Source organism: Oenanthe melanoleuca, chromosome Z, assembly GCF_029582105.1.
Source record: "Oenanthe melanoleuca isolate GR-GAL-2019-014 chromosome Z, OMel1.0, whole genome shotgun sequence".
In the NCBI taxonomy this organism is placed as follows: Eukaryota; Metazoa; Chordata; class Aves; order Passeriformes; family Muscicapidae; genus Oenanthe; species Oenanthe melanoleuca.
The window spans coordinates 7412203-7668365 of NC_079362.1; the positions used below are offsets into that span (position 1 = coordinate 7412203).

General features: G+C 42.9%; 3 protein-coding genes across 6 annotated transcripts; 1 reads left to right on the forward strand and 2 right to left on the reverse strand.

Moving 5' to 3' along the window:
* Positions 1 to 895: 895 nt before the first annotated feature.
* Positions 896 to 119030, reverse strand: RASGRF2 (Ras protein specific guanine nucleotide releasing factor 2). 4 transcript variants are annotated; one of them, XM_056514338.1, is made up of 27 exons: positions 118492 to 119030; positions 84807 to 84913; positions 75644 to 75791; positions 74522 to 74611; positions 73104 to 73357; positions 72078 to 72157; positions 71443 to 71636; positions 70168 to 70277; positions 68390 to 68508; positions 63698 to 63858; positions 62642 to 62708; positions 61679 to 61815; positions 58896 to 58978; positions 56205 to 56453; positions 53464 to 53852; positions 45100 to 45225; positions 43754 to 43843; positions 28463 to 28569; positions 17967 to 18079; positions 12268 to 12328; positions 11695 to 11798; positions 10582 to 10666; positions 9131 to 9328; positions 7494 to 7573; positions 6375 to 6492; positions 5575 to 5643; positions 896 to 4928 (listed from the first exon to the last, which is right to left on the reverse strand). In XM_056514338.1, exons 1-27 carry the CDS (start codon positions 118774 to 118776, stop codon positions 4836 to 4838), a joined length of 3717 nt encoding a protein of 1238 aa, XP_056370313.1. In that variant the 5' UTR covers positions 118777 to 119030; the 3' UTR covers positions 896 to 4835. The 4 variants fall into 4 exon arrangements, with proteins under 4 accessions (XP_056370313.1, XP_056370312.1, XP_056370310.1 ...); XM_056514337.1 differs by having other exon boundaries at positions 45100 to 45228; XM_056514335.1 differs by having other exon boundaries at positions 62618 to 62708.
* Positions 119031 to 143051: 24021 nt separating this feature from the next.
* Positions 143052 to 236871, reverse strand: MSH3 (mutS homolog 3). The gene is made up of 24 exons (XM_056513665.1): positions 236614 to 236871; positions 234549 to 234672; positions 233710 to 233927; positions 231308 to 231520; positions 229800 to 229916; positions 228933 to 229052; positions 228265 to 228408; positions 227088 to 227254; positions 203042 to 203154; positions 200673 to 200787; positions 194325 to 194409; positions 193640 to 193749; positions 184251 to 184383; positions 177250 to 177437; positions 174405 to 174573; positions 171754 to 171818; positions 170398 to 170514; positions 167818 to 167925; positions 166271 to 166382; positions 163479 to 163636; positions 148625 to 148811; positions 147091 to 147220; positions 144906 to 145080; positions 143052 to 143457 (listed from the first exon to the last, which is right to left on the reverse strand). The coding sequence occupies exons 1-24, from the start codon at positions 236869 to 236871 to the stop codon at positions 143349 to 143351; spliced, it is 3435 nt and encodes a 1144-aa protein (XP_056369640.1). The 3' UTR covers positions 143052 to 143348.
* Positions 236822 to 249392, forward strand: DHFR (dihydrofolate reductase). The gene is made up of 6 exons (XM_056513666.1): positions 236822 to 236907; positions 237333 to 237382; positions 238790 to 238895; positions 239802 to 239928; positions 246690 to 246805; positions 248412 to 249392. Exons 1-6 carry the CDS (start codon positions 236822 to 236824, stop codon positions 248497 to 248499), a joined length of 573 nt encoding a protein of 190 aa, XP_056369641.1. The 3' UTR covers positions 248500 to 249392.
* Positions 249393 to 256163: the final 6771 nt, after the last annotated feature.

Below are 256163 nucleotides of genomic sequence, written 5' to 3' on the forward strand. Positions count from 1 at the left end.
TTTGGCATAAGTAAATGAATGGTTCAAAGTGTTGGGGAAACAACTTGAAATTAAATTAGCCTGCAGGACTTTTAAACAGAGCTGCTTGGGAAGCATTATATTTTTTTTTCTTCCATTGACAGTAGCTGGCAAATTCAAGGGTAAGTTGCTCTCTCAGTTAATTTCAGTTTTTATGTGAATTACCAAAAATGTAAGCAGAATGGAGAAGATGTGGCCACAAGGTCACAAAGTACTGAATAGAAGCTGATTTTATTATGTCACTTGCTGTATCTCCTTCTTAGCCAGACCTGCTGTGTCATTTCTGTTTACTTGTTTAAAATGGTAACTCTTGAAACAAATTTAAGAGAAATCTTTCTGTTTTCATGAAATTACTGAGTTCAACAGGGAAAAGCTGTAACCAGTGATTAAAGCATGTAACACCAGCTGGAGACCTGGTTTTGTACTCCCAACCTCTGTCAACTATTTTTCTTCAATTTGCAAGTCATTTTATCTCCATGTGACTTGTGTTCCTATCACAAGAGGAGGGACACGACCTACGTATAAACCACTGTGGTTTTTGCCTTTTCCTGTGCATAAAATGTGCCTTTACTGTTCTTTGAAATCCAGGAAAGGGCAGCAGCCCAGAGAAAGCAAGGGATGTGTAGACACAAGTCCAAACCCAGTGTCAGTTATTACCAGTGATGCCCATGGCAGCTGCAATGCACCACGAGTGAAAAAGAAGAATAAAACTCATCAATTCAAGCCATTCTTTCCCAGTATAGACTCAGAATTTTCTCCTATTTCTTTTCTCCTCTTCCATGACTTGCTTTTCTAAGGGACTCATTAGTTCAGAAGGAGTAGACTGAATTATTCATGACAGGGGTAAAATAATAAATTCCAGTGAGAACTCGTGAAACACGGGAAAGAAAAGAATGTTTATTAGCACACAGGCACAACACCTTGCCTGGTGTGCCTTACTAACAATACAAAGCAATAACCTCAGGTCAAAAGAGAAGTTGCAATACATGCAAAAACATCTGGATTGTGCACTAAGTAACACGTTTGATATAGGTACATCTGTCAAATAAACACACAGCTACTGTCCTAGGAAACAGAACCTCAGAGACTACCTCAGGATAAAGGTACAACAGAACAACAATCACTGAGCAGCATTTTGGACATGAAGCATCCTAGACAGAGACATTTGACCTTTGGAGGCAGAAACTGTAACAGGCAAATAGCTGAGAGCCAGATCCCCAAAGACTTATGAAAAGCTCTCGGTGAAGCCTAAGGTATTGTCAGAATGAGGTCTGAAGGGTTTTGCCCTTGGTGAGTAAAATTATGAGTGGGTAAAAATGCCTCAGTGGGTGAGAGTTTTAAATCATCAAGGTTTAATGCTGTCGCTAAGAGTGAAAGGATGAACGACTGAATGTTGATACAAACAAAACAATGTTTTTGTAAAACCCTTAAAATAAATAATACACATGAAGGGAAACTCGGGATAATTAACATGTCCTGAAATCAAAATCAACATGGTTTAAGTTAATAAATAATTAAAATAATTAGGTTCCTTTTTTTTTTTTTATCCTACAGAACAATAACCAGTTTTAAAAACTAGGAAAGCAGAAAGAGGACGGGGACCTCCTCCTCACTGGGAAATCAGGGTGATCAGTGCCAGCCGTCCCCTGTCACCGCGCAGCGCCGTGTGTGTGCCCACGGGACAGCTGGAACACACGGCCGTGAGCGGGGCAGGCGCTCACCACGGGCTGAAGGCTGGGGTGAAGGCAACTCTGACCCTGTGTCGGCGTGTGGCGAGCTCTCCTCGCTCAGCGGCCGTGTCCGTGCTGCTGCCCGGGCTCGGCTGCGCTGCTCCGAGCTCCGGGAGCCGCGGCTGGCGAAAATCGCTTTATCCCCATCGCGGCCAGCACGCACGGCCCGCCGGGCTCGGAAGGCAACAGGAGAGGCGCCGGCCCTTCCCTGGCGGGGCATCCTCCGGCTGCCCGACGGAGACCCGGCAGCGAGCCCGGCTCACGGGCAGGCTCCCCGAGCAGCAGAGGCCAAGGGCGGTGTGGATGGAGGAGATGCGAGTCCCCAGCGGTGTGCGGCTGGGCGGGGGCACAGGGACGGTCCCGCAGGGCGCGGAGCCGGCCAGGCTGAGCGGGCAGAGCCCGGGCAGAGCTCGGGCCGAGCGGTCCCGCTGCCCACGGCCGGACACAGCAGGGCTGGGCAGAGGCACTCCGCCGCTCCCAGCCCAGCCCGCATGCAGAGCAGCTGTTTCCAGCTGTGCCCGGCGGGGGCTGCGGGCGGCGAGCTGCGTCCTCACTTCTTGCTGTGCTTTAACGAAAGCATTTGTATCCCCAAGCAAAAACATCAGCGTCAGCCACCAGCAAGTCAAACATTACTGCGACCACAATAACCTTTAAACAATTTTGCTGCTGCTACGAACACAGATCAAGCATCCAGCTCTCCCGATTCTGACCTAAACTGGCCACTGGGGCTAGAGGCAACATTTGGCATAAGAGCAGGATGTGCTTTCCCAGAGGGGCTGAACTGGGACGCTCCAGTGATGCCTCTGGCAAAGCCCAGCTCTGCCCCGTCCTGCTCTCGCCACACGAGCACAGCACAGAGCACTGACAGCACACACAGAACGATGTGACAGGAGATTTGCACCCTGTAACCCTAACAACGTCGAGGAGATTTGGTAAAACGGGGTACAGGCAGATAAAGCAGCACTTCATAGCGTACAACAGAGATGCCCATTCACACTGACAGCTGTTACACGTTTTGTTAACAGAGAAACAATACAACAACATCAGAATTCACTTTTTGGACCACATTTTCCCTGCTGCTCCATCACTTCAAAGTGTTTCATGAAACTACAGAATGGTAACTGCTTTTGTACAGAAAATACACAGTCAGTTGGTTCTGTGGTCCACATAAACCATGCTCTTTTTTTTTTTCTCCTCATATCATGCATTGGGATGCAATCAGCTTCTTGTCAATCATTAGTCAAAAGAAACAAACACATTTTTTTACAATACAAAGCTTCTATAAGTAACGTTTCTACAGCAATCATTAGCCAGAGCTATTTAAAGTGTTCCTAGCATTTCCATCTCTCCTGCTGTCTGCTTGTCTAGTGGAGGAATTTTCCAGTACGTGTGACACCTCCCCATGCAGTTATTTACAAGGAGATGGTCCTTGTGGAGAAGGACCTTAATGAAATTTACAGTTGCTAAGGTACATTTGTAGATGCTGGCAGTCACACTCAGACAGAACAATTGGAACTCATTGTGCAGCTCTGGGCTGGGCCAGCAGTGTAATTAAAGTGCAAATAAAGACAAAAACCACAAGCCAGGCAGGTCCATTTTTCATCGCCAGCGTTAAGAAGCATCACGACTGTGTAAGATATGTCAGATCAAACAGGCCTAAGTCACAATCTATGCTAAACATCTGTCTCCCTGAGAGGATTTAAGGGAGGTATTCGGTGATATAGCCCTATTTCTTCAACTGGCTGAGTATCATTGGAAAAGGACACTTTTCCAGCCAATTTTTGTTTTCAACAGTGCTAACACCTGTGTTTTATACTATGATGCCCTTCACAGCATTTGAGCTCACTTCCCATGCAGCTACAACAGGCCACTCTGGATGAGGAAAATACAAGAAGTACCAACTACTGTAGAAATGACATCTATCTACCTGGTACATCACAAAAGCAGAGGCTCTGGAAACACTTACAAATAGCACATTTTCTCTAACATATATGCAAGTGATAGTTACCAGCTCTGATAAAAATACATACTTTGTGTTTGCTGGCATTCAGTGTTTGCCACTGACAAGTTCAATTTTACAGCTAAGTCAGTGCCAAATGGCTGAACCACAAAAAAAGAAAAAGAAACAAAATAGACATTTTTCAAAACACCGATTCCACGTAAAACAAAACTGTCACTCCAGCTCCAAGTGTTCACTGCTGATCACCACCTGCTGCCAGACAGACATGTATTTCTCCCCACAGTGTGTCAGAAAGTGCTCTGTAGCCTGACTTGACAGAGAAGCTGCAGGAGGTGCAGGAAAATAAAGTGCCTCTTGCAGGGCTGTGTGCAACGTGAGTCTCCATCCCCTGCACCACTCCTCTGGGTCCCTCACCTTCCCAGCTGGCAACTATTTACAACTATTCCACCAGTCCTTGTGCTCTCCATGCTGTAAATACTCTCACTGATGAAAAAGATATTTACAAATAATTTTTATAGATACAATCAGTCACCCTAGAGAAGGCTGATGAGACATTTAAAGCAGAAAATGTTTTACAAAGAGTAGCATTAAATGTACAGCAGGTATTTTGAACAACTGCAGATCTGAAGCTACTAGATGCTGCCTTACTACCACTCCAAAGTAGTAGATGAATGCTGAAATCCTGTTTTTTTCAATCACATTGACACAATGAGAACACCACAGCCATTATGCCTCAGTGAACACACAGTTAGCCACCAACTCAGCCACCTCACTTTGCTTTTCTTTCCTAATACACCGGAGTATATTGCCACCATTTAAATCTGTACCCTTGAATTGCCACGTGAGATGGCTGCAATGAGTGCCTGTTCACAGGAAAGTCTCCTGCTTTCCATGGAATCATGGTCCCTAATGCCAAGCATGATCTTTGCAAAGCACAAATCGCTTAAGCCGGGTAGGAAGGGTCTGTCTTTCACCTCCAACACTGGTTTGTGTTGCCTGAGAGGGAAAGGCAGTGAGACCCTGTATCTCTTATTGGAAAAGAGAGCTAAACTCCTCAGAGTTTGTCTTGCAGTGTGCAGCATGCATGTGGTGCCAGGGTCCCAGAGCTGTGCTGGCCGTGCGGCGCGTCAGGCGGGGAGCCGCGGCTCGATCTTCAGCGACAGCTCGTACAGCGTGTCCTCGTCCATGATCAGGGTCTTGTCCAGCAGGTACTGAGTGACCTGGGCAGGGGAAACACACAGGGACAGCCTGCATTCCAACTGGCACAGAAACCTGGCAGCTTTCTTTGTCTTTCAGCACATTTTGAGATTGCCTCGTGTTGTTTTCTTGAGAAACCCAACAGCTGCTGGCATAAAGATACACCTGCAGCACTCTGAAATTAATTAGGATTAATTCCTCTTAGGGATGGGCAAATCCTTTGCCAGGTTACCTCAGCCCAAGCTGCTCTTCTGCAGTTTGAGGTGAACCTTCTCTGAAGGCACTGACCAGCTTTGGTCACGGCTGCGTCACTCCCAGGAAGGATGAAAGGGAGAAAGAATTGCAGGATGCCTCAGCAGGTGCTTGGGGCATCTCCTGACCCTCATCCCAGGATCTCAGGGCAGGGAAACACATCTCTCTCTGAACCCCTCACACCCTCGGAGGCTGCAATCCCCAGAGCCCTCCCAAAGGAGCAAAAAACTTCTTTACAGGGAATTAAACAGAGAGTCCCTGCAGGTGAGGGTCTCGCTGCCCAAGGACCTGTCCACGTGTCTGTCTGTCCTCTCCTCCATGGGTGGGAGCAGCAGACACCCACTTCAGCTGTCAGTGAGCTGCCCCTCACAGGAATTGCTGGCCCAGCCTGATGCCAGGGGCAGGCAGGAGCCTTACCTTCTGCTGGTGCTCGATGCGGTAGGAGGTCTGCTGGAACTGGCGAATTTCCCTGATAATGTGTGAGATCTTTCAAAAGAACACACAGATGTAAGTGCAACCACAGTTTGGCTTCAGCTAAGCCACACAAAGCAAGCAATCTGCATCAAATTATTCCATTTAACTTGGGAGGAGGGGAGGGAAGGGAAGGGTAGAGATCATCTCCCAACAGCTCCCCAGGAATTCACCTTCCCAAATCAAATATTTATTCCTCAGCCAGCCCCGAGTGAAAGTTTTCTCTGCCATATGAAACCTCCCTGCTCTGTGCCTGAAGTCACTGCTGAAGAGTGTCGCCCTAAGATGGGCATTAAGCTGAGATTAGAGGAGAAATTTCCCTGCCCCCCTCGGAGGAGCTGTTACAAAACAGCATTACATGGCCGTGGGAGAGGCAGCAACTTTAAAATGCTTTTCAGATAGACCAGAGCACACTCGGAAAAGAGCACTGTGATTACTGCTTCCTGGTGAATCACTGCCTTCCTGTAATGATGGCTATGTAAAGAACCTTTTTCTTGCTCCTTCACGAGCTCCAGGCAGCTGCTTTTGCTGTCCCTTCTGAGCAAGTAAACTGGGGACAAATTCAGGCTGTGAAAATGCCCAGAAGGTGGTGATAGAAGACTGGGTCGAGGAATTGCTCTCCAATCACTGCCTCTCTTGCACAGCACCTTCTCCAAAGGTAAATCCAGAGGAGTCACAATGAAATCAATAATTAACTCACACAATTAAGCACCTGCTGGCAAAGCATGTAAGAAACTGAAAATTACCATTCTCATTTTGGAAAAATTGACAAGGCCTTCCTCAGTGAAGTTGGGTGTTCCTTCCTCAATGAATGCCAGGTCAGTCAGGTACATCCCAAGGTAGGGAACAGCAGGTGGGTTACAGCTGTAAACCAACAAATCAGCTTATTTGCCTGCAGCTACATTTGCAAATGCTTTTTTTTTTTCCTAATTTGCACAAACTCTTTATTACTTTGCCCAGTTCTAATCAATGGGTTACATTCCTTTCAAGGACAAACAGCTCCTCTGGCTCTGCTGGAGTTGTGTTTTCTCTGCCTATGATAAATTGAATGCATTCTGCCCAATATCTAATATTAATGCCATTTTTAAAACATACCATTAATTATTCTGGCTGTTCAGTTCTCAGCTTCTCTCAACATCACTTGAGGTAGTTGTGCTACTCGATTCTGAAAAGCCTGCTTCCAATTAAAAAACCCACAAAAAACCATGGTTTTTGTGCAGCTGGAATCAGTACATAAATTGTAGAACACTTGACATGGAATATCCTGCATACTAAAATTACAGAATGTCAAATGCAATCTGGCAAATCAATTAAAGAAAACAATATTCAAGGACTGCTGCACAAAAGAAACAGGCTGTTTTCCAGCAGGCTGGGAGGCCACAGGAGAAGAAATATCCCTGTGCTTTTGTCCTGTCTTTTTGTCTCCTCATAATTTATTGTCAGAAACAGAATTCATTATCATATAAGGGGCCTGTGACCTGACACAGGCTTAGTCCCAAAGCCCTAAAATTCTTAACTAGAACAATCCTGGTTTTCATAAACACTTTAATTTATAAAGCTGGCTTTACACTTATTGAAAAAGTTTATCAGTGTAAGTGAAACCCCAACAGGGAATGTTCACACAGAAAAATAGTTTAATTTGTTTCAATAATTCTCTGGAGCTACTATGTTTACCCATCAAGGGTATTCAATCACAGCATATTCAGCAAAACAATAATGCCAAATAGAATCAACATAGAATTTAAAAGGTTATTAGGCAAAAAAAAAAAAAAAAATATTAAAGCTTAATCAAAGCCAATCAATCTTTAACATGAACTACCCACTGCTTATAACAAAACACAGTTGTATACTTTAGGGAGGCATACTTTTTGAGCATTTCTCTCAGGTTTTTAAATCTTCCTTCAGATGACACAGTCTTCTGAAGCTTGTCCATGAGTGCTTTTGTCTAGGAAGAAAATGCATTACAAATGTCATTGATGGTGCACGTGAATTACTGGAATTAGATTCTAACAAAGGTGCAATTCATTTATCATCCCCACCCCATTTTCAAGAGTAGTACAACAGGCATTAGGAATTCAGCTTTACTGCAGTTCCTCCTGTCTTTCTGAAAATGGAGATTAGGCAGCATTAAAGTTTTCCTATGAGTGATACACAGAACCTGTATTTATGCTAATATTATTATCCTGCAGATGGAGAAAAACCCACACGTTTATTGCATTAATGGTCTGGAATTCAGCTTTCTGTGCACACAAGAATTTAACAGGTCCTATGTGCTGCTGAGGATCCTCAGCTGCATGTACTGAAGCTGGCGGCAGCCAGGGGTGGTCACTGCTTTGGAGCTGGCACTGAGCTGATTCTGCCTCCAAGTTCCAGAGAAAAGATGAGTTATGTTAATGAGAATATATTCATGTCTTACACAAATCACTGTCAGTGGGCACCACCAGACTCTGGCTCCTTCTTAAGTGAAACAAATTTGATTTTCAGCCTATTCATGCAACTAACTTGAGACTTGAGTGTAGAGAATGTTGAGAAATTCATCATATTTGAAAGTGAATTTCCAATTAAGAGAGAGCTGTAGGCAGACAGCCACTTTCTTCTAGATAGCAGGCTGATAAAAAATCCAGATAGCATTCCCAATAGCCATCAGAGGACTGTGCCACAACATCAATCTGCTGTGGGTTTCGTTCCTTTTTTTTTAATAAAAAAGTTTAAAAATCAAACAAATTCTATCCATAAAACTTTTTGAAGGTAAACCCACTTACAACAGTTTGCACTGAAAGAATTTTTAACAGATTTTTTAAATAGAAGAGCATAGCAGCAGCTGTGAAGCAGCTCAGAAAAACCTGACTGGAGAAGATGGGATAGCCAGAATGTATTTTAATTGTATTTCTCTGAACCATTTAGAACACAGGACACAAAAGACTGGATTATCTTCATCCTGACAGGCCTGTTTTTCATGTGTGTGTCTTGTTTTTGTGGCTGGCAGTCATTCTCACAGGTTTTGCTGACATTCTCAGCAGCAGGTAAAGGTTTCAGAGAGGTGTTCACTGCACCTGAACTTGAGCTCCTGAATGAGAAAGGAGACTTTACATCTAGACTCTTTCTGAGTAGAAAAACTCAGGGATTTGAGAGGTTCTGATCTTCCTAAAGGCTTTCTGCACAGGCAGTTCCTATTTTAGGCACCTGACCAGACTTTAACCACAGCTTGTAACCACCCAGATGTGTCTACCAGAAAATACCTAAATTTAGTTTACTTGAACATTTCGGCAGTTCAGACCAAATACTCTTTGGCACCCACCAATTACGTCGAAGACATTTTGTTCCCACGTAATAAAAAAATTACATACAAAAGTCCTGGACATGAAATGGCAGTCCCAGGTGGTGGAAAAGCAGAAATATTCACAGGAGGGGGGTCCTGTCCCAACCCCTGGGCATGGTGAGTGATGGCATTGAGAACGCGCTGCAGCCATTCTGCAAGGACACAAACCCGTGTCCCTCTCACCTGCTTGGACACTTTTGCCCAGGTTTTCTTGAGCCTGTAGATGGCACTCCTGTTGAGGGCCGAGGTGATCTCCAGCACGCCGTTGTAGTTGTGCAGGCAGCGGCAGATGTCGGCCACGGCCACCCACTTCTCGATGGCGCTGGCCCGCGAGGGCGCGTCGGCGTAGCTCATGATCTGCGAGGCCACCAGGTTGCTCATCTGGCCACGGAGATGTTGCAGCACATGTTTATTTTGCTTTATTCTGCTCAGTTTATTGTTATAATTGTTTGTTCCTAGGTACCCCTATGTTAGGGTTTGTCCCCAAGTTGTATCTGACATTGAAACTATCCTGTTTGGCATTCCTGTTCCTTGTCCCATCATTGTAATCCTGCCCCTTGTTCCAGTCCCTTCCCTGTCCATCATTGTAACCCCACCCCTTGTTCCAGCACCTTCCTTGTCAGTCCCAGCCCGGACCAATCCCCAGTTGTTCCACCCTTTTGGAAATCCCCTATTACTCGAGGGCCCATTGGCCCATGTTACTTTTTCTCCTCCCCCTGCTTCCCTCATTGTTTGTAACTCTGTGAGACCCTGCCCTCCACTCCTCCCCTAAGGATCCCCTATTGGTTATTTATTTTACCCACCCCCTGATTTGCCCCTGTATTTAATCCTGGGCACAGCAGAGCTCTCCTAACCCCAATAAACCCTTTGTAACCTCAGAGGCAGCAAGCCTCTCTTGTCTCCTTTACCCAGTCCTTGATGTGGGCCACACTGAAGAGCTACTAGCTGTAAAAGTTTTGTCTCCAGGACATCTCACCTGAGGCAGTTCCCCACAGCTGGCACAGTGCTGGTGTATTCCCAAGAGCTAGCCTGGGTTCCAGCAGCCCGGGTCACAGAGACAGGGACTCAGGGAACTGAAGCACAACCCCTTCTAACATGTCATGAATTGATGGGCAAGGCATAAAAGCTTCCAGCTAGGCATGACAGAAATGACAGCTCTTCCCAAGCCCCGGGGAAAGGACACTGGGAGCAGAGCTCGAGGCAGCTGGAGGTGATGGCAGCAGGGAAGAAGGGCCAGGGAAGGTCTTCAAGCCATCAGTGATAAACCTGATTGGGAAGCCTTCCAGTAAAATTCAAGCAAAATGATGAAGGATTTATCATTTATGGATACAAAATTGTTAAAGAGAATTGGTGTTACGTATCTGCAGAAATTGCAGTTTCTTCAGTGGGCTGAAAGGCACTGTGCTACGGTTTAAAATGTTCTACTCTCCTAAATTGGCACTGAAATGCTGACTACCAATTGGAAACAAGAATTTTCATCTGCTTTGATATTTAATTATAAACAGACTCAGCATTAAGTCACTAATAGATAACACATGACATTGCATTACAACAAAACCCAGTATTTTTGTTCCAGAGGTCAGAGACAGTCCACGGGGTTCCTAGAAAACAAATCTGTATTTGAGAGTACTTACATCATTAAAATGTTGACTAGTTTTCATAATATAGGGTGTTCTCTCATTTTTATCCACTTTCATCCAGCCCTGCCCAAGAAACTCTCTAGACATCAATGGGAGAGAATAAGAAAACAAAATCTTCAAAAACACAGTATGAAGTCTGTCTGTAACCACAGCCTAAGCAGATTTCAAGGATACCTCAATTTGCTGGAAGCTAATCACACAGCTTTGCACTAATTCCAGCATCTCACTATAGCATTTTTAATGCTGTCTGAAATGATAAATACTGTAAAGAAGATTTATTTTTCTCTTAATCCCCTCTCTCCTGTCACCCCATCCTAATTTCCAGCGTGGTGACCCTATTTACACCCAGTTACCATTTTTTGTGTGCAAACCCTTTTGTCAGGGCTGTGTTGGGGGTGTGGTGGCTGCCCCAGCCCAGTGGCCACTGGGGAGACACTCGTGGCAGGACTGTCCTCCCCTCTGGCTCAGACAGCTGCTGCAGATATGGGACAGATAGCTCAGGGGCTGGAAGGCCCAGCAAGGGTCATCTCTGGCACCAAAAGGGCTCAGGTCCCTGCTGAGAATCAACAGCTTAGTCTGGAGAGCAGATGTGGGAAGAGATAAAAAATATTCTTGACTGTTTTACAAACTATAAATGACACAGGAGTTAACACAGAGGCAGAAGCCTCCTACACCCTGAAAGTGTTGGAGATCTCTCCCTGAGGTTTGGACACAGATTTTGTGGTTAATTCCCTGGGGATTGAGGGACAGGATCTGGATGTGTGCCCCAATAACTGGATAGTAAGATCCATTGAATCCTAAGTTATTTCTTCCCTAGCTGTAACATTAATAGGTATCATTAGCCTTTTGCAGTATATACCTACTAGAAGTCTCTTTTTGTCTTCATTCCTGTGTAATATTAGTTTAAGTCTTATATCTGTCAGTTTTGTGTCTATTAAATAAATAATTAACTCTCTAATAGACCGAAGCAGCCATTATTAAAGAACTTGTGAACCAGAGTGGGTTTTGGGGTGCTGACCACCTCCATAAAGCTCCTGCCTGCTGCAGAGGCCTGGGCAAAGGGCAGGGACTGATCTGACCCCCCAGATGTGTTCGTGCCCCACTCACTCGTAGGGGATGCTGCGGAACACGACGTGGTCCAGCAGGGTGATCTGCTCCGCCAGCTCCATGGCCGACAGCGTCTCGAAGCACTCGGGCTTGGGGCAGTCTGGCTGCAAAACCAAGGGCAACACTGAGGGGCCTCCCTGAGGGCCACAGGGCATGAGCAGCTGCCTGGGAACCTTCTACACAGGGTTGTGATTAATGCCAGGATAAGGAGAAATGAGGGTTAATAGCAATCGCAGACAAACACAAACACGCGGCTGGAAACTCATAGAACAGACACACACCAGCTCAGGAGTGTGAATGTAGGTTAATTAAACTCTGCACACACAATTCCACATATCTCAGTATCTTCCCCTTTTTTTAAATCTTGATATTTCATCCAAGTACTACAGTTACAACGCTTCAAAATCTTACCATCTCTAAACTGAAATGGACATTCCTGGTGTTTATATTTGTCCAGAAATACTTTACAAGTTCCAGTTGTGTTACACTTTAGTGATTCAAACACAAAACATTTCTATATTGTATGAGTATTTATGTAGGAGTATTTACGTTTATCTCTCAAGATGAACTTACCATCTGAATGATATCCTCAATTTTCAAATGGTTATCGTCTTGATCATCCTGAGAAAGAGTTCTGAAAAATGAAGTAGCAGAACATCCTATATAAATAAAATTGACCATGTTTTTGATAAAACCTTGTCATTGATCAGCAAAATGGTTTATCTAAAATTAATCTTAAGTCTGTAATTGAGGAGGTAAAGAAAAAAACCTGTTAACCTAAAATGTAATGTCTTGCTTTAAATAAAAGTGTATAAACTGTTCTAACATCGGAGACATGTAAGATAAAATACTTCCATGGAGGTTTAAGATTTCTCAGCTAATGAATCCTGGAAATTGTCCTGTTCAGTGTCCCACACTGAACTCAGAGTGTGGAAATGGACAGCAAACTGCAGCTTTTAGTTGTAGCAAGGACTTGATTTCCTTTCAGTAATAAAATTGTTAATGAACGTTTCAAATTCTGCTGCAGAAAACCTGTGATTATTACGGTTATTTCAGAGTAATGGGTCAAAAATCAACCAGGCAAACCCTGATGTGTAGCATATTGGCACATAATTACAAGATCTTAAAAATAAATGCAGACACACATCGAGAGGATCTCACACACCTCCTTCCATTCATTTGCAGCCTTCCAAATCCACACAAAATCCACTTTTTTAAATTTTATTTTTTTCCTTAAGGGCTGGAAACACCTTGTGTGTGACGGGCAAGGCGTGTTTACCTCTCCAGGAGAAACCTAAGCCTCTTGCCCAGATAATAACAACGGAGTGCAGCCTCAGTGCCTGTAAATAGCCTGGCAATCTGTCCTGCAGAGCAGCTTATTTTGTGCTGCTTCTCCTGCCTGGGGCCTGCAGGAAGGGGTTGTTCACCCTGTGACAGGAATGGCAATGAAAGCCACACTGGCCCTCTGCCCCGGGCACTCTCATCAATCTTTTAAAATCCATCACCTGAGTTACTGAAATGCAACTTTATGTTGGATCAGGTTCTTGCCTTTGAAACAGAAATTGTTGTATTTGCTTGATATGAAACAAACCATGAAACATGGGATTCTTAAAAGACAAACAGTTAACTTTGCCCTATCTTTGCCTCCTGACACTCTCTACAATGACATCTCAGGTTTAATGTAGACCCTCAATCTGTCTTTCCAAACAGATGCTTTTTTCCTAGCACAGTGGTCTCATGAAAAAAAACCCAAACCAGCTCTCCTTTTATCCATAAACATTCTTTAGTGAAATCTGCAGAGAACAACAGCCCTGTAGACTGGATAAAGGTATTTTTTTTGACAACATCAATAGCAGCTTCCATTTCAGTCTGTGCTGTTGCCAGCCTTGGGACACCCCAGTTTTCAGCAGAGGACTGGGGACCCTCACTGGGCTGCCCAGTCCTGCTGGGACAGGTCCCACTGCACTCCCTGGAGAGCTCCTGGGAGCTGGGGAGAAGCAGCTCCTTGTGCACAGAGCCACAAGACACAGCAGAGGCACAGAGGGGCTCTCCTGAGCAGGGTCACCCTTAGGGAGGACTGAACAGGGTAACTCCTCCAGGAAAGAAAAAAATCATAAAAGAAATATCTTTCCAATTCTTAGAATCACCAGTTAAGATTCTTTCTCTTTCTGTCTCTCTCTGTCTCACTATTCTTCATGCCTGACCAGGCCAAATATTAAAATAATTTTCTACTTGAAAACATTAGCATGTGTTTCATTCTTTTTTCGTGGTACATAAAGCATATTAAAAAATACTTAAAACCTAGTGCAAGTTAGCCTGAAATGTGTTGTTTGGTGAGATCATACATGGCAGATAAATTGTTCATCCATCACATTTTGACATCTGCATATCCCTCAATTTCATTTATGTTTAGTCTGAAAAAAAATGAGGAGCTGTTTCTTGAAGCAACCTGGTTTTCTCCAGATAGGTTTATCTATCACAGTTATTCACTGCTGTTTAGTCTGAATTGATACTTTCCTTCTTCATTATCAATTAAGTTTTCTCTGAATTTCAGCAGCTAGTAAACCAGGCTGATGAAATCCCAAGCAAAATGTACATTGAGAGGTTTGCCTAGCTTTCAGAACAGATACTGAATTAAAAAAAGCTTTTTTACCCTGAAGAGAAACCCTGTCAGTCCACACAACAGAAATCCCATCATGCAAGAAATACCAGCTGCTTTGTTTGATGACTCAAGGCATGAAGCAGCTCAGCATCTCCCAAAAACATTTTCCTTGTCCTTCATATTCTAAACAGAGCCTTTTCCAGAGATGACCCTGATGTATCTTTGGAACACAAACCAACCTTTTCTCCTCCTCTGATCTCTGCTAGCAAGGGGATGGATTTTCCAAGGATGTGCATGCATGCAAAGGCTGGGCCAGTTTGTAAAAAGACATATTTTTACCCAATATCCTTCAGGGATATGTAGAAAATACCAGTGTTAAGCCTCAGAAAGCTTGAACTGTTTTTATGAATGTTTGAAATTGAATTTTTGACAAGAAATGTTTGTCCTAAGCCCGTTCTGCATTTGTCAACAGAAACTGAAATGTGGGGAAGCCAGGGCCTACAGTGACAGCTGAAAGGCAGCCCAGAATTCTGATAATAAAAATGTTTTGCATAGAATGCCTGCAGCAAGGACCTCTGCAGAACAGCAAAATTTTATACTACTCACTTAGCAAGTTGGTGAGTGACTATTTTAATGAAGGGCACACCAACTGGATTACTCCTTCTTCCCATTTTCAACCTGTGCCAGGTTGAAAAAAAACCATTTGAATGAAAGTTTCATCAAAACTTCTGCTTACAACAGCTCTGTGCTTTCTTATGAAAAGCACACTGTCAGAAATCTTCGGACAAATTGGTTTCAGTAAAACAACAGTGAGGAAAAGCCCTTCAGTCCCAGATAACTCATATTTCCCCTCTGAGCACTGTTAGATGACAGGTCTCAGTTCAGAGGGAAGCCAGGAAGATGACATGTCTCCAAGGAGCAGGGCACAGGCTGGGCAGCTTTCCTCAAAGCCAGACCCTGGATCAGGAGCCAGGAGAGGAGCACAAGCCCTGGGAGCACCTCTGACATTCTGCTGGAGGACAGACCCTGGGAGTCTTTAGGACAACAAGCCCCTGCCTGGGATCTGTCATTGTCCATGGGGAAAGAGCCAGGATGCTAAATTCAGAGTATTTTGGTGGGGAGGATCCCCTGCTTGGCAGGAGACACTGTGGCAGGAGTGCTGCATTCCCTGCCCGCACTCTGTTTTGTGGCTTGGTGCTCCAGGTAGGCACAGGTCCCACCACAGGGCTCTTTGCTCATGCAAACCCTCCACAATGGCCCTATGGACCATTGGAAGGCTGAGGGAGCTCAGGAGACAATTTTTTGCATTGCAGTGGCTGCAGCCTGCCAGGACAGAGTCCCCACTGTGATGCAGAAGAGGGCACGATGCAGTGGCAGATGTGGAGCTCTTCAGGGAGGCTCAGGGGGGCTTTGGCACAAAGCTGAGCAGCTCTGGGTCAGCAGGAGCGTGGTTCCTACAGCAAACAGTGATCTCTGCAGACAAGGAACAGCCAGAGCTCTCAGTCTGGGGCAGAGCAGGTGCAGTGCTTGGCACGACCTCCTGAACCAGCCAGGGCGCCACGGGGCACAGAGCAAACCCATCACACCCTCCTCCTGCACAGCCACCACTTCTGTTTTTAGTGGAAATGTGGAAAAAGCTGTGCTCCTCTGGCTCTGCAAACCTGTTGGCCCTCTGGGTTGGTGCAGTTGTGCTGTCTGAGAGGACGCAGGCAGGTCAATGTCACCTCTCCTGACTCTTCACAAAATCACTTTCAGATTTGTAAATGGACATTCTCAACCTGCCAGGAAAGCTAAACCCTCTGACAGAAGCTGCTCCCCCTTTGGTATTCTGATTATTGCAAGGCTGAATTGTCAGAGAGCAGCTGGTTCTGCCTCTGAATCCAGCACCATGCTGGATGCCCCAGGACTGAGTTCTCACAGGACAGCAGGTTCCTGCTCCCACCACCAAGTCCAGTGGGTTTTTTAAAGCTTCTAAATATTTACATTTTAAGAATGCACACTAAAATTTAAGATCTGTGGAAGAGCAAAGGAACGTGCACTCCTGTGTCAGTACCACAGATAAAGTCACACCCAAACAGCTGCAGATTATTCCTGATGTCCTGTAAAGGGAATTTGTGTGTGACTTTATCTGTGATACTGTACAGTTAACTACGTAGCCTTGTTGAGAGCCTGTGTCTCCAGCAGCAATTACTGTGCTTTGTTAAGCTCTGGGAATCACTGTTAATTACCAGTCATTTCCCCAAGGTGATCTCAGCACCTCCCCCTCCCAGTGACAGGGTAAGAAATTATTGAAATTGAATTCACATAGAAGTAGGGTTGAAATATTTCCCATCACATTGTCCTGCATCCATGTATGTTTAGCAGCACTGCTAGTGTTGAACAGTAATAAAGGAGTTTTTAGGTCAGGCTAAAAGAAAAAACTCTTATTTTTTCCTTTGAAAAAAAATTAAAAATTGAACATGACATTTCAGAGAATGGTCAAAAATCCAATCTGAATTTTTGAAAAATTTGGAAAAATGCAAATATCTGATGAGCTGTATTCACTGGTGTATCAGACAGAGTGCTCAGGTACTCAGTGACCAGTTCTAGGAGGAGAGAGGAGAAGCAATAACAACCATTTCCTAGAAAAGCATGCAAATGGAAACAATTGATTGTTTACACATAAACACAAACTTCCATTTTTTAATGCAACTGCTAGTGGAAATTGGCTGATTTGAAACTGGGTACAGGAAATTGTTGACCACCTTGTATGGCAGAGGCCTATAAATCTATAAATTCATTCTGCCAGGAACAGCCAACCCAGGCTTGTTCCCAAACATCTCCTTAAGAAGCTGAAAGTTTTAAGGCAATTTCACCCACTCTGATAGAACCTTTGCTGTCACACACATTATCAAAATCCACGTCATCCTCATCCTTCTTGCTGTTTTGACTTGCTGTCTCTTTCAAAGAAACACATAAAACAAAGTTAATGTTTTTACCTGGAGTAGCAGCACAGGCAGTGTTATTAAAAGGAGCATTATTTTTTGTTTACGTAAAAAAGAAAGGTGCTTTTAATAAGAACTAATCTGTGTTTCTTTTTTCTTGTTTGATATTTGTCCTCACAAATAAATTTTTCAGCCGTTTTTTCATATATCTGTTGGAAACCTGTCGAATGGTCTTAGAAAATTCATGCATACTCTTATTTATTGCACACAACTGGTTTACCTGCAGAATACTTACATAAATGTTAACAAAGCACACTATATATTTTTCTGTGTTTTTCATTATGTTTTCTTTTTAATCACTCCTTAGCCTGTAAATGTTGCAACTAATTTATTATTTTTTTAATCGCTGCTTAGTCTTTAAATATTTGCTGCTCCTCAGGATTTTATAACAATGCACTTGAAAATCAGTGGCTATAAAATATTCACAATTTGTAGACAGAGCTGTTTTCACTCATACTTGAAGGCTGAACTCATGGCTGTCAGCTGTTCTGCAGCAAAGCTTTCCAATACAGGTATTTTTATCAATGAAATTTGAAACAGGGTCTGTTCTAGGGCTCATAAAACACTTAGTAATCCTTCAAAATTAAATACTCTGGAGGAAAACCCAACCCTGTGAATTCTGTGATACACAGTCTAGCTCACTCTGTGCTCCAGTTAACAGGTGAAATAATTAGAAATGCATTTACCTCAGTATGTTTGCAGTAGCTTTCCTTTCCTGTGGCAGAAGGTCAGGGTCTCTCAAAACTTCCTCCAGCAAATTTAACACATTCATTTTCAGCTCGTTGTTCAGCTCAAAATCCTGAAAAGGAAAAAAGGTTTCGCTACCTTTGGGCTTAACAGTATTGATCAAACAACTGAAAGGATATACTTTAATGAGTTTGCATTTTTTTTTTTTTTTTTCAAATAGGTTGGAAATATTTTTTTCCAATATCTTTGAAAGTATTTAGAGAAAGCTGTGGTAGGGAAACTAGCCACAAAAGTAGGATCTCCAAAAGTCTGGGGTTTTTCTCCTTTTTGTCCTTTGCCTTCTGTGTGGAGAAGGGATGATCAGGTAACCTTCTTTTTCTGAATCATCACCTGGATTATTATGCATCTGTCCAAGACCCACAGCATCCTCTGTCCCCCTCTGTGTTTACCTGCAGTTCTGGCACCACTGTCCAGCCAGGCAGGACCCTCAGCATCCTCCCACTGCTTTCCTGAGTTTCTGTGCTCATCTGCCTCCCTCCTGGTGTTTTTTATCTCATACCCACCGTGTTGGACAGCTCTGCTCTTTGTGCAGGACTCAAATAATTTCACTAAACAAGCTGGCCCTGCACTGAAGAGCTCCAGCATTTTAATTGCCTCTGGGGCAGACTGATACCTGACACAGGACTGCAATTCTGGGACAACAACCGCTTCTGCTAATCTCTGAATTTGGGAAAACCATGAGAAGAGAGTATTAGACATTCCACAACCACAGAATGTGCAAGCTCAGAGGTGGGCACTTACAGCTGAGTCTGGGGTAGGCTCCAAAAATTCCTGTGTTCAGCTCAAAGGTGGCATTTTGATAGGAAAACTAAACCCAAGCCCTCCAGCTGGTGCATCACAGATCTTCCCTGATAACCACAGCTCCAATCCAAGCAGGACCACGAGTGTGCAGAGCTCCCTCCTGTTCCCATGGCAACAGGAGGCACGGAAATGGGGAATATTTGGCACAGGAGAGTCGAGTTTGGCTCCCAGAGAAGCCCCAGAGCCCCTGCTGTGGTGAGGGGCTGTGAGCAGCAGAGCCAGCCCAGGTGAGCACAGCCCACAGGAGGTTCTGGGAGCACCAGAGCATCATCTGGAACGGGAGGGAACAGTTCAGACCAGGAGAGGAATCAGTGCCCATCACAGGACATGCCACAGCCACCCTGCAGCATTTCTGGGAAAGGTTTTATTGCTCCAGAAATCACCTGCCCTGGGCGTTTCCCTCCTGTTACAGCATCCCCTTCTCATTCCTCCAGACTTTCCTCACCTGGGCTTCAGCTAATTAATGCTCTAGAACCAATTAATATCTGTGCCTTATTTTTCTGGAGACGTTTACTGGTATTTGAGGGTGCTGAAGAAGAGGAGGCTGCAGCATTAAGCTTTGGATGGGGCATCAAACACTGAGCTCAAAGCCAAGCAAAAGTGATTTCTGGGCACTGCACTCAGTCTGTTTCCTGAAACACATTTTGTACAGCCACACTCTGAAATGCCTCCCTTAGGAGCTGTTTTAGCCTGTTTGCAAGGAAAGGCAAGAGAACCTTTTCATATATTTGAGGTATGGAAATGGGACTAATTAGAGAAAACACAAGGATTGTAACTAAACTACATGACACTGCTGTGCACTCTGGTGATTTAGCAAAGAAAATAATTTGAAATATAAAACTATCAAAACTTGGTTAAAGGAGAAACCTCGAGTCTGCACAAGCCTGAGCAACCAGTGTAATTATGTCAGAGTTTGTACCTGAGTGGCAGACACTGTATGAAAAGGAGGGATGTCTCTGGAACACAGATATCCCAAATGGGCAGCACAGGTGTGCAGGACACATCCCCCCTCCTCACTCAGCATTGCTGGGTAAAATCACATCACTGTGCTCAGGATTTCACCTCCAAGCACTGCTTTCCAACCACAACTGCTTGATGCTTTTCATTACAAGGTATTTTCTTATTGGAATCAAACCTATGACCAAAAAAGTCTGGAATTTTAACAGTTCTTTCATTTGCAAATAGGATGGGAAAGAATCACCTACAATTATCAGATTCAGCCAAACCAAAGCATTTCCAGTTTTTGCATGTTTACATGCTAATTATTATAATGAGAATTAACAATTTGGTCATTAACATTAAAACTTGTTATACTGAGTGATGTCCATAAGATAGCAGTGCTGGATTTGCAGGGGAAACTTAAATTTATGGGTTTCTTTTTAAAAAAAATGTCATCTGCTTCTCATGTGTGATGAAGCAAAATAAAACTATGAAAAAAGGTGGGAATCAGAAGAAAAATGAAGAACTAATCTCTTTTTCTAGTGAAGGTTATTTTAAGTGGCACTGAAATTCGAGTGTGATGAGCAATATATTTTAAAAAAATAGGGAAAATATTGCATTTAAACATGTGCATGTGTTTAACTTTTGTAGAGAAAGGTTGACATAAGAATGATACAAACACCAAAATACTTAGCAACCAATTCTAAGTATAATTTTAAAATAACTAAATAACTGTAAATACATGCAGATTATCTCTGTCTGTATTATGGGTGTTACATATGAATATTTATCTGTTTATACTACAGCACACTTAGATGCACAGGTAGCCATTTATGGCCCTGGATAAATGTGTATCACAACTCTCTGCATAATTTTACAACACTTTTTCTGACTTCTAGTTCTAATTTACATATCAGAGAAGGAATACAGTTGGTCGGATAAGAATCCTTTCATTTTCCTGCAGGCACACTTCAATCTGACAGTGGTTCAGTTCTTCATGAGAGGGTCACATACCTCTAATATATTTTAGAGTTTACAGTAGCTTTAAGATTTGTGGGTACTACTCAGATTTGGAATTACTGGCCAGAAGAAAAGAGAGTGCAGCAGAGGTAGAAGAAAGCCAGGAAAAAAGGCTTGGCCATGTTAAGATGCCTTTTTAAACTAAAAAAGTAGATTTACTGTTGGTGGTTTAACAGAGAATGTGTTCTCAAGATTTGACACAAGCTCAGTGAATCCCCAGAACTTCTCCTCTCCCATTTCTTTAAACGTTCCTCAGTGAGAGGAAACATTCTGCATCTACATGTGGGGAGCACTGAATAAACCAGACAAGTAAAATCAGGCTGAAACATGGGAACATGATTTCTGTTTGAGTAGACACTGAGAAGAACCACAAAAGGACAGCAGGGAGAAGAAGGAGGCAGGAGGGGAGAGAGATCCACTGGAAGACTTTTTGCAAGGACTTCGGAATATTTGTAAGTAGATGGGGATTGCCTTGCAGTTTTTCATGTATCTGTTCTCGTGCCAAAAAGCAAGCAGGTAATTATTTCAGTGGCAGCAGGTGAGTGAGTCTGAACCTGGTGCACAGCAGATCAAACACTGCCAGAGCTCAGTGGAGTTACTCCACTGCTGCAGTCCTCTACTACAGTATTTCATTTTGAGGCATAAAAACACACTTCACCTACCACACACAATTGTGCTGAGCAAAATCTGTGTAACTTCACATGCAACAAAGCATTGACACAGGTGGAAGGCAGAGATAAATGGAATTATAAGTGCCTTTGAGGAAAACTCAATCCTGAGCTTGAAATAAGTCTGGCTTACTTCAAGGAAAAAAGCTGTTCCAAGGCAAGGGCCACAGGTCCTGGGGTCAATTTGCAATGTAGTCAAAATTCAGTGTGTCCTGCTAAGTGTGGCTTAAGTGTACTTTGTTCATATTTCTACAATTAACTTAGTATAAACTCACCAGACATGTTATTCATTACTTTATACCATTCAATATGAGCTAAGTGGGGCTCATATAAAGGATTTTATATCTATTTTTTCATTCCAATGACATGGAAAGAAATGGAATTGGCCAATTCATGTGAGCTATTTTTAAGTAACTGAAATAATCTTTCCTTAGACAAGGCTCTGTCTCCAGGTGCTCTCCCCAGTCCCCAAGTGCTGCTTTTGACCTGAGGCCTTGGAGAAGGCTTCCAAAATTAATAGAATAGATTAATTATTTGATAGAACTAGAATCACTAGTGTGTAGTTTGAATAGCATGGTGAAGGATTTGAAGTTTGGAGTTTTAATATATTGCAATAAGTAGAAAGCAAGATGAAGGTTTTAGGGCAGAGGTTTTCTTTCTTTTTCACCTTTTTCATGGGTCTAAGTAGGATCTTATTTAATTGGATAGAAAATGCCACACTGTGGGTCACAGGTGTTTAGTTACTAGGCCAAAAATAAAAATAATTTAGGTATTAATTCTTAATTACACAGTTTAAGTCTAAAAAAACCTCGTAACAAGAAAAAAATAGATTGCCATTTCACCATTTTTATCTTGTTAGCTGAAGGTGCTGCTGCACTCAGTGTAACATAAATAAGAATTAATAAACCTCTGAGTCCAAACACAAAATTCTGTCTGTCCTGCTTTTAATCCCAACCAAAAAAAAAAAAAAAAAAAAAAAAAAAAAAAAAAAAAAAAAAAAAAAAAAAAATTAAAAGCGACAAAAGCAGTGGGAACAAGGCTCTGGAGAGGCCAGATGTGAAACCTTTCTCCTTTGGGCAAGCTGCACTCCAATCTGTTTGCCTTGGGAGCAGAAACAGTTTCACTTTGCAACACGAGTGTTCAGAGAAAAGGCAAGGAAGTATTATTAAATAAAAGCAGGATAATAAAAGTCATCCTGAGACTTTCTGCTCCTGGCCCCCTTTTTCCTTTCTGGTTTTCCAGCTGTGCAGGACCAGGGGGAGTTTCATCCTCCCTTTCTGTCCCCAGCTCCTGCTCCCAGTGATCCTCTGCCTCTGTTTGTGTGTTCATTGTGCACAAAAGAGAATCCTGCTCTGCTCCTCTCAGTCACATCTCAAAGACAAAATGTAAACATGAGCATTCTGCTGTTATTTAGGGAAAAAAAAAAAAAAAAAGCTTTGCTGGCTTGCAGGTGTCTGAATGGGAAAAAAAAAAAAAAAAAAAGAGAGAGAGAGAGGAGGGGTATGGAATAAAAAGAACAGAAATGTAAACAAAACAATCTGGAATACCTAAAGCTACCTTTCATACTGTGCTGCTTTTGGCTGATGAGCAGCACAGGTTTAGCTGCTTTTGCCCCAAAAAACAGGGAAGAACGTGTCACCTCACCTGGGGATGGCTTGTTCCCAAATTTATCTGTGCCTTGAGAGCTCCTCAGGACATTCATTAGCTCCTTGTGCCCTCCACACAGGGCTGAACATCTGGCACTACCATGTGTACATTTACTTTAAAATTAAGTGAGGCTTCTGCACTGTATGGCCCAAGTTTTAAGAGCAATTAATTCTTTTTAAATAACTGTTTAGCATGATTTCAAGATAACAAAGCCACTTTATGAAAGCCCCTCCACACTGAATAGGCTGATTCATTAATTTTAATGATTCTGTTTTCAGCTCACAGACAATTCTACTTATTAAATGCTGCCCGTGCTAAGATAAATTAAAGAAAAAAAAATAAAAATAGAGCAAAGCTAAACCATCCCCAAGTGTGGTTTTGACACAGCTGCAAGACAGTGGAGTCTAATTGATTCCACAGCTCAGCACACGCCTTCCAAACCCCAGCCAAGGATTTTCTGGAGGAAGGTGAGCAAGCACAAAGCCCTGAACCATTATTTTGGATGACTCCTGCATCCCTTGGTCCGTGCACTGACCCTGACCATGCTCCTGCACACAGGGCAGCAGGCTGAGCCAGCCACAGCTCCAGGGGGAGGCAGGGAGGGGAGGAATAGTGCAGAGGGGTGGTGAATGCCAGAGCCCTGAGCAGATGGCTGTGTGTGAGCCCTGCACCAGTGCACAAGCATCAGGACAACAATTTAGGCACTGGGGGGTCAGAGAGCACCAAGGCAGAGCTGGTTGTGCTGCAGGATTGCTCAGCAGCTGCAGCACTCACAGCTGGCAGGGAATAAACTTCACACATCTTTTGACTCTCATTCTCTTTGCAGCCAGTGATGAGGAAACAGCATTTTGCCAAAAAAAGGGTGTGTGGTTGGTCACCTCCTGGAGTGGTGCAGGCTGTTGGTGACCACAAAGATCTCAGGACTGCAAGGAGAACAATCTCTGCACAGAGAGAATTGCCCATTTGGTGCTGGGAGTTTTTGCAGCAAAACCAAACTCAAAGCCAGACAGAGGGAAAACAGTATCAAAATTGCAAGTTTATCTTTGCAGGCATCCACTTATTTTCACTTATTTTGTAAGCTGGGGGCTTTATTTTGTTTAGAGCTCTTTTAGAATAAAACCTGCCCTTTCTCTTGAGAATCAGACCTGCTCTTGGCTGCTCATGAAGATGCAAGATGTCTTAACCAAGGCTGATAGGCTGATGAGTATCCAGAGAAAAATGCAAATACCTTAAGACATATAAAAGTTTTTGTCAGGTATGCTGTTCCTAAAGAATTTCAATGCTGATATTGTTTTGTCATTTTGGAAACTGAATAAGGATTTCCTCACCAGACACTGGTGGCTCAGGATCTGCAGTTTGTGATGTTACTGTAAAATAAGCTTGAAGTTACTGCTCTTCCAGGTCTCTACATCTTCACTGCCAACATTTCACATCATTTGGCCAGATAGGAATTCTTCACTAGTCCTCCTTAAAGTAGTCCTGTCCCATATTTTTGGCAGCAACTAGTGAGTCTTTTCTGCTTTGCTCAGGCCTGCCCTTTCTCTCTCCCTAGTCTCACAAGTAAACAACACAAAAAGCTAATTATATGCTGTGCTGCTGTAGCATTTCTTACTTTCCATGCCAAAGCCCTTGCATTTTAAATTACTTGTTATATTGTAGGAACAATGGACTAGGAGAGCTAAAGAATCAACATTTGACACCTTTGCCATGGAAAAAATAAATGGCAGTGAGAGAGCAGGGAGTGCAGGTAACAGCTTCCACTTTGAAAATGCACCATGATGTATTACTCATTATCTTTGTCCTCATGATATTTTTATTGGTATTTACAATACCAATTGTAAACACAATGCAAAAGCAACTGCAAAAGAATTCAGTGAAACTACTTGTAGACATTGCCTGATGTAGATAGAAGTTTCCACATTTCCACAATCACATAAATTTTAATTAGCCTAGAGGATTAAATCATGTCACAGAAGATATTTAATATGAACTGGAACACAATAAGCACCTAGAGTAACACCAAACTGTAATAATAGTCTGCTGACACTTCTGTTACACTCAGTATTTGCTTGATTCTGACTTTAATTTAACAGGGAGTCAAAACCTGGTGTACATAGGCTGCTCCCAGTAATTTGAAATGATTAATCACTCCCGTGATACCAAGAGAGATTTTAGTGATCTCTTCTGGGCTGTTCAGCTTTCCAAACAAACCAATTTCCCCACTTACATCTCTTACTGAGTTAATTCTCTAGCAAACTTAGCCTCTATGAAAATTAAACCCTTCACATGGGAAAAAGGGAATTGATTTCACATAAGAGAGTTTGACATTGCTGCAGTTGAGATGAAGTATCCTTTAATAGCAGCATGAAGTGGCAAAGCAGTCTCTGAGTGCCATGAAGCACCAGCTGCACAAGGTGTACAGAAACCCCTTCCTTCCTTCCTTCCTTCCTTCCTTCCTTCCATCCTTCCTGGAATCCTTCCTTCCTGGAATTCTTCCTTCCTTCCTTCCTTCCTTCCTTCCTGGAATCCTTCCTGGAATCCTTCCTTCCTGGAATTCTTCCTTCCTTCCTTCCTGGAATCCTTCCTTCCTTCCTTCCCTCCCCCTTTCCTCCCTTCCCTCCTTCCCTCCTTCCCTTTATTTTGTCTTTTTGTCTTCCCTTCCCTTCCCTGAGACTTCCCTTCCCTATTCTCAATACTCTTCCACATCCAGTTGAATTTTCCCAGGATGTTTCCCACCTGCCAGCCCAAAGGATGCTTTTATCTATGATCATGCACAAAACATTCAGGTTTCTTCCCCTCCCCTCTCTGCCAACACCATTTTGCCACCACAAAACAGACCCCTGGTGCTGCCAGGCCTGTAGACGTGGTTCCCTGTGCAGAATCACCATGAATAAATAAATGAAAATAAATGAATAGACTTCTGCATGGGACCATGACTTTAACACAGGAGGAGCAGCTGGGCTGGGCTGGCTGTGGCAGGAGCAGAGTGAGATATTGTTCCCTGAGTGTTCCAGGGTGTGGAAAATAGAGAAAAAAAAAGGTATAAAACTCTCAGAGAGCTGTGTGAAACAGATCTCAGGATGGAGAAATGCAAGAATGATCAAGATGGAAGGACAAGAAACAACAGGGCTGTGAGCTGTGTAGAGAGAGGAACCAGGAAAATATGGTGAGACAGTAGAAATATGTAAGGTTAATAATGAAGCTTTATCCATTGTTTTAAGCTGTTACAAGCATTGCTCAAAGCAAAATGTACATGTGGCTTTATTAATTGGCCTAAGCAAATGCTTGTCAGCTTTTAACATTCTGCTATTGGCCAGAAAGTTGTAAAAAGAGTTTGTAACTGAGAGGAATGTTGGATTTGTCTTTCCAAACAAGCTGTGGGTCTGCTGGTAGATAAAACCAGCACTGAGACGTAAAAGAAACAATGGGATGGATTCCACTGATTGATGAATGGAAAATGATATTTGCCTTTACAAACAAACTGTAGGTTTGCTGATAAATTAAATTGGATGTTGGAAGATGAAAGAAGCAATGGGGGAAAACCACGGATTGTATAAGAATTAAAATTAGAAGGGAGGGTTGTACATTAGAGGGGAATCTCAGGTATCAGGTGTTTGGGAAGTCTGTGCCTCTCAAGTGCCTCAGCAATGGGGAAAGAGAGGGAAATTGGGATAAAAGGAGGCTGCAGCCTCCAAAAATCTGAGAGACCCCAGGGGATGCCCCATGGCCTCTCCTTTATTGGAATAAAGTAAAAGGACTCCTCTGTCTCCTTTATGGATATAAAGCTCTGGTGTTTATGGATTCATTTTTGCGCCATAACCAAGAGAATTTTAGCTATGGGTTGTCAGGGTGAGAGCTTTCACCATCTCCTGTGTCTCACTCTGTAAAATAAGGCTGATGAGTCTGGTAGTCCTTAAAATCTGAGGGGTTTGGGAAAGCTGCAAAAATGCAAGCCTCAGAGACAGCAATCTGCAGTCAGAGCTAAGGGACAGGCATAAAGTTTGTCAGCAGAAAAGTTATATGAGGTGTAGAAAGCAAGGACATATAGAACAATGGTCTGTGTATTAATGCTTGGCTAGAATAACTCTCTAAGCTGCAGAAAAATACATCTAACAAGATATTAGGAAGGTCTAACCTTAATAATGGAGCTCTGTGCATTGTATTTTAAGGCTTACAATCAGGTGTTGTATTCAAAATAAGCAAGCATTGTTTTAACCAAAGGTATGTGTACCTATAGTGGCTGGGTAGCACTACTGTCAATACACTTTTGCTTTTTGTGATTAGTCAAAAAACATTCAAAGTGCATTGTAACATCACATTCTGCTGCTGAGGAGGTAAGCTGCTGGCATCTTCCTGTTGTCCCAGTTGTGTAATGAGACGGGTGCTTGAGAGGAAAGAATAAAGCAGCTTGAGGAACACTGTGTTGGGTTGATGTGGCCACAGTGTGAATTCTGTGTATCCCAGCAATGTGAATTCTGTGCATCCCAGCAATGTGAATTCTGTGTATTCCAGCAATGTGAATTCTGTCCCATCTGCTGCAGCCAGCTGGGGCAGTGCCCCTGATCTCCTGGCACACATTATCTGCTCATGGGCCATCTTTAAACCAGCTGGGCAATCATCTTTATCTTCCCACAGCCCATCCTCCCTCCAGGAGATATCTCCTGTTCATGGCCAGTGAGTCCCAGGGCATGACTGATAAAATTCCATCATCCCACTGGGAGATGCTCCAGCCAGGGGAGGAGCCAAGCCTTTCCTACCCAGATAAAAACTGACATTTGGGACACCAAGGAACCTTCTTTCCACTGGATTCCAGAGGAAAACCAGACCTTTGCACATCATCCCTGGAGCTTCAGAGGAAACTGCACCTTCTCCAGGAGCACTGCTCCAGCTGAACCACATCTGCCCCTGCAGGAGGATGCAGCCACCATTGAATGGGACTGTGCCAACACCCTGACTGACTGACGGGTGTCAGCTTGGATTCTGACTCTGGCAGGGTTGGGATTGTTCTGTGTAATACTGCATTTCTATTTTAATTTTCCTAGTGAAGAACTGTTATTCCTAATACCCATATCTTTGCTTAGAGCCTCTTAATTTCAAAATTATAATAATAATTTGGAGGGAGGGGGTTTACATTGTCCATTTCAAAGAGAAGCTGCTGCCTTTACTGGCAGACTGTTCTCCAAACCAGGACAGGCACGTTCCACAGCGGTGCCGTCCCGTTGGTGATTTTGTACATAAACCCGTGGCTTACTGAGATGAGGCTGATGGAATAAAAGCTCTAAGACAGCCGTACCTGCAGCCCTGAGAGTGCTGCACAGACAGTGCATAAATAGCACGGTGGCAAGCAGGACATGCAGTACCTGTGAGTGCTTGGAGACCCAGTGGCGCAGCACGTTGAGGACGCGGTTGGTGGCGGCCCTGCGGATGATGAACTCCTTGTCGCACGTGCGCTCCGAGTTGTTGAACCCTGCACACAGGAAACCCTGCAGTCAGTGCCATGGGGAAAACCAAAAACTGGAAAAAAACACTGAAATACAGCAGAGGTGACTTGGGTAAACTGAAGGCTTATAGGGTGTTTCTGTGCAATAAAAGGAAAGGCGCCCGACTGACGGCGAAATAAGAACATCTTGACCAAAGAAATTCTGCAGCATCAGAGCCTTGCCCATCACAGCACAGACACCTCCCAGGCTCTGCTTTAGCAAAATGAAGCTGAAAAACTCACTTTTCTAAAGCTGAAAAAATTAACTTCAGAAAGGAGAAAAATAATTGCCTGTGCAATTAAATTTCAAGGCCAGCATGGAAGAAATAAAATAAAGTGTATCAAGAAACAAAAACCCCCTGAAAATAAAGAAAGATGTTTTTTTAAATTTTTTTCAGTATGGAAGGAATTTACAGCAAGGGAAAGGATCATACCAAAGCTAGGCCTGTAATCAAGCAGATTTGAAAAGTCAATATGATGTAGAAAAGGGTAAATTTCAGAACTAGTAAAGAACAAGGGGAGGAGAATAGTTTAAACACATGGGAGAAAAAGGTCGGGGAAGAAATCTTCCTTTACAAAAGCAGTACTGTACAGGCTCTACTAATCAGCACTTCAAATTAGTTGTTTGGTTTTTCTTACCTCTGGAATGACAAAAAAATGGGAAGATATATGGAAACACATTTATAGACCCAGCTGTCTGAAAAGTAAGATTTTCCAGATGCAGCATTTCCCCACTCATTTTTTTATGGACATACTTTTTTTTTGTCAGCAATATTTATTTATAAATAGTTCTAATAACAAACAAGAAACTTTCTCCCTACAACCATATTACTGCTTCTCTTTTCATTGTGCTTTATTAAAAATAAAATCTGTATGCTAAAATGAGGATTAGATGATTATTTTAATAATAATTAAATCGCTACATTAAACCCCTGAATGTCTTTTTAAAAATGATAACTCTGAAGATAGACCTGAGAAGCTTTCATTTTTCTGCATTTCTGTCAGATTTGCTCTTGCACTGTGCTGCTCTCCATTCCACTCAGAGCAGAGTCCAGGAACAGCTGGGAACACTCTCCCATATGACCAGTACTTTACTGTTTTTTTGGAATAAAAGCTGCTCAAAAGCCCGTGTTTTATTATAAATAGCACAGGCAGATTAAACTTCTATTTATTCTGTGGTAAACCCATTCTAGAGGCTTATATTAGTTTTGCTCTATTCTTAAAACAGACAATCCAGAAAGTCCAAATTGCTGCTCTGTATTTTTAGTAGGATAAGCAAGACAGGAAGTGTTTAACTGCAGTTTCACATCTTTTACTGCAGGTTGGGCCACAACCCCCAAATGTATTTTCTGTCTACACTTACATTTCATGGGCATTTTTTAACTATGGCATATTACACTGCAGATGGCATCTAGGATTCAATATCAAAGGAATTTTAATATTGAAGCATTTTCAGCAGTCTCATTTGCCCATAAAGAGAAAATCTCTGAGGCTTTTCTCAGCAAAAGGTAACACAGGCAACGTTTTGTATGTTAATTTTGTATGCCTTTCGTAGTTAACCTATGGCAGAAGCAATTAGGAACAGACATTATAAACTGTTCAATTAGCCACTTAATTGCAGCAATGAAAGTCACAATGAAAATTATATATTAAAGCAGCAAAGTCTTTTCCAAGGTAACATTAAGGAAAAGAAGTTCAGTCAGCTGGGAGGAAAAGAGGGAGAAGCCTACAGAGATAGTTTTCAGTGAGCTACCAAATAAAAAATAAAAGGAGGGAAGGAAAAAATTAAAACCTCCAGAGATCACTTCAGCAAACCTGTTCCTGGGAATTTCATCAGGTTTTAAGCAGTAATTAGCTGGTTGCAGAGAGTGAGCAATTCACCCAGACCCATTCTCCATGCTTGATGCTGATGTGTTGAAACAATAAAGTGAGATCTCCATTTGTGTGAGAGAAGAACTGAGGTGAGCACAGCTGGCCCCTCCTGTCAGGGAGCTGTGCAGAGCCAGGTCCCCCCTGATCCCCCTTTTCTCCAGGATGAGCCCCTTTCCCAGCTCCCTCCACACCTCTAAAAATCTGGATGTGCACACTGATAAGAACAAGTAATTTAATTAGGATTCTAGATAGACCTGCCCATATCCAGATCTGATGGTGAAACAACCTGAAACATAGTAAATATCTGTTCCTCTCCTGAAGGAAGCAATCTTTCCACATTAGACATACCAGCAGTATTTCTAGTTATTAATCATCTAAGTGGGCAGCTGCCTCAGTGAGTGCTACTTTCAAGTAATGTTTTTCACCATTATCTGTTGAAATTAATATGTACTGATTCCACAAATAGTATCTTCACATAATGGTGATGCAGAACTTTTACCACAGGCTGTCAAACACAAAGTTAACCTGACAGCATTGCTATTTCACTGAATTACCTCTTTCAATATTATTTAATCACTCTGTTCATGTATTTGTCTTCAGATTGTGTTATGCAAAAAATCCAGTCTCACCTTCTCATGTTTTCTTTTGTACACTTCAATTAAAAACCTTTTATAGCTTTCTCTGTTACCAAGGATTAAAAAAATAGCTGCTGAATAGACAAAGATCTTCACATTAAACACTTTATTAAAAAGCTAATACTTTTATAGCTTTTATATACCTTCCACTATCACCAAAGATTTAAAAAGTATGTGCTGGATAGAGAGATAAATTACAGTATTTAAAATCCACCTTATCCCGGAGGAACGCTTATATCATGGTAAATTCTGCACCATATACTTTAAAGAAATTAAACATGCACATTTTCTCTTCTATTTCAGTTAAGATGTCGGAAACTCTGATTCCAGTTACAGCATTTCTGCATCCAATAGGTGTTCCTGCCCATGGCAGGGGGCTGGAACAGGTTGTCATTAGGATTCCTTCCAAACCAAACCATTCTAAGATTAGTCTGAGATTAATATAACAGCACATGAATCCTGACCATAGTAATTAACTTGTCCAAAGTTTTGATGGTATAATAATAATATCCACTTTTAAGGGTTTATCTACACAAAGGGAAGTCTGTTCACAAGAACTGGTGCAAGTTGTTCAGAGTCATGAAGTTCCTGGTGTCTTTCTCAGCAAAAACTCCATTTCAGAGGCTGACTTGAAGTGCCAGATTCAATGAACTACCCTGTCACACTGAGGGTGTGTTAGCACCCAGCAGTGGGACAAAGATCACTCTCCAGACCTTGGGGAGAACCCAGCAAGCCCCACAGAGTCCCAGGGATGAGGAAGGAGAACATTCAGGGCCCAGCAGGCACATGACAAGTAATCAACACTGATGGGTGCACCCCAGATTTGTAGGGCAGCTTCATCACTCAGCCTGGCTTGAATCAAACACCAGTGCTTTCTGACCTGCACGAAGAACAAGTACACACCCCAGGATGAAAGGGGCACAGCACCTTTCATTCATAGACTGAAACTGAAAAAGCCTCTCCAATGTGTGCAGCACAAAAGAAAAAACTTCAGTGCACAAGAAACCCCCAAAAAGGGATTATATAGATTTTTTTTTTCTTTACCTCAACAAAAGTTTGGATGAGTGTTTATAGATTCCCATCATTATTGGTCATACATTCTCAAGCAAGTAAATGGGTTTCACACATCTCCACAGAAACATGACAGAAAATGAATATTTTAGTGTTGGTAAGATGTCTAAACTGCCAGTGGTCCTGCCTTCCTCCATTTATTTGTTTATTTAGGATATTGGGCTGTCATGCACTAACCAGCCGAAGAATGGCAGAGCTGGAAAAGGAAGCCAAATTATCCCAGACTTCTTACCCAAACTAAATAATTCTGTGGGTTTTTATATGAGCAATGTGGGGTTGAGAGCACTAGCTGCGACATTTAGCCACAGTCTTTTGGTTACCTCAGTTTATAAGAGAGGAATATTTAATTATTCACTATGCCAGCTTTGAGTTTGCTGCACAAAGGGTTAAAAACTAATTCAGCATCAGAACTGACTGTCAAGAGCCAGGAGCAATCCAGAGCCCAACGCATTTCAGGCATTTAATTTCACTTTCACTGGTCCTTGGAACATATGAAATCATTTTGTTCTAAGAAATATGCCACTGAAAATCCCTGTTGCAACCACCCACGTCAGAAATAATTCCAAGTATGTATTTGATTCTTCTGCCTAAAGCCTCTGCCACACATACAATCTAACTATCAAATCAAGTCAAGGGATTATGGTTTTAGCAAGGTAAATCCCAGGGATTCACATGGACCAGCTGATGTACAATAGTGTAACACAGATAGAGACCTAGTGACTGCATTTGATTTCTGAAAAATATTTAAGGGAAAGGTTGGTAAACTATTTTTAAATGACCCTTGATTTAGAAAGGCTTTTTCTAATTAGAGAAATTTAAAGAACACAGCACTGAGACAAAGCAGTCATGTCAAGATTATGCAGTAAACTTGGACTAAATCCAGAAGTCCAAAAATACACCAGTCCAGCAAAAAAATGTTAGTTTAATGGATGGGAGAGAAAGGTAAGTGGCTAGAGAATACCTTCAAGATCAAGACAGTATTTTATCTCCTCATAATAACACTAAGGTTGCTCTGAGAATTATTATAATCTGTGAGATTATATGCTTAAAACATGAATACAACAAAGAACGAAAATATTCCTTTAAGATCAAAGAAATATTCAGATTTGAAGATTTGTCCTTCAAAGATCCTTAAAAACAAGGTTGCTGCTCTAGCTAAAATTTGCACACACTCTTGAGATTTCTGGGTTTTTTTAAAAGAAATATTCCCTCAGGAGAGCACATCAGTCTCACTCTTGAAAAATAAATCTTTAAAAATTGCCAAACACTGAAAACATGCTTGCCATTATGAGTTACATAATTTATTATTAAAAATCAGTAACTCATCTTAAAGTAAAATAACCAAATACTGGGTATTTTTGTAAGCTAAAACTCAGCAGCAACATGAGAACATCCTGTCCTCCTCCTCTTCTTTCAGCACCAGCAAAGAGAAACAACAAGGAGTTAATGTAATAACCAAAACCACTTGGATGTATCTTCAAAATCACATTTATTTGCACACAGGAAATATTTGTGTGTGCACCCATGTGAAAACTCATTTTTAGGTGAGTTTTCCCCAATTTTTCTGGTGAAGCCTTAGACAAAACCACCCCAACCTTGTGCCTTTGTTCAGAGATGTGTCTGTAGGAAGGAGCAGATCCTGAATTTGAAAGGCTGTTGCTGCCAATTGTGTCCTCAGGTTTCTGAACACCATGACAAATGTGCAATGTGACAGCAGATTTCTCTTTTTTCCTACAACTTACATAAAAAACTATAGGGAACAACTGACAAAGAAGAAGAGCCTTTCTGAACAGCAATTATATTGGCAAATCTTCAGTACACCTTAGACTTCTTTTTTCACTGCAATAATGTTTGAATTGTCTGCTACGAACAGTGACAAGAATGGCAACAGTGCAGCTGATATTTCTTTGAATTTATATATTTGTCTCTTCTCCTGATACATGTCTTATCTTTCTGGGAGGAGATAAGCAATTTTTACCTATTGATGTTTTCCTGCATTTCAAATGATCTCTAGTTCTTGATTTCCTTAATGACACTTCATCTACACTCATAACTTGCTCTATCATCAATATGAAGAGGAGTACAGCAGATATTTATTGCATAATGTTCACAGTCTTTTCAAGAACCATTCAAAGGAAGCTTTCAGATGCTTAAAGTGCTCAGTGCACCCTACCACAAAGAAAATGTTAAAATACAGGCTGTGGTAATGTACAGATAAAAAGAGAAAATCACATAAAATGGTTTTTGGAATTTTTACCTTTAGTTCATTAAAGTTGAAGGAAGTAGTTTGTGAGATTATTCATATTTTCATAATGTCAATAGGAATAGAGGTTAAATGGAAAGGAGGAGATAATTGCAAGGAGCCAAATGTATCATTTTTCAGACCATCTGTGAGCAGAGAGTTGACTGTCATGAAAAACAAAAGCTGGCAGGATGCACACCAGTCACCAAAAAATGTCTGAACAAAATGTCCATCTCACAAGCAGCTTCCAGACCTGGGTCATAATGGAAGCTTAAACGAATATTAATTATGCATGCAACACTTGATTGCAGAGGGAATGAAATGAAAGAAAAAAGGCACAAAAGTCCTCCCCAGACTTCTGTCCCCACACCACTGCTGCTGCTCAGGACTTACTGCTATGGGTCAGGAAATGTTTCACAGCTCTTAACTCAGGAAATGTCCAGTGAAAATACTTATTTCCTGAGTAGCCAGCTTCTCCAGTGAACTAGAGTAAGATATTAATCCAAAATAAAGGAATACATAAGTAAAAGCAGGAGATCCTAAATTTCTGCTAAGCTGGAGGGAAAAAAATAATCATTTTCTCTTATTTCTTAATTCTCAGAGCAGGGATCACTTGAAGCAAAACTTTAATTTTCAAGCCATTGTCCAAGAGAACTGCAAATGACATTCAACTGTTTAGCCAATTACCTAAAGTTGCAAAGGAACAATTTTTGTTAAGATTTGTGAACGAGCAGCCTGGAACAGGGATCCCTGCCAGGGCAGGGCCACCAGCCCCTGATGACCCCAGGCCCTCAGAGACCCCCTGTCCAGCACAGCCCTGACCACTCTGCTTTGGAAACAACCCCTGGGCAGCTCCTGGGTAACCCTGCAGCCTCAGAAAGGGACACTGCTTTGGGGCTAAACTGATTTATCTTTTGGTCACACAACCGTCTTCAGCAGAGAACAGTGTCAGCTGTGGAGTAACTCAGTGAGTGTTTCCCACACTGGGGTTTTTAATTGAGGTGGGAACTTGAGGGAAGTTCAATGTGCAGGCCTCAGTGCCTCTCAAACCTCTGTGAATCTGCAGAAATGGTCTGGGAAACTCATCAAAATGTGTCCCCAAGAGGGAACCAGTGCTCACTTCCCCAGTTCCTGCCTAGAGCCATTGGTTACACAAAAATGACAAGGAAAAAGACTTGGCTGTCCTGTGTGAGGGACATGGGGAGGTTAGATCTTATATGGAGATCTTATATCTTTATTTTCTGTGAATTAAACATGTTAAATCCCTGACTGAAGGGGGTACTGGGAGAGTCAGAACACAAGCAGGATTGATAAGCAGGAATTTGAGGTCATCCTCTCTCTCTGACAGCAGAGGAGGTGCCTGCCCCTGGAGTTGCACATGAGAACCCACGACCTGAGGAAGAACAGATAAAATTACAGTCTTCTACCAACTGCTGAGATAAAGTCTTACTTGGGGTATCACCATCCAAATTGTTTTCTTTCATGCCTGGAGTCAGAAGGAGGAAATTTCACAAAGCTTTCCCAATACAGGCATGAGATGCTATAGCCCAGAAAATTACTGGAGCACAGAATTACTATTATAAACAGCAATGTTTATGGCACCATGCTGAAAACCAACTACAAAATGACACACATTTTCTGGTTTTGCTTCTGACATGGATGCTTTTATACAAAATCAGAAATACACACCTTTCCAAAGGTCAGCAGGCAGCTACTGATGCAATTGGAGGCATTTAGCACACCACAGGACTGGACTACCCAGCCAGCCAATGTAGAACCCAGCTTAAATCACATCAGATACTGTTGCTTGCCTTTCATGGAACAAGGAAACTTCTCTCTGCCTGTCCTCTCTCAATGGAAAAAAAAAAGCAAATATTTCCCTTGCGAGGCTCCAGTCTTTGCCAAACCCCACACTAACTCAGCAGTGTACACCAGGATCTCCATGCCAGGAATCATGATGGTGCAATTTTGTTATTCCTGTGTTCAGAATCAGGGGAATCCTCCCTGAGCAGGACAGCTGATACCCTTGAAAGCAGAACCATGTATACATCTCTGCGTGCAAGACAGCGACAGCCGAGGAAATTCTGCATCCTCCTAAAGCACCCTGTGTGTTTGCACGCAGTTTTACACCTGGGGCCCAGCAGGATCCACTGGGGGTGTCTGCAGCCCTCCAATGCCAGCACTGAGGTGAAGGCTGAGTGCACCTGGCAGCAGCAGGAGCAGCCACCGTGTCCCCTCCCAGCACACTCGGGGCCAGAGCTCCCTGCCATCACTTGGCACGGGCTTTGTCGCTCCATTACTCCAATTAGTGCCTCTGCCAGAACAAACAAAACAAAAATATTGTCGCACTGGGAGCTGGCAAGTTGTTCAAATGACTGCAGAACAAGCTCCGCTGGTCACAACCCAAAATAAGCCAAGCAGCTCTCCCTGAAAACTTCTGTGAAACTTTATCCTGATAATTTTGATGTTTTAAAGTAAACAGCCTTTAATCAAGCTGCACCTGATTTATCAGAATGGAAAGACCCACTGATGATCTTTATGAAACATGAATTACTACTTCCAGCTAATTTTCATCCCTCTAATATTGTGAGAGTGATCAAGCAGGGCTAAAGTGTGTCAGATTGAGCGCTCACAGGACTCATCTGGCTCAACCTCAGTGCTTAGACAGCTTCCTAGAGATTTGTCATTCTGGAAACCACAGCTGTAATTTACAAAGGTCCATTCCTATTTGCTCTTGCTGTTACAGTTGGGTTAAGTTACAGCTGACAAACTCCTACAGCACCTCTGAGGAGACGAGAACATCCCATGCTCATTCCAGTGGCTACCCAAGGTGACACTTTCACAGAAGTATTTCCACACTGCTTATCTTCAACTGCAGTCAGCTGCTCTAAAATTGAGGTTTGGCAGCTCTACATCCCAGAAAGAACTGAAAGGGCCTGCAATGTTTCACCCCAGGCAGTGATCAAGAATACAGTAATAGCCAGCTCAAAATAAATCAGACATTTACAATGCAAAAGGATTACACACTTCCCTTTCTACATCTCTTCTTTCACTAATGCACAGGTTATGCACATAGTTAAATCACTAAAAATCAGTGGAATTTAGGCTATAACCACCTTTTTTTTACAAAGTTTTAGATTCAGAAAGGAACTTGATCCCTCCATAGACAGTGACACAAAAGCAGGACCATCAAACCAAAACCCACAGGCTGAAATAAATCCTTGTCCAAAGGGCAGAACAGGCAGTGGGAGCACATGGCAGCAGCACCAGGAGGGACTTCTGAGTGCCCAGGAATACTGAATTGCTCTGAGGATGAAATGAACAGGGCAGGTTTTGCACTGACTTCAGTGAGAATCTGCTGCAGCTGGAAAGGTCTGGTTGCTTCTGCAGGCAGACTGTGAGAGCTGTGCAAAAGCAGAGCATGCCAAGAAATCCTCTAGTCAACAGTCAGATCAGTTTTTCTAGCCTAAAACTGAGGGCAGTTTAGATTAAGATTTTTTTCTTCGTGAAAAGAGAAGGAGATAAGTTACTCAAGCCAAAGGTAATTTAGCACAAGAGATGTGTGCAGTCAGTTAACTGAAAGGGGTCATATATATGCAATTCATTTTTGTGTAGCAGCTTCAAGCTGTCATTTTAATCACTCCTCTAAATCACTAAAATGAGAGAGATAAAACCTGTCTGTCCTTCTTGCTAGCCCAGGGCAGATTTTCCTGTGTAGATCATTATTTGTCAGAGATACTCCCCCAAAGACTCTTTTTTTTCCCCTGAATCTTTCTCACCCTCTGCCTCTCACATGTGCTTTAAAAAACAAATGCTTGTACTGAGGAAGCCAGGCCCTCCTGCCAACCACAGCTCCCATCCCACTCCCATCCTGTCCCATAATGTCACCTTGTTCTGGTGAGAAATGGGACCGAGGGGGAGGAGGAGGAGGAAGAGGAGGAGGAGGAGGAGGAGGAAGGCAGCTTTGAGGCATGCTGGAAATTCAATGTACCAGCTAAAATCGTGTGACAGAGCTGTTGAAACAAAGCTGCTGTGTTCATTAGGGAACAGCTCATTTGTTTGGGTGCAAGTATTTGCTTCTTGTCTAATGGGAATTGTCCATGGGGGGAGATCTTTACCCTCCAGCTTGAGCTGAGGAAGACATAAGCTTCTCAAAGTTATTTTAACCTATCTGTTAAAGAAAAAATATCCTAGATTAGTTTAGATCTTGAATTCAAGGATTTTTGTCAAAACAATCTCCTTGAAGCTCGTGTTCAGTAGAACCGTTAGCAAAATAAAATTACTGATTTTGGAATCCACGACTTTTCATCAAGTTGTGTTAGACATTCTCAGGAGAGAAGAAATCTGAGCTTATGCAAGTATTTCCCACTTTATTAACTGTTAACAAAAATGGCATTGTCTTGCTAGCTTGGCTTCATCCATACAACTGCTCAGAGATTTCAATAAACTCGAATCTCCTCAAGTCACAGAAAGCACATTCATATCTTGTGAGTGTTAACAAGTATGAGGCCCTGCAGAGAGAGCACTTTTGGTAAAAGAACACCAAAAGTGTTTTTTCTTTAAAAATCAGTGCATGAGATCTTACTAATGCTGGCACTGTGCTCTGATTCTGCGCAGAACAGATGTAAATAAAAAGTTAAGGAGTGAAATTAAAAAAAAAAAGACAGCAGCATGTTTCAAAGAATTGTACAAAATTAAACCAAGGAAATTCACAAGTTCTAGAAGCCACAGGTGGAAGAAATGATTCTCCATGTAAATGGTTTTAATCTAGTGCCAGGGTTTGTGTGGGTGCTGTGTAGATTACACTGCTGTTGCTTAACTGCTGTAACATCTGTAGGATTTCTGCAGCAAGACTAGAGATGATTGGTGAGTATTTTGGCAGGAGGTTCCTCTCCCACGTTTCCAGTCTCACTGCTTGTTTTGACACTGGCTGTGTGACAGACTTGGAGAGGGGAGGAATTCACTTCTGAGGAGAGGGGGCTCCCTGCAGCTGCAGCTCTGCCCCAGGACTATTCATGGCAAAGCTAAAACAAAGGATTAGCAGGATACCTGGCAGGATGAGACCACTCACATTCAAATTTTTGTAGGGACTTTTCCTTATTATAAGGCAGACGTGGGAGCAGATCTAAAGAACTTCTGTGTGGATTTTGTCACTGATTAAAGCAGAAATCAAGAACCAGTTTTATAGAGGTGTATAAACACAGGGAGAAGAAACTGCTGAAGTCCATTCCTATGTTAGAATCTATTAGTATTGCTATACTATTGTTATAAATTGGGAAAGGAATAAGGTGTGCAATAGCCAATTAATGGTGAGAGAGCATAAGCCATGAGCCATCCCTCAGAAGAGAAATGACATGTAAAAGACAGAACCTACTCTATTTATCCCTGCTGTGAATATTATCATGCATACAAGGCCCCAAGCTGTGCACCTGGGGTGCCTTATTTAACTTTCTGTACTTTCACTTCATGTTTTTTATCTTTGTCATGCTGTTAAAATCAACTACGAAGATGCAACTTTTCTCAAAGAGAACAGAAAAAATACATTTAAGATAGGTAGAGATTAATATTTAACCAAGCAGATGAATTAAACAATAGGAAAAGTTGCACGGCTTAGTTGGCATCATCAAAGCAGCTAACTGTAAAATAAGGGGAAATAATAGCAATAAAATCAGTAAGTTAAAAAACACCTGCAGAAAGGCATGAGAACCTGAATCATGCTGATTTAGAGAAAGGTTTCAGTCACAGTTCAGGACCACCACAGGCAGTGCTTATCTAAAGAGAGGTAGAGCCAATGTACATCACCTGAGAGCTGTCCAGGGCTTTGCACACTTATCAGTTTATAGTTATTGTTGCATGGGGACAGCAATGCTGAGATGCTGTGGCCAGAACTCTCCACAGAAGGTATTTGCCTGTCCTTCATGGCTGGTTCTGAGAGAGTGTGTGAGTCTTGCTGTGAGTCTGTTACCCAGCTTGTCTAGTGCATCCCTGTCAGAACTGGGAGATGGGAAGGGGAGAAGAGCTGAGGCCTCATACCCCAGGAAAACAAAATAAAACAACCAGCAGTAAACCCCAAAGATCCCCAAAATAAAATAAAAAACCAAATAAACCAATACATAAAGTTTTAAAAACCACAGCAAAACACAAAATGGCCAGAAGGCTTCAGGGAACAGTGAGGACAGAAGACACACAGGTGACCTGCACCTCCTAATATTCCTCCACAACCTCCAACTGACTTCAGCTGCTGGTCCTGTTCTACTTTTCCAGTCTCTTAACCTTCAGTGACCCCTGCTTGCAGGTAACTCTCCACTCTGGCACCCAGGTGAGTCTGCTCCCTTTGGAGTGTCCCTCAGCAGAACCTCACTGAGCTTCCACTGATTCCACAAAGAGTCACAAAGTCCTGCTCATTCTGAAACCTGGCCCCATGGAAACCATCTGATGTGTCCTACATCTTGCTTCAGAAAAGGCAGACAATCATGGAATTACAGAATTTATCGGGTTGGAAAGGAGTTCTTAGAGCATTGAGTCCAGCCCTTTAGCACACTACCGAGCTCACCACTGCTGCTCCCCTTCCCTGGCATCCATTCTCCTGCAGAATGCCCTCACCAACCCTCTCCTCTCTAATTTCACATGCACAGAAGTCATTCCATACCTCACCTCATCCTTGATTGCAAACTCCCACCCTTTTCCAGCCCTCACTCCCTCACCTCAATCAGGATTGTTCATACCCTTCAATATTTCTGCAAATTCTGCATTTGTACCATAATAACCTTCCCTGTTCCTTCCCATAAAATTCCTGATGTTTTCTTTACCTTTCTGGCTCCTGCTGAGCACCAAGATCATTTCAGGAAATTACCTGTTCTCATCCTCAGTGCTGAGCCAGTCCTTGTAGGTGCAGAGCTCAGACTGTTTTGCCTCGTGTGCATCACTTGGTATTAATCAACACTGGATTTCATCTGCCAGTCTACTCATGCTCCACGTAGGAGTATTGTAAATGACACACATCGCTGTGTCTGCAGCAGGGAAGCCAAGGAATGACTGAACAGAAAACAAAAAACCCCACCAATGTCATCCACTGCCCAGAACTGATTCACTGACTGGTCATGTCCATCCTACAAAACAAACAGCACCAGAAAACACTGAGAAAAAGAAAGGCATTATTTCAAAATCTCACAGTCATGGTAGCACAGACATGGGAAATAAATAAAATTTGTTTTAGCCAAATTTGAACTTCATGACTGTGCAAGTTTAGGACTACCTCTACCATGAATAATTGCACCAAGTTATGAAACAGGTGAATCCATGGTGTAAAGTCTGGTTTGTAGCCTTCAGTTTTCCACCATTACAGGTGGGCACTGGATTACTCCAATTTACTCTTTTCCAGACATTTTCTTGTCAAATCTGCTGCACAGCCTTCTGTTTTTCATATCACTTGGGAGAATGACCTTTAATGAAGACTTGCTTAAACAGCAACACGAAAAAGAACTCATAAATGTTAGGAATGTTGTTTTTCCCTTTCAACATTCCCAAGCTTTGATGCTCCTTCTAATGACTGCATAATTGAAGATTGTATTTTCTCTCATATCTCAGTATTATGAGTATTGAAAAGCAGTGATTTTAACAATACAAAAGCAGTACTTTTAAAAATTTACTTAGCTCCTAGTGGGAAACCCAGTATTTTTCATCCCTACTTTGCTTTCTAAACAAAACGTACCGGTTTAATTAATGAAGCAAATTGTGTCAGTGATTTCATTCAGGATCTGATTCCAAAGGCAGATAATATTCATAATTCAAACAAAAATTGCTAAATAGAAGTTTGAGCCAGGGGAGCCCAGGTGGCCAAGAAGGCCAGTGGCCCCTGGGCTGTGTCAGGGACAGGGTGGCCAGCAGGGCAGGGCAGGGACTGTCCCTGTGCTGGCACTGCTGGGCTCCATCTCCAGGCTGTGTCCAGCTCAGGTCAGGCAGGAGCCCGAGGGGCTGCAGTGTCCAGGGAAGGGAATGGGGCTGGGAAGGGGCTGCAGAATTCCTGAGGGAGCTGGAAGGGGCTCAGCCTGGAGAAAAGGGGGCTCAGGGGCCCTTGTGGCTCTGCACAGCTCCCTGACAGGAGGGGACAGCCGGGGGGATTTGGGATCTGGGAACAGGAACAGGAGCAGAGGGAACAGCTCAGGCTGGGCAGGGGAGGCTCAGGGTGGCAGCAGCAGGAATTTCCCCATGGAAAGGGAGCTCAGGGACTGGAAGTGCCCAGGGAGGTTTGCAGTGCCCATCCCTGGAGGTGTCACCTGGAGGTGGCACTGAGAGCTCTGGGCTGGGGACAAGGTAGGGATCAGGCACAGCTGGACCTGATGATCTGGGAGGAATTTTCCAGCCTAAATGATTCTCTGATAAAGTTTCTACCACTGAACATCACTGTCTTGTAATCTAAGCATCATGGGAAGTACATAAGACTAAGAAAAGCAGTGATCTGTGCTCATGCAGAAATTATTTTCTCCTGATGTCTTCTCACCCACCAGTCAATGACCAGAGCTCTAGACATTGTGGATACAAAATCCACTGAGATCCACGGTGATCATTTACTGTCTTACACAGATTTTGAGATTTTCACAGGTGATTTTGAGACTGGGATTTTCAAAGCAGTTTCTTGACATTCCAGTGGGAAAGAGGCAAATGTGAGTTTACAGCTGGATTGTCCTTTGTCACACATAATCAAAATGAACTGTGGATTTGAGCATGTCAAGCCAAAGGGAAATTGATTTTGTAGACTTTTAAAAAATTGTTGTTTATTTGCAACATGACCTATGAGAGGACCCTGTTAGTGGAAGATATCAATATGTCAAAGGATACACAGCAAGATAAGCAGCACGTCCAAAACTTAAATCAAGTGTTTCATCTTGCACGAAATGCCTTCAGTCAGTAGTTGCTTTCCAAGAAATATACAGTATATACTCACAATAAGTAAAACTGCATACCACCCCTGGACATAGAAAATCTTATTTTAAAAAAATAAAATCTTAAATTGCAATTGAATTTAAAAAAAAAAACCAAAACAAACCTAACAGGAAAGATATTATTTGGATGCTTAGCAGATCATACACAGATACTGTATATGATCATATGACACATATTAACCTTCCAGTAATAGTCTGGATTAGAAATACTAAGAGATCAACCAATAGGGTTGGAAAAGGGCCTTAAAAATACCCAGCTCCTTAAAAATACCACCTTCCACTAGACCATGTTGCTCCAAGGCCCATCCTTGGACCTGAGCATTTGCTCATGAGAGCACAGAGTGTGTTCCTGAGGAATGTTCACCTCCTGGGACCCTGTGTGCCCCCTGTGTGTGCCAGCACACCCTCACCTGGCGGGCTCCCGTGCCCAGCTGCAGCTGTGGCAATGGCAAAAGCAGAAGCAGGAGACACTGAGCAGTGGCTGTTGTCAGCAGCCTGCACTGTAAAGGGAAAAGACAGGAAAAAATTAACTTCTGCAAGCTTTCATCAATAACAACAAGACTCAGAATCTTCAGGAATGTTTGTAACTTCGTGAACATTGTATTTATTAACACTGTCAGATGATTTTCTGTGAAATACAATGGAAGTATCATAATCGTATTTATCATATAATCATATAATCATGTCTGTTTATGTTTCCACATTGGTATAACTAACGTTGCTATAGGAAAAAAAACATCTAAGACACTGCCAAGGTGAGGAACAAGATATTAACCAAATAGGAGAGGGAAAAAAACAGATACAGAAAAACAATGGCATCGAAAATTAACCTAAACAAAATATTATGTCAGAGAATTAAGCATAATCACCATCACTGGATTCACACTGGTCACTGCCCAGGATGAGCAGAGTTTTGCAGATTTTAGCAAACTTTCTCTACAGGGAGTGCTGTGAACATTGTCTGTAACTAAGACTCAGATAATTTGACACTGCCCACAGTTTCTAGGACCCAAGTCTTGCCTTCTTGCCATGAATGTGCCCAATCACAGAAAAGTACAATTTGTTTAAACCTAAAGTGTCCTGGCAACTTATTACCCAGGTGAGAAGACTCTGCTTTGGGTTTGTTTTAGTCCCAGGTATGAAACACCTGCCCAGAAACCTGGCCTGCAGGAGCTGGCAGCATTTTAATTCTTCATGGACGCAGCTCACAGCCCTGCTAATGATTTCAAAGAGCCACGTGAGAGCTATTTGAGGAGCTCCAGCTCTCAATTTTCCTCTTCAATTGAGCAGCTTTTTAAAATTTTGGAATGAATAATGTGAGACCATCTGTAAATGTTCAGTATTACACAAAGAAACAGACACAGTCACTCCCCATTGACAACAATGGGTGTTGTGTGTTTCATGATTACAGATGGTGCCCAAAATATGTCTCCTCATCAGCTGAAAAAAATATGTCAGAGTCTTGAGAGTTCTGTGAGAACAGGACTGATTCAATATCAGTCCTGAACTTGGGCACATCCTGCTTGAGCTATTTCAGAGCACTGATTCATACTGAAGTCTCAACATGCTTCCACGCCTCATTATTGCCGCTCCAATTTAACAGGCGCACTTCACATTTTAATGGCTTTTTTTTTATACTTTGAACACCTGAGAAACAAGATAAACACAAGCAAGCCAGATGATTCAGACTGCCTGGCTGCTTTGTGCTGTCCTGCACAGATCAGAGCTGCAGTGTTGAGCTGTTGGAAGCTCTCACCTCCTGGCTGGCGGTAGCGGAGGTGGCGCGGCGTCGAAGGCGACCTGCACGGGGACAGCTCTGCTGTGTCCACCACTGAGGTGCTCTCAGGAATGGTCCTGTCCACCGACACAGATTCCAGAACTGCTGCTTTAAAAGAGAGTAAATGTCAGTACTGATGGTCGTGCATCATTTGTTTTTACGGTTGTTTCAAACAGTGCCGCTCCTGTAAGGTGCAGTGAGATTTTGGCACTAACTCAGCAATAATTATCCCCTGGATGGAGTTAAAGGAGTGGGAAAGTCTTGTACCAGTTACACAAAAGAAATAAATAAAGAACCTGGTGAAAACCAGCAAGCTGTCAGTTTTAAAGTATGTTGGATAAAACTGCACTTTCAATCAGGAGAATATGCAGTGACATGCACACATAATAAGGGTACTTGAACTCATAGGTGTTCTCTGACCTAGGGAAAATAATCCCTGTTGAATAACAAAGTGTAATCAAAATCTGTCTGATGAAATTGCCAAACAGCACTGGAGAGCAGACTAGTCCATGGTAGAGTTCTTTTATCAGAATGATTTAAAAAAGGAATGGGATAAACACTACATCCAAAATGGGGAAAACAAACTGATAAAATACATCCTGCATTTGATGTGAATGACAGCTCTGCCTGAAGCATAAGCACTGTGTTTATAAAGCTAAATATAAACAAAAACTTTGGAAAACAAAAACTCTGAAAGCAAATAACTTTGGAAGTAGGCAAAGAATGTGAAAATCCCAGCCTGTAAATGGACAAGAGTCATAAAGAACAGCAATCACCATAATAATATGTCCTGGAAACAGAATTTGTGCAGTTGTATTGGACTTAGAGTAAGCCAGAGCTGGTTTTTTGGTACTCTGGCAGTATCAGAGCAACAGGACTACCCATTTCCATACCCTTTATTATTTTCCTTTTTAAACTTACTCATCTTCCTCAACATGCTGCATGCAGCTGGGCAAGAAAAGGACTGCATACTGCAGGACAGAGCTTTCTACGTGCAAATTCCTCCAGACAGAGTGCAAGCTGTTCAGCAGGAGATCCCCAGAGGGGTGGGAGACTGCACTGACAGCAGTTTAGTGTTTTTATGGGCTCTGGCCATTTCCAAATATTCCCCATGTTGTCCAGGTTACACTTCCAGCTTTGACAGACCACAACGAGAAACCTGAATAACTCTCCGACAGTGGTCACTGCCTTCACTTGGGCAGAACAGCCTGCTCTTTAAAAGTCCACTTTACAATGTCTAGAAAAAATGCTACAGGTGAGACAGCAGTTACCTGTCTGTGATTAATTTTAATGCACATTAAACTGCATATTTATATTTTGGGATATGCTGTGCTGTCCTCATGTTGGTTTAAATATGGCTAAAGAAGGATTAGCTCAACTTTGCATAGAAAAAACTCTATTTTATATATATATATATATATATATATATATATTACAATAGTCTGTTATGCAATTAATGTAAAAGCATCCAGCATACTGGATATAAAATATCCATGATTATGCACAACAGCTAACCAGTATTTTTTGAAAGTGTAAAGCATGAGCAAAGATCGCAGAATCACAGAATATCCTGAGCTGGAAGGCACCCACAGGATCATCCAGCCCAGCCCCTGGCCCTGCACAGACACCCCAAAATCCCACCCTGAGCATCCCTGGAGCACTGCCCAAACTCTCCTGGAGCTCTGGGGCTGTGCCCATTCCCTGGGGAGCCTGGGCAGTGCCAGCACTCTCTGGGGAAGAACCTTTCCCTAAAATCCAACCTAAGCCTGCCCTGACACACCTTCAGGCCATTCCTTGGTCCTGTCCCTGTCACAGGGAGCAGAGATCAGAGCTGTCCCTTGGGATGAAGCTGCAGCCCCTGCTGAGCTCTGCCCTCAGGCTCCTCTGCTCCAGCTGAACACACCAAGTGCCAGTCAGCTGCTCCCTGTAGGGCCCTTCCAGACCCTTTACCACCCCCGTGTCTCTCTTTCAGACACTTTCTAACAGCTTTAGCTCCTTCTGTTACAGTGGTGTCCAAAACTGCCCCAAGACTCGAGGTGATGCTGGGCCAGGCACCCCCAGGACAGGGCTGTCCCTCCTGGCTCCAGGACATGGACCAGGACCCCCAGGTCCCATCCCACTGCTGCTCTCCAGCCCCTTGTTCCCCAGTCCCTCCACACAGCCAGGGGTGCCCACCCCAGGTGCAGAATCCCCCCTTGTTAAACCCCACACAGCTGGTGATTCCCCACCCCTCATTTGCTGAGCTCTCTGCCCTCGAGGGAGCTGACAGCTCCTCTCAGTTTAGGGTCATCAGAAAACTTACTCAGTACTCCTTAGACTCCAGTGTCCAGGCTGCTAATGAAGATGTTGAAGAGCCCTGGAACCCCAGCAGTGACCAGTGCCAGCCTGGTGTCACCCCAGTCACTGCCACCCTCTGTGCCCACCCCACAAGCCCACTGCTCACAATGTTTTTATCCATCTGTGGGCTGGACAGTTTGTCCAGATGGATCCTGGGAGAGACTGTATCAAAAGCTTTGATGAAGTCCAAAAAGATCACATTACTGCTCTCCTGGGTCACCCAGGTGTGTGCCCCTGTCACAGAGGGAACTCAGGTGTGACCAGCAGGACCTTCCCCCTGTGAAGCTGTGCTGATCCATTGTTGCCAGTTGAATACCTGTTTGCTCAGCTGGTAGGGAAAAGACAATAATTATTTTGTAAAATCACTGGCCCGTGGAACTGCATAATGGGGATCACGTTAAACATCAACCAAGAGAGGAGCAGGAGAATACACTTTCATCTCCACAATAATAAACTGCGTTGGTTGTGCCAGCTCAGCTCCAGATTTGGGAAATAACACCGAACTCATGGGGTGGTCAAGTGTCCCTTCAGGGCTGACAGCCACGAGAGACCACTGCACAGACTCCTGAGACAGACAAACACTCACGTGAGAAGGGAAGGAATGTTCATGAGTTTGGGGCAATGACTGTCATATAAATGTTTGTTCAGGAAAAACCTGTGAGCATATAAAACCCTGGGATCAGGAACCTTTCCTATGGTCAGCATGTACAAAATTTCAGAGGAGACAACTCCTCATGCCCTCAGCTGGATGAAGAATGGCTGCTGCTTCCTGCTGCACTGCTGTTAGGGAGGTTTTGTCCACCTCTCAGTAACCCAATGTCTCCAAGTGTTTTTCTGTACCTCTTTTCACCCTCAGTGAGACTGATGGGCTTGTAGTTTCCAGAATCACCCCTCCTGTGCTTTTTGAAAACTGGGACATTGTTAACCAGCTTTCACTCAGCTGGGAACTCTCCAGATATGCAAGACCATTCAAATACTGAGAGAAGCTTCACAATGACATCAGCCAGTTCTTTGAGTATTCTCAGATGAATCCCATCAGGTCCCATAGATTTATAGGGATCCAGCTGGTGCAGCAGATCCCTACAACTTCAGAATCAACTGTGAGTTTATCATTCTCAAGCCATGGTCATTCAGCTCAGGGCACTGGGACTCACTTAGAACATGCTGAAGAGACATGAGGAAAACAATAAATATCCCTGTCTTGTCAGACTCCCTATTTGGAGGTGACTGCCCTTATTCCAGAACAGGCCAATGTAATTTCTGCACTGCTTTTTGCCAATGTATTTAAAACCCTCTTTTTATCATCCACCCCCACCCCCCAGTTTTGGCAAGTTTCAACTCTAGTTAAGCTTTGGCTGCAAAATTTTTTTCCCTGCAGAGCACCATCTCTGCGTTCTCAACATATCACCCAATCTTCTCCTGCTGGGCATACACCTTCCTTTTCTGCATCACCTCCAAAAGAAGATCCCTGCTCAACCAAGCCAGCCTTCTGTTTCATCTGTTTGACTTTCAGCATTTTGGAATAGCCTCTTCCTGTGCCCTTAGGAGATGATGCCTAAAATGTGACCCACTCTAATGGACCCCAGCAGCTTTGGAAGAATTTTCCCAAGGCTTGTGATCACTATTTCCTTGAGCAGCCTAAAGTCTGCTCTACTCATGTCTAAGGGTGAAAATTTTCTGACACGTCTCCTCCTTGTAACAGAGATTTTAAACTCAATCACTTTGTGGCTGCGATAGCAAAGATAGCCAGTAATCTTGTCATTCATGCAACCCTCTCTATTAACAAACAGCAAATCAAGGAGGGCATCTTTCCCTGTCAGTTCTCCTAGCACTTGTATATGAAGTTGTCATCCAGGTGTTTTAGTAATCTTCCAGCCTGGATTGTACCAACTGTGTGATGCTCCCAGTTGTTTTCTAACAGGCTGAAGTATCCCAGAAGGACAAGGACAGTTGACTTGGACACATCCCTTAGTTCCACTGGTGTTATCAGTTGGGCTGGGAAATCTACAGTAGAGTCCTACAGAGACATCTGTATCCTTCCACTGCCCCTCGAGTCTTACTGTGTTGGGTTGATGCAGCCAGCAATGTGAATTCTGTGTATCCCAGCAATGTGAATTCTGTGCATCCCAGCAATGTGAATCCTGTGTATCCCAGCAATGTGAATTCTGTGCATCCCAGCAATGTGAATCCTGTGTATCCCAGCAATGTGAATCCTGTGTATCCCAGCAATGTGAATTCTGTGCATCCCAGCAATGTGAATTCTGTGTATCCCAGCAATGTGAATCCTGTGTATCCCAGCAATGTGAATTCTGTGCATCCCAGCAATGTGAATCCTGTGTATTCCAGCAATGTGAATTCTGTCCCCATCTGCTGCAGCCAGGTGGGGCAGTGACCCTGATCTCCTGGCACACATTATCTGCTCATGGGCCATCTTTAAACCAGCTGGGCAATCATCTTTATCTTCCCACAGCCCATCCTCCCTCCAGGAGATATCTCCTGTTCATGGCCACTGAGTCCCAGGGCATGACTGATAAAATTCCATCATCCCACTGGGAGATGCTCCAGCCAGGGGAGGAACCAAGCCTTTCCTACCCAGATAAAAACTGAGATTTGGGACACCAAGGCACCTTCTTTCCACTGGATTCCAGAGGAAAACCAGACCTTTCCACATCATCCCTGGAGCTTCAGAGGAAACTGCACCTTCTCCAGGAGCACTGCTCCAGCTGAACCACATCTGCCCCTGCAGGAGGATGCAGCCACCATTGAATGGGACTGTGCCAACACCCTGACTGACTGACGGGTGTCAGCTTGGATTCTGACTCTGGCAGGGCTGGGATTGTTCTGTGTAATACTGCATTGCTATTTTAATTTTCCTAGTAAAGAGCTGTTATTCCTAATTCCCATATCTTTGCCTGAGAGCCCCTTAATTTCAAAATTATAATAATTTGGAGGGAGGGGGTTTACATTCTCCATTTCAAAGACAAGCTCCTGCCTTTATTGGCAGACACCTGTCCTTCAAACCAGGACACCTCTCTACATTCTAACCCTTCTGTTACAAACAATGCCTCCCTCTTCCTCATCTGCCCTGCCTGCTCTTCCTGGAGTTTGTAACTGTTCAATAGGGCACTTCAATCACAGGACTCGTCCCAGTAAGGTTTCACTTATACCACTGATGTCAAATCACTGGAAGTGGGCCAAGGATTCAAGCTCCTCTCATTTGATCCTCATGCTGGAACATGCTTGGAACAGAAACACTTCAGCTCTGGTCTGTGGTAGCCAACATCTCCCACCAGTGCTCAGTTCCTCAAGTTTTGGTGCATCACCCCACTGCCTCTCACTACCCAGCCTGGTTTTATCCTTTCCCCCTTCCAAACTAGTTTAAAGCTCTATCAACGAGTCCTCCTGGCCCCTATGCTAGAAACCTTTTTCCCCTCTGAGAGATGCATCCCACCAGCAGATGGGTTTCAGCATATCAGGTGTTGTATAGACCATCCCATGGTCAAAAAAACAACATTATTCTGATGAATAATGCTCTTGATAAGCAGCCTCCCAGAATGCTACAGTGGATAACTTGCCTATTAAAAAGGGATTTGTTGTATTGTTAAACAACAGGCAACATTCTGTAAACACAATCCCTCAGCATAATGAAACATATAATTTATTAGCAGGGCACTGCTCATTCATCAGTAGAGAGCAGACATGACTTTTCAAGTGTATTTGTCTTACTTTGTATTTGGCAATCCTTTTCTTCTTTCCTCTCATTATTTTTTTTGTTATTATAGTACTAGCAATTAAAATTGAGCTACATTTTACTCAGATTTACAGATAAAATTCCTCAGACTGTAACCCAGGCCATGTACAACCATTTTAAAATACTATTTTTAGGAATAATAAAGAAAAATTAAATTGCATTGTCTTCTGTTTAGTGTAACAATAAAGAAAGATTACTGCAAACTTCTATTCCAATTCAGAAGATCATTCCTCTATACCCAAAGGAGAAATAATGCCCACTTCTGTTTCCTATAAGACTGGAGCTACTTTCTTGCTTTGCCATTTATAACTACAATGCTCCCAACCCTAGATGCCCACACTGAGGTTTTTATCAATCAACTTCAGCCCTCTGGAAGTAAAACCTATTCCAAGGTGCCTTACAGAATCCAGAGAGGAAACAGGCATTTGCTCAGGAGCAATTAATCTATTTTAGACTTGTACCTTCTGGAGGGATAACCAGGAGATGTTCACACCACCTGGTACAAATGTCACCAATTTAATGAGCACATCACAGGCATTATTTATTTGGATTAGTGATGAAATCTGCCTGGAAAACCAGCCATCTATGCAAACATGTTAAAACTGTTAGGTCTTTCTTTTTAACTTAATATTTTACTTCCTGTAGTACATGGTACAACTCAAAAATCTCTCCCCTTAGCAAACACAACTGGCATCAAATATTCTCTTCTCTTTTTCCCCTTAACACTGCACTAAAGTGAAAACAGAAAAGGTGCTGTGGGTTGGAACAAGATAAGCTTTAAGGTCCTTTCCCACCCAGAGCATTCTGTGATATTATGACTTTGCCATGCTGCTGCTTTTGGGAAGCAGCAAAGTCCTGGGAACAGAGAGCACATCACAACCTCGACCAGAGGAGCAGCAGACTGGCAGGACTGTCCTCCCCTCTGGCTCAGACAGCTGCTGCAGATATGGGACAGATAACTCAGGGGCTGGAAGGCCCAGCAAGGGTCATCTCTGGCACCAAAAGGGCTCAGGTCCCTGCTGAGAATCAACAGCTTAGTCTGGAGAGCAGATGTGGGAAGAGATAAAAAATATTCTTGACTGTTTCACAAACTATAAATGACACAGGAGTTATCATAGAGGCAGAAGCCTCCTACACCCTGAAAGTGTTGGAGATCTCTCCCTGGGGTTTGGACACAGATTCTGTGGTTAATTCCCTGGGGATTGAGGGACAGGATTTGGATGTGTGCCCTAACAATTGGATGTTAAGATATATTGAATCTTAAATTATATTACTTCTTCACTGGCTGTAGCATTAACTTTAACCTTGTGCTGTATACACCTACTAGTATTTTTCCTTTTATCCTTATTCCTGTGTAATATTAGTTTATGTCTGTTAGTTTTGTGTCTATTAAATAAATAATTCATTCTGCAATAGACCGAAGCAGCCATTATTAAAGAACTTGTGAACCAGAGTGGGTTTTGGGGTGCTGACCACCTCAATAAAGCTCCTGCCTGTTGCAGAGGCCTGGGCAAAGGGCAGGGACTGATCTGACCCAGATCCATTACTTGTTGGAGTCAGTGAGTCAGGGGTCTCTCTGAAGAATTCAGAGAGCAGGGATTGAATTAAAGCCGTTGGAGGGATTGAAGTATATTAAGCCAATGACACATAAAGTAAACATTTAAGTTAGTAAGTCTTAGTATGAGTTCTAATACTTTTAGTAAGTGAAATGTTTCAAATGCCACAGTAGCAGTGAGAGCTCCAGTGAAGGTTAACAAACACACTGGTATCTGCAGTAGAGGCTCCAGGCCCACAGTTGTAGACAGGACTGTGACATAATAGAGCTATGGTAAGAATATTGCTTACATATTTCAGATAGAACAAGACAGCTTGTATGTGTAGTTCTATATGTAACCTGGTTTGCTAAGAAACTAGAATTCTAACAGGTTAAGGAGTGATGGTCCAAGTTTGTGTCTTAGCTTGTTAGAAAAATCCTGTATAAGACTATGTATTCAAGAGAGTTGTTGCTTTCAGCCTTTGGGGCTTCTAGCCATTGGCTTTTTGCTAGCTGCTTTGCTGTTGCTTTTTGCTATTGCTTGTCTGCTTGCCTGTTGAGACTACTGTGCTTTGTAGTAAATAACCTTTAAGCTATTAGGTGCTTTGCTGGTTTAAAATACCCAACAGAGTAGGAGCCAGGAGCTGCAGGGTTGGTGCCCACATTGGCGCCCTGGTGCAGCGAGCAGCGGCTGGCCTCCAGTGCCCCGGGCATGCAGTACCTCTGCGGATGCTCCTCCTCAGCTTGTTGCAGAGGTCCAGGCGCGGGTTCTCCAGGCTGTCCTCGGCCGAGCCCGGGCTCTGCTCGGGGGACGACAGCCCCCGGCTCAGGTCCAGCGGCGCCTTGCTGCCCGTGGGCGGCGGGGACGTGGCCGGGCTGTAGCTCGAGGTAGGACTGCTGGCCGCAGACGAGGCTGACAGGTCCAGGGCGCCGATCCTGGAGTTGAGAGGGGAGGTCAGGGACAGCTTGCGGGTCCTGGCGGGTGAGGAGGTCCTGGAGAGCGACAGGGGAGGCGGGGAGGAGAACTTGCGGCAGAGATGTGGCGACTTCCCGTCAGCCAGGTACTCCCCTCTGTTGTTCTGGCTGGTGGCAAAGAACAGCTCCAAAGACCTGAGAGTCAGAAACACAAAGAGAGCAACACGGTGGCTCAAACAGATTTAAGTGAAAACGCTTAAATTTTGAGTAAATCTGCATGGCACTGCAAAATCTGTGTGACACTTAGTCCTCAAAGCCTGGGCATACAGCTGAGACAGACCCTCCCTAAAACTGATGTCCTCTCTACACACTAATGTTATAAATAACTCTGTAGCTGTTGCTTTTGCTATTATGTATTGATTTTTGCAAATTATTATTTTTTAATCACAACAATTTTAATGTAGTACCGTTTGTAACACTTTTTGACTCCTTTAATGTAGTACAATTTGTCAGCCTTTGTGGCCAATGCCCTAGCCTGTGAAGCTTAAATATGAGTGTGATAGACATATATTATAGTTTAGACTTTTGCAAAATACTAAAATGAAGACTATGTGTTGTGCATTGTAATGTTACGTGCTTTTATTTGTGTAACTAACTGACAATGGTAAGAATAACTCAGATGATTTTGTGAAATAGGTATGTTGATTCTATGTACTGGTGGAGTATCTTATCTGAATGATAACATTGAAAAGAACCAAGAAAATAAAACACTGAAAGAAAGAATGCAAGGAGGAATTCACTACTGACCTTCTGGCTGTCAAAAACTGTCAAATCATAAAACAGAGGCTTTGTGGAGAAATAAAATGTATTAATTTCATCTGCAGTTCTGTAAGAGGAAGGGACAAGGGTCAAAGCAAGCAAAAGAACTCCCAGAACATGTTAACTCAAAGGAGTGTTTGAATATGTCATCCTCTTGGCTTGCAAAGCAGGATGTAGTCATCAGTGTGTATTCTATCAACATCTGTTAAATAGCAGGTAGGGCAGTGTTCTTCATCTTTCCCACAGCCCATCCTCCCTCCAGGAGATATCTCCTGTTAATGGCCATTGAGTCCCAGGGCATGACTGATAAAATTCCATCATCCCACTGGGAGATGCTCCAGCCAGGGGAGGAGCCAAGCCTTTCCTACCCAGATAAAAACTGACATTTTGGACACCAAGGAACCTTCTTCCCACTGGATTCCAGAGGAAAACCAGACCTTTCCACATCATCCCTGGAGCTTCAGAGGAAACTGCACCTTCTCCAAGAGCACTGCTCCAGCTGAACCACATCTGCCCCTGCAGGAGGATGCAGCCACCATTGAATGGGACTGTGCCAACACCCTGACTGACTGACTGTGTCAGCTTGGATTCTGACTCTGGCAGGGTTGGGATTGTTCTGTGTAATACTGCATTGCTATTTTAATTTTCCTAGTGAAGAACTGTTATTCCTAATTCCCACATCTTTGCCTGAGAGCCCCTTAATTTCAAAATTATAATACTTTGTACGGTGGGGGTTTATATTGTCCATTTCTCCTGCTTTTCTTAACAAACACCTGTCTTTCAAACCAAGACAGTCATGAATATGCTTTTAACCAATACAATGAAAAACTATATAAGAAAATTGTTTAAAACTAACTGCTGTGCCTCTGGCAGTTTTCCAAGCACCAGCACTGTTTCCTGTCCCTCTTACCCCTTACTCAACTTTTAAAATTTTTAAAGAGTGAGAGATGTTTCTCACAATAAGACTCTTTTCCTTAGATTATTCATAAGCAGAAAATAATGAGGAGAAACACCCACAGAACACACAACTAGGCTGTGGATCTTTCCCAGAAACCTGTGACAGAAAGGTGACAGGAAGGTGCCACCCCTGGTGTTGGAGTCAGTGAGCCAGGGGTCTCTCTGAATTCTTCAGAGGGAAATCAGAGTGCAGGGGTTGAGTAAATTTTAGAGTGAGCTCTAATGCTTTTAATAAGTGAAAGGTTTCAAATGCCACAGTAGCAGTGAGAGTTCCAGTGAAGGTTAACAAACACACTGATATCTGCAGTAGAGGCTCCAGGCCCACAGCTGTAGACAGGAAGTACACATAATAGAGCTATAGTAAGAATACTACTTACATACTTCAGATAGAACAAGATAGATTGTATGCGTAGGTCTATAGGCAACCTGGTGTGCTAAGAAACTAGAATTCTAACAGGTTAAAGAGTGGTGATCTGAGTTTGCATCTTAGCTTGTTGGAAAAGTCCTATACAAGACTATGTATTAGGGAGAGTTGCTGCTTTTTAGCCATTTAGCTTTTATCCACTTGCTTTTAGCTATTTGCTTATTGCTGCTGCTTTGCCATTGCTTTTTGCTATTGCCTGTTGAGACTGATGTGCTTTGTGATAAATAACCTTTTTAGCTATTAGCTGCTTTGCTTATTGAAGACAACCCAGTGAAGTAGGAGCCAAGAGCCCCGGAGCTGGTGCCTGCAGGGCACTGGAGGCCCCAAGCACCGCACACCTGGCTCACCTGACGGGGATGGAGGTGAAGGGCCGCCTGTAGATGTCGGAGAGCTTCTCCAGCACGACGGCGGCGGTGGTGAAGATGCGGTAGGTGTGCAGGAAGGTGTTGAGGAAGTCGATGCTGAGGAAGCGCAGGTCCGTCAGCCGCTCCAGCAGCCGCTCCACGCTGGCGTAGCGGATCTGCGGCACCTTGCACGAGTTGAGCGTCTTGCTGAAGCAGATATCAATGTCGTCTCTGTGAAGACGGGCGTCGGATCTGCGCACAAGTAAAATTTAAAACACTTTATTAACAAGTGATCGTGGCTAAGGTGATGCATTAAGGTTTAGCTTTCCTGTTTTCCAGACTCTGCACTGCATTAGTAACTCTGAACTCCATATAAATTGTCAGCAATTTCTCCTCCCAGCTCAGGCACACACAACAATCCTTTTCCAGCCCAGAACCAAGGACACGCTGCAGCTCCAGCCCCAAAAAGTGCAAACAGAGAGAATGGAGGAGAGAATCTGGGAAGGTGGGACTGCAGAACTTGGAGCTGGAATTGGACAATTAACCCCAATGTGGAAATGGACCCAAACTGATAAAAGTGTGAAAATTTGTGACCTGGGATCCATCTTGGGTGTAGCCATGGCCTGGCTCTTGCACTGCCCAAGGTGAATCCTTGGCAGGGCTTTTAATAAATCTCTACTTTGTTCCTGTAACTCTGTCCAGCCTCTGATCTAGGTGGCCTCTCACGGCATAAAAGGAGTGGTAACCCTTTACCTGTTCCTGTCAACATAGAAAGCAGCAAATATTTATGCACTACTGTGTTTCATCAGCACAAGCAAACGCTTAATTTGTAGTGATACCTGCTTCCATAACTAAGGGAACTTAAATTTTATTTCTGGCAAATGCTTTACACTTCAAAGCCTAAGAAACCATTAATTATGCTTAAATTTCTGAAATGGAAGAGGTGGCAGAACTGTCCCCTGTAGTCTCTTTCAGTCTGTTGCTGCCCATAGGTCACAATATTAGTAAAATCCCACTATGGAATAATTTATTAAAATGTTTTCTGCTGGGATCAAGCTTTATCTAAAATAAAGTAATGACTCCTGAAAAAACCCAGCAAAATTAACCCTTTAAGTAAGTTTAAGGCTTACTTGCAAATTAACACTGGCCTTCAGCTCCAAAAATTACTTTTTGTTTTAAAACAGGAAAGAGGGAACAGCACAAAACATCTCAAATTTCAAAGCAGAAACCAAGAAGAGCCTTTGTTTGAGTGAAAAAACCAAAAACCAAAACCAACCAATTTTTGTTTGGACATAAAAAAAAATAATCATTTCCATAACCCTGTTCCTAATGGGGGGGTTATTCCCCTCAAATTCTGTTCTGCTTAGTTTGTAAATAAACAGGATGACTACTAAGTAAAGCATCTCTCAATATACCCCATCTTTTTGCTAACATTTATTGGATTTTCTCAGAAGAAAGATCAGGATATTTCACACAATTCTACACTGTATTACATAAAACAAACAGCAACAACAAAAAAAAAAAATCTTGCTTCTTAAACTGGGCCCCAAAAAGTGCCAATTTTTTGCTTGTACCATCCAGTGACATCTGACTCTGAAAGTCAAACTGTGCTGCAAATCAGGCAAGTAAAATTTAAAGAGGAGAACATCAGATTTGTGTCTGTTGTGAAGGTCCTGTATGTTCTTTAGAATTAATACTCCTTTCTGTTGGCACTCAGACTGAGGTCCTGCTGTACTTTGAAAGAGGAAAGATGTACTTTAAAAACTCAGCAGGTGACAGAAGTGTTTACACACCCGAGAGTTCCTGGAATAAAGCTGAAGACAAATAAAATGCCCTATTTCCAGGGATCAAAGATATTTGCCCTAACAGTGCATTCCCAGATGTTTTCTCTCTCCCATTTCTAAGCACTAAGAGAAGAAAGGAAAAAGCTACAGAAAGGGCATTTGAGAAACCAAGAGATGTGACAGATAATAGTGAGAAAGAAAACAGTTTAAAGTCTATCCCTATGTTTCATTAACTTATAAATTCATTGGCTACTAATGCGTAAAACTAATTTTTAAATTATATAAAAGAAAATTGAGGTATGTAGAAGATCCAAGTTGTGTTGAAAATCTGGATTCATGTACTGAAAATATCTCACTAGACACAAAAACCACTTATTACAATAAATAACTAAGAGAATCCAAAGGTGAGGGAAGCAGCCTTATAAACAATGATGCCACATTGCTGTGATCAGTAAAAATCATAAGAGAAAATAATTTTTCAACAGAAATAGAGACCAAAAACTTTGGCTAATATAACAAAATACCTTTGGAAATGCTACTTTTCTGCAGTCACATAAATTCTGAAAGCGTTTTTTAAAATCCCCAATAAAATTATGAGATGATAAGGAAAAGCTAACTGAAAACAAAATCATTCATCTGAGGCATAACTGAAGCCCACTATTCAAAATCCAGAAAAACCTAAGTTGTGATCCAACACTGTGAATTAAGAGTTCACCATTCTGAGTGATCCCTATGATTCCAAGAAAGGGATTTGAAAATATATGTTTTGGGATGCAGAATCGGTTCCATTCAACCAAAATGGAAGAAAAAAAAAAAATTAAAGGTTTGAATTTTCTAAACACTTGCTTTCTCTTGTTATAATTTTTATTGAAGAAACACAATAATGTATTTTGCTCTCTGTTGCACTTACTTGATCATATGTGGCACTGTGACTTTGGAGTTTTCTTCAAACACTATTGTCATTAATCCATTGCACCTTATATTATCAATGCACTGTGAAAATAAACATTGAAAACTGTTAAAATCAAAACACAGGGTAGGGAGACTTAATCACACATTTCTCATATCCATATAAGCTGGAATCATAGCTTTTGCAGGGTATGAGCTGATTAAGACAAGGTATTTTCTCAAATGAAAAGCAGTGATGCAAGAATTAGAGTCGACATGGTTCTCTAGCCTTTGCCTCTCAGGGTATTCCATTCAGCAACCTTTTATTTCCACATGATTAAGTATTTTGAGTTGGAAGTGATATTTCCTTTGAAGCTCCTTTGAAAGGGAACAAACCTCATTATTTCTATTATTTCCTGAAAGAGTGTAAGCTTGAGAAATCAAGACCACAAGAAAGTCAGGATGCCTTATATTCCAAGTAATACCTTAACCTTTACTCTGTGCAGAAGACCAGAAGGGAATATAAAAAGCTTCCAGAAACACACTTGTAAAAACAAATTCAAGTGGTGCTCCTTGTGAAACACAGCTGTGAGGAAGCTGTCCAAGCTGTTCCCTGCAAACTCTTGTATAAATGTTTTGGGCTAGGCATTAGGAGGGATTTTCATGTGAATTTTATGTAGTTCAGATGAACCCAGAGAAGGGAATGGAACTGGGAAGGGGCTGGAGCCCCAGGAGGGGCTGAGGGGGTTGGGAAGGGGCTCAGCCTGGAGAAAAGGAGGCTCAGGGGCCCTTGTGGCTCTGCACAGCTCCCTGACAAGAGGGAACAGCCGGGGGGATTTGGGATCTGGGAACAGGAACAGGGACTGGAGCAGAGGGAACAGCTCAGGCTGGGCAGGGGAGCTCAGGGTGGCAGCAGCAGGAATTTCCCCATGGAAAGGGAGCTCAGGGATTGGAACTGCCCAGGGAGGGTTGGATCCCCATCCCTGGAGGTGTCCAAGGAATTCCTGGGGGTGGCACTGAGAGCTCTGGGCTGGGGACAAGGTGGGGAACAGGAACAGTTGGGACTTGGTGACCTTGGAGGGATTTTCCAACCTCAGTGATCCTGGGATTCTGGGATAACTCAGCACTGCAAGCCTTGCCCCTGGAATTCACAGGTCTGACAGAGCATCAGATTTACATGGTCTGCAACAAGTACCTGCTACCAAACCCTACAGGGCTCTTGTCTTCATAATACTTTCTACTTTTATTCATACAGATATATATGCACAAATACACTTATGTATGCACTATCTCCTTACATCAGTAAAAAGGAGTTTCAAAAATTATCACACACATTTATCTTGACTTCAAGAATGCTTGTAGCCTTCAGGCTTTGGAACATTTCATAGCAGAGCAGAGATTGATATTGGGTTGCTCAAACCTGATAATCACAAGTAATCTCCTCAGGTTTCAATTACATCTATAGCTACAAATTTAAAATATCATCAATGTTGTTTTATGTGGGTTTCAATTCAGGATTTTAAGATCATTTGGAAAGTGCAGCTGCCATAATTCACAGTATAATTTCCTCATATCATTACCTAAAAGCAGTGAGAAAAACATTTAACAGAAATACTTATATTTCTCCTATTTGACCTTGAAATGTTTCAAATAAGCCCTTAGCACCAATGATGTTATTAAACTACTCTAAAAATTACTATAATTTAGGCTAAGAATGGACTTACTCATGTTCTTAAATGATCTTTCTGTGCCAATAACTTTACATGTCAATGGAACAACATGACTCCCTGATAATCTGGTTTGCAAAAAATTCTTCAACCAGGTCTGTCTGTAAAACAGCAAGCTGCAGCTCATACTGTACTTTGAGATTTTTATTTTCCTATTTTTGTTCTTTCAAAAATGTTAATCCAGCACAAAGCAAGTCAGAATTCTTATTTTTAAGCAATTTCTACTCATTATGATGATGATTCATCTGGAGATGTTGCCAGCAATGATAGCAACTTTGGAAATGCATGACATTCCATGCTGATATTCCTCTAATCAGCTGTTTCTCTCTAAATTAATAGAGGATTGGACCTGAATTCAGAACGACGAGAGATCTATGTTCTTGTTCATTGCATAAACAAAACACAAATAGCCTTGATTTAGCTCTGGTTAACTGGAAGTTCAGGTTTCTTTTTTGATTGCATTCAGCTTCTCTCCACAAATAGATTATGACGAAGTTTGTCTATTATGTTTTTAACTAAAAGCGATTAAAAAAAAACAACTTATCCCTGACATTTAAAAATTTTAAAATATCCTTTTTGTTCATTCACGACACAGACAGTTCCTGCACACTGTCAGAATGCTCAGCAATTATTTATAATGTTTTGTTAGTATTCATTTTTTATGGAAAAAAGAGTTTATCCCATTTTCTTACTTCATTATTGATGTGATATAGTATCACTTTCACACTAGGACTCTCAGGTGGTTTTTCATCTGTATGAAAGTCATGAATAAACCAGTACTATCCTTCTTCTTGAATCAAAATATGTATCTGGATGGGTTCTCCTTAGAAATAAAAATGCTTACCACTGTGTATGCCCTGTGGACAATTTTGAAATTTATCCCCATCTCTGTTTTTGAGAAACAGAGACTCAAATGACTCAAACGCAAGGGCAGAATTTGGAGGAGAGCAGGCAGCACTAAGGGGTTTTCCACAGCACAGCAAACCAAAGATGTTCAGCAGCCCTGAGCCAGGCTGGCTTCCAGAGGCACAGATGAAGGAGGATCTCAGTAAACCAGGGGAGAAAGGCAGCGAGGTACCTGGCTGATGTCACTGGTCCACGCAGCTTTCTCCTGCCGTGACGGGGCCAAGAGGACAACAGTGAAAGGAGGAGCATCCGTGGGCTCCACTATGAGCTTGAAATCCAGGTGCCCAAACACCTGCCCAGAGCCTTTTGCTTTACAGCCAGAGGGGGAGGAAGAAAGTCACAATGTGAAACGTCAGAGTATAAGATGGAGAAAACATTTACAATGGAAATTGCTTTAAAACATTTTCCTGATAAAGAGCAAATCCGATTAGGTATCCAACAATTCATTTTGTTGTTCACATGTGCCAAGCACAAAAATGCTGGGATTTGCTCTTCAAGATAAAGTTTCTTATAACACTTGTCTGCTAATACAAGCTCACCATGCTACAAGCATCATGCAAATTAATGAAACTACTTTCACAATTCAAGTACAAAACTCGACAAACTGCAGGATAGAAGCCAAAATAAGTAACAGTAAAATCAGCCTGAGACTGTATTTTTAAATTCCATTTGAACAAGCTTGCAGTCCAGATTTGTGGGGAGCCCAAGACAAAAACACTTCCCATTAATTCTTGAAATCAGTCAACCCCTGTGTATTTCAGAAAACTAATTATCTGCTACTTATTAAAGGCTTTTTTACTTTTTCAATTATTCTTTTAATTTTTTTTTATTTTATTTTCCAAGATGCTCTGGGTGAAATTGAATACAAAAGTCAGCAAATAATTTATCACATTTCTCCAGTGTATGAAAAATCCAGTAAGGGGTGTTAACAGCAGGAACAAATACAACAAAACAACCCCCCATCCCAGCCAGCATGTTCATTATTGGAATAGCCATTCTACTGAATCAGTTTTAAACTGCATTCTACTGGATTCACAAAAACATATCTATTTGCTCTTATGAAAAAAATAAAAAAGGGTACTAATTTTAGGAAACTAGAAACTGTACTTACTACTGACAGCTGAATTTAACTTACAATCATCGTCACTCGCTTCTGTCTCCTCGACCAGTGTGCACTCTATTAGAGACAGAACACCTCCTGTCTGTGGAAACAAAGCACATTTCACACAAATGTTATTTATTCCCATTTGTCACAGGTTTTTTTAAATGTTGACATGCCTTACTCTAACATTGTACATTACTCAGAGCTCTAAGGAAGACACATCAATTTCATGATGCACATTTTTTCCCTTAAAGAACTAAACCCAAACAGATTAAATGTAATGCTTTTCTTAATCCTACAGGTCAACAATACAATGCACAAAATTTCTTTCACTTTTACCACACTGTAATTTATGGCACACACAGGCTTTTTCACAAGTTCCAGAAAAGTTAACTAGAACTTAATCTTCTGAATTTAAGTGAAATACATACAAGGTTTTTTAAAGGTTCCATTAGACTCTATTTATTTTGCATAAGTGCTGAACCATTTAAGAGGTGCAAAATGAGAAAACACAGGAACTTTAATAACCTGTTGGTATGCCAAATTAAAATTCCATTCAATATAATCCACTCCTTGAACTACCAACATCTCTTTACCCACAAGCCAGCACCATGAAAGCCTGATTCTCAACAAACATAACTAGATTGTTCTTAGATGACATTTTAGTTTAAGAGAACATGCTGTTCAGGAAAACAGAATTGACTTTGAAAATTAATTTTATTAGAGCTCTGGAAAATGTTCTTTGGCAATTCTGCAGGGCTGTACTGACTGATTTATGCACTGAAAACTGACTTAAATTCAGTGCTACATACACTGAATTTATTCACTGCTTCAAACAAATAGATGCATCAATGCCTTGTTTCTAAATCCCCAGTTTGCTAGAATTAACTGGGTATAAAAAAGAAAATTGGCTGAATGCTATTATTTGCAATTAAAAGACAAAAAAAGTTAAACATTGTGCACTACCCCACTTTTGTTCATGACCACTAATGCAAAGCTCAGTGAAAGCCATAAAACAGTAAAATGCTGTTCACCAAAGTTCACCAAAGATGTGCTTTCATTTTGCAAATGAAATCATGAAGTCCATACCTTAAGAAGGTGCAGTTTTCCTCCTGAACTTCTTGTACAAATTAAGAAGTGCTTTGTAAACAAGAAGCATTGTCTTTCTCCCTCTTTCTTCAAAGACAGCGAGCCCAGGCGAACTTTGCTCAGCTTTCCCCTCTCAACTGAGGGGACCTGGATAAGGGAACCTGGTAATGAAGGTGCCAAATTTACTGTATTACAGTAATATTTAGTAGGCAGTGCTCAAGTTAATTCACTGAATACTATTACGTTAATTAATGCAATTCTTCATTCCAGTATCAATGTGTATCAGCGTCTCCTTCAAGCACAAGTCAATCCCTTTTTTACTGCACAAGTTCCCTTTGTTTCTTATAAATAGACTCAAGTACAGTCTAGACTAACACTTGTGTACATGGCAGGATTAAATCTAGGGCTCATTAGGCAATTAAACACACTAGGAGGCCACTGATGAGGAAGTGTGGCTGAACAGCAAACACTACTTTGACAGCCACTGCACCTGCAAAAGACAAGGCACTTCCAAACCAAGCAGACGGAGAATGGCAAGATTATGGAAAAGTTCTTTTTGATGGAAAGGAGTTTGTGTGTGCCCATGTGCAAGCGACATGGAAATGAAGCACATTTCTTCTTATCTTGTACTGCATAATTGTCAGTGCTCCACAGCTCATCTGAAATGTGTTACCAGTAAAACACTCCCGAACTAAATTGAACCTGCTTACATAACTCTGAATTTTGCTTTGCAGAGCTCCAGGCTGGGGACAGCTCTGCTCCTCGGCTGTTTCACATCTCAGTCTGTGACCAACTTTTCCAGATTGATTCCACCATGTGTATCACCTCCAAATTTGGAGCAGGAGTTAAATTTGGTGGTGAAGTGCAACTCCTCTGTAGATTAAACAGAAAGATTCCTGCCATACAACTTGCTGTTAGCAGACAGGGCAGCCAAGAGACCTCCTAGTCTCATTCCCACACATCTCTCCTCACTATTACCTTTACACTGGCTCGTGTCTTGTTCCAGCATCACTAATACAGCTAAACCAGAAGGAAAATAATGGTGGGAAGATAGGAGTGAGGTCACAGAGCACAGCAGAACAAGCAGGAGCAGAAGGCTTTGTCCAGATACCAGCTAGCACAGCTGCACCAAAGCTCCAGGTAGTGGCAGCATCCTGACACAATGCCAGCCTGACAGAATTATCCATTAAATAATAGATTAGCAATTCTTACTCTGTGTTGTCTAAAGAATTATCTTTCTCAAAGTTCACATATGCAATCTTAAATTAGCAAACAGAGAAACTGCAATAACCAAGAAAGCTGCTATTTATCTACATTTCTTCTACTTAGTTCTCTCTATATATTTGAGTAGCTTTAGGTTATTAATATGTAAACTTCTACTGACATGGGAAAACACACAGCAGTAAATTTGCCAGAGAACAGAGTTCTCTGGCAGACATTTCACATTTAGACTAAACATGTATAACACAACTTGTGTCACCAAAACAGAACAGTGGAGTGCTCTAAAATTCTGCAAAGGAATTTGGAACATTTCAGATTCTCTTACATTCTAACCCAAACCCATAAATATTTATTGCCTGTTGTGCATTTCCCCTGGACAAACAGCCAACCTGCCTCAGCTGTAAGAGAGAGGGAGGAGATCATTTCCATGTGTTGGAACAGTGACTTCTCTATTTTACACTGACTGTCCCTCAAGCCTCACTGCAAGGCTAGCATGTTGGAAACAGCTCCCATACAAAATTTCCAGGGTACTTTTAGTCCTTCAATTCCATCTTTGCATTTAGGATAGCAATATTCAATCTGTGTCTTTCGTTTCTGCTTTGCTTAGCAGAGTAATAGTACCTATAAAAATTATATGCTTATAGAAGTAAGTTTACAGGTGATTTTTGTTTATTTATTTGTTTTTATTTACATTAGAATGCTTTCAGGACTGACATACTCTGTTCTGCCACAGTGGCTGGAGGTTAAACAGTGCTCTTGCACAGAGTTGAAATACTGTTTAATAAGGTAAAACAGAGCAAACATCTCTAAAAGCAGAAAACAGAGACTGCATTTTCTGTCTTTCAAACTTGCAAAGAGGAGCACATCTACACATTCTGCATGGCTAACACCAAGCAAGGACCTTGGGCATTCTCATCAGGCTTTGGTGGTTAACACAACTGGGCATTGGCTCTAGCACAGATTTCCTCTTAAGGAAAAGAAATGGGCACAATTGGCCAATGTACAGATGCAACGAGCAAGTGAAGCTAATTTTAGAACATTCACTAACAGTATAGTTTGGACAATAGTGTAATCTTATGAATTTTTATCCAGCCACAGGGCTGAGCACTTCCAGCACTTCAGTGTTTCAACAGCCACACTCTCAGCCTTGGCTCAATCCAAGGAATATAAAAGGCTGTATTTATAAACAAACCCAAACATTCACAAGTCTACATTAAGCTGTCTGATTTACCATCTCAGTCTAGCTTTCCCCGTGATCTTTTCTGTTGTTTGGGGGTAGTTTAACTTTTTTTTTTTCCTTCTCTTTTCTGTTGTGTGTTTTTACTTCTCAGAGGGTTGAACCCTGGAACAGGTTGCTCATTCAGGGAGGCTGTGGAGTCTCTGTCCTTGGAAACAACAAAATACTGACTGCACATGGCATAAAGCAATCTCCTCCAGCTGGTGCTGCTTTGATACTGGAACTGAAAATTTCCAATGTCCCTTCCAACTCCAGTTAGTGCATGATTTTGTGGTTTTGATATCTTTATCAGCAGAGGTAAATTCACAGCAGCTGATGGCAGAAACATCAGTGCTTGAAGGCACCAGAGGGGCTCAAGTGTGCCCAGCTGTTTGGATGTCAACAGATTTGAGACTCCCTGAGTGTCCTTTAGCCTCACAAAGAAAATGTTCCTCACTTCTTTTGTGCCTGACTATAAAATCTGCATCTAAGTAAGAGGCAGGGAAAATCAGACCCGAAGAAACTCAAAGGAGAATTAACAATCTGCATTGTAAACACTGCCAGGGACAGTTCCTGTGGTTTCAACATGTACAACTCAACAGAACAATCTCTTCTTAAAAATGTAAAGCCTGTGACACATATAAAAGTTGTAATTAATATCCACCAAAAAAGCCTGAACATAGGTAATGGCACCTCTCTCCTGTTTTAAGCTGAAAAAGAGGTTCCTGTGCCTATCTGCACTGATTAACACAACAAATAGAAGCAACTGAAACCAGAGGAGATGGACATCACTGCCAAATGACCCCACTGTCAGATGTAAAAGGAAAACGGGCTCCATTACTTCATTTGCTTTATTCAGATTTCTGCCCTTGCACAGAATCACAGGCAGTGGATGTTCCAACAGATAATCTGATACAACCTTCTGTAACACACACTCCTGTCCACTGTCCTCTGACTGTGTGCCTAGAAATAAATCTGAATTTAATTTACTTACAGGGTTTGGCCTGGGCCTAACATGCCAACAGTAATTTGTTCAGGCTTATTTCCACAGCAAGAAAAATTTAAGTTTTACTGATGAAGCAGTGGGTACACAGACAAAACATCATCAGTCAGTCTTAACAGGGAAACTCCAATAAATAAAAATACATATTTGTACTATATATTGTAATAATCTTGAAAAAAATACAAAATTTAATTAAATTTCATGGTATATTTCACTAGTCAACCTAGGATAATCAAAGCATTAGAATTTTCTGGCTGTGGGTGCAAAACAATTTGTTTTTTCTCTTAAAGCCATATTCATAACTCTTACAACACCTCACAGATAACAAATGCATACATTTAATGAAGAATCAAGTAATTTAATAGGGTTTGTAAAAACAACATTGTTAGTGTATTGTAAAAATAATATTCAAAGTTATTACATAAAATTTCATAGTTTGGCCACATAACTACAAAAGCAGCACAAAATGCATTTCAAAATGTACAGAAAGCTTACTAATCACCAGGTGCAATATGGCCCCACCAAATACCAGATGTTCTGCTGAGGTTATCTGGAAAAGGCTTTGAAGGCATGCACCTAAATTATATTCCTAACCTTTCCTGAGTATATGTAATGTTTTTCAGCACAAAGGAGCAAAACCTGTCAAAATCCTGCACTACAGGTCTGAAGTTACTGTGTACAAACAATTTAAGAGATCCAAAAGTAAAATATTATATAAATGGGAGAAAAGTAAGTAGTTAAAGTAAACACCACCAGGAAAGAATTGTAACTAATTCGCAGTTCCTGGCAAAAACTGTCCCTAGTTTAAAATGGAAATGTTATTCTAGCATAGTTTTTTTGGAACTTAACAACAAATTCCACCTCTGCTGTAACTAATTTTCAACAGAAAGAGTTTCCAGAGTTACATGAATAGACAGAAAGGAAAAGAGTGCTGCTCTTCCCCTGCTCCATGCCCTTGGGACCACAGTCCAGGCAGAATGTGAATTACTGAAAGTCCCATGGGGGCTTTGCCACTCACGTGCTGCTGATTTCCATGGTTCCTGAAGAAAACAGCACAGAGCTGGGGTCCAACCACGGCCCCAAATCAGCTGTTTTCAGGGCATTTTTGACTCACCCTGCAGGGACTGGGGCAGGCTCAGGATGCTGACAGTGCCCAGTGCAGTGCCCAGCCTGACGGCAGTGTGAGCCCTGCTGCCTTTCCTGCAGCTCTTTTCTCATGGTAATTGGGCAGTTTTGCAGAGGAGTGCCTTACCTTGGCGTATGAAGGTTTGGCTGGTATCTAGCAATATGTCACAGCCCTCCACTATGGTCCTCTCTATGGCCAGGTTCTTGCGGATGTTCTCCGTGTCACTCACCTCGTCGTGCATCACTCTGTTGGGGACACAGCAAAATGCACTTTATCTCCCCAAAACCTGCCTCACACCTGCTATGTCTGTGAAGACAAAGTGCATGCCCTTCACCCCCACCACAGAACAGATCTACCCACCCAGTGCCTCATCACTCCAGAGCAGGTCCCTTGCCTTTTTTCCTCTTCTTATGATCATTTTGATTTTTCAGCAGTGTAGCAAATTTTTCCAGACTGGTTTAGTGGCTGTTCCTGAACACATCTGACAAATACCAAGCTACATACCCTCCACAGCTGTCAGAAGAAAACCTGAACCTTAATGGGCTGTGCTGCCACAGACAGGGAAGGGTTGCCTAGAATTGTGTATGACACATTGTAGATATCCTCTCTGTGGATTTAGGGTCACATCTGTCTCTGCTTCATCTTTACATCCCATCCTATAATCCCACTTTCCCCTTTCTCCTCCTCTCCTCTCCTCTCCTCTCCTCTCCTCTCCTCTCCTCTCCTCTCCTCTCCTCTCCTCTCCTCTCCTCTCCTCTCCTCTCCTCTCCTCTCCTCTCCTCTCCTCTCCTCTCCTCTCCTCTCCTCTCCTCTCCTCTCCTCTCCTCTCCAACATCCACAGCCTTGATATTTCACCATTTCCTTTGTCTTACTGTTCTTTTAATAAGCATCCTCCCTTAATAGAGAAAAGTACTGATTCTTTTTTTATATATCATCTTGTAAAGATATTTTCCTAAAGTAGGACTGGACTGTACTTTCTGGGATCTCCTCCTCCCTCAGAACTGCATTAAAGGGGTGAAAATAATCCCTTTATTTTTATATTTATGATCTATACTGACTTTATGAGCAGGGAGGATCAGTCAGTCTCAGACTCCAGTTCTGAATGTTCAGTGATGAATCAGTTGGATCAGCAGTGAACTCTGACTTATGAGATGAAGCCAGCCCAAAGCTGATTTATCTGCTCATGCACATCTTTTACAACTAAATATTCTCCAAGCACATCTTTAGTGAATACTCCAGACACTGAGTATTTATATCCTGGAGTTCACTCATGGTCTCTGTTCACAGCAGAAAACTGCATTTCCCAGAGAGGAGAACTACATTTCTCACTGGGCTGATGAGAGGAACATCTGAGAAAGGTCTGGGGGTTCAGGGAAGAGCTTCATTTTGCAGGTTTCCACAGGGAGCATCAATTCTCAGAATCTATCTTTACTTCCTGCTTCCTTGGCATTATTTGAAGCATATATGAAAGTCAATTTTCACAGGAGCACACCAAAATTATAACACAGATAGAGAACTAAGTACTTTCTAAGACCATGTTCATTTAAAATACCCTTTTCTCTTTAAATTGAGAACAATAAAATTTCTTTATGTAAAGGAAACTGCTCTGTTCATAACCCAGGAGTAGGTGGTTTCTATAGTGATTTCGATTCTCCCCTAACCAAAATACAAGGAGACACTTGTAGATTTAAATTTATTAAAAAAAAAAAAAAAGAACAGACTAAATATTACACTTAGATTTTTTTTTTGTTATTTTTAATTATCTTCTGTTTTGAGTTTGATCCTTTTCTTTAAAATATATATATTTTTAAAGGTGCAAAACCAAATAAAAATAAAGAAAAACTGGTTTTTCTTTTCAAAATTTTTCATTCAAAATTATCAAACATAAGGTAGAAAAATCTTACCTTGAAAGTTCTTCTAGTTTAGATTTAGCAAATTCAAGGCTTTTTCTCTCAACGTGCTCGTGTGGTGTGTGAGCCAAAAGTTCATGAAGTGTTATAATATATCTGGGAATCTTGAAACCAATAAGGTATCATGTCAGTAAACCCATATATACCTTCCCTTAATTTTAATACATTATGAGTATGTAAATTTCTTTTGACATTGAAAATACCAAGTGACCTGCCTTCTTTCAGAGAAAATTCACGTTGCACAAAAGGAGATGGAAGAATGTCCAGTATTTGACTATTAAAAGCTACAGGGTAACAAGGACTCTTCAGAGCTTTTAACCACAGAAAGAAGGACACTTCAGAGCTTTTAACCAGAACCAAGTGATGGTGCAGCATAACTAGTCTGACACAACAAGATTTATGTAGGAGGAGAATCAACATTATGCTTATGTGGAAAGTCATCAGCAATGACATAATAACATTCCTCTTCACACAGGAACAGGACAATCTCTTTACCTCCCCTGACCTGGTTTCAACTCAACCCAAAGAAACCCAACTCCATAAAAACTTTTAAATATACTTCTTCAAAAATTAAAACAGTATTTCTGCAGATGCTAGGGGCTCTTTAGGCTAATATGAACAACTACTACTAACGTAAGTGTCACTTATGTGCCTTCTTAAACTTTTTTTCTCTATCTGGCTTGTCAATAACTGCACAAACTGAGGGGGTTCACTATTCCTCTGATGAATAACATGTCAGGTTAAATAAAAAAGACATAAAATTCTCAGGCCAGTGCTCCACAGACTCTTAAAGCACCTGCAAATATCTACCCCAGCCAGATCACAGTAAATAATCAGGAGGGTAAGTACAGTGTTCAAAACTTTTACAGTTTATTTTTCATTTTTTAAAGACCAAAGCAGGGAGAAAGTGAATTCCCAGTAAGGTGCTTTTGGCTGCTCTAAGTTACTGAATGTCATCTCTCTGTGTACTTTATAATCAGGGTTCCTAAGTCAAGAAACTGCTCCTTGTCAATTTTCTTTGGTGCCATCCTCATCCCACACTTCTCCTCAACATTCTTGACTGAACAAAGATGAGCCAGCATAGCTGGGGAAGAGATCTCTACAGGCATAGTCTTGGTGTAACAACAAAATATATTAAACTAAACTAATTTTCAGGAGAGTATTTCTAGTTAAGCAAGAGGAGCCTTCGATCAATCGCAATGTCAGTAACATAAAATGAATCTACCAAACAGTAAAACCAAATATACACAAAAAATACATAGGGAGTACCTGGAACATGGGGTAGGTGAGGAAAGTTTCCAGCATTCGGCCCTCACATGCTGGGTTGGCCTCATATTGCTTCAAGAGTTTGTCAAAATCTCTGTTCTGCTTACAGTTTGCCAGCACTTGTAGGCTATATTGATGATTCCGAACAAATTCTTGATATATGTTCAGCATTGGCAGCAGAATGTCAAATAAGTCAGCTAGAAAAAGCAGAGAACATGCCTTTTTTTTTTCCCCCCATCTACCCATGTATTGAAAATGCATTTTAAAAGAAAGCAGTGTTTTCTCCAGAAGTGAATTACTATAATCAGTTCTGTTTCCAAAATACTGACAATTTGGAAACATTAAACATAGCCCTTTCACCTGCCCAGTAATGTTTTTTCTGATTACCTAATGGACAGATAGTATTACCAAAAATACAAGTTTAATCAATACTTAGGGCAGAGGAATTCTCATATACAGACCATGACTGCCCACATGGGATTCCCACTACACCTGGTCTTGTGGTTTTAACTTTGCAAATGCATTCCCTTCAAAGAGGATTTTTAAGAAGCCATGTCTTTAGGAAAAAGAAAAAAAAAATCCCTATTGAATTTTCAAAAATAAATATGAAAGTAATACCCCCACAGAAAATAACTTACCTAGAATTAAGGTAGGCCAGTTAGCTATTCTTGCTTTTAAGCCCTGGTGAAATATCTCATGAAGAAACATGATTGTTTCACTGAAAAACAAGTATTTAAACAAACAAAAAGACAATTCTGGTTTTATTTTCTGATTAATAATTCATAGAGAAACATCTCTTCCTCTTTTGCACTTGGCTAGAAAAAAAACAGAAGACAGTTATTGTTATGGAAATAAGTGCTTCCTTTTATTGCATTGTTTAAAAATACTAGCTCAGTGCTTCTAAAAGACTCATAGTATTCAATATAAATATTCTAACACTGTATTCATATTGTAACAAGGGAAAAGAAACCTGCCTCATGACTAAAGGAACATATTCTTTTTCTCAGAAGTTTGGGGCAGGCTTGGATGCAATCCCAATCCTGTATCTAACATTAGATGCCTCCTGGGCTACTTGAACATGCTCATTACAGCAGTACTTGGATGCCTAATGAAAGAACAATTCTTTTTTTGCAGGATATGAAAAGACAAGTGAGAGGGAAGGAGACTCCTTAGGCAGGACAACAGAAAACAGAAGCTTTGACATTCTCATCCTCGAGGTCTTATTGGGATCATATGAGGCCACTAAGTCCAGTTTTGCTCTCTTAAGAGAAAAAAAGAAGTAGGAAAGGTGACAGAAAATTATGAGAACTGCCCCAAGAGGCACCATCTGTCCCTTTTTTTCTCCTCTAGCACAGAATGTAGGAAGGCAAAGAGGTCATGCTGGTTTCCAACAGCATCAACTGCAGCACCTTTGCCTTTCAGCCCTGGAAGTGTGTCTGGCTCAGTGACCCCACCAGAGCCACAACAGGGGCCAGGACTCAGCTGAACCAGAACGGGAACAAGCAATGGGGAAACCCACGAAAAAAATAAAAACAAAACAAAACAAAAAAAAAATTTAACAAAACCAAAAACAAACAAACAAAAAGAAAACACCCAGAAAAGGCATAGAAACCTCCCAAAACAAGCGAACAAACAAAAAGAAATCCCAAATAAAACCCCTATACCTGTTGAGGAAAATGCTACTGACGTCGTCGTGGCTGATGGGAGGCTTCTTGGAGCTGGCTGCCATCCTGAGGGGCCGCAGGAAACAGTTCACCAGGACATAAAGCTGGTGCACATACTCAGACTCAGCCTCCACCATGTTGAAAACTATCTGGTTCCTCTTCCTCATGCTCTCTGCATGAGGAGAACAAATATAATCTTGGACAATGGTTTTCCATTTTCTTCTGCACAACCAGCCCCGCATAAAGCTCTGAACCTAAAAAGGGATCACACAGACAAAGAAAGTGAGGAGAAAAACACATTGCTTATCACAAGCTCTTCACTGTAGAAATAACCCTCAAAATTAAAAGTCTTTGCTCAGAAATAAAAATGTTCCCTTATTGATATATAATTGTTCTGTAATTAAATATATTTTACATTTCTGTTTGTTAAGGGTCATAATTGTTGCCAGGAAACAGACTGTAAAACATGGCATACATAGAAGGGAATCTTTCACTGCAAGCTGGAATAATTGTCTCCTTCCCATTAGCAAAAGTGCAGTTCCTTCTTCCTCCTCCTAAAACATTTCTCTTACACCCCAAAGGTATCCTGCAATACCTCCAGGTAACACATTCCAACACAGACTCAATATTATTATTGACAGAATTCTTAAACCATTTTTAAGCTCAGTTTGCTTTCCATTTTGAACAGATAACACTTGGCATGTGTATTTAAAGCTATGTATCAATACATTGCTTGGTATCAGACACCAAGGCAGCAAACACGGTATTGTAAAAGACAGATTTCTGGCATTCTTATAAAGAATCTCTATGTAATGGAAAAATCTAACTAAGCATATCTATTGAAGCTGGAAGTGGATCAAAGATTACAGAAGAGGTCTGCATCTGGTCACAGGAAACTTCATTATATCTGTGCCCTGATCTTGATATGAAGATCACTCATCTTGAAAGAGAAGTGCAAAATTTCACTGGTATCAGTTTGTTCTGAAAAAATAACTTTAAAAAAGCCAGGGGCCCAACTGTCAAAATTACAAAGATGTAGAATGCAGTGTATCACATACAGATTCAAAGCTCTCTTGCCACTAAAAGAGGCATTCCCAGCTTCTGGCACAACGGCTTATCTACACAAAAAGGAAAACTCACACCAAGTTACCAGCTCAGTGCTGACCCTGGCTCCAACTGCACACCCCAGAAAAAGAACAGAAAAGACACATTCCACAAAGGATTTTATGCAAATACATCACCACATTAAATGTGGCTCTAATGTATAACTGAAGAGATCTAAGGAGGGGCAGAGTAAAGGAAGACTTGCTATTTGACTATACTTTAAAAATAATAAATAAAATTAGACAGACCAAAATACGGAAGTACACCCCTCATCCCACCCTTCTCCCTTTAAGCACAAAAGACTTCATGCTTACCTTCTTAATTTTTTTGATATCTGGGTCTTCATCTTCCTGGTTGCCTTGATAAGGTCGCATTTTTTCCTTTGTTTTATTCAGTGCTACAATCTGACAAAACCAAACAGTCATGAACTGCTTCCTCGAGTTAATGAAACCCTTGGTTGGAGAACTAACAGAACAGCAATTTGCCCTTTCCCCATCCTGTGGAAGGGGCACAGAATGACCAGCACACATTTGGGGACAGGGACTGGAGCACTTCAGGCCAGTACACATTCCTGTCCAGCTGGAAGAGGGACCCAGAATGAGCAGGTTCTGCCCCCAAAAGTAGCCATGCCTTTTGGGCTTTATCAGCCTGGGACTGCAACTAGGTTTTTAACAACATCCAGGGAATCAGAGCAGTCTGGAACAGTCCTTAACACCATCACAGCCAAAGTCAAACCTGAAGGCAGGGAGGAAACAATGCAATCAGTGGCACCCACTCTGCAAAGAAGTCTGTCATTTAAACACCCCGACAGGAGAAGTAGCCCAATCAGCCCAAGAGGCCCCAGTATTTCAAAGAAAATTATTTATCCAAGGAGTCGCTGAGGGACTGTGATATATTAATCTGGCTCTGCCATTTTCACAGAATACTGTAGAAATATTGAATACCACTGATGCCTTAAGGTTTAGCTTTCCTGTTTTCCAGACTCTAAACATTAGTGTGTAAATCTGAACTCCATATAGTGTGTCACAAGTTCTCCTCCCAGCTCAGGCACACACAACAATCCTTTTCCAGCCCAGAACCAAGGACACGCTGCAGCTCCAGCCCCAAAAAGTGCAAACAGAGAGAATGGAGGAGAGAATCTGGGAGGGTGGGACTGCAGAGCCTGGAGCTGGAATTGGACAGTGAACCCCAATGTGGAAATGGACCAAAACTGATAAAAGTGTGAAAATTTGTGACCTGGGGTCCCTCTTGGGTGTAGCCACAGCCAGGTTCTTGCACTGTCCAAGGTGAATCCTTGGAAAGGATTTTAATAAATCCCTGCTTTATTCCTTTAACTCTGTCCAGCCTCTGCTCCAGGGAGCCTCTCCAGGCATCACCACAGCCATATACCCAGCAGAAAGCTCTACCCAGTGGCTCCTGGTGGCTCTGGCACTCACCTCTGACTTGAGCCTCTCGATCTCTGTGTCCTGGTCCTCCAGCTGGTGCCGGAGCTGGTTGGCCGCCACCTTCTCGGTCTCCACGATCTGCACCAGGTGGATGTACTTCTGCATCAGCACCTCCCGCTCAATCAGGATGTCTGAGTAGCTGCCAGAGAAAGCTCAGGTCACTAAAAACAGCCAGAGACTGGATTTGAGTGATTTTAGTATAACAAGGCTCCTGCTCCTGAAACAACTGGAAAAAACAGGAACTGATGCAGACAATAAAATGTTTTAAAGGATTCCTCTTCCATGCCTAAAGAACTGTTCATAATAATCATTATTGTACTTTGCATTATAGCTATCTGTGCAAAACATTACTACTGTTACATATTTATTATTGCTAGATACTTACTATTGTTAGATATTTATCTATTATTAAACACCTAGGATTAGTAGGTATTTAGAATAGAGACTTGACAAATTAGAAGTCTTGCAACCCTCCAACAGGGGTAATTTAAGGTTTAACAATCATATTTTCCAGATTCTGCACTGAATTAGTAACTCTGAACAAGTCACAAGTTCTCCTCCCAGCTCAGACACACCAAACAATCCTTTTCCAGCCCCAAAACCAAGGACATCACTGCAACTTCAGCCACAAAAAGTGCAAACAGAGAGAATGGAGGAGAGAATCTGGGAGGGTGGGACTGCAGAGCCTGGAGCTGGAATTGGACAATGAACCCCAATGTGGAAATGGACCAGAACTTATAAAAGTGTGAAAATTTGTGACCTGAGATGCCTCTTGAGTCTTGCACTTGCACTGCCCAAGGTGAATCCTTGGAAGGGCTTTTAATAAATCCCTGCTTTACTCCTTTAACTCTGTCCAGCCTCTGCTCCAGGGAGCCTCTCCAGGCATCAGAACCCCCCCATGGGACATGGACAGATAACAGGGCCACAACAGCAATAAACCTGCAAAGCCACGCTTGCTTGGCTTAACTTATAACGTGCAACTTGATCGTAAACCACCCAAATCATAACCACCAAATCATCCAAACTGAGGGAGTTTAATATCCTTTTTATGGCACAGTACCCAGTCTCACAGTATCCAGCTATTGAGAGCAAGATAACTGCACTTTTTAGGAGTTTCTCATTTTCACACTAAGCCCCAGAATTTGGTAAATTCAATTTGTTTTATTTATTTTAAGGTCTTGCTGTTTTCCCGTCTTTTTGGGAGGACTTGGGGGAGCATGTAGCACTTCATCAGAACTATTTCTCTCCATCTGCCAGATCTCTTTATGGAAAAATTCCCATCAAAACTGTCATTTTAGTGTGCTAACACGTGTTTTTATTCTTTAGGCCATTTTAAGATTACTGAAATAAATGCCTTTAGTCAAATCAGTATTGGTAACCACAGTATCAGCCTTTCTTTCAGCTCTTGGGCAGTTTTCCCTGAAAAGGGACAATATCCCTAGGGCAATTAGATGCCACAATCAGAGCACCATGTCAGAAATGCTTTTCAGCATCAGGTAGAAGAGAAATCAGTTTCTCCCTGTGCAGCATCTTCATCAGACTGACTCTGAAAGAAGTAAAATCAAGACACTTCACTGTCTCTTACCTCAGGTTTTAGGAAGGTTGTTCTTCCTATCTTGTAAATTTAAGTAAATTTACAAGATAAAGACCAAACAAAACACAGCACATCATTGACAAGGGATCCCTCACTTTTTGATATCATGTCTTTTTTTATTATTGAGTTTGAGCACAGGATTTAACAGAAGGAACTTCTGGGTTACAAATCTCTTCCTTTTAAATTTCTTCCTGCTTGTTATAGCACTCATAAAACAATGAACATTTGCTATTAAATACTGTGAGGCTCTTAAAATTGCAGTAATGTGCATCCTCTACAGTGTGGTTTTCCTGTAAATATTTACTTGTATTTCAATCAGTGTTAGTGACTTACACACTGGAGGGGGCCAATATTAAGCACAGCTATTGAATTCAACACCTAACCTGGAAAACAAGCTTGGATTTAAAATAATTAGAATAAATTCCCACAGCTATCATAAAGTAAAAGTTCTTCCTCCTTGTACCGATCATAAAAAGAATAAAAAGAGAATTTAATTCTATTACATTTGCTGCTATATTTTGACTACTGCAGAAGTAAACAATACACTGGAAAAAGGAAGGTCAGAGCACCTCTTCCAACAAGTAAAAAACATACATAAATAAATCTGTCATGAAGCAATCCTCTTACCACTGAGCTGTGCAAGAAACAGCAGTGAAGTATGAGATTAGTTCTTTACAAATTTTCAAAAATAATTTATTTTATCTCACAAGAATTCTGGGGTTTTTTCAGAAACCAGAGTACTTCATCTCTTCGTATCCTAAAAAGGCATTTGTGCATTCTAAACAGTGTCCAAATTAAAAGCACTAATAATGTCTGAGTTAGCACTAATTGTTTTACGATGTTATTAAGATAAAAATATACATGCATATGTTACATATGTAACATACATAATAAAATTCTTTGATATACATTTACAAATAGTCTTTTCCATCTAAAACCAAATCCAGACGGGTAAAACACCCTCTTTTTTCTATGTATCCTTTTCAATACAGAATTTGGCAGGTTTCACTTCTGTTTTACTCGAACTGAGGAAAATAACAGGAAAATAGTGGGACACAGACTAACAAAGGATGAACTGCTGATGTAGGAGACAAGACATTGTTATATATCAATGCTTTTCTTTCACTTCTTTGTTTACCCCTTTAGGGGAAGAAATTTATGTATATTTCTTAGATTCTTTAAATGCATTACGCTGGACTTCCACAGCTTTGTTTTACTGGAGAACCAGAGACTTTGCTCGGTAAGACTGAAGGTTTTGTTCTTTTGAGATGCTTTTAAAGCAATTCAGCGGGGTGGCTTTGGCTGTCTGAAATGTCAGACTCAGCCTGGAAACCAAACAACATCTCCTTCACTCCCATAATTAGCAGTACAAAGAAGAATTAGTTAGAAAAGCCTGTGTACACCTACACTAACTTATAACAGGCTAAAAACATTTTCTTTCTCAAAACTACTGCTGGGAAAGGAAAAATCAGAGGTTTTTGGAATAACTTCACACAGTTCTAACAGCCCTTTCCACCCATCTCTCTGCAAGCCTGAATAGAGATCGCCATGTCCAAATGTGTTATTAACACCTGAATATCCAGAGTAATCTCAGAAGCCTTTCAAGATGACATGAATACACATGTATAAAAAATCCACACGTACAAAAAAGAGAAAATTGTACCAAAATGTTCAGATGTCTATGGAACACAGAAAAGGACATAAAACAACTTGCAAGCAGCCAGCCTAACTCTTGTTTTCTGTCTGGGGTATCATTTAATAGAAAGAAACAACTGCTGCAAACCACAGTTTATATGAATTTGTATTAATATTTTATTGAGGGAAGCAATTCCATTAAGTCTAGTATAGAATAAACATCCTGAAAGCTGAGTCTGAACCTGTCTACTCCCATTATCTGTAGGGACAGGGCTCAAACCAGGTATTTCAAGAAGCTCTGACCACCACCTGCCACATGGAGAGAGGAAGAAATGAGTAAAGCCCTGAGAAAAACTGCTGCACCATTTGTGCTGACATGCTCAGAAAATGTAGGAAAACTGGACAAAGTTTAACCTTAGCCTCATTATTAAAGTCTCCTTGCTCTGGCAGCAAGGCAGGATAGAAGTTCCAGTAGTGCTACCAGCAAATATTTTAGAGATTTGTCCCATGAAATGAGACCAGGAGCACTCCATGGTAATTGCACTACAGCTGCTCAGCCTCCTGTCCCTGTTCCTGGAGCAGATCCCAAATCCCCAAACAGGGAAAGGTTGTTGTAAAACCAAACTGATGCTGCAAAAAAGGAACCCCAGCATGCTGCTGTCCCCAAATGCCACAAGCACGAGGCAAAAAGTCCTGCTCCCTTCTTCACTCACTGTCACAAGGATACCCTAGGATTTCAGCTTTTATAGTTTTCAGATCCTGTACCGCTTTAGGGTATAACTCTGAACTCCATACAGTGTTAGTTACTGTCTTCACATCTTGGTCAGACAAAACAATCCCTCTGAAACTCAAGGACACACCACAGCCTCAGGCCCCAAAAAAGCATAAACAAAAGCGAATTGGGGGAAGCAAACTGGGGGTAAATGACTTCATTACCTGAAGCTATAATTGGAGGATTAATCCCTGATATGTAAATTATCAAACTTCTAATTGTGTGAAAAACTTGTGACCATTGTCCACCTTGGGTGTAGCCTCCTAGAGGCTTTTAACAGCCCAATTATCTATTGAAGGCCTTTAACAAATACCCACTTTATTCTTTCAACTCTGTCTAGCCTCTGTTCCAAGTAGCCACTCCAATGGGATGGAGGTCCAGGAGAGAGCTGCACAGCTCAGTGATTCCTGGGGGGCTCACACTGGGTGTATGTACTGATGCGCCCTCTGCCTCACTTCCAGCCCACCAGAAAACACAAAATCGTGGTAATCACAGCCAAAAAATCATGCCCCAGCTAATACAGCTTCACTGACTGCAAGGCATCAGTACAAGGCAGCTCTGAGCTGCCACACTGAGCTTACAACCACCTGAAAACCACTGTGTAAAATACACAGCAAAGTGTGCCTGCTAACCTGAGGGAAAGACTTTTTGCTTCTGTTTTTTTAAATTTTAAATTGCCAGTTAGAGGGCAGTAGTTCCTCGTACACATTAAACAGTGACCCACGTGAAAGAAGCATTCTCATTTTCCTCCCTGCTCTTCTCCCACATCACCTGTGCAGTGGAGGAGTGAGATTGATTAAAACTAAGCTGGCAATAAATTAAAAAAGCATATTTCCTTTTCAAATCAGTTTCCCAATTAAGTTCACACTTGAGCCTGCATGAAAGAAGGGTTTTAATTCCCACACTTGGTAAATCTAAGACTTTAGAATAAGTTGAAGTAGAGAAGTCAAATAAATTTTATTAATACTGCATTCATATGAAAAAAAAAATTGAGCTAAATGCATAAAAAGCCTTAAAATATTGAAGATTTTGTAAGAGAGAGTTATAAGTATACCTCAGGGTATTGAGGGTGACACAGATTTTTTCATAAGAGAACAAGTTCTGGAACAAAGCCAAAAAAAGGACTTCCAGATGCTGTCACTGGCAGAGGAATTAGGATGCGCCAGGAATAAATCCTCCTGCCCAAAAATGTATGTCAGATGAAGCCAACCATGCTCTGCCACCCTGGATATTATTGAGAAACCAAAATAGGGAAAATTCAAATAAAATGGAAGGAGGAGAAAAGTAAGTACATTTGTGGAATTAATAATGAGGTTCCACTAAAATATACTGGATTAAATATCCCAGTTATTGGTCAAAAGCCAAACAATCTCCCATGTGAGGAGAGGGCTCCATGAACAGAAACAACGGACAACATCACAGAAAAGAAAAGATCCTTTACTTATTCACTGGCATCCAAATAAAATTCTTATTTACCCAGAGTGGACCATGGGATGCACTGAGATTGGACTATCCTTTTTTCAACACTGTTTATAACTGACAAAGTAAATAAGACATGGAAGAAATTTTGATAGCTACAAACATATACTGGAGAAAGAAAAAAAATAAAGAAAAGCAGCCCAAAATTAGATTTCCTATATGTCAATCTATGAAAGCAAAAAGCCTCAACTACCTCAGTTGCATTGTCTCAGCTAACACAGAGATTAGCACAGGTCCTTGTGAGGATAAGACCCTCTGGAAAGCAATTACATGTTTCTCTTTCTCAAATAGCAGCATATTCACCGCGAACAAGATGTTCCCAGGTCTGTTTTCAATATAAGAGCAGCGGCAATCTTCTCAATGCCTCCTACAATTTGTAACCAAGACACCTGAGATAGAGAGTACAAAAAAGTATCTTCAAAGTGCTACATAAAATGCCATTCATCTGTTCCCAACAAAATCCTTAGGTTAGGCTCAAGTCAACAGTGGCACTTAAGAAGTTGCCAAAACTTCTCCCACTTGTCAAAAATACAGATAAACTAAAGGGAAAAAGTCTAGATCATGACACAGGCAGAATTCAATCCCTAAAGAAAATCTGTGCTGTTTTGTTCAATTAAGTTGGCAAGAAAAGTCTTACGCAACACTCTAAAACTATTACTTTATCCTCTTTTTATATATCTTCAGCAAAAAAAAGCCCAACGGTTTAGTAACTAGTTAGAAACTCCAGGCTGTACTGCTCGACACAATGCAAAGCAAATAAAAGCAGCTTCCAGTTGTGTAGAAAATCATCAGAGCAAGGAGATAACCCACAATAGGGAATGATACTCCATGCTTGCCATCTACATTTTACAATTGTTTCGCTGCTTATTGGAATTTTGTCCAAGTAAACACAAGAAAGTCATGTCCATATCCCTGGGAAATCTCCCCAAGAAATTTAGATACCTATGCAGAAAAGGTGATTAAGAAAATTCCCCGAATGGCATAGGACCATGAGACTGTCCCTCATGAAGATGTCCATAGCTCAATGTCATCAGGAGGTAGGCCCAAATAAAGCAGAGACAGTCAAATAGCAAAAGGGATGGAGATAAAAATACTGATCTTAGCTACCTCAGAGAGCCAGCTGTCCTGTAAAGCCTGCAATTACAACTTCCTGGTGGAGTCAAAAGCCAGCCACCCTGACCCTGAATGTCACAGCCAACTTCCTCACAAGTTCTCAACTGCCTTCATTCTGTGTCAGCTTCCACCTCAAAAATATGTGTGTGACACATTTACAGGCTGAACTACAAGGACATACCTCATATTATGAAGCTTTTTTTGCTTACACACCTTTTTTGCCTTTTACACAAGGCAATGGACAAGAATCCCAGGATCACTGAGGCTGGAAAATCCCTCCCAGCCCGTGGAGTCCCAGCTGTGCCTGATCCCCACCTTGTCCCCAGCCCAGAGCTCTGAGTACCTCCTTCAGGAATTCCCTGGACACCTCTAGGGATGGGCACTGCAACCCTCCCTGGGCACTTCCAATTCCTGAGCTCCCTTTCCATGGGGAAATTTCCTGCCCAGCCTGACCTGTTCCCTGTCCTCCTGTCCCTGTTCCTGGAGCAGATCCCAAATCCCCTCGGCTCTCCCCTCCTGCCAGGGAAAGGTTGTTGTAAAACCAAACTGATGCTGCAAAAAGGGAACCCCAGGATGCTGCTGTTCCCAAATGCCACGAGCACAAGGCAAAAAGTCCTGCTCCCTTCTTCACTCACTGTCACAAGGATACCCTAGGATTTCAGCTTTTATAGTTTTCAGATCCTGTACTGCTTTAGGGTATAACTCTGAACTCCATACAGTGTTAGTTACTGTCTTCACATCTTGGTCAGACAAAACAATTCCTCTGAAACTCAAGGATTCCTTTGAATCAGGCCCCAAAAAAGCATAAACAAAAGTGAATTGGGGGAAGCAAACTGGGGGTAAATGACTTCACTACCTGAAGCTGTAATTGGAGGATTAATCCCTGATATGTAAATTATCAAACTTAAAACTGTGTGAAAAACTTGTGACCATTGTCCATCTTGGGTGTAGCCTGTGGGAGGCTTCTGACTGCCAAAGGTGTATCTATTGAAGGCCTTTAATAAATACCTGCTTTTATTCCCTCAGTCTTGCCTAGCCTCTGTTCCAGGTATCACTCCAAGGCATCAAGCACTCCACAACAAAAGCTGTCCAGTGTAGAGACAAACCCTGCAGCAGCTCGGGGCTGTGGCTGCCACACACGGGGCATGGCTGAGCCCTGAGCCCAGGGACCCCAAGGCATGGAATGACATGGTGATGCCTTAAGGTTTAGCTTTATAGTTTTCAGATTTTGTACTGCATTGGTGTGTGACTCTGAACTCCATATAAATTGTCAGCAAGTTCTCCTCCCAGCTCAGGCACACACAACAATCCTTTTCCAGCCCAGAACCAAGGACACGCTGCAGCTCCAGCCCCAAAAAGTGCAAACAGAGAGAATGGAGGAGAGAATCTGGGAGGGTGGGACTGCAGAGCCTGGAGCTGGAATTGGACAATGAACCCCCATGTGGAAATGGACTGAAACGTGTCCATTTCTGTGAGAACTCACAAGAATTCGTGACTCGAGGCCTATCTTGGGTGTAGCCATGGCCCGGCTCTTGCACTGCCCAAGGTGAATCCTGTGAAGGCCTTTTAATAAACCCCTACCTTATTCCTTTAATAATTCCTTAATAATTGGGTCCAGCCTCTGCTCCAGCTCTCCAGACACCAAGGGTAGCAGGCTGACAGCCTTTGATCACTGTTTGTATCCTGTCCTCGCCCCAGGGGAGGCCGCGGGTCCCGCACTGCCCAGGCCGCACCGGGCCTGCAGCCCCAGGCCTCATCTCACCAGCTCTAAATCAAAACCTACGGGCTGCCCGTGCTCCCTTTCAGCTCTGAAGCAGAACCGCTTCTGTTTACATGGCTCGTGTCCTAAGCAATTCGGGAGCTGCCTGGCTCCTTGTGCGTTACCATGGCACTGCAGGCTCGCGGGGTGAGTGTGGTTGGGAGGAGGCTGCAGAAAGTGCATTTCTGCAGTGGCTTTGCCTCCACACAACACTCCTCAGGCCTTCTGTGAGACGACTTTCATCCTCATTACACCTAAACTGTGGCCCCTCGCTACACACACCTCTCCTCAGGCACAGACTACTGCATGGCTCAAGGTCCTCTCCACAAAATTGTGGTGCAGGTGGTTCAGAATTTCAGTTTCGAAGCCAAAATTTTATTTGTCATGTTTCATCACCTTAAATGGCTTGACCTCCCCTCTCTCACACTTACTTCTCTTTAAGGAAAATTAGTTTTTAAGGAAAAACTCATTTATTCATCTGTCATATATTACTTTCCTCATTCACATGACACACTTGTCCCTAACAGAAGACTAATCCTAAGGCTTGTTTCTAAAAAAAATAATATTCTTCCTGAACTAATTTCAACTGCAGCACAATTGCTTATGAAAGATAAAAGACAGTGAAGCAAGAATTGACTGGTAAAGGTGGTTTTTTCCTATCACATACTCATGAATTGCGAACAACACACAACTAATATATGATAACATTTATTTCTGTTTGGAAGGTGGGTTTAGATTTTCAAAGTATTATCCGTTTATCTGTAATAAAATGGATCAGAGGGTCACAAATCGAGTTTCATACCTTGCTTGGTGAATAGCTTCTACCCACTCATCTCCATCAACCTCATCTTCACAACGCAGCTCCAGTGGCTTCTGCCCCTCATGGCCAAAGAGAACAGTAAAGTAATGCTGCAAATTAGAACAAAGGGAAAAAAGGTTCAGAGACCCTTAAATGAAAAAATATATAAAATTTTAAAAATAAACAAAAAACAACCAAGGAAAAAATACAAAACACAAAAAAAAAATCCCACCCAGCAAATGAAAAACACCAGCAGACTTTCCACAATCAGCTCAATGTGCTGCCAGCCCAAGGAAGATGTGTTTTAGGTTTTAGTCTTGAAGCACAGATTGAAGTCAAAACTACCCTGAAAATATTCCCCTGTGTATCAAGGTAATAGCTTTCTTGTATTTATTGCTAAGTTATTGTTCTTAAACTTCCAAGTTTAAACATCCAAGACAACAAAATACATTTCCCTAAAGAGCTCCTGCAGCCAAGTACAGGAACAGAACTACAGTGGGGTGTCTGTAATTCTTTCTCAGGTATTTTAACCTAAAACTTTCCTCACAAGCCAGCATGGGGACCCAAGCCTGTAACCACCCCAACCTCCTCCAAAGAATGCAGACTGTGCACTGGCTCCAGCTTATTCCCCACCCTCCCAGAGGAACAGGGACCCTTCTCATCCATCATGCTCCCAAAACACGTTTGCCCCTCTCTCAAGAAGCCTCACCCGTAACTGCACTGCAGCCACCTTTTGTTTTCACCAGAAAATGCTGTTCACCCAAAAACTGTCATGCTTCCCACTGGTATTCCTTGTGTAAAGGGCATTGCTCAGGTGTGTTCCACAGAGCTTTCAGGGAGGGTTTTGCTGCTCTCAGAATGCAGCATTAACAGATTCAGCTAGTGGGGAGGGGATCACCACCAGGTATCTACCTTAGCTCTCATTTCCTACAGGGACAGTGATTTACAGCCTTATTTTGCACAGCTTGTGTACCACCTTACAGTCAGGCAGCAGACTTCTTCCAGCTCAGATGAAAATAGGTCAGAAAATATTCTGCCTAAACACACACCTTCAATTTCCACAGGTGCCTTAAATGCACCCGTTAGAAATCCAGATGTTTCACAGGCAGCAGGACCAGTGAGGGTCATAAAAACATCTGGGTGTGGGTCTGAGGTCGTTCAGGAGCAATTCTGACTGAACTTTTCTGGATCTCTCCATTGTCCTCACTGCTCAGAACTCCCCCATCCCTCATCCACCTCCACACCTGTGCACAGGGAACAAAAATTCCTGTCTGGGATCCAGAAGTCAAACTCATGCACTTGTACATTTGACTTCCTTTTGGGTAACATGAGCACAAAAAAAGGCATTCCATGAGGAGAAATTATTCACCTGTGCATTGCATTAATTCTTTTAACCATCACTAGACTTATACAAAGCACTCTTCATGCAGAAGACCACCAGAACTGCAGGATTACAGACAATCACCACAGAAATGAGGCCAAATCAGGAGCAGCATTCACATTTAACAGGCTTTCACTAGAGGAGGTTCAGGCTCAGATCTATTAAGTTTCAGAAATTAAACAGCTCCAGAGCCCAAATGAGGATTAATAAATGAGTACAAGGACAATCTTATAACCTGTGGGGTTTCAACAAGCATATCAGTTAAACCTGAATGCCATGAATAGGAAAGAAAAAACCATTTAATCAGGTCCATAGGATTCTCCATAGCAGTGAAAGATAAAAACTTTTACAACAATACAGCAGTTGAAAATAACCTACAGCACAGTGAAAAGTGCAGTAAGATTACACACAAATGTGCTCTGTTTATAGAGTGGAATAGTCTATTTTAAAAAGCATATTTAAAGATAAATCACACTGTTCAGCACTGCATATTATGTAACAAGTTATTTGCGTTTCATAAAGCTGTTACATATAAAATTAGAAAAAAGACACAAGTGCAGACAAGCACTGGATTTAATCCCATTGTGTGGGGATTCGAGTTAAAGGGAGAGACAATATCAGAGTCCTCCCTACTTTTGAAGTGCAGCAACTCAGACCTCTTTAAAGCAAGACTTGCAGTGATCTCATGTCACAGAATTTAAACTCGGAGGTGTGCAGTTACCATGGGGACAGGCACGCCAGAAACACACATCAGACCAAGAAAATGCCTACATTTAAACTAACTTAGAGGCCAACCACAGCAGGTCTGGACCCAACTAAAGCTCCATCACAGAAGGCATTTGTTTTGAAATCACCTACATCTGTCAGACCCTCAAACAGGCATATTGCATTCCAGCCTCAGCATCAGCTCTCACTTCATTTATCCAGAAACAGCCAGCTCTAGAGCAAGCAAAATGCAAGCAAAATATCATAACATGCCTCTAAAAAGAATCTCGAAGTCATCTTCAAATTCTCTATTTAAAATAAATGTTGCTCATTTTAAAAAATAATTTACTACAAGAAAATAAGATGGTATCTGTGATGCACTATTACATTCTCCAGTAAATGATGTATGTGAGTGGGCCTGTATATATAATTACAGAGAGACAATATAATTTTAGCACTGCCATTCAATGCCAAACAGTTTAGCTTGCACATCTCTGCAGCACAGTACAGGTAAAAAATACCCTTCTGCACACACACCATCCTCTTCCTGAAGGGAAAAGAGTAAATATTTAAGCACTGCAGCACATATTTACATCAACTACCCTCATCACCATCATTATCCCATCTGTTGGACATCAGGAACACACTTTGTGCTTCAAGTTCTACTGGACAATTTTGTTGTTCATGTTTATTCTGAAAACCACTGGGCTCACAGAAGGTAATATGAACAATCTGTATTTTGACATGAAACAAATCAAGTAATTTCATTCCAAAGTGTCTTTTCAGCATTCAGGTGTGCACAAAGTGACATGGCAAGGCTTCATTTGCACAAAAATACCTTTGGCAGAGTTCATCAAGGAAAGGTTGATAAAAAAGAGGAGGGAAAGCTTCAGGTACCTGGCACAGGTATGAAGGCATGAGTGACAGCCAAGGAAAGAGTTAAGGGACATCAGGAGCACTGCTGTGTGTCCCTGTACCTGGGGCTAACCAGAGTTTCTCCTGCAGGGAAAGGAGGAATGAGGAGGGAGCTGATGGAGACAAGACTGGAGCCAGGCTCAGGATGTGGGTGAAGAATTCCTGCACCTGAGCTGGGCTGTCCAGCAGCTCACAGCACAACTCTGCCCTGACAAAACTGCCTAAGCCATGGCAGTGCTCAAAACAGGCAGCAAAACCTTCACAGCTGCCAACAGTTCCCCTCCAGAGGAGGAAAAAAACATTGCTCTGACTACAAAAAAAAATCAATTAAACAAACTCTCACTGAAAAAAAAAAAATTAATAAAAAGAAAATCACAGCAAAAGTGTATAACAAAAAACACAGCAAGTAAACAAGCAAACAAAAAACATACACACAAAGTAACCCCACAAAAACCAAAAGCCAATCCCCCAAAAAAACCAAAAGCCAAAAAAAAAAAAAGAAAGAAAAAGAAAAAGAAAAAAAAAAAGAAAAAGAAAAAGAAAAAGAAAAAAAGAAAAAAAGAAAAAGAAAAAGAAAAAGAAAAAGAAAAAGAAAAAGAAAAAGAAAAAGAAAAAGAAAAAGAAAAAGAAAAAGAAAAAGAAAAAGAAAAAGAAAAAGAAAAAGAAAAAGAAAAAGAAAAAGAAAAAGAAAAAGAAAAATTTGCCCAAAAATACATGGCCTGTAACAGAAATACTGCTTTTAGGACCACTGAGGTCCATTAGTGGTGATTCTCAAACAATCCCAGAATTGAGGCAGCCAGAGGAACGAGGATTCCCACAGAGGCAGAGGAGCTGCTGCCCCAGGGAATCTCACCTGGCAATTCCACTGCAAGCTCCTGCCTTCAGCTCCTCATAAATTCAGCCAGCTTTGACTGTCCAGGAGGCAAAGCTCACTCTGGGGAAATGATGCAAGTGCCAGCAGGGCTTCTGATATCCCACCCTCCCATCAGCAGAGCAGGTCAGCAGGTAAATCATGTTCCAAGGGGCACCAGGGTGACACCAAACTGTCCTGTGAGCTTTGTCCTGCCACACTTTGTGGTGCCCATGGTCTGCCCTTCCCTAAGCTTTCCTTACTAAACATAAAAATAATTTACAATACTGCACAGTAAAATTGCCATTTTAAAACTGAGTTGTGCCATGATCTCGCTAGGTGCTATTTCCTGATTTTTCACTGATTTATTGCAGCCCTGGTTTAACTATTCAAGCCAGGACACTGACAGTAAGTCAAAAAGAAAATTATAGGCATCAGTATTGATGAGAATGGAAACCAGAGATGAAAAACAACAGCAGAAAAATTGTCTGTGCACCAAGACTGCTACCAGAACATTAAGAGCCCTAACAAAAGCCTGTCTTCGATCTCTTCAAAAGCTTAATCATTTGCCATGTATTTAAGGCTTATATTCACTACCTGATGTTTGCAAGGGTGTGTTGCAAACCTTTGATGCTGAAAAAGGGTGGCAGAGGTGATTAATTGAAATTTAACATGACAAGCCAGAAATATTTCTTGTTCTACAGGCACTTTCATTTCAGAATCTGGAAGCTTGTGTGCAACCTGAAATGCAAGTAAATTACTGAGCAAAAGAGAACAATCACTGCAGCAACTGAAAACTCCTCAGTAATCCCAGAAGGAAAAGCAGCAAATTGCAGCCTAAATCAAAGCAGCTTATGCTATCCAAGGACACATTAACTCATGAAGTTTTCAGATGTGTTCTACTGACAGTATTGTGCCCAGCCTCTGAAACACAAAACAAAATGGGTATTCTGTATTTCTCTGCATCCTGGGGAAATGGAAGGAAAGAAGGGGGAATGTTGGGAAGAAGGCAGCATCTCTAGAAGGGAATTAGTGGGCAAGGATGCATGTGTGCAGGTGAGGGAAGTGTTTGGGGGAGAAGGCAGCAATCCCTCACAGAGAGAGATTATTTACAGCAATGTGTGGTGTCAGGACAAGGCGAATGGTTTCAACAAGAGGAGGGTGAGATGGCATATTGGGAAGGAATTGGGATATTGTTCCCTGTGAGGGTGGGCAGGCCCTGGGATGGAATTCCCAGAGCAGCTGTGGCTGCCCCTGGATCCCTCCAAGGGCAGGCTGGAGCAGCCTGGGATGGTGAAGGTGTCCCTGCCATGGCAGGGGTGGGATGGATGGGCTTTAAAGTCCCTTACAACCCAAACCATCCTGTGATTCCATGGCTCTGCACGTTGGTGGGCAGGAAAGTGTTCCCCTCTGCCAGAAAAGATTCCCCCATGCTGGGACTTGCTGTGCCACCACTCCTGGCAGGAAATCCACATCCCACTGCTGTTAAATTACCACGAGAGCAGAATAATGACAGGACTGAGAATTCATTTTAAAGCTTCCAGGGAGATCTACTGAGCCAACACATTTCATGCTTGTATCACACCAATTAGTAGAAGCTATAATGAGAACAGGATTAGTGGACATCAGAATTAACACAATGTACTCAGGAGCAGTCAGATGGTCTTCGTGCAAGGATGGCATCTCCTGTAAACCCAGAGGAGCTCTCAGAAGGGCTCAACAGTGTCTGGATTGCCACAAAAATGGTTTTCACAATGATTTTGACAGATATTTAGGGAAATGCTTAAGCATCTAGGGCTTAAAAGAAAAGAGTCTCTCCACAGAGGAAAAAAAAAAATCTGATCAAAAACTAGGAAACAGGGTTGGAATACTGAGCCATCTGTCAGCTCTTAGAATGAAACAAAGTCATCAAAGGACTTCATCAGGGAATTCTGTTAAGGACTGGGGCAGGCATTACAAAGGATGAGAAGGTTTGTACATTATTTGAGACAGTAATGATGAGAATCTATTATTAAGAATTTCAACAGGCCTGGGTTGCTGGACAGCAAGATGGCAAACTGAATTAAATTGTCACAAATGCAAAGCCACACACGTGAGGAAAAACACTCCTAGTTTCACACATGGAAAGATGGATGCTGTGCTTGGTACAGGAGCGAGATTCCAGGAAAAGTTCCATGAAAACACCATCCCAGTGCTCAGCAATGCCAAAGTAAGCAAATCAGAATACAGGACTGACTGGGAAAAAGTGAACAAGTGCACACTATTGAATACCTGAACACTGTGGGTACTTTTGGGCTTTTCACACAAACATAAATTGGGAAAGGTTCAGAAAAGGACAGAAGTGGCGTGGAAAGGGTTGAGCATGTCCCAGCTGGGTAAGTAAAAACCTAACCTGGGACTCCACAGCGCAAACAAAGGACAAGGGATGACGGTTTTGAGATGAAGGAGGCAATTTAAGCTGGATACAATGAAGGGGTATTTTACCCCTTCAGGCTGCCCAGGAGGAGGTGGGTGCCCCATCCCTGGAGATATTCAAAGTCAGGCTGGACAGGGCTCTGACCCACCTGATCAATGTGAAGATGTCACACCTCATTGCAGGGAGGGCTGGACTAGGAAATCCTTAAAAGGCCCCTTCCAACCAAAATGTTCTGTAACTCTGTGGAAGGAGCAACTTTGGGGATGCAACAGGAGTCTGCAAAACCAGGAGGTGTGCAGTGGATGGAATAACGTGTCACAGGTCTATTTCTTTTCCAATTAAAAATAAAAAAAATCTATTAAACAAAGGTCAGAGAAAACAGCTTCAAAACAAAAAGAAGAAAGTGGTTCTTCACGGAGCTGGTGTTAGTCTGATTGCTCTGTGACAGAGGAAGTGGTGAATGCAGTGGCAGTGATTTGCAGGGAGAGCAGAGGGCTCAGGGGACAGAATTTCTGGGCTAGCAAACACACAGAATTCACATATTTGGAATACAAACTGTCCTGAAAATAACTGGAAAGCCATTTCAGAGGAGAGGGAAGGGAAAAGTAAAATAAATATTAAATGGATGCCTTCCCCAGCATGTCCTCACGGGCACCATGTGGGACAGGTAATTAGAGAAGTTGGACCTTTGGCTGAAGCCTTTCTCACAGTCCTAGAGGGGCTAATTAAAACTTCTCTTGGTGGCAAGGGAGCCTTCTGCAGCCTTCAGATTGCTTTGCACCTGATTATAAACGAGATGTGCTGGTGCCTTCATGAAGTGCTGGCTCTTACAAGTTTCCTGGGGCTTTTCCTGCTGATTTTGGGTTTGACTTTGATTCTTTAAAAAAAATAAAGAAGTAATTTGCAAACCTGGTGGAGGGACACTGGAGTATTTCAGGTTCTGTGTTTCTTTCTGGTGGATTAAGGAGGTTTCTCTACCATTTTAGTATTACTTCATCATCCCTGATAGGCAGACATCTGATACTGAACAGAACTACAGAGAAAAACAACTCTAGAGGTAAATGAGAACAGGGCTTTGATCTGCCAAGAGTGCATTAGAAAATACTGATTTGGATCTCCCACACTGAGGATATTCAGGCTGTGGTATCTGCTTTAGCTTTAGCCTCAAACTAGACAAATACAAAATACCTTGTACTGGGTGGGGGTTGGGATAGCTTGATGTCTCTTTTCTTGCACTAATATTGAATTAATTGAGTGCCAACCTGCTCCATAAAATCTATTCTGGCATCTGACAGTGAACTGCTTCCTGAGCCACCCTGCAAATATTGTCTGGCCAAGAACAACTGAGGTAATTACATGCAATTATGCAATCAACAGTTTTCCAATTAGGGAGATTACACATAAATGCACCCTGTGTTATAAACTCTTACTCTGTCTATTAGAAAATACCATGCCCAACTTGCATGTAAAACAGAGTCAAGGAATACACAAAGGTCACTGAGGACCCAAACTCTCCTGCAACTCTGTTGACTTGCATTGAAATTACACCAAATTACAATGGTTATAGCATTTGTTTTCATGGATGAGAGAACCAGGCTAATATGGCCCCATCTGCTCTATTTTCAATGCAGACCATTTCTACCTCAGCAGCAGTTTATCAACAGGGAAAAATCCTGCCGCAGAAAAGGAAATTTTAACAAGTAAAGCCTACAGGAATGGGCACAGCAAGTAAGTGCAGCTGAATTATTCACTAATAATAAACTGAGCACGGGCACCTTCCTCTCAAAGTGCGTTTGACACAGTCCAGTGGGAATTTCCTGCCAGGAACCACAAGCCTTGCTTCCCAGGGACCCGAGAGCTGCGTGCAGTGACAGCAGAGTCTCTAGTAAACACTCACAGCCCTGCTGCTCCCCTCCCTCCCACGTGCACCAGGGCTCCTGGGGCTGCCACTGACACATCTCTGCATCTCACCTCCCCAGGTGGCTGATGCTGTGGCTGCCTGATGGCTGAGGATACTCCCACGGGCTGGATTCCTGAAAAGTGGAGAGTCATTCCTACACAGCACGGCCAAATCCAGGCTGCCCCAAAGAGCTGGTGGGGACAGCCAGCCCTGTGCTCACCCTCAGCCCAGTTCCCAGGAGTCTGATCCTCCCAAGCCTGGGGAAAGGACACACAGCACCCAGAGCTGCAGCTCGCACCCCAACACAAAACATTCTGGCTTCCACCTGCTGCCCCTGGTCCCTCCCAGCTTCGGTTTCTCTGTGATATATTCCTTATGCTGGCAAAGGAGGAACCCTTTCCTTGGAAAGTGTGGTTATAATGGCAATTTCAGATGTTTTCAGGACACATTCGTTCATGTGGAGGGCTCAACAAATGGTTCAACCTGTGGGGACCACGGCAGTGAAATGTTTGCAGTGCAGGTGATGGAGAAGGAAGAAATACCATTTTCCCCAGGCATGACCTAGCCCAGCAGGTGGGCTGGGGCACAGCCCCTCACTCCTTGTTCCTCCCCCGTTCCAGGGTTTCAGCAGCTCCCACTTGGCCCAAACTGGGGGCAATGAACACTCAACTCAGTCCAAGTTCAGGTCACTCCTCAAGCATGGCACAGCTGAAGTGAACCAAGGCTACAGCCCTACCACATAACTAAAAACAATACAGAGAAAGTAGTAGAAATCCAACTAAATTAGCAGAAATAGAGCTGTATCAGAAGAAAACAGTAATCTTCAAACTGACCCAGGAAGGACAGATGGGGTAAACAGACAGAAACAGACCAATGCCCAAAGTGATTACTACTGCAATCAATTGCAGTGTTAAACATTTTTCAGGACTCAAAGCTTTCTGTGTTTTGCTCTTTTTTTCCACCCTGTCTCATTTGTTCACGGGTTGTCACAACCTTAACCTTTCTCCTTGCACTGACAGCCTTCCCCTCCTTGTCCAAACAGCAGCCACAGCTCTCCAGCCTTTTTTTTTGAAACCTGACAGTGCTGAAAGCTCCTCCACACCAATTCTGACACAAACCTCAGCATTTGGCTTGCCCTCCAGAAGACATCCCTGTATCTTAATTAAAAGATCAGACTTTAAAGGCCAGAAGGAACATTTATAACCTTCTATTTTGATTACTTATGTAATATGGGCCAGAAAAATCTCTCCAGAGAGCTCCTGCATCAAACACAGAGGATCAAGAAGCGACACACACCCTGCTTCATCAATCCTAACACGGAAAGTAATGAAAAACCCTCCTGAGCCCAAGTTAAATTTTTCTATGCAATAAATTATCCTCACTGCTGAAAACAAGCAGCTTCATTTTAAAGAATGAGCAGGCAGGTAAATAATGAAATTATGTGAACAGGCTGGATTTTTAAGTACTGTGTAAGAGTGAAGCCTGGCCTCCACAGCAAATGCTGTCATCACAAATGCACCAAAAATAAAAAGAGAAAAAGATAAATCCACCCCAAAGCATCCACACGAGCAATTTCTATAAAGCAAACAATTTTGATGTATTAATTTACATGAAGCAGATTAATTGACTGTCTTCTAATTACATTCTGAAAATATGCAAACACGGGATTTGACATTTTCAAAGCTCTTTACAGACAGTAACTAATCTCCAAACTCCTCTACAAGGTAAGAGTTATGGTGCCCATTTTAGACACAAGGATATGTGCAAAGATGCCCAAATATAGATCTGCTGTAAAAGAGTTCAACTCCAGATTGCTATAAACAGAGCTCCTCTCCCTCAAGTGAGCCAACACACGATAGGGAGGCAAGAATAAGAAGTCAGCACATCTCAGACCTTGTTACACCCCTGTTATATATAATAATTTCTATCTATAAACATTTTCAGAAGGAAACCAAACACTTGGAATTTGAAGCAACTGCAGTTTTCTGTGAGATGAGGGACAAGACTGACACAGTCACACACCAACACCAGAGACTGGCAGGGCTCTGATGGAAAATCAAAGACCACTGCAAAGAGCCAAGTGCAAGGTTTTAATGACACCTGAATGATTTTACTCATGGGAAAACATCCTTTTGCTGGCACCACGCTTCCTGACAGCCACACTCTGTGGTTAGGTAGCCCTGGAGGGTTGGAGTCTCATTATAGCCTTGTGAAAAATGGGCAAGGGAAGTGCCAGGCTCTGGCTTTGAGCAAGAGAAGATAATTGCAGCACCAGAGCCTCAATCTCCACCTTCCATTGAGCATTTTTAGAGGAGGATTGTCTGGCCTGGCCACCTGGATCAAACCCAGAAGCCACAGAGCTGCTCTAAACACAGCTCTCAGAAAAACAGGTTCTTCAGCAAAATTACATTTCCCAGCCTCACCCCCCAGGACTGTGAGTGGTAAAGTTCCCGTTTAGGGAACCTCTGAACACATGGGTTCACTCAGGTGCACAGGGAGATAAAACACTGACCTTGCCCAGGACAGCAAGGATCCAGTGACTGAGTCCTGTCCTGTCTCACCCAGCAAGACATTTGGATGAAAGGTCCATGACACTTCTGCACACATTCTTCAATCTACTGTCCTCCAAATTCCCCAAGTTTGCAATTAAAAAAGCCCAAACAACTAAAACTAAAAAAAAAAATTAAAAAAAAAAAAAATATATATATATATAAATATATACATATACGTAAATAAATAAATAAATAAATAAATAAAAAACAAACCAAAAAAAGCCCCCAAACAAACACAAACCAATGCACCTCACTTTGGCCAAGCAACAATTAAGATGATTCCATCATATGACAATCCTTCCCAAATCCCCAGGACTTCTGACTGTCCATTTTCAATTTCTGGTTTTGCACAAGGATTGCCTGAAATTTCCTGAACTGTTGCCTTTATTTGGGCATGCTGTAACAGTAAATGCTCCAATACTCCACCTTGCAAATTTAGCAAAAAATTTTCACACTGACAAGGGCCACAGCCACACAACCCCCAACATTTTATAAGAAGGGCAAGAATTGATTTGCACTACACCAACCATGAGCTGAAAATTAAGTTTTCAAAATTTGGCTGAAGATTGCTGAAATGTGTTCCAGTTTTGTGTCAAACAAAACTATGTTCAGGCTGTAAAACCAACAGCGTTACAGATAGAACCCATATTTTACAATATTTACTATCAAAGAACCGTTTAGGTATTCAGTTTTGAACAATTTACCCAGCTGGAACTACAGCACATGTTTTCTTTTCAGGTTTTTACTAGTATCTCCCCAGTTATATTAACTGTGCTATACTCAATAGCTTAGAGATTTTGGAGTTGATCCAGTTTGAAGGTTTCCCAGTGTGAAGTACTTTAAACACAGAGACAATATACCTAATATTCACCCAAATTAGTGTCATGATACAGCAAAGGACATGTTGAAGTTTGCTTTTTAAGTAAGTAATTCAACAATTACTCATATTCTCTGATAACAGGGTAGAAATTTTCACATCTTACAGAGAGTGCCTGGATTTCTGTTCCCCCACAGACTGGGTGTGAATGCTCTGGTTTCAGCCACACCAATCAAACAGCAAAGTTTGGACAAGAGGTAAATTACTCCTGGCAGAAAGTATAATCCCTTTCTCACTCACTGCACTCATTTTGGTGTTGTCACTCTGTCACTCAGAATCTCCCACCCACCCAAAAGAGAGGAAGGGGCTTGAACCAAACAGACCAGAGGGAGCTAGAGAATCACAGAACCATGGAATTGTAAAGGTCAGAAAAGCTCTCCAAGAGCAGAGCCCATCCCTCCCCAGCACTGCCCGTGTCCCCAGGTGCCACACACACACAGCTTTGAAACCCCCAGGGGATGGGGGCTCAGCCCTGTCCTGAGCAGCTGTGCCAGGGCTGGACAGCCCATTCCAGGAAGGAATTTCCCCAAAATCCACCCTGAGCCTCCAGGTGCTGCCAGCCTAGGGTGGCTCTTGGTTGCCACTGCCACCTGTGCCTTGCAGGGAGGTGAATGAATTCCCAGATCTGTGAGACTGGAGATTCCCAAATGCCCTGTGTGTGCACAGCAGGGTCAGGCTCTGCTCTGGCCTGGGAGGGGACAGGAGCAGGGTCCCTGAGCCTGGGGACACCCTTGGGCATGAGCTCTGCTCAGCTCTGCACTGGATCCATTGCAGAAAGAATCCCAGAAAATCTGTGACAGGAAATGGCACTAAGCAACAGCAGCCTGAGCTGTTCCCTCTGCTCCTGTCCCTGTTCCTGTTCCCAGATCCCAAATCCCCCCGGCTGTCCCCTCCTGTCAGGGAGCTGTGCAGAGCCACAAGGGCCCCTGAGCCTCCTTTTCTCCAGGCTGAGCCCCTTCCCAGCTCCCCCAGCCCCTCCTGGGGCTCCAGCCCCTCCCCAGCTCCATTGCTGAGCTCCTCTCAGTCACCCTGCAAATGAGGATACCCTTCATGAGCCCTTTCCCCCCGGAGCTGTGGCAGTTCTGGGTGCTGAGCAAAGAGGTGCTCTCATTTTGCACAGAGTTCACACAAGGATTTGTGATAGAAAAGTTGAATAACCTCTCCATGGATGCTTGCTTTCTGTTTGACAAGCACATTCTGGCAGTGTTAGTTAATCCTGACCTCTGGAAGCACCTTTCTGGTAACAGAGGGCTCCAGATGTTCCCAAACTCCTGTGTGGCAGCAGCAGTTGGGTTTGTCACTGCCAGCTGCTGTGCTCTGTCACCAGGCCAGGTGAGTGCAGCATGAGTCTCTCAGCACTGCATTTCCCTGGCACATTAATTTAAATAATGCTGTTTGATTGCTGTTGTTTAGTGCCATTTCCTGTCACAGATTTTCTGGGATTCTTTCTGCAATGGATCCAGTGCAGAGCTGAGCAGAGCTCATGCCCAAGGGTGTCCCCAGGCTCAGGGACCCTGCTCCTGTCCCCTCCCAGGCCAGAGCAGAGCCTGACCCTGCTGTGCACACACAGGGCATTTGGGAATCTCCAGTCTCACAGATTTGGGAATTCATTCACCTCCCTGCAAGGCACAGGTGGCAGTGGCAACCAAGAGCCACCCTAGGCTGGCAGCACCATTCTGGAGAGGACAGAGTTACAGAAGGGTTGACAAGTGGGGGCAGAGAAGCACAGGCATCACTTTCTCTCTCCCAGAAGAGAGCAAATTGTAAGCAGAACAATGGGATTTTCTGTTCATTTCCCACAAAGAGAATATTTTATGTTCCTCCTTCTTATGCAACCTCAAATTTTGCTTTCTATGTCAATACACTTCCCCAGCAGCAAGAGCTTTCTCAAGCTAACCTGAATAAACACAGAGATTTTGGGCTCCCAGGGGACATCATCCTCGAGCAGGAAAGCCTTCTCATTGTTGCTCTTCCACAATAAATCCTGTGAAGCCCTGGCTGGAGAAGTGCAGAGCAGCATCCTCATCTCTCCTCTGTGGCAGGAAAAAGGCCAAACTTATTATTTTTTACCATTTTTACAATTCTGTTTGATAGTTGCCGTTCATTAAGTCTTGAACTTGCCATACAATTGAAAAAAAAAAAAAAACTTACGTAAAGCTCTGCTTTCCACTGTGTTTGTTTCACAGTGCTTTTCATAACAAATTGCTGAAAAATCTGGAGCAGTAAATGAAGCAGAGTGGCAAAACCAGCTTCAGCTTGGATCCAAGCAGAATTATTTTGGGGGATGTTATTGCACTTTCTTTTAGTGCTGCCAGTACCAAGTCTTAGAAGTTGTGATTTCTTCCCTTCTAGTGGAGTTTTGATAAACTATACTAAAGACTCACGTATCTTATATCATGTAATAGTACAGCCTGAATGATCAAAGAAGTATTCACATGGCAAATGTTGAAATTCAATTTGCTTCACATTTCTTTTTTTTTCATTTGCACATAAGAGTCTTGGTTTTAACTGAAATCCCTCTTCCTGTCAAGCAAAGCACATTGCCTGGTTTTACTTTTAATTTTAACCAAAATTTATCTTGTTGCTCTTGTCGTTGTTGTGTTAAATACAGAAAAACACCCCGTCTTTGAGCCATCAGTTTCCAGCAAAACGTCTGAGAAGCAGTTTATCACTCAGAGCTGCATCTAAATACAAAGCTTCTGTTGCTTTTTGTTCTTAACTCGCTGGAATGTATTGTGGGAAGACTATGTCAGAAATTCAATTTCTCTTCTTGAAATCCTCTCATTTTTCAGAGCTTTGTAGCCCACATGAATATTACACTTTTCAAAGGCAGAGAGCCACACAGCAGTGTGTGAGGATGGAAAAAACATCCAGTTTTGCTGCTGATAACAAGAAAGGAAAACCATAAAGAACATAATTTTCTGCATTAGCAGGCATACAGGGCATAATGTGAAAAATACAGTAGAATTCAGCTGCAGCTTTCAGGTCAGTTAAATGCCTCGATCACTTTCTTGCTGAAAACATTTTTTTTTTCCTGCAGCAACAGATAAAATATTCCTTAAGTCATCTTTTCTCAAAGACTATTTCTAACTAGAGGAAAAATACAACTGAAATCTTCTGCTTTGATTTATACCAGAGTTGGGCAAGGGAAGGGTTGGGGGGGTGGCAACAGGTTAAAAGCCCTACACCTTTCTATCCTAAAGGAAATTCAAATGCTTCTCTGTTTCAAGAATTGTTTGGAAATGTAAAAAGAAAGCACTTAGTGCTGATTGACCCGATTGTGATGGACCAGGAGCTGTGTGTGCCCCAGAGCAATGGTGCTGCAGCTCCAGGTGTGCTCATCACACCAAGCACTCACCCACACCTGGGGGACAAGAATGCAGAGAACTCAAAGCCCTTCTTTCCCCCAGGTCTTTTGAAACTCCTACTTCCATCAAAATAATTCCAACAAGAAGGTGAAGAGGAGCAAGCAGGGACACCTTCCCTAGATTCTCCCCCTTCTTGCCTTCATTCTTAGAATTCTATTTCTGACACCTCCTCCCTAACTTTTGTAATGCAAAACATTAATAAACTTCTTTGTTCTAGCAGTTGCATAAAATGGGATGCTACTACGAGTACTGCAGGAGTTGTAGTAATTATGGAGATTGCCATCCTACTGCCTGACAAGGTGTCAGAAAGATAACCTCATTCAGCCTTCTCAGAGAGGAAAAAAAGCCCACAAAGCAATCCCTATCAAGCCCTTAAAATTACCTTTTCCAAAGACAAAACAATGCAGAAGTGCTTTTGATAACTAAAGAAAGAAGTTTCAAAGTTCACATTTTGAACAGAACTGGGGAGCCATACTGTCTTGTAACATACCAGTTTTGTATCGCCATGTAAAAAAAGTAAAACTAAAAGACATAAAAAGCACATGAATTTACTTGCCTGCTGTAAAAACACAACTGATGTATCCAGATGCAATGAGGGAGAAAAATGAGAAGAGGAAGAACACTGCTCAACCAAGTTCCAGCTGCAAGTGGCATTGCCATCACTGCCATCACATGCAGACAAATTTCCAGCAGGAAGTTTGTGGGGTCCAGCCACAGAGACCCAACCCAGAGCAAAGCTGCTGCTCTGCTTTTGGCAGGTTGGGATGAAACCTTCAGCTGTGCATCAGTTCCTGGTTGCTGTGGACAAGGCCAGGGGATGTACAGAGAGCCACAGAACAAAGAGGGCTGGAAATGACCCCCAGGATCAGCAATCCCAACCCTCACCCCAAACTCTGGGTGCAGACCCAAGCCTAGTGTGACCCTGGGATGAGGTGCTCCAAACCAACAGCTCTGATGTGAGAGGGCTTCTTTCTCACCTCCACCTCAGAGGAATCCAAAAAGCACAAAAACCACTTTAAACCCAGTTGACAAGACCCACGGGATGGTTTTTATTCTCCTCCCACTCCTTTTCTTTACAACAGAGCATTGCTGGCTCCATGAACACGAGCTGCAGTTGTCTCGAGAGCTGCTGAGTAAAACCACAAATATAACAGTGCTATAAAATAATTTACACAACTTATATGCTGTAAAATATTTTAATGTGTACAAACAGAACACACCACAGGGCCAGGACAGGTAGCCACCAGCTGTGGTCACAGGCCTTGCTGTCCTGGCTCAAACTGGCCACTGCTGTCCTCTCTGTGGCCACAGCCACTTGCTAGTCCTTAAATGACCCAGAGAATGGGGAAAGAGCAGAGTGTTCCCCTCTGCCATAAAATCACAAAAACACAACTTTAGGGGCTGATTTCAGTGGCCACTCTGTGATTGAGGTGCCAGAGTTATTCTCTTTCTAATAATTTTAAAATGAAGACATGTTCTATAACAAAACACAGCAGAAAAATGCATTACTTGCACTGCCAATGCTAAAAGGAGATACAAACCCAATTTTGTCTTGCAGTACAACTAACCAAGTTTACTTCTCCAAAAAATTATGGTTTTCTAGTACAGCACCATCTTGAATAGCTGAAGAAATCCTAACACTAAGAGACGTGCCACAGCTCCCTACATTTTTACAGGTTTTCCTCTTAGATATTTCAAGTTACCAGGGAAACCCTTATCTTGTAAATATTTATATCAGATAATTCTTTAAATTTCCACAAGTGCTGGTCTATGCCATTGCTCCAGCTAAATGACTACCATTTAAATGTGACACACTGGGCATTGTGAGCATCAACTGCTCACAATTTTTCTGTGCAGTGCATTGGTAATGTCATTCAGCCAAAGGGGTTTTGCAGCAGAGTCCTAATAAAACCAGCTGCAGGCAATTCTGCAGCCTGGCAGAGTGACAGATGTGCCCATGTAGTTTGGGGCCAGGGTACAGCAGAAACACCATGTCCTGCTAAGAAGGTCATTCATCCAAATACAGGTATTTACACTGCTGGGAGGAGAGCTGGGGTGAAGATTTTCAATGTGCTTCTGGCAACCAACAGCACCAGGATAATTAAGGATAGTGGGTGTTTAACTCCCAGCAATGTCTCCTCTGATTTGGCCAGCTGAATTGGGACCACCAGGCTGAAACCTTCTAATCAATAAAATAAATGCCAAGCTCCACCTAAATGCAGAGGGCTGTGGGGCCATCACACCTGGCTGATTTCAGTGAGGTTAAAAAGGTGCAATTCCAATTCCAGCCCACTATCCCCAGTGCTTTTCCCTCCTGCACTGTGTCCCAAACAAGTTCCTAGGCACTGGAAACACACCACATGCTGAAGGTCCTTACAGAAATTCCTGGTTTTTTCTGCTCAGTCCTGCTGTGTTCCAGCCCCACTGCTCACTGCCCTCTCCTCAGGGTTTTCACTGTCCCATGTGCAGGCTGAGCACATCACCTGCACCTTGCAAAAACTCAACAGAGACAACCAAAACCAGCCAGACATTGTTTATTCAGTACAAAGAAAATAACGTTATTACAATGCTCTAAACTTTTTATCTATTGCCTCTGAAAAAGAAATCACAAAGCAGATGCAAACACAGATCAGCAAACATGTTATCATTATTATGCAGATACTTTAGGAATAGAAAATTTGTATTTTCTGTCTGCTATCCTACTTCTTTTCTATCCTTGAATATCAAAGAAAATAAACACTATATGCTACATATCAGGCAGGCTCATAAAACAAATCAAAGAGCTGGAAAAAGTTTAGCATTGCTTTTGTAAGATTTTCTCAGATACACTTTTAAAGAGCTGTTCACAGCCATTTCCCTGCTCAGACTTTGCCAAATGTTTTGTTTTTTTGCATCCCCACCTACCAACCTCAGGAGTCCCCAGTGGCTGTTGCCAGCAGTTTGATGGCTCACTACAAGCTGTTGATGCCTTTTTGGGCTAAAAACAGAGGCCAGACAACATTAAGAGAATAAAAATTATATTTATTATAATAAATAGTAAGTTGTAATAATATATAATAATTATAGTTGTAATAATATATAATATATTAATAACTTATATTTATTGAAGGGCTTTCAGGTACATTTAGCCCATCCAGGGCTACACCCAAAATGCACAATGGGTCACAGGATTTCCCAGTTTTATAAGTTTGTTCCATTTGCACATTGGGGTTGATCTCCCAATGACAGCTCCAGGTACTGAAGTCATTTCCCCAAGTTTCCTCCCCCAACTCACTGTTGTTCCCATCTCTGGGCCCTGAGGCAGTGAGGTGTCCTTGATTCCCAGCCTGGAGAGGAATTGTTGTGTCTGACAAAATGGGAGAGCAGCAGCAGCACTGGGTGTGGAGTTTGGGGTTACACACCAAAGGACTGCAGGGTTACAAATGTATGAAAAATAAAAAAGCCAAAAACCCAAGGCATCACCATCCCAAAGAACACCTCCTGGTTTTGGATCAGCACCTCAGTGCTGGGCTGCTTTGGCTGATCACCTGGGAGCTCAGGGAAGGACAGGACCCAGGGTGGTGATCACACACCTGCACAGGCAGTGCACAGCCCAGACTGCTCTCTTTAATCACCCCACTCTGTTATTCTTCCACGTGCACTCATCCCTCTCCCTGCCTTAGGCTCCCCCAGCAGCCCTGTGCAGCCCCAAGAGCTGCTCCCATGGCACAGCCCCATTCCCACACTCAGCCCCAGGGACCCCGAGCCCTCCTGACTTCTCCTGCTAATTCTGGTCCAGCCAAAAAAAAATCACTGGATTTTGTGTGACTAACTGCCTGGGAAGTCATTCAGTGCCAATTTATACTTGCTTACTTTTATTACAGGTGGCCATTCCAAATACCTCATGTACTTAAGGCACATAACAAACTTTGGCAGAAGTCCAATCTGAAAATTCCCTGAACCACAAAAGAAAGCTCTCACTGCTGAATAGGAAGCCTGCCACCATGTAGTTTCTCATAGATTTTTTTTTTTTTTTAAGTAAAAGAAAGGCTAAATGTATTGTACACATACCCAGAGAAACAGATTTTCCTCGAAAATGATTGTTGTGAAATTATTGTGTATGATTAAGGCATGCTGTGGGACAATAATTGCTTATAAAATTTTTTTTGGCATATTTCCATGGCGTGCAATGCCTCCAATTCATGTAATTCCCTGGAAAACTCTACCCAGCCATCAGCTGCTGAGCCCAGGAGAGAGTGGAGACCAAACCCTTGGTCTGTGAAGCTCACTTTCACAAAACCCACACTGCACCTGCTGCAGGCTGGAATCATCCCACAGGAATTATGAATGGCACAGAACTGATGATTTACACTCAGGGCTGGCACTCCCAGGGCCTGTGCAGCCCTGCAGAAGCTGTGTGCTGCTCTCTGCCCCTGAGCATCCTCCCAGGGCTGCTCTGTGCCCTCCACCCACCCACGGCCCTGCAAACACAGCTCAGCTTTCTGCCCTCCCATCTCTCAGGGCAGCATGGCAGGAGGCAAACACTGCTGACAAAAAGGCACAGCATCCCTGCAGGAGCACTGCAGCCCCTTGTGCTTTCATCCAGCCCAGAAATGCCCCAGATTAAAGGTGTCCACATGCAAGGGGCTCTCAGACAAACTGCAGGCTCCAGCCTCGGTGTGATGCACACCAGCCCTGCCCCAAGGAAACAGCCACGAGCTGGGAGAAGGCAGCAGAGCCCCCACACACAGACAAGGTGCAGCCCTGGAGCACAGCAGCTGGGGAAAATAAACCAGGGATTTGCTCCTCAAGGTGAAATGCTGAGCTGGCAGCAGCGCTGGCACTGCCAGTGATCCCGTGTTCTGCAGCCACAGAAAAACTCAAACCACTCACCAGACATCAGTTTCCAGATCTGAGTGTGGGTGCCTGACTAGGAGACTAATTCTAGTGCTGCTTTTGAATAGTTTTGGTCTTCTTTTTCTCTCTTTTTAATAGATTAGATGACAGTACATACTTAAAACAAGGATATTATTCCTGCTGGTTATCCACTGGTTCTGGAAAACCAGAAATTCTGGGCCTGCTGGTGATGTGGCTAACCCAAGAGATGTGCAAGCATTACTTTTACATTGTTTTTACATTATTTTTACATTATTTTTACACAGCCCATGTTAGGGACATGGAAGCTACACAAAAATTTAAAAAACACAGGGCAACACTAAGGGTGTGATGGGTGCCAATTGCAGTAGGAAAGAGTTATTCCTGCCACATTTGGAGGACCTTGATGATAGGAGCTGTGCAGGCACACCTCATAAAACACATTTAACTAAGTACACTTAGGAATTATATTTCAGGACTGCAAGCAGGAGCTCTTCCAGGTGATGACAGAGGGTTAAATGGGCTCACTTTGGAAACCTAACTCACGAACTTTTCAGAGCTTTGGGACACTCTGCCACACTCTAAAAGTTAATAAATTTAATATTTGCTAACACAAAATATATTAAATTTTATGTAATATTTAATAACATTTAAAAATACCATTTTTAGGGTGAATACTTGTACTCATCTATGTACCTCAGCTCCAGAAACTACCTACAGTCAGCAAACCTTTCCAAAAATCAGGCTCACAACACCCCAGATTTCCTCTCTGGCCAGTGCAGGCAGCTCCAGGAACACCCAGCTGCACAATTAAGTCCTGCAGCTACTCCTGCCTGTGAAGGAGAGCTTTATTAAGGCAGGGAGAGAGCAAAGATTTCCAGCACAGCACCTGACAGAGGGCAAGGGGCAGACAGAAGATAAGAGGGGTTTTGGGACTCTTTGCTGGGGTAGAGGAAGAGACTGCAGCCATAAGAATTTATTCCATGAGACAGCTCCTGTGCAATATAAACACTGTCCTATAAACCCCAAAGGCAGTTTCCAGTATCTCACTAAATTAGTTGTTCCCCTTTAAGTCCTTACTTTAAAAAAAAATATTTTAAAAGGGGGGGGGAAAAAAAAAAACAAAAAAAAAAACAAAAAACAATGTTATGACATACTCCATTGTGCCACATTGTAATCCCAACGCTGAAAACAAGAGAGGGTGCCAATAATTCCAGGCTGAAATTTTCCATAATTTTACCTCAGCAGCCCTGCGCTGGTCTCAAATAGTTCATGGAAACTGCTGGTGCTCTAAGCACAGCTAACACACTCCAGTTTCCCAAATAACAACTGAAAATGAGCACACACCAACATTTTCATGGCATGAGTAATCTACAACAGAAGCTACAGGTTACACATAAAATACATCCAGAACTGGATACTATTGCTGGTATAAATTAGTCAGTAATAATTAATTTGGTGGGTTCATGACTCAGGGGGTGAATTGGGAGGGCAAAGGGAGCAGCCTGAGTCTAATAAGTGTTTTTAATCAAATGAGTCAATTATGTTTGAATACTGTTCTCTGGCTGCTCTGAAAACTCCATTTTAAATATGTTTCCCATTAATTATCCACACTTCCCTCAGTGCTCCACCCCACTCATATCCTTCCTGACCTGGGTGACTTAAAAATAACCCTGAATCAAGAAAGAACACGAGGAAATATAAATGGAAATGGCAGCTGATCAACTCTTAATAAAAGGTACATGGTATTAAAGCAGATCAGGCACCTGGTCCCACTTGATATATTTAGAAAAGTCTGCTGAAGACACTTGGATTAAATAATCCACTGCTGTGAAATTACATCAGCTAAAGGACAGGCATTTAATTTATGTCTTTGATGCAAGAAATAGCATTTATGTATTTTTATGACACTGAGTGGAGTAGGAATAAATAGACCTTCACAATGCTGGGCTGTGCCAGGGGGTTTATATATATTTTTTTTTAATTTATATATTTATATTTATATTTATTTTTATATTTATATTTATATTTATATTTATATTATTATTTATATATTTATTTTTTATATTTATATCATATATTATATATTATATATATTTAAATATTTTTATTTATAAAAAATTATATATATATATGTTTAAATATATATATATATTTATATATATATATATATATATATATTTATATATCCCCAGTTTATAGGGGATTCACCTGCAGCACCAGGCAGGGATTCCCCAAATACACCCCAGGGGGAGGAGATTAAATAAAAAACCACCTGAGTGGACAGCAGGGAGAAGGAAAGGGCAAGGGAAAAACCTGAAAGGAAATGGGTAAAGAAATGACATGTGCTGGAGCCAAGGTGAGTCCTGACAGGGTCTGGACCCTGAACAACACATCCCCCTCTCTGCTCCTACCTCTGTTAAAACAATTTATTTTACATTTCCCAGGGCACCAAAACCAAGCATTTTTAAAAACACTGATACTGCTCAGCACAAGGGGAATACAAAAGGCAGAAATCCACTGAATTACAGATATATTCCAAGAAACTCAAGACAAGGGAAAAAAGGCTTCAGCCTGAGTTAGCAGCAGTTATATCACATTCTGCTCATTAGCGCAAAAAAAAATTTTAAAGTTAAGTTTACTCTAGTTGCACAATTTTTTCCTGCCACAATTTAAACGTGAGCCAAACCAGAATGACTACTTCAAATTTAAATCAGATGGGAAGCGATTAAAAAGAAAACAACCTCTTTCACTCCCCCAGCAAAAAAAAAAAAAAAAAAAACAAAAGAAATTAAATAGAAAATACATGCCATATGCATGGTGCACTAACATGTGCATTTAAAAAAAAAAAAAAAAGGACATCAAAAGCACAAAAAGACAGAAAGAGTTTTCATCTTTTTATTTTGCAGCAAACTCTTAAGAATTCTGAATTTTTTGTTACAGTTCTGAGCCAATAGTAAATTTCTTCCAGAAAGAAGACAAGACTCATCACTGCACAGCAGCTTGAAACAATGTCCTGGCATATATATTTCTTTTCACACGTGATTCCACTTCCTGACAACAAGCAGAGAGGAAAATTTAAGAAAGCAGAGTGGGAAGCCTTGCTGGTTTTCCTTATAAAAAAAAAAAATTCCTACTATTTGGGCCAACACTCCCATCTTAGAACTAAATGTCCTGGGTAACTGTTCAATATTCAATTTCCCTCTTCCTCGGGGCTGGTTCTTGAGGGAGTTTCAACCCACAGCACTGCTGAAGGGTATCAGGCTGGCCAAGTGTGATTTCCCCTGTGTGGATCCCCAAATCACCTCCCTGCCCTCCTGGATGTGGAAATGCTTTCCAGGAGGATTGCTGTAAAGGGCAATATAGTTACTGACTTTCCCATTTATGTGTTGGCTTTTGAAGATATTATTATCACAAAGATTTTGATATAGTACAGTCTTTAATCTCTTTTAACTGGATTTTGGTATAGTATAATCTGTCAGCTTCTGTATGCATCACATATCTTATATAAATTGTAGCATGACAAATATAGCTGAGGCCTTGGCGTAGTATTAAAATAGAGACTGCACACTGCTAAATGCTTTTATTTGTGCAATTAACTCAGATAATGGTGTGCAACAGCTATGTTGATTCAATGTTTTTGTGGACTATCTATCTGAATGATAACAGTGACAAGAACCAGCACTCCAAGAGAAAAATTTACTACTGACTCTCTGGTTATCAGGAACTGTGAAAACACAGAATGGAGCATCAAGAAGAAATAAAATGCATTGATTTAATCTACAGGATGGCACACAGACCAGTCAAAGGTTAAAACCAAGCAAAAGAATTCCCAGAACATGTAAACCCACAGGACTGTTTGGATATGTAAAATCCTTATGAATATGCATTTAACCTATGAAAAGTATGTGAGAAAATTGTTTTAAGCTAACACTGTGCTGTGCTCCTGAAGATCTGGGGGATGTCTGCTCTCTCCCAGTCCCCAGGAACTTCTCCCAGTCACTGTGACCACTCCAGGTTCACTCCAGCAAAAAGTCTGGCTGCATTAGGAAACCACTAAAGAATATGGATGGATTCCAAGTCAAACAGGTTTGTGTTCCTGAGTCACTCAAGAATGTAGAAAATGCAAAATTTTTGTATTACACCATGGTAATTTGTAGCAAAAAAAAAAATTATCTGTTTTTACTGCAAGTAACTGTCAAATGCTGACATTATAGTGAGGTGGGAAAGTATAAATATCAAAATGTATTAGGAAAGAGGAAGAAACACAATTCAAAAAGATGAAATGCCTTACACCACTCAGAACAAGAGGGCTTGGTTGCTTACACTTCTCCACCCACCTTAACAACAGCAGCACAAAGTCAGGATCTCCCAGCCAGCAGAGGAAGGGATGCTCACAGCCAGAAATGAGCGTGGTTGCCCTGGAAGCTGCTGCAGCAGCTGCACAAGTGGGACACAATGGGCTGAGGAATCCACCAGAAAGGACACAAAAGATGAACTGAGTCCTGCACAGGCTCCTGCTCACACCTGTGGCAATTTTCTGTCCATTTCCAGCACAGGGACTAGCCAAGCTCCCCCAGAGCTCCCAGCACACCATGAACATTTGTGGGGCAGGAACATCAACCAAAAGCAGTTTGAAACTTACAGGAGGCAGAACAAACGCTGGAGGGAAAGGGTCAAAGAGGGGACACCACAAAGAGAGAGCCAAGGTGTGAACAAACCTTGGATGCTACCCCAGCAATGAATGCCAATTATTAAAAAACTCATCCATTCACCCTTCTAATGCAAGTGGTGTTAAGGGGACCTGCTACAATCACAAATAACTTACTCACAAAAGAAACATCAGGAACAGAAACTTCCCAGTTTCAGCCAAGTGCATCAAACCCCAGCTGCCTGAGAGCAGCAGGACCAGGGAGGACACACCTGCAAGGTGCAGAGGGAAACGAAGCCATGGGTCAGAGGAGCAGCCAGACACAGGAATGGGCACCTGGCACCTCTCAGGTGGGCACAAACTTGCAGTGACATCTCCTGGGAGCCCCCCAGGTGCCAGTGCAGCCCCAGCTGGGAAAGCTGCAAGGACAAACAAACGTCCCCACGCTGATGGTGACACACACACACACCAGCAGATGGGATGGAATTCCCTCTGTCAGGCTGGTCTGTGCCTGCAGAAGTCACAGCAGGCAGGAATCTGATTCAGCAGGAGGGGTGAGAGGGGCTCCAGAGGCAAGTACAGGCAGACACAGCCCAGACAAGCATCCTCCTGCTCCCCATCCCCCAGGCAATGAGCACACATAAGAAACACATTCAAACACCCTCCAAAAAACTCAAAAGACACTTAAAATAATCAAAGACATGTTTGCAGAAAGTCAATGAGCTTTAGGAAAACCTGTCTGAAATCAGTGCTGGGAAGACACTTTATTTTTCTCCCCCTCCTTTCCATGGGAGGTAAATATATTTATTTGTCTTGCACAGAACCACCTGGCATCACTCTCAAGTTTGTCAGGTTGATGCTTTTTTGGGCTATTGAAACCAGAAGCAGACAAAATTAAAAGAATAAAAGGCAGTTGTATTTATTGAAAGGCCTTCTGGTACATTTCAGGCAGATGAAGCCCCTCAAGGGCTGCACCCAAAATGGACAATGGGTCACAGGATTTCACACTTTTATAAGTTTGTTCCATTTGCATATTTGGGAGTTAATCTCCCAATTACAGCTCCAGGTAATTAAGTCATTTCCCCAAGTTTGATCCTCCAGCTTACTTTTGTTCCCATCTCTGGCCCTGAGGCAGTGAGGTGTCCTTGATTCCCAGCCTGGAGAGGAATTGTTGTGTCTGACAAAATGGGAGAGCAGCAGCAGCACTGGGTGTGGAGTTTGGGGTTACACACCAAAGAACTGCAGGATTACAAATTTATATAATGATAAAAGCCACAATCCCAAGGCATCAAGGTGTCTCAGGGATGCAGAGCAGCACCCAGGCAAGATGCTCTCTCTCCAAACCTTGCAGCATCACCCCGAGCTCTGGCAGGTGTGCAGCCCCTGGCGCTGCTGCCAGCAGAGCTCTCCCAGCTCTGCACAGCTGGGCTGGAGCACTGCACAGCCCAGGCTGCCCTGGGCAGGAGGATGCCCTGAGGGAGCACAGGGAGGAGCAGCAGCCCCCAGCCAGGGTCTGCAGGCTGGCACCTCCTCAGCAGGATGCCTGCACCCAAACTGTCTCTGTGTGGTTGTTCCACAGTCATGGCTCACAGAGCTCCACTTCTCACAGGTTTGCTGTGTCAGCTCCATGTTTAGCTTGGGGTTTTCAGTGGGTTGTGGTTTTGATTTTGTTTTTGGGGTTCTTTTTTTCCAGTTTTTGGCCTTAGGGTGCACAGCCAGGCACCAGAGCTCAGAATCTCTTTCCCCAGGTCCTGTGACACCTCTCATGGCATCATGCAGATGCTCCCCAAAACTAACAGCTTTATTTGCACAGTGGGGCAAGAGGGAATTGCTGCAGCCATGGTGAGCACAAACCCCACAGGTCTGGTGCAACTGGTGTGGGTGCCTGGTGTGATAAAACATTGATCTTTGGTGTCTGAGTGTCACAATTGTATTTTAACCATGACATTCAGAGATTGCTTCTGCCTCCCAGCACACCCACCTCCAGAGCCAAGCTGGGTCCCCAGAACAAGGAGTGTTTACCATTATTAACCACAACCACAATTCTTCTCTGAGTACTTCACAAGAAAGGAGGCCCTGCTGTTTCTCTCAGCCATCACACACTTGTTGGGCCACAAAGTCACAAGTGCAAGACCCCAGTTACACAAAATCAACATGAAAACCTGGAGAATCACACACAGGGCTCAGCTCCAGCCCAGGAGCCCTCCCTTGCCTGATGCTCCTGTTCAAGCTCTCAGAACAGGAAACAGTGCTTTAGGTGTCAAATGCAATTGATTATCAACTGGTTATCCAATTTCCCTTCCCCTGCACACACCCACACCTGCCTGGCTGTGGTGATGTGCACAGGGGTCTCTGCTGCACCCCTCCATCATTTCTTCTCACACCATTCTCTCAGGAGAGCTTTGCTGTAGTTAGATTTTTGTTAGATTTATTAGGAGGAAGCATTTTTAATGGTTCACTGGAATTGTTCTGTGAGCACCAAATTGAAGAGAGCCTGACTGGTGCAAAAGAAAGCTGCAATTTTCTTGTCATGCTTGATCCTCCATGAATACATAGGGTTAAAAATAAATTCTGCTTCCCTTCTGGACGAACATCCTGCCAAAGGTGCTGTACATGACCCCACAGTTCCAGAGGAGAGTATAAAATATTTGGCATTTGCTGAAACAGAGAAATCAGAATGGAGCAGAAACAGGGGCCACCTGCAGCCAGCCTAAAAATCCAACAGGGGAGGAGACAGAGAACACCCAAGGGTGTTTGAGACATGGGAAAAACATGGGAAGTGCCAGAAGAGATGCAAACACCCACCCTGGGATGGGGTGCCAATTCCCCCAGTGCCCCAGGACCAGCTCAGGGGCTCCCAAGATCCTGCCAGCAGCACCTGTCCTGCACACACAGGGACAGACACTCAGCCCCATCAGACAGGATAAACAGCACATAAAGCTCGTAACACAGAATGCCAAATACAGGCACAGCATCTTAAAAACTCAGCATAGTGAAATAAGTACAATGGATTAAAGGAATTCAACGAGCTTGCTGAGTTTGAGCAATACAAAGGGCAGGCTGCAGTGCAATGGAAATCTTGCAGAAATTCAAGAACTTGAATCACACTACTTCAAGCCTGCAGAACAATTATTCTGATTATTTCTGTCACTCAGACATTTTATCCCACTCAAAAATCTCAGTAGCCAAAAAATGGACAAAAGTCACAGTTTCACAGCACCATGAGAGAAAAGGAGAGAATATAATTCCAGTTTTGTTTTCAATAGTTATAGCATTTACCTCTTAAAACACAATCCTATTTTATCTTTTTAAAGATGTAGTGGAGCTGATCAGATCTACCCCACACACACACACAAAAACCAAAAAAAAAAAAAGAAAAAAACCACTTCCAGAAGTAAAATTAAAAATGATAATATAGCTGAGTTCAGAACTGGGAGTTTATAAACACTTCCTAAAAAAACCCAGTTGGTTCTGAGCTCATGGCAAACACCAAGAGATACTGAAATGGCTGGACTGACTTGGGGAAGCCTCTGCTTCTATAAATACTGATTCTGTAGCTCAAACAGAAAACCTTACGGGATTGGTAAACCCAAAAAAAAAAAAAATTTAAAAAAAATTGGAAGCTCAAATGGAAGCATATGTTCCTACACATTTAGTGCAGAGGCACAGTGTTAAAAAAACCCATCCCTCCATCAGTAATGACTGGTGCACAGAACAAGGTGCTCCCTAAAATCTGCTGCTCCTGCAGGGACAGGGACAGGGACAGGGACAGCTCTGACCCCAGCACTGCTCTCCACCTGACAATCCCTGCCCAAACACAAAAAAACAACAAAAAAACAACAACAACAAAACAAAAAAAAAAAAAACAAAAAAAAAAAAAAAAAAAAAAAAAAAAAAAAAAACAAAAAAAAAAAACCAACATTAAAAGTCAAATCAAGGTAAATTAAGATAAATGAAGTGCAATTATTCAGTAATTGAGGGACTGAGCTGCTGTTTTTGTGCTCAGAATTTGCTTTCTGCAGATCTGGTAGATCTGAGGAATTAAACAGATAAGGGCAAATCAATGGAACTCCATCAATAGAGGAGACAATGAAATGAGCAGTGGCACTGTGAGAAAGAGGGGGAATGGAATTTGTGTTAAACATTAAGAGTGCTTTATTTGAGGTTTATTTTGAGTGTTCTCATCCCACCATGAGCTGCCCAGGCTGGGACTGTGGCACACAAGCTCCTGCAGTGGTCAGTGGCATTTCTGTCCTGGGGCTCTGGGATTTTGCATTTCCAGCAAGGTCTGACCTGTGCCTCAGCCACTGGCATTTCACCTGCTGGACAAAGCAGCAGCTCCACAAACAAGCCCTTGCCAAATGTCACTTGCCCTGGGATCTAATTATCATCCAATAATTTATTTACAGAGTATGCATTCCTCTTAGAGTCCATATTTCAGGATCTTGCAATGCCTCACAGGGAAAAGCTGAGGGATTCACCCCATGGTTTCTAACCAATAAACTGTCTCACCAACATCTGGTTTTGTTACCCTCAGTCCTGTAATTACTCTCTCAGACATTCAGCTGGGGTCTGTTGCTGCCTTTCACCCTCAAGGGTGACCAAAAGAACAGAAAACAAAATGGATGAGGCTCAAAGCCACTGGATGTGGATGGAAGGTGTAATAATAAATTATTAAATGCCATCAGTATTCTCCAAACTATGTCTGTGTGGATCTTTGGGAAGAAGGCAGGTCACAAATGAACCACACCCTGCCTGTAACTTGATTATCAGCTGTGTAGGGTCCCCACACATGCACAGATACAAACAACATGACAAAAAAAACACACATTTTCAAGAGTTGGGAGGAAATGCCTGAATTTTGGCACAACTGCAATAAACATGGCTGTGAGACTTTCCTGTTCTTCTCTTGATTCACAAATTGTGCTCAGTAAGCAGACACAAAACATTTATCAAAGAGCAGAGCTCAGCCCCTGGATAGACCTCAGAGGATTTTGTTTGTTTGTTTGTAGTTTTGAGTTGGGTTCTTTTTTGTTTGTTTGTTTGTTTGTGAGTTTTATTTTTTTTTTATATTTATTTCCCACCTGTTGCCTTAGGTCACAGGGGACAGTGTACATTTACTTCTGTTCAAGGTAATCCATCAAAAAAAAAAAAAAAATTTGGAGAAAACCAAACCACAACACATCCTTTTACTTCTTGCCAGATGCTGAGAAGAAAAACTTATCTGGCATTTTTTAAATTTCTCCCAAAAATTTCTAAAACATGGTGGTGCCTGGCCAACCTTCCACTGGAACATCCCAGGGGGTTCCCTGCCCACAGCAGGCAGAAAGATTTATGGACAATACTGATCCTGAGGGTGCCAGAAAACCCCAAAAACTCCTCAGCACATCTACAGCATCACAGGATGCTGAGCAACACAGGGGGGCTGCCCAAAAAAAAGTGAGTAACTTTTAATTGGTTTCACCTTCATTAAAAAATGCCCTGTAAGTGCTATTGCTAGGTTAAACAAACATTAGAGTAGCTGAGAGAACAGCAAAAGCTGTTGGGGCATGTGCCAAGGAATAAGTGTAAAACAGGGACAAACACCACAAAATCACCAAAAAATCACCCAAAAAAATCACAACAACAACCAAAAAAAAAAAACACAAAACCACCCTGTCCTCTACAAAACCAGAGCTGCAGCAGGCAGGAAAAAATTCAAATGATTGGATTCTGTTAATCTGTGGGGACATGGACCTAATACTGCATTTAATTTTGCTAAGTGGGAGGAAGATTATTGCAGGCAAGACACAAAGAATATCTCTGCTCCAGTCATGTGACATTTACAACCTCAAATACTCTGAGAAAGTTATTAATAACAGTATCAGAACATTTCCCTGTATTCAATGCACAGTTATGAAAGAAACTAAACACAAAGGCCTCCTCCCAATGCAGACAACAATAATTAATGTTAATATTTACATTCCTCTGATCACCTGTTCCCACTGGGATTAAAAAAAGTATCTGTGAACTTGCTGGATAACAACTGCCAGCCTTCTGTGAAGCACTGCAAAAACCATGATTTGGGGCATTTTGCTTTATTTTTGGAGGAGAATAACCCCTCACTTGTACAGAGCCAGGCATTCTCTTTGCAAGAAAAGCTGAAATGTGTTCTCACCACAACTCTCAGTGCCACAGTGAAGGACTCTCTGGGAGCTGCACTTGTTTACAGCCCCCAATTCCCCTGGGAAGAAGCAGTTTAAAACCAGAAGCTATTCTGCATGTGGTATTTACATGTCCTAATTTGCTGTTTTGAAACTCAGCGTTTCCCACCTTGTTACTCCTACAATAAATCCACATCTCCTTTTTTTTTTTTTTTTTTTTTTGTCTGAAATGTGAAATCAGAGTGTACAGCAACACCTGACTGGTGCTTATGAGAACTCTCCTGAAATCTGAGGGAGATCAAAACACTTCTTCAAAAGCAAGAATTCCCTCTGCAGATCATTTGGTGTGTGCAGCATGCTCAGGTTGATCACACATTTCCAGGATATCAGTTGATTCACTCTTTATGCAGCCAGCATTACAACAGGTTCTGAACTTTTAGCTGATTTTTCTCTGTAGCAAATATCCCTCTGAAGGAACAAAAAAAAATACTAATGTGTTAATGGAGAAGGCAAAATAAATGCATTCTGCTGTGGCAATTGTTTTTCAAGCCCTTAATGCTGCAAAATTAAAGCAAATTTGATGAAGGCATTTGGCATCTCCAAGGAATGGAGGTTCCTGTTACACCTTAACATCCCCAGCAGGTGAAATGTGTCACTGTCCAGCACCTGGGATGGGTGTGGGAGATGGACACCCAACCTGGACACATCAAAATTCTGTGTCCTGTGCAGGACAGCACAGCCACACTGGTCAACTCAGCTCTGACAACTCAGAGCTTCACCTGGCATACAACCCAACCATCAGTGCCCAAAAGCTGAAAACTGACATGGAAAGGATCTGCAGGCTAAGGGAAACAAAATCTATATTTGCCCTACAAGCATTGTCCATAATCTTTATTATGTAACTTGGAGAAAATGCATTGCTTTTCCAAATGTCCACTCAAGGTATGCTGATGAAGGGCTCTTGTGTGATCAATTCCTCTTTCTCTCCCTCATTTGTGTAATTCTATAGCACATATCACTCTGATGTCTAAGTTACTCAGGTAAATAAAACCCAGACTAAAGGAGATAACTTTTGTCTTTTGCTCCTCCTTGGGAGAAATGAGATCTGATTCTTTAAAAAGTGCCAAAGAGCCTCTCTTTTTTTTTTTTTTTTTTTTCCATTCCATTAATACATTTGGGTGGTGAAATCAAAGCAAATTAAATCTATGCAGTATTTTTTCACTGCCAGGAGTTAGCATGTGCAATATTGACTTTTTATTATCATCTGATTGAAGCAAGTTTGCCTGCTTCTGTTAATAAACTGCAGGTTCATTGTTAATTGCTTTACACCTTTAAGAGCACGAGCACATTTTCTAAATGGAAAAGTCTGCTTGATTTTTGAATCTTTTTTTTTTTTTTTCCTTGTGATGGATCAGTTTCAGTCGCTGAGGGAATTTCCTGTAGACTATAGCAAAGATTTGTATCTCTATGTGTATATACAAACAAGGGTACACTTTAATGAGTAAACATCTGTGAAAGCTACTAACACTCAAAAGCTTTGAATAAAGCTTGGGATCAAGCAAAAGGTGAAGAGAAAAGGATATTTCCTGAGGATCTCTCTTGAAAATTCAAACTGGAATCCAATGAAAAAAACCCCAAGCATTCTTCTGCCTCTTTAATAGCAGTCTGCCATTCTTTAAAACACCCAAATAGTTGATGTCTGAAGCAATAAAAGCTCAGCATCCTGCCCTGTAATTATTACTAGATGTAATTATGAACAACTCATTCATCACTATAAAAGCACAACTTAGGGCTCCCAAAGAAGAGGCATGGAAGGGATTTATTTTCAGGCAGCTCTGTTAGTCAAGCTGTAATTTAACAACACCGCTGATAAACAAGTGTAGTAAGCCAATGTAAAGAAGGCAGGGCAACATCCGTGCTTAAAATCGTCTGGGGATCCTCCAGTACTCCATTTATATCCCATAAAAACATGCCTCAGAGCTGCAAGCAGGAGCTGGAGGGTGAATGTGACATAACTACAAGCACCCAGCTCCCCGAAGTTTGCTCACTTAACCATGAACATCCAGAGGCTGCCTTGGGTTATTTACAGGTGGGGGGAAAAGCACAGATGTTAGACCAGGTCTGAGCTCTCCGTGCGAAGTTCCCGGCCCGGGGAAGCTCAGAGATGTGCTGGGTTTCAGAGCAGGGCTGTGTCGCTGTCTCCCAGGCGTGAGGAAACACCTGCAGCCCGCCCAGAACCTGCTGCGGCCGCCCCGACTTCCCCAAAATCCGCCCGACCCTGCCGGGCTGCTCCCGGGGAGACACATTCCAAACCGGAGCAGGAATTCGGGCGAGGCAGCAGGAGCAGCGCTTAAAGACTCCCGATCTGTGAGCAGCCACAGCGGGTTATGTAATCCGCGGAGTATTTAACCACGCTCCGCTCCGGCACAACGTGTCAAACAGATCAGCCTGGGGCAGGGTCAGCCGGGGCACGGCCGGGGGCAGCAATTCGGCATTCCCGGGCTGTCAGGGCAAGGAATGGCCCCGGGCTGCCGGCGCTGCTCGCCCCGTGGCCGGGCCAGCATCCCCGAACCAGGCAGGATGCTCCCATCCCGCGGGGCGCAGCTCAGGATGGGCTCGCCGCCGGCCCGGTGCCGCAGCAGGAGCGAGCTGGGAGCCGGGAGCCCCCGGAGCATCCCCGGGAGAGGCGGCAGCCGCCAGGGAAGGGCTCAGCGGCTGCTCCGAGTGTGCGGTGCTGCTCTGGGACTGTGCCCCACAGCCTGAGCTGCGCGCCGAGCTCGCTGGGGAACGCACGGCAGGAGCCAGCGCAGGTGAGACCATCCCACCTGGCCGCTGGGACTCCGCTCCCTGAAACTCGGCGGGGTGCGAACACGCGAGTCAGGGAGCAGCGAGGAGTCACCAGCCGGCACTCCGGAACCACCAGAACCACCAGAACCGCCGGCTCGGCCGCCTCGCCCTGCGGCGGGGCCGGGCCGGGGGCGGCACCCCGGGGGTGCGAGGGGGCGGCCCGAGGGCCCGGCCGGTCCCTCCCCGCCTGCCCCGCACGCTGCTCCCTCCCTCCGGCTTGGGGCGGTACCTGCTTGTCCAGCGCCGCATCCCTGCCGCTGCCCGCCGCGCATCCCTTGGGAGCGGCCACCCGCTCGCAGTTGCAGCCCTCCAGCATGTACATGCCGGCGGGCCGGGCGCTCTGCTCGCCCTCGAAGTAGAAGAGCACGTTCTGGTAGAGGGCGAACCACTTCTCGTGCCAGCGGTTGGTCTCCGCCGTCTTCTTGCTGAGGTAGCCGCGCTTGGTGCCCTCCTTGCGGGCCAGCAGCGCCAGGTACAGGGCGTGCCCCTCGTTGTACCGCACGCTCTTCTGCATCGTGCCCGGAGCCCCGCGGCCGCGGCGCAGCCTCGCCGGGCGCTCACGGAGCAATTCATGGGCTCCGGCACGCACCGACGGGCGGCCCCGGCCCCGCGCCCCGCCCGAGTGTCCCCGGCCCCCGCCCCGCCCCGCCCCGCGCCGCCCCCCGCCGCCCCAGGCACCGCCGCCGGCGCCCAGCGGGCCCCCGGCCGCTGACGTGGGGGGATCAGCCGTAAATCCGCTTTGGAGAGCGATTTAAAGAGCAAAGTCGCCGCCGCCGCAGCGCCCGGGTCCCTGCCCCCCTCTCCACCCTTCCCCCCATCCCCGCATCCCCCCGCTCTTCATCCCCCCGCTCGTCATCCCCGCATCCTTCCATCCCCCCATCCCCCCACTCTCTATCGCCCCATTCCCCCCCCAGCCTTCCATCCCCGGATTCCCCCATCTCCCCATTCCCTCATTTCCCCATCCCTCCATCCCCCCTTTTCCCCTCTCCCCCATTTCCCCTCTCCCCCATTTCCCCACTCCCCCATCTCCCCATCCCTCCATCTCCCCTCTCCATCTCCGCATCCCTCGGGGCCGGGGGATCCCGCGGGCAGCGCTGGCCGGGCCGGGCCGGGCCGGGAGCCGCGGGGTGATTTTGGGGCTGCCCCGTGGTTTCTCGTTAGTTTCCGCCTTTTCCATCCTTGGAGCGAAAATCTTGGAAAGCGGCAGGGCCGGGCGAGCGCGGCGGCCGGAGCCGGTAACTTCGCTCCCGAGCTGCGCCGAAAGAATTAAAGCAAAACGCAGCAGAGAAGCCCGGGAGAAACACCCAAAACCCGCCACTTTTAACCCGATATTCGCGCTGATAAAGGCGCGGGGAGCGTCCCAGGTCTCACCCCAACCCCGGGTGTTCTCGGGCAGCGCAGGGAGATGCGGGGGCTGCGGGGGTCCCGCGAACGGGGCCGTCCACAGACCCCTACTGGGACCATCCACAGACCCCGGCTGGGACCTTTTCTAGACCCCGGCTGGCGGCCGCAGCACGGGACTCCTCTCCGAGGAGAGGGCGGCTTGCAAATGCCAAAAAGAAAACCTGCCAGGTGTGTTCTCACCGGCAGCAGGTGCGGTCGGGTCCTGCACACCTCAATTATCGCAGATAAACCCTGGCGAGGGAGCTGGCGTCCAGAATTGCTTTACATGAAACACACCAGTATGGAAATTTCTGCCAACTACGGCACGCCGCGCCTTTAATTTAGCAACTTAAACTTCCTCTTAGGGTTCTTTCAGGAAAAGCCTTGGAGTTCTTTCATTTGAAAATGTACTTTGCATAATGTAGCTTTCGCTCTCTTCTGCTTTACTGCGTCTCATGAGTAAAAAAGAAAAAGAAAAATATTAAAAATGTGGAAGTTACGATATTCAGTATTGCGGTATAATGCACAGATGAGTTAGAAAATATTTCCTGTGTGATCTGTGCCAGCACCTGCGGTTTTGTGTATTATCTGCAGGAACTACGGGCCCATGCAGGGTTGGAAGGCTCTCATCTTGTCAGCAGAGAATTTTGTATTAGAGAAAAAACAAACGGATACACAACCCCTGATGCGGCTGGCTTCGTTTGCCTTGAGTCTCCACACAGTGAAATCTGAGCCTGGCACAGCCCAGCAGGTTTGGGCAGGGCTGGGGTGGCTGCAGGGTGGGGCAGGACCGTGTGCTGCCATCCCCGCCTGCCCCGTGTGTAAAATCCCGTGTCCCTCGGTGGGAGCCAGGCAGGGCGGGCAGGGAGGGAGAGCAGCAAGCTGCCACTCCCGGGAGAGCTCAGACACTCCAGAGCCAGCACGTCGTACATCACAGTGAAATCCTGCAGCCAGAGCCCGTCCTGGCCAGGATGAAGTTGCAGGCTCTTGTCCCAGCTTATGTAATTTGTGCTTTAATAAAGCTGCTGCAGGAATCGTGAGTGATCACACATCATCTGTCACACCAGGTCACCTGAGACACACACAAAAAATAAATTAGTTAAGGTTTGTTTAGAAAAAAAGAAAAAGAGGGTTTTCTTCAACTACATCATTTTCTCCTAGACATGCAGGCATTTTTCCGAAGCTGAAAATGTTGAATATGTCATATCTATAGGAACTAAAAGGAGTCTAATATTCCTGTTCACTGCAGTGAATGCTATTTGTGCAACCATCAGTTTGTCCTTTATTGTTCAAGTGTGATTTAATTCTCTCCAGCATATTATCTTTATTACTTGATCATTCTTCTACAAGGACAACCTGCCATTTCTTGCTTTAAATGTCTACAACGTGCAAATGAATGCATACACTATCTGATACATCTAAATGTATCTATCTATATGGGATTACTTTCAAAAGTTCTTCATTACCGACATTAAAGAGGGGCTTGTTTGTGCTTTTTAAAAAAGGAATTCTAGGCCAAATTCATATGTATGAACACGAGTGAGATATATGTGCAAACAGATGTAAAGGAATCCGTGGATGTAATTTATTCCATGGGGCTCTGAGGAGAAGAGCACACAGATAAGCACACTGTTTTATTTCATTTCATATCCCAATCTTCATTTTATTGTATCTCAGTTCTGGAGAATTCATTTATAAAAACCCCTGCCCAGGTGTTGCCAGATCTACCTTGCTGTAGATCTGCAGTGGGAAGTGGTGGGTCTGTGTCAGCAGAGATAATTTGACCCAATTAGCCTGCATTTAACCTGAAATTTCCTTTGGGAATAGTCCAGTGCAAGGTGTTCAAAGATGTCCTAAGGGGGAAATACATGGTGCTGTGTTCCACAACAGTGGAATTGCTGAATCCCATACCCAGAAGGGACCCTGGGGATCTGGGGCCAGGGCAGTGAGTTGTCAATCCTCTGGGTGACAGAAAACCCAGTTTAGAAATCATTTAAAATTTAAGGCTCTATTCTGAAAAGCATTTTAGAAAAAGCACTGTTAAAATAAAGGTAATAAAAGCTGACTAAATGTAATAAAAAAGCAACTGAGAGGAAGTTGTTACACTGATGTTTTTATGTGTGTTTTCTAATAGATGTGCTCTATGTCTTTTTATATTTATTTGCCACTAAATCACTATTTGTGTTTTCATATCAAGGTAATGTATCAAACACAGAGCAATTTAGTAAAGCTGTTGAGAACTGCAATATTTTATGGAGAAAAAAAAAAACAGTTTCACTAAGAATGCACCTCCATGTGTCCTCTTGCAGATTGTTTGAGAAGCAGAGCTGAACCTGTCTCTTCTCTGTGATTTTACTCAGTTTTGCTGATCAAATTGTTTCCTCTTCGAGGCACAGCGTATAACTTGGCTACTTGAAAAGTATTTGTAATATTCAGCTAAGATTCACTTATCTGATAAAGCAGGGAAATTTTGAAATACACACTAAACATCACTGCCATTCCAAGTCCTGAATATCTTGCAAACAACTTTGCAGTTGATGGAATCATTTGAGATTTACTACTCCTGTTTTGTGGAGACATTTTTGGGGGAATTTCCTTGTTAAATCAATTTTAAGTCACAGTGGTAGTTCATTCCTGGTGGATTCCTGCTCAGTGGTGTGAGAGAGGTGGTGGCACAGGTGTCCTTGTGATTCCCCCCTTCAGGAATCTCAGGCCAACACTCAGTGGGAGCTCCAGCAGAAGGCAGACAACTGAAAATCACCTGCTGTGCAGGTGAGGATATCATCAGCATCAGCATCATAACAACAACATCATATGTATTTTTATGATCATGCCTTAACCTCTTAGTGCAAAATGTTGCAAAACCACAGGAGAGCCATCCAAGCCAGGAGCCCCTCAGTCTAAGCACAAGATCAGAAGCCTAAAGGCAAAAGAAGTGCAGGGACTGTGTGCTGCCCTTAGTGACAGGCAGCATCCCCAGGACACGGCTGGCACCTTTGCTGCTGGTATTTTGGGAGAAGAATAGCTAAATAAGGTTGTAGAGCAGATTTTGAAAGGAACAGTTTGGTGTGTCTGCAGAGGCCATTGGTGAGTTCTTGCCTGTGGTCAAGGACAGCATGAAAAAATACAAAGGACTGTTGAAAAGAAATGAGAAAAATAAATGCGTGGCAGAAGGTGTCTCACAGGCTGGAGAAAATCAAAAGCAGAAGGGGAAAAAAAAAGAGAGAAAAGCTGGAATCAAGGGACTCAATTAAACTGGAGAAATAGCAGTGGTTAGGCAGGAGGCAAAGGCAAGAGAGGAAGAATTCAGCCTGGCTGGCAGAGGGATGGTAATGAGTGGTGGGCACAGGGAAACAGGAGAGCTGGGGGGCTGGAGGAGACAGAGCAGGGGGGACTGGGGCAGGGAGTGCTGGAGAAAACAAAGCAGAGTCCTGGGTGCTTGGTGTGGCTGGAGCAGGGGTAAGAACCCTGGAAAAGCCCCTGGGTGCTGGGGGTGAGAGCAGGACCCTGGGATGGGACAAAAAAAGGGACAAAAGAGACCTGGCCAAGTGAGGAGGCTGGGGGGCAACAAATGGGGCAGGAGGAGGAGGCTGGTGCAGGGTCAGTGCAGCTCAGTGAAGGGGTTGGGTGGGGGTGATGCTGGAAGGAAAGTGGCATTTCAACATGGAAATGCTGCTAGTCCCAGTCAGCACTAAAATAATCACATGGGCAAGGAAAGATAGCAGCTTTTCTCCTTAAGCCTGTTTTCAGCTGGTTCCTTTTCAGCAAGGGTTTGCCAGCTGGGATTAAAAGGGAAGAGCCAAGATCCAGCTTGTTGACCAGACGTGTTAATTAAGAGTTCCAGGACTATTTTATTCAATACAGATGCAGCGAGCATTAGCTAAGCACTGAATGCAACAACAGCTCTTCAGAACTTTCTTCACATGCCTGAAATATTCATGTAGGGACACACACTCACTTGTTGGAAATATGACTGTCAGGGCTGAGCCCTGGCTTCTAAAGCTGGTAGAGATTGCTCCCCTTTCCCCTGCCTGGGAGCTGTGTAATGAGAATTTCACAGCCCCTGTGGTCAGCCTGGTGTCCTTAAGGAGGGCATTGTCCTGCAGCTCACAGATTGCTAAGGCAAGGAACTGTCTCAACATTCTGGGGAGATATCTCAGTGTTCCAAAGGCTTTGGCGTGTCCCAACACAGATTGCATAATGTTCTCCAAATGTGAGCTGGGAGAGGCAGAGTGGAGAGCTCCTGAGGGCAGGGGGTCAGCAGACACTGCCTGGGATTGCTCTCACTTTCAGAAAGCCCTTGCTAATGGGAAAATGGCTTTAGAATTAAAAAGGCATAGTAGGATAAAATTTCCTTTATTCCCCCCCTTCATTCCATGTGAAGTATAAATGCAAATCACCCTTTGCTTGTTCTGTCAAGACACTCTCAGATATTGGCATAGAAATAGGAAAAATGTGTAAAATACTAAAGCACTCTCATTTCTTGGGAAAAAGTAAGCCCCACAGATTGGAAGGGAGATACAGAGAGCCATCTGGAATAAGTAAGTAACCCTGGGAAGAAATGGTGATGTTTGCAAGGCCTGATGCTGATACTGAGAATTCTCTCCATCTGGCATGAAGCCTGCAAATAATCTGCCACAGGGGTGCATAATTCAATAGGAACAGGTCTGATAATCTGCATTCCCTGTGGGAGCCCTGAAAGAGACATTCAATGTCTGTGCACTGAGCAGCTCCCCTGCACTCAGACCCCAAAATGGGTTTGTGGCAAATGGGAACCACAGAAACCCAGCCCTGCAGGGCACCCTCACCCTCCCAGGGTGGTGAGAGCACTCAGACAATTCCCTCACAGGAGAACATTGCTTTTGTGCTTGGTGCAATCCACTGAAAACCATCTAAATGAATCTGTTCAAATGCAGCTGGGACTGAGCAAGCACTGGAGAAAATGTGTGTAACAGCAGGGAAAAAGTAATCTTAAAAGGCTGCAGGCAGATCTCTGACAACAGTGATGTCAGCCAGTGTTTTCCCCTCCTCACACACACCAAACATCATCTTGTTAAACAAGAGCAAAGAAACTGAGCTGAACATCAGTCCCTGCTTATCCTGGGGATTTCTGGGCAGGTGGGAAGTGCACAGCAGGTGTCTGTAATTGCTGACCCACTGTTGATAATGCACATTCCTCCTGGTCCATATTTCTGCTGTTCACATTCTCAGCTGAGAAGTTTTATAGCTGCCTGGGAGGTGTGGGTTGTAATTTTCTGTGGGGGGAGGAAGAAAAAAAAAGGGGGGAAAAAGTGAAAAAATAGCTCAGAGAAACATAATTTGAAAAAAATAAAATCACCAGTATCCATCTGCAATTGTATCAACAGCTCACATAAAATTTGTAACCTCACCATTAATAGTGGAATGCTTTCCTAGGGATAAGTATATTAATTGCACTTCAAATTTATGCATATATCTATTTTAAACAGAATACAAAATGAAACACTTACTGTACTTGTCACAAAGCCACTACTGCTACATGTAAAATAAGCAAAGGCCTGAATCCACATCAAAGTACACTTTGTCTTTTAAATGCAGAAATAGAGATTAATTCACAAGTGTTTTCCTCTTAAATACATAGTAAGAACTAAAAATAAAATAATTTTACCCAAAAATAATAATAGTAAAATAAATTAGTGTTCACCCCTTTATTATTATGTCTAAGTCTTGGGTCATGTGTATTGTTTCAAATGTTAACACAACCCTTTTGTTGAGCACTGGGGTTGCAAAGGATGCTGAAAATTGTAATTATTCCAATTTGCCATACTATTTGATTGTATCAATAATAAACGTAGGATTTTGAGTGAGATTTTTCCTTGACTGAGTGGGGCTTTTTTCACTAAAGAAAGAGGCAACATGAAAATACCTCTCTTGATGATCTGTATGTTCTCTTTCTATTTCTCACTCTGGTGTTTAATGGCTTTGGGGAAATAATTCTAAATTTCTGACCATGTAGATACACAGATCAGACACATAGTGATTTTGTCAGATATTAAGAAAGGTTAAATGGATAATGCCCTTAGAGTATTCTTCAGGAAGAGAAAAAAAACCATCTGGAAGTAACACATCCTATAGCACAGGAAAAGCAGGGATGTGCAGAAACCTCTGAACAAAGTTCTCCAACACTCTGTGAAGAAATGGGTGAGGGTAATTGTATTTTTGAACAGTTTTCCCCATTCTGATGGAGAGCACACCCTGGGCAGTTCTGCAGGGCTCTCACTCAAGTTCAACCTGTATCCAAAAATACCATCCTCAATAAATTCTGACAGAAATCTGTGTGTGTGTGTACTTTACACATTTCCATGACTCAGATTACAGTTATCCTCATGGCCTGCTCATCTATCCCTTCCTCTTTGCTTGTTCCCTTGGAGTGGGGGCTGTCTGGGCTGCAGAGGTTCCCAGCTGGGGTGGCTCAGCTGGTCCATCCCCAGCAGGGGCAGGACTGTCCCTGTGCTCCTGCCTGGGTGCAGCCAGGCTGGTCCAGGGGCAGGAGGGGGCACACACGGGGGGCTGGAAGGGGTTTGGGCACAGCTGTGTCCTAAGGGGGCCCCCAGAGCAGCAGGCAGAGTCTGGGTCTGTGCAGGACACACTGCAGGTCATTTATTCCTCACAACACCCCAGAGCCACAGGAAGGGTCCCAGTCTCTTTCCAGAAATGCTGTAGAAAGGCTCAGAGTGGAGCAGGTGGAGCTGGGCATGGCACACAGAGCTTCATGCCCTCCAGCCCCACTTCACCTCCAGCAGAAAACGTTAATTAGGACAAATCCTGCCCTGAGTTTGGAATTTCCACTGCAGTGAGTGCCTGGCCATGGATCTCCCTTTGGTTACCCGAGATGGGCAAGCATGGGAGCTTGCACAGCATCCCCTGGCCCAGGGCTCACAACAGGGGGACAAACCCCCCAGGAGCCCCTGGGGAACCCTCCAGGTGTGCACAGGCTTCTCCCTCTGCCCACGGGGACAGGGACAGCACCTTGGCACTCACAGAATGGCATTCCCAAGGAAAAACACCCCAAGCACCTTCCTGCTGCTTTGAAATGAATCCTGTGTGATTAATCCCACCTGCATGAGTGCAGGAGCTTTAGGCAGCTCTCACAGCTGGGCTAATTTCATCATGCTGCCTGCTAATCTACAGCTGCAGGAATGGTTTGAACCTGTGATAAATTATTGACTCACATCTGGATTTGTCACACAACATACAGATAGTTAGAGATGAAGGTTTTATTGTTTTCAGTGTTTTATAAAGGATTTTGTTCTGTGCAGCCTGTCCTTTCTTCCTAACAGTTAAAAGATCTTAATTGCCTAAAATTAGAGCCATCAGAAATGACTGAATCTGAGTTATTACATAAAAGTGGGTATGAAATATAGATGAAATATATATAATTTATATAAAAAAAGCTATTGTTCTGATTTCATTTCTCTGCACCATTTCTGTGTTCTGTTGTCTTGGATTATTATTGCTCCAACTTGAGCTGAGCTCTGAGCTGTACCTTGTCAGCCCTACGTGGATGTACCCTATGAATTACATAAGTCTATTAACATATATGCATCAGAATAGCTGTTAAAATTAGAAGTACAAGCCCAACTGAGGAACAGTCAAGAAAAGGAGTTGGGTAAAAAAGTTTGGTAGAAAAAGCTGAAATAAAATTATGCTGGTTTCATTTGGATTTATTGATAATATTTACTGTTCTCCTGCTTTCTTCCCAGAAGGTATCAAGACACTTGATATAGAAAACAATCAGGAAAATAAAATCTCAAAGTGCCTGTTAATTCTGCTACTCATAAAACATGCTTTTCTCAGCTAATCTTCTTAATTAATCTAACAAAAGTAGAGCTACATACAGATTTCCTGCAGTGCTCATCTACCCAAATTAAAAAAAAATATATATAGAAGTAATATGAAATATGAATCTATTTGCATTACAAACAGGAGTTTATTCCCCAAACACATTTTTCATTACAATCAATAATATTGGAAGTTTAGGCCAAACACAGCTTGTGGTGAAAACAATCAAAATAAAAACTACTTAGGAAGAAATAATCAGGGCAGGGTGGCTGTGGTGTCACAGTTCCCCAGGGGAGTTGGGCAGGGCGTGGTGGCCCCTGGGCACAGAACCTTGGCCACACACTGAGCTCTCAGTGCTCCCCTTGCCCTCGAGGAACAAATCCATCTGCAGAAACAGAAAAAACACACAGCTCAAAAAATACAGAGCTCAACATCTCTGCTCCAAACTCCTCACCTGGGCTGAAGCTCTTGCTGAAAATGTTCAGGCAGCAGCTTCATTGTTTGCACAGACAGAAGACACAACAACAAATTCATGTCCTACAAACACCAACACCCTGTGATCTTCTTGTCTTTAAGCAGCTCCAAATGTTTTTGGGGTTTTTTTTTTTGTGAATAGGAATAGAATAGAATAGAATAGAATAGAATAGAATAGAATAGAATAGAATAGAATAGAATAGAATAGAATAGAATAGAATAGAATAGAATAGAATAGAATAGAATAGAATAGAATAGAATAGAATAGAATAGAATAGAATAGAATAGGTCACTCACGCTTTTGAGCCTTTGAGGAGGGGTTTGGTAGAACAGCAGTCTCCCCAGACTCCTGAAATTCCCTGAAATCCTGAAATCCTGCCTAAAACCCAGGAACACTGTACATGATACAGCCCTGCATGATCCAGTGCTGTGTGTGTGAAATCCCAGGCCAAGCAGAAAGGAGCCTGGAAGGAGCAGAGCAGCTCAGCAGAGGCAGCTGCAGCCTCCCTGCAGGGTCAGGGCTCTCCAGGGCTCGGGGTTTTCCTCTCCAATCCACCTCTGCAAGCCATCAGCTCTCCTCCCTGGGAGGAATTTTCTCCTAGCACACACCTGGGGTTTCCTTTCCTCAGGGGCTGTGCAGCACCAGCTGCCTTTCACCATCCAGAACCTTCCTGTGTCCTTCTCCCTCCAGATTTGTCGAGTTTTTCATGGGTCTGGGTCTTCAAAGAGAAAAAAAGCAGTTGCTGGTTGTTGTAAAATTGTTCATTGCATGAGTACATCAGTCTCGAAGGTAAAGTGTTACAATATTAAAGTTATTTCAGTCCATGCTAAAACTCTCTGGCACAGACTCCTGAGCAGAAGCTGCTGCAGCTCTCTGCTGTTTCTTCCTCTGTTCTTGTTCCTCTGTCTCCTCTTCCTCTTCTGCCAGATGGTAGTGATGATGATGATGATGATGATGATGATGATGATGATGATGATGATGATGATGATGATGATGGTGATGGGGAATGCCTTTCTCACCCCAGTTCAGGGGGTTCTATTTATAAATAATCCAATGAGCTAAAAAGACAAACCTAAAACATTCTTCCTAAACCTGTTAGAACCCTAGTTCTATAGTACAAAAATAGTGTTAATTCTTGCCATAACTTACACATACAGCTCTATCTATTCACATAAATAGTTCTGTCTGCTGTGTCTAGAAAATGCCAGCAATATTCTTACTATGTTTTCATTACATCTGGGGCTGAGTTTCTGAACTTTCAACCAGGCCTGACCCTTACATCAGATTTTAGGGCTTTTTACTCTCTTAGGGCACTTGAAGCATATCCTTACTTAAAACTAAAACTTACACTCCTATTTCATATCTGTCTGACTTAATAATATTTCTACTTACTTACAACTAAAACTTACATTTCTACTTCATGTCTGTGTGGCTTAGTATATTTTAATTTCTCTGAAGGCTTTAATTCAATCCCTGCATTCTTTTCTCTCTCTGAGGGACTCAGGCTTCTATTTTATACACTCCAACACAGATTAAAACACCCTGCAGAGCTTCACCTTGTCCCTGTCTGGTGTCACAAACAGCCTGAATTTAGGCTCTTACAAAATATTAAACTAGAGACTATATAATATTAACTTTTGCAGAATGCTTTTATTTTTGTAACTAACTAAGGATAGTAAAAGTAATTTAGATGAGTTTGTGGAAATAACTAAAGCTAGCTGTATGATTAAATAACATTAGAAGAACCACACAGATAACATCACAAGAAAGAATATGAAAAGGACTTGTACTCCTGACCCTGCAGCCATCAGTAATTCCCTGATTCTCTTTATGAGGAAATGGGATACTTGTTGTGAAGAAACAGCACATACATTGTAAAAAATAACATACATGACTCCCAAAAATCCTATCTACACTATTGCACAATGAGTCAAGAGTGGAACAAAGGTGAGAAATTCCCAAAACATAGTGAAGAACCCAAAGAAATATTTAAATACATATAATCCTCACAAATATACATTTGATCTGTGCAATAAAAAAAGTATATATGGAAAGTTGTTATAGCTAACTGGTTTGGGCAGTTTGCCAAGCACTCCAGCAATAGATATTATCCCTTTTATCCCTTATTAAACTTCTAAAAATTCTAAAGAGTGATCCTTATTTTTCCAGTGAGAAATCTCCAGACTGCCACGTAAACCAGAGGACAGGACACGCTGCTGCTGGAACCCTCAAATCAGTACAAAACCTCCCAAAATCTCAGAGTGGGATCCCTGCCCAAGCAGGGGGTTGGATTCAGGTGCCTTTAGGGTCCCTTCCAGCCAAAACCATTCTGTGATCCATGATTCAGTCTGGGGACCTGAAATCATTTCTGAAGTGACATAAATGAATTTATTGAAACTAAACCTTACTTGCATCAAGCAAAACATCACTGCCAAATAGCTTTGGAAACCCTAGTGATCCAGCTCACAAGACTGCATTTTCTAGGAGAAAATTAGCATTTCTGTGACACCATTTTAGTGCTTATTTCTCCTGTAGGAGCGGTCAAATCACAGCTGGGGTGAGAGGGTGTTTATATATGACCTTCTTTTGCCAAAGATGTTAAAGGTGACTTTGAACAGCAGGAAAAATCAGCTTACAGGTGTTTTAGATAGTGACTCTTTCTTCAGGACCCACATTTATTCATCAACTGATTAAAAAAATAAAAAGCCTTGCTGGACATACAGACCAATGGATCCTACATGCAGTTTGATGAACAGATGCAGAAGGAAACGTTGATCTCGTTTCTGTGCACCCAGTTACCTGCCTGGGAAAAGGAGTAAGGAAAGGGCAGCAGAGCTGGAGGATGAGCCCAGAGTGGTTTGTGCCACGTTTTCCCCAGCAGGTTTCTGGCAGCAGAGGGGAGGGATGTGGAGTGACCCCAGACCCAGTTCAGGGTCTGTGTGCTGCCTGCAGAGCTGCAGGGACACTCCTGCAGCTGGGAAATCCATGGGCAGGGGAAGCACAAGGGTGTAATATATAATATAATGTAATTCGTGTAAAGCTGTAAATTAATGTAAAATAAGCAATGTCTGTATGAGTAAAGTAATAAAAAACTTAAAAACCAAAATCTGCAAAGGGAGGAACAGGGGTTGCTTAATCACAACATTATAACTTCCAAGAAAAGCTGAAGAGCTGGGTTAGCAAGACAATAGACCTAGCTCGGTGGAGATGGCTCTGTCCAGGGAGCACCCAAAAGATAAGAGCCCGATAAGCACCCACAATTAGGGTAATCAGAGCCATCAAGAAAAATACATCTGAATGCCCGTTTCCAGTAAACCAAAATCTGCAAGTTACATCTCAATTCCATCTTCCTGTAAACCTGAACTTGCCTTCATCAAAATTCATCATCTTCCAGGATGTGGTTTTGTCCAGCACAACGCGGTGAAAGAAAACTACATGAATATGCTGAACGACGAGAGAAGACAAAGACCTCTGCTCTGGGCAAGGAAAGACTGTGTAAAAACGGGACTAACCAAAGCTGTTTTGTGAACACTTGGGGATTCGGAGCGATAGAGTTCGAATCATTGTGTGTTCACCCGATGCCGACCCCGGGCTCGGCATTGTCCTGTTTGATTGTGGCTATCGAGGAGCGTGTTTCCGTCGCAAAATAAATATCGCCTATTTTAATCATATTTAATTCGGGTTGATCTCGTTTTTATCTATATCAAGGGGAAGCAGCCAGGCTCTCCAGCAGCTCCTCTTCCTCATTCCTTTTGGGGATTCCCAAACACATCAGCAAGTTTGGAGTGACTGATGTGGAAACCCGAGCTGTGACGCTGGATGGGGGAGATGCTGTGGAAATTGTGTTTTACCGGTCAGAACTGTCACCATTGCTGTCCTGGGATATCCAGATGGCAGAGAGGAAACCTCACTGCTGGTGGGAAAGGCTTGGGCTGCTGTGCTGGCTGTTTCCCACCACGTGCACCCCAAGGAAACCTGCCAGGACTGAGGTCCTGGTGCCTCCCCAGCCCAGGGTACACTCTGTCCCCAGCCACAACCTGCAATTTCAATTTGGGAAACTCTGGGGGAGGAAGTGTAGCTTGTACAACTTATCTGAACCTACTTCCCAACAATAACTATTGTTCACTCCAGCAGCTTGACATAATATAATTTGTTTTGTGAAAAATAAATACAATTTGCAGCCCGTAACTGTAGTGAGACATACTGTGATTTAATTAGCAACAGTAGATGGATTTTTTCATTGTTTCTGAAAGAACTCATCGTGGTTCTGTTTGCAGAATGCATTCAAAACTCATCTTGAAACCCTTGAGATGGAATTGCATTGGTTGGATTCAGGTCTTAACAACTTTAGCTGAGTTATGAGAAGCTATGGCTTCCATATGCTGAGAGGAAAGTTAATATCCCTTTAATTTCTGTGAAGTAGCACACACACACACCGTGGTTCAGTAGAAGAGTCTGCTTTGAAACCAAGAGAAACAAGGTTGTTTTTTTCACCTGTGTCCTTGATACTAAATCTCTGTGTCTTTTGTTGAAGCAATCCATCTGTGAATCCTCTGAGCACGTCAAACAAGCTGATTTGTTAATTGAGAAAGTGTAATTTGGTCTGAAAACCTGAGACATAAAGCTATGCAAAAGGAAAAAATCCATTAAAAAAAAAAAAGAAGAAAGTCAAGATACATTTCTGCAGAACTTGCACTCTGCTGTGAAAGTTTATTTTCATCTTTGAGTTGCTACAGAAATTTCCCTCCATGAGTGCTGCAGACTATTTACACTGAACTTACTCTCACCTACTCTGCCCAGCTTCCAGCCCTCCTCTCCATTATTCAGTTTCCCTTATTGCTGATTTTATCTGTGCTTTTGATTCACAAATACAGCTCTGCAGGAAAAGCAGTGTGCTTTCCAAAACCCCCATCCAGACCAGCGCCTGGCCTCAATTTCCCTCTCTCCTACAAAGCACTCACTCACCTGCTGGTAAAAATCACCCCCCCAGAGGATTCCCCAGAGCCACTCCTGCTCTTCCTGGGGAGGTGTCCAGGTCCTTTCCTGCCCAAGCCCTCCTGGGGCTCTCAGCCTCGCTGTTTGGGAAGGTGCCACTGGATTTTTAACTCAGATCTCACCTGAGCCCCTCCCCGGGCAGGTGTTGGTGATTCCTGCTCTGGCTCAGCCTGGAGCCCTTTCTGCTCCCTGAGTTCTTCCTGCTTTACACTCTGCACAAGGATTAAGGGGTGTGAGGGTGAGAATTCAGTGCTGCCTTGAGAAGCTGCTTTCTGCCCTGACCACTCTGTGAACCCACAGAACTGACTTCACTCCCCAAAATACAAAAAAAAACCAAAATTATGGTTTTTTTAGGGTGTGGGAGCAGAAGCAGGCTTTACCTTATTCATACCTGTAACAGAATGAACAACAGGCTCTCAGGGTGGCTAAGACAAAACAAATGATACCTCAAATTATGCAAATTAGAAACCAAACGAAGTATCCCTTATCCTGTGTGTGAACAACAGCACCTTTTTCTTCATGTAAAGCCACGGGGCAAGGGGTTTATCATTAACTTCTGTGCAGCAGCCTGGGTGTCAGGAAGGTCCCTGAGGCAGCACCCCCTGAGTCCAGCCCTGCAGGATTCAGGGATGTCCCCAGTGCCAGCACCTGGCATTGCCACCAGCTCTGAGGCAGACACTCCCTGGGGAGCTCCAGGGGGATGGTGATGAATTCTGAGTCAGTAACCAAAGCAAGGGGTCACCAGGGGAGTGTGGGGCCTCACCTTGCCCACACCAGGGGATGCTGCAGCAGGAGCAGAGGAACCTGTCCCAGCTCACATCCTCAGGACACACCTGGTGTCCAGTCCCACTCCCCCAGGATTTCCTACACATCTTTTTGTCCATTTCCACACACTGCTATCAGCACAAAAATTACTTGCCTCATAGTCTGGACTCTTGTCAGACCCCCTGCAGCACGGGGAGGATCCTGGTCCAGGAGCAAAAAAACAGCCTGAAGGAAGGATTTGGGAATTCCCTGTGCCAGCCACGGCTCAGCACAACCCCAGTTCTTAAAACTGAGCAGAAATAAGACCCAAAAAAGAGAGAAAAGACAGGATCTAAAGGCAGGGAGCAAGACCTGCAGTTTCTGCTAGCATGCCACAAATCATGTTCCCCACTGGACTGGGGGAAGAACCTTTAGGGGCAGCTGATGGTACCTGGGCTGCCAGACTGTGCACACTGTGCTCCTGGACCTGCTGGCAGAGAGCTTGATGGGGAGAAGGGAAGTTAAAGGCAGGAAAGAGGCTGAGAGAACAACTGTTCAGTCTGGAGGTGTTGCAGGGATACCTGGGAGCCTCCACCTGAGTGCCCAGAGGGGCTCCAGGAGAGCTGGAGAGGGACTGGGGACAGGGGATGGAGGGACAGCACACAGGGAATGGCTCCCAGTGCCAGAGGGCAGGGCTGGGGGGCATTTGGGCAGGAATTGTTCCTGGCAGGGTGGGCAGGGCTGGGATGGAATTCCCAGAGCAGCTGTGGCTGCCCCTGGATCCCTGCAGTGCCCAGGGCCAGGCTGGACACTGGGGACAGTGGAAGTGTCCCTGCCGTGGCTGGGGTGGCACTGGGTGGGATTTAGGGCTCCTTCCAACCCAAACCCTTCTGGATTTTGTGACTCCAAAAACAGACACCCAAGGACCAAAGGGCACATTTGGACATTTTCACCTCCTGGGTCCTGCTCTGTGTGCAGAGGGACTTTCTGGCTTTGGCACAGGAATCTTGTCCTGCTTTTTATCATTCAGCCTAGGAGAAGTGACGTGGAGAAATGAGCCTGTCAGCTCCTGTTTGGTGTTTTCCTGCAGGCTGGCTCTCAGCTGTGGCAGGGGCTGACCCCTTTCCACACACACCCTGTGCTGCAGGAGCTGCCTCTGGCCTCACCGTGAGGCACTGTGTTGGGTTATGTGGCCAGCAATGTGAATTCTGTGCATTCCAGCAATGTGAATTCTGTGTATCCCAGCAATGTGAATTCTGTGTATCCCAGCAATGTGAATTCTGTGTATTCCAGCAATGTGAATTCTGTGCATTCCAGCAATGTGAATCCTGTGTATCCCAGCAATATGAATTCTGTCCCCATCTGCTGCAGCCAGGTGGGGCAGTGACCCTGATCTCCTGGCACACATTATCTGCTCATGGGCCATCTTTAAACCAGCTGGGCAATCATCTTTATCTTCCCACAGCCCATCCTCCCTCCAGGAGATATCTCCTGTTCATGGCCAGTGAGTCCCAGGGCATGACTGATAAAATTCCATCATCCCACTGGGAGATGCTCCAGCCAGGGGAGGAGCCAAGCCTTTCCTACCCAGATAAAAACTGAGATTTGGACACCAAGGAACCTTCTTTCCACTGGATTCCAGAGGAAAACCAGACCTTTGCACATCATCCCTGGAGCTTCAGAGGAAACTGCACCTTCTCCAGGAGCACTGCTCCAGCTGAACCACATCTGCCCCTGCAGGAGGATGCAGCCACCATTGAATGGGACTGTGCCAACACCCTGACTGACTGACGGGTGTCAGCTTGGATTCTGACTCTGGCAGGGCTGGGATTGTTCTGTGGAATACTGCATTGCTATTTTAATTTTCCTAGTAAAGAGCTGTTATTCCTAATTCCCATCTCTTTGCCTGAGAGCCCCTTAATTTCAAAATTGTAACAATAATTTGGAGGGAGGGGATTTTCATTTTTCATTTCAAAGAGAAGCTTCTGCCTTTATTGGCAGACACCTGTTCTCCAAACCAGGACACACACCCAGACCCCAAACACACCCCAAACTCTGAACATCCCTGCTCTGCCCCCTGGCTCCCTGCAGAGGAGGCTGAGCTCAATGAACAACCCTCAGAGCAGAATCTGGATTTCTGGAGGAAACCCCAGCTCAGGGCTGTGGGTAATGCTGCTGCTTACAGGAATGCTAAAACACTCACTGTGCACCCCAGAGAGATCCAGCTCAGCAGGACTGGACAGTGTGAAACTGATGCTATGCAAACAATGTCTGCTCCTACAGGACATGACTGACAGACTGCTGCCTCCTATTCGTGTGTGAGGTGAAGGTTTCTGCCAACAGCTAACTGCTGCAGCACATAAACAACCCTCAGCTGAGGGCTGCATGTGCTAGTTTTGTGTTTCCTACAAAGGCTGGAATGATTTGCCCTCTTGAAAGCCTTTGCTTACACAGAGCATTGGATGGCCTTCCATTCAGAATAAAATAAAAATTTGTAAAAATCCTTGAACTACATTTTGTTTACAGCACAAAATGAATTATTGGTGACTCTGCAGAAGGGAATAAAAAGCCTTGTTAGGAATCAAAATAGACAAGGTGTCTCTCAGTAGATGACTCTTGGGTAAGAGGCTCAGGTACAACCAGAAGTTAAAACATCCATGCTAGCTGCATCCTCCCAAACCGGGCTGAGAATCAGTGTCAGAATAGTTTAGGCTGAAGGGACCCTAAAGCCCACCCCCTGCACCCCCTGCCATGGCAGGGACACCTCCCACTGCCCCAGGCTGCTCCAAGCCCAATGTCCAACCTGGCCTGGAACATTTACAGGGATCCAATCCAACAGGAATTTTTAAATAGCTGCCTTAGAAAGGATCCAACTCAGCCAGAGCAGTGTCTCCTGGCAGGTGTCCCTCCAGGGCACAGAGGGTGTGGATGTGTGTGAACAGCACACACTGACCACACACAGTTCTGTTCCCTCAGCACAGAGCCCAGCTCAGGGAGGATTCCTGGCACCATCCCACCCAGCACGGGCACAGCAGAGCAGAGCCTTCCCCAGCCCCATCTCTGAGGCAGACATCTCAGAGCTGCAGCACCAAGTCCAGCTCTCATGGCTTTGGGTGGCACCAGATAAAAAAATGTTTTATTGTTCATAAACGTGGCTCTGCTCCCAATTCATCTGGGATCCCTTTTGGAGAATCCCTTCCAATCTTGCAGGGCTGTAAACTCCAGATCACTGTAGAGGTCTGACTGCCCAAGCATGGATTTGTTTGCAAGTGTGACAAGGAGTAGAGCTGAGGTGAGTCAAGGGTTTGTGCTGGGACACTCAAAGGTGTGTGCACCATGTACAGCCCTTGGGTGCTGAAAAAGGAGCAGGGTCAGGCAACAGAAAGTGCACTTTTCCATGCAGCCATAACTGTCCATAACTTTCTTTCCAATAGCTTGTGAACCCTGAGGCAAGCCCTCACAGGAACTCACTGTCCAGCTCATAACCTGTGTGTGTGTGACAAGACCCCTTTGGCACTGGTGCAGGACCAGGATTTGCTCTTGCAGAGAATTTGTCTGCACTCGCTGCTGGGAGCATTATAAACTATTCTGACACCCCTGCCTCGTGCTGCCAGCAGAGCTGAGGCTGTATTGCCTCGGGTCCTGTCAGAATCTCCATTTCCTCACTGCAAACCCAGCCCAAATGCAGGGCAGCTGCCAGTGATGCAGAAGGAAAATGGCACAGGGAGAAAAGGGAAGGTTTTAAATCCTTGGTGGTGACCACAGAGATCTGCTGAGCTCAGGGAAACTCACACACAGCACTGGACACTTGCTGTGAACTCGTCTCAAAACTTTGGGGATCTAAAACTGACAGACCAAGAGAGACTGAGATTTGAAAATATGACAGATCCTCCTTTATTGCAACGCTGTGGGGACCAGCAGAGATTAAAGGATTGGTGTGCAAAGGTGGGGAAGACTCAAAATGCTTCTCCTTGTTGTTCTCCTATCTATACTTCAAAAACACAGAAGACAGAAATTATCAAATGTGTAACTGGAAAACATCTGTACAGGTGATGTCAGCTGAGACTTGGTGAAACACAAGGGAAATAAATAACAATGACTTCTAACCCAGAGCCTAGACAGACCCTTGCTGAAGTCCCTGGAACATTTTTAAGGACGCTGAAGATTCAGCTCTTTGAGCTGAGGATGTGGCATGGTGTGGGTGAAGTCACTGACCCCAGGAGAGAGAACAGGGCTCAGGAGAGGGGTCCCTGCACCCCTCAGTTCATGGAGTGCGTGGGGTTGATGCCTTAAAAAGCCTCTAAAGTGGGGAAGGGATGCCTTAGGTTTCAGCTTTCCTATTTTCCTATTTATTTGCCTATTTTCCAGACTCTGCACTGCATTAGTAACTCTGAACTCCATATAAATTGTCAGCAATTTCTCCTCCCAGCTCAGGCACACACAACAATCCTTTTCCAGCCCAGAACCAAGGACACGCTGCAGCTCCAGCCCCAAAAAGTGCAAACAGAGAGAATGGAGGAGAGAATCTGGGAGGGTGGGACTGCAGAACTTGGAGCTGGAATTGGACAATTAACCCCAATGTGGAAATGGACCAGAACTGATAAAAGTGTGAAAATTCCTGACTGGGATCCATCTTGGGTGTAGCCATGGCCTGGCTCTTGCACTGCCCAAGGTGAATCCTTGGAAAGGAATTTAATAAATTTCTGCTTTATTCCTTTAACTCTGTCCAGCCTCTGCTCCAGGGAGCCTCTCCAGGCATCAGGGAATATAAAATCCAGAGCACTGCTGGAGCCTCCACTGAAGGAGAAGGATTCCCCTTAGTTGTAATGAGCTGCAGGATAGAGCAAAGTTTACATTCCTTTAAGTTTCTATTTAAATAAAATTTAAATTTAAATTCTTTAAATTACAGGATGAAAGGCATAAAAACAAAATTATTTTCTGTTGAGCAGCCTCCTTCTTTATCAGGGGGAAGAAAAAGGCAATTGTAGATGAGATGGTTGTAGCACACACCACTGGATGTGAAGAACAGGAAACAAAACGTGTTGTAGGAGTTAAAAAGGAGAGGGCAGGTACATCCTAAATTATCAGTGGAGATTTTTGTCTTGCTGCTGGGGAAAAGGGGGGAAGGAAAGCTGCAGCTCCTCAGCCTGATGGCTTGTGGGACACACCAAAGGAATCATCAGCCACAGATCCCTTCTAAGCCTTAATTGCAATTCAAAAAAATGTGTCAAAAGGCTTACACAGATTCAGTTTGCAATTTAATTAAAGGATTAGCAAAGTTTTCTTTTCCTATGTGGGAGCTAGTAAGAACAGGAACTTGCCGAGGAGATCAGCTCATTTAACATAGCTACTTAATAGCATTAATAACGCCTGTGCTTAGGCAAAGCACTGCAGAGAGAGCCAGTATTTCACTTTATGCAGAAATCCTTCTCATCAGCGAGGTGAGGGGATCTCAGGGTGGGCAGGGAGGACAGGAGCCCAGGTCCCAGGACAGTCCTGCCTGCAGTGGCAGCCTCAGCACTGGGAATGCTCTTGGGAAGGCTGGCTTGGGCCACCTTTGTGTTCTGCACCTTGCATTATTAAATATAAACTACTCTGAGATCAGTCTGGGGGGGAAAAAAATCCAAATCACAAGCTGCTCCAAGGGAAAAAAAAAAAAATAAACCCTACTTTTTAAAAAATTAAAAACCCCTTTTATTTAAACTGTTATAATCCTTAAAGTGTGTCCCATAATTAATATAATCCTCAATAATTGTTCTAAAAAACTGTTAAAGACCAAAAATTTTTACATAATAATCAAAATTGCATTCTCCCAAATTATCACTATAACATCAAAACCACAAGAAAACTGTTTCTTGTAAAAAAATCTGCATTAACTAAAAAAGAAAGTCTCCTCTCCCAATAAATTAATAAAAAACTATTTTCAAAATAGTAAACTAAGTTGTTTTCTAAACGTTTTCAATGTAACAAAAGGTGTATAAAAAAGTAGTCAAAAGTTTTATTTACATATAATTTCTAATAATAAAGTTCCTCTTCGTACTATTAAAAATTAAACATGTTTTACCTTCTTCCTAAAAAAAAAAAAAAAGCTCAGCACCCAACTGAAACTTTGATTTACTGTTACATAAGAGTGAGATAATTACATCTAGTAATCTTCATGGCACACTCTTGAGTTTTGGCTCACCCCAGATATTTGGATTATGATGATTCAGAAAACCCAGCACTGATTTCTAGCTCCCTATTGCTGATTGTGCATCTGAAATTTGCTGTGTGTTGTGTTTTCCAATCCCTTCCTTCCCAAGAATCGTCCTTCTTCCTACAGCACATTGGAAAGTCCCAGAAACTCACTGTTTTAAAATAAAAATAAAAGGTTAAAAATTCCATCAACATCAGAAGTGTTTTTGTTACTAGGGGCAGCTACAAGTATTTTAAATAAAAACAACCTTATAACACCTGAAAAAACACTTCTACTTACTCTCAAGGAAACATCTGGAAGTAGGGCAATAAAAAAATTACAGATTCCTTGCAAGTGTGAAAGAACATAAATATTTGAAAATTATAAATGTCTTAAGTCTCTCTCTCCAGTTCACTTATGGCTGAACCAGTCCAATTTCAGGCAATACCTCTCAGTGAACAACCTGGCCTGCAAGGACTTGCATTTCAAATCAAGATCATTCTTTCAGAAATTGCTAAAGATTTTTAGGAAATTAAGAAAATTTTCTTTGCTTTCTACTTGTCCCTAAGTCTAGACAGGGGAAAAATCTGGAATGAAATTAAGGAAGTCCCACTTCTCTCTGTGCAATGCAATCCACCAAATCTTTATTTCCCTACAAAACATGAATTTATATCAGAACTACTATGATGTTTCTACTAAAATAATTTAATTAAATTAGCAGTATTTTCACATAGTGTAGAAATATCTGGATAATTTACTTTCACATCCCTATCAATACCAAGCATTAATTTTATTGCAGGAAACCCACTTTTTGTTGTACCTGACTCAGCTGACATTTCAGTTATCCCTAAATTGATTTACACACCTTGTAAACTTCTGTGTTAGGAAATTCATGCCACTTCTGTAAATACCTCTAGAAAACTGTGCAACACAAAGAAAAATCCTCTGGAGAATTCCCTGAGTGAAAGATGCTGTCTGGCAGCAATAGAGGTAATTGCTGCTGGTGATGTATTTTGCTTTGCACATTCTGCAGTAAGTTTTTAAAATAACCAAAGCCAGAGGCAGGGAGTGCACCCAGCCTCTCCCTCCCTCTCATCCATCCAAGGCTGTGCCAGGTTTGGCTGCTCACCTGGGGCTGGAGGGCTGGAGGCAGCACTGACACCTCTCTGCTGAGAGCAGGGAGAGCAATGACAAAGCTCAGCAAAGTGCCTTTGAGACACGGATGGAAGTGCAAATTCTTACACAGACTGTGCCTGTGTGTGACTGCAGCACAAAGCTGCACTTCTCACAGCAATGTCTCACTGTGTCAGGAGTGTGCTGGGAAGCAGAGGCCAATAACCTCTCCAGGCTCCCAAAACCTTTAATATTTGGGAAATGAGATTTAAACCTTCCTTTGTGAAGGCACCCCAAGACTAGGATGAATTCCCACTATCACCATCTAACACAGGGCACTCCTCTTTACTCTGAGAGGATCAAACCTGTTGACTCAGCACACAGACAAAACCTTATTACTCTGATTTTCAAATAGGACCAGTCTCCCAAGATGATCCCACTACCAAAAGCTGTACTTGACATTCTTTTTAAGATGAAGATTACCATGCTGGGACTGAAAAAAATAATTAACAAAGAAGACAAGAGCAGCTTTTCAGCTCTCTTTGAGGACTTCTGCTATGAGACAGAGAACCTCCAACTTAACCACAGCAGAAGCACTGAAGACAAAAATCTCTTATAAAAGTAAGGCCTTTCCCTGTTTTTCAGTAAGTTCTTTATACCCCACTGACTCTCCCAAGGCTGAGGAGAGTCTGTCTGTCTGGAAAACCTCCTGCTCCACACATGCTCCCAGGCAAGCCCTGGGTTCCTGAAGGCCCAGACCCAGCTGCACTGTCCCTGTCCCTTGTCACAAACGTGCCCCAAAACCAGCAGCAGCAGTTTGCATCCCCTGCCATCCTCACAGCACCCTCCCTGCTCCTAGGAATCAGACAGCCGTGAGTAAAGCAGTGCCCTCAGTGTCATCTGGCATGTCTCAAACCCCACAGGACAGCCAGAGAAGCTCCACTGCTGACAGAGCAGGGCTCACCATCATTACTGGTCTGCACTGGGACCACAGACATTAAAGGCTGCTGCCAGCAACACCAAATCCACTTCCCCAGGCTTAACTGCAGTTCTGTTTCCTTCCCTGTATCCAGGTCTTTTTTTCCTTCCTTGTCAGAGCACAGTCTGAATGCTCCCTCGAGGGTGAAGAACAAAAGTGCACTTAGCACATACAGGAATTCAGAACTGGCTCACTCATTCTCTTGGATGACAGAGGCCTTCAGACCCACAGCAGTGCATCTGCTAACAGCAGAACACTGGCTCACTGCCTGGCTCAGGTAAACACACACCTGCAGACACACCTTGCAAGACTGATTTTCCTCTTCAGCTGCTCCTCTGGGAGGAGAGGCTCCCACTGCTCCCTGCTGTTTGTTTAACTGATGTCCTGCCACCTGAAGAGCCTGGAGAGAGTTGTTTGTTTAAGGTTAGCAGCTGCTTATGGCAAGAACAGAATCACCCCCTGTGCTGCAGTCCTTCAGGGGTCCCTGGCACAGAGTCAGTCCTTTGGGGACAAACCTGCCACCAAACTGCTCCTGGGGGTCCCCCAGGGCTCCCTGCTGGGGTGGGGGCTGCCCAGGGCTGCAGGCAGCCTAACCACACCACTGCTTCATTTTCATAATGCTTCAGACTGCTTGCTCAGCCTTAAACATGCCAGCATCATTGTCCATTTTCACAGCAATGTGTTTACTCTGGTTATTTGTAGGGAAAACCCACTTCCATACTGTATTCCCATGTGACATTTGGCCATGGTAACTGGAAATTTAGAAACTGAGAAGCCCTTCCGAATTTTTCAGCCTCACTTTGCATTTGACAGAGCACTGAGGGTGCAGCTGCACACTCTGAATTGCCCTTTTCACTCACCCTTACAATATCCCAACATTATTTTTGGGATTAAGTCTTTCTCCAGACCGTGCCAGACAGGGGAAAGATCAGGAAGAAAGGATGCTCTAAAAAATCTGGGAGTTTTTAATGCATTAATATTGGAGCAAGGAAAAAAGTCTCTCTATAGTATCCACTGTTAGCAGTTGCTGGCTGTATAGCAGAGTTGAGAATCAGCTACATTTTCCCAACACACACAAATATTTCTTCAGAAATCAAAGTGCAATAAAGATGAAACACATTATTTTATTTATTAAAAAATTTCCTTATAATTTATCAATAATTTTTTCTTGGTTTTCTAAACAAAAAGTATCCGATCCCCATAGACAGTTTGCAGATAAGGAGAAGGGTGAAAAGGAAGGGATGTGGAGAGAGAAAATTTCACATGATGCAGCATCTGTGACCTCTCAGAAAGCAAAAACGTCAACAGTGCACCTGGAACTACACCCTGATAAAATCCATTAGTCTCCAGACATGTATTTTGCACCTCCAGTATCTTCCATCCTTAACCATGATTTCAGGATTAAAACCCATCCTTCCTTTCATCCTCAGGTTCATACATATTTTTCCATTTCTGTAGTTCCTGAGAATCATTTATCTTCCACGCTTCAGCAAAGGACTTCATTTTTTTCCTGTGGGAGAAAAAAAAAAACCAACCCTAATCAAAATACAGTCATATTTTTAAGTGAAGCACATCAAACCCTGAAAGTCCTACAGTTATCTGCAAAATTTTATACATAGTCCAAAATAGCACAGCTCAAAATTTTATGTGATCTTCAAACAACCAGTTAATATTTTCCAAGATATGTGTTCCTGCTCTAGGTCAGCCAACAAATTAATTTCATAACTTAGGGTACCAGCAGCATTGACAAAATTATATAAACCAATGGTAAGAACAAATTGTTAAAGGAAATAAACAGCATTGTAGTCAGCCCTGTTTAATTTTCATCATTCAGTTCGTACAAATTAGTATTTGCAGGATCATAAAAACACATTTTCAATATAAATGAGTGTGCACATCCTTCCTGTTTCTTCTTAGCATTTTTTGATTTTTAAGAGCTGTGACAAATTAAGTTTAAAATGGGTTAACACACATCACTGACGACAGTAATGTCAAAACTGGATGAAATTACTCAGTGGATTTACTTAAATAATATGAAAGTGATTTAAAAAAATAAGACAAGGCATCTAGCCCATGGGTGTTGTGCCAGCAGAGTGCTCCCAGCAGGTCTGGGTGTGGCTCCCCAGAGCTGTTAGCTCTTGTTCCCACCACACTCCTGGGAGCAGCACAGTTAGGACACTGCTCCACATTCCTTTTTTTTCACTTTTGCCAATTATGGGCTGGTATTTCCAATTAGCAGAAGCCACCACATTATTTTTCCTATAAACTGTCACGTACCTTCAAATGTTTTTATTTTGCTTTATTAAGAGGGGATAAAAAACATTGTTAAGCGCCGAGCACTGTCGAGTTCCAAAGTTTGCACCTATAAATAATTAGTAGTCAAAATGTTCTCATGTAAAATTATCCTTTCAGGATTAGGTACAGCCATCAGACAACCAGGATCTTGGTTCATTATGTTCCTAAGAGGCTATTTGAATTTTGCTCATAGGACTGCCACGGAAAATAACAGTAAAAGAAGAAAAAAAAAACAGGTGGAAATGGATATGAATATTATGAATATCTAAACTGTGCACATAATGTTACAGGATTTACTAATCCATTATGTGACTTGATACACACAGGAATTTTCATAACTACTGTAATATATAAGGTACAAACACACCTGAATGAAAATTGGAGATCAGAGAAATATTGAAGTCCCCAGGACTTTCAGTAAAGTTCTGGGTATTTGTGGGGGCAATCAAAATATGTTATAAATATTTATTTTTAAGTTAGGCCAGAAGAAGAATGCCCACATTTCCTTCTACACTTTAGTATGCAAAGACAGTTTACAGTTCCAAAGTAAGTAATAAATACTTTCTAAATTGCAGTCATTAGTATTCTCACTATCACTGATGAGAATGTAAGTAGGTATTACAGAAGGAAATTATTTTTTTAAAAAATCACATTTGTTCTGACCTTCTCACGTTCACTATTCTTTCCAATTCCTTTGATTTGTGAGCTGCTTTCTTCAAGATTTCTTCAGGAATATCTGCCAGTTTGGCAACATTTAGCCCATAACTCCTTGCAGAGACTCCTTTAGTTATTTGATAAAGAAAGGTTATAAATTCAGGATTCTCTTCCACTTCAGATCCTAAAAAAAATAAAACCAAAATCAAAACCTCCTCCATGTGGCAAATACATAAGTCCCCTGTCCTGATCAGCTTACAAGGTAAGCAGATGATACAATATGAAGAATTATTTAGGGGAAAGGTTAATGGCAAATACCAATAGCACGTCATTAAAAAAAAAAAAATTAGGAAATTCTACGATGATTCAGTGAACAGGCCTTTATGATGCCTCTTATAATTCAAGAACTGGGACCATCATGTTTCATAACAGTTTCAAAGCAATCAGATGTGTTTTTGCCCTCCATGGAGTGCTTAATTTTGCAGCTGTTTGACACAGTAGGATGAAGACATTGAAATGTACTGTCCTGAACTGGGCAGCCCTGTTGAAATGAAATCCTTGGGAGATACAAAGCACAACCTGCTCGTGAAGCCCCATAAATAGCAAATGTTTTCAGACAGCGAGATCTTCCAGAGAAGGAGCTGCCATATGTTTGATCCCTAATCCCTCCTCCCTAATCCTTTGTTCTTGGCTGCTGTGGCAAGCTGGATGCTGGGATGCTGGAATCTTTCCCCCATCCCAGCTCAGATATCCTCCTGGAACACGTGCAGGAATGGATGTCCCATTTCCAACCCCCTCAACCTGAGCCTGCAGTGAGAGTGGGGGTATCACCTTCAGGTGAGGTGTAAACTGTCACACTGACATCTTGAAGGATTTTAGATTTGTTTTTTTAATGTATTTGTAACCCTGCAGTTCTTTGGTGTGTAACTCCAAACTCCACACCCAGTGCTGCTGCTGCTCTCCCATTTTGTCAGACACAACAATTCCTCTCCAGGCTGGGAATCAAGGACACCTCACTGCCTCAGGGCCCAGAGATGGGAACAACAGTGAGTTGGGGGAGGAAACTTGGGGAAATGACTTCATTACCTGCAGCTGTAATTGGGAGATCAACCCCAATGTGCAAATGGACCAAACTTATCAAAGTGTGAAAACCCGTGACCCGTGACCAGTGGTCAACTTTGGGTGTAGCCCTGGATAGGCTAAATATCCCTGAAGATCCTTCCACAAATATAACTGATTTTTATTCTCTTAATGTTGTCTGGCCTCTGTTTTTAGCTCAAAAAGGCATCAACAGCTTGTAGTGAGCCATCAAACTGCTGGCAACAGCCACTGGGGACTCCTGAGGTTGGTAGGTGGGGATGCAAAAAAAAAATATTTGGCAAGATCTGAGGAGGGAAATGACTATGAACAGCTCTTTGAAAATGTGCTAGGCTGAAAAGGTGTCGTGGGTTGCAATACAGGATGTGGCAGCAATGTGAATTCTGTCCCATCTGCTGCAGCCAGCTGGGGCAGTGCCCCTGATCTCCTGGCACACATTATCTGCTCATGGGCCATCTTTAAACCAGCTGGGCAATCATCTTTATCTTCCCACAGCCCATCCTCCCTCCAGGATATATCTCCTGTTAATGGCCAGTGAGTCCCAGGGCATGACTGATAAAATTCCATCATCCCACTGGGAGATGCTCCAGCCAGGGGAGGAGCCAAGCCTTTCCTACCCAGATAAAAACTGAGATTTGGGACACCAAGGAACCTTCTTCCCACTGGATTCCAGAGGAAAACCAGACCTTTCCACACCAGCCCTGGAGCTTCAGAGGAAACTGCACCTTCTCCAGGAGCACTGCTCCAGCTGAACCACATCTGCCCCTGCAGGAGGATGCAGCCACCATTGAATGGGACTGTGCCAACACCCTGACTGACTGACGGGTGTCAGCTTGGATTCTGACTCTGGCAGGGCTGGGATTGTTCTGTGTAATACTGCATTGCTATTTGAATTTTCCTAGTAAAGAACTGTTATTCCTAATTCCCATCTCTTTGTCTGAGAGCCCCTTCATTTCAAAATTATAATAATTTGGAGGGAGGGGGTTTATATTCCCCATTTCAAAGAGAAGCTGCTGCCTTTGTTGGCAGACCCCTGTCCTCCAAGCCAGGACAAAGGCTCCCCCACCCCAGCCCTGCGTGCCCTGGCCGTGCTGACCTGAGTGCTGGCTGCAGTGCTCCTCACTCAGCAGGAAGGCCACGTGGTAGTTGCCCACAGCCCGCGGGTAGCGCCGCTGCAGCTCGCACACGGACGGGTAGTGGGTGACGAACAGCGTCAGCGCCCGCACCTGCAGCACACACACTGAGTCAGTGCTCCCCAGCAAACCCTCCAGGCTGGGGTCCCCTCCCCTCATCCCTGTCGGGTTCCTACCGCCGGTGCTCTAGGCACTGACTTCCTTGGGTTATCTTAAATGAGCAAAGCAGCCAATGGTTGCTAAGAGCGTTATTGATTACGAAGCACATCAGTCTCAAAAGGCACCGGCAAAAGCAGAAGCAAATGGCTAAAAGTGAATGGCTAAAAAGCACTAACTTTTCTCAAAAGATTCTATTATATAGGATTTTCCCAAAAAGCTAAGATGCAAACTCAGACCACCACTCCTTAACTTATTAGAATTCTTGTTTCTTAACACGCTATATTACGTATAAACTACACATGACTTATTTTGTTTTATCTGAAAAATGTCAGCAATATTCTTACTATAGCTTCACTATGTCTACGCACTGTTTACAGCTGTGGTCCTGGAGCCTATACTAGAAACAACAGCACGTTTTTTAATCTTCACTAAAACTCATACTGCTACTGTAAAATCTAAACTTTTCACTTACTAAAAACACTAGGGCTCACTTTAAAACTTACTAACTTACTTCTACTTAAAGTAGAAGTTTACTATATGTGTGAGTGGCTTAATATACTTCAACCTATCTAAAGGCTTTAATTTAATTTTTGCACATTGATTCTTTCCTGGAGGATCCAGAGAACCCCTGAGCTCACTGACTCCAACAATCCCTGAGCTGGAACATGGGGCCTTTCCCCATTTCCCCCATTTCCCTCTAGGCCACATCTGTGGAAGCCCAGAGTATTCCTCTGGCTTCCCTGGGAGATTTAAGACCCCCTTGGCAGGGTCCCAAAGACCCCTGAATGAGACCCATGTGTCTCAGGGGCTGGATTCCAACTCCTGGGGGAAATTACCAACACAGAGGGAATGGAAACAAGCCACCAAAATTAGTAAAGTGTAAATTAGGTTGTTAGAACGTAGATAAATAGAGTTTTGGGAATGTTTGTGATAAGGGACACGTGGCCAAGATGGAGAATTTGGGGGTGTGGATACTTCTTCCTCCTTCTCCTCTGTGTCATCCGTGCTGGGTGACATGCTGGCACTTTTGGGTTGGATGGGGACAAAGCTGGACAGTTTAACAAAGTTGTATTGTATTGGGAAATCATTGTAAATACCTAGTGTGTAATTTAGAGTATAAAAGATCAGTCCTGCCTCTGCCAGGCAGATTCTGGCGAGCAGAGCGCTGTTCATGGACAAAGCATTCCTGAGATAAGGAACAACAGTCAACCATGGAAACCTCCAAGCACAGCTCCTGCAGTGTGTCAGGGGCAGCACTGAGGGAGCTGCTGCAGACCACGTGCAGGTGCTGCAGGTGCTCCCAGGGCTGCGGGGTGTGGGCAGGGCAGCAGCGCTCACGTCGCGGATGAGGTGCTCCAGCGTGGCGTGCGCGATGGCCACGCCGTCCTGCGTGCTCGTGCCTCGGCCCAGCTCGTCCAGCACCACCAGGGACCTGGGGCTGGCTCTCCTCATGATCTCGGCCGTGTCTGACAGCTCCTCCATGAAGGTGCTCCGGCCTCTGTGGATGTTGTCTGCGGCGCCCATTCTGCTCACGGGACAAAAGCTCATTACAAATTAGGGCTGGGAAAAAGTTATCGTTCTGTCACAAATCTTTGCTCCAAACAGAGGAGAAGAACCTAGACAGAACATTATTCATCCACAACAGTTTCCCAGCACACACATCTCCTGCCTTCAAAAACAGGACAAGGCAGTCTCCTTTTCCCTCAAAAAGAGAAAGAAGCCCTGCTTTTCCCTTTTCCCTGGGACTTCAGCTCACAAGAACTCCGCCAGAGGAACTGGAAGATAAATTTTACTCCTCTGCTTTCCTCTGGGTTTTAACGCTAACAATACCCAAAGGTATCCAATATTGGCATTTCTGCCCAGAGTGGAAGCTCGTGTGATCAGGTATTAGAGCATCCCAACAGCACAGCAGCGACTTCCTCCAGGCAGTAACAAAATAACAATTATTTCCTCTAATTGCACAGGCATACAAGTTTAACTAGCCTGCTTAAACAAGATTTAAAGGTATTTTAAGAGTTCTCTCCCTGTTCTGTTGAAACACAACCCTTAGCAGTCTCCAGCCAGGTGAATTTCTCCACATTCCACACAACTCTTCTAGCCCTGATTCAGATCCACATAACCCTCCAACCCTACCTCAAATTGTGAATTTGTGGTCTACATCTGAGAAATCTGTTGTTAGTCCACTCTGGCTTTCCCTTTTCCTGCAGCTTTCCTTACCCATGCAAGTGATACCCATTCTACACTGAAGAAAGATAATTTATTTTTTGCATTTCTGCTTTTGAATTATATTAATCACATTAGAGCATCCCTTCTGAGACAGGTCATCACGAGCAAGCCACTGAGGAGGGATGCAAAACTGGATTTATTCACTCTTATCAGCCAATATATGGTTACATTCAAGCCACACTGATTTAAGGAAAACTGACTCATGGGTTTAGAATATTATATTTCCAAATTTAAAAGCTGGCCACAACAGTATTGAAAGCCAATCAGAATCTTTGAGAGAAGTCCAATAAAGCTTTTTTTTCTCTGTCTTTTGCTGGGTCTCTCTCTAATTGCTTCTGTGACCTCCTGAGGCATCACAAGATACAAATAAATTTATGAGGATCTTATGACTAAAACCAAGCAGGTTGGGCCCCAGTACAGCTATGATTTGTATATATTCTCTGGTCCCTGCCCTGAACATCTCTCGTGGTGTCATGCATAAAACTGCATAATAAGCAAATCTTCAGTTACAAATTAACTACTTTCAGTTGGAGATGGCCCTATGAGAAAATTGAGGTTTTATTTTGTTGAGTGTGTGATTAAACACAAACACACCAAAAGTTACACTCCCACCCCAAAAGACAGGTGATTCTGGCCACAAGCTAATTCAACTGTACACGATTTTGCTCTGAATTAAATATATATCTCAGGATAATGAGGTATTGTGAAATCAACATTTCATTAAGCCACTTACTGCTGCAATCCTTTCAGATGCTGGCTAGGAATGATGAACATTTTAGTGAATTTCTTACAGTGCCCCACCACCCCTGTGGCCCCTGGGGTCAGGCACCAGATTCTGCTGTAAAATCAAACAACCCCCCTTGTTGCACAGATCCACAGAGAACAGGATAACTGAGGCCTGTTTTAACACTATTAACTGCAAATACATTAATCAAATGCTTTTTATGTCTGAACAATCTCTGGCTCCTTAATGAACAATTTCAGTGCTAGCGTCCAACCCTACAATTAGTGGCATTATTATTTTCTCATTTCTTACTTGGCTTCTCCTGACAGGGACAGCATCTCACAGACTGTCTGTTGTGTGTCTGTGATGATTACACACAGAGCTTCCATTTTTCTCTGGACTGCATCATTTCCATAGAGCCCACAAAATATTTTAGCCTGTTTTGTATCTAATTTGCATTCACAAAAATACTTCTCTGAACTTCCTCACTAAATGCTCAAGATACAAAGAGAAATTAGTATTATCTTTCTCTTGTTGTTAAATACAGCTGAAAAAGAAGTCTTTCTTTTCAGCATCTTAAAACATTGAAATCCAACTTGGTCTTAACTACAGATTAAAAAGCCCAGTGTATTTTTAAATGACATAAAACCTCTTAAATATCATCCATTGAAAATGGATAAAATTGTTCTTTCTGCCTCTGTCCTTTACAACTAGAAGAATTGTACTTGCTTTTTGAAGAAACATGCTGAGTACTGTTATCCCAGAAATAAGCAGGAATAACTGTTTTAGTGTGGATGACTGCATTTATAAAACTAACTGTTAATTTGCAGCAAGGCATTGCTCCCTAAATTGATGCTCTGTTATTCCCAATACAATAAAGTTGTTGAGTCACAACATCTATTGCTTAAACAACCTTTTTTTGGTTTTTTTTTTGTTTTGTTTTGTTGTTGTTTTTTTTTTTTTCGTTTGGTTGGGGTTTTTTTTTTTGTTTTTTTGGTTTTTTGGGGTTTTTTTTTGGGTTTTTTTTTTTTTTTTGTTGTTGTTGTTGTTTTTTTGTTTTTTTTTTTTTCACTTTTAAAACAGCCATAATAAACCCCACCAAACTTCTCCAGGACTCAGTGGCTTTGAATCCACATTTTAATGCAGATCTCCTCCTAAATGTTTTTAGACATTAAAGCACTAAATTCTTCCTCTCCCGTCCTGCCCACGAGGAACGTGCAGACAAGGGAGTGTGAGCAGTGCTCTTTGGATCCATCACTCCTCAGCAGATGCAATTTGGCTGGAAAACACTTGCTTTAATGTCTCTTTGACAGCCAACCACATCTTGCAAAATTAAAAGCTCTTCATCTTAGGGTGTTCAACACATTTATTATGCAAACTAAAAAAAAAAAAAAAAGAAAAAAGAGAGGATGGATTATCTCTTTTCAGTGCTTGGTTCAAGTAGCAAAGATTCCTGTCAAAGGCCTCAGAGAAAAACAACAGAGAGGCAATATTTTGTGAATTAATATTCAGAGGGTAAGTTAGAGGATATAACTGTGCTACCTCTCAAAAGAAATTATCCCACATGCTCTTAGAGTTGGCTTGGTTTTAGGATCACAGTGTGGACCCCAGAAAGTCCATTTTTCTTCTGCTTCACTGTGGATCTATCACACAGTTTCTGCAATTGAACAAGCAGCCCAGGAGCTCACAAAACCCAGCTACATTCCACCACATGAATCCCAGAAAACAAGACTGCAAAGCCATTCCCTGGAGCCTTATTCTACTTACTGATTCCTACTCTATAAAATACTTAATGCTGGAGAAAAACCTCAAACTTAAACTACATTTTCCCATTTTTTTTCAGTAATGTCCATCTGAGTTTAGAAGCTCACTCACAATACTTATTGCAAAAATGGAACTTCTTGCAGAAGAAAAAAGCTAATTCAGGAACAATCAACATTAAAGGAAAATTACTAAAAAAGACTGGATGTGTCACTTGGTGCCATGGTCTAGTTGAGGTGTTAGGGCATGGGTTGGACTCAATGATCCTGAAGGTCTCTCAGGTCTCTTCCAACCTGGTGATTCTGTGCAAATTACTCTTTCCTCCAAGAGAAATGTGTAGAACACCCTCAGTACCAACAAAAATCCCTTTCTGTGATTCAAAGACAACACTGAGAATACCATGAATAAAATAAATTCATAATGTAACTTTACAATTCCACTCACTCCCTCCAACAAACCCCTTTGAAATGTCATTTCAAAGATCACTGCGCTTGCACAGGAGTAATTTAAATTAAAATAACCAGTTTACAAAAGGGGAGGATTAGATGTGCTGTTGCTTTGCAGCTCACCCTTTCCTGGCAGGGAGCTCTTGTCCACAGCCTGTCTGTGCTCAGAGCAGTGTGGTCAGCCAGGGCAGTGGGGACAGGCAGCCCACCAGGGATGGCCAGGACAATGTAGATGTATTAAATAATTCCTCAGGAGACTGCATGTGCAAATTTGTAACAGCTCACTGGCAAGAAAATAATGCTTCACACTCCCCCACAACCTACTGGTACATCGTCCTCTTCATTTCCATCAAGATCTCACTGAGGCAAACCAAAAACTGACAGTAAGAAAAATAATTTACAGAAGCTGTAATTACAGAATTAGGAAGAAAAAATAAGTGTGAGAGAAAGCATGGCTATCAGGATACCTATTATTTTTGCATTATTCATGGGTGACTTCTAAGAAGTGTGCCAAGTTACATGGATGATGACAGGGAATTAAAGGATGCTCATGACATAAACCTGTTCTCAGTCTACATGCACATGTGCTCAACCATTTCTACAACGGCTTATCTGCAAATTTAAATGAAGAAGTACCATTTAATACCATTAATTAAATACCGAAAGTTACCCACATTAGGAGAATAGCTGTAGAGCAGCCTGACAGAATGCAATCAATGTAAAATACATTTCTGTTTTGTACCTTATTGTAGATACGTGATCCTCTCAGTCACTGAGAGATTAATGAGGATATTAAATGACTCTGAGGGACACAAACTTTGCATCATCCTCAAAAGAAAAACGAGTCCGAAGTTATTTCAATACTCAGTTTCATAGTGGTTTTTAGTTTTTTTTTTCCCTTCTCAGTATCAGTAGGTAACTGAAGCAGTCAGAACAAATAATCACTGAAATCCTCCTTTCCTTCCAGGGCTGGCCCACAGGGGAATGCACACACACAGCACCCCAGCGTTTTAAAAGAAACATTTCTAACAGGATTAACTTTCAAGATGTGAACTGCATTGACTTTTTTTTTTTCTTTTTTCTTCCTGAAAGCCAGAGGAAAGAAAAAACACCCATGGACTCGATCTTTTCAAGAGGTTCAGCTGGACTGACAGGACAGGTAGCCCTGAGCTGAGATGACAGAATCTCTGTGAATCAATTCTGAGTTACAAGAATTACCAGCACCCTTCATTCCTGGACTTTACAGACTAACAGAAACTCAAGTTATTGCAAAAGGTTATGTTACATCACCTGGTGAAGAACACCCAGTAAATTTGCTTCCTGAAATTCAGCCATGATACTCTCAGAAACATCTGAAGTCCTTAAAAATACATATTACATTGCCTAGGGCAAATATATCACCCACTCTTAAATTATCCCTGTAAATGTTACTGATGGTCAAGAGAAGAAGTGCAAACATTTTGCTGAAGGATAAATTATAAGAGCAGATATTCAAATTAGGGTGCTTCTTTGAGTGTCATCACTATTAGCCTGAAGAAGAGGAAAAAACAGAGATGAACCAAAACCCTCAAATTTGCACAGATTTGCACTCAGTGCTGCAGGACACCAGGGAGGGAACTCAAGGTAATTAAGTTAATGTGCATTTGCAGCTGAAGGATTGAGGCCAGGGGGGATTAAAGAGAAGGAACTATAGCAACAGAGTAGGGACAATGGCTGAAGCACTCAGCACGAGTGAACTTTTCCCCTTTAGACCTGTGGACGCCAGGACAATCCAATTCCAACTGTGACTGGGTCAAGTGACAGGATGGAGGAGTTTCAGAAGGGTAAATACAAGCACTCAGGCTCACTGCAGAACAGCAGGCAGATGTCCCCTGCAGCATCCTGGAGGGTGGAGGATCCAGGGGGAAAGCTCTGCACCCCACAGGGGCAGCAGAAGGTGCTTGTGAATTCCCCAGTGTGAACACCTGCCCTGCACAGACTGAGAGGATCTGCAGGGTCCCTTCAGCCCCTGCACACAGGGGGTGTTTGCATTCAGACCTCACCCTGCACTGTGCATACACCCCAAAGGCTGCCTGGCTGGGTATGGCACTAGCCCACCCAATACATCCTGCAATACAGGATGTGGCCAGCAATGTGAATTCTGTGTATCCCAGCAATGTGAATTCTGTGTATTCCAGCAATGTGAATTCTGTGTATTCCAGCAATGTGAATTCTGTGTATCCCAGCAATGTGAATTCTGTCCCATCTGCTGCAGCCAGCTGGGGCAGTGCCCCTGATCTCCTGGCACACATTATCTGCTCATGGGCCATCTTTAAACCAGCTGGGCAATCATCTTTATCTTCCCACAGCCCATCCTCCCTCCAGGAGATATCTCCTGTTAATGGCCCCTGAGTCCCAGGGCATGACTGATAAAATTCCATCATCCCACTGGGAGATGCTCCAGCCAGGGGAGGAGCCAAGCCTTTCCTACCCAGATAAAAACTGACATTTGGAACACCAAGGCACCTTCTTCCCACTGGATTCCAGAGGAAAACCAGACCTTTCCACATCATCCCTGGAGCTTCAGAGGAAACTGCACCTTCTCCAGGAGCACTGCTCCAGCTGAACCACATCTGCCCCTGCAGGAGGATGCAGCCACCATTGAATGGGACTGTGCCAACACCCTGACTGACTGACGGGTGTCAGCTTGGATTCTGACTCTGGCAGGGCTGGGATTGTTCTGTGTAATACTGCATTTCTATTTTAATTTTCCCAGTAAAGAACTGTTATTGCTAATTCCCATATTTTTGCCTGAGAGCCCCTTAATTTTGAAACTATAATAATTTTTAGGCAGGGGGTTTATATTCTCCATTTTAAAGAGAAGCTTCTGCCTTTATTGGCAGACACCTGTCCTCCCAACCAGGACATCCATGTGCAAAAGATGCAAACCTCACCCTGCAGATGCATGTTTCTGTGAAATGAATAGAGACATGAAACCAAATTAGCTACAGATACATGCACAGCCTGGCTTAACTTGTTCCTACAGAGGCACAGAGCACTGTCAGAAGCAGTTACAGCTCAAAGGTACTGAGATATGTCCAAGACACAACTTTTCTTGAACAAAATAATCCTTCAATTTAACAACACCAACTACAACTTTTGGGTTTTGTTGGTTTTTTTTTTGTTTGCTTGTTTTTTAATATCCAAACCAAAGCTATCTCCATGTGATAAAAAATGGTGCAGTGTACTTAATACAGCACCCTGTTCCTCCCCAAAAGATGGGAACAATTTACCCCAGAGGTGCAATTATGTGATTGATTGTGAGCATAAATGAAAGGCTTAAGTAATTCTTGTTACTCTGGCAGTAAACAAAAATACAATTAAGGAGGAACAAAATGAAACAAATTACTGTGCCATAAAGAAGTAACATTTGTGAAAATTACTTTGGGGTTATTGACAGCTAAAAGTTCTGTTTGTCTGACTCACTGTGCTTTCAATACAAACAATACTTTTTTGGCATGTCAGTATAAAAAATTCTCATGTGGACTTGCCATTCACTTGGGATTGCTTTGTGAGAACAGCTCCCTACTTCTCTGCACAATAAATAAATCAATGTACATGGCAGAACCACTAAGCATTACCACATACATACAAAATAAAAAAAGATCTGAAAATGTACCTTTGATTTTTTAATTTTCTGACCATTACCTTTCAGAGTCTAACAGTTCAGGCAAACTGAGAGACTTTGTTCTATTTGTTCTAATTTTTTTCCAAAGGAAGATCTGAATGATTTAAAAAATTTATTTTCAGGTTTAAAGAACTTAAAAAAAAATCTCCAAAATTCTGGTCAAAACCAGGTTATATACAAACAAGTTGTTCAGCTGAGATAAACTCCTCCACAGTTTTGACTCAGCAATCAATCTCCTAGTGATTTCTGTACACACCTGCAGAACCTGCTAAACACTGCTGTCACCTCCCCACTGGTTTCACAGCCTAGATTTTTATGAAGATTATGAGAAGCTGACTAGATAAACGTTTTCATTTGCCTGGGATGTTGTGATTTTAACTGTTATTTCTAGGAAAAATTATCTTTGTCATTTTACCCTGCAAGCTTCCAAGAAATCATTAAAGCTTAATAAAGAAATAAATGCAAGCAAGGATTTTTTTAAAATGTAGACTCTGGTCTTTAGACTTAAAACCAAAAAAATTCAGTGATATAAAAACGAGAGGCAATATTTGCCTATTCCTATGCAAACAGGACCATTTCCAATAATGGAGCTTGTTACTTATTTATTAGTTTAAATACAGTTATTTCCCCCCTCTGCCTCTCCTGTGCAGCTCCCTTCTGACAAGCCAATAAAACTGGTTGAATGGAATCAAGTGTAATGTGGTTTGCCTAGTTACAAAAAGTTGAGAGTTCATTTTGCCATGAGAGGTTACTCCATCCTGTGCCCTCTCAGGAGTTCTGACAAAATACACTCTTAGCAAGCCTTGGAACATTTTAACCTTAAAGTAAATCTAAAAGCAATCTGAAGTAAATCACGCCATTTTAAGTATATTTCAAACTTGAATGATGGTGGCGTTTCAATGACAAAAAGAAAAAGTAAAATACAAGCATCCCAAGTCAATTGCCCAAGTGCTTGCAGGTATTCATACAATATTTGCTTTCCATCATGACTTTAAACCTTACTGACATTTCTGATAATGCCATAATTATGTACATTTTATCCAGTTAAAATAAAATGTTTGTCTACCTGTTTCTTTCAGCTCCACACACTTGTGAAACAGTAGTATGACTCTGTCAAGATGTCAGAATTAAATAGCTGTAAATGCATTCAGGGTGGTGACACTCACAATACATCTATTATAAGGCCTGACCTTTTTGAGAGTAATTCCACATTTACAGATCAGAAAAACAGACATTGTAATAAACCATACAAAGAAAGTACTATGGCTTGTTTGATACAGGGCCTCTGCAGAAGTCCAGAGTAATGAGGGCTGAGTTTTCTTGGGTTTTTTTTTAGTTTGCTTTGAAGAAACCCTCCATCTCTAAACTGTCCTCTAAGCCTTGACAGCAATTCTTTCCAGGTGTGGGGAACAGGCTGTAGGCTGCACAAGCCTACAGGGACACAGCCTCAAGCATTCCCCTATTTTCTGCCCCATAAATCCCTTTCAGGTGACAGCAGTCAAGGCACAGGATGAAAATGTGAGAGGACCCATTTGCCTGCAGGCGAATCATGCCAGAAATGTCACCTTGGGACTCAGAGCTGCCCCTCCTCCTCCATCTCCGTGGATCCAGGTGGGGGATGTGGCTCTGCTCACAGCAGGATGGAGATGAGCAGTGCCAGGCAGGCACTCAAACACTCATCTATTTGCCAATGCCAAATGTCCCACAGCGTGCAGCACTCACAAACCCCAGGGGAAAGGGCCACACCTGGTCTGAGTGGGTTTCAGATCAGCTGAAGATCCCACCTGAGCAGAGCCACAGCAAGGCAAGGACAGCCCCCAGCTGGCAGAACAGCACCGAGTTCCCACTCAGAGGGACTCTGAGGAAATGTCCTGGCTGCTCCAGCAGCTCCCTAAACAAAATAAGAGGCTGAATCCCATCAGTGTCACCATGCTGAGCCAGGTATATGGGTAGGTAATACCACTTTTTCTTCAAACTGGAATGCAGAGTATGTAAAAAACACGCATGGTCACTCTGTCCAAGCACTGGGGAGGCAGGAGCAGAGTTCTCCTCACACCTGTTGTGCTTCTTGGAAAAGAAGGATTATCTGACGGGCACTGCTGGGGTGGCTCCAAGGCAGAGTGTCACACAGAAATGGGAGAAATACCCAGGCTGGACTAATCACAGTGTCCTGAGCTGGAAGGAACCCACAGGGTCATCAGTCCCACCCCTGGCCCTGCACAGACACCCCAAAATCCCACCCTGAGCATCCCTGGAGCGCTGCCCAAACTCTCCTGGAGCTCTGGGGCTGTGCCCATTCCCTGGGGAGCCTGGGCAGTGCCAGCACTCTCTGGGGAAGAACCTTTCCCTAAAATCCAACCTAAGCAGCTCCAGCTGTTCCTGTTCCTGTCCCTGGCCCAGAGCAGAGCCTGGAGCTGCAGCCCCTGGTCTGGGACTGGCCATACCCTGAGTCATGCACACACCCAGGTGTCTCCCAGGGGTGGACACAACCTTGTGGAGGTGTTTTCTAGACCCTGCAAAGGGCTGTGCTCACCACCTGAGCTGTGTCACACAGCTGGGAGCACAAAGCTGACACTCCCAAGGACCTCAAATGCAATTTTCAACAGAACTTCACTTGGCAAGGCTCTCAGCTGTCCTGTTGTTGCTTGAAGTGACCAAAATCCCCTCCCTTTACTGGCCCCATCAACCATCTCAGAAAAGCCACTCCAAGGTACAAACTGGGACTGGACCTTGGTGGCTGCAATTTATGTGACCCAGTGGTGAGGGGGATGAAACTCCTCCATCATTTCAGTGCTCAGCTGTCCAAAGATCTTTGTGCTCTGGTTTTAATTGAACAAACAGCTTTTACATATATCCAACATCATTATATAAGAACAACAGATTATAAGATACTGAAACTGTGATGTAACTTCAGAGCTGGGATAGACAGATCCAGGAATCCATCTCAGGGACTCTTTATACACACATGTAATACAAGCTAGAATTAAAAACATCCCTCCCTAGCCAAGGTGAGCAATCACCATCTGTTTTCACAACTTTTTCTTATATATAGTGGAATGTGAAACAAATGAGTACCTCCTAACTGCAGACTCAGCAAGTGCCCTCCACATTAAAAATACATTTAAATCCTTTGTCACAAGGAGAAAATGCAGAGTAAAGTTCTTTACACCTAAATACAGATCATGTGATGTGAAGGGACTATCCAAGGCAGCTGTCTCCAAGTGCAGGTGACTGCATGCCTTGCATGAAGTGGAAATGCTGACCTGCAGCTTCACCACCTGCTCTGCCAGCCTCCCTACAGACAATTCCAGCTGCATTTGCACGAGGATTAAAGCCACGCTGAGAGGCTGCAAACAGCAATGACTCTCTAAACAGACCAAGAGCATGAGAGGATAATCTACATGCATCTTAGGGATGCCTCTTTGTGGCTGTCACCTTTCAGCAGGAGGCAGACCCTGTGAGAGGCAGCTCTCAGAGGGCACTCCATCAGCACACACAACTCAATGCACCTTTAAGAGCATTTCCAGCTTGGCTGGGATGAAACCTCACTGGAAGGAGTGGTCCATTCTGCTAGCTCCCTGAAATAAGAGAAAATAGCTCTTAACACAGGAAATAAAACCCAGGCAGGGAAGTGCTGTAGGAAGGAAATTACTCTGTACTTGTACCATCACCTGGCACTGGCAGGGGTTGTTCTCCTTCACAGGGTTCTTTCTCATGGCAGCTTGTGATGTCCAAATAACTGATTCTCAAAGTCTTGAAGGCACTTGGCAATCTGAAGTTAATTAGCTTGTTTATTTGAAGATGGTTTGCCTTCAAAGTGCTCCAGCATTCTCCCCCTCCCTCCCAATTTTGACCCTCATGCACAGCTCCTGGTGGCCCACAGGAAGCAGGATAAAGCCTCCAGCAGTGGGAAGAAATGGAAATTTTATCAATAATTGATTAGAAGGAGGACCTCTGCAGAGGTCAGCTTTCTGAACAGCCCCCCTCCTGAGGGCATGATTAGGCCAGCAGAATCCCTGTCATTAATTCCTCCACACATGGATGTCCACCCTTGCTTTGTCTCCCTACTCATACACACACATTAATTTCAGTGTCTGAATGACTGAATTAGAACTAACAGAAACTGAAGGGTAATGTTGAAGTAGAAAATGAGCCCGTTTACTGCAAGGAGAAACCTGGATGGGAATTTTCAAACATCAGAGAATTAAATATCCAAATCTCATTAAAAGTCAATACAGATGGGATGTCAACCTCTCCAAAACCCTTTTATATTTTTTAAATATAATGTCACTGATTAAGTTAAAATTCTTTAAGAAAAGACTGCAGGAAAACATTATCCCTTACTGGAGAAGGGGAAAAAAGGGAGGAAAATACTAACCAGCAAACATCCTGAAAATCCTGTGTCCTCCCCCTAGTCTGGGCTAGGCTCAGCACTGTCCCCTGTCTCATCTACAGGAAGAAAGATCATTCCTATCTTCACTCTACCTGCAAGCAATTCCTCTTGCATCTTTAAAAACATTTAATGTAATCCAGTACTTAAAGTCAATTTAGAGATGCTATCCTACACAAGCACCATATATCACAAGGAATAACCATAGTAGCAACCTTTCAATTTCCATGGAAACCCCACTTGGAAAACAAGACACAAATCCTGGGGATACAAATCCCTTAAACCTATCTAAATTCACACTTGGAAGATGCAGTCTACAAGCCCAAAAAGGGACTGCAGGATAAAGCACCAGAACTGGAAAAGGTTTATCATGCAGAATTCTTGGTAATCCTGGAGCACAGAACCCCCCAGAGCCTGTACAGATCACTGACTGATCCTTCCCTGCATCCCTGAGCATCCCCCACTCTCCCTCCCTGCAGGGGTGCCCCACTAACAGCACCCCCAAAACATCACCACAGCACTGATGGAGAACTGACACCTTCCCATGGTAAAGTTTTAAAGTATTAAAAATATACTGAGGTTATCAACAACAAAATGAACATTCACTTTTTTCAGCAAGACCTTGTGGCCTGGGGTGGCAGATCAGAAAGGAAGCCTACATAGCTGTTATCACAAAAATAAATGTAATAATAATGATAATAATAATAATAGTAATAATAACAGTAATCATATCCAAACAAAACCAACCTGCAAAACAAATGACAGAAGATGAAAACAAAAAACCAACAAAAACCAAACAATATTGAGTAGGAGTGAGAAGAAAGTCTCTTTGATCTCTTCCAGGTCATTCCCTGCCAGAGGAGAGTACAGGGCAAAAGCTGAGGCTTTAGAAAAAAAGCATTAAAGCTCAAGCAAGATATAACATGTGGTAGCTGATTTATTGATTCATTCCTCAAACCAGGCATTAAAAACTATTTCAAGGCTAACTTCCTATGGCTGAGAAATTCCCTGAATGCAACATCACATTAACCTGCCTGACAGACTTAGATGTTTAAGACCTTTCCCAGAACCCTGGAAAAAAACAAGACCTGCCCCAAAAAAAACCCCAAACCAACCAAAAGAGAGGTGCCTCTTTCTTGGATGGTCTCTGTATCTTGAGCAAAATCTGCTAACCTGTTCCTTTCCTCCTTTTTTTTTTTTTTGTTACCTTTTCACTGATGTATGACCTCTTCTATCTTAACAATGTACTATCAATTTATTCCTGATTAATACTGAGTCAATTAGTTTACTCTTAATTGCTGGTGCAATTACAAGAATTTCAGGAATTCCTCCACATAATACATCTGGTGTTTGACACATATCACGTTAAATGAGGAATGACACATCCAGCTGAGTTTCCAAAATAATACAGACAAGGAAGAAAAAATTCAATTCCCTGTGTTAGAATGTGACTGGGCTACAAATTACAGAAACCTCACAGAGTAAAAAGCACACTCTGTATCTTCTTGGCTGTGAGTCTGAAAGCAGAAGTTTTACCTTTGACCACAGTACTTTATCAGAAAGGTTGTGAAAAGTACTTGGGTTTTATTCTAATACAGAGAAAAGTGAAGTGGAATTGGGGAAATACACTGAGAAGAGCACAGATAAAAACCCAATTTATTCTCTTCCAAGTGGACACAAAACAAAACGTTTCTCCCAATGACTGTGTCATGTTTCTTAGTGTTTGCTGCAGAAATCATCCTTTAGCAGTGAGAGTCTAGGAAGAGCAGAGGAAAGCAGATACTCAGCTTGAGAGTAACTGATTTATGTGTGTATGATTAGGATTTAAGGAATTGTGAGGTGCTCCAAGTTCAGCCACAAAACACAGAGGAAGACAAAAATAATCTTCAAATGTTTAGTGATGCTGTGATGCTCCTCCTGTAATGCAAACTACATCCTGTGTATCTCTGTCCCCTCAATAAATGCTGACCAGTCCATTACAGTGGGGAAAAAAGGGAAGCATTTTGAATTCTCATCTCCAGTAACTTCTGGGAAGAGGATACAAATTGTTTGCTGATGTGCTTAGCACTGACTGCATCAAGGTGAGATTTTCATTTGTTTTTGTTGTGGCAGAGTGGAAAGTAAGTACACAGCACTTTTACAGGATGAAGCAATGGCAGGGGAGCAGCAGCTCAGGTTCTTGATTAAAAGTTACCTCTGGAATGCACACTGGTGTCACAGAACAGGAATTTCCAGAAATTCTAGCTTAGACACCTGATTGCTGTGAAACTTATAACCACAGATGATAATCCATCTCAAATACCACTATTGACACAAAACTTTGACTAATTAAAGTAATTATTAAAGAAAAACAGGGAGAAGCAGGGCTAATAAAACTAACAATATTAGATTATAATATACAGAGTTTAGACTCCACTGATAATTTTTAAAAATTACTCAGCAATATTTCAAGAATGAGATAGTGAAATAAACTGTCATTATTGATTCTTAATAGGACACCAAGTGAGGGGTGTGTTTAGCACTGAGATTACAGGAAGGAGATTAAGCACAGGATATATGCAGCCCAAAATTTTCAGTCTATAATATTGTGAGCATACACAGCAGAGTTTCAGAGCAGATATTGTGACATGATTTTCAGAGGTGACAATATTAATTTCAGGGGAAACATTTGGCCACCACCCAGCAGCATCAATTTGGCTGAGGTATCCATTCAGGCAGCTAAGCTAGATATCTGGATGTTAATCAAGACAGACACATTAAAATTCTTACCCTTTAAAGATTCAAAGATCACAAAACAAGTACCACAGTTTACTGAAAATCTGGAATCAAAACCTAGCAAGAAACCTAACGTGCCTTTAAAATGAAAAAAAAAAAAAGGAAGTTCAGGTACAAATTCTCAAGTTCTAAATGAAAAGTTAAATTATACTTTGATACACACACCCCCTGCCACAGTAGCCTTTCCAGTTTTGAGGGGTTACCTGGTAAAAATTCCATCCACAACACCAATTGTGGCCTCTTCTGCAGGAACAAACGAGCCAATCTGTGCCATGACTGTGATCAGTGCCACCTGCTTGATGTAGGAGCTCTTCCCTCCCATGTTGGGCCCAGTTATTATCATGACCCTTTCACCATCTCCCTGGAAACACAAAACAGTGGTGAAATACATGGCCCTGCACATGGTGCTGCTACCAGAAATTCTGGTGTGCACATGTGCCTAGAAGGATACAGAACAATCTGCAGGGCTAAATGTTCTATTTCTAACTGAAAATCTCTCCTCCATTCTTGGAGTTCATCACATTCATCTTTCCAGATATTATCAAGCTCCAGATGCACCAAAATCAACTTTGATTTCTCTTGAGCAAAAGTTTACAGCACAGCCAGACTTGCCCAAATCTGGCTGAGGTCTGGATTCCTCTCCAGTCTGAGTTCTCACTGTCAAATGGGCAGATCTGGTGGGCAGAGACCTGACCTGGATTTTACACTCCTAACTGCCTGAAATGGCTGCAACAAGCCACCAAGGCATTCCTGAGTCTGGCAGCATTGACTGCAGCACAGATGCTGTGAGCAGACCACGACCTCCATCAGTGTCTCTCATCATTAAAAACAGACCCAAGAAAATGAAATCAGATGCAAGACCTCAGATCTGAGACTCCCCATGGTACAGCTATGTGTATACAGCTCCAGAATAGAATTATCTTCCTCTAGTGCAAGACACTTGCTGGTACAAAATTAAACTTTGTCAATGAACCTACAAAGCTTTCTCACAGCCTGAGCTAAGAGCTTAAGGTATGCCAGGACATCACACAGCTAGATTTTCCACGGGGTGCTTGTGATGAAATGCCCAAGGGATGACCTACACAGAAGCCAGCAGCCTCCAGTGCCCCGTGGGAGGGGCAGGGGACACAGGACAAGCTGTGCATAATGGACATTAGTCACACTATATGGGGAACCTGGCACTGAGCAGGCACTGAGGCAACAGCAACCAACAAATGCCCCAGCAGCAGGTCTGAAAGCATCCACAGACTGGGGGCTCAGGCTGGGCTCGCATTCTGTTTATAGGGACACACCAAACACAGATAAGACTGTCACTTCTGTTATAATTTAGCTATTGGAGAAGGTTCAGAACATCAGTATTTATTATATGTAAAAAGCTGACCAGCTCTTGCAAAAAAACCTCATCCATACAGAATTTACAATACAGTCAAAATGCAGAAAATGCCAATAAAGGATTGGATGTAACAAAGTGCACATGATCACATGAGAACAGATCTCATAACATTCTAGTCTCCAAAGTGTAATTTAGTACTGCTACTAAAACTTTGTCAGGGCTCAACACAAAAGAATTTGCAGATACTCAAACCCAGGATGAGTTCACAAGTTCATCTGCTAGGATCCAGGAATTTTTTGATGTGTCTGGTGTCTGTGCAGGCTCCCCCCAGCCATGCTGTGGGACTGATGGCTGCTCTGGTTTTCAGAAAGAACATCTGCTCCAGTATCACACCAGAGAACCCCTCTGTCCTCACAGCTGATGCAGCCACAAGCCAGCATTTCACTGCAATTCACAGCTGAGGCTGCAAGTTCTAAAACAACCCACAAATGTTTCAGGAGGAGAGGGGGAATGGAAAAATAAGCTGGTTATTTCAGGTTTTTTTTTTTTTTAAAAAGCTTTTCCTCAAGTTAGATATTTGACAACATTTCAGCTGAAAACATGACAGGAGATGTATTTTCCTGCTGATTCAAACACATCAGTTGAAAAGTGGAGATGCTTTAATAAACTGGCTCCCACCCACCTCTCTCAAGAAAAAGAGAACTCAAAGAACTGTACAAGAAAAAGTGATTCTGCCATGATCACTTGGTTTTGTAATACTCAGTATTTAGAAAGCCAACATAAGAATGGGACTAAAGAGGGAAAAGTGCACGATGATTCCTGAATGACATGCTGAATTTTTTTGGAAGTGCCATCTGCCGCTTGCTTGGAGTTGAAAAATAATTTTGAAAACATTCTCTGATGTATTACAAAGTATCTGTATCATTGTTCTGTACAGAACAGCACTTAAAAATGTTCCCCAAGAAATACACACAAATTTGAATGCTGCTCTTACAGCAATGTCCCACTCTGGCAGCTGCTTCATACCTCTCCTACTTTTAGTGTATAAAGAGGCAGAGACACCTCAGAGGTAAGTTGTGGGGACATTTTTTATATTCATTAAGAACAGATATTTAATATTTATAAAAGTATATCGAGAGATAAATATTTAATGAAAAACTTCAAACAGGAATGTAATTTAAAAGACAGATTTTAGTTTAGCAGGAAAAAAAGGCTGCATGATACTAATACTTCCATAAAAAAAGGAAACTGCACAGCTGAGAAATACATAAAAAAAGAATTTTAGAATTAATCTGAAAAATTTAACCTGTAATATGTACTTTTCATATTAAAAAATTCCAAAATTTAGGTAGAGTTTTGACAAAATGCAGACTTCCTACAATGACACTGTTAAAAAAACCTTTGATTATTCATTTGTTTTTTGAAAATACCCATTTGATTGAAACACATACTTTCCTAATTTTGAGATTACCTTTCTTTATGCCTTGAGACTGAACAAGGTTGTAGAGGGAGCATGTGGCTGCAAGGAATGAGCAGAGGGACAGAACAGATGTGGTGACATCTAGCAACACCTCTCTGAAATGCAGCCTGCTGTGTGATTTACATCACCCATTTCCACTCCCCGCCCTGGGTGACTCTGGGGCTCAGTTTCTGGGCACTTACTGAAAGGCTGGTGGTGTTTGGAACATATTGATCCTGCTCTCCCAGCAGAACATCAATCACAGGGTGCCTCCCGTTTTTTATGATTATTTCACGATTGTCTCGCACAGTTGGTCTGCAAAAAAGCACAGGAATTAATTTCAGTGTTCTTTGTAGCTGATTGTGTGGAACTGAATCCTGCAGGGTGGTCACCCATAAGGTAGGCTTTAGTGGACAAAATAAGAATTACAAGAACTAATTGCTGCCATCGAGTATTTCTGAATTTCTAAAGAATACTTTATCTGAGAAAAATATGTGGGATAAAGCCATGGAATTTTAAGACTGGAAATTAACTAGCACTTTGATTGGACTTCAAAGGGAAGATGTGGGGAGTGAGATTTTTCTGGGGTTGAAGAATGATAATGCAATTTAAAAGGAAAATGGAAATAAAATAAAAGGCCTCCTACAAACACAAAGCACTGGGGAAAGAGGTGGTTTAGCACAAAGATAATTCCAAAAGTTGTACAGCTGGGATGAAACCAATACATGGACAGGCCTTGAACCATCTCTTCAACAGCATTCCTTAAACTTAAATTCATTTAAAGTCTGCAGAGTGGTCCATGGCCTGCCCACACCATCTCCTTTACAGCTCCACTCCTCTGCTGAGAGCCCTGAGGAGCTGTCTGTGCAAAGGAGGAGCACACTGCAGGAGGGGCTCACCTCTCTCCAACAGCTCTGCCAGAAAACATTCCTCCAAAATAACAGTAAAGTCCAGTCCCTCCTTCAGCAGCCCTCCAGAAATTAATTATTGACACCTTCACTGCAGCTGAGGCTTCACTGAGAAGACTCCTTCCTGCTAGTTTATAAGCTCAAAGCCACTCTAAAATTCAGTGAATTATTTAGATTCTGCATAGTGAATTAATCAGATTTCAGTTTGTTTTCTCATCTGAGTATACCGAAATAAGTGAGCAATTATTTTCAAAGAGATTTTGACAGAGAGACACACAAGATCCTAAGAGCCCAAAAGTGATCAATATTATCTTTAATGATGCATCAAAGTATTTTCAAGTGGATTTCTCTTCATCCTCCTGTCTGTGTGTGGGTCTTGGGCAGAGGCAGCAGCTCAGCTCAGCAGCTCTCACACCTGAGCCAGCTGAGGCACCACTCCTGCTCTGCAAGCTGCAACTAATATGTACTATTAATTACCTCAGATACACCTCTCAAACATACCTGACACCCTAGACTCTTGGGTATTAGACAGATGCAATAAACTCAGACCTTGCTGAGAAGTAAAACCAAATTCTTTTTTAAAAAGTCCATGCAAAGTCCAGCATTTATTTGTGTGTAAGAAATCATCTCCTAGACTCAAACTACAAACAACAGGATGTCAAATTTGAGCTCTGCAATATTTACAGATTTGCATTAAGTCCAGAAGCAAAATCAGATTAAGTTGAAACCACTGTAAACAATTTTAGTAGTGTTTTTTATCGTGGCATATATATTAAAACGTAATTTATTTTAAATATGCTCTCATAATTCCATATAAAAATTAAAAATTAAGAATTGATTACCTGCAGTAGTCTCCTTGTTTGGCCACCTGGGCCAATGAGAACAGGCAGTCCACAGTTGCTAGGTGACAAATGGCTTTAGACACAGGGTGATAATGTTCACTGAAATGGCTGCATCAAAACAGGGAAAAGTTACACAGAAACAGGGAAAGAAACAGTTCTGTGCAAATCCAAAGCACTGTCAGAATGCACCCCATGCAAGCTCCTCACAGGGCTCCTGTGCTCTTTGAATCACCCTGGATCCAAAAATCCCAGCAGTGAAACAGATAACAGATGAGGACCTTGATCAAGGTTCCATTCTAACAGTGAATTATTTTTAAGCACAGAAAATCAGGAAAAATCAAATTCATTAGACAGCTCCCAAAGGGCCAGCAGTTGATCCCTGCTGCCTAAATGAGGTGTACAAAAATGCCACAATTTATCAGAATTTCTACAGAAAACCAGCAGCTGAACCCCAAGTGTTGATTCAGCCTCAGCCATAAGTTACAGTCAAAAAGGAACCAAACCAAGTGTGTCTGAACACAGGAGTTGTCTAAAATTTAAAAGAATTATGGTATCTACAAAAGAATTCATTTTCAATTTATGGAGCTGCTTCCCCAGTACAACAATGACATTATCAAGAGAACAGTTTTCAGTGGGGTTCTTTCCTCTGGAAGCTCCTCTGGAATTTCTTTTTTTCCTCTCTCCTAGCCTCAAAGCTACAATATAGAATATAAAACCAGCAGGGGAGCAAAATTTAATAAACAAAGACACAAATGAATGGAGGGGTGGAAAGAAGAGCTCTTTCCTACACACAGATCTTTCCTTTGTGTCTGCTGCTCTCCTACAACATTACTGACAACAGACAGGTGAACTTGGAGAGAATTATTTTACAGTACTGCAAAGGAAACACAACTGGGGAAGTGTGAATTGGAATGTTCTTCCAGTTTCTACTCAATTTCAGCATTTCTGGGCTCCTAATGGTAAGCAAATCCAGTGAGACAACCTGAGCAGGGACTTGTTCAGATCTTGCAAACTAAAAAACACTGCATGACAAGAGGAAAAATTTCAGAGGTTCTGCAATTCATGCAGGTAAAAAACAACAGATACTCATTGACAAACTAAAGGCATTCAGAAGTTCAGCAAGTATTTTTTAAACCCCCTTTTTAAAGATCCTTTGGCTAAACAGGCAAATTACCCGACTGAAAACTGTGATCTCAGACAAACACGTGCCAGATGTGATGCACAATAAATCTCCAGCACTTCCTAGCAAACTCTCATAGTCAGGACAGCACACAAAACATAAAAAACAATAAAACTACTACATAATATTAATAAATAATACAATAAAACCAGTGGAACCAGTGAACTAGATTTAGATTCACTCAGAGTCAGTTGTACTTTCAGATTGTCAATGCAGAGATATTATTTTTCAAACTTTGGGAAATACTTGTATAGTTAATGGTGAATTTTCACCCAAATTTGAAGCACAGAGACATGACTGCTGGTCTCAGGATTTGGGCTCAGAGGTCTTGCCCACAAATCCTTTAAAACGAAGATCAGCATTTTAATTGACTACCGAGTTAACATATTTATAGAATTTATTAACGTATTTATAAAATATAAACATATAGATAAAATATCTTTATGAAACAGGTGTTTTTGGGTTTCTGCAGCTGTGTGGGAGCTGGCCCTGCCTGTTTTGTTGGGTTGCAATACAGGATGTGCCCAGCAATGTGAATTCTGTGTATCCCAGCAATGTGAATCCTGTGTATTCCAGCAATGTGAATTCTGTGCATCCCAGCAATGTGAATTCTGTGTATCCCAGCAATGTGAATCCTGTGTATTCCAGCAATGTGAATTCTGTGCATCCCAGCAATGTGAATTCTGTGCATCCCAGCAATGTGAATTCTGTGTATCCCAGCAATGTGAATTCTGTCCCATCTGCTGCAGCCAGCTGGGGAAGTGCCCCTGATCTCCTGGCACACATTATCTGCTCATGGGCCATCTTTAAACCAGCTGGGCAATCATCTTTATCTTCCCACAGCCCATCCTCCCTCCAGGAGATATCTCCTGTTCATGGCCACTGAGTCCCAGGGCATGACTGATAAAATTCCATCATCCCACTGGGAGATGCTCCAGCCAGGGGAGGAGCCAAGCCTTTCCTACCCAGATAAAAACTGACATTTGGGACACCAAGGAACCTTCTTCCCACTGGATTCCAGAGGAAAACCAGACCTTTGCACATCATCCCTGGAGCTTCAGAGGAAACTGCACCTTCTCCAGGAGCACTGCTCCAGCTGAACCACATCTGCCCCTGCAGGAGGATGCAGCCACCATTGAATGGGACTGTGCCAACACCCTGACTGACTGACGGGTGTCAGCTTGGATTCTGACTCTGGCAGGGCTGGGATTGTTCTGTGTAATGCTGCATTTCTATTTTAATTTTCCTAGTAAAGAGCTGTTATTGCTAATTCCCACATCTTTGCCCAAGAGCCCCTTAATTTCAGAATTACAACAAATTAGAGGGAGGGGTTTGCACTCTCCATTTCGAAGAGAAGCTGGTGCCCTTGCTGGCAGTGCAGGGCAGGACAGTGCACTCACTCCAGGAAGCTCAGCCACTCTGCAGTGCAGGCCAGCACGAGCCGCTCGCGGAGCCGCTGCAGCTCCCGGTACTGGCGGGTGACGAAGGGCGAGTGGAAGCGGCTGACGGCTCTGGTGCTGCACAGGAGAGACACAGAGAGGGCTCGCTGGAAATCAAGGTCACCAAGCAATCAGCTGCACCCAGCCACATGCAAAATTGGCTCATTTTCCTCATCTCTGCCAGCCCCGAGGACGGGGAGCTTTCAAGAAAGGTTCTCCCGCTGCGACAGCAAACCCCATTGATTCCAGTGACCTCTACTGAGGGTGGAGTGGTGGCTCAGGCACCACTGCCCACTCAGGAGCCTCTGAAATCATCACCCACGTTTGTATCTCTCACAAATCTGCTCAGCAATAGCTGCCCAAGTGCGTGACTGGTTGAAGCACAATGAGCCAGACAAAAACTAATTTGCTGCAGAGAGGAGAACTCCATGATAAGCCTGAAATAAACATAGTTAATATAGATTGTCTTGCTAGTTTTCACTTGAGATACTTGCTGTTTATTTATGTATTTTCATTAAGGACTCAATTTGGCATATCCAGGCATTCTTTTACAGAATCCAGATTAGCTGTAATTTGTTCACCATGTTAATTCTGTCTGATCTGTGCACTTCTGAGTATTAAAAGAAGTTTAATTAAAACTGAATTGACTGTTAATTCTTGCATAAGTGAACAGAGCATCACAGCAGAGTTCAACTTGGTGAGAGGTGTCTGTGCTTGCACATTACACAATGGAGCTTGTAGAAAACTCAGCACTTACATGGACATTTTAAGTTGCAGGCACTCAAACCATTCAAACCATAAATCAAATTACTGAAAAGAACAAAAGCCAACTACATAAATCAGTCCATCTCTGTTTCACCTGCTGGAAAATTATCCAAAATCAAGCTTACAAGTACTCCAAAGTAAGCAGGACTGGTCTGTATGAGGATATGCATAAGCAGATGTTTGCACAGCTACTTTAATCTTACTGAACAAAACAGTAACAAATCAAAATTGTATGAAGGATTTGCATGTGCAAGCTACAGGCACAACTGAATCAAGGCCATAGATCTGACACCAATGCAAAGACCTTGAAGGACTGGGTGAGTAATTCTGTGTTCTGAGGATGTACTGTGTAAAAACAAATGCTGTAACAAATCAATTTTTCTCAGTTTTGTTTTTTTTTTTTTATTTTAGGTAGTAGATTTACAATTTGGTTTTCAGCTGAAAAAAACCCCAGCAATCCTTAAGACATGGGACAATGAGAATGTGTATGTAATTAATTCTAATACTAAAATAACATTAAAACAGAACAAACCTCAAGTATATTTTACATACCTACTAACCATAACCCAGTCAGATGGCACAGATGATTTATGGGAATTCTTGACTTCTATCAAAAACTGAAAGAAGAGAAATACAATGTTACACACCATGGAAAGTCAGGAAGATAGAGAATCAGAATCATCATTTACCCACAAACTGCAAGCATCAGAGGAAAACCATATTGAGCCTGAAAACAAGGAGCAGGCTGGAAGGTAATGTTCTTTTCTCCCAAAAAAGAGCTGGGTTATGACACACACAACCCTCCTGCACCTGCAGGACTTTGTCTCAGTGAGCTAGGGGTCAGGCACGGAGGCACAGGGAAAATCAGCAGCAGTGTCAGGATGAAATGCAGTGAAATCTGTGTGACGTGCTCATTTTATATGATTCATGTCAGCTCTCTTTGTAACAATAGCCTGAGGTCCTGGATGTCAGAGAGTTGAGGCATTCTCACGTCACAGAATTCAGCTGGAAAACACATTTCCTGCAGAGATTAGGTTAACACAGAACCTGACCACATTTAAGGAAAGCCACAAGAGCCATGTCTGGCAAAACTTCTCCATTGTAGCTAACAAGATTTAGATAGAAACTTCCAGAGAAGCCAGCAATCATCCTCGAGAACAAACAAGGATAACAATCCTAACACAAGAACAGAGCAAGGACAGGGTGCACGAATTCTTAATTCACCCAGAACACTTGCAAGGTATTTCTCTGTTGTGAAGGAGCATTTGAATTTTACATCTCTCAGGGTGCTACAAGAACACAGGAAGAATATACCATACAGACCTAAGGAACAAAGAGCTCAAATCAAACAAATTCCTGCTCTAGTCCTGTGTTCTATTCCTCCCAGACAACTGAGGAGGAATTACTCCCTCCAATACTTCCATTCCTCTGGTACCTTTCTTTTCCACACCGACCACATTCTCTGACCCCTCTCTGCAGCCTTTTTTGGTGTCTGCTAAACACTCACACCAGAAGCCATGAAATAAGAGCTATCCTGTCCCCCAGCCTCCTTTCATCAAGGCACCCAGGCATCTCTCTGTCTGCAGAGGTTTCTGAGCTCCTCTCTGAAATGTGTGCAGTGACTGCTGCCTCTGAACCCACTTTTCAGCACTTGCTGGGATGCTCTCCTCTCTTTGATCAGTTCCTCTCTTTTCCTTTACTTCACACAGATGGCAGCTATTATTACCCCAGCTTCCCTGAGAGAAACCTTTCAGATGCTGCTCTTCCCTGACTCAGACAATACTCAAACACACTTTTCCACTTTTCCACTTTTCCCTTGGGTTTCAGCCCCTGTGGTTTGGGCTCCTGGGCCGTGTGTTCCTGTTCCCAGCCTCACCCTCAGCAGGAACATCCACTTCAGCTCTTTATCAAAGGCTGCTGTCTCTAATTCATCCCTTCCCTCCTTTTCAGCATTTGCTCCCTCCTGTGCCTCTTGGATCTTTCTCAGCCTCCTGAGTGCCCCATGGGCCAATTCCAGCCCCTTCCCTCTCTGTCCTCACCCACTCCTCTCTTCTACTCACAGCTCTGTTTCCTCATCCCTTTCTTTGCCCACTCTCAGGAAAATTAATCCACAAACTCCAGAGGTTCATGTCCAAAAAGGAGACAGGAATCCTTTTACTTTATTCCAGTAAAGGAGAGGCCATGGGGCATCCCCTGGGATCTCTCAGATTTTTGGAGGCTGCAGCCTCCTTTTATCCCAATTTCCCTCTCTTTCCCCATTGCTGAGGCACTTGAGAGGCACAGACTGCCCAAACACCTGATGCCTGAGATTCCCCTCTAATGTACAACCCTCCCTTTTCGTTTTTAATTCTTAAACAATTCATGGTTTTCCCCCATTGATTTTTTTCATCTTCCAACATCCAGTTTAATTTCTCAGCAGACCTACAGTTTGTAAAGGCAAATATCTTTTTCCATTCATTAATCCATCCCATTGCTTCTTTTATCTCTCAGTGCTGGTTTTATCCAGCAGCAGATTCACAGTTTGTTTGTAAAGACAAATCCAACACTCCCCTCACCACTTTTCTGCTTGCTCCCAGGTCCCTGCTCTCAGTTCCAGAGGCCAACGCTGAGCAGTGCCACCTCACTGCCCCTTCCATCTCCCCACAAACGTGGCAAGGTCTGTTGTGCCTGTTTTTCAGCACTGAGCTCTCAGCTCTCTGGATCACGTCCTGCCCACACTGGTACAAAAGCTCCAGTCCAGAACACCATTTCCGAGAATCAGAACTAAAAACAACACTCATCATTCTTTAATACCGGTCCCTCTTCTCTCCCCATCTTTCAAATTACACTCTGACTCAGTACTTAGAAACCCTTTCACCATTCTTCAAATTAACCAAATGCTGTGCTTCCTGGTTGTCTGAGAGTATTCCAGTGCTTAATAGCCATACAATTAACCTTGGGGGTGTGTGTTTTACGCAGGCGGGGAGCGGAGCGCTGCTGAACCAAACTCAACTGCACTAATGTGTTTCTATTATTTAAGCCACCCAAGTGATTGACTTAACAAATAAAGGTAAGAAAGCTGCTCTTCAAAGTTGCACAAAAGATTACAGTCAAATGCCCTCATGAAGCAGCACACTCAGAGAATGGAGATCCAGCTAGGTCCTGGTTTTAAGCTATTTTCCAGGCAAGATGGGTACAGTCATACACAATAAACCCCACAGTACCTCTTGACCCGAAACTGCAACATACTCTGCAGAAGGGTTCTTGATCTGCTTACGAATATCCAGCAGATGCAACTGGATTTTAGAAAGCACGTCCTGGATCTCCTCCTTTTTCTTTCGGATGGCAGGGAAGTCTGTGAGGTCCTTGAACAACTGGGTTTTGTCTCCAGCCCTACCCATGAGAAATGCAAAGATAAAATAATGGTAAGAAGAGAGAGATATACCTCTGTTCTGCCAGCTGCATCCATCCTAATTTTGTAATTTTTATTTGTTACTTATTTATTTACTTATTTGTATTTTATTTACCTATTCTATTTACTTATTTATATATATATGTTATATTTATTCACTTATTTACTTACTATATTACTTATTATTGTAATTTTTTTAAACTTACTTATTTAATTTATTTATTTGTATTTTTTTTTCATTTGTTTACTTGAACATTAGCTTAATTCCCTTCTGAACACAGATTTTCAGGTGCTTGGTCACAGCACAGCCCATTTACTGAAAGCTGCTGTACTCATGACAGGAACAGAAAGGCACTTTGTACACAGGGCACCCCAACTGCTGCCAGCACCTTTACTGCAGCTGAATGTGAAACTTCAGGTGATTTCTGCATGCCATGAACACAGATTTTCGACACACTTAGAAACTGGCCAAATTTGGGCACACTTTTGTAAGGACTGCATGGAAAAAATCCCCCCCCTCAAGGCCCTCATCAAAGCAGAATGCCATCAGTAATTTTCCCAGAGCAGCTTCCTTCTTTTGTCCAGAAAAGATTACCCAGAATACTTTCAAGTACATGCAAAACAATGCCCTTTTCTAATTTCAGTGCCAGAAAAAATGACAGAACTCTTTTGGCAGCACTAGCTCAGCTCAGGATTGAAACCTGAAACAAGAAATGCCATTCAAATGGTTAAAACTGGGAAGCTGAACTAGCAATTGAAAATACAGCTGTCAACAAAAATAACAAAAATTTAACTTACCCCAGTAAGTATCAGGCAAACAATAAAAGGCAGTGAGATCAGCCCTAAGTTAACTGCAATATAACTTTGCATTTTAGAGCCAATAGAGAACTCTGCTAGTTAATTATGTAACTACCTTGAAAACTAATAAATGGAGAGCAAGTAATTAGCCAACTGAAAGCATTTTAACATGGAAGTAATAAAAAAATCTAATATTCTCCTTACTCCACTACCCCTCTGCCTGCAAATGGAGCTACAGCTGGAGGCAGTGGCAAGGCAGGTAGCACAGAGCTGTGCTTGGGCTGTGCACTCCATGGTCGTTGGGATTACATAAGTGACACTGGAGATGCCATTTCAAAGCACAACACTAATTTTTAGAAACGATTCTGTGCTAATTAGGCCAGTTTCCATGGGAATGCAAGGCAAAAAAAAAAAAAAATCACTAGTAGCCAGCAGCTGATTGTGAAGACTGTCACTGCTATGTGATGTCTACAAAAAAATTTTAATGTTGACAGTTTCAAAGACACAAACCCCAAAATCTCCAACTCTCTGTTAAAAAAAAAAAAAATCAAAAAACCTGGAACAAAGAGATCCTTTTGGAACAATCACAGGATTTTATCCACCCCTCATAACAAAAACAATGTGTGATGCAGTCTGTGCACAAGTGTGTGTGTGTGCATGGATGGATGTGATACCAGCCATGATTTTGATGAAATAAATGTTTCAGAGTAAAAACAATACTGCCACATACATTTGATATATATAAAGGCCAGAAAGCAGGCTGGTTTATCATTCTGAATAAGGGTAAACACAACACACCCATTCTAGAGATCATTTATATCTTGTGTACTATTCTATCCATCGTTAGTACAGTGACAGAAGAAAACACCCCATGTTTTGAACCTACCTACAGTAAATCTGGTGTAATTCAGATTCAGTCTGTTTTGGCACAAACTGTCACAACTATAATTGGGCACCAGGCATCAGCAGAAATCTCAAAATCCCACCCTGCCAATGGGCAGAGGAAATCCTTCTGCCCTTCTCAGCTTCTAAATTTATACACCTTGGGCCCATCTCTAAATCAGAAACAAATAAAACAAAGTTCTAGGCTTTGACTCTCAGATTTATTTTTTCAATCTCAGTTTGGAAAAAGATAAAAAATGTTTTATAAATGAAATGGATGTTTATTTTTAGTCTGTTCTGAACATAAAAGTTAAGACTATGCCACAATCTCAGCAAAAAATCCAGGGGTAACAGTGGAGGCAGCAGCTCTTCACAACAAACAATATACAACAAATTATTTAAATATATTCTCCAATATAATGCATATTAATTCCAATTTAGCATCTTCTTCAAATGTCTGTATTTCTTCATGAAATTTTTGGACAAAATTGTTGTCCAACATTTTAGGATAACAATGGACATAATTAAGACAAAAAAGGGCAGACAGCTTTGATGAATTCTCACAAAAATAGTGGAAGGCATGCTGCTGACAGCAGAGCTGATACTCTGCTGAAGGTCAAGTCTCTCTTCAAAAGGAACAGCTTCTCTGAAAAAAAATAAATTAAAAAGCTGCTAAACAAATTAACATATTGCAAGACATATTTTCCCGTAAATCCATGACCCAAAACAGGTGGGAAACTTTCAAAAAATCATTCAGGCAACATACTCCCTCACTTAGTTCTAACTTTAAAAAAAGAATGTAAGCCATAGGTAATAACAACCTCTGCTTTAACTGACAAGAACTGTACATACATAAATATGAAATAAAAAATATAAAACTGAGGTGTATTAAACCAAGATGCATCATTTGCACAACTGAACACATTCAGTCAGAAAGCCTACGAGGCACAGAAGTACCATGTGTTTTCTCTACTTACTTGGCTGCTTCTTCATTAAGGATCTTTAAATACTGTTTTACTGGGGAGAGAAGGTCTGGGATTTCCAGCAGTGCATTTTTCAACAGAGGAGATCTCACATGGGAATGTATGACTGGGACAAAAGCTTGAATTTCCAAGTCCAGACGAGACAGGGTGCTGACTATCAAGAAGAACTCCTGGGTAGAGCACTGGGAAGGGAAGCAATGCCTGAATCATTACAATGCATTACATTTTCACTAACAGGTTATTTTGCTTTTTCAAAAAACAGGATGCAAATAAAGTGCATGGACAGTAATAGAGCAGCCCCATTAATCAGGGGGGTTAATTAATCACACCAATTGTCTAAAGCCTTGTCTTCTGGCATCTGTCATGAGCTGATCTCCAGTGTTCCTGTTGCTGGGGGCAGAAGTGCATACAAAAGCAGGAAAAGGGGAAATAAGGTGCCAATAGCAGAAAAAGCAGGTTGGGTGATGTCCACATGGTCCTGTGCAGGGCTTGAAATTAAGGACAGGCACAGAGAGACTGGGAACAAGAACAAGGGAGGGAGAAGAGAAAACAGAGAAAGGTGTCTTGGGTTGCAGTGAGGATGTGTCCAGCAGTGTGTGTTCTATCACCATCTTTAAACCAGCTGGGCAATCATCTTTATCTTCCCACAGCCCATCCTCCCTCCAGGAGATATCTCCTGTTCATGGCCACTGAGTCCCAGGGCATGACTGATAAAATTCCATCATCCCACTGGGAGATGCTCCAGCCAGGGGAGGAGCCAAGCCTTTCCTACCCAGATAAAAACTGACATTTGGGACACCAAGGAACCTTCTTTCCACTGGATTCCAGAGGAAAGCCAGACCTTTGCACATCATCCCTGGAGCTTCAGAGGAAACTGCACCTTCTCCAGGAGCACTGCTCCAGCTGAACCACATCTGCCCCTGCAGGAGGATGCAGCCACCATTGAATGGGACTGTGCCAACACCCTGACTGACTGACGGGTGTCAGCTTGGATTCTGACTCTGGCAGGGCTGGGATTGTTCTGTGTAATACTGCATTGCTGTTTTAATTTTCCTAGTAAAGAACTGTTATTCCTATTCCCATCTCTTTGCCTGAGAGCCCCTTAATTTCAAAATTTTAATAATTTGTAGGGAGGGGCTTTGCATTCTCAATTTCAGAGGCTCCTGCCTTTATTGTCAGACACCTGCCCTGTTAACCAGGTCAAAGGGAAACCCAGCAGTATGTAGAAAAACCCAATCCTGTGTAAAGTGCTTGTAGCTGTTGGCAGCTCGAGCTCTGCCTGGCTGCTGCCAGACTGTGAGAGGAGGGACACAGGACTTCCTTCTGTTCTGACTTTTTTCTTTTTTCTCATCTACAGCAACCTATAATTTAATTTCTGGACAGCAGTATATGGTGACCAGTACAACACTGCTCACAGAAGAGGTGGACTAGAGTGAATCACCATTTCATAGAACACATCTACATTTTTATTTTGTCATCCTTCATCTTTCAATTTCTCCCCAAAAGTAAACTTTTCTTTCTCTTTCTTCCCACACTCAAATGTAAGAACTAAGGCAATTCTCTCATTTATTACACTGCAGTTATTCCCAAGGAATGGCTGTACCCAAACACAGAATCAAGTATTAGCCAAAATGCAATTTACCCACAGTCAGGAATGCAGGAGGGCCACAGACACTGCACCCTGAATGTTCCTGGAAAACCTAAGCTCATCTATTTTACAGAACCACAGAGTTCTGTGGGGCAGAGGAGACCCATTAGGAGGTTTCCCTGAAAATACTCCAATTTTTTCTGTGTTATTTTTTTTCTGCTCTCAGGCCCACATGTTGCAATATACTGTATGCTTACCATTAATCCATAATGCAACAACTGTCATTGTGTAAAAGTGTTATCAGACAGCACAATTTTCCTTCCCATTAAATAAATCCAAATATCTCTAATTTTATTCTTCTGTATTACACTAACTGAACTGTTTCTTTGCTGCCAACACCCTTCAAATACCTCTAAGCCTTTTATTCTCCTTTAATCAATTTAAAAAAAAAAAAAAAAAAAAAAAAAAAAAAGTCTCCCAGTCTTGCTTCATAAACTATCCATTATCCTGACTCAGGAAAACTCTGGGTTTCTGCACTTGCTGCAATTTATCATAATCCTTCTGATAATCTGGGACTTCCATCTTGCAAAAGTTCTGACAACAAAATTAAACAAAATAATAAAGGAGTAAATATGTTAGCAGTCTTTGAAGTCAAAGCACAGGGAAAAAATTTTATTTCTATTTTAATTTTCCTAGTAATAACTGTTATTTAATTAATTAATTTCCTTTGGGGAAAGGGGAATTCACTGTGTTTTACTGCAAACAACCTTACTAAACAGTGTCCCCAAGAATGGGGGTGAACAAAACTCTGTTGTGCTTATTCAGGTGCTCCTGTTCTCCCTCACTTCATTTCAGTAACACTGCAGGACTTTGCATCTAAAATTTAATGTCTCTACTGCAGAAACAATTTACTAAGCAAAAAGATAACTTGGAGCAGATACATTCAAATAACTCTGAAAATCTAGGCTCCATTAGAGTGGGACTGATTCCATTCAAATCCTAGGTAAGCTCACAAAAGATACATACTGTGTTATAAATTAGGAGCTTTTAAAATACAGTAAAAATTGTTTACATAAAGCAGCATTAACAGCCTTGCATTCAGAAAAAATTCTCAGAAGCTTATCCAATGCTATTTTTGAAGTCTGCTTTTGAGATGACACCAATGACAGCCAAAACTTCTCTGGCACTGGAGAAATAACCTCGGAGTTGCAGTGATGCCAAACAACAGTTTCAACCAGCAGTTTGTCAAACTGTCCTGAAAATGGATGCAGGAAAGATCACAGAGATCTCACACCCTCTCAGCAACACTGACAGCAATTCAGCCTGTTTGCATTACTGAAATTGTTTCCAACACAGACACACAGCTAACAGCCACTAACCACTTGCTCCAAGTTAAAAGCATTTCAAATTAAAAAAAAAAAAAAGGTGTCTAAATGCAGTATACATTTATCACTCCTTTCAAGTTGCAATATCCACCTTTATCTCTTTAGCATAGGGAGTAGACTTTGGTTCAGGAAAAATGAGGTATTTACTTTTAAGATTATTAAGTCCCTTTGCTGTGACTTTATATTAATCAGCTTAATGGGGAGCAGTTTGCTCAAATCAGCATTTAGCATTGTAAACCTAAAGATATGTGTGATGCACATTCTTTAAAAGATTAAAAGTGTAGTATAAGCAAGATGTGCATGATACTACCACAGTAGGAAAAAAAAAATAAAAAATAAAGGTGTATGTTAGCTGAAGTCAAAGGATTGTCACATGGGCAAAATCAAGTCAGAACTAACTGAAATTGTTTTACTCCATGTGGTGATAAGGTTTGATTATTGCTCTCCCTCCTTATGTAAACAGCTCCCCTTTAATCTGTTTTGTACATGTAATGCCCAATTGTTATGATAATTTGTTTCATGACTATGCTTTAGTGAAAAAATAATGTTTATTGAGCAGAGTACAAATAAGATAAACACTTACGGGTTGAGCCTGTATAAATATTTATCTTTTGAAACACACTGGAAACACAGGCGTGAAAGCAGCAAGAAACACCAGGCTGGCCCTGCAGGACACATTTCTACAAGTACAAATGGCATGTTTACTTTGTTCTGGTTTTAAAACCTGTTCCTACATTGGTCACTGACCCTCTCTGCTACACTCCAAGGCAAGGCTGAACAGTCTCAGGAAAAACAAAGCAGGGTCCTGCCATCTGTGTTTCCCAGTGATGCCAGGAGGAAAAGTCTGTGGTGCAAACGGTGCTGGGTGCTTTGGTGATTCTCTGAGCACCACCAAGCATGATTCTGCACCAGCTGAGACAAAACTCACTGTAATTCCATCTCTCAGATTCCTTTGCACTCAGCTTCTGAGTGCCACCCAGAAGTCTCCAAACATCTCATCCCCAGGCACCCTTCCTTCCCCAGGGAGAGGAGAGGCCCCTCTGCAGTGAGAGCATCTCTGCCTGGCGAGGTGTCAAGAGCTGGACCTGCACAAACTGAGAACAGCAGCCAGCCCTCCTGAAGTAATTCCTCTCTCCATGGCAACTGCAATATTGCTCTTGTCTCCTGAACCACTCCCACAGTCCTTTTCCAGGCTGGGGCAAAATCACAGCTGAGCTGTGACCTGCAGGGCAATACCTAATTCCCACTGCAAAAATACTGTTCTAATTCCAGATTATATACCTGGGGTAAATCAGAAACAGGTCTTGCTGGTTTGAGGCAATGGAACTCGTGAAGGGCCAGGTTAACAACTGCCAGTTTGAATTATGCTATCAGATACAAACCTATTAGCAGGCTTTCAAAAGATAAAATGAGTGATTCAGAGCAGGAGAACAGACAGGGATGTCCTTGACCACAAGAGCTCCCATCAGGATGCTCTCCCTTATAGATCATTGTTCTGCCTTCATTTTCCTCTGCCTTCTCCAGAGGTTACTGGTGCACAGGGCTTTGCACAATAGAATTTCTGCAGTGGCTGACCTGAATGTAAAAAACACTCCAAACAATGTTTGGGATGACTGAGACACCCCAGCCATGTCTGCACACTTTGGAGTCTCCCTGTACAGCACACTGCTCAGACAATAACTGCACTGAAGTATAAAGGGCCTGAAGATTAAATGCTTGTCACATTCACCTGTTTTTCCTGCAGCTGACACTGAACTAACAAGCAGCACATCTTTCAGTGTGCTTTACTCAGAGTCTTGGATCCCTTAATGGAATGAAATCTCCCTTTGAGCATCTGGGAGATGGACATCTGGAATTAACAGAACTGGAAAGGGTTCTGCAGTGGGAACTGAAATGGCAGCATTCACTGGGGGGTGGGGGGAGGAACACAAAATAATCCATGAAATCCAGTTATTCCAAGTTCTTTAATAGATATCTGCTCTGCTGGGACCTTTCTCCAGGCTCCATATCCCCCATCTATGCCTCAGAATCGGTTTCCCAGAGTTTGCTTTTGATTTTTCATTCTCTCAGGGACACTGCCATCTCCTCAAAGTCCTAAAGGTCTTGAGGGATTACTCAGTCCCCTCCAGAGTGCTCTGCACAGCCCAGGCTTTAACCAGGGGAAGCACGTCCTCAAATTAAAAGTGTGTGCTTAGAGCTTTCCCCCCTCATTTACCCTTTTTGGGGATTCTGCTGGAGCATTTCTCCTCTCCTGCAGCTTCCTTCCAACATCTGACTCACTGAACACATCTTCATGCTACAGTGGCTGCTGCTCAGGCAAACTGCACTGTCACCTCCTCTCAAAAGCCATGAAAATCCAGGTCTCTGCATGGCTCCACCTAAAAGGAGCTGAAAGCTGAGAAAGGCAAGCAGTTCTACAGCAGGGAGTGACATCTGAAGAAATGAGTATATACAGAAAATAAAACCAAACAACCCAAAGCAAAAAAAAAAAAAAAAAAAAAAAAACCAAACCAAAAAAAAACCACAACCAAACAAAAAACCAACAGGGCAGCTGCAGAGCAGTTCCAGGATATTGTGAAATACAGATATATCCCTAAAGACAGTATTATGTATGAAACCTGAAATGAGACAAACCATTGAAAAGCAAATTGTCTCATTCCTGGGCAGTTGTTTGGACAGAGAAACCCAGCAATTGTATCATGTGAAGATGGTATATTTTAGAGGATGGGCAAAGTGGTGCACACTCCCTCTTTCCACAGCCTTCCTAAGGGCTGGAACTCTGTATCCATTCACTGAAATACACCAGCCTTTCCCACAGCCAAACACTGCAGCACTCCAGGGCTTTAAAAATTGTACAATAACTGGGTTTCAGATTTTCAGAGACAGGAAAACTTTATGCTGTACCATCCAAAGAAACTTCAGCTTTGCTCTCGTCCTACTCATCTATTCCTTTATCTAAAACAAACTGTCAAAACCTCTAAGCAGGACAGTGAAATAAAAGAACATGAAGTTCTCCACAGGTTCCACTGGCACATTAATCTGCTTCAACTAAGAATTGTGTCTCATCACTCTTAAGTGATTCTTATTAAAATGTGGATGTGAGGTCCAAGGTAGAGAATTTGCAAACAAACCAACATTCACTTGCAAACAGCTAATTCCAGCCAAGTGGCTCCACTTGCACGTGTGATTTTAGAGAAGCAAATGGAATGCAAAGCTTTGTTTGAGAGGAATGTCAGATTTGTCTTACAAACCAGCTCTGGGTCTGCTGGTAGATAAAACCAGCACTGAGAGATTAAAGAAGCAATGGGATGGATTCCACTGATTAATGAATGGAAAAAGATATTTGCCTGTACAAACTGTAGGTTTGCTGAGAGATGAAATTGGATATTGGAAAATGAAAGAAGCAACAGGGAAAAAACTATGAATTCTCTAAGAATTAAAAATTAAAAGGGAGGGTTGTACATTAGAGGTATCAGGTGTTTGGGAAGTCTGTGCCTCTCAAGTGCCTCAGCAATGGGGAAAGAGAGGGAAATTGGGATAAAAGGAGGCTGCAGCCTCCAAAAATCTGAGAGATCCCAGGGGATGCCCCATGGCCTCTCCTTTATTAGAATAAAGTAAAAGGATTCCTCTGTCTCCTTTTTGGACATAAACCTCTGGTGTTTGTGGATTAATTTTCCTGACAGGTTTAAAGGCAATAACAATTAATGGCAAAAGGGCCCATTGCACCACCCCACCTCGCTGAATCCAGACACTGAATCATGAGGACTGCAGATGTTTTCCTGTTACCATTAGAAATCCAAAGCATGTGCCTTAGAACCCTACCCAGACATTTCTTCTATCAGCATATCACTGACCACAGAGTAAGATCTTACCACATCTGATTTTTATAAATCCACATCCCTTTAATATATTAGCCTCAACCCTGATAAGTAGAAAACATTTTTAAACAAACATGCAAAACCAAAAGAAGTACACTGAGACACAATGATGCTGTTTAGAAGACAACAAATTAGTGAGAATACCTTCTTGTGGAAAACACTGCAGAGGCCTCTCTCTAAGTCTGGCAGCTTACAGAGAAGATTCTGAACCTGATCCAACACGCTGGATTCTGACAGGAGAATTTCAGACACAGCGTCCAGCCGGGCATTTATCTCACTGTAAAAGAAGAAGATCAGTTTTAAAATTTGTGCTTCTCTGAGGGGAAGGGGGAGGCAGTGAACCTCTTCCTTTGGTTTGTTAGGGTTGATTGGTTTTAGCCTCTGAGTAGTTAGCAAAAGAAGGGAGGCATGCAGAGAATCTTGGGGTTTCACTCCAAACGCAAGCCAGAGCCTGGACACGAGCTCATTGTCCCCTGTCTGTCTCACAGCAGCCCAAGACACGTTTCAGGTGCTGCTGCTGGCAGAACAGGAGTGGCACTGAGCCCTGAGGGCTCACCCCAAATGTCCAGACGAGTAGAGGATGGGCAGAGGGTTTGGAGCTCACAGCTGCACCCCATGTACCTTTGCCCCCCTGTGTCTGACCCTGACCAGGGATCGGTAATTACCTGGATCAGGACTGTGTTGGGTTTTCTACCCTTTTTTTGCTAAAACCTCTAACATTTATCTCCCTATTTCAGGACTGAAGTCAAGGAAGCATCCTCCTGGACTGAGGAAACACTTTTTTAATGAGAAGAGGTGATTCCATAGCTCTTGGCAGGTTCCTTACAATCATATTCTTAAAAGCAAAGGGCTGTACAAACGGACAACTACCACCAAGTTTCACCCCAGTCTCCTCTGTATCCTTCCAACATATCCATGGACTGGCTGTAGATTGCAGAGTTTAACTCCATTTCTGCTTTCTGTGCAAGCAAATTGCTGCTTTCTAGGGAAGTACTGAGAGTGTGGGTAAATGGGTGTCCCCATGCAGTTTAAGGAGAAATCACTCCTTTGCTGCAGACACTCCACATCCCAGACAAGTGTGTGCTAATGCAGCCCAGCCCATGTTCCCAGGGACCAGCAAGATGCCCAGAGCTCACCAGCACAGAGGGATGAGAACAAAGACACAATCTGAATTTAGGATTTTTGGGAGACTGCCTGCCTTGCCCTGGCTTTTACTGCAGAGGTTTCACGCCAGTGTGGCTGCTCATAAATAGTGTCCATGAGGAAATCAAGGATATTAGGCACCTCCAGAGGCTGCAGACATTACCACAGTCCAGCAGCCAGAGGCCTCTGGCCCTGGAGACAGCTGAATCTAAGAGTCCTAGAAATTTTATTGCACTTCATGTGAAAGGGGAAATCATGCCTGGGTGTGCTGTCAGACAAACACAAATCTTCCATGTGCCAGGAGTGCTTCAGTGCCATGCTTCCTCGTGCCCAGCAGTTAACCAGCTCCTCACCTGCCAGGGACAGCACACCCTGACCCCAGAGCAGCCGTGCTCAGCTCAAGGACAGCTCTGCCCACCTGAGGCAGGTGCCACAGGAGCAGGGACAGCCTCTGCTCTGGGCACCAGGATCTCACTGCCATCCTCGACAGCCCTGACAGCCCCACTACCCAAAAATGGCTTTTTCCAGCCCTGAGGGAAACACAACAGTCAGACCTGGCAGGCACTGCTCAGCAGGTCACAGCAACACCTGACCCACTGCTGCAGCAAAGCCAGCACACACATTTTTAAACTTCCCCCAGGTAACCTGGAAGCAGCTCCCAAGGGCAGCAGGGTCCCAGGGAGGAACCTGAGCAGGGTGACACCAGTGACAGAGGCACAGAACACCCTGAGCAGCTGCACTGATGTCCTGAAGGGTCACTGCCACCACCCACAATTCCATTTTCACACAGAATTATTGACATTTGCTGTACTGGAAACCCTGGAACACTTCTCCTCCACATGAGGGAGTCCTGAACTGTTATATTATAAACATATGTACCTTGCAGAAGATAAAAACCTTTATTCTTCATTATAAAAAAGCACTCTAAGCAGCAGAACTCTGTTACTTAATTTAAACAGCAGTATTACTATGTGGCCAACTGGAAACTGGCAGTAATATGTAAAATAGATGCAGATATTTGAAAAACTCCTCCCTCCAGAGCTTAATCTGCACTTTAATCATCCTCACATATGGCTGTGTTACTGGAGCTCCAGTAATCTAAAACTAAGCATCCATACAGTTTTTCTGCTTTAATCCCACAAATAAGAAAGGGTCAGGAGAATGGCATTCAAATGACCCATTTTTTTCCACCTGTAAAGAAAACCTAGTGGGATTCCTATTTCAAAATTCAGAAAGTACAGCAAGGAATTGCCTAAAACACCATGTACCCATGAGGAAGGAAGGACTAGGATGAGACATCATAAAAACAGATGATGAATTTCAAAGTATGCTTTTAAACTTTAAATATTTACACTTAAATTAACAAACACTTTACTGAGTGCTAATATATAAAAATATATAAATATATATATTCAGTTGCTAAGCCATTTCTAAAGGAATTTGTTCTGCCCTGCACAGAATAAATTCCTTTATGCAGCATATGTAAAGTACTGTTTGGGGCTGCATCTCTGCATGGTCTAGAAAATAATTCCATCACCAGAAAAACTGAATCTAACATTATGCAAAGTAACTCAACAGCCAGCTGAACTGGCTACTACTTCATGCTGCATTTAGGTGCAGTATTAGCCTGTTCTTCCTCATCTGTATAAACCATGTCAGCAATCTGAGCTTTATCCAATTTTCCAAGCAATCTTCTGTGGAATAATGTAACATAATTCAGTTGACTAAAAGCAATACTCTTACTTCTGCCATACCCCCCATCTAAGAATAGCATCATTAATACAATACTAAAATCACTTTTCAGTGTATTTAAACATAACAAAATCTAACTGCAGAATTGTTACTGCAGTCATTTAAAAGAAGTACTTGAAGTGAAATAATGAGATACTCCCCTGCATTATTCTGCTGCCAAATAGTGAACAATAGTGCAAATTAGAAAATGTGAGGAACATGTTTCAATCCTGAGCTAAAAATTATTTTGACAAAGCAGAAGGCTGCAGACAGCACTGCATAGATTTAACATCTGGGCAGCCCAAACAGGATTGCTGGCTGCTGGTGTGGTAACACAGATCTGCTGTCTCCTGCATCAAAACAAACCTAACTTTTTAAGATGTGATATTATATCTTTACATTTAAAGCAGAGTGACATTGATATTGTAACTGCTCTATAAGAACTAAGGATTTTCATTCATTTAAGGTATTATTTAAATACAAGGTAAATAAATACAAATTTATCAGAAATCTCTTACCTTATGCTAAGTGTATATAGTATGAATTCATTCATCATGCTAAGGACATAACTCAACAATAATGTATACAATCAAAATTAATTTTATTAAATCCATTCCAAGAGAACAGTGATGTGCAGAACTGTCAGTCACAGGAATTCAACCCCTTAAGAACATAATTAAGGGTATGAAACAACAAACTTTGCTTTCCATGGGCTGTGGTATCTAAATCCAAGCTTAGCAGCTTCCTAACTGCAGCACTGTAAAGAATGAAAATGAATTATTTAAATCACTCACTTATATATTATGGGGCTCTTTCTGACCTCCCCTTAGACCATGGTTCACAAATGAAGATCTGGGATGAGCTGATTAAGTTAAAGACCCTGTCAGATGTTACAGTGTCCCCTGTTTTATACCACTGCCTTTCATGGCAAGCAATTAATGCCACCAAAGCCCACAGCCCTGGTGGAATCAGGACTCTGCAGTCCATAAACTCAGGGTTCCTTTTAAAGGACAAGCAGGTAAAGCCCTGGGGGTCAAGGGGGTGAAGCCCCAACATCAACAGGCAACTGCTGCAGAGCCAGGCAGGGGCTGCTGAGGCTGGAGCAGAGGCAGGGATGCACTTTCCCAGGACAAACACCCGTGCTGTGCCTGCTGGAGATCAGCACAGCACAGAAGAAGGTGAGGAAGCAGCAGGTCAGGAGCCCCCAGCAGCCCTGCAGCCCCCAAGCCTTCTGCAGCCTCTCACTGCTGCTCTGTGACAAGCCAGCAGCTGTCTGCAAGGCAGGAGATGTCACCATGGGAAGGTGCCTGCAGGGAGGGGAGCCCAGGGGACAGCCACACCACAGTGACCCCTCACCCTTCCCTCCTCTCCCCTCTCCCTCTGGTCAAACCCACTGCTGTGTGCTCACCCCACTCAGGACTCACAGACCAATTTCCCTGCCAAGTGTGTCATCCCACAATTATATTTGTGCCCTTCTGTGGATCCTCAAACTCTGTCCTTCCCTTCCTGCCCACCTTGGGTGCTCCCCTCCCCTTCAGGCTGGGATGCCACCCTCACCCCTGCCTTTTAACCCAAATGCTGGCTCAGCTAGAAACTGGCTCAGTTATGGGATCAACCCTCATCTGTTAAATTTTGGCATGACCACTGAAATTTTATCCATTAGCACCAATGAAAATGTACAAATGAGGGTAATTATATCACAATTAGTGCAGTGAAAGTTAAGTGAAACCTGAAAATTAAGCATCCTTCTGGATCTGCTCACTTGCTCTAAGTAATTTACTCCCAAAACTCTCCAGATGATGCCTCTCCAGGGAGGTCCAGCAGCTGATGACAATCTCCCTGAGTGGATCTCAGACACGGAGCAGCAGCACACAAGAACCCTAAACTTCAGCTCACATCTGCTAAAAGAACGTCCAAAATATGCAAATGGTAATCAAACACTTTTGTTTATGTTCATACACTGTATTTCAGCTATTTGTGCCTAAAAAGGGAACAATTAGCTACTTTAGCCAACATGAATGAATGCCTGATTGCTCCATTTACAAGGAATTAGATACAGCATTCAAAGGGACCAAAACACAGCTAGCAAAAATGAATCAATACATCTGATGATGCTGCAATCTTTTTCTTTCCTACAACAATTTTGAGATCTCAGGCATATGCTGTAACCTGCATTTGTGCATTTTACACTATAAAATTGTCATTCTTAGGAGGAAAATTTAGCCCTAGGATCAGTGGATTTTATTCACAAATTACTGCTGGGGGAAAAAAAATTCTAATCCTGCTCAGGATGAAGATGGTATCAAATGGGAACCCATTTAAGTCCAAAATAAGATGGATTTTTTCAAGGATTTTTAGACAGTTTGTTTTACTGCCCTGATATTTTAATTATGAGAACAAGGACAAAGTCAAACTTGAAAGACTTTGCTTTAGAATCATAATTTGTATATAGAAGTATAAATAAAGCAGCACTCAATACATTCAAAGTGAGAAAATTTAGAACAAGGCACTATTTTATATTACAAAAGACATGTCACTGCCAATCTCACAGCAAAGAGATCTTCTTCCTAGTTCTACAGAAGATATCCTCCAAGAAAGTCATGTTGCATTAGTAATCCTAACTTACACTTCCTCCTCTTCAGGAGTAAATAAGGAACTGTTTGTAGTCCTGAACTGTGCAGTTCTGAATTTGCTACATTGACAGCCATTCTAAGCTCCTGTGGACAAACCATATTCAGACTAATAGTAATTATCAGTATCATCCTTCAAGGCTTTAATATTACAAAAGCATCATCTTCTCCAGAACTGGAAGAAAGAGGGGACAAAGTATACTGAAATCCCAGGGAATAAAATGGAAATCCAGTTTTTGAGAGGTAATTAAAATTCTGGTTTCTCTGAAGCACAAAGCAAAGGTTGACATGTTTTTGGCAACTGTCTGAACAGATACAACTTTTCTCCTTTTCTTCCTTTTTCAATTTTCTTGGGATTTGAACATCAGCTTTAACTATAAAAAATCAGGTGATTTTGACTACAAATAAAGGCAGGTACACCATATATAACACTGAAAACCTAAGAGAGACAAAAGAATATTAAACAAATACAATCCAGGCACTTGTGTGTCAGTCAGCCTGTTTAAACTACTTCAAACACAAAAACCCTCAAAAACCTGTAGAGAACACCCCAAAGAGAGAGACTACTGTGCAAACTAGTATGTTCACACCACACACCCTTCCAGTTTGTCTCACACACATCCCTAAGCTTTTAAAATTTTGCATTAGAAATTATTTTAACTCAAAGGGAGCACTTCTGCAACAGAGGGCAACAGCAGCCAGGCTCTCTCCCAGTCCCACAGCAAGGTCTGTCCCTCCCCCCTGGCTGTGGAATCACAGATGCTGCTAAAAGACATTCCACCTGTGCAGGAGCAGAGAGGGAGGTGGGGGAATCACCTCTCCTGTGCAGGGCTTTCTGCAGCAATGCAATCTGCAGATATTCCCTGCCCTGCTGTCGAGTGCTCTGTATGGTGCACCATCCTGAAGTTCTGCTTTAAACACCTAGACACAGCTCTGTGAGCTTTACAGACTGATCTGCTGTGGAAATAATTAACCTGTATCTAATTGTGCCTCTTCCAGTTTTGAACTCCTTGTTTGACTCCAACCAACCTTGACAAGGTTGTGTGTTGGACAGATCCAGAAACAAATTTCCTAGGAATTGTGAGAATCAGCAGCTGAGCAAGGCACAGACACAAATTAATACCCAGCCAGGGAAGGAATGCAGTATTTATCTGTCTGTTTGTGCTGCAGGTGGGTGATCAGCACTCCTGACACCTGGGGAAGGGAAGGAAGGAGGCAGTGGGTAGCCATGGATAATACTGATAATATGAATATATTTATGATATCTATGATATATGATACTGGATATATATATCCATAAGGGATATGGATATATAATACTGATAATATAGATAATAAAGACAGGACACATTCTGCAGAGGTGACGTTTCAGACTGGTCATGTGGAGGGCAGTGTCTGTACAGGACAACATCCAAAGCACACAACAAAACAAGAGATTAAAACCAGAGCCGGGTTTGCTCAGCCTGTGACAACCTTATCTTTCTTTAATTTGACCTCCTCATGTAGCTATTGACAAAGCTGTGACTTTGACATCAGCCTGACAGGTTCTGAGATCTGCTCCCCACCAGGAAATAAATTATTTTTGTGACAAAGGTCACACTGTGCTGCAGCTCTGGACCCTGAGAGCTGTCCTGAGCCCTTTGGCTGCCCTGCTGCCTCTCCTGCTGGACCCCCTTGCCCTGGAACTCTCCAGAAACTCACCCAGAAACGCTCCAGGCCTTTTCTCCTTTCCCATCTCCTTTTCTTCCACTCCACTTACAGACACCAGGTGAGAAGGGCACTCAATGGAACTCGGATTTCAGAGGTAAGATAACACTTCTACAACCCACAAAGACCCAACTTCTGCAGGAAAACAACCTTCCTCATTCCCCCTAAAAAGCTCAGTTGCTGGTGACTGATACACTCTTACCTCATTATCTTTGTATACCCAGGTGAGTAAGTAAGGACATTACTCCCCTCTTGGTTAAAACTTTCTTTTTTGCCATTTCTTTTTTTCCCAAATGTACACATCTTGTCTCTGCATGTATTGCACCACTGATGGTTTTAAAAGAGTATCTTCAGGTTTGCCCAAGTGAGTCTGTACACGTTCCATTGTTATTCAACCTAATGTATGGTTTCTTCACAGGAAATTTAGTCATCATCCCAAGTGATTTTCAACTCCAAGGCATAAAGCAGTAATTACACCCTCTCACTTCTTGATACACCTACTCACTGACTGGAAAAGATGCAGTGCAGAGAAGCCTTACTTCCTCTGAGAATGTCACTCCAGGAGGCACAGGTGTATTACAATTACAGAAGGTTCTCTGAGTGCATTTGTGTGCATTACTGAGAACAATACTGCCAGATGCCTGATGCACTACCTATGTAAAACTACAACTTGAGAGTCAGAAAGGAAGAAGTACACAGAGCAAAACAGCTTTTTTAGCTCCAAGCAGGACTGAGGAGCACCATCACCCCCAGCCTGAAAATGCCAAGCATCCCCCTCTGGAAGCAGGAAGGAGCAGAGGGCTGAGAGAAGGGAACAAAACAAAAAAAAAAAACCTGTAAAGGTGTTTCTGCACTGAGACAAGGGAGAATTTAAACAGAAAATGTGGCTAACAAAGAGGGAGTGAAGTGCTGGGCAAGCAGGTTCTGCCTGCTGTGCTGGGAAGGAGCTGCGTGTCCGAGCTGCTGCCCGCAGGCGTGGTCACTCACTGGGGTGGTCACTCACGGGTGGTCACTCGGGGTGGTCACTCGGGAGCAGCACAGCATCCCCGGGTCCTGCCCGGGGCCATCCTCAGTGCTCTGGCTCCCTCCGCTGACAGCTGCTCACACAAACCCGCAGGGAGGGAAATAAACTATCCATTTACACCTTTTATCCCTGCAAAGTGGCGCCCAGATTCCACCTAAATGATTTTCATGACCCTGATGAGCTGCCCTGCTGTTTGCGTTGGTTACATCAAAAGCCTTTGGAGGTGGGTAAGATACAAGAAAACTAGCACCAGAAGAATTTAAAAAACTTAAAATGACAAGAATTTTAAAAAATTAAAAGCATTTTTTAAAAGGGCCACTGAAATTAACCTATTAGAAAAAGGGTAGTAAGAAAATTAAGCAGCAATGCTGCAGAAGTAGAGTGCTTTAACATACTAGATTTGGTCAAGGAAAAAAAAATAGGCTCTGAAGAAAAGTTGTAAATCATCAGCAACAGCAAGATGCTAAAACACTGGTATATCTCACTATTTAAACCTGTCAAAAAGTAATAAACATTAAATATGCTTTAAATATTTTTGGAAGTAAAACAGAGGGAAAAATACAGTAGACAACGAAGTCAAAAGATCTCCTGTATGCTACAACTGAATGGAAAAAAGTGACAACTTCAATGACCTTTACATTGAAAATGCTCAGGAAACACCTGCTCAAATGAATGGATCCAAAACCTCAAATGTAGGAAAATGCAGCCCATGGACTCAACACTGCTATTTACTACACATTCAAGCACAACACTCAAATTGAGCCTGCAAAGAGAAATCAGAAAGGATGGAGTCCATTTCAAAACTGAGATAAGGGAGAACCAGAATACTACTGCTACAAAGCACAGCATTTCTAAAGCACTGATAAATCAAAATACAGGAGTGGCCAGATAACGATCACATTTCAGGATTAACTGAAAGGAACTCTCTCCTGATCAATACATTGCATACAGGGATAACAGAAGCATCCACAGCTACTTTAGAAGAAATTAAACACATTAGGGATGTAAATACTTGTGAAGCAAGAAGAATCCAACATGAATTGGCAAGTTTAGACAATCCCAGGTCATCCTCAGTGATTGCTTGAAAAAGGATACAGAATTTGATTTCTGCAAAGGAATTTCTAACGTGGTCCAAACCCAGCACTATTTATCTGTGTCCAAACTAAATACAACACCCACCACTTCTGCTGGGTCATCTGCTGTGGATTTGAGGTCTTCTGGACAAATAAATTCACTGGGCACCCTCAGCATCAGAGCCAGAAGGCAGAGGTTCAGCCCAGGGCAGGGACCCAGCTCACCTGATCTTCAGGAGGGGCTGTGTCACCCATTTCTTCAATCTGCGACGTCCAAACGAAGTCTTAGTATGATCCAAGACCCAGAGCAGGCTTCCTCTGGTTTTCATGTCAGTCTGAAATTATGAAAATAACCTGATTATTGTCAACTGAGCAGTCAGTTTTGCACTGGGAGGATCTTCACATCATTCAAAACATTGTGTTTGGGCTTTAAGATATGGCAACTGTACATTCTTTATCAATTCTGCTCATCAACAGTGCCTTACATGAAGAACCTCCAGGAGTCGTAAGATATTTAAGTATGTTTTTCCTTTAGCTAGAAAATGTTTTTTAGGAAATGACAAGGATAAATTAAACAGTTAAAATAAGTCTGGGCATAAAGCTCTGAGCAGGAGCAAAAACAAACCCTACTGCAGACATCACTCAGCTGCAGTTGCTGAAGAAATTAAATTTCAGGGAAGTTCTTTGTTAGTCAAAGTGCAGCAAGGTTCCTAACTCATACTAAAAACTTGTACAGATTAACTTCACTTATGCTTCTGAAAATGTTATCTCCCTCCAGTCTGATCCCATTTAAAATAATTCAAGACTTATGGGTCAGATTTACAAATTTTGTTAACCTCAGTGGGAAAAGTCGGTCAAACAGCAGTGAAAATCTCAGCATTTAATAAAAAAACATTCCATTTGTCCTTACCTGATTCTGTAAAATTTCAAGGTTTTTCATCGTAGTCCCATTAATTGTCATGTGTTCAGTTTCACTGGACAACTGCTTGAAATTGCTGGGGAGAGGAATTTCAGATGTGTTATATCTGAATTAAGATATAATCATATCATATATCATATAAATTAAGATATATCTTGAATTTGGGCATGGGCAGAACACTGAGACACTGTCAGGTTTCTCACATTACAGAATTCAACAGTTATGCAACTAAATTTTTAAAAGTCAAGCGAGAAATTAAAATCTCCTCAAATAAATAAAAGAACTGAACAGTAATAACTTCTTTTAACTTTCAGCTTGGGAAAATAAAATTTCAGACCCATTTCCTAGAGTGACTCTGACAAAGCTCAGAACAAAATACAGCCCTCCTGCTATCTAACACTTCTCCACTAAATGGTTAATTTATTCAGTTTACAATTTAGCAGGACTAACAATTAATATTTCAGGAATGGAACAGATTTTTAATACAACTGATGACCAAAACATCATATCAAAATACATATTACTTTTTATTACTACTGCAAATTTAAACAGCCTGCAAGTGCTATTATGTAAGAAAATAGAAATAGGGGAGATTGAAGCTATTTGATTTTGTTTTGATATGAAATAACCATGACCAAAATTACATACTTGACTTTTTGATACTCCTTAGCAGGGCTGGATGAGACCAACCCAAAGGTTCTGCTGCTTTAGAAACACCATTAATAAAATAATGGTATTAGGTGTGCAATCATATTAGATCTGGAAATCATTTCAGGCTCAGACACACAGGTAGAGTCAGGACTGTGAAGTGCAATATCCTCACTAAATGCTTCTGACAAATCAAGTCATGATTGTCTGGGTTAATCATCCTGCTGACTGCCCTTTGCTCAGAATCTAGGACATTCTTTGTCCTGCTCTGTCCTACACCAGAACCACTCACTGATCAAGATTTTAAACAGTTTTCTTGACTTTTTACAAGAAGTTTTTCAGTACATTCAATATTAAACCCTCTGGAAAAGTACTTGAATGCTCAACCTTTTCCTGTTAGGCACACACAGCTGCACTACAAACAAGAACAGCACCAAAACTTTCACAAATATGAAATATTCGGAGACTAATCTTATATATTTATGTTGTATGCAGGTGCTTGGGCCTGCTACCAATTTTTTTCCTAAATAATGGGTCAAATTAGAAGTATTTTCCACAGAATTGTAAAAAAAGCAGATTCAACTGAGGGCCCTGAAGAAGTTTAATGACAGCTTGGAAGTACAGCTGACTCAGAACTGTACCCATAGTCATAATTATTCTGCTTTGTGTGCTATTTCAGAAACCAAGGAAGTTGACCAGCAAGAGAAAACACTGGAGGCAAAACCAGCAACACTTTCCAAATTACACAATATTGTAAGCAACAATAAAAATAAAACAATACTTCTCTTTTATTATCTCCAGTCACAACTGCTGATGCTGGTGAAAATTAACTAGGAATGATTTCTGCCTGGCTCCCACTCCCATCTGCTGTTCCAAAAGCACCTTTCTGCACCCAGGACCTGCTGCAGTTTCCCAGTTTGGCACTGCTCTGGTCTCTCAAACCCAGCTGGGTGAGAATCAAGCCTTCCACCTCCTCTCCAAAGCCCAGAGGATGCTCCTGGCTCTCCCTGTCCCATCAGAGCTCCAGGATTGTGGGTTTTTCTGGTTCTGGTGCTCCCACACTCCTCCTGGCTCTAGAGCACCCAGCACAGGGCACACTCTGCTCACAGCAGTGTCTGAACACAATTCCCTCTGTTCCACTGCACAGGGGGTTTACTCTTCTTTCACACTGTATTTACATTTCTTTCAGATCAGACAAGCTCCAGTTGTTTTCACAGCACAAATTACGTGCGTCTTACATTACCCAGGAGTTTCTTTATCTGAGTTACCTCACCCTGCTATTAAAGGTGGTAACTGGGAGTTTGGAGCACACGAGTAACAGCCAAGATCAACGGCAGGATATGCCCAACCAACAATTCCACATGTCACAGCACAGAACGTGTTTTGCTGCCACCCACCCACCTGCCTTCAGCTTGGGATCAGAACTCGATGAAAATGTGAAAAAACCCCCAATCTTTATAAGGTGTTTAGAGACCAAATGGCAGGAGAAGGCTGTGGGTAACATTTAAGCCAGGGCTGGTTTTGCAGCAAAGGTCTCAGCACGACCTGTGTGTGAAAGGCTAATGCAGTGCCAGCAGCTCCTGCACTGCTGGAAACAACCTTTCCAAAACCACTCTGACAGGGCACAAGGCAAAATCCTCCTGCAGGTGACACTGTGACCCCAAGGCACACCCTTGCAGCAGTCCTGGGCCTGGAGCAGCACAGAACCAGTGATGGAAACAGCTGGAAGCCCATAGCAGTGTGGCCAGGCAGGGCCAAGGCATCCCTGGGCTCAGAGGAAGGAAAAGAGCAGACACACAGAAGCTCCAGGGAGCTTTAGGAATCTCAGAGGGAGTGCTCATGAGAATGAGGTGCCTGCCCATGAAATGCTTTTGCAGAGCAGGCACACGGTGATGAGTGTGCAAAGGTCACTGCTGTGCTCCAGGACAGCACAGCACAGACTGCAGCTGGGATGGGCAAACTGGATCATCTCTGTCCTTTTCCACTGCTTAAGGGGCTCATGAAAAAGAGAGAGCAGCTTTCCACACAGGCAGCTAGGACAAGCTTTAAACTAAGGTAAGAGAGATTTAGTTTTATGAAGGAATTGTTCCCTGGCACAGCTGTGGCTGCCCCTGGATCCCTGCAGTGCCCAGGGCCAGGCTGGACACTGGGGACAGTGGAAGTGTCCCTGCCATGGCTGGGGTGGGACAAACCTGAAGGTCCCTTCTGATCCAAACCAGGCTGTGATTCTGTGGCTGTGCCTCTCGAGAAGCCTGCAGGGAGGGGTGGTTTTAGTGCTGTGTTCATTATGTTCTCCACAGGAGACAATACATGTAATTTCATACTTGGTTATCTCAGCCTAAGTGCATGCATGTTATTTAGATCAGGAATTTTCAACTACTTTGATTCTCCAAGTCTCTAATGTTTCTGAGTGAAGCTGCAAGGCACCCTGAAAGCAACAGATTTTCTTTGCTCAATTACCTTTCACAGAGCTCTAGAGTCTGTGTCTTTGAGATCTCTAGGGCTGAATAAACCACAGAATGAACTTGCACACACAAGAAATGCAGGAATCCCTAAAAGCTTTAGGAAGTAAAAACAAGTCTCTCCTTTCTTCACAAACACTAGTTTTTTTAGTTCCATACCAAAGACATTTACCACAATCTGTGTAGCAAGGGATGTCAAGCCCAGGAGTGTTTTGTATTTAATTAACCAGGTTTAAACTCCTTAGTGAATATTTCCACAGGACTAGAACTTTGGATCTGAATCCCTTTTTGTTTTGTGTATTATTTCCTGCATTTCTTGAAGTTCATCCATCACTGTTCAAAACCTACAAATTGCTATCTACAAAGCCTCCCCTCCACATCCAACATGCTGGAAAACATAGAGGTAAAATGGAAATACACCAAGACACATTTCCTCAGCCACTGCTATGCAAATGATTTTTTCAAACAAAATTGGGTACTCAAATGTACTTGAAAACATCTCCTAGATGTGTATCAACTTCTTGACAACAAAAAAATATATTTAATGAATTTATAAATAAATTTAATAAAGGTCTCTCAGTATCTAAAGGTATTAGAACACATTGATTAACAAAAACTTGTAACATTCATTATTAAATCTATTTTTACTTGCTGCTGACCTCTAAAGCAGCCTAGCCACAGCTCGGGGACCTGCTGTGGTAAAAATCTTTATTTCTTGTAATGTTTTGTTTTTTTCAGAACCCTCAAAATAGATTTAAAAGCTTCATCAAAATATTATAGCAAAACCTGCTTCCCCCTACCAATGAGGATTCCTTGACTTGTGTGATAATCCCTGACTCTTCCTGATAAACTGAAATGGAATTTTTTTTCAGCTGGGAGAAGAGTGTTTGTCCAAAGAACGTAGAGAGGTGTAATGAATTTTTCTGTCATTCTTCCTACCAAACAGGTCTTCTTCTTTCTTTATGTGTCTGTGGCACATTAACAAACTGAAAACTCCCTCACAGCTCCCACTTCATGCTCTGACTTACCTGCATGTGCTCACTGACCTGAATTCTTCTGGGAATTTTAAGTTGCTTGACAGTGCAATGGAAGTTATTTCTCTTCTGTTTCCTCATTCAGGACATGCATGACCCTGACATAATTTCATTAAAAGTCTTTCACTGCTCAGTGTTTAGATAGCATTTCACTGGCATTAGGAAAAATACTGAAGTTGATTTTTCCCGAGTATTTGGCTCAGTTTGTTGGTCCCCACGACACACTACAAGCAGCAAGTGGAACTCAGTACTGGCTAGTCAGAGCACAAAGGCTTTAGAAACAAACACAGCAGAGTCCAAGCTCTGACCACAAAGTTATCCCAAAAAATGCTGTTTTATTTCTTCACAGAACATCACCAAGATATTAAGTGTTTCTTTGCCTTTTCCCTCAGATGCTCATACATTCCCCAGAAATCCATTAGAGCAACCTTCAGCAGCAAATGTCAGTGCTGAGATTTAGAGCTTTTCCTTCCCAGTCTATAATGTACTTGATTTTAGGATGCAGCTGTTACAAATGTGACTGACTGCTCCTACATAAGCCTCCACATAATTATATTTGTCCTCTGCTACTGAATTACTTCTGCATAGAAGATGGATTTCACATTTTCTCCAGAAGAAAGAACAGTCACCTCCTGTGTGATTGCACACAGGGCACTGTGACAGCAGTGACCCACGAGCTGATCACAAAAATGGCATTTCCTTGGAATTCATTTTCCTCCTCACAAGATCTACAAGATTTCTCCACCTATGCCAGCATATTAAAAAAAACAATTATTTTTTTTTTAAAAAGGCAGTAAAAGAAGACAAGCAGGCACACCACAGTGCAGGAACACCACAGATCAGCACAGCCCTTGTTGGATCAGCAGGAAAGATGCCACAGGAATTTATTCCCCTTTAGGTCCATCAGCACATCAAACCTTTTGTTAACATTCAAATAGAATGGAGAGTAGGGAAACTTAAGCAAAGAAATCCACCCCAAAACTCAGAACACATGTATAATTCCCAAATATTTTGGTGGACACTTGGAAAAGTGTTTAAGCAGTGTTTAAAGCTGGCACCTGCAGTTGGTGTTTTAAAGGCAGCTGATAATCTAACTGGTAATATAGGGAGCCCCTCAAAATTAGCCTCAAACTCTCAGAATCCTACCCAACACATGAATGACCTACAAATGACATGTTTCTAAGTTTCCAGTCAGCAGCCAGACTGGCTTTATTAAATCCTGCACACTTATGGGATAGAGGAATACTGAGACAGCTGGGAGAATATTCTGCAGAGGACCCACAACAGATAAAGCTGGTTTATTTAATAAGCCTCAATGATATTTTCAAAGCTAAGCCAGGTAGGACAGAAAAGTTTTGTACTCATGCAAGAACAGGGCAAAAGAAGCTTTAGCAGTGACATCTTTCCATTTTAATTTGATTCCACCTGCACAAGCCTGTCACAAACCTGGAGCACTCATCTCAGCATACCTAATAAACCCAAGTGCTGGGACTCTCCATGTTTGTCTGGTTTTGCAGTAACTTCAATGGTTGTGCCCCAGCAACAGCTTTTGATCCTTCTCCCCACTCCTACTGACCACTGAGTGCAGCCAAGGGATTCTCCAGAAAGCCAGGATGTGTTAAACAGTGTTCTTTAAAACTCAAAAAAAAACCTGAAACAGCTTAAACACACCTGCTGAGGATTGCCTGAACATTACAACACACCAGAGTTTATACCTGCCTCCACAGCATGGAAAGGAAACATTATTTACACTGCTGAAAACTGCAACAACATCTGCAAAGCTAAGTTGCAATAGCAATTTTTTTTTTAAAGTTGCCCAGAAAATCCCTACATTTTGGTTACACACTAAAACTGAGGTTGGGATGTGACAGCTGATACAAACTTTAAAATTTTGTCCCTAGTATCCACCAGTTTTTCACCTTGCTTGTTTTCAGTAACACCTGGCAGCAGTACATGCTCATTCACATCACTGACAGTAATGTCTACACAAACATACTTAATAAAGGTTTTCCTGAATTACCACTCAAAGAAACCACTTGATTCTTTCAGTTCTGATTAGGAAATCAAATGTAAGGTGTAATTTTTACAAAGACTATGTTTATCACTAGCAGGTTTTTCATTTCAATCAGGGACACTGTCTGCTAAAAGTTGCAAGAAGTGGTGCTTTGAATTGGAAATTTATATAGGCAACTTACCTTGGATTGTAAAGCATCTTTTCCAAATTAAATTCTTTGAGATATGCAATTACTGCTGCCAGAGAGCAAATAACAGGCTTATCCAAGCTTAGTATTATAGATAGGTTTTGAGGACCTAAAAAAAAAAATTTCTTGTTAAATGATTATTTTCTGGTTAACTCACTGGCTTCTAGTATGGTACTGTAGAAAAAGCATAATCTGCTTTTCAATTTATTCTAATAGAAATCTGTAATGCATGTACAGTGTTTTATGACATCTATAAATCAACATAAAGCAAGGCTCCAAAATAACACTTATGGTTCCAAATAATGCAGAACATTACAACAGTGTAAACACATTATGAAACAGAAAACATTTGACTCCATGGGTTTTTCTTCACAGAAAATGACTTACTGTTGGCATAACAAAGTTCTAAATATACAACTAAGAATGGAATTCTGACATCTTCATTTTTGTGCACAGTGCTCTACTGCAGTGCCTGTTGCAGCTGCAACAACAGGAAAACTCACCCCACGATATCACAACAGAAACTGGTATTTTTAAAAACCCAGGTAGTTCAGGTTTTTTTCAGGGATGTTTTTAAACCTGTTCTCCTGTCAGATAACACCTACAAGAACTTGAGAACTGAGTAACAAGATTGTTACTCCTGGGGCAAGAAGGAGGGTTCCCAGCCAGTCACCCCCACCCATGGGAAGGTGGTGGGAAGGTGGCTCTGAGGGTCATCACCAGGCATGCAGAAAGAAAGGTCATCAGGAGTGGCCAGCAGGGGAAACTGTGTTTGTTCCACCATGGGGAAACTGTGTTTGAGAGAGCAGGGCAGGGAGAAACCCAGTGAGGTTCAGCAAAGTCCTGCACCCGGGAAGGAATAATCAAGTACCAAAACAAATTGGGACTGACCTACAGGACACCAGCTCTGGGAAGAAGGACCTAGGGATGCTAGTGGGTGACAAGTTGACTGTGAGCTGAGAGAATGTCCTGGAGGCCAGGAGGGCCAGTGGGATTCTGGAGTGCATCAGGAAGAGTATGGCCAACAGGTCAGGGAGGGTACCCTGCCCCTGTGTGCTGCCCACACAGGTGGGATCCCATCTGGAATGCTGTGTTCAATTCTGGGCTCCAGAGGTCAAGAAAGACAAGGAGTTACTGTAGAGGGTCCAGTGAAAGCCATAAAGATGATGAAGAGGCTGGAGCATCTCGTATGAGGAGAGTCTGGAAGCTAAGCCTGTTTAGTCTAAAGAGGAGAAGACTAACAGGGGATCTCATCAATACATATAAATACCTCAAAGGGGTGTGAAAGTGAGAGGAATGTTGGATTTGTCTTTACAAACAAGCTGTAGATCTGATAGATATCTGGTAGATAAAACCAGATAAAAGAAACAATGGGAGGACTTCCACTGATGAAAGAATGGGAAAAGATATTTGCCTTTACAAACAAACTGTAGGTTTGCTGATAAATGAAACTGGATATTGGAAGATGAAAGAAGCAATGGGGAAAAACCATGGATTCTATAAGAATTAAAATTAGAAGGGAGGGTTGTACATTAGAGGGAATCTCAGGTATCAGGTGTTTGGGCAGTCTGTGCCTCTCAAGTGCCTCAGCAATGGGGAAAGAGAGAGGGAAATTGGGATAAAAGGAGGCTGCAGCCTCCAAAACTCTGAGAGATCCCAGGGGATGCCCCATGGCCTCTCCTTTATTGCAATAAAGTAAAAGGACTCCTCTGTCTCCTTTTTGGACATAAACCTCTGGAGTTTGTGGGTTAATTTTCCTGACAAAAAGATGGGGCCAAACTCCCTTCAGTGGTGCCCAGTGATAGGATGAGGAGCAATGGCCATAAAATAAAGGCCGGGCAGCTGCAGCCCAGCAGGAGGAAGAACCTGTGTGCATGGAGGGGCAGAGCCCTGGAACAGCTGCCCAGGGGGGGCTGGAGTGTCCCTGTGTGCAGCCACCCCAGCCCGGCTGGACACGCTCCTGTGTCCCTGCCTGGGCACGGGGATGGACCAGATCATCTCCACACATCCCTGCCAACCCCACATATCCTGGCATTCCGTGAACTTGAGAGACATTTCAGATGTTGAGTAATCCCCCTCAGCTGTTATGTACATTTAAATTTAAATGTCTAAACACACACCTTCAAGCTATGAAAAAAAAAGTAATGGTAGCCTATTACACAGAAATGTGTTCATTTCTATTTAAATAATGTTCCTTTTCCTCCAAGCTCAGCATAAGATCCCACTGTGCAGAAAATGAAGCAAAGGTGGCCAAAAGCCTGCATGAATGTAAAGGCTAATAGGATGCATGGTTCAAAGATATTTGGAATGAAAGCCCTGTAATGTCAGGCACTTCTTCTGCATAAAAATCTGAATGAACATACCTGCAGCACCAGGCACCTCTTTTGCATAGAAGTCAGAAACCCTCTGGAAGGCATGGCTGTACTCAAAATTGAGGTTTTCCATCCTTTCTATCCTAATTCTGTCATCCTGTAACCTGCAAAGAAAAAAATACTTGACTTTCAGGATTTTACACTCCCTTCATGAAGAGCACTGAAGGAGGTTACAAGGGTCCACTTTCTTTTGTCTTTGTTTTGTTAGGAACTGAATGGGTAAAGAATGAAGAGATAAGCTACTAAAGCAGGCTGAAAACATTTCCACGTGTGCTGTATTTATTTAAATGTTTATTTTAACCTCTGTGCAAATAAACCAAACCCAAACAGCAGCGAGCACAGCCAAAAGAGAGACAGCAGGAGGTGGTCCAGCACACCTGCAAGGTAAATACAGACATGTCTTCACCAATCACAGCACCTATCTCTTCTTAAAGACTTCTGATGATCAAAGAATTAAGCTATTATCCTATCCTATTGCCATATTTAATTATCATTTGTCTTGGAAGATTTTATTCCATGCTGTGGAACTAAAGGGCTGGATTTCTTTTAGCCATATTGCAGTTTAGGCAGCCAAGGATGTTACTACTGATAACCCACTCCTGCCAGCATATCAGCAGCTCCTCCCAGTTTAACTTTACAAGATGCAGCATTCCCACACTGGCTGTTTTTCCTAACTGGGTGCTGAAATTAAGATTGGATGCTGCTTTACCATTGAATTTGCACAATTGGTAAGCACTGGGCAGATTTGCTGGTTAAAAAACCACAAAGAAGAGCCTGGCACGTGGTGCCCCTGCACAGTGAGCACTGAGCCAGGGCAGGAGAAAGCTCCAGTGAGAAGACACACACGAAATCCAGTTGGCCTCAGGGCTTTCACTCACTCCCACACCCCCTGGGATGTGAATTAACCCAGTGCTTGGAGAAGACTGGAATTGTGCCAGTGAGAGGGATGTGTGGGTGTTACAGCATGGAAGTTAATCAATAGCCTTTTAGCAGGGCTTTCCAACTCTGCAGGAAAAAACAGATTTTCTGCCTTACATTCCACATACTCCTGCCTGAAAGGATCAATGCACCCCTGAGGCCCAGCTCTTAAAACTGAGAGTTGATTTCCACAACACGTGTCCAGCTAACCAGACTTGTCCCAGCACATGATCCTCTCCCTGCCTTTGTTTTACTGACCAAATTAAGTTTTCAGCCTTTATCCTCTCTGGGACTCCCATCTCCCCTGCCTTCTCAGAATGAGCAAACATTCTTCAGGCAAAGGAAAACACCAACCCCAGCCAGCAGTTTTCTTCCCTGCCATTTTCCCCTTGCTCAAACCCCCACACAGGGGAGTTTGGTAGATATAATCAGCACATATTTCCCTACTGGTGCACAAACACCCCTCCAGCTCTAATTCACCAGGTGAGGGATGACACCTGAGACCAGCACAGCACCTTTGAGCCAGCCTGAAAACACAGAGGGGTCTTTCTGCTGACTCTGTGTGAGTATGGACTTGGAGAAGTATTTTTAAACAAATATTTTATTTTTATTTTCCACCTCTTTATGTTTTCATGGCAATGACTACAGAAAAGCAAGGCTTAACAAGGTCTGCAGAGCTGATTTGTAGAACAGAAGTCAAAAAGGAAGGCTTGGGGTATATGTCACTGGATGGTTCATGCCACACCTGTTTGTTTTCTAACGCTTAAACATTAATGAGTGTCATTTTCTTTAACACATTTGTGATTTTCTCCCCTTTTACCAAAGGTATCCAAGCATATTCCATATTTATAACCAAATGTATGCCAGAGCACAGAGTCTGGAATATGATAGTTACAATCAATATACACTGAGTGACTTCTGTGACAGTATTTTTGTTTGTCAACGCTCTGAATGGGAATCATGTAAAATTTTTAACCCCATCTGCAAAGATCTTCACATATTTTAACACTTGTATTCCAGATACAGCAAACTTAGATATAGATACATATGACATTCTGATTCAGAGTATGCACCTGATATTTTAGATAAAGTAAAAAAATCTGAAAGTTTTAGATTCAATCTGTGAAAAAACCTCAATTTTATTGAGATGTATGAGAACAAAGTTTGCTGCAGAAGGTTTTCATGTGTGTCCTTTGTGCAGCAAGCTGATCACCAAAGGCCATTTTCCTGATTATGGGCAGGATGATATGTCAAAGCTTGTTTTCTCTCTCCAGCCACCAATGCCTATTTAAATCAGAAGTCACCTCAGCATCAGCTTTTGTAAACATCACTCCTGTCAGAAGCTACAAATGAGCTGTAGTTCAATCTTCCTCTGGAAAACAAGCCATGCTCTCAGTCCCTCAGCTTGTCAGATGTTTGATCCCAGAAAGCTGGGATTTTTGAGCTTTCTGTGCTTTCTGACACTGACCCTCAGCAGAACACTGCTTCTGACCTGAGGCCTTGGAGAAAACTTCCAGATTTGAGTGGTGGAGTTAAAATCACTGGTGTCTACTTAGAATGGAAGTGTGTAATTTCACATGGTGTAGGGTTTGGAATTTGGGGGGTTTAGAATACAGTAATAGGAATGAGATAAGATGGAGGATTTTGGGTGGTACCTCTTTCAGTGCTCATCTTCCTCCTTCTTCATGATTTCAGGTAGTTTCTGGTTGGACAGTTGGTGCTGCACTGCAGGTCATGGGTTTGGTAATTGGGTCAAAAGTGTAAATAATATAGGGGTTAGCTCTCTGTTGGACTGTTCAGCTTTAAAAGACCTTGTAACTAGCTGGATTCACTCTCCATTTTGCTCACTTTTAGCTGGTAGCTGGAAGTGTAACCAAACTCTCTGTACTTTAGATAAGATTTAATAAACAGCCAAGGCCAAACACGAGAAATTAGTCTTTTTTGTGTTTTGAATCCTGACTCTGAGTGAAGGCAGGAGAAAATGAGGACAAGCCACTAATTAATTGGTGCAGATACCACATTTACAGTCAGACACCAGCTCAGCCCCTCAAAGCTCCCTGTCCTCCCCTGCCCAGTCCTGCTGCACCCCTGGACTGGACACTGAGTGACCAGGGCATGGAGGGAGCCCCCAGTGCCCCCCAGAACACCCTGCTCATCCCACACCTGGCATCTGGTGCCTCTGCTCTCAGGATAAATCACAAAAGCTGCCCAAGGACTTGACCACCTCCCACAGACAAGGATCTGAAATCAGATCTGATTTAAAGGATGGGATCCTACAACACACACAGGCTGTAATAATGCAATAATGCAATCATGTAATCGTGTAATAATGTAACGTGCATCCTAACCTGCACTGCTCTGTGACTCTGCAACTGGAGGGACTGATTTATCTGCCACCCTCCTGGCAAAGTGAAAAAGGATCAGCACTGCTGGGTTTAATTCCTCTGTTTATCTGACAGTTCAACGCATCCACTTAAAATTCATTGCTTAACAAGTGCTGCAGGAAAAATATTTAAAAGAGAGCTCTCAGTTTGACAGAAAAGTCTCGTAAGAAAGACATCTATAATAATGCTAGAAGCTAAAAGGAAACAACATAAAAAAACTAATTTGCAGAAACTGGCTCAAGATACCTAAAAAAAATAATAAAATCTTTTATTAAGAATGAGCTTGCTTCAAGCACAAGAGCTAACTGCAGTTTGCTGAATGAAGCAGGAATCACTTCATTGCTGCTCCACAACTCACAATTAAACAGGCAGAAAGTGAGTAAGGGCTTACTGCAAAACAGACACATCCAAACTGAGTTTGCTTAAAGTTCAGCAAGTCCTCCTAAGGATAGCAGGTAACTGCAGAATTTTACCTTTCAACTACTATCCTGCCATGCCCATTCTGCTTTAGTACATTCAAATGAAGGGGTGCAGACACCAAAATTTCTCTGCACAGCCCTGTATCACAACAACAGGGACACCAATGATGCAGAATTTGGGAGGGTGTATGTTGCTAAAATTTAGTATGAAATTTTTACTTCTGATGCTAAGGCCAGATCTGTAAAGCATAAATTATTTATTTAATTTTTCCTGCACAATTTACTCAAACTGCTCTTTTCTCTGCATTTCTCATAATTTATTCTGCTGGGATGACCAGCCTGCCCCTGCAGGGAAAAAATGCCAGCAGTGCCCAGCAGGGCAAGGCAACCTGAGTGCATTAGTCCTTGGAATTGTGTCACCCTCCCCTATCAGCCTGGCAGAAACTGCATTTCCTTTACTTGTCACCACTGCCTAGCCCAGGGCTCAGGTCTGAGTGTGTCTGTGGGAATGCAGAACAACCATCCTTCCTTTTTTGGTGAGTCTTGGCAGGGACTGCAGCAGCTTCCCTGGCAAAGCCTCGGGGACATTTCCAAGCAGTTGTTCTTTTGGCACTGAGCACACACATTTTTAGAAGCACAGCTCTTTCTGCTGTCAGAGTCAAGCACTTCCCCACATTTGCTCTGAGCAGATTTCAGATGCCAGAGATGGAGACTGCAAGAAAACAGCAGCACAGCCACCTTCTCTGAATATCTGACACAAATTGCTGCAGCCCATGAAAACCAAAATCACCCCACGGACATTATCAGCATGTTCTATAGAACATCATATACATACATATACACAACAGTAACATCTGTTACCCACAGGACCTCCAGCTTCCAAAACACCCCACCCCAAACCCCTCCTGAATGCCAGAAGCTGCTGAAAAGCCCAGAAGACACTCTGACACACTTTAATATACATATATGTGTATCTGCTTATCACAGGCACATATACACACAAATATATATACACACACAGACAGAAACCTGAGGAAACCTTGCTTGCCTTTTTCTGTCCAAACTACGAACATTTCTCAACACATTTTCTGATTTTTCTCAGGAAGAACTACATCTGAAAAGAACTCCAACCACACTGACAAGCCTGGAGCCTGGAATCAAGAAATTCTAAGACAACATCCTTTTAGGTTTAGGAACTTAGAGGCAGGAGCTGCCAAAGAAATGGAGTAAGCAGGTTACAGAAAAGTAAAGGGCTGTGCATTGCACTGCATCCCTTCTGTGAGGGCAGAATTAGGTAGCACAGGACAAAACTCAAGCACAGTTGTATTGCAGCAGCTCCTGCACCCACAAATAAAAATGTTCCTCAGGCTTCTTCCATCTGCCTGTCTGAAGAATGGGATGAGACACATTGCACTCATGTCTTGGAAAGTAGAAAGGATCAAGAACTGCTAGGAAACTCTTTATTATTAGCAGCTAGGAATAGACAGGATGAGCAACAGTCAACACTGAAATAAGACAATCCCACCACGTCAATTTAATTTCCCTCAATTGCAGAGGAGCTGATTCTGTGGACAGAGAAGACGCAGATCCTGTACCTGCTTGATCTCAGGGAGGTTATTTCACAGCTCCACACCTCCTCAGAGCTGCTGTGCAGAGCATGAATCACAGGGAAGTGCTCTTAGGGAACGGCAGCAAACAGGCTGGAGAGCAGCACTCAGGCTGGCAGCAGGGCTCCTGTGAAATGAAGTGAGTGCTGTGCACATCTCCACAGCCCTGGGAGCACTCTCTGCCCCAGCAGCACTCACAGAGGCAGCCCCAGAGAGGACAAGGACAGCTCCAGCCCATCACACACAGCACGAGGCTGGGGCTGCAGAGAGCATCAGGAAACCCGACCAGAAATGTGGAGAGAAACCACCTTAAGGCACCCATCCTTTCTACCATGTGCAGGGCTGATGGGGCCAGCAATGTGCATTCTGTGTATTCCAGAAATGTGAATTCTGTCCCATCTGTTAACCCAGCTGGGCAGTGACCCTGATCTCCTGGCACACATTATCTGCTCATGGGCCATCTTTAAACCAGCTGGGTAATCATCTTTAACTTCCCACAGCCCATCCTCCCTCCAGGAGATATCTCCTGTTCATGGCCACTGAGTCCCAGGGCATGACTGATAAAATTCCATCATCCCACTGGGAGATGCTCCAGCCAGGGGAGGAGCCAAGCCTTTCCTACCCAGAGAAAAACTGACATTTGGGACACCAAGGCACCTTCTTTGCACTGGATTCCAGAGGAAAACCAGACCTTTCCACATCATCCCTGGAGCTTCAGAGGAAACTGCACCTTCTCCAGGAGCACTGCTCCAGCTGAACCACATCTGCCCCTGCAGGAGGATGCAGCCACCATTGAATGGGACTGTGCCAACACCCTGACTGAGTGACGGGTGTCAGCTTGGATTCTGACTCTGGCAGGGTTTGGGATTGTTCTGTGTAATACTGCATTTCTATTTTAATTTTCCTAGTAAAGAACTGTTATTCCTAATTCCCATCTCTTTGCCTGAGAGCCCCTTAATTTCAAAATTCTAATAATTTGGAGGAAGGGGGTTTACAGTCTCCATTTCAGAGAAGCTTCTGCCTTTATTGGCAGACACCAATCCTGCAAAGCAGGACAATGTCTGGCTGTGAACAAACACATGGAGGGACACACAGAGCCCCAGCTTCTGATGTAGAAGCTCTTTCCATTCAATTCCCCAAGCATGCAGAGTTTACTGCAGCTCCCACCTGGTGACCAGCACTGCTCACAGGGAGCTGCAGTGCCCTGAGCAGGTCCCAGATCACTCTGCAGAGCCTGCACAGCAGCTTGCCCACACCTCCAGCAGTATTCACCTTCCTCTGTGCTCTGCAGCAGCTGTACGTGATGCTGGGAGATGCAGCTCACCCTGGTTTGGTCTCATCAGAAGCCTGGACCAAGCTGCCCCTGTGATTGTCCCACTGCTCCCCTCTGTTGAGTCAGTCAGTCAGGGGTGTCTCTGAATTCTTCAGAGAGAAATCAGAGTGCAGGGATTGAATTAAAGCCTTTGGATGCATTGAAGTATATTAAGTATTCACACATAAAGTAAACATTTAACTTAGTAAGTTAGTAAGTTTTAGGGTGAGCTCTGATGCTTTTAGTAAGTGAAAGGTTTCAAATGCCACAGTAGCAGTGAGTGTTCTAGTGAAGGTTAACAAACACACTGATATCTTCAGTAGAGGTTCCAGGCCCACAGTTGTACACAGTGCTTAGACATTACAGAGCTACAGTAAGAATACTGCTGACATTTTTTAAATAGAACAAGATAGGTTGTATGCATAGTTTATATGTAACCTGGTGTGCTAAGAAGCTAGAATTCTAACAGGTTAAGGAGTGGTGCTCTGAGTTTGCACCTTAGCTTGTTGGAAAAATCCTGTATTAGAGTTGGTACTGGGCAGAGTTGGTGCTTTTAGCCATTGGCTTTTAGCCATTCACTTATTGCCACTGCATTTGCCATTGCTTTTTGCTATTGACTGTTGAGACTGATGTGCTTTGTAACAAGTTGTGCTTTGTAATAAATAACCTTTTTAACCATTAGCTGCTTTGTTTTTTTAGCCTGACAAAGTTGGTGCCTAAAGCACCTCACCCCATAACCTCACACCACTCCACCTGCACCCTGACAGAAATGTGCCACAGCCTGGTGAGCCACTGTGCCCCAAAATCAGCAGCTCCTCCAGTCAGGAATATGCCAACCAGCAAAAATCTCTCTCCTTGCAGGGCTTCAAACAAATTAAACAAAACAAACAAAACCATACCAAACCGAATAAAAAACAAACTAACAATAAAAAAAAATCAAACAGCAACAAAAACCAACCACAAACAAAGGCAACAAGAACACCACAAAACAAAGCACAGGGGAACCCTGCCTAATATCTGCCAGTCTACATGCACACTGATGAAATAATGTTCCTTCTGTGACACCCCATGATGGACAAAGAGCTGAGTCAAAGGGGAGTGAGGGAGGAGTGAGGACACACAGCCAACCCCTTGCTCATGACATCCTGGGACTATCTCTGTGGGTAAATACAAGTATTTCTACTTATCTAGGTCTATACAACAAAGATGAAAAATGCACTCATGACAAAGGAATTAAACTCTACATTTATTCTGTACATCCTCTACATTTATTCTGTATATTAAGTCAGCTGTGGAAGGTTCCTCCCCACCTCTCTTTCTTGTACCTAGCTGACATGAGCCTTGCATTGTGCTTTTGGGATCACTTCCAAATTCCAAACCCCCCTTTTTGTCCTCAAGGATGGAGCATTTTATATCCCTGTGTCGCCCAAGTTTTTGCCAAGTCATAAACAAAATGTTAATTATCTGCGCTCTCTCCCATCAGATAGGGTCATTTTCTGTGTTTTGTCTCAGAGTGGGTCCTAAACTTCACACAAAAATGTACAGCTGGACAAGCAAACTACAAAAAGGCAGTAATTACTCATTTAATTCAACACCAGCTCTTACTATTGTGTCTGGTCTCCACTGCTTTGCAGCTGCAGCTCTGTGTGTTGACATCACTGCACCTCCTGATGCCACAGAACCCCTTCTGAGTCTCTGCTCTTCATGTTACCACTGCTGCTGTGCTTTGTAGTCAAATATTAAATCTGACTTCTGCTCATATTGGTAATATTTTTAAGTGAGCTCAAGCACACTCATTTGGGACACCACTTAGTACTATTTCAGTTTCTTTTTGAATTACCAAGCCTTTTAGAAAGCTTTTCACCAAAAGGGGCCTTCTAAAAGCAAGTCTACACCACCAGACAATAGGCTGGCAGACAAGTTGAGTTCTGTATTACATACTATATAACTCAAGATTATTAACACTTTACCTTGCACCATTTTGGGGAAAAAAAAAACCAACGGCTTTGAAGTGCTTAAAAATGTTACCAATAAATTAAATAATAAGAAGAGCATGACCAAAAAGTTCTGAACAGGCAGAGCAAAGGAAAAGATGACAGAATAGCCTTGAAATAATTGGTTTTGAGACTCTAACACCAAAGTGTGTTCTAAACAGCAGCATTTATACTGCCTCCTGAGCACCCCACAGCACCATCAGTGCCTCACACAGCCTCCCAAAGTGAATGCACAGCTCCTTGCTCCACAAGGACACGTGCTGTCTGATCAAACTTGTCCCAACTGACAGAAACATGAAACATTCTCATTTTCAGCAGCAAAAATTTCTGAGCACAAAGCACTTTTCTCTGTCTCTCTTGTAATATTTTTGCAAAGGCTTCCCACCTACCAGATCTCTCAGTGAAGTTGTAACCATTGTGTTTCTGTCAGATCTCTGCCTACTGTCATCAGCATTCCCCATCACAACCCCTCTCTAGCATCAAGCTGATGGAGGAAACAGCAGAAAACATCTTATCCAAAGATTTACCTTCTCTAGCAGCAGGAGTAACAGTCTAAATTCAGCTTGAACAAAGCCAAGATCAATGCTTAATGATATTTCGCAATTATTTTTTTATCTCCCCCTTCCCTTATGCTATGTGTGAGCACAAAAATAATCTCCCAAGCATTTTAATTGCAACATGTTTGAAATAGCACAGGCCCTCAAAACACTGGAAGTTATGTGGGTCATACACAGACACATGCAAAACACACTTTGTTTTGTCCACAAAGTGTTTCCTAGGTGAGGCTGTTTAATTAAAAATTAAAAGCAGACAGCTACAACACAATGTACTTCTGGAAAGAATCTTAAATTAGTCCCTTCCAATCACAATTATCCTGGATTCTATCCTAGGGATTACTGCTGAAGTAGGAATCAGATTTGCCCAGGTAACTGGTAAAAGGGTACTCTACAAGCACAACATCAATAGAAGTTGAATGGAAGTCACCACCAGCTTATGAAACATCATTTCCAATGATTACATAAGAAATAACTGAGATGGTGACAGACAGGGTCCAGCCATGTCTCTGTTTTAAACCAGCCTGAGCTAACCTCCCACACTGCCACCACTCTACCTGCCAAAACCTGTCAGGAACATAATTCCTGTTCTTTAATCAGCATGAGAATTGCTGTGGAAACTTACAAGGAGCACCAAACATCCAGCACAGACCCCACTGAGAAAGCACATTTCCTATGCAAGCAGCAAGGCCACACCTGGATTCAGAAAAAGTGAAATCAAATTTAGCCCATAATACCTCAGTTTATTTTAAACACAAAAGGAAAGTATGCACACTACTGTGTTTTCCAGCTGTGCTGGTAGGTGATTACACATAGCACTCAGGCAGAAGATCTGCAATTGTTCTTTAATTCTTTGCTTATTCTAAGAGGTTATAATAAAAAGAAAAAAATCTAAAATATATACTCAGGATTTTGATATTTTTTTCTATTTCTGCACAGATAGCCTGAATTATTGTCTTAGATACTTAACTATACTCAAAATAAGTACCTGGTCTATATCCGAATCTGAAAATTCTGGATACCTGCTCTTCTGGGTATTAGCCATAATTAAAAAAAGGTGGAAAATTCATTCATTCAGGCTGAAGAGGAAAATCAAAAACAGCATAGTGATTGCATTCCATTATTAGGAGGCTACAGCATATGTCAAATGAGGACAGACTAAGGAAATTGAATTCATTTGGCATAGAGAAAGTTAAGAGAGCATCTTCTACCACCCAGAGAGCCTTCAGGAAAGCCTGGGGCAGATTCTGGTGAGATGTGTATGAACAAAACCAAACAGCCATGAGCTCCATTCTCTCCCTCAAGACCAATTAAAGACTCTAACAGGTGATGCAGTGAAGCTGGGGGCTTCCTTTCCATGAGCATTTCCCAAAGTGGACAAAACAAGTAACACCTGAGATCCAGAGAGCTCTTCCAAGCCAAATTTCCCCAAGACTCTGAGAAAAAAATTATTCTAAGAAACTGTGTAAGTCATCAGCTGTAGACCAATTGCACAAATAAGAACAAGAACAGAGGCACTGGCTGCATATTGAGTCTTATTTTCTCTTTTCCAGGGTCAGGATTAAATAAGTGCGACAGTATTTCTTGTTGGGACTCAGATATTTATTGATTATTATTTATATTACAGTCCCACAAACTCTGAGTTCTACAGCACCTCAAGCTAACAAACTAAAGATGGAGCTCCATTTCTCTCTCTACAGGACTTTTGAAGGGTGAACTGCCCAATTAAGAAATGCTACCTAAATTATTTTTACTTTTAACCCTATAAGCAACCACCCATGGGACTTCTCTACCCAATCACACAATATCACCCAAACCCATGAAGAAGAAGGTGAAGAAGGAGGACAAACCTCCGCCTTAAAACTTTCATCTTGTTTTATATGTATTACTATATTCCAAAATCTTAAACTCTTAAGTTTTCCAACATGTGATATTATTTCTATTTAAACTACACCGCCAATAATCCCAGTTCTATTATTCAATTTTGGAGGCTTTCTCCATGGCATCAGGTCAAATGCAGTGTTCCCCTGGGGGTCAGTGCCTGTCAGCACAGAAAAATCTATAATTCTCAGTACCAGGGTTCCAAGAGCTGCTCAGGCAGAGCTCCTGCAGACCCTTCTGTGGCACAGAGGAGAGTACACAACATTTAATCCATTGAGAGCTCTGGGGTGGGTCTGGTGCCTGCTCTGTGCTCACCTCAGGAAGCCAAGGTTTGTGCCCTGAGCACAAAACTAAGGGGTTTTCCATGCAGGAATTCCCTTTACATGTCTTCTAGTGGAGAACTTCACACATATACAAGGTAAGAGACATGTCTTTCCCTTATCTGTGAGTAAACTCCACCTACAGAAGGAACTGCAGGACATACCATTTCAGCCAAATACCCAACCACATTCTTCAGCTGAGACTGTGGCACAAGGTCTGTTCTTTTTTCAGATTTTGGCAGGTGTAACTTGCTGCTCACATTTCATTCTCCTCTCCCTGCCACTGACAGAACCACTTGAACCAACTCCAGCTGAAGGGATCTGATAGATCATGTAACTGCTTCATCCTTCCCTTTCTTCTCCTCGATTTGGAGGCTCAACATTTGGGACACTAGCACATTCAAGTACCCTCCACTCTACAGAAAAAAAAAACCTTAAAGCCACAAAAGGATCTCCCAGACGTCAGCGTCTGCAATTACCGACGTCATCAGAGACCATAAAAAACTCCAAGTATTAAACAGCTCCATCCTAAAAATCAAACCCTCTGCTCCAAAGACATTTCAATAGCCAATCCAAATTTGCCTCTGCACATGGCCTGGACCTTGCAAAGCCTTTTTACACTTTTCCAGGAAAGATCCAGCAGCGTGATGCTCCAGTGCATTGTCCCTAATGACCTGACAGCTGGATGAGGCTGGGAAATTGTATCAGCCCTGATTTTCCTCCAGAAGTGTCTCCACCAGAGCCCTCCAGCTGTGATTCAAATAAAAAAGACTCCCAATTCCAAGCTCAGGGAGATGCCACCTTCAAATATAGACACAATAGGCAAAGTTCTGCTCTAACCCACTCCTTTCTTCTCTGCTGTTACTGGAGTTATTCTCCCTCAATGCTGTCAAACCATGGCAGCACTTGGAACAAAACTTTTAAGACATGCATAGGGAGCTGAATTATAACAATAAAAACAAGTCTGAAATAAGCAATTAAGAAGCAATCTGAAGGAAAGCAAGAGAAGACAGGAAAGAGCAGGAACCTTTATTGTTACATGTGTTAACTTGGCAATTAATTCTGCTTTCATTCTCCATGAAAAAATCAGAAGAGGTTTCGGGGTTTTGGTAATGTACATTAATGCCATGCTATTTTTAATAATTTTACATCAAGCACAAATGTGGTTCTCATTCATCTAACAATTATTTTTTTTAAAGAACAAGCCCAGCAAATGGTAGACAAATGTTGAAATAAGGCTTCAAACCCTGAGAGCTCTGTGCCAATCACCAGAAAAGCCAAGCTCAAGCTTCTGGAAGGAGGAGGAAGCTGCTGAGTTTGGTCATGACTTGCCTTGCAGAATGGGAAGTGTGGTTTTGGCACAGAGTGTGGGTGGCTCCATCCCCAGGGGCACTGAGATTCCCTATTTTGGGAGCTGTGCAGCTCCCAAACCTCACAGCTGGGAAACTGGATGTGGGACAGGTCCAGGAGCCCTCCTGGCACCTGGGGACAGCCCTGCCCAAGGAACCAACGCTGTAAAACCAAAGGACAAAAAACCCCTCTGCCCATGCAGGAAGATCTGCTCACCCCACTGAAACCTCACTGCTGAGGCAGAATTTGGCACGGGGAACTTCTCATCTCCCTCAGATAAAGAGCTTTGTGTGTTTTGTAATGGTTTTAGCAGAGGCTTGCTGGACAGAAAATGGGATACATCTGGCTGGTCAATTACACTTGTAATTAATGTCTCCTTTGATAAGCTGATACAGATTTAGGAGGCCATTAAATGTGATGAATTGAACCTGTTAATTTTTCAACAGATCATTTCAGGCTTTCCTGTGAGATGTACAAAGATGCTTAAACACAGTCTCATCTCTAACAGAATAAATACAAGTAGAGTATGAACAATTACACCTCCCTATATAAAATATTTTCTTCTTATGCCACATTCCTGTAATTCAAAGTGGGATGTTTTCACCAGAAACTGTTATTTACCTTGATTTTCTGTTCTGTGAAAAGCTAATACAAGAGAAAAAGCAAGGCAGAAGTTCTTTCCAGGGGTTAATTTAGCATGTAACTTAACAGATGCTGTGCACTATGTATTCTTTCTTTCCAAGGATTTACCATTAAGAAGCCAACTGCAAAAAGCCACTTGAAATACTTCACAAATGGGAAAAAAAAAAATTTGAGGAAGAAAGTGGAGGCATCTTGGGCCAAATGGTATGCTTTTAAGGAAAAAAAATATAAAAAGTTCTAAATTGAAATTCAATTTACCTCATGTTTACACTTTGGGGGCTGGCAATGGTTCAACTCAAAACATGGTTTTAAGCATCACAAGGCTGCACATCATTTCTGGAGAAGTGAGCTAAAAACAGAGGTGGCAGAGTTTTGTCTTTATTCTGCCTGGAGTTTTTTAAAAAAGTCAAAAACTGAAGAAAAAAAATAGTATCTTAATTCTACAGACCATGAATACTTACTCCAACTTACAACTCAAGATCTAAGGAAACTGAGTAATAAACTTTCTAGTAATAAAACCAGTTAAATGGCTACAGTATTAGAAGGAGTAGAGGGATAAAACTACTAAGTGAAACTGAGTTTTTTTGCCAGATAAAGGACTTTTGTTCACAAGACACCTCTTCTTGTTCAGTACCTGTCTTTTAAAATAGAAGTAGTTTTTGGCATAATCGGTCTATAAAGAATGTTCCCAACAGAATCCCAATAATTCCTTTCACCCACTTAACATGAACATGGTCTAGACTCTGCTCATGGTCAGTGATGAGACAGAAGTATCTGAAAACACATCCCTATTAATACACATGAATTCCTTCATATTTTTGAAACCCTTCCTCCGTCTGGGCTGCAGCAGAAGGATTTCAGATCCTGCTGAGCCCTCTCTCAAATGTACCACTCTCAACACAGCCACACTCAGGGCAAGTTTTCTTCCTTAAAAAAACAAACAAACAAATAAAAAAGCATTATGTTCAAAGAAAGAGGTTTCTTGGTGTTTGTGGGTTTCTATTTCCTGCTGCAGATCTCTCTGATGCCACAAAAACTTTTGCAACGATCACATAAAAAGGGGCTGTGGGAACACAGCCAGCTCCTTAACCCAGCAGCAGCACTCCAAAGCTGCTGGTGAAACTCCATTCTGGGGACTCCTGAGTACAATAAAAACCAAACCTGCTGCTCTGCAATTAATGACATCTGATAGGATGCTAATTATACACCACAGGATGATTAATTGATAGAGTGAGTAGTTTCCCCTCTGCCATGGCTCACAAAATTACATCATGGCTTTGAGTACTGAACAGCAGATTCCAAATTAAGCATTCCAAAATGTAACTTAATTGAAGTTAATACAAGTGTACTTGATGATGACATTTATGGAAGCATTTCTTTGCCTAGACAACCCAAGGGCACTGGAATTCAGATTCTGGTGCCAGGTCAGCCCTGACTCTGGCTGGGTCCAAAAGTTGAGCTATGTGTAATTTCTCACACCTGCTTTGTCACACAGGGCTATTTTCACCTAGATCAACCCAAAGCACCAATGCCAGCATTTCCTTTCAGAGACAAACCAAGATGGTTTTTTCTCCAACCCATGAGGAATATCAAGTGCACTGTACTGGTAATATACACAGAATGCTTTATGGTAAGGCTTAACTTCCCCACTCCAAGATGCAAATTCTTGTGATATCTTTTCAGACAATTAAAACAGCTTAACAAATCAATTAATACTCTAAGCAAGGATTTTTGAAAGGTAGACAACTGCTTCCCTTAAATTAAAGGCTTTTTTCCTCCTTTTCCTACCTCATTTTCTTTCAAATGAATGTGGTTGTTTTGGTTTTGGGTTGTTAGTTTTTTAGGGTTTGGGGGATTTTGGGTTTGTTTTTTTTTTGTTTTTTTGTTTCTTTGTTTTTTTAAATAGCAAAAACAGCACTGCCCGGATGGATGGATGGATGGATGGATGGATGGATGATGGATGGATGGATGGATGGATGGATGGATGATGGATGGATGGATGGTGGATGGATGGTGGATGGATGGATGGATGGTGGATGGATGGATGGATGGATGGATGGATGGATGGATGGATGATGGATGGATGGATTATGGATGGATGGATGGATTATGGATGGATGGATGATGGATGGATGATGGATGGATGGATGATGGATGGATGGATGGTGGATGGATGATGGATGGATGGATGATGGATGGATGGATGGATGGATGGATGATGAATGGATGATGAATGGATGGATGGATGGATGATGGATGGATGATGGATGGATGGATGGATGGATGGATGGATGGATGATGGATGGATGGATGATGGATGGATGGATGGATGATGGATGGATGGATGGATGATGGATGGATGGATGATGGATGGATGGATGGATGGATGGATGGATGGATGGATGGATGGATGATGGATGGATGGATGGATGGTGGATGGATGGATGATGGATGGATGATGGATGGATGGATGGATGGATGATGGATGGATGGATGCATGATGGATGGATGGATGGATGATGGATGGATGATGGATGGATGGATGGATGGATGGATGATGGATGGATGGATGGATGGATGGATGGATGGATGATGGATGGATGGATGATGGATGGATGGATGATGGATGGATGATGGATGGATGGATGGATGGATGGATGATGGATGGATGATGGATGGATGATGGATGGATGATGGATGGATGGATGGATGATGGATGGATGATGGATGGATGGATGGATGATGGATGGATGGATGATGGATGGATGGATGGATGGATGGATGGATGGATGGATGGATTGTTCAGGAACCAGGAACCAGCTGGCTTTGCACATCCAGAGGGCAGTGGTGGACATCAGTGACCAGCAGAATCCCCCAGAGGTCTGTGCTGGCAGATATTCAATATCTGCACCAGTGATACAGACAGAGCATCCAGGGCACCCCCAGATGGTGACACCGAGCTGAGGGTGCAGGGACAGCCCTGAGGGACAGGATGGCATCCAGAGGCACCTGGACACACCAGGAGTGGCCCTTGGGGATCTCAGAAGGTTTAACCAGGCCAGGGCTGGGTCCAGGCTGGGGCTGAGCAGGTGGAGCAGCCCTGGAGGAGCCCTGGGGGCTGTGGGGCACAGCTGGGACCCCAAAGCCAGGTCTGTGCTGGCTGAGCCCCAGTGTGGGCAGCAGGGCAGGGGGATCCTGCCCCTGTGCCCCAGGTGAGACCCTGAGCACCTGCAGAGCTGCCCCAGCTGCCCCAGCACAGGCAGGAGCTGGAGCTGCTGCAGCCAGGCCAGAGGAGGCTCAGGGGGACCAGGGATGGAGCAGCTCTGCTGGAGGAAAGGCTGGCACAGCTGCCACTGCTCAGCCTGCACAGGAGGAGCTCTGGGCTGAGCTCAGGGTGGCCTTTCAATTCTTCAAGGGGGCCCATAAGGAAATCTGGAACACAATTTTTAGTAGGGTCTGTTGAGAGGTGGCAAGGTGTGACTCTTTTAAACATAAAGAGAGTAGATTTAGACTGGATATAAGGAAGGGGTATTTTTCCATGAGGGTGGTGAGTCCCTGCACAGGGTGCCCCAATCCCTGGAGACACTCAGGGTCAGGCTGCACAGGACTCTGACCCACCTGGTACAGCTGCAGCAGGGGGCTGGTCCAGGTGCCCTCTAAAAGTCCCTTCCAACCCAAAGGCTTTTATGGTTTTATGAACACCACCTTGCTCTTCAGAGTTTAGTACAAAGGGAGATGCACAGCCACAAATAGAAGGCACGCAGTGAGGTGGCAGCTGGCTGTCCAGGAAGCTGTCCAGGACAGTTTTCCCTCCTCTCCACACCCCTGCACTACCCAGGGCATCAGAGAGAGGAAGCAGGTTGGAGGGATGTCACCTGTACCCTCCCCAAGGTCCTACCTGCTGCTTCTCTCTCCACCTGAAGGTCCCCTGAGCCACAGTTCTGCAGAGGAGGCTGCAGGAGAAGGACAGCTCCAGGCTGCCAGGAATATCTGGAATCCAGCTAGAACTGGAGACAAGGACACCCCTGACACATAAACAGAAGGGCAGAGACAGGAGGAGGTGGCAAAGACTCCAGAGAGCAGGAGCATGGCTGTAAAACAACAGGCAGCAGGGATGGAGGGGCAAACAGGTACCTTACACCTGACAGAAGCCAGTCAGGCACAGCAAAAATCAGAATACACTCAAATATATTTGCTAGAAAATGCTCTTCAGTATATCTATCTCCCTCTATAGAAAGTCATTCACATAAGCTGACAGCAAATATCTTAAACAAAATCTTCTTGCTTTAAAGAATACTGTGCTGCTAAGTATTTCAGAGTTAATTGCTACAGTAGTGATCTCAAATTCTCTATTAAGAACACAAAAAATATTCACGTGAATTTTGAACATCTAACAGTCATTTGTACTATTCCAAATTCCCAGAGGAAGAGTCCATGCCTAAAGCACACTTCTCAGGAGTCTAATTTACCAAAAGCCTCTTACCTCTGCCATACATAGAAAAGAACATCTGTTAAAAGAGACAAACACTGTCAGTCAAGCACAAAATTAAACTGCTAAAGACAGCCTGAAAGATAAATCCTGTTCCTTTCTGCAGTTCAGCAGATTGATGGCACATAAAAACCCACTCCAATTTCATTCTCTTCAAAACTAAGAAAACAACTATATTCTGGGTTTATGAAAAATAAATAAATGCCAGGGTTTTCTCCCTTGCCCAGCTCAGGAGGGGCTGGGAACCACAACTACAGGAGCATTTACTCTCCTCATTCCTTATCTCTGCTACCTGCATGTCAAACATGCAGACAGCCTCAGCCTTCCTCTTGCCCAGGATGCCTCACTGACATCACTGCCTAGATTAAAGCTGCTCAATTTCCAACTCCTGGCACTAACAAGGAGGGCAGCAAGTAGGGGAAGAAGTAATGTCTGAGAAGTCAACACATCCAAGGTATCCTCAGTGCCACTGTTTCACTCTTTCACTGTTTCACTGGGAAAGAGTTATGTTCCAAGTCTGAAGCTGAATAAATCATGAAAAAGGAGTCCTTATTAAAACAAAAAACTAGGACTTTAACTTAACTTTAATATTCATGGACTGGTAAAAAAGATTTAAACTTGCACACCAGCTTCAAGAGCATAAGAGTCAGTCTCCATTTGAATATGTGAAAAATCATGGCATATAAATATATACAGAGAAAAAAGAAGCAACATCACAACCAGAGAGGACAAAAAAAAAATGTACCATAACTTACATGTCACCTCCTACAGTTTCTGATCTGTCCTGTAATAATAAACCAAACACTTGCCAAACCATACAAACAAGGGCTTTAAAGTTTTACTTCTCCTGTTTCTGCTTATAAGGTAGAGGTTTTTTTGCCTATGTGAAAAGGTAACTTCTTGATACCAAGAAACTGGACAAGCATCAAGCTCAAGACTTCATTGTTCTTAATTTAATAATTTCTATCTCTAATGGAGGGGAGGAAAAAAAATACAAACTCATGAATATTATTAATTAGTGCAGTAATGCCACAAATATAGCTGCTGGACACAGCATGTTTTCCATACTTTGCAATCACATGAGAAACTTTGAACCAGGTGTGAGTCTGGGGAAGCTCATCAGAGCTTTGCCCTGGGGGAAATTTACAAAAACATGTGGGCTGGGCAAGGCAAGGCCTGCAATGGCCAGCTGTTGCTGTGAAGAGTAATGCTAACATTTCTTATCTAATTTATCATTCAAGGTAAGAACAGTGCACTGCACTGCATTTGGACACAGGGCTTTGCAACTGCCTCTTCATGCCCCTGCAGCAATGTCTTGGCTTGGAAAGACCAATGGTGTCTGCTAAGGAAGGCAGGAGCCTCTCCTGAAATGGAAAAATGTAGACTCCTTCCTTTTGAATTATTATAATTTTGAAATTAAGGTGTTTTCAGGCACAGATATGGGAATAGGAACAACAGTTCTTTACTAGGAAAATGAAAATAAAAATTCAGTAATACAAAATAGAAACCACTGACAGAATACAACTTGACACTCAGTCAGTCAGGGTGTTGGCACAGTCCCATTCAATGGTGGCTGCATCCTCCTGCAGGGGCAGATGTGGTTCTGTTGAAACAATGATCTTGTAGAAGGCTGTAGTTTTTTTTGAAGGTCTAGTGGTGGTGTAAATAGGCCTGGTCTTTCTCTGGGAATCCAGTAGAAAAGACTGTTCTGGTGTCCAAAATGTCAGTTTTTATCTGGGTAGGAAAGGCTTGGCTCCTCCCCTGGCTGGAGCATCTCCCATGGGATGATGGAATTTTATCAGTCATGCCCTGGGACTCACTGGCCATGAACAGGAGATATCTCCTGGAGGGAGGATGGGCTGTGGGAAGATAAAGATGATTGCCCAGCTGGTTTAAAGATGGCCCAACAAGAGATATCTCTCAAAGAGATAAGGATCATTGTCCCACCTGGTTTAACAAATGTTGATAGAACACACACTGCTGGTTACATCCTGCAAGCCAAGACAAGCAACAACTCCATGTGCATGGGGGGGACAGCAATTTCACTTAGAGGATGTCCCAAACTGTGAGGGGGCAGTCAGGCAGCTGTGCCAAATAAATACACTTTACCCACAAGCAATTTGCCAAACCAGATGTGAGCCCCACAGTCCCCTCACCTGCAGTGCCACAGAAGACAACAGTGAATGCCAACGTTGAGAACAGCAGCAGTTCTGACTGACACAGGATTAAACTGCAAAAAAACACCATCCAGCAACTCCTCCAGGTTACTGCCTGAGGTGATAATACTGTGCTGGGATTTCTCCCCTGTGCATTGCAAAGGAGAGAGCTCTGACATGACACTTCAGGCAGCTGGCTGCAGACACTGGATTCTCAGCAAGACAGCTCTCTGGTCAGTAAACATCTGCTCACTGATGCATTTGGGGTTTGTACTCACAGAAAACAGCTCACGTGCTGGTTTTGTACTTCAGTTGCTTTTTTCTTCCCTGCTGCAAATTTAACTGCTTGTGGCTTCCACTGACACAAAACATTCTCAAGATGTTTGTCACAGCTTGCCTTTCACTTAAAATTCCGTGGGAACATCACCAGCTATACAAACTATGAAACCACTGCTTTCTATGATCACCAGCCCTTTAGACACTCTTCACTCCTCTGTTCCACCACTTAATGTGCAATGCTGCTTACTCTCACTGTAACCCTTTGGGGCACTGCTTTTGCCACTACAACCTGTCCTGTCCCTGCTCACCTACAAACCTCAGGAGCTGAGCTATGTAAATAAATGCACATGCTCTTCACAAAAAAAAGAAATTTCTCAACATCAACTACATGAATGCATCCTCTGATCTGAGCAACCAGCAGTCACAGATAAAGACCCACAAAATTAAAAGCATTTTGTACACAGTTGCAAGTCAGAGTTCATTCCAGCTGAGCTTCTACTTGACTGATGATATAAATCCATAACTCTGTCCATGAGAGCAATTAGCACTGAACAGCACCATTGACCAAATGCAGTAAATCCACTACAGCTCATGCTAAGAGGCCATGACAGAAACTGGAGAGGAGCAAACCTGCAGAGACCTCACCCAATACAGTTAAAAGCAGAGGCCACTGCTAAACCAGAGGGCTATTAGCACTGCACTTAGCAGAAAAAGCTTGAAATTATATTTGCAGAGGTCTTGAAACACAAATTAAAAAGGCTTGTGTTGAATATAATGATGGAGGATCACCTGTTTGAGGAATTCTATCATGCCTGGAGAGGGAGGATGTGTTTAATGCTCAATGGGTCTGAAAGAAGGGAATTCCAGGGAACCAACTCCAAGCCAAAGACTACTGCAGTACTCAGGAGAGAGCAGAAACCTGAACCCCATATTCAGAACCTTGGAGTCACCACAGGGCAACAAGCTGCAGACTACCTGCAGCCTAAACCAAACTGGGCAGACCCCAGTGAAATGCTTCAGGTTAAAAGCTAGTTTGTGATCAGTGGGTTTCCACAGGGTATCCAAGATACCACAGAATGAAACATTGCAAAAAAAGGGGAATTGGGAAAAAGAGGAACAACAGAGCACTACAAAGATGCACCGAATTTTTCAATGAAACTAGAGGGGGGCAACATTAGAGGAGCAAAAATATCCCAAAGGGACCTCAAAGACAATGCCAAGACCAAAACAGGCCAGGTTTTAAAGCAGTCAACATGTTAAGGAGGGTGGGTGCTGACTCTGGACTAGAAAGAACTTGGAGTACAAAACACTGCGTTCTTTGGAAAAAAATATAGGTATTTTCTGAAGGCAAGACTTTTTCTTTGTTTTCTAGAAAGAAGGAAATTAAAACCATGAAAAGATTGTGCTCCAGGCGGGTCAGCACTTGCAAACAGATGTTATTAACAGTTTGGGAACGGTACCCACCAGAACAGTTTGTCCTGAACCAGTTTTTGTAACCTACTTTTAATGTAAGCTTTGCTTTTGAGGGCAGGCTCTCCACTGGCCCCCAGCTCAGTGTGCTTGAATAGTATTTTCTAGTCATTAAATCCACCCTAGAATAGTAAAGAATAAAAAAAACCTCACAGAAATGGAAGGCAAGCACAGAGACTTTCAACTCTTGTCAGTGTAACGGGGCAGTGAACCAACTCAGGGCTGTTCACATAAAGCTGCAGTGCTTTACCTTAGCTCAACACTTTATTTCATCCTTTTGGTAACCGTAAGACCAGCTTTTGTGCTGGCCACAGCACCTTGCTCACTCTGTGCCAAGTTCTAGTACACAAAATCCAGCACCAAATCACCCTTGCTGCAATTCTTACACTACACAGGAAGATTAGAAATTCTCTTCTCTTCTCTTCTCTTCTCTTCTCTTCTCTTCTCTTCTCTTCTCTTCTCTTCTCTTCTCTTCTCTTCTCTTCTCTTCTCTTCTCTTCTCTTCCCTTCCCTTCCCTTCCCTTCCCTTCCCTTCCCTTCCCTTCCCTTCCCTTCCCTTCCCTTCCCTTCCCTTCCCTTCCCTTCCCTTCCCTTCCCACTTCCCTTCTCCCTTCCCTTCTCCCTTCCCTTCTCCCTTCTCTTCTCCCTTCTCTTCTCTCTTCTCTTCTCTCTTCTCTTCTCCCTTCTCTTCTCCCTTCTCTTCTCCCTTCTCTTCTCCCTTCTCTTCTCCCTTCTCTTAACCTCTCCAAGCTCTAATCTCTTGAGACTATTTTTCTCTCCCATATTTACCCTGTTTTCATCATTTCAGTATTTTCCTGCTGCATCTCTGACACATAAAGAGATGAAGAGCCTTCTTGAACCACAAGATCCAGTTTCCATTGTTTTGGTTAGAAAGGTCTTCAAAAATTACGGAAATTAAACTTTTTACAGCTCATGGAAGATTCTCAACAAGAGGTTTTAGCAAAGAGCTGGTACAGGATGAGATCACCAGGTACTGGGCCAATAACTAAACCTGAATACTACAGGCATCTCAATATGCATTACAATGAAATTACTGCTGTACAAAAGAAAACATACAAAAACAAACCTAATTAAAAGCACAAGAAAGCAGCATATTGAAATCACTTAAATTACTATGAAATACTTCAGGGCCCTCTAGTGGTTTAATCTCTGGTACGAGAAGAAAAAAATCCATCAAGAATTGTTTTTAAAATAACTGTACTGAGGTGTATTGCAATAATGAGTTCTATTTTTGCTACTCTCATGTAATTAAGGGCATTTGGGCTGGAAAGCTGCCCAGCAAATTACCAGAAAGGTGAAAAAATACAAACTAATCCCTGTTCACAAAATCAGCTAATGGGTAGCATTTTTTGTCTTCATAAAAACGAGAAGCCACTCATTAACATTCTCAACTGTGCACAACCAAAAAAACACAAAGAAAAAGGAAAAAAAAATCACAACCACTCTCCCAAATTCGCTCCAGAATGACTATTTCATTCAAAATTGAAATGTCAAGCTCTAAACTAGCTCTCTACAGCCCAAAACTGTGTGGTTAAAAAGAAAAAATGCGAAAAACTGAAATTTTCTCAAAAAAATTGCATCTGCAAGACTTCATCCCCTCTGTTCAGACGACTGCTTCATCCTTCATCTATCACCCTAAAAATACATCCTACTCTGGCTTTACTAGACAGCAAAACTATACAGAAAACAGGTAACAAATTTCCACTTGAAATATGCCAAGAGAACTCAAAGCAAAGAGGTGATCAGATGCAATACTTCCAGGTCTGTACCCAAGATGGTGTAACAGGACAAAGAGAATGAAATACTGCTAGCAAAGGTTTTCTACACCTATCTACATCAATAGAAAAGGATTCTCTTGCTTTTTAGAGACCTCAAATTATGACAAACAGGGAAAAAAAGAAATATAACACCTCTTTTAGATCTGAAAGGTAAATGTATGAGCCTGGAAATTATTCCAGCAGACCCTGTGATCAGGAGTGTGGTGGCAGGACCGTGACAATGACAAGTGCACAAATATTTCACAGGCCAGAGGCAGAAGCCATGAACTTCAGTCTAAGTATAACCCAGGAGCAAGAGCCCAGAACTCAGTGGGATTTGGGGAGTTCTGAACTCAGCAGCAAACTGCAGCCACACTGAAAAGGGCCAGCACAGAACAACACATCCATACCTGCTTCTGGATCTCAGCTCCACCAGCAGCTCTGGGAAAGAGAACACCAAACAACACACCCCCAGAGAACTCACCTCATGGAGGTTATACTGTGGATGAGCTTTTCAGATTGATCTGACAGCCTCGGTGGAAGAATTATTTCAACTGGCTGCAGGCGCAGAACGCGACTCTCCAGCTCTGAGCGGGAAGCGCCGTCCCGAAAACTGTCAAAAATCACCTCTCCTGTCGTTGGCTGGATGGCCTGCCAAAAAAAAATATATACACATAAATCCACTGAACAGTCACACTCTCAGGGACTGCTCCAGCAGCTCAAACTGGTAACCAGAAAGAAAATCTATGGTGTGGAATTATACAGCACCCCCACACACAGTGGAAGCGGCACATCAAAACACCTGAATGTGCTTTTTTTCAAACCCATGATACAACAATAATTTCAAAACACTAACACAACTTTGTCTTGGTAAGTGGCAACAATACCTTACAAATATAAACATGCCCTTGTAGTTACCAGTCCACCACTGTTCAATTTTTAAAGCAGATAAATCTACTAACTGAAGTATATGAAATCACGTGTAATTCAAACTGGAATTCGAACACTTGCCTTTGTTGTTTTCTCCCAGCAGCAGTATGGCATTCAAAAAGAGACACAATCAAGATGCTTTTAAATTAATTCATTACCAGCTGACTGGGCTTCAGTTATCACTGTGTTTTGCTGGGTAAACAGGACTGGGTTTAATCTTCACCATAAAAGACAATACAAATCTGAAGTGTAAGTAGCAAAAAAATCCTGTCTCTTCCTCTAAAGAATGGTATTTTGTAGAGGAAAAACGTGCTCACAAGCTTTAAAATGTTGGCCATAAAAATGTTTAAATGTTGACATTTGTAAAGCATGATTTCCCTAATGTATTTGGTTAAAATATTAATATGTTTTCAAGTGAAACAGCTTCAAAACCAGTTTGATAAATGTTCAACTATCAACTCCAGCAACCTTTTCTGCAGTTTTCAAACATAAAGCCATCAGAGTTCACACACAGATATCTTACCTAAAGTGCCTCTTTTCTGAAAAAAAAAAAAAAAAAAAAAAAAAAAAAAAATTCCTACTCCCCCTCAAAATAAAATCTGAAAGACAGAACAGTCATGAATTTAACAATGTAGCCACCCACCTCCCCAGAAAAAAAAAAATAAACAAAATGCACAACAAAACAACCCCACTCAGACCCTAAAATACTGACCCCTAAGAAACGAACTTACCATAATGCCTGTAACAATGTCACCTTTCTTCCTGTCTTTGAGGGTGTCTCCATTTTCACAGATGCAGAGGAGGTAGCTATCAGGGACATCTGCTGTTACCTCTTCAACATCTACGGAATCATCCAGCTTCAACAAAGGATTCACATGTAACAAATGTTCAAAAAAATAGCACACAGATTTGTGTAGACTATTCACAGGTCTTTCCAGACCTATGTCTTGTACTCTCAGACATTAATCTAACAATCCTTTTAGCTCCTGATATCTAGTAAGTTTGTTTGAGAAATTAAATTAAAAACAAGAGGTAGGTAAGACAGGATACAGGAAAACAAAAAATGGAAGAAAAGAAATGAAATTCATTGGTTAGAAGATGTTTCTCTCTCATTTTAACATCTTCTAGGCAAGACCTGGAGGACACTGCAGATTTGGTAAGCCCACTCCATGACTTCGGAAAGCAACTACAGTAAACACAACAAACCTACAGCCCCGAGGAGATTAAATTGTTTGTCAAGACAGCAAGGTGTTTTACCACAACAATAAAATTAAAGGAACTTTCTTTCCTGCTGCTACTCTTGTGTCAGCCATGAGCTGCTCATGTTCCATCCTGCTGATAACACTAGAATCAAGGCTTCCCAAAGGTTAGTCTGAAACCAAGTTTATTTGAAAAGGATATCTTCTCCAATAAGTGTAGACTTAGTGTAGAGGGCAGTCAGCTTACGGCTGAACAGAGAGCTTTTATTTTCTCCAGCAGCTTTCAGTGCTGCAGTTTCCATTTGTTTTATTACTCCAACCTACAGGCAGATAAACGAGAAAAAAAGTTAGACTTCTGGTAATAAATTATTATTTTTATTATTCTACATATCCTGGTAATCTTTTAAGATGTGCAAACAACAAATGCATAACTCAAGCTGGAATACATCAACAGAAAGGGCTCTCACATCAATCCCACTAATGAGATTATAAGGCACTGCTCTTCCTGACCCTTTTCCTACTCCTGACTGCCCTCTCAGCTTCTGTACCTGTGCCTCTCATGCTATTTTGAAACAATTTAGCTGGACATCACTGCTTATTAGAGAATGGTTGTTTGCATTCAGTTTAGAATCAACAAGTCCTTTTCTTAGAAAAGGAAGCAGAAAAAGAGGTTATCACCAGAAGCCACAGAATTACAGGGATTCAGAACAGGAAGGAACAGAGGAAAAATAAAGGGGCTGGGATGAGAAAAACAAGGATGTGATGAATAATAAAACAGAGAGAGGATATTTACATTGCTCCTTATTAAATGCTTATTAAAAACTGGATACAGAAACACTGATAAAAATAATTGTTCTGGAACTGTTCCTGAAAAAACGAAGATACTTCTCTGAATCTGCTAATGGTTCATGACACCCCCAGCACAGAGAAACAGAAACAAAGGGAAGCTGGCCATTTCTACTGCCTGAACCAGTGATAACGAGCTGCCCACTTCTCAGGCTGTGGTACAGGCAGTGCAAGTTCTCTCAGAGCCAGTGTGTACTCAATTAGCAGGAGTCAGGGGTAACCTTGTGTCCCTTGGCGACGAGGCGGCGCACGTGGACGAAGAGCCGGTGGCTGGGGATGCTGGCAGTCATGAAGTTGTGATCCAGGTGACAGTAAATGTTGAGCTCTTTGGCTGCAATCTGCAACAAGAGCCCAGCCAACGGGTCACAAAGTAATTTAAGAAGGTAAGGGGCTTATCTCTATGACAACAGTGATGCACAGCTGCAATTAAAAGCTCGGTGGCGGAGGGAAAACATTCCAGGAGAAAAGCCTGGAGGGGCCCCTGCACCTTCCTGTCCCAGCACTGCCATAAACAGGGGATTCACTATCACAGGCTGCAGGTGTCAGGTTTTAAGGTTGCACCTTGATCTTTACCACTGTGAGGTAAACCACCCACACTGCACACACACAGGGTCTGAAACACAGCTCAGCAAAAGGTCAAATGGCTTTCACGGCACTGGAAATGCAGCAGGAATGGAAGTGTTTAGTTTGTGGTCATGAAGATGGGATTAACCTGGCCAATCAACTAAAATACTGAAAAATCAATATTGAACAGTGGTGGAAACTAAATGCTTAATAAAAAAGAGCAGCAACAGTTACTGAAATGTGATTATCATGTGTGATTTGTACTGTCTCTTTGCACCTCAGCAAAAAAAGACAGGTGCTCACTGACCAGAGAATGTGGTGTTAGGCAGGACCTGCAGGCAAAGGCTGACCCATCCATCTGAACTGCATATTTCTATTCCTGGACTCAGAGTACACCAGCAAATGTGCAGACAAATTACACAGTGCAAATATAATGGGCAAAATGAATTCCCAGTAACCAGGCAACACTTCCCACTGGTCTCAAGTGTGGGAATAACACCAAACAAAGGGTGGTAGCAACGACTTTGGGACAGATCATTAGGAAACATTTATGAACCATCCCTTTATAATTATGTTTGTTACATAGTCCTTTCCAGCTCCTATAGATCTGCCATGTGTAGGTGCCACATCCAGGCTTGCATTCAGGATGCTCTCTGCACCCAGGCTATACCTGATATATTCATCTTTTTAAACACCACTTGCTCCACTGGATTTCAATCTAAAAGACTCTTAATGTCACACACTACAGTTAGATATATATTATATAGATATATATTATATAATATAATAGATATATATTATAGCAGAGTTCTCAGCCATGACATATACAAGGACATACAATTTCACTTCCAAAACTTTTTCAACTTTAACTCTGACAAAAAGTTATTCTAGGAACTCACCTTAAACTCTCAATAGACAAGAAAACAAGCACTACCACATGATTACAAAATAATAAATGCCAATTTGGCAAAAAAATGTGTGCATAATGGCTAGTCTTGAATTTCAGCATGCATAGATTTTTCATCCTGATTTCAAGCAACAAAACAAAATAAAATACCCCTTAAAACTTACACCCCCAAAGAAGTCTCTCTTCCAGAACTGACCACAGACTTAGGATGACACCAGCATAATGCAAGTGTCTTTCCATAATCTTGAGAAAAATTACCTCTGCATCTTGTCCAAAGAACCGGTACTTGTATCCACATTCCACACACAAAATAGCATCTTTGTACTTTTTCTTCATTTCTATGAACTGGAGTTCTAGTGGAGTGTAAATGCTTCTGGTTCTTTTATTAAGATTTGTATCTGAAGAATTCTGAGAATTTTCATAGGACTTAAGAGATGCAGAAAACTGACTAAGATTACATTGTAACTCCTCCTGAAAATAAAAGATGGAAAAGTGTAATTAGGAATCATCCAACAAATCAATTGCCTCCTCCTTGGTTTGCACTGACTGCAGAGCTAAAGACTGCTCTTGCATTGAAGAGTCCCCAATTGCAGCACAACTTCTGAAGCAGGATATACAGAATACCATATACTTGCAATGAAAAGGAATTAAAAAGTCATGAAAGCCAAAATTAGTTAGTCCTCAGACACCTGAGGAGAAATTAGAACATACACAGCACAGTACAGACCAAGACAATGCAGGCTGCAAAGACCGGGCAGTTTAGCTGACCATAAATTGAAATAAGGATGAATTACTGCTACAGTTTACAGGTGAGAAACTCCAGCACAAAGAGATCAATGATGTTCCAAAAATCCACAGTAAATCAAAAAATAAACCAATTTGGGTCTCAGTTCCCTGTCTCAGCCATCAAAACTGTACTCCTTCTCCAGTCTGCAAGTCCTCTGTAAGTTCAGCAAACCTCTCAAAACAACTTAAACACAGAAAATCTACACTACAGTTTCTAAAACTTTAAATGTGAAAGGCTTTGAGCCCACTCTGTCTGCAGTTTATCATTTACAATGACATTATGTAGCCTATTCTTGCCAAGCAACTTCACCTCTACCACTCTGTGTTGCTCTGTATTGTCAGTAGTGATGGGTTCAGAATTGCAGAGAAAAATGCTGAAAAGTGCTTCCCTTACAGCAAAGTTCCTCCTCACTTATATCACAAGATAAGTACAGGTAATACTGGTCAAAAAAAAAAAAAAATACAAACACAACACCCTCTAGAAATTTTTAAAGCATATGACTATCCAAAACACAATTGATCAGGTTGTGCTATAAATTCTGTACCTGCAAATACATCAAATGAACTTCCATTTCTACCACGGGCCCCATTCAGATTACAAGAAACAAAGTGAACAGACTGTTAAGCAGCAACGGTAATTCAGGAAAAAAAACAAAAAACCACTCAGAGATAGTTTAAATCTTATATTTTGGGTCATGTACAAAGAGTGCAGTCAGAGAACAGCTGGGGAACTTAACTGTAACTGCAAAATCCAGCCCAGCTCAAATAAAGCTGCACTGCACCCAGAGCCTGGGGCCTCAGGAGCTCAGATGTCTGTGCTGCAAAACCCTCAGCCCACAGCCCTTGGTCCAAGGTCTGTGCCAGCCAAACAGGATTACCTTGTCTTGTTTTACAGGAAATTTTCGTGACAATGCACGTGAAATAAGGGCACGAAACAGGGCAGAAGGAGTAAAAACAAACACAAAAGCTGACTGGTGGAGATGGTCAGAAGTCACCAGCTGGAGGACACAAAGAGCTAAAAGGACCCTTTCCAAGGAAGGCAGGCCAACCTGGAATCAGCTTTCATAACCTCAATCCCTCACCACAGCAGAATTCTCTTGCCGCAGGCTGCTCCCTGCAGCATTTGGGCCCCACATTCACACAAAGCAGACACCCCAGGTGAAGGTGACAGGCCTCAGGCAGGGAAGGGTAAAATCAGTTGTACAGCTCCTTCCCTCAAAAAGCCAGATGTAGAAGCCCATCAAAGAACAGCTACACAGCAAGCCATGAAACCTCAACACATCCAACTGAGCAGGCTAAACCCCAAACCCCACAACTAATGCTAACTAGCCCCATAAGTAAAGGGGAAACAAAATACTATTACTCAACTCTCTTGACTTGCACTATACATAATTATAATTTTTCATGTGAGCTACCCCTATCTTCTGCAGATGAAGAAACAGTGATACCTTTACTAGATTTACCAGAAATTAGATTAAGCCACATCTCAGTGATAACCCTACACAATATTTTTGCAAAGAAAGCCTATTGGAAGTTTGAAATGGGTGGAACTGAAAGCAAGCTGAGCAAAGTGCTGCTCTGAACACGTGTTTTAGGGTGTCAGAGCTTCCCTCACAGGCACAGGGACCCTGACAGGGCTCCTGTTCCCTTGTGATGTCTAAAGGTACCACTGAGCAGCCAGGGCAGCCATCGTGCTCACCACACAAAGAGCTTCAGGGAAACATCTGCACACAAACACAGGTCTGTGTCTGTGGGGTTCTGCTGCACCATCACAATCACAGCACAGCAGCACAAAAGGGAGCTTGTGCCAGAGCTTGCTGGTTTAACTCATAACAAGCAATCTCCACACACCACAGGGCCACAGCTCTGCATACCTTCTGTGAAACCTTTGGGCCGGTGTTCCAAGATGGATTTGTCAGTTCTGAGCTCCTCCCAGTAACACTGGGACATTTTTCTGAACTCAGAGATCCTTTCCCCTGAAAGCCATCCTCCTGGGCTCTGGCACACTGCTGGTTTGAATCACTGCAGAACTTCCTCAGCCTGTCCAGAGTTTGCAAACAGACACGGGGCTTCTCACACTTCTGAGGTTCTTCTTTGGTGAAAATTCACAGTACAAACATGTTAGCAACTTATTTTCTAAAAGAGAATGTCTATCAGAAGAACATCAGTAAGCACAGAACACAATCATTTTGCTACATGTCTCTCTTCCCTATGCTCCCTCTCCTCTCCCACTGCAGTATTTCTGCCAGCCTGACAGAACCATGCACTTAAACAGCTTGGTTAACTTCCCTGGAAAACCAATATTCCTCACTTGTGTGCCTCCTTCTGTGTGGGAAGAGATGCCTCACTACTTTTTGGACTGACAAGTGCACAGCCATAAATTTAGCTAAGAATACTGGGAATCAAGCAGATTTTCTTTCAGTACATTTTTTTAAGCACAAAATATTGCTTCTTGAGGGTGTCCTAGTGATGTTTCAAAGCATCACACCAACAAATTTAATACTGTTCCCACTTTGAAACTTAAGAGGCTAATTCTTTCTATTGAAATCTAATGAACTTCATATTCACTGGTTTTTATACCAGCATTAACCTACTAAATTCTCTGTTCAAAGCCAGATGGAGCTCAGGCATTTCTGAGGCAGCGGAGCAGCTGACAGTGAAAAACTTATTTATTGGCTGCCCATGCTTGAAGGTTTGCTAACAGTCAACTCACTTTTATCATGAGTCCTCAGTGGGTTACAGATCTCTTCCAGAGTAATCTGTCGTGCCTTGGCCTTCTTTTCACAGGGTTCACTGCTTTCAGTAGATGTGCTCCTTTTTGTGCCAAATGTAGAAGCCTGAAATGTAAATTAAACAAGTAAGTTCAGTTACCTTTTCTGTCTGCTGTTCTCTGAAAGACAATAATGCAACCAGCAACTTCATAAGAAGTTAATGCAAAATAATCCAACCTCCCATCCCTGGAATTGTTCAAGGCCAGGCTGGAGGAGTTGCTCCTTAGCTGTCTTCTGAAACATGCAGTTAGAACACTATGCAAGCAGAAAATCCATCATTTTTTCTGTTGCATCATTGGTCTTCTGCAAGAAGCTTGACTAGATATGAAGAAGTAGCTTGTACATAAAACATAAACTCTTTGCACAAAAGCACACAACTGCAGATGCTTTCAGCAGCTTGCATCCACATCTCACATTGTAACCCCAGATGGTTTAACCATGGAATTTCAACTTCATTAGAACCAAACAGGAACTCCAGCCTCACCAACCAAACCCAAAACCTCCATGAGCAGCAGTTTTCAAGGCCACTGTTAAATACCACCAAATTAACACTAATTAGGAAGTTGCTTCTACAAGGGGAGAAAGCTGTAATCACACCTTTCAAAATACATTTGGACCAAAGGCAACCAAAACAGATGACTTGAGTCACAGGAAGAAAAAGCAAACCCCTTCCAGGGATGGAAGGGGCTGGGAACAGTAACTACAGGAAGACTGGAAAATACAAACTCAGAATGAAATCCAGCTGCTGAGACACAGCCACTTTTTCCCAGTGATGGCACAGGGAGGATCTGCCTACCAGCACCTAGAGCTCGAGTCATTTGAGCTCCAGCACCTGAGACAAGAGCATGGCTCACTGCCTGCCAGAGCTGCACAAAACTGGATTCATCCCTCAGTGTGCTGCAAGGCCACAGTGACACCCTGGAGAGACCCTGGGTGTCTGTCAGTGCTGGGCAGGCCTGGGTGCTCAGGGTGCTCAGCACACCCCACTGTCCCAGTTATCCCAGTTATCCTGCCCTGATTTACACTCCTTACAGAAAGGCAGAGCTGGTCCCTGCCCCATCTGTTCCTGTGTTCAGTGAGCAGGGATTGCCCCCAGATCTGTGAGCCCAGACCTGCACACGTTTGCGTACTTGGAATGCATGTACACCAACGTCCTGATTTACATCCTTAAAACTTGCTAATTTGGGCAGTCTTGTGAAAGGGATGCAGCTGCTGCCTGTCCCACTGATCAGCTCTCACTGCTTGCTGATCAGGCTTCAAAGTACATAAAGATCAAACCTCAGAAAACATCCTGACTTGTGATACGTAGTCCACATTCTGAAAAACCAGGACAGGGTGCTCAAGGCTGGAGTGAAGCCCCAATGACATGGACCAACACGCTGGCCTTGCCCAGCTCACCACACCTGTGCCAAGCTCCAGCTCCTCCAGAGCAGGCACATCCTGTATCACGGAATGCCAGGATATCTGGGGTTGGCAGGGATGTGTGGAGATGATCTGGTCCATCCCCGTGCCCAGGCAGGGACACAGGAGCGTGTCCAGCCGGGCTGGGGTGGCTGCACACAGGGACACTCCAGCCCCCCCTGGGCAGCTGTTCCAGGGCTCTGCCCCTCCATGCACACAGGTTCTTCCTCCTGCTGGGCTGCAGCTGCCTGGCCTTTATTTTATGGCCACTGCTGCTGTGCTGGCACTGGCAGCACCGGGCAGAGCCCGGCCGCATCCTCTGGCAGCCCTGGAGGTGTTTGTACGGGCTGAGGGGATCCCCTCTCACCTTCCCTTCTCCAGCCTGAGCAGCCCAGCTCCCAAAGGCTGTGCCCAGATCATCTCCATAGCTTTCCCTGGATCCTGCCCAGCAGCTCCGTGTCCTTCCTGCCAGGCTGCTCCCCGAGCACCCGGGCACCGGAGCCCTGCATGCACCACACAGCCGGGCCCCGGGGCCGTGTCCGTGCCGCGGACCGGACACCGGGACAGACAGACAGACCGACCCTGGGCCCGCCCCGCCCCGCGCACCGTGTTTCGGGGGCCGCGCTGGCCGCCGCTCGCCGCCGCGCCGAAGAACCTGCTGAGCACCGGCTGCTGCCCGGCCGCGCCGCCCCGCCGGCCCCGCGGCATGGCCGGGCCCCGACCGCGGCACCGCCTCCCGCCGGAAGCGCCCGCTCGGCCCGCCCCGGACCGCCCCGGCACGGCCCCGGCGCGGCGCGGGGGACGCGGAGCGGCCATGGTGCGCTCGCTCAACTCCATCGTGGCCGTCAGCCAGAACATGGGCATCGGCAAGGACGGGCGGCTGCCCTGGCCGCCGCTGAGGTACCGCGCCGCGCCCTACCGCCCGCACTACAGCTCCCAGCGTGCCCCGCGCTGCCCCGCCGCGCCAGCCTGTTGCTGAGCGGCGCGGGGCACGCTGGGAGCTGTAGTGCTTGAGGGGATGCTCTGTGAGGCGGGAAAGCGGCGGCGTGGCGGGAGCGGGGCTATGGGGTTGTTTTTTGTTGGGTTCTCTCTCTTGCCGTGGCCGCAGGTTGTCGCTCACGCAAGCACATCTGGGGGACAAAGGTCCTGCTTCGGCCATGGCACCGGCCCAGCCCCCTGCGGCCGTCCCCTCCCGCCCTCCGGCAGCGCTCCCATCACGAGTGGGGTTTTTTTGTTGAAATTAGAAACCTTACAGAGAGAAAAGTTAGAAACTAGAGATTTTATTCTTAAGACACGTTGTAACACAGTTCGTGCTTCCTCGGCAGGAACGAGTACAAGTACTTCCAGAGAATGACGAGCACGGCCCGCGTGGAAGGTAACGAGGGGTGTGTGGCGCCGGACACCCAAAATTCGGGATTCTGCCTTTCCCTGCCTCGGCCCTCACACTGCGCCCTGCCCTCATGTCTCACCAGCTTTTCAGCCTTCGTGCTCGGTGGCGTTAGATTAGGAAAGCAGATTAATCAGATATTTCAGAGGAGATGCAGGTGATCTCTTAGGAAACAGTTTTCAAGGCCTTCTTTCCACCACAAGAACACAAAACTTCATCCAAAATGTACCTAACAGGTCTTTACACGAAACTCCCAGTTAAAATGGGAAGGTTTTCACAAGCTGCCTAATTAGCAGAGGTGGTTTGTTTTTTTTCAGCCTGCATTAGCTTATCTAAGTTGTTTGCTGTAGCTCAGCCTTGGCCATTTGATCCACCCCTCTGACCCTTGTGACAGTAATTTTGCTGAGTTTTCTGAGTGCTGAGCCAAATCCATGCACCAGGAAATCCAAACCTTGCTCATGGCATGGACCAGAAATACTGCAGTTGTTGGTCAACACGGTTACCTTTTCATGGTTTGTCTGGGGTTTTTTTTAATGTTGTTAAACTCATTTGTTTGGTAAAAACTCACTTCTGGTAAGCTTGGTATATTCCCTTGTTTTGATTAGGTGCCTTACTCTAATTTTCTGATTTGAATGTCTGTTCCATAATCCACAAGGAATGCCTAATCTCATTTTGAAACAGTTTTAAGTGAAAGACTTTACATATGTTTTGGAGACCTGATTCAGCCCTTTGCAACCCTGTGTGTACAAAAAAAGAACAGAACACAGCTGACGGTTGTAAGTCTTTTTAGATGTCTGCAAGTTGCATCATACCTGGCACAAATAACCTGTTATCAAGAAAAAGGATGTTCAGAATATAATTACAAAGAGACATTTTGCTCTATCCTGCCTGCAGATCTTTTGATAAGCTGAGGTCTTGGATGCTAGGCAGGTGAAGTGCTTCATAACCAGACTTTTTAATGGATTATGCTGCCATAAATCTTCACACCAGGGATGCCACCATTGCCTCTGTTGTGTCTCAGCCTAGAAACAACATGGAAAGAGTGACCATGTTGAAAATGTGTCTTTTTCTCTGATTATGGATCTTCCTCACAGAGAGAAGCATTCCTTTCCTTAGCAGATTTACATATGAGAGGTAATCAGGTTATGAATGCCTGGGTTTGGTCAGAAATTATATTTATGTTTGAATGTTGGAGTATGATTGATCACCTGTAGCACTTCAGCTTTAGATTAAACTTGACTGGTTCTTCTCCTATAAATTATTTTGGGTTTGTAAATTAGTGTGTGACTCATTTGAGAGCTGGGGTTTGTGCTTTTGCTGACTGCTGGAGAGGGGCTTGGAAGGGCAGGGGAAGTCCATCAGTGTCTCTAAACAATTCAATTCTCTCCTGCTCAGGTAAACAGAATGCACTGATAATGGGTAAAAAAACGTGGTTCTCCATTCCTGAGAAGAACCGTCCTTTAAAAGACAGGATTAATATTGTGCTCAGCAGGGAGCTCAAGTAAGTATGGTAAATAAGGGCCCTGTCAAACAAATAAAAGCCTGCACCAAAAAGTGTCTTTAGCATTGCAACATACATTAGTTCCAAATGTAGCATTTTTGATACCTGGTTAGAAAGCATTTCTGCTGCTGGTTCTGAGTGTTACAACTACTTTACTCGTAATTTTTAATTTTTTTAAAATTCATTCACAAGGTAATTGTCATTACTTTGCATCATGAGTACTACTTCTAGCTCTACTCACAGACCATTTGACAATTTTCAATAGTGCTTCTGACTAATGTGTTTAACTGTATTTCTCTAGTTCCTGCTTAGATTGGTGGCCCTTAATTCATTTTTTGGAGTTTATTTTCATTAGGGTTTGTGGATGAATTGTCCTTTTTCAGAAGTCTCTTCTTGAATGCATCACCCACAGTCACACAAATATTTTTAAATACAAATGTCCACTTGTAGTGCTTTATTGCTTTGGAGGATGTTGGTGGATTTGCAGGTGAACATGGGGGTGGACAGGGTATATTGGCTTTTCAACTGATTGTATTGAATGAAATACTAACATCCTGGAATTCATTTAATTTCTTGATTATCTGTGTTTAATTTGTAGATTGTGTATTTATGTTACAAATGTGTAAATTTCTCAGTTACACTTTTTCAAAAACATGTTGTGAAATTCCTGCTTTTTGATTTATAATGCCTCCTAAATTATAATTAAGCTGTGATCTGTTGAACAATCCTTCAGTCAGATGAGACTTCTAACATAATTTGCAATTACAGGCACTTCAAAATAATTAACTAACGTGAAACATGTAGTTATTTGTCAATTCAGCAAAGCACGTTTTGTGTCTATTTTGTGTTGGTGATCGTGATGAATTGTCCTTTATTTCTTTAGTAATAGAACTTTGCTTTTTCCAGGGAAACCCCGAAAGGAGCACATTATCTTTCCAAAAGTCTGGATGATGCTTTAGCTCTTTTGGATACACCAGAGTTAAAAAGTAAAGTAGACATGGTTTGGATCGTGGGAGGCACTTCAGTGTACAAGGTACATTTAGCCTCCTCCTGAATCACTCATTTTCTGTGATGGCAGGAGGATGAAGTTCCTATTACTGCTGCTTTAGGAGGTGCTTTCCCTTCACAGTACCAGCAAACTGCAGTGATTGCAGCAGAACAGGTCTCAGAGAGTAGGATCTCAACTCTCAAGTTCAGAACACCCGTCCAGAAACTGAACATTGCTCTTGCCAACGGGCCAGTGTCACACTGTTGTGCTTTTGAGAGCTTTTCATAAGTACTAAATTGCTGGGTTCTTCAGACAAAGCCCATATTGTTATGTTTATTTTGCTGAGCCCACGTTGTTATGTTTATTTTACTGAGATTGCTGACTGACCCTGCAAAGGATGTGAAAAGAAAAAAAGGGAAAAGTGCTCTAGCTTTTTTAGCCAGAGTATGACACTATACATGTAAATGGGGTAGAAAATAGGATTTGGAGAGAGAGCAAACAGGTCATGATGTCAGCAATAACAGGAGATAATCATGCAACAAAAGGTCGAACTCACTCTGCTTTCCCATCCAGCAATGTTCCTACTGCTCCCACTCCCTGGGTCAAGAATTGTAAAGCAAATTCTTTTTAACAGTAAAAGAAGCAGTGCTGCTGTCCTTTAGTCATTGCAGGCATGATGAGATACACTCCAGTTGTTGTTCAGCCCCTGGACTCAATATGTGTGGGAAGTCAGGGCTGATGCTGTGCCCTGTGTGCAGGGCAGGAAAATGCCTTTTCCTGGTGCTTCTTGCCTTTACACTTCGTGCTCTTCATGAACCTCTTCTCTGTATCTGAGGAAACGCATTTTTATGGTAAAAAACAGTGAAGTAGTTAGAGATTGCTAAGGTTATCAGAAGATGAGGTGCATTTGAAATAACACTGTCAATCCTCATGGATTGCCCAACATGTATTCAATGGGCAAGTGCATTCAGCCTATGTTCAGATGGTATGCTACAGAAGAAATGTCCTTTGCTCTCAGACAAAGACGGAGGGTTTCTGGAGAGGGCTTCTCCTTACAGAGCTGCCCAGCAGAGGCCAGAGCCAGCTGTGAGCAGCAGCATTTGCCCCTTCCCTGCCAAGCCACAGGTTCAGCTGTAAAAAATTACTGCTCCTGCTGCATCTTCCAAGAGTATCTGTCTTGGAGGCTTCTATTTTAACTATTTTTCCAGCCTCTGGCTGATATTTGGAAGAAAACAATGCCTTTTTTTAGACTATTACTCATCAATACTCGCATTGTAAGTTTGCAGTTTTGGTCAATAATGAATTGGAATGTGTTATTTGTGCTGGTAAGTACAAGGGAATGTGTAAAGTAATAGGAGACCTGTTTACCCTGGACATGAGAGAACGCTGAGAGAGATGGGAGTGTCCAGTGTGGAGAAGAGGAGGCTCCTGTGAAAGCTCAGAGCCCCTTTCTGAGCCTAAAGGGACTCCAGGAAGGCTGGAGAGGGACTGGGGACAAGGGCTGCAGAGACAGCACACAGGGAATGGCTCCCACTGCCAGAGGGCAGGGCTGGGTGGGATTTGGGCAGGAATTGTTCCTGGCAGGGTGGGCAGGGCTGGCACAGGGTGCCCAGAGCAGCTGTGGCTGCCCCTGGATCCCTGCAGTGCCCAAGGCCAGACTGGACATTGGAACAGCCTGGGACAGTGTAAGGTGTCCCTGCCCATGAAACATGATGAGATTTAAGATTCTGTCCAACCTAAACCCTTTTGTGGTGCTAAAATTTCAGCTGTCTCCTCCCATTCAGGCATCTAGTCAAGACATTTAAAAGGAAACTTTAATTACATTAGGGAGAAATCTGAAAGTTTTATACGTATTCCTGCACTCAAACTAGCTTTGTGATGGTAACTGAGAGGGTTTTATGGGGACCATGCACATCTACCAGAAGTGTAAGTAGTATTTTCAGTGCCTGCAGTAAAGATGTGCAAAGGATTTTACAGGAATATTTCCATTATACCATGTAGAAATGTGTGGGAAATAAAACAGCAATTGATAACTGAAGTGAATAATGTTATTCAGTATTGTAGGTATTTGGTTTTAAAGCATTATTTTGATCTTACTGGTTTGTGTGGCTCAAAGGCTGAGAACTGATTTTGTTCATTAATACAGGTCTGTGCTTGTCTGTAGAAAGGCCTACCCCATTTTGATTATTCAGGCTGTTACAGGACTCTCTTACAGAAAACCAAGTCTGTTTATACTTTCTGCTGTCAAACAGAAAGGATGTTCACATGAGAGTTTCTTGTTGCCCTTTCAGATCAAGGGAAGCAGTTGCAGGTGGCAGATTTGCAGGTTCCCAGTGGGATCTGCCCCCAGCTTCTGTGTTGCGGTTTGCTGTCTGACCCTGTCGTGCTGTGGGCAGGGAGCGTGGTCTGTGCAGGGTGATTGTTTTGTGGGTTGCTAACTCCTTGAGCACAGTGGTTTTCCCCCGGGATCACTGCAGGGTGGACCGCAGGCACCGTGGCACTTGGGGGGGCTCTGGTGGCTGTCAGGGGCTGCTGTGGGCGTCAGGAGGAGCAGAAGAAGGGGGGATTCTCAAGACAGCACTGCAGCTGCTCTGCCCAGGTCACTCTGAGCTCAGTCTGACATTCCACTGGAGTGGGTTTCTGTAGAAAGGAAGCAGATGCAGAATGTACTGAAGTGTGGGTGCACAACTGAGGGCATCCTTCAGAAGCTGCAGCAGCAGCTTTGCCATTGCCTGACAACACCCTCAGGGTCCACATTGTTATTTGAGATGGTGTTTTATTGTCCTGTGGAGCCTTCTAATGCAGCTCCTAACCTTGGCACCCTCTGATCAGTCAGTCAGGTTGGCTTGGGGAGGTGCACCATGATCAGGGCAGCTCTCACCAAGCTCTGGGGACAATCCTGCAAACCATGTTTGTGTAGTTGGTGTGAGCAAGGAGTGTGCCATGACCTTCCAGGCCTTTGCTGGGTTTTGTTTCCCTCACCCTGGTGAGTGCCCTGGGCTACTCAGGATGCCTGAGCACTGCCCTGCTGTGCTGTTTGCCTGGCCCAGCCACCATGCTGAAGCACCAGCCAGCCTTGCCCTTGTCCAGGGAGCTGTGCCAAGGTGCAGCAGCTGCCTGAGTGCCCGCTTGGACAAGGTGTCCAGTCAGTCCCAGCTGCAGGGGCTGCAGTGGCTGTCCAGCCTTCACCAGCTGAGGCAAGCCAAGGTGCTACAGCATGAGCTCCAGGATGGCATTTTGGGACAGGGTGCTGCCTGCCAGGAGTGAGATAGAGGCAGGGGATTGCTGCTTTTCACATCCTTTTCCTCCTCAGGCTGCAGAAGAGTGAGGGCCAAGTCTGTGAACGTTTGTAAGGACACAGAGCATCCCTCTGTTGGTTATGGCCATCCCTCCCACTGTCCCTGGGTTCTCCGGGGGGTGGGAGGGTTGGCACCAGCTGCCTCAGGCCCTCTGTGAGCTGTGGTGGCCATCCAAGTCCTCGTGTAGGTGACACTGATGCTGTGCTCACACACTCCAGGAAACTCTGACCTGGCCTCTGCAACAGGGAAAGGGGGAGTAGTGGGGCCAGGGAGAAGCTGGGTCGAAAGTTGGTATTGGCACGTGAGAGCAGGAAGGATTGAAAACAGCTCCATCGTTCAGTGAGGGTTCAGAAAAACTCAAGTGGGTGTTATCTTCCTGAATTTGACTGGACACTGATCCCCTCATCAGGTTTATTGTCTCCTAATGTAGCCACAGGGCGGTAGCAATGCCCCCAGGGAAGCTTTTGGACTTCTGACAGCACAGGTTTGCCAGGTTAATTTGCTTGGATCTTAGTGCAATGCCATCTGAATCCCCTCTGCACTGTTCTGGATGTCCTGATTTGCAGAAGGAGCTGGGGTTGCTGGTGTTTGTCTGGATGAGGAAGGAGGAGCCCAGCAGTGGAGGTTACAGCAGTTATGAAGCTATTATGCATCATGGCAGGCACTCATTTTGTGTGACACTGATTTTGTGTGAGCACTTCATGTTTTGGGGGCTGTCTGCTGGCATCTGAGTGCTTCTTGTGTGCTGGGTGGCTCGTGGTGCTGGCTCACTCCTTAGTTCTGGCCCTGGAGTCCCTCGTAGCTGTTAGAGCTCACCAGATGTACTGGAGCACAGTTTCTGGCTCGATTTCATCCCCAGGAAATTTTGTTCATGGATATCAAACCTGCTCCCACGTACACCTCAAGCATGGTGAGTGGGGAGCAGTTGGAAGACTCATTAACAGTTGGACTTGATCTTGTCTTTTCTAACCTTAGTGATGATTCTACAGTTCTGTGATTGCAAAACCAGGTTTGTGTTCTGAGTTAAGACACTGCTGCACCTGTGTGGAGGTACTGTCTCTTGAGAAGCTGAGGTCTTGCCTTGGGTCTGAGAAATAGTGCTCCCTGAACATTCTAGGGGAATCAGGCCCACAGAAGGGCTTAGGCTGGAAAGGGCTTTAAGACTGACGTCATTCCAAACCTCTTGCTGTGGCCTGGGACACCTTCCACTAGACCAGGTTACTCTGAGTCTACTCAGTATAAATTATATCAGTCTCTTAACTACATTTAGACAGGTCAAAAACAAGGTTGAGGTTTTACTAGGAGTAGGACCTGTAAGTCCATCACATCCTTAAATATTAAATAGGGTGTTAGAAAAGCCAAACAAAGCCAACAGCAACAAAAACACACACATAAAAATACACAAAAACAAACAGACCTAGGTGTCATGTTCCTTATGTGTATGGTTTTATGGTTTGTGAGTATGTCAGCATTCCAGTTCAGCTCAGTGCCTCCTCTAATTTCTTTTCAGTCCCAAAAAATGGTGAAAGCAATGGAGTGGGCTGGAAGTGAATATCACCAAGGAGCTACTTTATTCCTTGTGGAAATGACAGCATTATGACAGAACTCCTTTTCCACGCTGCCATGTCCTCAGCAGTATTTCACTGAGGCAGTGTCAGAGTCCAGGCCTCCCTTGGAGGCTCCACCTGTGGAAGGTTTTGTGTTTGACACAAAATTTACTTCTCTGAGGTTGCCTGAAGTTGCCTGGGGAGAGAGGGGAGGACCAGGTGTTCCCAAGGGAAGGGGTGCTTGACCCCAGGGGCAGTGATTGGAATGTCAGGGGTCTCCCCTGGCGGGGCTGGGGGCAGTGGGACAGGCCCCATGTCCATAACCAGGTCATGCCTAGGCTGGGGCTGACCAGGCAGGGCTGTGGGCACGGTCAGGATGGCAGCCAGGGACTGATTTGCTGTGAACTTGAATCCCAAAGCAGGGGAAAGTCGCCCTGAAGAGAACAGAAATGGAGAAGTGTGTTTGTCCTTGTGCCTTGTGTGCTCACTGCCAGGCACTGGGCACTCCCAGCTGCTGAGGAGGAATGTGTGCTGAAACCAGCCCCAGCCTGTTGCTCTTCCCCAGGCTCTTTTCTCTTTGCTGTTTGCTGGTCATGAGCCACCTACACACACAGGTCTCCAGAGCTGGTCTGGCAAACTGGGGAAGCATTTGCACTTCATTTATGAATGTGGGGACAGTGACACAGGTGGTTGGTTCATTCAGCTAATGAAGCCATTTCCCTAGAACAGAGGTCACCATCTGGTCTCTCTGGGGTTAAAATCGACATTCTTGGCAACACCTGTGGTCAGTCCCTCCCTGTGCTCTTCCCTGGCCTGTTGGGGTGGTAGAGAGTTCCTGATAAAGCTGAATTCCCCTGAGTTGGATAGGAAGTTGGTTTGTTCTTCCACTACAAAGCAGAAGTGTGTCTCTTGTTTACAGAACACAACATGTTTTTATTTGTGAAGCAGGTTATTATTCTTCTGTCATTTTGCAAGTGTGACTCTTCTTACCTCCCTGTCCTTAAAAAAAGAAAAATACTAGTATTTGTGTACAAACTGGATGGACACCAGTTCAGTGCTGTTCGATGCTTGTGTGCTGTGACTTACCCCTTTCATTTTTAACTGTTCTCTAGTAGAACAGCTTTTCTACAAATTAGCCTCTCAGCAGTGGCTAATTAATGTTATTGGATTCCATTTGTTGTTACTCGGTCCCTGTGCTTGTTGAAGTAGTACCTAATAGCCTGCTGCATGGTGAGTCACCTTCCACAAAGAGCATTGCTCATTGCCAGTTTAAGCAAAAGGGAGGAAAGCTACAAGCTTTTCAGAAATGGATTGTGACCAACCCTAGTGTAGCTTTTCATGGGTTATTTTAGTGCCCACAGAGTCTGGAAGAGTTGCTTTTTTTCGATCTCAAGACAAAATGTGTATTCCCAGCTCCTGAATTTGTTAGTGAAAAACTCACCTAACAAACATTATCTTAGAACATTTTCATCCAAGGAGCTTGGCGATGTAAAAACTGTCACCACGTGTTACCATTTTGCCACAATCCAGAGATCCAACTTAGAAGTTAAACTAAGGGGTAGATTGGTATCTGGAATTCCAAAAAATACAGCACAAATCCCTAGCAGTGATGTTAAACATCAGAGCAAATTACCTTGAGGTGTGGGCATCTCTTACCACTTAAACCTTCCTGTCTCCCAGAGAGGTGTGATTCAGAAATTGCTTGTTGCTATTGGGCCTGCTGTTCCTTTCTTCTCACAGGGCTATTCAAATTTTGTTCTTAACTTCTGTCAGATACCCCAGGCTCTGAGAATAGGTATTGCTGCCACTTACCAGGTGGAACTGACACTGGGTGAAATTACCCCTTTAGAAAGTGCTCTTCAGCAGAGTCTAAAAGAGGAGATTCAGAGTGTAATTTTCACGGCTTTGCTAAAAGCCTGTGATACATAAAATTGTGACGGAGTTTGTGTTGTTTCTAAAGGCAGCAATGGAGAAGCCAATTCATCATCGATTGTTTGTGACAAGAATCTTGAAAGAATTTGAAAGTGACACATTTTTTCCAGAAATTGACCATAAAGACTACAAGCTTCTAACAGAGTAAGTACCAAAATGTGGATCAGGCTTGTCTTCAGAATAATCTAATTTGAATGTTTTAAGGGTTCTATTAAGGCCATGTTGGCTTGAGTTTGAGGTGATTTTTTCCCCAGAATCATACTTTACTTACAACCTGGAATGGCACCACACTCTATACAGATTTTCTTGGAACTTGCTCTGTTCCTCAACTTTTGTATGATCTTCACATTAAAGAATTTTCTATTTCAGTTTGCTTCAAATGAAGCTTTTTCTTAGTGTTTCCTGTTTTGAACTACTCAGGTATTTACTAAGCTTTGTAACTCTCAGGATGTTGTTAGTAAATAGTATTTGGCCTCTGAATGTCTTTGATAAATTGCTGAAGACAATAGATTTGACTGGAGAGACTTGAGCTTTATAGATTTCTAAGATTATTCCTTCCCTCCTGAGAAAATTACTTTTTCCTGACACATGTAGTAGGAAAAGGTGTATAAAAACTTACAGTTTCTGCCAGTCACTGTGGTTTCTTCTACATTATCCTTGTCATATTCCAGTTGTGCTTTTATGTCCTCTGCAACAAGATCACATCCAACAGGCACTAAGGAAGCAGCAAAAATTCAGACACCTGCCTCCAGAACGAGGAAGGACTGGACCTGTTGCTGTTGCAGCTGCTCCTGTTTTGGCTCTCAGCTGGTTACAGAACAGCAATGGACGAAATAGAAAGTCTGAGGGGTGAAACTCTCCCCAGGGGGCACAGGAGTGGATTAGCACAGCTCTGGGGGAGGATAGGGGAAGAGGGATGCAGGACAGACAAGGTGGGTGGGGAGGATGAGTCACCTTCTCCAACTCCAGTATATTCTGAACTACTCTCTGCTCATTTCAGTGTCCTGAGATCTGACCCAAAGCTCCCTCTCTCTCTCAGCTGCTCCTAGCTATGCGTTGTTTTTGGCCAATGTACTGAAATGAACATCGGTGTTAGAACATGATTTTGTAAAATAACAGGTAATTTCCTCACTGAAGTGGAAACCTGACGATGCCAAACCTTACCAAATAAATTTAAAATGTATCTCTCCCTCAAAGTCAGTATTACTCATACAAAATCCTTGTTCTTTCATGGGAAGATGAAAAGATTTTTGAAAGTGTCTATTAATAAGAAGTGGTTTAGAAAACCTGGAATATAGAGGTGCTCTTTCTATGGTAGCAGTCACCTGCTTTAGTAATCTCTTGCAGACTTTTAAAAAGCTTTGTCCTTAGCGTTTCCTGTAAACCAATGTAGAAAAAGCAAGTGAGAAAAAACCCCAAAGTGTTCCATAATCTCTTCTTCCTTGGCAGACATTTTGAATAACATATTGGAGGCTTTAATAAAAATGTTGGGTATTTCTTTATAGAGCCAAAAATATAGGTGGTGTTTTGTGTCAGAATATGATTTCTTGATCTAAAAGATGTGCATATAAATAATGGTTAGTAATTAATAATAGTCCTAAAAGCAGTGTACCTGTTATAAAGACGGTGTTTTAATTTTTTTTTTTCCAAATAACTTGCTTTTCTGGTTGCTTAGATAAATTACAGGTGAATCACAATGATATTCTTACCTGGTGGTTGGCTTTTGCTTTTTCTTCTTCTCTCTCCCTAGGTACCCAGGTGTCCCTGCTGATATTCAGGAAGAGAATGGGATCCAGTACAAATTTGAAGTGTATGAAAAAGCTGTTGTGGCACAATAAGGGAGGCATTTTGTACTTCTGTGTAAGGGCAGGTATTTTAAACCATGAAGTTTTATTGAGTTTAAAGATACATTAAATTTTTGAAGAAAATCATGCCTGATGGTAAAATTCCTCAGTAGTGAGTAATTCCAAAAACCACACCCCACACTTTGAAGGTCCACCCTGCAGAAGGGGGTCTGAGCAATTGCACAACAAAGGTTGCACGAGACCTTGAACTGATCTTACAATCCATGGCAGCATCCTGACAATTCCAAGGGAAATGAAAGGCATTAGCCTATGTCAGAGCTTTTCTACCGAAACAAAGGGTTTTAGTATCTATCTCCTTGCCCAAAACATCCAGCTCTGAGAAGGCACCAATCCTCCCAGGTTTGACTGGGATGTTGTATACATTTAGACAGCCTTTAAAATGTGTGGGTGTAGAGGTAAAGGTAAGCAAGCCCAGCAGGAGAAGGGGAATTGGGAAGTCTCAGGCAGCACTTGAGGGATGCACAGAGCCAGGACCTGTCACTCCAGGGTGGGTCCCCTCACAGAAGCCACCCCTGCAGCCCCCCTGCACCAAGCCTGGCCACATAAACCCAGCAAAATCTTGAAAATAAGCTTTAATATTTCCCTAGGTTCACAGCTGTGTGAAAGCTTTGCTGCTCTCATAAAAAGTCACTGTGTCAGTTTGACCACAGCCACTTGAAAGTGGAAGAAAATACACATTGATTTCTTAAAAGTCTGTGTTCCTATGTTCCTGCCAGGCATTATAAGTAAAAATGCAGTTTGTCAGTGTGATTTTGAGTTATCTATGTGACAAATATGGATTGTCAGCAATAGTGGAGTGGCTCTGTTTCATCTTTATTAAATAAATACAAAAATACTAAAAATATCAAATAAACTGGCATAATTTACATTTGTGTTCCCTTAGAATATCAGCTATGAGCACCCTTTGAATTTCCCATGGCACTTTACTGCCTAGGTGGTAAAAAACATATTTGTTGCAGTACCTACTCTGAGTTGTCTCAGTTTTCTCTGTTTCCTTTGAAACTGTAAGCACTTCTCTGTATTGATCTTCTTGTTCCATGTGCACTGATGTTACATTGATCGATAAAAACAAGTTTATGCTTACATAATGCAGCAAGAAGTCTCCAGAGTTTTAAATTGACAGCACATTGTTGAAGGGGAGGAAAGAGACTGCTACCAGGGAGATGTCTTTTTTTTTTTTTTAAATACATGTCACAGTGACCCTGGCAAGAGAATAACCTCCTCAAAGTGTTTAAAACATACCTGTTATAGGTCAGTGTTGAAAGCTCTGACACTTTGCAAAGTACTGTGTTTAGGACAACTGACATTTATTAAAAATGGAAGAAAAGACTTCATGCAATGTTGGCTGAGGCCAACATACATTAGAAACTTTGTGCCTAAGTGCAGAGATAGGGCTCACTGAGGCCAGGATGTTTTGCAGCATCATTTCAGTTTCAAAGAACTTTAACTTGGTTGCAAAAACAAGCCTGCTGAGAACATAAGTGGTTATTCTTGATTCTTTGTGGACTCACTCAGTCCTCTCCAGATTTAACTATGTCGTTTGTCGGATACAACAACAAATTAAGTTAATTGACGTTTCGTGGAAATGCGAACTCCTGAGTCTCCTACTTGAAACTTTACAGAACATAATGCTGTTCCTTCAGTGTGGCTCTCTGCCACAAAGATGCGTTTTTGTTTGGTTTGGTTTTTAGTAGAAGCACTGGATTTGGACAGCACCTTCTGTACCACAGCTTTTCAATATACAGAGCCGTGTCGAGAACTAGGAGAAAGCATTTGACTGCAGTGAGGCTGAACCCAAAATCCTGTTCACCCCACAGACAGACGCCCCAAGCACCACTGTAACCACACCAATGTGAGAGGCTCGCTGTGCCAGGGTGGGTAGGCAGAAGGGAGTGAGCCTGTGTGCTCAGCAAGCACATGCAGACTGTTTGCTGCTGGGTGTATTTTGACGGTGGTTCCCCGGCCCCTGTTACCTCCCCAGGGTAAAAATAAGTCTTTTACTGAGCTTGAAGGGGGAAAAAAAAAACAAAAACGTGTTCCAAACACATCTTCCCCATGTTTTGTTTACTCCTGTACCTCATTGATGAATGATTCCTTGAAAAGCCATAGATTCTCATTATGTCCAGTACAGGGGAAAATGTCATGTTTTTACCCAGTTCCATGCAGCTAAGTGCAATGAATAGCATCATGAGTGACAGTGTAATTACCAATCACCAAGAAAAGTCTATACAGGTATAATTTAATCCCCCTCATTCATGCTTTCCCGGGAACAAACTGTTCCAAACATTAAAATTTTAATTTCAAGGATAATACTAGATTTAGCTAGATAGCTAAAACCAGAGGGTTTGCATAAAAAGTGAAAAACAAACGTAAATGTTTTTATTGCTTTTCTATTACTCATTATCTCTTATCTGACAGTGGACAGTGATTTCCATTTGGCAGTAGAAAGCTGATGTTTTCAGCAGTGTTAGAGCCACAGTGTATTCAAGGTCAGAGCTGGGAACATTCCAACAACAAATCTCTATCATGGACAGCAATCCATGGAAAAGAAAGGTACACTCTGAAAAATAAGTTAGCTAATTTAGCAAATAAAATACTATTAGCATTTCTACAGAAGAGCAGGTAAAAAACAGGAAGGAGAGAATAGCAGTGATTATCTTATTCAGGTTATCTGAGGAAAGTACTGGTGTAGCACTTGACATGACATCTTGATGGGGAACAGACAATTGTGTTGTCTTCATCGGGCAACAGCTAATTTGCTGAGGACTTAAACCTAAGCCCAAATTTACTTTGAGTAGTTAAAAACTTCTGCCAGCAGAAGGTAGGAGCAGGCAGAGGCAGCAGCTGACTTGGAATGATTGTTCCTTAATCAGGACAGAAAATTAGGTGAGCAGAGGTGACAGATGAGGTGACAAATCCTGGTTAAGTGTAAATCTGGGAGATGCCTCCCTTGCTGTTCAGGTGTGCAGTAGCTGTCTCTGCTTGCCCTGGAGGGCTCCAGGAATGAAGCCAACCAAGTTAGGGAAAGGCTGAAAGAGCCGCATCCTGAAACAGAAGAGTGGAAGAGGAGAAAGAGAGCGGAGAAGAGGAAATTGATGTTTCTTAGAAGGATACATGGTTTATCGTGTTAGTTTGCCCTGCGGCTATAATTACTAAGAAAACAGTTTAAGAGTGCTGTGGGGTTTAGCACCTTTAAGATGCTGTGACAAAGTATATCGTTACTGAGGGATTTTCGGGCTTTGGGCGCTGTGTGACTGCCTCTGTCAGCTCCAGAGAATCAGCTGGAGTTGCTGTCCGGAGCTGCCTGCTCCACCGCCGGAGCCAGAGTCCCATCCAGTCCCGGGCTGTCGCTGTGCCCGGCCCAGTGCTCTCCTGCTTCTGGGACTGCATGTGGGAAACCTGCTCTTTTCCCTGTCCCCACTTGTCTTCAGCTGGCTCTGGGTGATCCTGGGCCATTCTACCCTCTGCAGATCATTCTGTCTTCTTTCTCCAACATCAAAGCAAAATTCATACAAGAAGCCTTTTGTTAGATTAATTGACATGGTTGGAAAAAGGATAGGTGAGCTCTCAAGCAGAGTTCTATTATGATTACGTTTTCAGGACTTTTTTTCAAGTGTCTTGGACAAGAGCTTACATTGCAGAAGTTGCCTGTTCATCTCCAATTAAATTGGGTGGGTTAAAGTAGATTATCTTTTCTCAAACATCTTGTTTTGATCTTTTCATCATTTAATGGTTTAGCCACAGCATTTTTTATCATCTTCAGTCCTTTGAGCTGTGGCCCTTGCCATTCTGTCCCTTATCTCTTCAGCTCCCACTGAATTGAAAATTTACAGAAATTCAGAGAATTGGGCTGATCAAGAGAAGTAGATATTTCAAATAGATGTCTCTTAAGTATGTGCTTATTTCTGATTAAGTAGTGGTGAAGTGTTTTTCTTGAAATTGGGCCATATATTTGCCTAAGTAAGCAAAGGTGCAGGTATAAAAATCAATATTTTGTTAAGTGATTTGCTGTGGGAAAAAAAAAATATGGGGGAAAAGTAAATACAAAGTGAGAATAAACAGAGCCTGGGGACAGGAAATGAACGATCCACCATTACCTATGGAGCCCTAAATCAATGTCTTTTCCTTCCTTGAGCAGTTCAGTTTAACAAGTTCCTAATACCAAGCAGAGTCTTTTTCACTAAGCAAGCCATTAATTCAGAAGCCATAAAATCATTTATAAATTATGTCAGTGATTTAATTGAGATGGACACTTGCATGAAAACAGAGCATTTTGATGTTCATCCTTCCTCCCAATGCAGTGTTCCACACAGAACCCTGCTGGGACACTCGCATTGGTTTTGGACAGCAGTCCCAGTGGATGGATTACCAGCCCTTCAGTGGAGATCCCTGCTTCACCTCAATAACTTAAAATGGATTGGACCACTGAATTGCACTAAAGCTTGTTCAGTTGTACTAAGGAGCACTTTAGAAGCGTTTAGTCTTTTTAGTTGTGTATCAGTAGCTCATTGAACACGGCCAAAAAAGCTCCTGGAAATGATTTCTTGTAAAAACAGCTTGAAAAAGGACTTCATTTTCATGAGACCAAGAAGGTACCTTTAATCACTATGCCTCTTCTTGCTTGGTTTTGTTCAAAAAGATTAAAATGTGAATCTGCTCCCATCAGCAGTCCTAGATGGAAAACTTCATTAATGCAACATACCTAAGTTTAGAAAGACTTTTTTTTTCTAATCAATTTTAAGACCTTTGTTTTCCTCACACATGTTCAGTTGTTTATCACGTTGGAAGGGAGCCCATTTGACAGGAGTCTTTACTCACTGAGTACTTTTGTGCATATTGCTATTTCAGCCAGTCAAAATTGATTTCTTTAGTATAGACTCTCAGTGTCTCTCATGAAATTATGGTTATGTTTCCGATGGGATCATGTAAATCCTTTTGTGGCAGACCAGTTTCACATTATTTCTGTACAATTCACTATATTTTTTCCAAGTTTGTAATTCAGATTCTTTTAAAAAATGCTCGGGACATAAAAGTGCAGCCAACAGTCTTCTGCAATCTAAACAACAATTTATAAATGTATATACGAGAAAGATTCAGCTCTAAGGATGTTCACCAACAGTGGGAACTGGCAAAAGAGAATTATCCCCTGAGTGCTGATTTATAGCACCCAGGAAGGCAGCATTTGAATTGTGCAGCCTTGCGAAGGCTTGTGCCCGTGGAACAAGACATTTATTGCAATATGTTCTCTAAAACTGTTAGAGGGAGCCCTGCTTCCGTCACCAGCCACAATTATTCCTGCAAGTGTCACAAGTGCAGTTCCCACACACACTCAGTTTTTTAATCGAAGTACTCGGCAACAAACCACCAAACACTTCAGGGAGATTATTTATCCAGGCAGAAAGCTCTGTGTCATAAATAGCTAATCAAAACACGCATGATGGGAGCCAGGAGATACCTGGGCCCTGGCATGATGTGACTGGAGGCAGAGGGTCACCCAGAGCACCCCGGAGCTGCTGGCAGGGACAGTGCAGCACCACGTGCGCCTCCAAATTGCCTGGTAAACAAACCAATAACATAACAAGGCACTTCTCTAGATTTTACATTGCACGCATGGCGTTTTTGTGAGACACTTCATAGACTCCTAATTCCTTCTGTTTGGTTTTGGTCATTATTTTTGAAGCACAAAAACATAGCACTCCACTTCTCTCTTAGACCTCTCCACTGATGTCTCTACATCACTACCATAATCCCCTTTCAAGATTTTGAACAAGCAAGCAGCTGTGCCTGCTATATTTAAGAGATATATTTTTAAGAACACTGTTGTTTACAATACAAGTGCATTCTTCTCAGCAAACAGTTCCAGGACAGTAAACATCTACCTCTACCTCTGTACCTAATGGTTTAGAATGTATTTAACATACCAAAGTAGTAGACAATAAAAATAGTTTCAGGGTTTGGGTTTGGTTTTTTTTTCAGTCATCCCAACAAAACAAAGTTAATTAATCTTCTACATTTTTCCATTCTTTCACCACTTTGAAAAGAATTCTATGCCCTAATACATAGTAAAGTAACTGAATTACTGGAATGACTTATGTTAGATTATATCCTGTTCAACAATTTACATGGCAATGCATTAATACATAAATAATTACATATGAAAGCAGTCATGGCTCCTTCCCTTGAATGAGTTCTTGCTGGTGTAGGCTAAGGCTGGCCAGTACCAAGCAGACATGATGGTGTTAACAATTCCTCATGGGAACAAAATCCAAAACTAGGCAGGGGGTGGGGGTGTCAGGTCTAATTTAACTATTTCCACTCCTTTCTTTCTTTTATTTACCTGTGAACAAAGTAGAGCAGCTGACCAGGATCCCTAGGAACAGAGGAAAGGCCCGTATGTGGTTCATGACACTTGGTTGCCACAAGCCCTGTGGTGTGCCTGGACTGTCAGGCGCCAAGCCAGGCCTTTCAGCTCAGAGACCACTTCCCAAAATAGGGCTCCTGGGCTCCAGGCCTGCCATCCAGTGCTGGGCTTCCCACAACCTGCTGGCAGCTGCCATCCAGAAAACAAATTATGTCATTTTCCTACCTGCCTGCCCATATTTGGGCACAGTTTATCAGGAATCACCCACTTGGGGCCACACTGTGACCTCAGAAATGCTCATTAGGTCTTGGACAAGCAGCACGTGGGCTGAGCTCCTCCTGGGTTACCAGAGACACTGTCTGCTCCCAGGATCTGGTGCTGGCTGATGAGCAAGTCCAAGTGGACAAACATTTTCCTTACAGAACGTTCAAAGAAAGTTGCCAAGCAAAATTGCAATCCAGATGGAACATCACTGTGACCCTACAAAGATCAGTCCTAAGTGAGACTTTCCCTGAGCTCAGGGGCATTTCCCACAGGGGTGAACCTCTGCAGGGACTGTACTCACCTGAAGTCACTGTCATGCTTCTAGTAAATTCTACAGAGTCCTTTGTTAAATTATTTAAATTAGGCTGTCAGTTCAGTGCCATTATGTTTGAGTGCTGTTAAAATCTTTAGGCCTAAAGCTCTGGTCAAGTCTGAGGCTGTGTACTGAGCCCTGTAACTCAGTGACAGGGTCTCCCTTATCCCTTTGTATCTTCAGCCTTTCCCATTCTTACTCTTTCTCCTCTGCTCAGCCCCCACATATATCACTTTAATTTGATTTTAATTTTAGATTGATTGATTCTAGATTTCAGTCTGTAGTGAGTAGTAGAGTGAAGCATGCCAATGAACTTCATTGCACTTTCACTTTTAAATTAAACCCAATCTGGCAATACCTTTTCTTGTGATTCTTTGAGCAACCTAGAACATTCATTTGTGACAAGCATTTTTAGTCAATTAATATTAGAATTCTGCGACCATGAAACTTTCTCCTGGTACATATCCAGGTACCCCAACTGTTAGTGAAATACAGGAGAGATATCAAGAAGTGTGATAAACAAATATGCCATGTGCATATGGAAACATCTTCTGTGTTTTATAATAAAATTTGTGCTGCATGGACGTGTTCTGTGCTCTGGCTTTCCACTCTCCTTCACTTTTAGCAGGAACTTCTTGATACCAATAGTTGTTTTTCTATCCAACCAGGGGTATCCATGGTGATGTTTATAAGAAAAAA

Excerpts from the sequence above, each read along its gene's own strand:
- MSH3 (XM_056513665.1), bottom strand. The coding sequence starts at position 236,871 with ATGCCCATGTTCTGGCTGACGGCCACGATGGAGTTGAGCGAGCGCACC. Across the intron at positions 203,155-227,087 it reads CACAGTATAACCTCCATGAG|GTTACAGGATGACAGAATTA; the intron begins GTGAGTTCTCTG and ends TTTTCTTTGCAG. Across the intron at positions 194,410-200,672 it reads AAGATGCTTTACAATCCAAG|CAATTTCAAGCAGTTGTCCA; the intron begins GTAAGTTGCCTA and ends TCCTCTCCCCAG.
- DHFR (XM_056513666.1), top strand. The coding sequence starts at position 236,822 with ATGGTGCGCTCGCTCAACTCCATCGTGGCCGTCAGCCAGAACATGGGC. Across the intron at positions 236,908-237,332 it reads CTGCCCTGGCCGCCGCTGAG|GAACGAGTACAAGTACTTCC; the intron begins GTACCGCGCCGC and ends CTTCCTCGGCAG. Across the intron at positions 237,383-238,789 it reads GAGCACGGCCCGCGTGGAAG|GTAAACAGAATGCACTGATA; the intron begins GTAACGAGGGGT and ends TCTCCTGCTCAG.
- RASGRF2 (XM_056514334.1), bottom strand. The coding sequence starts at position 118,776 with ATGCAGAAGAGCGTGCGGTACAACGAGGGGCACGCCCTGTACCTGGCG. Across the intron at positions 12,329-17,966 it reads GCTACTGCAAACATACTGAG|AACTCTTTCTCAGGATGATC; the intron begins GTAAATGCATTT and ends TTCATTTTTCAG. Across the intron at positions 4,929-5,574 it reads GCATCGAGCACCAGCAGAAG|GTCACTCAGTACCTGCTGGA; the intron begins GTAAGGCTCCTG and ends TCCCCTGCCCAG.